Source organism: Chanodichthys erythropterus, chromosome 16 (assembly GCF_024489055.1).
Source record: "Chanodichthys erythropterus isolate Z2021 chromosome 16, ASM2448905v1, whole genome shotgun sequence".
NCBI lineage: Eukaryota > Metazoa > Chordata > Actinopteri > Cypriniformes > Xenocyprididae > Chanodichthys > Chanodichthys erythropterus.
Window position 1 is genome coordinate 24,195,702 of NC_090236.1, and position 228,950 is coordinate 24,424,651.

At 38.4% G+C, this 228,950-nt stretch overlaps 2 protein-coding genes and 1 long non-coding RNA gene across 3 annotated transcripts; 2 read left to right on the forward strand and 1 right to left on the reverse strand.

Annotated features, from left to right (window-relative positions):
- Nucleotides 1–77,113: 77,113 nt before the first annotated feature.
- Nucleotides 77,114–128,694, forward strand: LOC137002672 (uncharacterized). Its single transcript, XR_010891903.1, has 4 exons — nt 77,114–77,187; nt 95,284–95,383; nt 114,627–114,732; nt 128,595–128,694. It is a non-coding gene; the product is annotated as an uncharacterized lncRNA (long non-coding RNA).
- On the reverse strand, nt 82,996–86,049 carry amy2a (amylase alpha 2A). Its single transcript, XM_067362338.1, has 10 exons — nt 85,843–86,049; nt 85,583–85,729; nt 85,296–85,493; nt 84,957–85,187; nt 84,744–84,877; nt 84,128–84,250; nt 83,939–84,038; nt 83,724–83,845; nt 83,383–83,508; nt 82,996–83,223 (listed from the first exon to the last, which is right to left on the reverse strand). Exons 1-10 carry the CDS (start codon nt 86,008–86,010, stop codon nt 83,034–83,036), a joined length of 1,539 nt encoding a protein of 512 aa, XP_067218439.1. The 5' UTR covers nt 86,011–86,049; the 3' UTR covers nt 82,996–83,033.
- Nucleotides 128,695–130,631: 1,937 nt separating the features above from the next.
- col11a1b (collagen, type XI, alpha 1b) lies at nt 130,632–223,392 on the forward strand. Its single transcript, XM_067362406.1, has 67 exons — nt 130,632–130,962; nt 136,575–136,739; nt 138,259–138,472; nt 139,329–139,491; nt 152,024–152,149; nt 157,515–157,613; nt 158,218–158,301; nt 159,807–160,118; nt 160,753–160,812; nt 161,589–161,630; nt 161,781–161,843; nt 163,391–163,465; nt 163,878–163,961; nt 164,654–164,710; nt 166,905–166,958; nt 168,099–168,152; nt 168,709–168,762; nt 170,311–170,364; nt 171,121–171,174; nt 171,301–171,345; nt 173,592–173,645; nt 173,729–173,773; nt 175,609–175,662; nt 176,805–176,849; nt 177,379–177,432; nt 179,155–179,199; nt 179,458–179,511; nt 179,617–179,661; nt 180,419–180,472; nt 180,614–180,721; nt 181,039–181,092; nt 184,536–184,589; nt 184,783–184,827; nt 184,939–184,992; nt 185,081–185,125; nt 185,214–185,267; nt 185,779–185,832; nt 186,288–186,341; nt 186,435–186,542; nt 186,711–186,800; nt 187,934–187,987; nt 196,752–196,859; nt 197,468–197,575; nt 198,131–198,184; nt 199,209–199,262; nt 201,116–201,223; nt 205,112–205,165; nt 205,800–205,853; nt 207,052–207,105; nt 207,251–207,304; nt 208,436–208,543; nt 208,666–208,719; nt 209,057–209,110; nt 209,202–209,255; nt 212,275–212,328; nt 213,916–214,023; nt 214,240–214,293; nt 214,414–214,467; nt 216,170–216,277; nt 216,463–216,516; nt 217,850–217,885; nt 217,974–218,027; nt 218,174–218,423; nt 218,643–218,755; nt 218,864–218,932; nt 220,966–221,199; nt 221,960–223,392. The coding sequence occupies exons 1-67, from the start codon at nt 130,848–130,850 to the stop codon at nt 222,104–222,106; spliced, it is 5,451 nt and encodes a 1,816-aa protein (XP_067218507.1). The 5' UTR covers nt 130,632–130,847; the 3' UTR covers nt 222,107–223,392.
- Nucleotides 223,393–228,950: the final 5,558 nt, after the last annotated feature.

The following is a 228,950-nucleotide window of genomic DNA, read 5'->3' on the forward strand; positions in this document are numbered from 1 at the left end:
TTGTTGTCCCTCACTGGGTCAGTGCTGCTGACATGCCTTGATCATTACTGCTTTTTCCCTTAACCCCCTCTGCACTGTTCTCTTGTTCTCAAACACATTACCACATGCTTACATGTTAGCCTTGTGTGCAATGGGACTGGAGCTGTTCAGGTGCTGAAATTGAAACAAGCCCTAACAACTTAGCACCCTGCAATCTTTTTTTAAGGTTGTGAAGCTTTGTTTTCTGTCAGTTTCTGAGCTAACAGATCAGCATCTGCTATAGTGTTAATGATGTCACTAAGAAAACGAAGAATTGTGCATATCTACACTCTTACAAATAAAGCTTCCAAAAAAGGTTTCACAGCAAGACTCAATTGAAAAGAACCTTTCAGTGAACAGCAAACTTTTTTCAGACTTTTTCAACTACAAAGAACCATTTGTGCATTGTTAAGGTTATAGATGTTCTTCATGGAACCATAGATGCATGCCAAAGAGAACACATTTAAAATTTAGATTTTCTTTTTAAAGAAAGCAGGAAAGCAAGAACTTTGCAGGAAAGCTTCACACATCAAAAGTGCTTGGCATGTTCTTCTAAGCATGTTCTTCTAAACCTTTCCATGAGTAATGCCAATCAGCCTGTCGCTTGCTTCCCATCGGACCACATTCACCACATACCAGAGGAACATACATAATTAACTGCCTCTTTCCTGAAAGGTTTGCATGCTCTGACACACACACTAAGTGGCATGTGGTCTAAAGTGCTACTCGCATTCCCATACTGATGTACCGCCACACCGTTGAGATCAACACAGAGTCAGATCCTTCCAGTTTACTCCACTGAAGTAACATATCTGAGTTGAACTCCAATTAAGAGTAAAACAAAATGCCAATGAATGAATAATCATTAAGGGACTAAAATGTGCATTGACTTTGAAATCCATCTTGCCATCTATCTGTAATCTTCCCTTATTAGTTTTGTTTTTTTTTTTAATTTAATTAAATCATCCTATAAGGTTTAGACATTCATGATTAATGATCAGTTACTTTTATTGTTAAAAATAAAGGTTTTTCAATGGTGTCTTCTCATTTTAGCTGTACATATTTCTTGAGCTGATTATACTGCGTGGTTCTTTAAAGATGAATATTTTAGGATTAGCTAAACCTTGATGTCTCGTTAGTGTTCTTCAGTTCAGTGATATCGTTTCTGGGTCCTTAAAAGCACCTGTAAGCTACATATAGGTTTTCTAAATAACTAGAAAATTAAAATGGCTTTTTTTTTTAACTTAAAATATGCTCCTGATGCATCAAACCATAAACGCCTTTTTGTTTCTCATTTTTAATAGTGTAAACAAGAAAAAGTGCAACAGGCGAGGCGTATAAGAATTTTAACGACAAAGCACTAGACAAAACACTTTCATTTGGAGACAAAACATTGTTGATCTTCTCTGTCTTAACCAATGTCGCACCTGGAACGCTCGTGCGCATGAGGCGTGGAAAGGTAATAGAATAATAAGCTTATCAAGTTAAGAATTACAAACTGAATGTGCGATATGAATTCCTTTAAATATAAAAGCAAAAATTATCGGTAGGGCTATAACTGTAAGAAAAGACAAAATGAGCAGTTTAGAGAGGAATGTAGTTTTTACATTTAGATAAATCCGTTCAGCTATCGATTCATGGACGAATTAGAGGTGTCAGAAATGAAATAGCCTAACTGTTTACACAGAAAAAAAGGCACCTGAATGATCTACTTTACATGGAAGCGTGGGACATTGCACAACGGCAAGTTTTTACACCTGACTCAATTGATTTCCTCCAAATATGTTGAGAAAATACCTACACATGGATGATGATTAGACTCTTTTGGTTCATGCAACATGCAAGCGACAAAAATAACCCACCTTGACAGTTTTCCAGACAGAAAACAAATCCAAATCCTTTACTGATCAGATCATGTCCCGGAGATTTTACCCCGCAGCAACTGACTAAATGCAGTGTACTCCTACACGTCTGTCATTGTTCATCGGAAAGCAAAACATACTTTACTGATAAGAAGTCCAGCCTTTTCAATAAAAAGTCATTGTAATGACACTCAGACAGTAAAATGCGAGTCAATACGACCAAAACTCCAGTTAGATTTAGTTGCTGTCAGCGCTTACCTACCCTGTCCGTTAGAGAACAACTAACCTGCTGAAAGCGATCATCTCCAAATGTAAGTTTGAGGGAATGAAGCGAATTCATGCCGCGCACTTGAGCTCTCCGCTGGGTCCTAAAGGACCCTCAGCCGCTAGAACATTTGGACATCTGCTTAAACAGGATAAACTGCCGCAGTTTACATACAGTTTACAGACTCTCAAGTCTGCCTAGGCTACCTAGATAACATTTTATCCAATATGAGACGACCGTAAATAAAGTATAGGCTAGTCTAAAGAAAAATAACCAGATTAATTTTGCTAAACATATCCATCAGAATAGCCAGCCTGAAGAATTTTAATTGTCATTTATTTGATAAATAGCAAATATAAAAGCGCTAATGTAAAGATGACCGTCATTTTAAACCTGCATCCACGTGAAGTCAGATTGTTGCTTAGGTTAATCAGATTTTTTTAAAAAGTAATTGAATGTTACCGACCTTTCACAGAAATAACTAAAATGTTGTTTTCCGCTGACCTCTTAGGACTGATGATGAGGACCATATAACCTCTTTCCTCGAGAGTCTTTTCTGTAGAGTTCAGATCACGCGCGTGTTGAGTGAGCAGCAAGTGACAAGTCTATGTACATCGACAGCATCTGTATCATTACTAACAGATTGGTTTGCTTTTAGTGCAAATTGCCTTAAAGTAATTACTTTAAACTTAAGTTAAAACGTTTCATTTATTGATACATTTGATCAATATCGAGACAAGATTTTAAACTATTGGTTTGTACAACCACACAATACATGTTAACATTAACAGCAGCTTATCATATGTGTTCTTTTCACAGTAGCTTCCTTATATTGCAGTAATGCAATATAATCAGATTTTTAGATCAAATCATACAGCCACACAAAGAAAATGTAATTTATTTTTCTCATAACACCTTTTCTTATGCTAGTGAATGAGAATCAGAGTTGTCTGGCTCCAAAAAAATGACAAAATGTTCCATATGAGTTGTGCAGTATTACAAGTCCTCTCTGATGATAGCTTTCAAATCTATCACTTTCAAAATAACCTAAAATTCTTGCCATAAGCATGACATATTTGAATGTACTAGATTTAAAGGCTGTCACATGGCATCAGAAAACTTGGAATATGAATCATATGGATTTTTGTGCATGACAGCCCCAGTTCCTACTCTCTTCTATTGCATTGAAAATCAAAGAAACTTCTCTTTTCTTGATGCATCCGGTTTAGGATTGCAGTTAACCTTAGAAAAAAATACGGTGCTAGAACAGTCGGAATTTGATTAATTTGAAAATGTATTGATTTTCCTTAATGAGAGTAGAATTTGTACATCTTTGTATGAGTGAACTCATACTGCATCATATGATTTTGCCATCTGTTTGACTATGAATCATTACAGGTTCAAAATGAGATCACATGAGTGGTTGGATTTGTAATTTTCCATTTTCAGGGTGTGGACAGTTACCACACGAAAAAGAACAAGCTGAATTGCAAAGGTTAAAGGAATAGTCCCTCAAAAATGAAAATTCTGTTATCATTTACTCACCCTAATGTTGTTGCAAAACTGCTGAGATTTTCTTCTGAGGAACATAACATTTTTTTGAGAACTGTCTTAAATGTTTTTGTCCATATAATGGAATTCACTGTTAACTTTGGTTCTTCAAAATATCTTCTTCAAAGAAAGTCATACTGTCTTAGAACGACATGAGAATGAGTAAATGACAGAATTTTAAAACTACACCTTTATAGTGTTTATAATTTCATATTTATTTTTCATCAATATGTGGTGGTGCTATGATTTGGTACATAGAGAGAGGGTAAATTGTTGGATTTACTTAAAATTAATTTGTACAGATACCAATTTAGTTGTATGAACAAAAGAAATTCAAGTAAAGCTGACAATACTCATTTTTATAGAAACAACTTAGTTAAATTAAGTTTATGTAGTTAGTTCATGTAGGATGGTTTGAGTTAAACTAACAACAGTGAAAGTTAATTTTTTTGAGTGTGTGTGTATAAGAGAAAGTTGAGAGATAGAAACAACTGTGGTGCGGCTTGTTTAAAGATGTGTACATTTAAAAGAACAGGCTCTAGTGTAAATGGAGAATGATTGTAAAGGATTTATCATTGCAATACAAATGACTTTAAAACCGTGTCTTTGCTGATGGAGATACTGTGTGATTGTGATCTTGCGTGGGACTCAACAAGCACACATTGTTATTGATTACCTAAGCCATTTATATGCAACAAAGCCCTATAAACCCATTAAAATGTTGCAAGGCAATTTCCATTCTGATGAACAGGAATTTGCAGCAGCCAAGTCCTGAATAGCTATTAACATTTGACCGAAGCACACAACTTGGTGAGTGTCGGAAGGTGCAGCCTTTGCTTTGCGCTGTACTTGGCATTTCTATTAAATCTTTGATCATTCAATCAGCATAACCACTAGCTACCGGTGCGCTGAAGCCCTGCATTTGTATGGTTTGCTTTGATTGGATCAATAATGGGATCTATGGATTCTGCCAGCGTCAGTGTTTTGCTGTTAATTGTCTATATTTTCTGATAGCCAAGTCTCTTTTGATTTATTCCACTTGGATTACCTTACTAAGCGGCAAGTTTGAAGCAATGTTTGGTTGATTTGTGTGGATGTTTTGTTCACTTCTGCATGCATCACTTACCATAATTCCCTCTTCTTGGCCTGACACCTGTTATGAGGTACTGGAAAGTTTGGAGTCCTGTTTGGCTCTTGGGTTTATTGATGGCTTCAAAGAGGAGCCCACCTGCCATGGCTTTTATCAGTTACAACCTCCCACACAATGTAAGCAACACAGAGTGAGACATCTGGGAGCTGCATTGTTCCTGTTGCTTCATGATGAGTAAGACCTGAAAACTTCATGAAAACACACCACTTTATCAAACAATGCTGAAACACTACTGTGCCACTGTTCCCTTCCCTTAGCAACTTTATTTTAGTGACTTGTGCTGTCAGTTATATTATGTCATAGTAGTAGATTCCTCGTGTGTCCTTCTAGTAGGGCACTGAAGGGATACGCTTTGATTATTTTCCGCCTTTTGAGTATTCAAACTTGGGAAGATTAATATAAACAATTTCATTTTTTTTCTGTAGGTTGTAACCAGAATCCAAAACGCTCACCAAGCATTAACTGAGTAAACTGAGGTGAGAAAGTATGGTAAATAAAAACTAAATGATGTTTTATTAACGTAGTTCGGGAGGAACAAGTCAAATAAGCTATCTAATTATCACATCATCTCAACCAGAGGTACTCTGTGCTCGGGAGCCCTCTCCCCGGACAGCACGCCAAATACGTTTACCATTTATTTTATCTGACTTATTTGTAAGTGTGAACTTATGAAATAAAGCACAGTTACTCAATAGTTGCTATAGAAACTGAAACATAATACATGGTTTTAGTCAAACAGTCATTTTAGTATTATTTATACTAGTATAGCTTTTAATATTTTGAATAAGCTTTTATTTTTTATATTTTCAGTTTAGTTAATTTCTTAGCAATTTTGTTGTGTTTTTGTCATTTTCTATTTTCCTCGATATTGATTGGTCAATAGCTGTTTTTTTCATGATAAAACACGGCTATGACCGCTTAACTCAACGGGTGTATCACTACACAACACCCTTAGCAACGTAAACTGTATGTTCTCAAATTATATTGTTCATTGAAGCTTACTGTATTATATAGAAGAGTATTGTGAGAAAAAGATCGAGTGAGCAAGTTTATAACGTGCATTCAGATTTAGCATTTTCTTTCAGGTCAGTCCTATGTTCATAATAAAAAATCTGTTTAAATCCTTTAAATCCTTAATGTCCTTTGTACACCAAGCTGTATTGGAGCTAAATAAGCCTTTAAAAAAATGTAATCTGTAGCTGGAGCCCTGATTTTTTTTTTTTTTTTTTTTTAATTTTTAACATTTTTTTATGTATTGTAAGGTCTTGTCTGTGTGATAATGTTTTTCTTGTAATTGTGCATGAACCTGCTGTAAATGTAAGAAAAATTTCATCATCATCATCATCAAATGTCCAATGTATTATCTTGTCCTTTTAACAGTTAAGGGGTTTTCCCGTGACTGACAGCGCTAGTCAAAGCATTTGTCAGTTGCGTCTTGTTCCATGTTCACAACAATTCAGTCTTTGCTACTGTAAAAGTATTTGCTACTGACTGACACAGTCTTTGCCACCATCTAATGGTGTAATAATGTAACTTTTGTTGCTGTTCAAGGTCAGGGACTATTTTTTCTGGCAGAAGGAAACTTTTTATTGAAAGTTTACTTCATGAAAGTTGCATAGATACATATTTTTGGCTTTAATATCTTTATTGTGTGGTAACCGTTTTATAAAAGCAATAAGGTAGTCGAGGCTAGTGCTGTATCATTAATAAGTCATGGCTGAAGGGTGTTGTTAGGCACGACGTGAAGCGGAGTTACATCACAGCCTCTCGTACCTTATCGTTTACATAATATTCTATATTTCAAAATTGTTTTAATTTCGTTTTTAGGTTTATTTCAGTTAGTACTTTTAGAACTAGCAACATTTCTCATTGTTGTTTAAGTTTTTAAAATTTTTGTCAAGTGCAGATTTACTGAGAAACTGAGATTGAGTCATTAACATGCAAAGAAAATGATTTAATGCCACTTTCTTATGTACTGTATATGGCTCCTGAATTATCTAAATTCACTCAACACTGGCAGGTGCGGCATAATAATTTGGATTCTGGTTTTAAATGTTACATAATTAAGAGAAGTTATATGAAGATAAAAGTCTTCTTTTTGTCTTCTTTTTCCCAGTGTAACAGATCTCATTTCCTGAGCAGAATCAGAATAAAGTGGTTGTGAGCTGTCTGACTCTGGCTGGTGAAGAGCAGGCATCATGCCCATCTCTCAGGCACCTGAGCCATATTGCCTGCTATGATGGATGATATCTTTTATTTTGACGAGCAGAACATTTTAGCACTCACATTCCTCTGGATCCTTTCATTAGTGACTTGTTTTATGGCACCAGCTTTATACCTCATGCTCAAGCTCAACTTTAGTTTCATTAGATCTTAAAATCTTCTTCCTTTTCTTCCACTTGTCACATGACTTCTAGCAAAGTCCAGCTGTAACTTAAGGTCAGGCTTTTTTCAGAAGCTTCCTTACAGCCATTTTCTCACAAAGGCAAAATGTGTGTGGAGTGCTTCCATTTTGCTACAGTGGGCTTGCTACAAGAAAGTTTCAAAGATGTGCCGGTTCTTTATAACCTTTTTCTTGCTTTATTTCTCATGACAGCAGGAGTGATGTGATCAATTTTTTATTCCTGAGTTCTCTCAAAGTGACATTACCGTTCTATCAAGCAACTGAATACACATGCTTCAAAACAGCAGAATGAAAAACAATAAACACGGGGTAAATATAGATTAAAAATGCCTATTTATTTTCACAATTACTGTGAAACCAAAGCAGAAAGTAACCAGAGGACTGAAACTAGCAATTTGTTCTTAGAAGTGAACGTATCTCTCTCAGCAGCACTCATCATTTAAATGCTATGTACAATTGACCTTGAATTGGCATTACTATAAAAGAACCAAAGTACTTGAGACAATACAAGCATTATAATAGGTAGAATTAAGTGGATATCACCAGTGTAAATAATGAATGAAGACGCCACAGGGGAGGCCTAATTGGAGAGCGCATTTGCTGAAAAAACGTGTTTTTGCCATGCCGCACACGGAATAGAAATTCAACAAGCCAATATATTTAAACAATGCCCGTGAGGATCATGATTTGCTGTTTTCATCTCTCATTGCAAGTAATCTTTGTATGTGAATGTATACGGATGTGAACTGTGCAAGATCGTAATATAACCAGAATGTTTTGGCTAATTTCTTATTTGAAATTCTTAAGACATAGCCAATAGTCATTTTTGAGAACAACATCATCAGATATAACCTGTTAGCTGTCAGCGTCCAGGTAGTGGGACACTTGGCACTTTTTTATTTTTTACTTTTTTACATATTTATGTAACCATAATATTAGGTATCAAAACAATTGCTTTAACATGGAAATGGTACTTTAAATCCTTTTAGCGGGCTCAATTTTTGTGATATCAACTTCAAATTTGGAACACAACTTGGACAGATAAACTTCTATAACCTTTTTACACTTCCATGTTTTAAAGTGCTTTTGCAGAGTACGTGCTGAGTACCTTAGGTCTGTATTCCAAAGCATTCATGAATTGTAACCATTGAGTTATGCTCAAAAAGGTTGGTGGCAGTTAACAGGTTGATTACAACACATAAGCATTTTTTAAAGATCTACACAAGACCCTGGCCTGAATCAGTTACATTCCTACAGAATTAGATTATAATACATTACAGAGAGCACCCTGCTACATGAGATCTAACGATACATGCATGGATCTCAAAAGCCTCCAAAAATTGCATACTAATGTAAAAGGGAAAAGCTGAAATGCAATAGTGCACTAATTTGTCTATTTTGCTCAAAGCTGTGTAGTATTTGACTCATCAAGGGTCATTTATTAGTGAAACATGCATCATGGAAAAGATTAAGCAGGAAAAGTAAGATTTGTAAATAAGGCAAATTTAACATTTTTTCATTGAGAAATTATGCAAAAAGCCAAGCCGTGGTTGTCTTTGCTCACATTAGGTTGTCAGCCTTTAGGCTGAATCAAGCAGATACACTTAATCCAGAAGAAAAGATGATGTCTTTAAATTCATTCTCAAAAGAGCTGCTTTGACAACCCTCCATGTTCCAATTTAGAATAAATCAGGGATTAAACTCTGCTCTTTGATGCACTCACTTACCTCAAATTACATGCCCGTCTCTGTTGTCCTTTTTGTGTGCCCTTCAAAGAAAAAGATAAGCCAAACAAGCGGGTGTTCTCTAGCTCACTGGGAGCTCTGCTTTCAAAAGAAATTCTGTGAGTATTTAGGCTGTATTTAGATGCTAATGTTGATAACGATGTTTATAAGAACCATACTCTGTGAAAAGGGAATATTTCAGGATACTTTAACAACCTTAGGTTATACTGCAATTTTATTTTAGAAGATGGTTTTGTGGTTAATCTGTAAAAATGATTACAAACAGCCGTGAATTGCTGCATATGATCGCATTTCATCCATGCTATTTAAATGTGATCCTCAGATTCTCACATCAATGGATCATACCCATTCCTACTAGAGGAGCCCATGCAGGGATATTAAACCAGCTATGTAATAACACTCTCTATAGGTCCAGTGGGGAAATGAGTCTGACTCAGATCCAGTTCTCTCTGATGGATTGACATGTTTTCCAGTGGGATTTTGCTGCCTTGGTGGTCTGCTCTCTTTTTCATTTCATCCAAGACTAGACTAAATTTTCACCAGAGCTGTCGATGTACCTGATAGACAGAGATGAATGTGTCTCATTTTCTTACATTGGTGTGGAATGAGCTATAGTTTTACCACTCATATACCTCTTACGAAATGTTACAAAGGATTTCTATTTCAAATAAACGCTGTTCTTTTGAACTTTGAATAAATCAATGAATCTTGACGTAAAAATGTATGTATCACAGTTTCTATATAAATATTAGACAGCACAACTGTTTTCAGCATTCTTCTACCTTACAGTTAAAATGACCCCATTACAAGTTACAAGTCATCAATTCCAATTCGACTTGAGTAAAGGTCTTACCCCTGGTTTCAAAGACAAAGCTTAGCCTAGTCCCAACCTAAAATGCATGTTTGAGCAGTTTTAATTGAAAGCAACCTGTACTGACATATCTTATGTCAGTGCCACTGTTTTGTCTCAAGATGCACACCACTAATGTTATTTTGTAAGGCATATTTATAAAAGCTAAAATTTCCTAATTGAACTAAGGCCTAATCCTGGCTTAATCTAAGCCCTGTCTGTGAAACCAGGCCTTACAGTAAATGATTTTAACAGTATTTAAGTATTTTACTTGTACTGAATGTAGGCTCAAAGATGCACTAGTCCTTAACACCTAAGTGAAAAACAAGAAACAGTTTATTTGTGTAGTGATCAATCACATTTATTTTCTAAAATCGAAACAGAACTGAACACCTCAACATTGCAAACAAACTGTGGCGACCAGGGCAAGCGAGAGCCGTGAGGGAACGGCGCGAGGCTGGTGGCGCGAGTGTTAATGAGCATCACCTGGGAGGCGCACCGGCCTTGAGTCCCTCATGGAGGAGCTCCGGGAGCATAAAAGGAGGAGCAACTACAGTGAAGGACGAGAGAAGACCAGGCCTGGACTTTATTTTATGTTTTATTATGTTTGTGTGGCATTACTTTCGTTTTGTTCTTTGTTTATTTTATATTAATGTTTTGTTGAACGTTCGCCGGTTCCTGCCTCCTTCTTCCCACATTTATGAACTGTGTTACATAAACAAACAAACAAACAAACAAACAAACAAACACAAAAGCCTCTTAAAGATCTACAAACACTCAAGGCTCAGTTAAAGGGTTAGTTCACCCAAAAATGAAAATTCTGTCATCCTCATGTCTTTCCACACCCGTAAGACCTTCGTTCATCTTCGGAACTAAAAAAAGTGACGAGAATACTTTTTGCACAAAAGAATTCTCGTTGCTTCATAACATAAAAGTTTAATTACTGTAGTCACATGAACTGTTTTAAATATGTCTTTAGTAGCTTTCTGGGCATTTGAAAGTGTTAATTATCTTGCTGTCTATGGAGGACTCACTGAGCCATCGGATTTTATCAAAAATATGTTAATTTGTGTTCTGAAGATGAACGAAGGTCTTATGGGTGTGGAACGGAATGAGGGTGAGTAATTAATTACAGAATTTTCATTTTTGGGTGAACTAACCCTTTAAGCTTAAGTGCTCAAAAAGGGCAAAAGAATATCCTTCAAAAAGGTCTCTTCATTATAACAGATAAATAAAATAATGTTAAGTAAAATTAAATAGTCAAAGCCCACTTGCACTGGACATGCTGTTTTCAGCTGCAGCCATGTCCTTATCTCATAAATGAAACACCTGCGATTCAGCAACTACCTGCTAATGCACTTATAATATTGTAAATTAGCCTTGTTGAAAAGTTTGGGTAAGTAAGGGCAAAACAAACAAGATGTAGTACACTCACTGCCCTGGAGATGGCGATATTGCTTCTTTTGTTGCAGAAATAAACTGCTGCAGAAAAGGTTAGGTGCCTTGCAAAATGTAACAAGTAACTGCATTACTCATTACAGGTGCTTCTCATTTATTATTTGTGCATCCTCTTTTTTTACCTGTGAATCCTCGCTCATGACTCTTCAGAAAGCTTCTTCACTCCTTGTTCCTCGCCTCCTCACTGTGCAGTTATTAGAGAATTGAGATGCTGAGTTTGATCGGTTTCCGGGTCACGGGCTGGAGAATGGAGGAGCGAGGAAATGAGCAAGCATCAATATGAGTATTGAGAAGCACCCTACAAAAGAATTGGAGTAAAGAGTTGTCACAGACACGCCAGGCTCCACAGTCACCCAATCACAGCGTACTTCCTCACCAGAGTATTAATCAGACACACCTGACACACATCAGCCTCATCAGCACGAGCACTTCAAAAGACACTCACACACACACAGTCACTGTCTGGTCTCGTTAATGCATACCTACCAGATATGCTTACCTCAAGGACTCCTTGTACGACTACTTACCTGTCTCTAGCATTCTCCAAGATCTCTACTGTTCTCCGTGTCTTCTGTGAGTGTCTCAGTGTCTCATCTGCTCCACGTCTGCCTGCCATCCACGTTTCCTGAAAAGATCAAGACAAGTATCAATCCTCTGATTATCACCTGCTAAGATCTGTATCTGCATTCACTTACCTGCACTCTGCTATATCTCTCTGGTTGTTCAATAAACATCATTCACGCTTTACCTGTGGCTCCGTCCCCTTCTGTCTGTAACAGAAGACCGGACCTAAACAGTCAGAACAACCACGATGAGCACTCCAGATCCATTCCAAGACCTTGTGGATGCACTTCGCCACACGCTCAACAGCACCTCCACAACACCTTCACCAGCGCCCACTTCCGCATTCCCTGCTGCATCTCCTTTACCATCTGCGGTCGCCAGTCCCATGGCCAAACCGGCGCCCTTCTCTGGCTTGGCGGAGGACTGCAACGGATTTCTGCTTCAATGTTCGCTGGTCCTGGAGATGCAACCACACCTGTATCCCAACGATAGTGCAAAGGTGGCCTTCATAATATCTCAACTCGACGGAAAAGCTCTTCGCTGGGCTGAACCACTCTGGTCACAGAAAAATCCCATAGTTCAGTCTTTGTCAAGTTTCACTGCTCACTTCAAGGAAGTTTTTGGAAAAACTGCCTGGGATTCATCTATCAGTGAGAGATTATGTAAACTAAAACAAGGTTCAATGTCTGTGACTGACTATGCTCTCCAGTTTCGAACCCTAGCTGCAGCAAGTGGTTTGAACGAACAAGCCCTTATTACCAGCAATCGTCATGGCCTGGATTCCTGTGTGCGGTTGCATCTCACTGCATACTAGGACACCATCAGGCTCAGGCTCACCATCAGATTCGCCACTCGTATGCAGCTGTGTCTCGATGAGCACCAGGACCAACTATTATTTCCATCCTGTCTCCGCCAGCCAGCATCCGTCAGCCCTCCAGAACCAGCCAACGAACCCATGCAGATTGAAATTTCTCGTCTTACCCCTGCTGAGCGGCAGAGGAGGCTGTCCCAGAACCTCTGTATCTATTGTGGTCGCGCTGAGCATTACATCACTGAATGCCCCACTCGCCCCGTACAATCCATGGTGAGTGTCATCATGCCTACGTTGAATAAGATGAAGCCACTCCCTATTTTTGTAACCCTACTGCTACTGCTGCCGACTTCTGTCTTCCAGTTAACCCTCAGGGGTCTGGGGAGTTTTGGGGCCTTGGAGAAGTTTTGACATGCCCTGACATTTCAGCTTTTTTCATAAACATATTAATGGAAAAAGTGTCATTACACTGTATTCAGCACAAACTAGGCTACCATAATATGTGAGGAACATGTATGTACATGTTTGTGTTTTTGAAGGAATAACGTTTATACGTGGTTATTGAAAAAACAAAAAACTTAAGTCACTGAAATAAGGCCAAAAAAATATATATTAAATCTTTGTTTACAAGACTTCTGGGTATTTGAGGTTGTAGACTAGAGTTTTGCTTCAAAATGAGGTAAAAATTATGCTGCCTGCTTGTTCATATAAAACAATAGAGAGATTTAAATTTTCTAAAACATCTTTGGTCAAGAAACACCGTATGCGTGGAGGCATGAATCCTCATGTATAATGGGTGATTCTCACCTGAGAAGACAAAAGAATTGCATAAAGAGCTCTGCATAAATAATGAGCTCTTTTAGTCAGGTAGGCTGTGAAAACCCTCTGTTGATCATCAATCAAATTGAATCAAACATACAGAAAAAAATAACAAAACTGTGAAATATTATTACAATTTAAAATAATGGTATTCTATTATGTTCTTTAAAATATAATGTATTTCTGTGATGCAAAGTAATATTTATTCAGGATTTATTGTAATTACTATGAGTGCTGGATACTGTGTTTTGAATTCATACTTGCAGCTGGAGGGCGCTCTGTACACCTTTAGTCCACAAATGCCTGAACACTAAAGAAGAATAGGCAATCCAGGAAATAACCGAACTAACAGAGGCCAGAGATCGCTAACTATGGCTATTCAAAACACTTTTCAAGACGATAAATACACGATTGAGACGATGAATGCATGTATTGACTCAGAATTTGCGTCTGAATAGCCCTGGCTCCGTGGGCGTGGCCGCATTAGCGGGTAATGAGCTGAATCACGGATTTCTGACATGGCTCTCTTTTCATACAGATTACATAAACACAGAATATTTGTTTTCGATTTGACATTTCAATGTTTTTTTAGACATAAGTCTAATTTTTTTGTTATTAGTATTCACTAAGTTACAGTTCATTTTCTGAGAACAGGTCACAGCTATCAAGGACTGGCCCGTTCCAACTTCCGTCAAAGAACTTCAAAGATTCCTGGGTTTCGCAAATTTCTACCGAATATTCATTCAAGGTTACAGTATCATCACCACCCCCATCACGGATCTACTAAAGAACAAGCCCAAGTCTCTGTCCTGGACTCCAGCCGCCACGCCTTCGACACCCTAAAGAAAGCGTTCACCTCCGCTCCCCTACTGGATCACCTTGATCCAGAATGCCCCTTTGTCGTTGAGGTGGGAGTGGGAGTGGTCCTATCCCAGCAGCAGGGGAATCCCTGTAGACTCCACCCATGTGCCTTCTTCTCCCACAAATTCAGCCCGGCGGAGGTAAACTATGATATCGGCAACAGGGAGCTCCTCGAATGCTCCCCGAATTAAATGCCTCCACCAACGCCCCGCCGGGTTGCCCCCAAGGTTTACATTATATTCCACAGACACGGCGCACTCCTCTTATCCACGCTTCTAACTCATCACTGGGCATTGGCCACCCAGGGGTCAATGAGACTCTCTCGTTGCTAAAACAACGCTTCTGGTGGCCCAACATGGCAGCTGATGTCAGGAGGTTCAAGGGTGCAGGGAATGTGCCATCTCCAAGAGCCCTCGTCATCTTCCCTCCAGGAAACTACAACCTCTGCCCGTTCCAAACGCCCCTGGTTGCACCTAGGAGTAGACTTCATCACTAATCTTCCAGTCTCCAACGGATGCACCTGTATCATGGTGGTAGTAGATCGATTCTCTAAGTCCTGACGACTGATTCCCCTGCGAGGACTTCCAACAGCAATGGATACAGCTGAGATCATTTTCAACAGATCATGTTTTCAGATACTATGGACTGCCCGAAGATATTGTTTCTGTCATTGTATATATTGTACTGTATCTGTCCATGGATCCCAATTCAGCTCTTGAGTCTGGAAGGCGTTCTTCAAACTCCTAGGTGTGACCATAAGCCTCTCGAGACATCTTGGACTCCTGGCGCCATGGTGGTCACCAGGAGTATTTGGTGGACTGGGAGGGGTACGGTCCCGAAGAGCGGTCATGGGTTCCCAGGAATGATGTACTCGATCCAAGTCTTCTCGATGATTTCCATGCCAGTCATCCCGACAGACCAGCTCCACATGGCAGGGGCTGACCACCATGATGTCGGGGTCGGCTCCTGAGGACCGTGTGTGTGGGGGGGGGGGTAATGTCACAGAAATGCCATCCTCCACAGTCACCCAATCACAGCGCACTCCCTCACCAGAGTATTAATCAGACACACCTGACATGCATCAGCCTCATCAGCACGAGCACTTCAAAAGACACTCACACACACACAGTCACTGTCTGGTCTCGTTAACGCATACCTACCTGTTATGCTTACTTCAAGGACTCCTTGTATGACTACGTACCTGTCTCCAGTGTTCTCCGAGATCCCTACTGTTCTCTGTGTCTTATGTGAGTGTCTCAGTGTCTCGTCTGCTCCACGTCTGCCTGCCATCCACGTTTCCTAGAAAGATCAAGACAAGTATCAACCCTCTGATTATCACCTGCTAAGACCTGTATCTGCATTCATTTACCTGCACTCTGCTATCTCTCTGGTTGTTCAGTAAACATCATTCACGTTTTACCTGTGGCTCTGTCCCCTTCTGTCCGTAACAAGAGTACATATACTTATTAATTAATAATACTAAACGCCTGTGTGTAACTCATTTTGGACTGTCTGTTCTACAAGCAGCATGAATAATACCTCAGAGCTTGAGGAAGAGAGGTGTGCTAATAGTCGCAAAAATCAAATAATGTGAACTAAGAGTTGCAAACTAAGAATAAAAGCCAAGAGATAAGTGGAATCTGCCACATTACAAAAGTTACTTTTTCTTTGTTGATTTGCTGTCAGCTTGCCAACATTTTATAAATTGGCTAAACCAGCATCCTGGCTTTCTTCATTTACATGCTTCAGGGCATTGCTATTCAAATACTTAGATTTGCATATTATTTTGCCTTATTTTGCCAAAAATGGAATTCTTGTCAAGGCACAAGAGTTCTGTTGTTAAAATCTGTAAATTAAATCTAGTCAGAATCACAGTGTTCACTCTAATAATTATCTATAGCCTCATGCTGCATGTGTAAGAATGCTGTGGCTGAAGCTCTATAGAGATATAAACCTTGTTTTGGGGCTTGTTTTAATTGAGATCAGCCATAATTTTAAATTCTGATTTTTTATTGTGATATCACAAATGTTGCATATCTATGACCCTCTCTGTGTTTATATCAGTAGTTTTTTTATAAATTAAGTTTGTATATGTGTTTTTGTTGATTATCCTGTTTGATACATAAACATTATGGCTCATATAGTATGATATAAGAAATATGCTTACACTCAAGGATGAAAAATATAATAATTTTATTCAGAGGGCCAAACTGAGCAAAATTTGGCAATTGGTTGCAGCTGCTGATATTTATATGGTCAAAACGTAAAATAATTCTGATAGCTTCTAATGTAAAACAATGAGATCTTAACAGATATAGCAGATAGCAGACTACTTACATACCGCGCACATAAATATCAGTTGTCGCTCTACAGCATATCTCAATATCTGAAACACAGCTCACACAGAAGTAATTTTCAAACCAGCCAGCTTACTGTTGGTCAGTGCGGCAAATTCACATGACCAACTTGTAAACAAGAAACACAAGTAAAATCTGCTAGGAAACCTTTCTTCCCTCAAGCGAAACTCTGTCACCTTGATTTTTATTGAAATTACTTGATTTTGCCATTGGTAATTGCATGGAAAACAGCAACTAGCACAATCTTAAATATGTCTGCTTTTGTGTTCCGTGTAAGAAATAAAATCATACAGGTTTGGAACTATATGAATGTGAGGAAATTAAGTATTTTAATTTTGAGGCAATTAGCCTTTACGGATGACAGGAAATCCTTGCTCATTAAAAAAAAAAATGTAGTAAATGTAGTGGAAAGGCATCTTATTAATAGATGGCATCTCTTCATAACTTCTTTGTTCCAATTCCCTTCTTTCTTTATTCAATGTGGCAAGCCCATTACATGATTTTTCACACAATTATCCATTGTCACTGAACAAATGCTTGGTGTCTCATTGCTCTTGAATGGTGGGAAAAACAGCCCCTCCAACTTCCTTCTAAAACTCCTAAAAGTGTGATTCATCCACAGTATATCTGTAGAGGAGCACTGATGCTGTGAGGAAAAAGAGGGAGAGAGACAGAGGATGAGATCAAGGTCATCTCTGTCTAAAACGAATGAATCATGCATGTCCAGGCAACAGCAGGATGACTGCAGCACCTGACGTTCACATACTGATGAAACCGAAGAAATGAGACGGGTGACATTTCATTGGTCATGGCATTGGCACATAATCTTCTGATGAAATTAAAAAAGAAGTGCTACTTAAACAAGAGGGAAGTTCCAGTGCAATTAACCTTTGAATTACACAAACCATATATCAGTTAACCATTTTATGCAGCATGTTAAATTCAAAACCACATGAAAGTGTAAATGGGTGTTTTTACCTTTAAAAAAAAAAAATAAAAAAAAAAATATATACATATATATATATATTATATATATAATTTTTTTTTATTATTATTATTTTATTCAAGTACTATCAAGACCTGTTTCACGTATACCAATACCTATAAAGGATAAAATGTAGTTAAGGCCATTTAACATTTTATTCCAAGCATGATTATATACATTAATTTCCAATATAAAATTAAAAATAGATTTTTTTTAACTATAATTTTATGTCCAGATCAATCCTCTCAATATAGTATTGGAAGTTTAATATTTCATCATTCATATTTCAGATCATCCGCTCACTCCTGAAATGGATATTGAATGAACAAAAGCCAGCAGAATCAGTTTTTGTATGCTTTATAAATCTATATTCAGTTCCTTCCTGAATGAATAAGTGCAGAATAACAGCAAATATCCTTTCAATGGCTAAAGTCATAAAGGATGTTTATGCTGCAGGGCCCTGAGTGACAGCAGTACTTTTGCTTTACCTGAACCATTAAAGTTCAGCTTGACTCACAGGGACACATTCCAGGCCTGTCACAGTGAACACGGGAGTCGACTGGAGGGAGGGGGACGGGGACAGAGGACTCGCCGGATGGAGAGAGCATGATACAGGCGAACGGGAGCTAGCTGCTGGTGAAAGGTGCACACCGTCTGAGAACATGAATTGGCTCCAGATGGGACCTGGCAGCCGGAAAAGGCGGAAGCGAATTGTATCGACAGGCTGTGCTGGCCGGGCCCCGAACAAGGCCATTAGTGATGCTGTACAGTCACCTGGGAGAGCTCTCTCACACTGAGATTTCACTTTAGCTAAGTGTTGATTTGAACTCTCCAGCCAGGTTGAGTGCAATGGGAAGTACACTCTGAATGTTCAGGCCATAGTCTGTATTGTTGAAGTAACAATGTAGCCTTTCCTGTCATTTTTTGGGGGATATAATGCCAGTATAGTTTTCTTTTAGCATTGATATGAGCATGACTGCACTGATAAGGGTTTGTTAGCACCCTACGGCAGCACATTTCCACACATTAATTACATGAGTCATCATTTTATTTTCTGTGATGGAGCAGCTACCAGCCTCTTGAAAATATTAGATAATGCTATCAAGAGTTTATTGTAATGTCATGTCATCTGGTTCATCCCCTTCTGGCTCATCCTTGTTTTATTAAGTGAAGAACTGGACACCTGAAGCATTTACTTGCAACAGCAGTTCAGTATGCAGTATTGCAGTTAAAAGGGTCAGGACAAAGATTTTTTTAATTATTTTAATATGTTCCTTGTGGTTCACTTATGATGTTAAAAGTAATTTTGCACAAAATTGTAATTATGATGTAATTTTGGAAGAAAAAAAAATTGTTTAACCTCGGAAAAAAATGTCATTTACAGACAAAGTGTTATGAAATAATTTACTTTTGATTTAAATCATTTACTATTGGTCAGATCCAATTCAATTGGCAAAAGTTTCTTTGCAAACTCTTCTTTTGTAGCGCCTCCAGTTTGAACAGCCCACTCTAAATGGGACATGAATCCGGGCCCATCCGCATGGGAGTTCGGAGCTCAAACAAGAAGGCTAAAGACTGCAGTATCCAGCATCAGATGCTTGAGCACCTCATGAATTCAGGGGAGTAAGGTTTACATGCACAGCTCTTACCGGCCTACGTCCGTTACACTCACCCCCTTAAACCTCACTCCCATCCCCTTTCTGTAATGCATGTATTCCATCCGGTTTGACCAACCCGCTCTAAGCGGAACGCGAACCCCGGCCTATCTGCAAAGGTGGCGGGCACTCTAACAAGTAGGCTGAAGACCTCAGTCTCTTTCAGTCGCTAGAGCGCCTCTTGAATTCAGTGAGGTTTACACACACAGCTCTCCCTAGCCTACGTCTCTTATACATTACACTGTGCCTCGTTTAGAAAACAAAATGCTGAAAAAAAACATAATCCTCTGATGCGATCCAGGATGCCAATAAAATAAACCATCAACTTGTTTCTGATGCTGGGATCCTTCTGAAGTCTGAACAGAGAATTTTAAGTCTAGCTGTTTAATCAGACTCGTCAATGCGAACGTTCTTTCTTCCATTTATCCTGTTTTTGAAAGACTCAGATGCATAGAGTATGTCAGAAACTGAATGTGAAACTGTAAACTGTATCCTGTGGAGCCCCTAAAAGGACAAAAAAAGAATGTGATGGGAGGAAAAATTATCCGTGAATGATTTTGCATTCCGTCGCAAAGGCGTTGCTTGCAAAATGTTGGCATTCCCAGGAGAAACTTCGCATTCACTTGCAAAACCTTTGCGTTCCCTTTTGCATTCATATTTTTTCATCACTATGTCCCTTTAGGGGCTCCATAGTATCCAGTGTAGACAGTGTCAGCGATTATAATGGGTTCTATTTGCTTTTGATGCAATGCAAAATGTCAGCCGTTAAGCAACTGAATGCCAGTGGGCGGGGCCTATGGTGAGATGATGTATAACTCTTTGTCGATGTCTTGCTCTGGAGGCAGTCATATGCAAGTATATTTGCCTGTATCGTCACAGATCCCACAATATCAAAACGAGCCATTTTCAAAGCTTGAATAAATAAATGCTTTGTTTATAAAGAGAAAGACATTTTATATTAAACTTGAAGGAAGTTTTAAATGGTACAACGACCTCTTGTATGTCAAAAGATCAAGTCAAATTTGATTTCTCACATCAAGACTCATTTAACATTTTGTTTCCACATGTGTTTTTGCACTAGTTGCACCCACCACTGTTTCTGATTGGGCAACTATTCTGAAACTTACATTGATGAGCTGCGGCCAGTGTATTATTTATTATATATACTATTATAGTTTATAACAATACTATAATATATACTATTTATACAGTACTATTATTTTGTATTAGCTTGTATTTTTTATTATTTCAGTTTTCATTTGAATTTTGGTTTAGGTTTTAGTAGTTTTATGTGCTTTTTTAATTTTTATTAGTTTTTTTTTATTTTTTATTAATTGATATTTCTATAAAGCTTTAGGTTAAATAACTGACTAAAGTTTTTGAAATCTAATATTTAGGGGCCAAGCACCAAAGGTGCATAGGCACCTATTGTATCTGTTGGCGTTCTTTTTAATTATTATTATTCTTCCGCTCTGGATGTCTATGGCAGCCCATAGAACCGCTTGTGGGAAAGTTATGAAATTTGGCATACATATAGAGGGCAGTCTGACATGGCAGTCACGATAGCAAATTTGGAGTCTCTAGGTCAATCCCTCTAGCACCACCTCCTGTCCTAAATTTCACTCATGTTTCACCAATAAATGACTCATGTCACTAACAACTTTTAAACCATAAGGGCTAGAAACATTTTAATTTTTTCGAGCTCCTCCTAGGTTGCTCCGATTTTCACGAAAATTGAACCAGATCATCTTCAGGCCACGGCTACAAAAAGTTATGGAATTCAAGTTGATCTCTCCAAGCAGTTTTGAAATATGCACAAACTAATTTTACGTGGTGCATGCGAAAAAAGACATGAGGCTGTATCTCCGTAATGCTTTATCATATATGTCATCACAAGCATGACCTAAGGCAACATGCAGCGTTTCGGCACAGCACCACCTACTGGTCCGGAGATACAAATAATGAATAATTTTGCTTATAACTTCTGATGGGTTTGTCAAAAAATCATGAATACGGTATATGTTATTTTAGATTCGGGGCATCATGTCAAGTTGAATGATATCCAATTTTCCCATATTGGTTATTTTGGCCGTGGGCCATTTTGAATTTTGTGCTAAAATGCTGTATTTTATGAACGTGTTGGAAACTCAGTATGGGTCATCAGCACAATGCCCTGAAAGAGTCTAAGAAGTTTTGGACTGAGAAGTTTTTTTTTTTATATTATGCTTATAACTTTTGATGTGGTTGACTTATTTTCACAAGAGCCATATCCTTAGGCTCTTGAATTCTTGTCAACTCCAACGATACCAAACATGCTAGGTTTCGTCTTATGGTTTGTGCGATGTGGTGATTTAGTTCTTAAAAAACAATTGCGAATATCTTTGAAACCATTAGTCTGATCGAGACAAAACCAGCATAGAAAACATAGAACCCAAGTTAGTTTACTACAAACCTGATTCCAAAAAAGTTGGGACACTGTACAAATTATGAATAAAAACAGAATGCAATGATGTGGAAGTTTCATATTTCTATATTTTATTCAGAATACAACATAGATGACATATCAATTGTTTAAACTGAGAAAATGTATAATTTTAAGGGGAAAATAAGTTGATTTTAAATTTCATGGCATCAACACATCTCAAAAAAAGTTGGGACAAGGCCATGTTTACCACTGTGTGGCATCCCCTCTTCTTTTTATAACAGTCTGTAAACGTCTGGGGACTGAGGGGACAAGTTGCTCAAATTTAGGAATAGGAATTTTGTCCCATTCTTGTCTAATACAGGCTTCTAGTTGCTCAACTGTCTTAGGTCTTCTTTGTCGCATCTTCCTGTTTATGATGCGGCAAATGTTTTCTATGGGTGAAAGATCTGGACTGCAGGCTGGCCATTCCTTCTTCTACGCAGCCCTGATGTTGTAATTGATGCAGTATGTGGTCTGGCATTGTCATGTTGGAAAATGCAAGGTCTTCCCTGAAAGAGACGACGTCTGGATGAGAGCATATGTTGTTCTAGAACTTGGATATACCTTTCAGCATTGATGGTGCCTTTCCAGATGTGTAAGCTGCCCATGCCACATGCAATCATGCAAACCCAAACCATCAGAGATGCAGGCTTCTGAACTGAGCGCTGATAACAACTTGGGTTGCCTTTGTCCTCTTTAGTCCGGATGACATGGCGTCCCAGTTTTCCAAAAAGAACATAACATTTTGATTGGTCTGACACACAGAACAGTTTTCCACTTTGCCACAGTCCATTTTAAATGAGCCTTGGCCCAGAGAAAACGCCTGTGCTTCTGGATCATGTTTAGATATGGCTTCTTTTTTGACCTATAGAGTTTTAGCCGGCAACGGTGAATGGCACGGCGGATTGTGTTCACCGACAATGTTTTCTGGAAGTATTCCTGAGCCCATGTTGTGATTTCCATTACAGTAGCATTCCTGTATGTGATGCAGTGCCGTCTAAGGGCCCGAAGATCACGGGCATCCATTATGGTTTTCCGGCCTTGACCCTTACGCACAGAGATTGTTCCAGATTCTCTGAATCTTTGGATGATATTATGCACTGTAGATGATGATAACTTCAAACTTTTTGCAATTTTTCTCTGATAAACTCCTTTCTGATATTGCTCCACTATTTTTCACCGCAGCATTGGGGGACATATTGGTATCTATGTTCTCATGCTGAGAACATAAATACCAAATTTTCCAAATTCAGCCAAACTTCCTGTCCGACATTTTATATTTCTTTAAACTCCTCATAGACCTTGGGTCCAATTCTCACTAAAATCGAATCGTATCATCTTTAGAATATGCTGACAAAAAGTTATGGATTTCAAGCTGATTCGTCAAACTGTTTTCATATACCGTAGCAACGAAGTAAAGGCTTGACGCCAAAATGGCTCCTGAGGCTGTATCTCAAACTTTGTGATTGTCATTGTCACCTTAAGCCGAGTTCAGACTGCATGATTTTATCCCCAATTTTGGTTTTGAGAAATCGCAGACAAATGCCCGAAATCACAGGCAAATGATTGCCTTGTTCATGTGAGTGACAATCACGCAGTGTGAATTAGCAAAAATGCGATCTGAGAGAATCGCAGAAGAGTCGCTGACGCCCGTGAGATATTTGGCATGCTAAATATCTGGACCTGTCGGCGATTCAAAATCCTGCTGTGTGAAAAGTGTTCTGACTGAAAACTACATTGGCGATGACCGACAGCCAATGAGAGAGCAAGATACAGAGCAGCGGGGAGTTCGGGGAGGAGTTATAGACCACTCTCATTGCAGAACACACAATCCTTGTTCCTCACATCTCCCCAACCATTTTTCCTCCTCCATATTGTTCTTTTTTTTTTCTTGCTTTTGCTGCAAATCGGTGCACAGGCAATTCGTATTGCAAGCTTCTTGCGGGCTACCATTTTTAATAATAATCCCAGTCTCACGTGAGAACTCCGGTCTTGCACGTGTGATATCGCATTGTTTCCTTGTCACATCTCGTGTGTGTTTGGTTGTGAAACGTAGTTTGCGTGCCAGACAGAGTTGTTAGCGATTCTTCCTATTGTAAAGTCATGAAGTGTGAAACCTTCTGTCACCGATCCATTGTGCAGTGTGAACACAGCAGCGACTGAATGCTGGCCAAGATAGTCATGCAGTGTGAAAAGAACAGTGACCCGACTACTTTGAAAATCGTGCAGTCTGAACTCGACTTTACTCTGACCATACCACATTAATTTGGTCACAGCACCACCTATTGGTCGAAAGTGATAAACCAGTAAATCTTTATTATTGACTGTATTTGTGATTTTTCAGATCTTTTGCCTAAAATTATCTTAAAAGGTCTTTAATTGCTCACTTGCTCACTTGCTTGGCCCCGTAATTGGTGCTTGCAGCTATATTTATATTTGTTTTCAGCTTTATTCTAATTTTAGTTTTAGTTAACAATTACAACACTGACTGTGCTATTAAAAGTGTTAACTTAATTTTAACTTGACATGACGTCATGCACAGGATGCTGAAAATAGAAGTGAGGTGTGGCACAATAGACAAATACATCTATATCTGTTTACTAATGGAGCCTTATTGTGAAGTATTACCAACAATTCTTATGTACTACAATAAAAGCAATCTATCCATGGCTATTTAGAGTACTCTGGGAAAATTGTTGATTCTCACTAAAACATATAAAACAATGTTTTATTTCCCCCCAATTGACTCAATAAATGTGCTTACAGGAAGCCTTGCAAATGTACATAGGTGGCTCAAGGATATGGCTGTTTATGCCATTTTAAGATAGCGGGGCTCATATTGTTTGTTCTGTAACTAGTTCCTGAGGGAGTGTATATTTCCACTGACAGTATCTTCCTGACAGCGGGCAGAAAGAGCATCTGTGGAAATGAGTGTGTTGGAGACACCTCAGCACTCAGTCTTCCACCTCCTCTTGTCTGGAAGAGCGTCTAAACAAGCTACAGCTCCTCTGGGACAGGAATGTATGTATTCAAACACTGCTCCAGCAGAAAGTGTGAAAAATTTGCTTTCTTGTATATAACATTTCTTTACTGCTGCTTTAAGCCTTGAAGATAATGTAGTTATATATTTAATTTGTTTCTTGTGTCTATTACTTTTATTCACTGTATACTAAAATAAACTAAAATAAATATATAGTTATGGTTTGCATTCAAGGTCAACATTTAATTTTTAATATATTTTGCAATGTGTGTATAAGTAGTGATTACATTAGAATTTGACATTGTGTTAACTATATTTGTCCCCATCACATGGATAACCACTAGGCAGGTTATAATTTGTGTTGTGCAGAAGGATGGTAGGTCCATTTACAAGGTTAATAGCAACAATTTGGAAACCCTGAATGTACGATGCTTGTATTGTGAATCTATTATTATATGGTGACTGAGGATCACACTTAGGACAAGCTCATTTTTCACAGGGGCCGACCATTTTCCTGTTGCTCTTTCACAGGCTGTTGATGAATTGAGTCTGACTACAGGCTATACCCTCTTTTAGCTGATGTAAATGAATCACTTCAGTAGCTGAACAGGTACATTTTCGACATTGCACTGTTGAGAGCAGTCCTAATCAAGCCCTCCCCGATTCCTCGGTTTGACGTCACCACATTTGAATTACTTTTCTGATGGAGGTGGACTTGTGAACAATAAATAATTTTACTGTTAAATGGCTTTATCATATGTATATAAAAGGTTTTGTAATAGTTTTCAAATAGATTGAAGTCAGAGCTTTTTCTGAATATGAAAGGTAAAAGGCTGAATATGAAAGTATAGGCTACTCACATTTACATGAGTTCTTGTGTCAACCAGAAGCATGTAATGTCACATCCTTATGTCATGATAAGTATGTCATGTCAAAGTATAATGTAATGGATAAAGAATTAGTCACTCACGGTATTATCAGTCCACACCTATGTTTAATCCAAGCAAACATTCATGCTGTACATACCTAGATAGCTAGAGATGAATTTCCAAATCACATGACCATGGCCGAAATATTGGCTGACATTCAGAAAAACAGCACAATTGCGAGTTTGATATTGCTTTTATAAAACAGTTCAATAAACACAGGTTAATACTGAATAACTTATATTGTAGACATAAAATTAAGATAATTTAGATCAGCTATGGTTTGCAGACATTAATATAATGGCATTTAATGAAAACTGTTCAATGAAAATTGTTCCAAAGAAGCTACAATAGAACCTCTGCATGTCTCCAAGCAACACACAGCAGGCTTTTACAATATAATGTTTAGTTCCTGAATGAATCAGCTGTTTTGAACATATTGGTTAAATGAATGATTCAATGACTCAGAAAGACAGCCCACTTGTTTTGTTTCTGAATGAATCAGTATTTCTGAATGAGTTTCTGATTCAATGACTCACCTAGAGAGACGGCCACTTTTTTGTTCCTGAATCAATCAGTGTATTTGAATGAATCAGGTGATGACAGTCTGTCTGAAATGCACAAACATAGGAGAAAAGTCACAGTAGGCTAGGACTGTAATATAGCACTCTTAGAATGCTACTCAACCAGTATATGTTCTATATGTTCTTTTTTTTTTCTTTCTTTTGACAAATAACCAAAGAGCATTTGACCTTATGAGAGTAAAAAATGGATGTTGAATTATAGAGAAAAGGTTTTCTTTTCCTGCTCAAACAATGATTCAGCAAAGGGATTCAACAGCATGAAAAAGACATCAATAAAACACTGTCACCTTTTCTATATGGGAAGGGATTAACATCTTTTGGTGGTAGTAGGGAATTAGTATTTTGTTTGCACAGAACATGAGCACAGCTATTAAATTCTTACAATTGCAAAATCTGCTCTTGAATGCAAATGGCCCCACAGCTCCTTGTCTATATTTTTGTGGGTAGATGACTCAGTCTTCATTATTCTCTTTATCATATTTTTTAATCAGATGTAAAAGAGGCCCACTGAGAAAATGCAATAAAAATTGAAAACTGTATTTGAAAAATAAAAATATAATAAAAGCTATTTCTTGGTAACACTATAATGCAGTATAGGCTACTCACGTTTTTCTGTCTTGGAACATTACACTTCAGTTTTAAGCTAAAATGATAAAAGAAGATGAAAATATTACTTTTAACAGCAATCATGCCTCCTTAAGAGCAGGTATCTGATCATTTTTAGCTTACATGGTGAGGTAATGGATTCAAGTGTTTGGAATGAAGATAAGCATGTACTTAAGCTCAGAGATCAAATGTGAAATTGGAACACTGTCACATTCTCTTTCAAGTCAGAGACTTCTGAGTGGCTGAGGAACAGATAAAAGACACGCTACACACACACACACACACACACACACACACACACACACACACACACACACACACACACACACACACACACACACACACACAAAAAAAGAGGGTTTTCGTAATGAATAAGGGGACATGCTAATACTATAGTGCTTTGAAAAGGATTTGGCTGACAGGATGTTGGCGTTTCTATGTTGACAATATAGGAAAAATGACCTTTAAGTACTCTTGTGACCTGAGGGGGAGATCATGGCCTTGTCTACTCTGTTCATTATTCAGTTCTTACATTAGATAACTTTTTGAAGTTTGTTTACAACAACCACTGATTCATGTCAAACAAAAGTAGTTGATACCCAGCAAGCAATTTTATGTCTAAAAGACATCTAATAGCCGTCAAAACACAGCCCTGACGTCTAGGCTAAAATGAGGCAAAATTGGATGCACACTAGGGCTGGGCAATACAGTTTTTAGGAATATATGGATATATTTTTCAAAGCAATATAGATTGAGACTATATCATTTATATTAATATAGCATGATGTCACATTAAAAGAATTTATTCAACCAGATCTTAAAAAAAAAATTATGTTGAAAAAAACATCAAATTGACGTCAATTTTTTAATGTCAATTTGACGTCCACAACACTGATGTCCAATTGATGTCGAAAAAAACCCCATCAAATTGACGTCAATTTGACGTCCACACACTGATGTCCATTTGATGTAGAAAAAAACTCAAATTGATATAAATTTTTTTGTCAATTTGACGTCCACACACTGATGTCCAATTGATGTCGATAAAAAAACCGTCAAATTGACGTCATTTTTTTAATGTCAATTTGACGTCCACACACTGATGTCCAATTGATGTAGAAAAAAACACCAAATTGATGTCAATTTTTTGACGTCTACACACTAATGTCCAATTGATGTCGAAACCCCCCCATCAAATTGACGTCAACACACTGATGTCCAATTGATGTAGAAAAAAAAACATCAAATTGATATCAATTTTTTGGTCAATTTGACGTCCACACACTGATGTCCAATTGATGTCGATAAAAAACCCGTCAAATTGACGTCATTTTTTTAATGTCAATTTGACGTCCACATACTGATGTCCAATTGATGTTGAAAAAAAAAGTCAAATTGACGTCAATTTTTTTATGTCAATTTGACGTCCACACACTGATGTCCAATTGATGTAGAAAAAAACACCAAATTGATGTCAATTTTTTGACGTCCACACACTAATGTCCAATTGATGTAGAAAAAAACTCAAATTGATATAATTTTTTTTTGTCAATTTGACGTCCACACACTGATGTCCAATTGATGTCGATAAAAAACCCATCAAATTGACGTCATTTTTTTAATGTCAATTTGACGTCCACACACTGATGTCCAATTGATGTAGAAAAAAACACCAAATTGATGTCAATTTTTTGACGTCCACACACTAATGTCCAATTGATGTCGAAACCCCCCCATCAAATTGACGTCAACACACTGATGTCCAATTGATGTAGAAAAAAAAACATCAAATTGATATCAATTTTTTTGTCAATTTGACGTCCACACACTGATGTCCAATTGATGTCGATAAAAAACCCGTCAAATTGACGTCAATTTTTTAATGTCAATTTGACGTCCACACACTGATGTCCAATTGATGTAGAAAAAAACACCAAATTGATGTCAATTTTTTGACGTCCACACACTAATGTCCAATTGATGTCAAAACCCCCCCATCAAATTGACGTCAACACACTGATGTCCAATTGATGTAGAAAAAAAAATCATCAAATTGATATCAATTTTTTTTATGTCAATTTGATGTCCACACACTGATGCCTATTAAATTGACATAATTTTTTTGACGTCAATTTGACGTCCACACACAGATGTCCAACTGATGTCAAAAAAACCCCCATCAAATTGACGTCAATTTTTAGAGGTCAATTTGACGTCCACACACTGATGCCCATCAAATTGACAATTTTTTTGATGTCAATTTGACGTCCACACACTGATGTCCAAATGATGTCGAAAAAACAAAAACCCGTTAAATTGACGTCAAAACCTTACATCCATTTGACGTCCACACAGCAATGTCCAATCGATGTTGAAAAAAAAAATCAAATTGACATCAAAAAACAGGTCAAAAATGCAAATTAAACTGACGTCAAAAATTTTACGTCCATTTGACATCCACACTGATATTCTTTCGACCACCAAAATAACGACGCAATGCAATGAAAGAAAAATACAAAATTCTGTCATGAAACTCTAAATGTGCAGGCTAATAGGTCCTTAACTCAAACTGTTAATTCTTTTAAATCAAGTCTAAAGACTTTACTGTTTGCCACTGCCTTTTATTAATTGGAATAATTATTAATTTATTACACTGCACTGTAACTTTTACTCTCCTGTTTTATCTTGTTTTTATTTTCTATTTAGCTCTTTTAAAGCATTTCAAATGTCTTCTTATATTGTCTTGTTGTTGAAATGTGCTAAACAAAATAAACTTGCCTTGCCAAATCCAAAACTCATATTTTCATATCATAATGATCTAAAGATTAAAAAACATATGTGGCTTCCATAACAACTAATAATAGGTTGAACAGGTTTCATGTTTAATCCCTTGTATTTAGATAATTAGAGAGTTTAAGGGCAAAAGGAAACACTATATAGTACATGCATGTTAAAGGTGCTTTATGTAAGAATGACAGCTAGTGGTTGAAAGGGGTACTGCAGTCCAAATTCAAAATATTGTTTGCCCCGCCCCCTCCTCCTCAGACTCAACGCTCACGCGGGTTGCCAGTTTGAAGACACGCAACAGGAGCGAGCCCAATTGACATTGGAAGGCAAGGAGACTTACACACTGTGAGAAAATTAGTTGATTTATTCATTCATGATGAGTTGATATTGCGTTTTAATATGCTCCCATTTATAGAGATTTTTAGTTGGATGCTGAGGCTTTTTAGGTCGGGTAGAATCTGTGATCTCTGACCCAGTTTGTTCGCTAGCTGTGTTTTTTCCGTCAAATGGCAAAATTAAATTGGCAACATGAGGTCTTGCACAACAAAAACAGAAATTCCGACATGGAACACAAATTTCAAAGTAAAATAACTGGCTGTAGCATTGATTTTCAGAGAAATGAGTATGTGAACTCAGCATGTTTAATAAATATCTGCAAACATATTATGGTATTTTTATGCTTTAGTACAGTCAAAAACTTCAGAGCACCTTTAATCTAACTACAACATGTTTTACTCTGAGTCTGCACTGTTACTCGATAAAATGTCAGGGTTCCTACACATGATAACAAATAATGTATAAATAATGAACACATGTCAAAATGAAAAACACAGATACTTATAAGACCAAAAGCAGGAAAGAATTTGATTTAACATTTGCTGTTGCTTGCTTGATGGCGGAAATGTTTATAGCGAGATCTCTACTAACTTTCAGTCTCGCGTGCCAGTAGTCATGTCTCGGTAGGGTCGCAGTTGCCATCTAGCTATAAAATGTGCTATCTATGGTTGTGTCACAGCAAAAATAATAGGCCTATCTAAATTGAATTAAAAGTAGACTGCACGCCTATCCAATTCAGAGCTAAATCGTGACTACAAATAGACCATGTCATGAAATTACACTTAAATCTTGTAGATATCATTGACATTGCAAACATGATGGGATATCAACCATCTCGTGCACTTCCTGTCCAAAAACTACAATAAATCAGGATTGACTACAGCAAAGGTGGGCTACAAATAACTGGTCTGACTATGAGCTAAACTGTGGCTATGCACAGTCTACGCATAGAACATGTCAAAGATATGAAACTAAACACCTTGTAATCACAGTACATGATAGAATATCATACATCTCGCAAGTTATTTTGGCAAAAACGACATGTAACCACATAAAAGATTATTTTGGCTAAAAGTGGGTTACTCGTAGCCGGACTATATCGGGTCTATAGTTAACCGAAACGGTGAAATGACGGCTATTGCTTGCTGGGTATAGTGCTAATATAAATAATGCTTCCAAGAAATAGGACTAAAATGTAAAAAAAAAAAAAAAAAAATGCATAACTGTGCCATTTGTGGACATTTATTTTATTCATATTTTTATATATTTCTGATCAGTATATATATTTTACTTTGCTTGAAACAAGTTCGGATCAGATTACTGTGAATTATTTGGTTTAACACAGTCTGCAATTTTATGTTATGAAATGTATTCCTTCATTTTGGATATCTTTACAAGTTATGGATTTTTTTTCTCTATTTTTTTCAGCAGACTAAATGGAGTTCTCAGTTCTTGGGAGAAAGAACAATAGACAAATTATAGATGTCAATAGCTGATAAACAGTATACAAGCAGTGGATAGCACAGCTCAGATTGTTTGCAATTAAATGAATCTGAAGAAATATTTGAGTTGAAATCTTTCACTTAATTGCAGAATTTGCAGATCTGAAAACAGTTGTGATATTATTGAAAATCTAGAGGTGATGCATATGAAGTTACTAGTTATTTAGGCAAATGCCTCTATTGGCTTTTCATTTAATCTCATTGCTTTCTAGGAGGAAAAATATGATACATAAAAAGATCTCATTTGCAACGTTTCTATGCTCATGGGTGGTTGTTTTATTTGCTGGATCTATCAGATCAATAACCTGCCTGGCATCAGTCAATATTGAACACATGGAGCAAACATCCACCATAGTTACTATTGTTTAAGTAATTTAGCTATAAGATTAGAGTTCTGTCATTTTCTCATGACTCTAAAGCCTCAAGGAATAAAAGAGATTCACATTGGTCAAGACCTTGTATGGTCAGTCATGTCACTGTGACAGGTTGATCAATGATAATATAGCCAAAGGAACACAGATTATTCATTTTTCAGCACACAATCTTCAGACCCTCTACGCATTAAAAACCCCTGTCTGAACTGGATCATATAACTAGTAGCGGATTTGATCTCCAAACAGGGGCTTGCAATACACCTACAATCTTTTCTACACACCCTTTGTCTAATTCCCAGACACATCTCTCATATTGGATTGTTTGTTGGTCCTCACATTGCTGACCTTTGAGCTACCTAGAAGAATACAGAAGAATTCATATTAGATTATCTCAATCCTTTTGAAGCTCTATAAAAAAAACTGTGTTTTGAGAGTACATGAAAGGCTCTGCCTTCAGTAATGTTGGATGATTGATGTATAGATTATTAAAGGTGCAATATGTAATATTTTCTGTCCACAAGAAGTCGCTAGAGGCCTGTTCAAAACAAAGGCTTGATGATGCCAAATTTGAGCGCGGAATCTTGGGACACGTGGTCTTCACCTCAACGGCTGGTGGAAAAGAATTGGGATAGGACTCGGGAAGAAATCATGTTCATGGGTGCGATTATTAATGTTACTGTAGTATGAAGCAGAGCAGGACCGAGTGTTGTGGGAGCTGATCAAGGCCGCTGGAGCGATTGCGCAACACACACCACGAGTAGTGGAACTTTTATTATGCCACAGTCGCCGGTGCCGCTTGAGTATAATAAGACTAAACGTGTTGAGCTATTTAACAATAATTATTTTTCTGCCTATAAATATATCAAAACAGTTGTTCCCTTGCCTATTAAAACATGTAAATATTAAAGCTTCTTTGGTGTTTCTATGGTTTCTACAAAATAAAACCGGAAACCGAGGTGTAACACGGTCAGTAGATGTGGGAGGAGGCGGGAACCGGCGAACGTTCAAACAAACTTTAATGTAAAATAAACAAAGAACAAAATGAAAGTAATGCCGGCAGACCCTCGTGGACGTCTGCCGGCCACACAAACATAATAAAACATAAAATAAAGTCCAGGCCTGGTCCTCTCTCGTCCTTCACTGATGTCGCTCCTCCTTTTATGCCTCTGGAGCTCCTCCGTGAGAGACCCGTTCCCTTACGGCTCTCGCCCGCCCTGCTCGTCACATACCCCCATCGCCCCTCGCAGGCCGGGGGGTACTACCGCGACTGCGCTTTACTCCCCCCGGGGCCTGTCTCGGCGGCCGCAGCACCTGGGGGTAAGGACAGACGAGACGAGAGAAAGGAGACGGAAGCAAGGGGAGCGACAGGACGAGAGAGGAAAAAGAAAGAGAAAAAAAAATTCTGGGTCCGGCTCCCAGACACACTGCCGCTCGGTCCTCAGCCTGCCAAGAGGTTCTTCGCGGTGCCATGCGGTGGCACTGGACACTAGGTGGACGGCCCGATCCTCGACCGCCTCCTGGCGGCCGGTGATGGCTCCTCCGACTGAGGGCAGCCGGCAGCGAGTCCCCCGTCCCCTGCTCCTCCCCTTCATGGCGGACGGCAGCAGGCTCCGTCCCACCTTTCACTATGCTCCAGCACCACCGCCTCGGGCAGCCTCTCGTGGTCTTCACACTCCCGCGCTGCCCGAACTCCGCAGCACCGCGATCCCCCTCAGCAGCGAGGGCTCTCCGACAGCATGTCCCTCCTTCCTCCCGGGTTTCGGCACCAATGTAACACAGTTCGTAAATGTGGGAAGAAGGAGGCGGGAACCGGCGAACATTCAACGTAACTTTTAATTCAAAATAAACATAGAACAAAACGAAAGTAATGCCGGCAGACCCTCGCGGACGTCTGCCGGCCACACATAATAAAACATAAAATAAAGTCCAGGCCTGGTCCTCTCTCGTCCTTCATTGTAGTCGCTCCTCCTTTTATGCCTCCGGAGCTCTTCCGTGAGAGACTCGAGGCCGGCACGCCTCGCAGGTGACGCTCATTATCACTCGCGTCACCGGCCTCGCGCCGTTCCCTCACGGCTCTCGCCCGCCCTGCTCGTCACACGAGGGTAACGTGGGTATGATGCCATTGATAGGCGACTCCTCACATGTCCCGGAGCCTTGGTTAAAATTGCAATTTTCTCACGATTTACAAATAGTTTGAAACATTTGGGATATTGTAAGTACTCAAGTGAACAAAATATATAAAACTGGCCTAGTGGTTTTTGGATATTTTACTGTAAAATTCTTACATATTGCACCTTTAAGTCTACAAGTTTTATGGGTTGAGTTTGTGAAAGCAGAAACATGAACTTTCATGATATTTCATCTGCCAAATTCATTAGAAGTTATATAGTTTGAGCGTGTGTCAGTGGCTAATCTCAACACAGCACACAGTGAATAATGAATGCTTTTGTCATCTCTTATTCATTAAGACAAGGGGTCAGTGCTTCAGTTCCTTTGTCCTGTCTTGATCCTGCTTGGACAGCTTTTCTTGTAGTCTCTGACCTTGAGAACGGAGACAAAAGTCAATGTGGCATGACACTGGCAGCTGAAAAACAACAGAAGGGAACAGGAGACACAAACAGCATTTAGTATTACTTGAAGACTTTCACATGTATTGTATTATTGGCATCCATGAAAGAGCGATGAGACGTACAAAGCAACGTATGGCTATAGAAGTGGAGGAGCTAATTAAAGTGAACGATTTTCAGTATATTCAAACGTTATTAAATTTCTCTCTCTCTCTCTCTCTCTCTCTCTCTCTCTGTCTCTCTCTAACATTGAGATTTCCCTGTGCTATGTACTATATTTTATCTAGGGTTTTTAATTTGGGGTCTGGGAACAACCAGTCAAAGTTAACATGCACTTTAGATATCAATGTAAATTTGATAATAAATTTCATCATTCACATCAGTGTTATTTTAGTATCATTGTTAATAATATTACAGTTTTTTTAAAATTTTAAACAAGATTTTTTTAAATATTTTCTGTTTTCATTTTAATTTTAGTTAGTTTTTGTCAAATTTTTGTGTCTATGTTGTTTTTATTAAGTTTTAGATTTTGTTTAATTTTTTTTTTCCTTAAAGGTGCCCTATAATTAAAGATTGAATTTATCTTGGCATAGTTAAATAAGAGTTCAGTACATGGAAATGACATACAGTGAGTCTCAAACTCCATTGTTTCCTCCTTATATAAATCTCATTTGTTTAAAAGACCTCCGAAGAACAGGCGAATCTCAACATAACACGACTGTTACGTAACAGTCGGGATCATTAATATGTACGCCCCCAATATTTGCATCCCAGCCCATGTTCAAGGCATTACACAAGGGCAGGACGTCTGGATGTGCACAGCTGAATCATCAGACTAGGTAAGCAAGCAAGGACAATAGCTAAAAATGGCAGATGGAGCGATTATAACTCACACGATCCATGATAACATGATATTTTTAGTGATATTTGTAAATTGTCTTTCTAAATGTTTCGTTAGCATGTTGCTAATGTACTGTTAAATGTGGTTAAAGGGGTGGTTCAATGTTTTTTTTCTAGGCTTGATTGTGTTTTTGGGGCGCAGTTTAACATGTCTTAATGCTTCATTTTTTTGAAAACGCTGTATTTTTCATAGATTTTAGCTTTATTCTACACGTCTGTTTCTACTGTCATAGGAACGGCTCGTTTGACTTCCTGCTTCTAGGAAGCCACTCCCTCCAAAATACGCAATGTGCTCAGATTGGTTAGCTGGCCCAGTGTAATCCAGAGCCATTGTGATTCGCTGAAGCGTTCGGAAACGCCACGCCCCTTACCATTTGTTACCGGTTACGTGGGCTTCGGTTATATTGTATGCTCAATTTGATTATATTGCTGTATCAAATTGTGCCCGAATCAGACCCAGATGAACAGCAATCGGGGCTTTTAAAGGACGTTTATGAATGGTATTTCCTATTGTATTTGTGTCAAATTGTTTAGCTATTCTGTCACTGCTGTTTGTTAGCTTTCAATATACGGTTTTATCCTGATTAAAGCTTTACTGTAGCAGAATACATGACTGAGTAGTCGCATTTTTGTAAAGGTAGAGTTTAATTTAAGGCATGAACAACTGTTTGTCTAAGAACAAAGAAGTTTGTTGGTGTTTGTTGGAGAAGTATGCACTATAAAACAACTAACTGGCTAGCGAAGCAAAAACGAGATGCTGCGCCACATGACCTTGCCCACTTTGTTGCGTGTTCCCGGGGGTGTGTTTTGCAGGGTTTATGATGTCACCAACCAGGGAAGAAGCTTGTTGTAGTCCAAAACGGTCGTTTTTGTAGGCATTAAACTGCCATAACTTTAAAAGACAATATCTCAGTTTGCATTGAACTTTCAGTGCTGTAACTTTGCAGATACTGTTTATGGTCAAGCAGCAACATTACACACTAACTAAAGTTAAAAAAGTGAAATCGCATGGAACCACCCCTTTAAAGTTACCATCGTTTCTTACTGTATTCACGGAGACAAGAGAGCCGTCGCTATTTTCATTATTAAACACTTGCAGTCTGTATAATGTAGGGATGCTCACATTGACCGTTTAACCGTTAACCGAAAGTAAGAATTTTAACCGATTAATACAATCAGTTAATTTTTTTTTTTTTTTTTTTTTTTTGATGCATGGTTAAAGAAAAATATGCTATATATACATATATGCTTATTTGTTAACTCGCAGGGCGTTTCACACGTGCCAGACATATTTCGCTAAGCAACAAGCAAAATGAAGCGAGCGAAAATAAGTACTGACCATTTCGATAGAAAGGGTCGCGCCGTTGGCACGGGGGACAGTTTTGAAAAGACAGAAATCGACCCCCGCACTTTTGATAAGGGCTGCTTCAATCAGTCACAATATATTATCTTTTAGCTTAGGATATTTTCTTTCAAATGAGACCATTTTCACGTTTCTGTGAGCTTTCGTTCTTAAATAATCAACTGTTTTGTTGCAGATGTGAAGAAGAGGAAATGCGCTCTCGAACAGAGAAACACGCGATCTCCAAGCAATCGATCACATCGTGCTAATGTTTTAGGACAGGTCGATGGTATATAAATCGTGCCCGAACGTTAGCTTTGGTCAATCAAGCAAAACCGTCCATTCAGAAACCGAGAAATTTGACACTTTAAGGTAAGAGGCTGATCTCTCAGATTGACGCGCGAGCTGGCTTGACAGAAGTTTTCGTGAGGATTTGTAGTTTATGGACTGTTTTGAGTTCGGTAATTACATCTAGAAAGTTGAAAGCATTGATGGCATCTATAAAAGAGATATCTAAAAGCGAAACGAAAATTATTGCCTCGACCGGCGACACAGTGGGGAGGACGCACGAGAGGAGACCTGCGCGTTTAATTGGTAGGCTATGTGTATACTGTAATACTGCATTTACAAAGCTTATCAGTGGCATGCACTTTGATAACGAAAGTGAAAGTGCCTTTTGCGGTCGCATCGCGGTGCCCCCGCGTTCCCATTTCTCTCGATGTGAACCGTGAGCTCCAGTCCATTACAATTTAGGGCCATGGTATACTTCATTTCCCGCATTCCGCTTAGTCTCGTGTGCGAGCCTTTCAAAGAAAATCCATTGCCCATGAGTGCGGAAAGATGCGTTCGGTATGCACACTTGCACCGTCCGTGGTCATAACAATAACAATGCTTGAGGTACAGTAGGCCTGCTATTTATATTTGATGGAAAAAATGTCTAAAATACCGGTTGTTTGTCATCTTAATTTGTTAAACATTTAAGTGAAAAATAATTTTAGTGTAGGCCTATTTATTTTATGCCTTTTATTTAAATTATTTTTTTCTGTTGTCAGAAACACTGCAGGTGCGTGACAATTTGATAATGTGAATCCAGGTTCTGTTGTTTATCTGTTCTATGCTGCTGTTTGCATGTTAAAATAAACCCGTGGAACACACAGACACTCGTCAATTGTATTTTTTATTTAATGTCATAGCCTATATATGTCATATTATCATCATATAGGCTATACAATATTATAATCTTATCAGTTAACGGTTAATAATCGGATAACGAGCGTCGGTTGTCGGTCGAGAAATTTAACCGAAATGAGCATCCCTAGTATAATGCATAAACACAACTTCATTCTTCATAAATCTCTCCAACAGTGTAGCACTAGCCGTTAGCCACGGATCACAGCCTCAAACTCATTCAGAATCAATGTAAACATCCAAATAAATACAATACTCACATAATCCGACGCATACATGCAGTATGCATAACGAACACTTTATAAAGATCCATTTTGAGGGTTATAGCTGTGTAAACTTTGTTTATGCACTGTTTAAGGCAAGCACGAGCTCCGTGGGCGGAGGTGAAACCTGTTTGAGCTGAAACTTCACAGACACATTCAGGGGACATGTCACAAATCCTGTCAGTTCCCCGGATTACATTTCCCATCATCCAATCACATGCACTCACTCCACCAATCACCTGTTGCCACATACAGCCATGCACACTCCTAGTGACAATTCTGAGCGTTCCTTCTATCCTGTCTGCTTGTGTTTGATCTTGCCTGTTCCTGTTTCTTGACCCGTTGCTGCCTGTTCTGACCCTTGCCTGTTATACTGTTCTGTGAATGATATCCGCCTGTCCTGACCATTGCCTGCACCCTGATTACGATCCTGCCTGTCCCTTGCTGTTCTCGTCTGCTCCTGATTGACCCTGCCTGTACGACATTCTTAATAAAGCTTGCATTTGGATCTTACCATGACTCCCGCTTTGTTACAGAAGACTTCGCCGCCACCAAGATCCAGCAGCTTTCCCGGAGGATCTCATTACGGTATGGACATTAATCAATTGCTATTGTGGAGTTCGCAAGGCACGCGATCGTTGGAGGAATATGTGCAGGAGTATCTAAACATTGCTTACCTCTCTGATCTTCCGGACTGTGCACTGATTGACTTTTTTTGTGATGGCGTCAACCAGCCTCTCCAGAATAAATTAAGATGAGAGGGACCGCGTTCATCACTTAGCAGCTTTATGGACTATGCATTGTTGACTGTTGGCTCTCTATTTACTGTGGGTGTCGCGGAGGAATGCGACACCATGGTGAGTCCCGTAATGGCCGCCGCACCAGGTAACACGCACAAGATGGCGGCTATCATCACAACAGCAATAGTTCATGTCTCCGCTGATCGCCCAGAGCAACGTCACGCCTTCGTTGATCGCCCAGAGCAATGTCACGTCGCCGCTGATCGCCCAGAGCAACGTCATGCCTTCGCAGATCGCCCAGAGCAACGTCACGCCTTCGCTGATCACCCAGAGCAATGTCACGTCGCCGCTGATCGCCCAGAGCAATGTCACGTCGCCGCTGATCGCCCAGAGCAATATCACATCGCCGCTGATCGCCCAGAGCAACGTCATGCCTTCGCAGATCGCCCAGAGCAACGTCACGCCTTCGCTGATCACCCAGAGCAATGTCACGTCGCCACTGATCGCCCAGAGCAACGTCACGCCTTCGTTGATCGCCCAGAGCAAAGTCACGTCGCCGCTGAATCACGTCACATCTCTGGATCTGTCTGGGAGTGGAGAGGGTTGCGTTCCAGTGTGGCTGATTCACCGCTGATGTCGGCGTGAGCGGCTGGAATTCCCAAGCATCAGCCGGCCGCTTTGCACTCAAGCCAGCCGGCCGCCTCACACTCAAACCAGCCGGCCGCTTTGCACGCAAGTTCGCCTGTTTCAACGCTCTCAAGTGCGCCTGTTTCAACGCTCTCAAGTGCGTCTGTTTCAACGCTCTCAAGTTCATCTGTTTCAACGCTCTCAAATTAGTCGGTTGATATGTACTCAAGTGCCCTGGACGCGATGGACAAGATGGCCGCCCCTGCAGTGTCAGTGAACAAAGGGGCCGTTCCTGCCGTTGAGTCCGCTCCAGCCAGTGAGTCCGTTCCGGAAACCGCTCCAGTTAGTGAGTCTGCCCCAGAGTCCGCTCCAGCCAGTGAGTCCACTCCAGTTCTGCATGCTCTCCCTATCAGTCCGGTGATGGCCAAGAGGGCTGTACTCACGTTTTATGTTTTGTCATTCTTGCGAGCCTGGAGGATGCACTCAGAGCAGCCCGAGCCCGCTGCCGTCCCGGAGCAGCCCGCTCTCCCTGATACGGCCATGGAGGCCGTCACCGAACTTCCCGCTCTGCCTGATACGGCCATGGAGGCCGTCACCGAACTGCCCGCTCTGCCTGATACGGCCACAGAGCAGCCTTGGTCGGCCTTGCCACCACCGCCTGGACCATTTGCTCTACCACTGCCGCTCAGGCCATCTGCCCTGCTGGCGCCACCCGAGCTCCTTGCCCATGAACCCGCCAATGCCTCCCTTGATTTCCCCAAGAACTTTTTTGGGGGGGGGCAGTATACCTAGGGGTGGGGAGCTTGGGGGTGGGGACCCTGCCCAGCCACTGCTGCCACTGCTGTCACTGATGTCATTCATGGACTGTAGGCCACTAGGGCCATGCATGGCGCCTGACCTGCCGTGGCTGCCCGAGCCACCTGACCCACCGTGGCTTCCTGACACTCCTGACCTGCCATGGCTGCCCGAGCCACCTGACCCACCGTGGCTTCCTGACACTCCCGGAGAGGGACATTCTGTCACAAATCCTGTCAGTTCCCCGGACTACATTTCCCATCATCCAATCACATGCACTCACTCCACCAATCACCTATTGCCACATACAGCCATGCACACTCCACACTAATCACCACACCCAGCTGATGTGCATTACCTGGACTATAAAGGACTCATACACACACCACCTCACCACGAAGTCTTGATTCCTAGTGACAATTCTGAGCGTTCCTTCTATCCTGTCTGCTTGTGTTTGATCTTGCCTGTTCCTGTTTCTTGACCCGTTGCTGCCTGTCCTGACCCTTGCCTGTTATACTGTTCTGTGAATGATATCCGCCTGTCCTGACCATTGCCTGCACCCTGATTACGATCCTGCCTGTCCCTTGCTGTTCTCGTCTGCTCCTGATTGACCCTGCCTGTACGACATTCTTAATAAAGCTTGCATTTGGATCTTACCATGACTCCCGCTTTGTTACAGGACACCTTAGACTTATATTACATCTTGTAAAAAAACGTTCGATGGCACCTTTAAACAAAACATGCCTCGACAACTAGCTTTAAATGCAGTTTTATAATATTTTATTTCAAATAATAATTTTACGTAGCCTAATGTTTTTTTCTTACGGTTTTAGTTTTAGTTAATGATAATAACCCTGATTCAAATTTGATAAAATTTTCATTATGCTTTCTAAAGACTGGTCAGAAATCATTAAACTAATTCCAACTATGAAATAGTTTTGATAGTAGTAGTGTTTAATAGTAAGGGGAAAAAGCAATAAAAACATTTTTCTGATATTTTCCTGATAATACTTAGACAGTTTGCTTTAGTACAATGACAATGTAACAAAATCAAAATATTCCAGCTAGGAAACCATTTTTGTTGTCTTTATAATTTCATATTTTTCTGAAACATTATAAATGGATCTTTATACATTAAAATATGTAACTGCCATCCTTGGTATTTCAAACTGGCAAATGTTTGAAAACCCCTGGTAACCCCTTATTTATTAATATTTTCCATATTTCAGAATAAAAAAAGGTCTTAACACTCCAAAATAAAACTTAAAAAATTTTATGGAAACCATCTAAAAAAAAAAATTAAAACAATAAATCTGATGTTTCGTAAAGAAATTAATATGTAGGGACAATTTGCATTTGTCTGCAAAATTAGCATCTTAAGCATACAGTAAATCTGTCATAAGAAACATGAATTCCAACCCGATCTCACGGCAAGAGTACATATTTACGGGGTGGCTAATTGATGAATTCGTAGAATGACCTAGCCCTAACCCCACCCCTAAACCTGCCCATCACTGGAGTTTAGAAAAATCATATGAATTCGTACGAATTAGCCACCTCATAAAATACGTACGAATTGGTCATGGGATAGCAGAGAATTCTATTAGTGTATGTGTGGAAAATTGAGATGTGTTAATTATGTTAATGACAGACGGTCAAGTGTCTCTGCGTATTTGTCTGAGCATCGGTGTATGTGAGTGTGTGCTGGCCTCATCCTGTCAGGGTTGGATTAGGCAGACTGAGCAAGTGTGAGGTTGGAGGAGGATGTCTCGGGGGAGCAGCGGAGAGAGAAAAACGCCTGAGGATCATCCCACCTTGTGGAAGAGCAGCTTCTCCATCTGCCTGAGAGCTGCCACGCATACCTATTCGCTCTCACTTCCACTGCGATCGCGCACTGCCTTATTCCACTCAGTCATGTGTGGAGCCCTTTATAGCTCCACTCGCACAGGATACGCAGGGATAATAGCAAATCCACGTCCAATAAACTTTTGTGTGCTGAGCATAATAAACTTTGACAAGTCTGCTAAAATCATCACTTAAAAACTGTCTTTTTTTCTCTTTTGAATGGGCCTCTGTCATATTCCTGGGCCCACGTCTTAGCTGAGATATGACTGAAGAAAAACAGTTTTTAACAAGTCTTGAGGCTAATATTTTGCTAAGCATGAAAGGAATTTACATAAATATATGTAATAAATAATTATTTATTTTATTTTATTTTATTTTACTGACCTAGACAGTCAAAAGCATGCATTTTTTTCAGGTAATAATTTCTGGTTAACTTTACTATCTCCTTACTTTAGCCCGATTCACAAAGCTAAGCTTATAATAATGTTTTATATTTCGGGTGGTACTGGTGGGTTTCCGCGGGAAATTCGAGCATGCCGCCATTTGTCTTTGCATCATTACGTCACGTCTGTAAACAGAAAGAAGGAGTCCCAGCTAGTAGGCTACGAGGATGCTGCAGGCGGCGGATCATTATAGTGTTTTCTCACAACAGCAGCTGGAATAATTAAACTTATCATTTTGATGGCGGATTGTAATCCAGAAAGGTCCAAATGACAATCATCAGTGATAACTGGAGATTCACCCATAGTCAAAAGCAAAAGACTTTGGACTGTGGAGTGGCTACAGAAATTGAAATCTACAGGTAATGCTAAATACTCATAGTCACGCAATGCTGATGTTGTTAACATTAACAATTTGAGAACAAAGTATAATAACAATAATAATAATTTGCACGGTTTGACCTGATCCGAGCTAAGTGATCGTTAGATTTAATCACCAATGGCAGTGCGATTTATTGTATGCTTTTTTCTCAGTTGGTCAGAACAAAAGTGGCAGATTTGTTACTTTTCCGGTGAAAATTCTTATTTTGGTCATACTTCCAAGACATAGAATCTGTGATTCCAAAGTACAGTATCCACACCAATGTGGCGACTGACAGCAAACATTAGATTAATCCGCGCTGAGGAGCTGTGCCGTTGCACAATCCAAATAAAAATGATAAATCTGCAAATAACTGCAATTGCAGGTTTCAAACAGAGATGGCGACAAAGAGGCAAAACTTACGGACTGCAGCTTTAATGTTAGATAGTGCAACAACTATGGGACCTTATTGTAAAGTGTTACCATTTGTTTTAACTAAAAAACATGTAGATAGATGAAGATATGAAGATTTAGATATACACACTATTTGTCTGCAATAATCATACTTTATTATTATTATTATTATTATTATTATTATTGGAAGTTGGATTCAAAATTCACTCAAAAATATGGAAGGGCACATGCACTTTGCGTTTTTTTTAAAAAATTGCACAAGGTTGACCTTTTGGTTGTAGATTGGGTTGTTTTTCCTGTTGCCTCTATAGACCTTCTCTAAAAGCTGAGATGGTGACATGAGGCAAAGCCTTTGAACACACACAAACATTAGGAATATGAAAATACTCCATTAAGTTAAGAGGGTCCCAGAACAGTGACCTTCTCTTTTTTAATTGGCCCTGATGAAAGTGACTTTTATCTGGCCTCACCATCACAGACTTAAGCGTTTCAGATTTTTACCTCTTTGATACCACTGACTCCTGTGATCTGCCGGACGTGCCTTGTTTCTCATTCTGGTGCTTTTGTCTGTGATTGAATGGAGCCGGTGATCCGTAAGCCAAAATCACAGTGAGTGTAAGATGTACATGGATATGTTCAATGCTTTTGCTTGTTGTTCCCTTTTAATCAGATTATTTCTTTTCTTTCTGAATCTGGATGCCTGCATATAGTTGATATTTCAGGGTTAGGTTAACAGTTAGTATATCTTCCTCATTAGAAATGTTTAACAAATAAAGCCATGAGGCTACTTTGAAAAATATGTTCACACAAAATTAAATGAAAAATCCAGCCCAACTCGACCACCTCATGAGGGCAGCCATGTTGAGATCACATGACCAGCCAAATACTATTCGCTTTTTCTCTGTAATCTGGCTTTTACTGGATACTTTTTACTTGCAGACTAAATTAATCATGATTGTGAAAAGCTAATGGCATCGGTAACTAAAACATTTGTTTTTGTGTGATGCTGCATCCACACCACTAGGTGTCACTATAACTCTGAGATGACTGTATAAGACAACATAAACAAAATAAATAAATAAAATACTGAGTACATAATGGTCATGGATTTATAGATTCATACTAGATATTATGTTTTAATCATATTACATAAAAGAAAAAGAAAATTAAGAAACATTTTTTATAAAATACCTTGGAGCATCCTCGTTTCCTAGTGTATTTTAGTCTGCTTATGTCTGGCCTGTTCATTTAATTTGGTTTGCTTTCTCGTTCAGAATATATGTAAGGATTATTAATGAATATAATTAAGCTTTCCTTCCTCTCTTCTTTTTTCTCTTCCAACAATCCTAATCTAAGCTGCATGAAGCTTCCTGAAAGGCTGCAGGCTGATTATATTAATAAACTAATTATGTAGGAAAGCTCCCATAAACCAACAATGATTATTCTTCTGTCTAATAAAGCCTGACTCAAGGCTAACCATCTATAACCATGCTATATTTTTATTGAAATGAAGTCTGCCCTGATCAGCACTGGTTTCCTTTATCCTCCGCTCATTATTGTGAATATTCTTTAGCTGTTTGTTGTTATTGAAGGGATGCTGGAGGCTCATTCTACGATAATTCAATAATGGTTACTGTGGCAGTTGCTATATATTACATATAACTATTACAACTTCCCAGGCTTTTTTATTTTATTTATAGTGAATTAAAAAGACTGTAATGAATTGTCATTACTGTGGTATACCACAGCTGAGAAAGAGACCAAGAATTATCCTAAAATCATCCTGCCAATCAAAACTGATAAAAAGCCCTCATTGTAATTTATATTCTAATCACAATGCACTTAGAATATTTCCCAGGAAGCTGAAAAAAAAAAAAAAAAAAAAAAAAAAAACAACAACAACTGAAGAACGAAAACACACACACACAGATCCACAAACAAATACAGACCGAATGGATTTTCAAGACTTGACAGACAGGGAACAGAATATGTGACATACTATTCTCCGTCTCCCATTGCCATCACCAGTTTCCACCCTTTTAACATTCCATGCAGCATCCTTGTCTTTGACAAGACTCTTCACCTCGATTTCTGTTTTCCTTATGAATTGAAGGATTAGAGATCACTCTTGCACCACCAGTCTGCCAGTTTTATTTTTGAATTGCCCAGAGCAAACAGCTACATTGCCATGCCACCGGCTTGCATCATAGTCACTTACGTGATGGATGCAGTGTTAACTAAGATGCTGGAAGAGTTTTATATATTTTTAATATGTTTACGCAATTTGCTTCTATAGATCAGTGGTTCTCAAACCTGTCCTGGGGACCCCCCACCACTGCACATTTTGCATGTCTCCCTCACCTAACACACCCAATTCAACTCTTGCAGTCTCTACTAATTAGCCGATGACTTGAATCAGGTGTGTTAAATGAGGGTGACATGCAAAATGTGCAGTGGTGGGAGGTCCCCAGGACAGGTTTGAGAACCACTGCGGTTGTTGTGTAAATATGAAGCATGTGGTCATAAATTTTAGAATATCTAGCAGTGCGTATTGATCAATGTCTTTAATTCACAGCTTATTTTATTGCTAATCTCCCCTCCCCCCTTTTGAAATAGGTGGTGTATTGATTTTTATCTCATAAGTGCTAATGTATCGCAGTGTCATATACTATGGTGTTCAAAAGCTCAGTATTTTATATAAAAAAACAAATATTAATTATTGATTCAAAAACTCCCTTGACCTTTTTTGTTGATATTACAAAATGATTGCAAGAGGCTGTACTTTATTGAAGAGATACTATAGATTATATAGGTAACACTTTACAATACCGCTACATTATTAATAAATAACACAGGAACAAATGATTAACGCAATAATAATATTCTAGTATCTACTATTAAATAACAAGAAACTCTGATGATAAGCATGATAACTCACTAGTAATGACTGAAGTCATTGTAAGCTTTTGAGAGTTTTGTAAGCTTTTGGATAGTAATGACCCAGGGTGCGTTCACACTTGGCATGTTGAACCCTGGTGCGATTGCTCGGTTAGTGCAGTTCATTTGAGCATATGTGAACGCTGCCATCCGAACCATGGTGCACACCAGACAAGCGGACATAAAAACAACATAAATTACACACACACTAAAAGCACAAAATTATAAGCTGTTATGCTTATTTATAATAATAATAATAATAATAATAATAAGTATCTAGATGAATATTTGGGGTGTGAGTGTAACCCCATTATAAAAACCCAAAGGAAAATCTCGAGGGAACCACTAGCGAATTAGTCTTCTACAGCACTTTATTGGCTCTATGATGTAAACAGGCTCTAAATTGATTAAGGACAGTAGTTACTGTAAGAAGAAATAGAAAATATGACTATTTCTAAAGCACCCCTTGTGGTCATAAGTTATGTACTGTTATGAATTGCATTTTAGCTAACTGTTAACTCTATTTATAAATACAAATTAAATTCACAATGAATAAAGATCAACTTTCAAATAAATAGCCAGTCAGTCAATCTAAAAATTCATTGAATATAACAGAAAAATGGCTGTTAAACACAAACCAATAACAAGAATTAAACATAAAGTAAATCATTGGAAGTCTTAAGTGACACCATACTATTTATGGATGCAAACATGACAGAAACTTTCAGTACTTTCAGAACTTTTTGTATATGAAACAATATGACATTCCATAATTATAATACATTTTAGTCATACATGCAAGAGCTAGAAATATTCATAAGGGTTATTCAATAGTCTCTTCACTTTGGTTGGGACATACTTTAATCATGCTGCATACTCAGTGTTTTCTACAGTCCACTCTAGCTGACAGCCTCCTGTCCTTGTGCTTTGGAAAACCTCCATGAATATGGATTTTCCCCCACTTCGCAAACTTCAGCCCTCAAAGACAACACACCCTGAAGTCTGCACATTCCCACGTCATCTGTCCCCGGATTGCACTTTCTTCCTTTAACCCCTTCATGATTAACTTGGTTTTATAATAAAAATAAAAGCCTCTCGGCGCAAATTGCACACAGAAAAGTGGTTAGAAACAAAGAAACAAAAACAATTTCTAATGTTGAAGGTTATGAGAATTAATTTCTCTATTTTTGCTGCTCATAGTGTTTCTAATGTGCTTTGTTATAAGCTCTCTACTGAGTGGTTTAATCATCCCATCCATCCTGTGAGTCACTATAGCCAGGGCACAGTAGGGCATCACGGCTTTAGTAAGCCTGTGTTTAAACCAGAGCAGCTGCAGCGAATTCACGGGAAATTATTCTTAGCACCATCCCAGTTTATTGACATGCAGCACAATGACTTTTTAAACTTATTTTACTTTACTTTTACTCATATTGCTTACTTTACTTTTACTTCACTTTACTTTTTATGTGATTTTGTCTTTCTGATCTGAATGCATACAATGAATGGTTACCATGAATCTTAAATAAAGGGATATATATATATAGAGAGAGAGAGAGAGAGAGATTTTGTCACACAACCTGTGCAAAGTTTCAGGGGTATAGGAGTTTAGTGACTGACAGAGAACATGATGCTAAGTTCAAAAGGCCCCATTTGCATCCACAACAAGATTCTTCTTGATAATTAAGCAGCTGCTCACAGCAGGGAGACCCTGATAAGCAGTTTGATGGATGTGATGTAATCAACCAGGTTTTGCATATATATACATATGCATATATATATATATATATATATATATATATATATATATATATATATATATATATATATATATATATATATATATATATATATATATATATATATATATATATATATATATATATATATATATATATATATAATACTTTCCGTACCCATTGTGAATATATATATATATATATATATATATATATATATATATATATATATATATATATTCACAATGGGTACGGAAAGTATTCAGACCCCCTTTAATTTTTCACTCTTTGTTATATTGCAGCCATTTGCTAAAATCATTTAAGTTCATTTTTTTCCTCATTAATGTACACACAGCACCCCATATTGGCAGAAAAACACAGAATTGTTGACATTTTTACAGATTTATTAAAAAAAACTAAAACTGAAATATCACATGGTCCTAAGTATTCAGACCCTTTGCTCAGTATTTACAGCCATGAGTCTTTTTAGGAAAGATGCAACAAGTTTTTCATACCTGGATTTGGGGATCCTCTGCCATTCCTCCATGCAGATCCTCTCCAGTTCTGTCAGGTTGGATGGTAAACGTTGGTGGACAGCCACTTTTAGGTCTCTCCAGAGATGCTCAATTGGATTTAAGTCAGGGCTCTGGCTGGGCCATTCAAGAACAGTCACAGAGTTGTTGTGAAGCCACTCCGTCGTTATTTTAGCTGTGTGCTTAGGGTCATTGTCTTGTTAGAAAGGTAAACCTTCGGCCCAGTCTGAGGTGCTGAGCACTCTGGAGAAGGTTTTCTTCCAGGATATCCCTGTACTTGGCCACATTCATCTTTCCCTTGATTGCAACCAGTCGTCCTGTCCCTGCAGCTGAAAAACACCCCCACAGCATGATGCTGCCACCGCCATGCTTCACTGTTGGGACTGTATTGGACAGGTGATGAGCAGTGCCTGGTTTTCTCCACCGCTTAGAATAAAGGCCATAAAGTTCTATCTTGGTCTCATCAGACCAGAGAATCTTATTTCTCACCATCTTGGAGTCCTTCAGGCGGGCTTTCATGTGTCTTGCACTGAGGAGAGGCTTCCGTCGGGCCACTCTGCCATAAAGCCCCGACTGGTGGAGGGCTGCAGTGATGGTTGACTTTATACAATTTTCTCCCATCTCCCGACTGCATCTCTGGAGCTCAGCCACAGTGATCTTTGGGTTCTTCTTTACCTCTCTCACCAAGGCTCTTCTCCCCTGATAGCTCAGTTTGGCCGGACGTCCAGCTCTAGGAAGGGTTCTGGTCGTCCCAAACGTCTTCCATTTAAGGATTATGGAGGCCACTGTTCTCTTAGGAACCTTAAGTGCAGCAGAATTTTTTTTTTTTGTAACCTTGGCCAGATCTGTGCCTTGCCACAATTCTGTCTCTGAGCTCTTTATGATTCTCATTTGCTCTGACATGCACTGTGAGCTGTAAGGTCTTAATCAAACACAACTGGACTCAAATGAAGATGTAGAACCATCTCTGACCATGTGATATATATATATATATATATATATATATATATATATATATATATATATATATATATATATATATATATATATATATATAATTGTAACATATATATATGTAACTGTATATGCCAGGTTTTTGTGTATAAACCAGTATGGAGCATGAAGTTGCAATGTTTTTGGAGGTCAGATATTTTAGGCAAGATTTTTAACCAAAAATAGTCACTAAAAAATGCCAGAATACTGCAGAGATTTTTAGTCCTGCTTGATCTGGCTTAAGTCAAAACCACTGGTCTAGTGTAAGGAACCTGTTGGTGTTGGTGCTTATTGGGGTTGAAATTGATTCAAATGCTCAGCACATATGGGTGTAGTGTTTTTGGGTGTCTGCATACTTTTTGGCCATGCAGTGTACCGTTTTTGGAGTCATGTGTAGAATGATCTGTATTTAACATTCTCGCTGATGTGTACAGATGTTAAAGAATAAGAGTAAAAGTATAATAGAGTTACCACAGACATCAGTATTGGAAACATCATTTAGGAAAAGAAATAAAGCCTGCTTTTCTGAAAGGAGCGGGTGTAGCTTTTATCCAGCGAGGTCCCCCTACAAACCACACCTCATTGGTTCTTCTCTCCCATGTGTACTTCAAACGCTTCAGCCATCATATTCTGAGCTTGATCTGTCTTTTTGAAGATCCTCTTTATGGTCAAAGTCCTGTGTGTCCTTTGTTATTGTCAGTCAGATGGATCTCAGCTGCATAAGCTAAAGCTAAAACAGAAGAGGCAAACAACAAACAGATAAAAACAAGCCAGCAGACTGGATAAAGTATATGTGAGCTGTGATTAAGGCATACAGTATGTAAACAGAATAACAGTACTAATGAAGGTTAATGCCAATATTAGCTAAATGTTACAAACAGGATTATTCAGGAATAATGTACAATTAACTACTACGTGATACATTGTACTTTAAAAATCTCCCATTTTGTAGAGTGGTGGGTTTTCAATCCTGGTCCTGCTGGGGACCCACTCTGTATATATTTTATATGTCTCCCTTATTTAACACACCTGATTCAGATCATCAGCTTGTTAGGTGGGAGCTCTATAAACTGTACTGAGGGTATGTTTAAATGACAACAATGTAAAAAAAATGATGTTTTTTCTTATAGATGTTTTTATTAGACATTAGTAGAATTTAAAGGCATAATAGTAGTTAATAGTCTTGTATTGCCCTGTTTAGCTTAGCCATCAATGGAACAAACAAAACCCTGAAACTTGATAAAAGAACACATATTATACAGACACTTGATATTTAATCTTATTAGATGATTGGTTAATTCCATTTGATTTTACTTTCAATAAAACATTTGCAATGGGTTTGAAAAAGAGTTTTTGTTGCATTTAGAATGTTCTGACCAGCAGGGGTCACCAGCATGTGGCGTTTTGAACGCTGCAAAAGTGGCTGCATCCGAAATCGCATAATTCCCTACTATATAGTAGGCAAAAACGAATGCACTAAAAGAAGTATGTCCGAATTCACAGTACTTGTAAAAGAGTAGGCAAAAAGTACCCGGATGACCTAGTTCTTCTGGCAAGATTCTGAAATGTGCATAAGATGGACACTTTACTATCCCATGAGGCCATCGGAGAGGATTTGTGAATGCCGGTAACTATGTTCACAATGGTTGAACAATGCATTAGCCGTGTAGAGTATTACCAGGGCAATGAACACCGCTAAAAACCAATCCACCTTCTTGAGCCTTCAGAGTTTTCTCAAACTAATCTCAAACTTACCTGTGTAGCAACTGAAACCGGCTTCATGCAACAGCGATAGGTGTTGTCATATGGCTGTGTGTCAGTTGTGCTTCCTGGTGTTTTTGTTGTTAATTGTATTATTTTGACTCTTATTTTCATTCAGTCTTACTCTGCAGTTGGATCCAGCTCTCCCTCGTTTCTGAGTTCACCTGGTGTTACAGAAAATATATCTCATATTTTTTTTAATCACCATGTCCCTTTTGGAGCTTTGTGTGTTCTTTAGTTAGAGAAGCTTAATGAATCATTATTTGTGCTTTTCTTTACATTCACATCATAAGTGGATATTCATTCATTTTTATGTCTGTTTGTTGTCTGGAGAGAGTTCTATGTTCCACTTGGCAATGCACATTCAGAGTTACCTTCAATCAAATTTAATTGAACCATATGGCTAACTGAAAATTTAGTGGAACAAAACTGAGTCAATATTGCAGATAAATGAAAATAAAGTAAAAAGCTAAAGACCATGTCAGACTGCTCTACCATAGAGATTGTAGTTTTCTGGTCTAGTGCCACTGAGGTCTTCAACGGCGCTTTCAAAGCAGCAGATCGACAGCGCTATTGATTTCCTGATTAATGCAGCACACTGCTATGGGCACCATGTGCTAAAGTCACTGTTTTCATTTGTGCATGATATCTGGATTGCTGAATCCACAGAATCAAATGGCTCTGTTCTGGTACTTTAATTCCCAAACTTTTGCCAAGATGTTTAGTTAACCCTAACATCTTGGATTAGATAGCAGATTAAAACTGCTCTATCACTGATAAATAATGATGAGATGCATCATTGTCCAATAGTAATGATTTGCAATCAGAATATACTACTATGTTATAGAATATGTTTTATATGTCGAACAACAATATCTGGTATGAAAGCTTTTTCAACTTATGTTAGTTGGAAAACAGGGAAAGAGGGAAAAGGATTGGGCATCTCAAAAGCACTACACATTACTATTACAATTCTTTTCAGGTCAAATTGAACGATGGTCAAGTGTCATACCTTGTTCCTGGGACTTGTCATCTGTTATGATGTCCTGTTAAGATTTTTATTTTCCTCAGGCTGCTGCACTCAACAAACTGTGCAAAGTGATCCGTAAACAGGAGGATTTTTGATTATGGACTGCAAACACTGCGATTTTAAATACGTTCTGCAAAAATATTACCAACAAGATACAGTTCTGCTCATAAGTTTACATGTACCTCTTGTAGAATATGCAAGAGGTTAATATTACATTCATAATGTACTTTTTTAGCAGCCATGATGTAATTACTTATTCAGAATAAGTACCTATTCAAGAGAGCATATGATTTCGGACGCAGCCTTTTTCTTGTTCAAGAAGCCATTTCACTCAGATATACTTCACAATAGGGAAGAAATGACTATCGCAACTACTGTTTCCTTTTGAATTTAATGGAGTAAAATAACATTGCTGTTGTAATTATTTATATTAGCATGTAATATGTAACAGAAGATGTTGTCACACAGTTTAAAGAGACCTAATGCCCCTTTTACAAGATACAATATAAGTCTCTGGTGTCCCTAGAATGTGTCTGTGAAGTTTCAGTTCAAAATACCCCACAGATCATTTATTATAGCTTGTCAAATATGTCCCTATTTGTGTATGTCCCTTTAAATGCAAATGAGCTGCTGCTCCCGCCCCCTTTCCAGAAGAGGGTGGAGCTTTAACAGCTCACACTTCGGTTGTTCAACAAAAACAAAGCTGGAGAATCTTACACAGCCAAAGTGATGATTGTGGTGTTCAGCTTTACATTGTTTAAACCGGAGTCGGACACAAATGGTGAGACTCAAGAAGAAGTTACAACATTTAGAATGTATCTGGATGTTTCTGAATGGTTAGTGGATAACTTTATGTAGTTGCTGTGGAGTTGATTCAACTCATCGACTAGAATGTGCCGTCATGTAAATCTTTTGTGCAAATCCAGTGTTAAATTGACCCCCGTTTGTAAATCAGTCTGGCGTAAAATGATGGCATGGTAACAACACTCTTCTACAACAACTCTTCCTTTTCTCTAAAGCAGCCCAACTTGGTTGTCTAGGGCAGGGTTTATGTACATTTTAGGGTTAGTGATGTCACTAACCCGGGAAGAAGCTCGTTATAGTCCCTACCAGCCATTTTTAAACAGAGGATTCTTTAAAAGAAATCTCCTTTTGCATTGAACTTTGAGCGTCGCAACTTTGCAGACGTTGTTTATGCTCTAACAGCAACATTACACACTAACTAAAGTTAAAAAATTGAAATCATAATCAACCACCCCTTTAATATGTGGCTGAGAATGCAGTACATATGTGACAGCTTGTGATAACTAGCCTCAGATTCCACAATAACATGAACACTATGTAAAAAGTGACCACTTTTGTGTAGGTTAAACAAAACAGATTTCAGGCAGCTGTGTCGATGCTGCAGGGCTGTGATGTCTTTGAGGGAATGAATGTTAGGGTGGATGGGAGATGGTGTGCTGGGAATGTTTTACATGCAGGAGTCGGAGAGGGTCTGCATAAGGATATTGATTACTGCTGGGATCACCAGGCAATGAGCATATCTCTGTCCAACATTGTAATCATCCAAACACCAATTGTAATTCACTAGATGCTATAGCCGCATCAAAATGAGCCGGGTAATGGAGCCGGGGAGGGGGGCTGACAGAGGCTGAATGCATTTGCCCTCAGATGTCCTTCAGCTCATTACAGTCTCATAACACATAAGTTTATGCTCCCAGCTTATAATGCTAAACTAATAGGGAAAAAATACTGATTAAGGTCATGAATTGAATAAAAAAAAAAAAAAAAAAGAAAAGTAAAATATGGTAGTTACACACAGCTGTTTGATTATTTTATTTATTTAATATTTTTAGGAAATATATAGTGAATGTTGACATCTTATAAATAAGTCATAAATACTGTAAATATTCTGTCATCAAATTTTCACCCTCATTTCATTCCAAACCTGTATGAACAAAAGTGAAGTTGAATCAGAATTTTTTAGAACTTTTTTTCTTTTTCTTTTTCAGTTTGAAACACCAGTCTGAATGATTTGTTCACTAATTCAGCTGATCCTATACTAGAGTTTAACTCAGTCATTCAGTGATCTGGACGCAGAGTAACTTGCTGGAGAAGATTATCAGTGATCACACTGTAAAAAATTATTTTCATACTTTATCACAACAGTTTTTCTTTTGTCAAATCAACTAGATAATGTGGTTCAGATAACATAATATTTTGAGTTTCTGTTGATTAAACCACTTGCCTTAATTCCAAATTTTAAACTTACTTTTTTGAGTCAAACCAACAATTACCCAGGATGCATTGTAATATACAGAAGTAATATACTGTAAAAACAATGCATTCTGGGTAATATTTGTCATTTTTGAGAAAGTATCCTATAGGTTACTGTCTCGAAAATGACAAATAATATTACCCAGAATGCATTGTTTTTTGGTATACTATTGTTTCAACAGAAAATGGTATTTTACCTTGTAAATGTGTGAGTGTACTACTGGTTTGCAACAATATAAGAATATAACAAAATAAATATTTTCTTAATTACAGAAAAGTGCATCAATTAAAAAAAAAAAAAAAAAAAGATTGTTTAAGACTATGCCTATGGAATTATTTGACCTCTGAGAAGTGTGTGGTGAAAAAAAGAGATGCTCGTCTGTCATCAGCTCAATTGATCCCTTGACAGGCATCACCTAACAACAAGTCAATCCAAAAAAGTTGCAGGCAGCGGCGGGTTGTCAATACTCAATCAAGAAATGCCTTCTGGTGGTTAATGCTCAGGCTTGATCCTGGATAATAATGATATCCAGCTTCAGGTGAGGGCGAGGTAGTGAAGGTCTATCCTCCCTGGGTGTTCTGGATTGGCAGCAGGAATTAATCCTCCGCACCTGCACTTTGCTGACTGCCTCATGAAACACAAAGTGTGGATTACATGACCAATATTTGGACAAGGGAAATTATTTCAAGCCATGAAATAGAACTGAACTTTGCATGTTTAAAATTATAAAAGAAAAGTGTTTGCTGGAAACGAAAGGATGTAATTTTTATCCTAAAGTACTCAGCTGTGTCTCCCTCTTGGTGCAAAATGCCTTCTTGATTTGGTATTGGGCATCAAAAAAAACTTTCGGCAGGAATGTTGGCAAAGCCCACTGGCACGCATAAGATGTTTTGTGCAATAATTCTGTCATGGTAACTGAAAAGGGGACCAAACAGACCAGTATACTCTCAAAGACTATAGTGATTGAACTATGTGCGACAGCTGCTTTGTACCGCTTACCTTGTTGTTTTTAGCTTCTATGTGTTTTCTGTGCTGTGCTGTCAAGCGAAGCTAATCGTCTTTACCATATTGCCCCGTTTTGATGCCCAATACCAAATCAAGAAGGCGTTTTGCACCAAGAATCCACTTTTTTATATGCTCATCAAATGGCTCTGTTTCAGTAAAACGGCACCTCTGTTATTCAGGCTTGTCAAAGAAAAGTAAACAAACCTGAAATGCAGCTGTTCAAACTCACACTGAAATACACAAGAGAACAGAGCAAAACAAACCACCAACACAAAAGCTGTAAAGCAGAGATTGTTCTAGAAGTGCAGTCAGGTGCTCGAGCATTGGGAGATTAGGAAGGGATATGTCATTTGTCAGCGCATATCATATTTCTTGCATATTATTGCATATGTTTTTTGGATAGAAAAATGTTGTCAGTATTTAAAAGTAAACTTACACTCTAAAAAATGCTGGGTTTTTTTAACCTTAATTTGGGTCAAATATGGACAAACCCAACCGTTGGGTTAAAAATGCATTTAAAAATGTAACCCAATAGTTGGGTTTGTCCATTTTTGACCCAAACTTGGGTTGAAACAACCCAGCATTTTTTAGAGTGTAGTAATGAATTTAATAGTACTTAAAAAATGTATAAAATATATATATATAAAATGTATTTATAAAATTATAGCATGGTATCCACCATGAAGCCTAACCAGCTGACAGTGTATTCGCTTTACTACTTTATCCTTGGAATAAATGAATCATGGCTGACTGCTGTTAGCAAATTTCATTTGTGTAAATGCATGCACAAATTAATGCACTTCAATTTTTAATTAATGTAATATTTTAAAGTTGCCTTCTAATTGCCTTAACTCATGAAATTGTTATTTGCACTAGTTTTCTATTTAATCTGTCTAGGAACTCTTTGTTCTTATAAAAAGTGAATTATCAGCAGCTTGTGCGACAAAATCATTTAATGTGATACTTCTTCTGCTGCCTTTTAGCACTAAAAGGAAGTCACATTCACCACAATGCAATGTTGAACTAGACAGCCATGAATTAATTGTTGCTGCAGAAAGGTGCTGTTCCTAGCTACCATATTGATCCAGTGGTTAAGTATGCAAAACATTGGTTAGACTTTGAGAAGAAAAACATCACAGTATACAAGAACTGGCTCTATGATTAATAGCTCCCTCCACAGGAATATGTCAGCATGGCAAAGTGAGTATGGTTTTACCCATGAGCACTGGAGACTTGAGTTGAGCGTGAGCATCTATATGCCATTTGTGAACACACAAAATTTCCTGCAATTTCCGGCTTTATTTGGACTGTTTTGTTATATCCTAGGAATTTAGAAATTACAACAGAACTACTATCAATTCCTGAGGGATGCCTATAAGGGATAGTGAAGCAGAAATATTCTGCAAATGAAAACTTTCTGACCGTTTCTTTGCTTGAATCTGATACTTACATTTAATTTAATAGACCTGAAACAAGCACGCAGATTTAGAATTTTGTGTTTGAACTTCAGTTTTTGCAGTAGCCCTGTATATTTCTATGGCATCTATGGCATGTCAAAGAGTAATTAGCTGGTAAAGTGGATTTACTTAATGAAAGTTAACAAAAATTTGCATGAGCATTGTAGTGTTTGAAGAAGATGTCATAACAAATGTCAGTAGACTGAGAAGATTTAAAAACGAGCAGTTCATTTATAAATCCATAAGATGCTGTGGAAATTCAAACCAGAAAAGGGCGGAGCTACATAATGTCTATTATAGTTAAACAATAAATAAACAGATGATAATAGTATAGTCTGGGAGCAAAAAGCTCCACCGTTCAGCACAGTTTAGGGTCGGTAGATTGTTTTTTTTTTTTTAAAGAACATCATACTTTTATTCAGCAAAGACATTAAATTGATCAAAGGTGACAGTTAACACTTTTACATTGTTACAAAAGATTTATATTTCAAATAAAGACTGTTCTTTTGAGATTTCTATTCATCAAAGAATCAAAAAACAATGTAGCACAGTTTATTAAAGTATTAAGCAGCACAAATGTTTCTTGAACATCAAATCAGCTTATTAAAATGATTTCTGAAGGATCATGAAAGACTGGAGAAATGAAGCTGAAAATTCAGCTTTACCTTCACATAACATTTGAAAAATATATTAAAATAGAAAGCAGTTGTTTTAAATTGTAATAATATTTCACTATTACTGTTTTACTGATTTTTTTTTTTTTAATAAAATAAATCCATCCTTGGTAAACTTTTGAATGGCAGTGAATGATTTTACAGTGTTGTAAAGATGCCATATCTTATCTACCCTTATATATATATATATATATATATATATATATATATATATATATATATATATATATATATATATATATATATATATATATATATATATATATATATATATATAATTCTGAGTTTAAAGTGTAAAAAATAGCAGGGAAAGTGTAGCTTAAATATATAAGTAAATAGGAGAGCATTGCAAATGTTACTGCAGCATCTAAAGAGCAAAAGAAAAAGAAAAATCCATCATTGAGTTTCCATCAAAAACATAAAAAATAGATAGATTATGGCAGTCACAAGAAAGGCACAATAGTTTGTGCTTGCCTTTTAATAATCATTTGAAACTTAGAAAACTGGCAGCTCCAGCAGTAATGAAAAGATTTATCTTGAAATCTGTCATAGAATCTAGCAAAGCATAATTAAACAATTTAATAATCAATTAAAAAGGAATTTATACGTGTATATTACGCTGTACCCACATTGGACCAGCGGTTTCGAAAAATGGATGGATGGATGATTCAGCTGTGGTGCCATCTTCTGGCGAGACATGGGAATTTATTCTGCACAACCCTCACAGTGCATTGTGGGTATTACCTAGCCATTGAGTGTACATCAATGGTACACTGGAACTGCGTTCCACTCCAGTTTTAGACACACACTCACAAACTTCCCTAAACACTTCCCCTCGGGGGAATCCCTGCCGCCATTTTGAAGTGCGTTCCAATTTGTGAAGTGGATGAGGGAAGTTTATATGGACAGACCCTTGTATACTTCATATGTACACTTCAGGCAGCTCCATAACCCACAATGCAACACGATAATGATGTCACCGCATATCGCGTTTAATTTACCCCATTAATTTACATATTAAAACACACATATATACATATAGAATACTGCATCAAACTATTTTGTAAGGGGGAAAAAATAAATAATAAATCAGCTCCATTGTGGATTCCAAGTGATCAAGGGCTTAGGATGTTCCAGTTCAGCCCATTGCAAGGATTCCGGCAGTAGTGGGTAGTCAACGAGACTGAGGGAAGGGCATTTAAAAAACGAACTGGAACGCAGCCTTGTTATTGCGGTGCATTATGAGATTGAATGTGGTGTCTAGCATGTTTTTCATTAGTTGTCATGGTTACTCATTGATTTCACACACCCGTTCCTCATTTTGATCCATGTATATCATGCCCTCAGTTTCATTCACTCACTGTCTGCCGTTGGTCGTGCTGTTACGTGGCTTTTCTCATCTCATTGTTGGATTACTCTCTTTTGTTTTGTTTAATAAAGAACACATTGCATTTTAGATCTGCCTAGCCTAATCTTCATCCACAGTCACAACATTACGTATTCATTCAGCAAAATATCACAGTCCCATTGTAACTGAAGTGATTTGCAATTGAAATGCTATCACTAATCTTGGGGATGTCACTAAAGCTGTTTGTTTAGTGACATATGAGCATCACTGTAGCAGGGTTGATAATTTTACTAAATTTAACCTGCTAAATTAAAGCCACCAAACTCTGTTAAAATGGCCCATTGTAAAGGTTTTCGATTAATAACCTATTGTTGTAAACGTCCCATCACGAAGCATAGACTAGATAGGTAAAAGGCTTTTGCACACTTGTTGTAAAAAAAAAAAAAAAAAAGAGTCATATTTACTTTGTACCTTAAAATAGAAAGATTCGTCTAGATCTAAGATATTTCCTGAATTTTTTTTTTTTTTACTGTGATGTATTTCCATGCGATCCCATGATTCCTTATCCCAGGGCCAGAGCGTATCTTCATCTCATCGGGGAGCAGAGCTGTGTCATCTTTGTGGGATGAGATCAGAGCTTGGCCTCTGCAGTGCTGATGCTGCTTCATCTCCTCACCCAGGTGGCATTAACATCAACCAGATCCCTGAGATGGCCTGCAGATTTAACCTCCACTCATCTGCTGCTCAGGAAGCCACTGATTCTGAAGCTCAGCATGGGTAATGAGAAACATGATCACATATTCTCTTTGTATGCTTTTGCCATCTTTCTGTGTGGATGACTTTTAAAGTTCTTATGCAGAATCAGCAAATTTGTAGTTGCAGAAGTAGCAATGGATCTTTTCCACCACATTGTGACATACATCAGAGTAAAACATATTATCAAATATATAGATAATACTTTTTTCAAGTAACTAGCAAGGTAACGCATTACTTTTTAAATTTACAACAAAATATCTAACTTACTTTCTCAATTAAGTAACGCAAGTTACTTTGTTTTCACATTTATTGGTCGATAGCTCTCCTGTCCCCATGTTGAGAGAAATATGGTAAGTGCAGAGGTGTTCCAGGTGAGATAAAGTAATGCAAAATTAACACATTACTTTTCATAGAAAGTAACTAAGTAACGCAATTAGTTACTTTTTTTTAGGGCGTAACGCAATATTGTAATGCACTACTTTTAAAAGTAACTTTCCCCAACACTGATTATTCAACAATACTTACAATGAGGTTAAAAGACCCTAAATCAGGGGTGTCAAACTCTGTTCCTGGAAAGTTTCACTGTTCTACAGAGTTAGTTCCGACCTAAACTCTGCAGTGTCTCCTTTTTTTCCCTGAAGGATCTTTAGCCCCAGTGTTTGATCTTTACCATACAATTAGATCAAGAAGCTATTTAATGGGATGTTAGAATTTAGAAATTATTCCACGATTCCTGTAGTTTCAGAAAATCAATAATCATTATCACCGTGTAACTGCATTGTGACCCACAAACATCCAGGACTCACCTGATGCTGATGTGCATTATTTAAAAGATAGCTGAGGAGAATAAATAGACTGAATGCATGACAAGCCACTCCAATCTGAAGCCTGTAATGGGCCCCTAGTGGCTTTACCTTGCAGAGAAGATTTGCTCTGCTTACCCTTCCCAGCTCTGATAACATGCTGTTTTCAAAAACTTGACCTTGGGCGCTCAGGCGTAACCAGTCAAATCGCAGTGCTTCAGTCCAGTTGGGTAACATTTTATCTCAGGATGAGCCTCTAATAAATATTTGAAATGTTGTGGTGACCACAGTCCAGACTGTGTGGCTGTCTGATATGTTTTTCCAAGTATTTGTTGCTGAATACGACAAGTCACTTTGTGCTGTATGACTATAATGGGAACGGGCATAAAGCAGGGATGTGTATGACTGAAGAACAGCCCAGAGCCTTATGGATACGCAATTGTCCTCTTTTAATTATGTCTAAATTGTAAATTGACCTGACACATTCATTTCAGTTAATATATAAAGGAATATATATATGTATTTGTTAATGTTAATGATTTAAAAAAGGTGCACAAATGATATTCCACATGATATTGTGCATTTGATCTAATAAAGCTTTAATTTCTTTAAAGGCGAATATGATGCAAATGTTTGAAGTGTTCAAACTCTTCTTTTAAAGGTGCCGAAGAACATGTTTTTAAAAGATGTAATATAAATCTAAGGTGTCCCCTGAATGTGTCTGTGAAGTTTCAGTTCAAAATACCCCATAGTTTTTTTTTTTTTTCCATAAATTTTTTTAACTGCCTATTTTGGGGCATCATTATAAATGCGCCAATTCTTGGTGTGCGGCCCCTTTAATTCTCATGCTCCACGCCCCAAGAGCTCGCGCTTGCCTTAAACAACATAAAAAAAGTTCACACAGCTAATATAACCCTCAAAATGTATCTTTACAAAGTGTTCGTAATGCAGCATGTCTAATCGCGTAAGTATGGTATTTATTTGGATGTTTACATTTTTTTATGAATGAATTTGAGGCTATGCTCCGTGGCTAACAGCTAATGCTACACTGTTGGAGAGATTCATAAAGAATGAAGTTGTGTTTAGGAATTACAGACTGCAAGTGTTTAAAAAATGAAAATAACGATAGTCTTGTCTCCATGAATACTGTCACGGAGACGAACCCCGTGATTCCTCCCACTGGCCAGCAGAGGGCCCCATCACCGGAATACTGACATTCATGCATCCAGTCATTCACCTATACTGACTCACACTACATCTCCCACAAGCCCCGTTCCTTGGACTCTGATCTTCATCCAGCTGCAGCTTGTTAGAACTGCTATTTAAGCTGCCTGTTCACTCAGACTTACGCGAAGTCTTGATTATTGCCCCGGCTATCATTTCTGAGCGTTTATATACCCTGTTTGTCTCCCGTTGCCATTCCTGTCTGTTTACCGTTTATTGATTCATCGCTGCCTACCTTTTGACTTGTTGCCTGTTCTCTGGACTGTGATACTTGCTTGTGACCCTGATCTACTGCCTGCCTCTGATTACGATTCTGCCTGTTCTACATTGCTGTGTTTGCTGGTTCTGACCCCTGCCTGTACGACCACGAATATTGCAATAAAGCCTGCTAAATGGATCCCATGTCGAGTGATGATTCGTTACAGAAGACTTCGCCATCACAAGATCCAGCGGCTTACGATCATCTGTGTGCCAACATGGCTGCTCAGGCAAGTCAGATTGCTGCTAACCAACACCAGCTTAACCGCTTGACTTCTATAACAGAGGAGCTGGTCAAGGCCGTTCAAAGTCTCCACAGCACGGCCGCCAACACCGCCGCTGCGACGCCACCACCCGCGGCGGTCGCCATTACCCACGCGGCAGAGACGCCGTCACACGTTAACCCTCGCCTGGCTTTCCCAGAGAAGTTTGATGGTGACGCTACCAAGTGTAAAGGCTTTCTGCTTCAATGCTCTCTGTTCGTGGAACAACAACCCACTCTTTACAATACGGAGACGGGTAAGATCGCCTTTGTGTGCTCACTATTGACGGGAAGGGCTTTGGATTGGATTACCGCTGTGTGGCGCACGGACGGCACAGCGTTCGCCTCGTTTAATGACTTTCTCAGTCGTTTCCGTGAGGTCTTTGATCACCCCAGAGAGGGTAGAGGAGCTGGAGAACGCTTATTGGAATTATCTCAGGGGAGACTAACGGCAGCGGAATACGCCATGAACTTTCGTACACTGGCAGCGCAGACTAATTGGGTGAGTGACACGCTAAAGGTTCTGTTCCGAAAGGGCCTTAGTCATGAACTGCAGACGGAACTAGCATGCCGAGATGAGGGCAGAGACCTAGGCAGCTTCATCGATCTGGCTATTTCAATCGATAACCTGCAGCGTGCTCGTCGTGTTGACGCACAACGTGTCTCAGCGGCCAGATCAGCGGCTTTCGAGGAAACCTCTGAACCCATGCAAGTCAACACCTACTGCCTGTCCGCTGAGGAGAGAAATCGCCGTCTCACCCATCGTTTGTGTTTGTACTGTGGACTGCCTGGTCATCAGCGGATCTCATGCCCCTCACGTCCATCTGCAGTAAATAAGTCGGTGAGTGCCACCATAAGCTCTGTCAGTCCAATTAACTGTGTAACTGTGCCGATCACATTATGGATTAATGGTGTCCGTGTGGTTACCGCTGCTCTGGTAGATTCCGGCGCAGCTGGTAATTTCATATCAGAGGAATTCGCCAGAACCCATAAAGTGTCTCTCATTCCATGTTCCACCTCTCTTTCGGTAGCCACGATAGATGGTCGCCCTCTGGGAACTGGACTGATTGATCAGCTATCCCAGGAACTTCCGATGTCTACAGGATTACTTCATAATGAACGCATTCAATTCTACGTCCTGCCTGTGTCAAACGCTCCCATAATTCTAGGATTACCCTGGCTACGGCTCCATGATCCACATATCTCGTGGAGAGAGGGACAAATTACCAAATGGAGTTCCCAATGTCAGAAAACATGTCTGTCCACCATTACACCCATGCCTGTTCATGCCGTGTTGTTCAACCCGGATCTCCCAGTCATCCCCAACCTGCCCGAAGAATACCGTGACCTTGCCACTGCATTCAGTAAGGAGCAAGCTAGCTTCCTACCACCACACCGCACCCACGACTGTGCCATTGACCTCCTCCCAGGCCACACACCACCCAGGGGCCGCATCTTCCCTTTATCCCAACCAGAATCGGAGGCCATGTCTAACTATATCGAGGAGGAGTTGGAGAAGGGGTTTATTCGACCATCCACCTCACCCGCATCCGCTGGATTCTTCTTCGTGCGGAAGAAAGATGGAGGTCTTCGACCATGCATCGACTACAGAGGTCTCAACGAGATCACCGTAAAATTCCGGTACCCACTTCCTCTGGTGCCGTCCGCCCTCGAACAGCTGCGTACTGCCCAGTACTTCACCAAGCTGGATCTACGCTGCGCTTACAATCTTATTCGCATCAGAGAGGGGGATGAGTGGAAGACGGCGTTCTCCACAACCAATGGGCACTATGAATACCGGGTTATGCCGTTCGGCCTGGTCAATAGTCCTTCAATCTTTCAATCATTCATCAATGACGTATTCAGGGACATGTTGAACAGGACTGTAATCGTCTACATCGACGACATCCTTGTTTATTCCAATACTCTTGAGGAACACATTCACCATGTTAGAGCGGTACTACAACGCCTAATCGAGCACCAGCTGTATGCCAAGGCAGAGAAGTGCGAGTTTCACACCACATCCACCACCTTTCTGGGATACGTCATCAGCTCGGAGGGGATTGCCATGGATGAGAGCAAGGTCAACGCTGTCCTCAAATGGCCCGAACCCCACACCTTGAAAGAACTACAACGCTTCCTGGGGTTCGCTAACTTCTATCGATGGTTCATCCGGAATTTCAGCACCGTGGTGAGTCCTCTTACGTCCATGGTCAAGAAAGGTGCTCATCGTCTCAGCTGGTCAGACGCAGCCCAACAAGCCTTCACGGAACTCAAACAGCGCTTTGTCACTGCACCCATACTCCGCCACCCGGACCCTTCGATGCCTTTCATCGTAGAGGTGGATGCTTCTAATACGGGAGTAGGGGCCGTTCTCTCTCAACGACAGGGTCATTTATCTAAAGTTCATCCCTGTGCCTTCTACTCACGAAAACTTACCTCAGCTGAGCGCAACTACGATGTGGGAGATCGTGAACTACTCGCCATGAAGGCTGCTTTCGAGGAGTGGAGGCACTGGCTAGAGGGCGCTAATTACCCGTTCACCGTCTTCACCGATCATAAGAATCTGGAGTACTTGCGTACAGCCAAACGACTCAATCCACGCCAGGCCAGATGGTCCTTATTCTTCTCTCGTTTCGACTTCACAGTGACCTACCATCCCGCATCCAAGAACACGAAAGCCGATGCTCTATCTCGCTTATTCGAGGAGGAGCAGACATCTAATGAACCAGAAACCATTCTCCCCTTTCAGGTGGTGGTAGCACCCATTCAGTGGGACATAATGACTCTTATACTGCAACATAACGCTCAACAAGAGATCCCAGCAGCATGCCCACCTGACAAGGTGTTCGTACCACTCAATCTCCGTGATCAGGTCTTAAACTTCACTCATTGTCTGCCTTCGTCAGGCCACCCAGGTATCACAGCCACCATCCATATACTGCAGAACCGTTTCTGGTGGGAGACTCTCGCCAAGGATGCCACAACCTTCATCCAGCGGTGTCAAACCTGCAGTATGCAGAAGAGCCCAAGACTACTCCCAGCCGGATTACTCCAACCCCTTCCCATTCCACAACGTCCCTGGTCTCACATCGCCATCGATTACATCACAGATCTACCCATATCCCAAGGTAACACTGTTATACTCACGGTTATTGATCGTTTCTCCAAGGCCTGTCGTCTGATTCCTCAACCCAAGCTCCCCACAGCCATGCAGACTGCCGAGTTACTGTGCAACTGGGTCTTCCGCCTCTACGGGTTGCCCGAAGACATTGTCTCAGATCGTGGTCCCCAGTTCACGTCTCGACTATGGAAGGCCTTCTTTCAAGCCTTGGATGTCAACGTTAGCCTCACCTCTGGCTACCATCCCCAAGCCAACGGGCAAGCCGAGAGGATGAATCAAGAACTCACTCGCTTCCTAAGATCTTATTGCAGCCAGAACCAGGAGGATTGGGCCCGTTATCTTCTGTGGGCAGAGTACGCCCAGAACTCCTTGGTCAAACCGTCCACCGGCATCACGCCGTTCAAGTGCATCCTAGGCTTTCAACCACCCATGTTCCCGTGGTCCGGGGAACCTACCGATGTGCCGTCCGTGACGGATTGGCTCAACAGAAGTGAGGAGACCTGGAATCAGGCCCACGTCCATCTACAGCAAGCTGTCCGCCGCCAGAGAGAACATGCCGACCGCCGGCGCCGCCTCGGACCTGAGTATCACCCTGGCCAGTGGGTCTGGTTGTCCACCCGTGACCTCCGCCTGAGGCTTCCCTGTAAGAAGTTGAGTCCAAGGTACGTGGGTCCCTTCCAAATAACACGTCAAATCACCCCAGTATCTTTTCGTCTTGCATTGCCTAACACTTACCGTATTTCTCCCACCTTTCATGTCTCTCTGCTCAAGCCCGCTGCTGACCCCAGTGAGGAGGGAGAGGGGAGGTCCCGTGAGCAGAGTCCCCAGACCGTGCTAGTGGAAGGAGAGGAGACGTACCAGGTGCGAGAACTGCTTAACTCCAGACGTCGGGGACGCATCCTTCAGTATCTGGTCGATTGGGAGGGGTACGGTCCAGAGGAGCAATCCTGGGTCAGCGCCGAGGATATACTCGACCCCAACCTGATCGACGAATTCCATCGCAACCACCCAGAGAGACCGGCCCCTCGACCACGTGGTAGACCCCGACGTCGAGCACCACCTCGCGCCAGGAGTCGCTCGCAGGGAGGGGGCTCTGTCACGGAGACGAACCCCGTGATTCCTCCCACTGGCCAGCAGAGGGCCCCATCACCGGAATACTGACATTCATGCATCCAGTCATTCACCTATACTGACTCACACTACATCTCCCACAAGCCCCGTTCCTTGGACTCTGATCTTCATCCAGCTGCAGCTTGTTAGAACTGCTATTTAAGCTGCCTGTTCACTCAGACTTACGCGAAGTCTTGATTATTGCCCCGGCTATCATTTCTGAGCGTTTATATACCCTGTTTGTCTCCCGTTGCCATTCCTGTCTGTTTACCGTTTATTGATTCATCGCTGCCTACCTTTTGACTTGTTGCCTGTTCTCTGGACTGTGATACTTGCTTGTGACCCTGATCTACTGCCTGCCTCTGATTACGATTCTGCCTGTTCTACATTGCTGTGTTTGCTGGTTCTGACCCCTGCCTGTACGACCACGAATATTGCAATAAAGCCTGCTAAATGGATCCCATGTCGAGTGATGATTCGTTACAAATACAGTAAGAAACGATGGTAACTTTAACCACATTTAACAGTACATTAGCAACATGCTAACGAAACATTTAGAAAGACAATTTACAAACACCACTAAAATATCATGATATCATGGATCATGTCAGTTATTATTGCTTCATCTGCCATTTTTCGCTGTTGTTCTTGCTTGCTTACCTAGTCTGATGATTCAGCTGTGCACATCCAGACGTCCTGCCCTTGTGTAATGCCTCGATCATGGGCTGGCATATGCAAATATTGGGGGCGTACACCCCAACTGTTACGTAACAGTCGGTGTTATGTTGAGATTCACCTGTTCTTCGGAGGTCTTTTAAACAAATGAGATTTATATAAGAAGGAGGAAACAATGGAGTTTGAGACTCACTGTATGTCATTCCCATGTACTGAACTCTTGTTATTCAACTATGCCGAGGTAAATTCAATTTTTGAATCTAGGGCACCTTTAAGCAGGCCAAAATTCCCAGTAAATAAGAGTATAAATAAATAAATTAAATTATGAATGTACAAATGGATAAACAGCCCATAAATAAATAATTTTTCATGGGTTGAAGAAAAGATGATAGACAGGTAGAATACTTGTTCAAAGTATTTTTTGTCTTATGGGGAAATTTCGGAGAGGCAGTTTCCTTGACAACAACTCAGTCATAAATTATTGTGAAATTCTGTCAATGTCGTATTGGAAATGTTTTCTTTTTTATACTGTTTTCAAAAGCATCTCATTACAGACTTAATTATCATATCTGTCATATTTCTAGCTCAATCGCTCAGCTATTCAGAGATTCTGAATAATTTTCACCACTGTATAATGGAGATACACACAACATATTATGATCAGATACAACAATGATATTTCAGTCAGTGAACCGATGATACATACAAATATAAATGTAAAATCCAAATATATCCTAAAAGTAAAAACAATGATTAGAAGGAAATGGTCATTTCTGCCTTATAAGCTGACTTTCTGCAAGAGAAGTGAACCACATTTGGCTTAGTCTCATGTAGGATTAACACAGGTGTGCAGGAGGCATTGTGAGTTTTCATTAAAATGTGTGTCATCTCCCACTCACCCCCTCCCCCGCCCGTTCTTCTCTAGCTTGCCCCGCTGTAACCATATGGACCCCATACAGAGACCCATTACACTAGGTGAGTGAATTAACTTCCAGAAGAGAAAGAGAGGGAGTCTGCTTCATGTGTTTTCTGCAGCATACTCATAATCAGCTCTCAGTAATGTGTGTGCTTCACTGAGAGATCACAGACTGATTTATTTCCACTACAAAACAGAATATTTAATCTAATATAATACACTCTATTGAAGGACTATGTTGAGATACACTCTTAAACATAAAGGTTTCAAAAGGGTTTTTTACAGGAGTGCCATAATATAACTATTTTTGGCTCCCCAAAGAACCTTCCAGCAGACAGCTCTTTATAGTTCACCCAAAAAATGGTCATCCTTTACTCACCCTCAACTTAAAACACATTAAATTTACTTTCTAAGATAATAAGACCAGAATATAATGAATTATTTCTTGCATTACGTTTATTTTTCTTACCCAAGATTTTTTGAACATATAACTCCACTACATTTTATGCTTTATCAGTGCAGTTGTGGGATATAGTTGTATCAGTCCTGTTCTTGGTGAGTGGAATTATGCTTAAAAAGAGGAAATAAAAAATCTCCCACTTGACTTTTGCTGAAATTCACATGTCCTATAGAGGATTTTAGTTGAATCCAAAGATTGCCATTATCTCAGAAGCAAATAGAATCATCAGTGACCTGCCATAATTTGCCGTCCCAACACCACTCTCATTCGGGCACCTGTCATTGAGGTACCAATCCTCTCAGACTTAATCAATCAAGATGCTGGCATAGACACTAAAGAACAGCTCTCAGCAGAAACACTGCGACAGGCACTGTCACTGCCATTTAAACACATCTAAAGAAAATCAAATAAGCTTGAAAAAAAGTGTAATTATAACTGTAATAAAACGTCATTGATCTGCAAATATCATAGCTGCAAATATCATAGCAAATAGACATAGCTGATTGTGATTTAATCTCCTGTTTACCTTTGCTGGCACAGCACAAGTTATTCCAACAAATTCAATTTATAATTATTATTTTTTTAAATGCCATATTGTCACACTATATGGGGTAAGTTGTCACAATGGAAGCTGACATTAAACAGGCTTTTCAGCAAAATTTAAAGTGCCCCTATTATGCTATTTTAAAGGTTCCTAAAACATTTTTTGGAAGGTCTCCTACAACAGGTTTATTTGTATCAAAGGTCAAAAAACATTTTCATTTTCTCATTATATACATTGTACATCACCACATTTTTTAAAGATTCTCAAACGACTTGTCCGAAGATTCAGTCTTTCTAAATCCCACCTTTTTGAGAGCCTGCTCTGATTTGTCAGATGGCCCAGTCTGTTGTGATTGGTCAACTGCTTACATCACATGTCGGAAAGTAAACGCCCATTACCATAACTGAATTTCAGCTCCAGAGGCTTCCTCAGTCCTCAGCAATTTGTAAAGACATTAAGGATGGCATTGATTTAACCATATAAATTTGAGTGTGAGTCCAATGATGAAATATTGTAAGAACTAGTTATTCAACCCAAACCTCCATAGCTTGAGCGGGACGTTTCTCTGTGGTGCGCTACTCAGTTTGTCGTATATTATGAGATGTTGCAATTGTAATTCCGCATAAACAAGTGCATAGGGGGCATACGTTGAGCACTAACTTGAATCACTGATGTAACATTAAAGTTTGTAAAATGATAAAACATTAAAGTTTGTAAAAATAATACTGTTGTTGTATCGCTGTGGTAATTTTAACCACTGACTCTTCACATCCTCATCCTTTGGAAATGTATACAAAGAAAATTTTCTTTTGCAGCGCAACAGCATCTTCCCGACACAACACGAATCAACTACAGTGTTTGAAGGTGGGTCAAAGTAGTTGTTTACAGGCAGCCAATGAAGACCATAGTCTGGCATTATGCTAATTTTTTACTTTGCTACATATGTATGTTATGGAAGTGAGACTGGAATTATTGATGACTCCTTTCAGCAGTTCAGAATCGATTCCTTTTACATTCACAAACTGCTACTTTGCACACTGAATGATATCTGAAATAGCATAATAGGAGCACTTTAAGCATTAAAAGAATAAGGCTATAAAAAAAGCAATTCACAAAACAGCAAAAATGAAAAAGATGACTTGTAGTATTATATTGCTTTTGCTAATTTTTTTAATTGTATACATTTATAACATTTAAATCACATGTAACAATAACACATTTGTCCTTAAAATTTCAGTTAAAACTCCCTTTATTATGAAGTATGTATTGGCTACTGTATAGTAAATTTATGACATTGAAATTTTAGTTTGTGGATAGATTTCACAACAGTTTTCATATGGTGGCTGATAAAGCTGAAGGCGCCGCGACTTAAGAAAACATGCAAATAAAAAAAACTCCAGCAAACCAAGAAAACATCTTCATCAGTTTGACAACACTTTCTGCAAATACTGACAATGCAACCAAATACAGAAACACGCTGCAAATACACACAACTCAACCAAATACAGAAACATGATGCCAATAGCATCTCTCTCTCTCTCTCTCTCTCTCTCTCTACTGGTTTTCCTTTCGTTGAACTTTGTTGAAATGTATGTTTTGGGTGAACATGCACTAAAAATGTTTGATGACTTACTTTTAAAGTTGGTTGTGTTGGGAATGGGCATGGAGGTTTATAATGATGGGGAAAATCATGTGGCAGGTATGTGCCACAGTTTATGTGTGTGGATTCTAAACTGCAGTATGCAGTGCAGTGTTCTGGATAGATGGGTCACAAACAGGTTTTGACATATTCTAAAGCTAGTGGACCCAGCCATGCAATTTTAATGCATTGCATTGCCGTAGGGAGTCATATATTATTGAAATATTTCTGTGGGCTTCCCTCTTGTTGAAAATGGCAAATTTGACAAAAACTGGTTGGAGATACAATTTTAAAACTGATGAAGCCGTCGGTAGTTACTTCATTATGCTTTGATTCATTTGTATAGTTTGATATTCTTAACTGAAAGATTAATGCAAGCAGATACTTTTTGATCTTTAAGTTTTATCTTTCTATATTCTTTCCTCTACATATCATATCGCTTCCAAAAGGTTTACATTACAATATAACATGTAATGTATTGGTGTGTGATTTGTATGTGATTTATTCATTCGTGATTCTGCAGTGACGTGTCATTGCTCTTCTAATGGCGATGTCATGATTCTGTGCAGAATTTCATTCAGAGTTTGTAATCACATTCCTAGTGACAACAAATAAATAAAGTTCTGCCTTCGGGCCATTCCTGAACTACGAGACCCTGTTTTAATCTACCCACCTGCCGATATGCTTTCTGTGATTATACACATTCATAAATATTTAACTCTCTTTTTTTTTTTTTTTCTCGGCTCCATTGGTGTCAAAATAATTGATTTGACAAGTCGCAAAATAGTTGAGCTAGCTTTATTCATAATGTCATAGGTGGTGACAGCATAGACTTGATGTATTTTTGCACAGGCTCCAGTTGTCAACTAATGATCATTAAAATCAACGCATAAAATCAACTTCTATTTATGTGGGAGATCGCATTTTACACATATTTTTAGTCATGACAGGTTCATTGTGAAGCTTTTCTAATATCCACACTGTCATAAAAGTGGATAGTTCAGCCAGCAAAAATGTACATTTAAAGGAGTAATTCACCACTGGCAAAATGGGCTTTCAATAAAACTTGGCTGCCTATGTGGTAAATAGGCAAAAAAAAAAAAAAAAGCAGTGCTACCTGCTTACTAGAGAAAACCAAAGAAAAAGCCAATGTCTTCCCTTTCTCTTTTGCCAAATAAGTAAGAAAACTTCAACACCCACTGGGTATGTTGCTGTCCAAGACCATTTCCAGCCTTCTACTACTGGATAGCTTTGACCGCCATCAAACTCTGCCTTGCATACAAGGATTCAAAGAGTAAACATTTAGTGGGAGTGAGTTTTTTTGGTTTCTAGTGAAGGATCCAGTGCATTGTAGGCAGTGGCTAAAGGCTTGAATCGTAAATATGGAGAAAACACCACTACGGACAATCTGAAAAAATCTCCATGTTCGTAGTCTCAAACTGGATGACTATGAGCACAGAGTTTTAGGCCAAATGGAGGAGGAAAAAAAAGAAAGAAACTGCTGTTAATTAGAAAGAAAAGCAACAGGGAACACCTTCTGCCCAACTCCCCCAAGGCAAAAAGCCATTGCGTACAGAAATGAAAGCTTGTATTTTTACCATAACACTGTTTAAAAATGAAACAAAGTATGATAAAATCAGTACTTTCAGTGATAAGCATACAATAACTGTCCTGTTAATAACCCTCTGTCGATCCGACCGTCTGTGGGCAGGGTTAAAAAAATGTTGAAATACAATCTGTAGTTTTCACAAAACCCCTAGAGCTGTCAAAAGTCTGCCAGGTGACATGTTTTGTGGACTTTTACTAACAAATAACTAGGAATTGTTCTGTCTAGGTAACATGGAGAAAGAGTAAACATTGTTCATTTAGATATTGTAAACCTGGACCACAAAACCAGTCATAAGGGTCAATTTGAAATTGAGATTTATACAATATATATCTGAAATCTGAATAAATAAGCTTTCCATTGATGTATGGTTTGTTAGGATAGGACAATATTTGGCCACAACTATTTGAAATTCTAGAATCTGAGGGTGAAAAATCTAAATATTGAGAAAATCGCCTTTAAAGTTGTCCAAATTAAGTCCTTAGCAATGCATATCCACTCACAAAAATACATTTTTGATGTATTTAAAGTAGGAAATTTACAAAATATCTTCATGGAAAATGATCTTTACATAATATTCTAATGATTTTTGACATAAAAGAAAAATCGATAATTTTGACCCATACAATGTATTGTTGGCTATTGCTACAAATATACCTGTGCGACTTAAGACTGTTTTTTGTGGTCCAGGGTCACGAGTACCGACATTGTAACAAAACAAAGCGAGTTGAAAACACTTTAAATCAACTCACCAATCATCTGAAATCATGTCACATTTCACAGTGATCTTGTGTCGAGCCACCTGCAATGTGTTTACGTGAAGTCAAAAAAGTAATAAAGCAGTCGCAATATGTGCATGTGATTATAACCTGATGGAAAATCATTTCACAGAAGTGTGTGATGGGGTTTTAAGCACATGGGTAATGAGAGCAGAGGCCGTGATATGGGAGAGGTAGTCGAGGTTGGGCAAGCGCTGCAGTACTCATGCTTCCATCTGCTCCTCCTCATCACAGCTTGCTCTGCAAAGGGCTCAACGGGCCCCAGGAGCATTTGGAACGGGGCCTAGGGTCCGCCTCCAACATCGCTGGCAATTACTGGATAAACACATTTGAATTAGTGCCTGTATTTGGACACCGTGGTGTTGTCATATCAGCTGCTGTCAACTGTCAACAAACAGTCCATGGAAACGGCTGTTCAAACAATGGAGAGGCGAGAGGCATGGCTAGACCGTGAAATCTGTTGAAAGTTCCTTGAAATATTTGAGCCATGTGTTGTGTAAATGTTTAAATAAGATTGGCAGGGCATATGGAGATGGATTTTTTTCTGTTTTTGGATAGGCCGATGTTATGAAGGAGGCAAAGACCTGCAATGACATAATACTGACATGATACAAGGACTCTGCATGCTAGAATAGTCGTAATTCCATTTGTGGGTAATAAATTCACAATGTTTCTTGGGATCTGAGTGTTTTTCATGAGGCGTACACATTTTTGTGCACTGTTCATGTTTTATTACTTGACAATCACACAAATTTATTTAAATTAAATACAATAAAAATATGACGCACAATTATTCATAAGATTTTTTTTTTTTTTTTTAATGGAACAATATTGGCTTGTTTCTTTTTTCCCCTTTACTTTGTCCTTGGATCAGCACCATACCACCTCCATCTTTGACCCATGTGGTGACTGTGAAGAATGGGTAAATTGAGCAGATGAAATGATTAAACCAGAGCAAGTGGGATGTACAGAAGACATCTCAACGCACGCACGCACGCACTCACGCACTCACACACACATATACAGTGTTTAACAAATTTAGACCACCACCCAATGTTTGCGCCACAACTGCCCTAAACTAACAGTGTTGGTGATGTGATAGAAATATTTGATGTCAACATGAAATGTACAGAAAATGCAGACTAATGATGCTCAAGTCAAAGACCAGTCATACGATTAGCTTAGATCATTACAAACCAATCACAAATAAGTAGACATTGATTTTACTCAACTGTAAGACTTCAATGTGCATATATCTTTCTATTCATTGAGACTCGCTCGGTTGTTTTAACCAGTGATCTCCCGGCCGTAAATAAAACTTCATTTCTACAAAGAGCAACTTTCAAAAAGTCGTGTCAGGTATATGCTGCGCAGCTAACAGAAGATCCTATAATAATAATAATAATAATAATAATAATAAGTTTAATTTATAAAGCGCTTTTCCAGAGCTCAAAGCGCTTTACAAACAAAACACAGACGCAAGAAAAGCACAGTAAACAATACAAATAAACAATAGCCTACAGTGTACATAAACATCACAGATAATCATGTTATTGAAATAAAATGCATAATCCGGAGTGAGACAATAGTTATCTGACTAGATGGTCTGTGCAACAGAAACAGTAACTTTAGAGTAAAAATGTAGAAAACAGTCCCTCGTGCAAAACTGCACCTCGAAGTTTGGACGCAACAAAGTCCAAAAAGTGCAAATTCCAGGACCTCAAGCGGCAAACAGGAACACTCGATGATGACTAGATGTTCACCACAGAGCCCAATCGAGTGCACAGCAGACCACAAACGACAAGCGGGAAAAACTCGACATAGCGACGCGGACATTCCGTCTGCATTCCGTCCGCAGCATCCACACCGCAAACAACGCCAGGCAGGCCGGCCGGCGGATTCAGGTAGGCCAGATAAAACACGGTAACAAGCGGCATAATGGGGCACACCACCTCTGCACATCAGCGGGAATCATAAAATGAATTGAATTGTCCAGTTAAAGTCCAGGTGTAGTGTGTAAGACATAAAAACACAATTTAACAGGACAAAACAGACAAACAGCCCAACGTGAAGCGGCAGCCAAATGCGCAGAGCATACTAACACCGGAAACACGTAGACATGTGCTCAAAAGACAACAAAAGTAACAGCTAAAGTATGATTGAGGTAGTGAGGAATAGAAGCACTAAAGATTCTAGACAACAAATGTAACAGCAAAAGTGTGATTGAGGTAGTATTAGCTAGTTTCTCGACGGGACGCCGTCACCATACTTCAGGGAAGTATATTGTATTGTAAGTATTCAGGAATTTAGGGAATTACCTCGAGATACTGTATTATTATATTAACAACTAGGAGTTGTTTAAATTGTCAGTGGTGAAGTCAGATTTGTATTGAGAATTTCCATGACAGTTATTACCAAAATCATGTTTCTGTAATGGTTAACCCACACCAGTATATGTAAGCTCTTTAGTCACAGTAGTGTTTCTAATGCTAAAATATACTTATTAATGTGATTTAATGGATTCAAAGACAGATCACACAAAAGATACATCAAAAAGAAGTCTTTGGGAATAACTAGAAACTATTTAGAAGTCAATAACAACAGACACTTTTTTTATTATTTATTTACTTAGTCTTCCATATAAACTGTGTGTTCTAGATTAATCACAGCAGTTATATGGGACACTGTGGTGCCACAGCAATGTTCTTTCTGTGATAATGGTATCTATACCTCACCATTCACAGCAAGTGATCAGTAAAGACAAGAAACCTATATTTAGATATTCTGTAAAAAAAAAAAAAAATAAAAAAAAAATGGTGAGGTGAAAATGCAGTTCAGATCTTAATTCATCCATCTAAATGAGTTTTTTTAATTTATAAACACATTATTTGGACCTTCTGGAAATTGTTTTGCAACCATTATCCCCCTCCCTTTTAGATGATTAGGAAAAAAGTTTGTGGTTAGGCAGTCCACCATATGTGCACTGACAGTCAAGTTCACTGTGAGCATAATAAATTATAGAGCAAGGGACAGGGTTGTGGGTATAGAGACAGTGTTGATGGCGATGTCAAAAAACATCAGTGAAAATGACAAGTCCAAGCTTCTGACCTGCAACAGTAACACTTGAGCTTCTAATCGGAAGGTACAGCTCTCCCCTCTGTCCAACTCAGACACGGGACAATTCAATTATTTATTGAATGCAATATGGTGCTCTATAGTCTTTTCTGGAAAAAAAGTTAAAACTCAAAAAGTAATAAATGTATTAGTTTTTTTCAATTGCTAACATACATTTGTGCATTCTGTAGCCACATTTTCAAAACTCTGAACACATTTAGCAGAACATCCGTCTGCTGTGACCATACCATTAACACAATTAATGTCGTTTTCACACAAAATGCAGTCAATTAACACGTTTCTAAAATGCTTACAATTTTGTTTTCATGTAAGCTTACCCCACACCAAAATCATGGATCTTTCTCTTCTTATTTGCAAATGCTTAAACACAGCAAGTCAGAAATGAAGACCAAATGTTCCAATCTTTAAATATTGGATAAAACCTTTACTTTTGCAACAAAAGCAGTACTGGAAAAGTACTGGAAAAAAATAAATAAATAAAACAAATACTGAAACAATTGATAAGCATTTTTCTTTAGCAGATCACTTAAATATTGAGAAATAGCAGATTCCAATCTCAGTTGGAGGCATAGTCAGGTGTTGAAGTTATTTTCATTACAAGGGCACACAGTAAAATAGGACTCTTTGAATCGGATTTGTTCAGTGTGTATGAAGAACAACACAGAGAAGCAGAGAGAAAATAACGTCTGCAGGGAGAGGAATAGATGGAGGAGAGGAGAAGCTGGATCAGGACAAGGGAGAAGAAGAGGTATGGGGTATTTCTGCCATGAACAGAAAATAAAAAAGGTAATTGTGACTTTTTATCTCACTATTCTGACTTTTTCTCTCAATTCCTAGTTTATATCTCACAATTCTGAGGAAAAAAAGTCACAATTACCTTTTATGCTTTTTTATTCTGTGGTTGAAAAAAAGCTTCCATAATAACCAAAGGCCATGTTGGATTTGTTGTTATTCAATGGCAGCATGTTTCATGTTTTCATTTCAGTAAAAGCTTTATTCTGTTACTTTCTTCTTCTTCTCTTTTTCTACTGTACATTCTATAAAATGACTTTCTTCTGCTGCCAAGAATGCACACATTCAGCACTCAAACAAAAATGTAGAATGGCTTACATGCATTATACTTTTACTGCAGTAAAAGCAAAGTGAATTTTATAAACTATGGATTTCATATTTTATGCAGGTAGACCTGAGACATGACAAGTAATTTTTAAATTTTAAAGTAATTTTCATAATGCCATCAACTGTTAGTATTTTGACAGTCATTGTGCTTTGATTGACTATATGTTCATGTTGAATAGAAAACTAGTGCTAGTGTTTGACACAACGACTTTGTTTGCTGTGTTTTGATGGAGTTAGTATATGTTGAAAAAAGGTTTTTAGCATTTTGAAATGTAGATTTTGTGTTTATTTAACAAAATATGGTTTTGGCCAGAAAATTAACTATTTGGCTAATTGTGTGAGGTGTGTTGCTGTGTTAAGAGTTTAGAAAAAGTAATTTAAGTATTGGTAAACGCTTGTTAGCAATTGAAAAAAATTGTAATAGCAATATCACATGAGTAGCTGTGTGATATGGCTGTATATCAGAACAGCTGTGATTCGGCTGTAAGCAAGCAAGTTAACAAGCAAGTTCACCATATTTTTTAGATACTACAGTTATTGGGTCACTGAATGTAGTCTTAATAATATTTTTATTTTTTTTTTTAGGTAAGAATGTGGTTATTTAGAACCCGAATATGTGACTCATATGTAAACATAGCGTCTATTTAAAAATTTGTTTAGACGTTTTCGGAGATGTGAGGTCCAGGCCATCAGCGGCGGTTCTACACTCCTCAGAGAACTTCATCTTGGCCAGTCCTTCGGGAATTTGCCACTGGCACTTATGTAGATAGTGTTTAAACATGAAGTATGATTCATTTTGGGTAAATCAAACGGGCAATCGTTGGTTTTATTAATCTATATCCTTCCAGAGCAAGGCTTAATAGATATATTCAGTTTCATAACTTTATATTTACATTGAACTTAAATCCTGTACTAACTAGAGTGCTGCTTTTGTGCACTTTTCTGTTATAATAGCCATTGTTGTTCAATTAAATATTATTGTTCAATAAATAAAATTTTTATTTAAATAACATGCCATATTTGGTATCGAAAGTTACATTAATATGCCATTAGATGGCGGCAAAGACTGTCTTTATGAGTGAGTCAGTCGCAAAGACTTTTATATTGAAAGGGACTGAAACAAGGTTGTAAACAAGGACGTTGTTTTTACTTTAAGCAACAACCTACAAGATGCAACTGACATGCATTGACTAGTGCTGTCATGGGAAATCCCCTTAAAGGGTTAATTCACCCAAAAATGAAAATTCTGTCATTACTCACCCTCATGTTGTTCCAAACCTGTAAGAACTTTGTTCATCTTCAGAACACAAATTAAGATATTTTAATCACATCCAAGAGCACTCTGACTCCTCCATAGACAGCAATTTACCGTAAGTACCACTGTCAAGGCCGAGAAAGGTACATGGTACAAGACATTGTTAAAATAGTCCACATGACTACAGTGGTTCAACCTTAATTTTATGAAGCGACGAGGATACTTTTTGTAAAACAAAACAAAAATAACAACTTTATTCAACAATTTATTCTCTCCCATATCAGTCTCCTACACTGTTGACATAGTAAATGCAGTGCAGCGCTTCCGTGTTTACGTCAGAACACTGGCTCATTATTGGCCGGCTCCTGCGTCAGCATCACACGCATACGTCGTGCTGGTCACATGCACAGTGTCGGCCAATACTGAGCTGGTATTCGGACGTAAACACGGAAACGCTGCTTTGCATTCACTGTGTCAAAAGCGTAGGAGACTGACATGGGATAAAGCCTAAATATAAAGTTATGAAACATAATTTTCCCCTTAACCCAAACTGATTTGCATCTGGAACAAGTAAAGGCTGGAACACACCAACCCCACAAGCAGCAACGCAAGCCGACGGTGTTTTCGCCTTATGTTGGAAAACTGTCAACTAGCACATGCATTCTGCGCCTGCGTATAAAGGAGATAACTGTCTATTTAAGCAGATATATTTGTCTATATTCATCATTCAAAAAGGGAAAGCGAAACTACTGCATGTAAACAAACCATAAACAAAGCAGCGCTTGCTTACCGTTTTGAATATCAATCATGCTGATCACATTCTTTATTCCACTCCACTCGTGTTATTATGAAAATATTCATGCATTCGAGTGCTCAGGTAAGATGATGTAAAATAAGAACAACCTTCTGTCTGTTCTTTCATGACTTATTTGCTTGCTTTCATAATTTTTGCTTATTTTCTTGAACTGACTGGTTTGCTATACTGAACATCCAATCAGATTTCTCTCTCTCGCCGACGGCCCAACGCCATTTCAACATGTCGAATCAGCCGATAAGGACCAACTTCAGCAGACGGTGTGGAACACACTGAAGAAACTTGGTCGGCTGACGAAAAACTGACAAAAACTGCCAGACTGCCAACCGTCAGCTTGGTTTGTTCTGGGCTTAATAGATTAATAAGACCAAAGATTGCCCGTTTGATATACCCCAAATGAATTATATCTCATGTTTAACCACAATTTATGTAAGAGCCAGCAGAAAATCCTGAAGGAGTGGCGAAGATGAGGCTGTTCTCTGCGAGTACATGAATGCTGAGTGGTTGACGGCCTGGAGCTCACATACAGTATGCGAAAGTGATATGAATCACATATTTGAGGTCTAAATATATAAAAATACATTCCGTGACAAAACAACAGTAGTATTTGTAAAAAATACATGGTGGATTTACTTGAGCGCCATGACAGTCATTGCAAGAGGAGTGATACAAACAGGGAAACAGTTCCAGTGCTAATACTGGGGGAATATCGCACGTCTCAGCCAATCAGATTTGAGAACCAGAAAGAAATTTAAATTTAACGTGCCTATTTTGTCATCATTTGTTTTAACCATAGTAAGTAAGCCATCCGATTGAAGGGTGGTTCTCACAAAACGTCAAAACATCCCACTGCTGTATGGCCATATGATACGCAAAATACATTTCTCGGCTGGATAAAGCAAATTAATAAGAATGCACAAGTCCATTATATAATGATGCGCAAACATGTGGTCCTGTTCGGTATCCCAATTTGACGTGTCTAAAATGAAAAATAAGCTGTTTGCCGTTGCACTGTATACCTATAAAATACAGGTTGCCTATCGCAAAAATCTTGTGAGAACCATTAAAAAACACATCGTATTACAGTCAACACATGTAGTTTTAACCCTAACAAGAGTTCTGGATATTTTTACTACGGCGCCCCATCTAGATACAACATATGCTTTTTGGTTAGCATGAAACAGAGTTCAGTCTTTGATCTTGGAGGGACGTTTTCTGTTTTTTGGAGCTTTCATGCGGCTGCCACCACGTCGGTTTCACCTGAGTGCAGCTGTGGCAGGGCCGTCAGGGCAGCAGGGGCCCAGGGGGCCACCCTCCGCGCCCCGTCACACACACTCAAGAGCTCGACATATACACACACACAGACCTGAGCTCCAGACATGAGAGCTTAGACAGCAAAGGTGACATTCACCACACCGTCCCACTTTGTCGTCATGGCAACTCTGGTCTGATGACAATCTGGAAAACAATAACTTCATTATACAGATATATGAAGAGTGAGTAACCTTAGTTTGCCTGACTCACTCTTCATTTTATGTATTACTTGCTATTTAAAACAACTTACAACTTTCGGAAACACAAGTAATGCATGTCATTGCAGCTTTTATAATACAATGCATGTACCGACTTTAAAAGTTGAACCAACAACAAAAGAACTTTAGCTAGATTGGTAACACTTTACAATAAGGTTAAATTTGTTAACAGTTTAATGCATTATAGGTATAATGTGAACTAACCAGTTTTGAAGATTAAATTTTTTAACAAGATATTTGTAATTAGCAAAAATATTATCAATAACAAAGTCACTAGATTTCACCCAGGCGCTGCCATCTCTTGAAAGTAGAGTCTAGCTTGGCAAGGAAAAGAGTGTGAGTTGAAATATTGTCTAAACTGGCTATATACTTTGAGAGTAGAAATTACAACTACACTTGAGGGGAATTGCGATGGTGAGAATGGTGACTTCATTGTTACTGGCACCACAAGTGATGTTGACTTACATGATTTAGCCTCCGCTGCACACCAGTCTGTATCTGTTCAGGAATACTTTAAGCCTAAATTCAACTGGTTCATCATATAAAGTGATCGTGTCTCTTCAAAAAATTTGGACTAAACCACTCAATTTATATGGATTCGTTTTTTACGATCTCGTTATGAACTTTTTGAAGCGTCAAAATGGTAGTTGCATAGCTGTTAATGGAGAGACAGAAATCGCTCATATTTCATTAAAAATATTTTCATTTGTGTTCCGAAGATGAATGAAAGTCTTACAGGCTTAGAATGGGGCCGCATGATATATCGTGATTTCTCGCAAATTTTATCGCATGTGATTTGGCAAAGGCTGCGATTATTTTATGCGCAGCTTGTCAGAGCTGTACAGCTCTGTGATCAGTAGTAAATGCTTCTCCATCTGAAAGCCAGCAAATATGCCCTGCCGCAGAAGTAGCTACACTGCAAACTTAAGATTATTTGAACTAAAAACAAGACAAAAACTCTATTTCAAACCGAAAAGAAATCTAACAGTTGCTTTATATAAATGGGTAATTTTTGGCCCGTTTTAGGTGTTTAAGTCAAATTCACTTAAAACATTTACTTAAAACATTCAAGTAAGAAAAACTAAACCTTTAATTATTGACATTACATGGTTAAGACTCATCAAAAGTGGCTCTCTGCGCTATTAAAGGCTATTGTTTAAGGGAATACATTTGTGTCACTTTTGATGTGAGGCGGGAAATAGATTATGCATTATCTCAGGCCCTTTGGGTGAACTAGTCCATCTCAGCATTCGTTAAGGCAGGACCCTGCAGACCTGCTGGGTTATGCTCTGCAATGTGTGGCCAGTATCTCTGACAGGTCATTATTGGCCATCATGCTGAGTGACGGACTGCAAGAACCGAGCTTGCATTCATTTCTTTTCCCCTTATTGAGGAAGAGAAGCAGCTTTTTTTCTATCGGGCTTCATCAGAATGATCAGAGGGAAGCAAAATGAAGTAAACTGTATTCAAAGTATCACAAGGATTTGTGCTGATGCGTGAGATGCAACTGCAGTCCATTACTGGACACACAGCTTACAGTATCAGTGGTGTAATTTTAAAGTGTAATTATACCTTCACTTTTTATATTAAAATTTCATTTTATACTTTCAATTTTTATTTATTTTACTGATCTTTATGTACCATTTTACTTCTTATAAAGTGTGTAGAGTTGGAGAATTTGGAATTTTACACAGTGAAACTAAAATATTTTCTAGTTTTTAATGATGAATAAGACACCTTTTCTAAAGATGTTGCAAATATCGATAAACTATAAATATCATTTTTGCAACTTAAGCCATCAGGATGAAACCATGTAAAAAATGACAATAGTTATCTAGTAGTTGCGTGCAGCTTATTTATTTAAATAGCATCATTTAAAGTTTTGAGTCTGCGTGAATGACAATAAATGGGTCTTCTTCCTGGTTACTGATTCTGAAGGAAGCACGTCCATCTCCTCCAACCGTCACCTGTTTCCCAGTACATCTGCCACTTTCCTTCTGACCAGAGATCACATCGCAGTAGGTGCCTCCTGGCAGGCCAGTGTTCAGGGTCTCATTCAGCTCCCTGGAGCACAAGTTAAAATTATAGGCTTCTGATAACAGTGACTGTAGCTATATTCACAGTACACACTATAGTTGCAAGTCTTAAAGTATATCTCTTAATAGAAAAACATACTAAAATTTTCTCTCATATTGTAACTTTCTTTAAAGAAAAGATTTTTACCAGTCATCATTGTTGATGACAATGAATCCTCGATTACCACGACTGAAAGAGATCTGGTTGTTTCCATTGTCCCACCAATTAGAGAATGACTGTCCATTTACAACATTACGGAAGATCACCATGTTTCTGTGGAGAAAAGAACAGCGTTTATTTGAAATAGAAATCTTTTGAAACACAAACTATCTCTTTTAGTCAATGTAATGCATCCTTGCTGAATAAAAGTAGCTTATTCATTTCATTAAAAAAAAAACAAAAAAAAAACATACTGACCCCAAGCTTTTAAACCTTAGTGTATATTAGCAAGCATAAGACATCTTTGCAGTGGAACTGTTAGAACTTACTTGATCTGACGCCATCTGTGCTCACAAACCCAGCCGTCTCCACAGGTAGAGTCAGAGTTGATGGGTACGGGTTTGGTGGACCCATCACCATAGCTTGGAGGTCCTATCCAGTCATTTTGGTCCTGACCAATGACAAAGTGAAGGGGAAAAAAACCTTAGTTCTTAAAAAACATGTTAGTATTTGTTTTCTCACTTGACTAAGCTTAAACATCTACCTGTCCGTTCACGATGTTGCGGTCCCAGCGGTAGCTGGACATTACTCTGGTAAATCCATACGGGTGGGCCAACATAAAGCCTACAGCCATTTTGTAAATTCTAGAAAACGAAGGAAGTGAAAGGAAATGTTATGTTTATATTTGCCACATGTATGTTGCATTGTAAAATAAAATATGATAAAGTTGTACCTGGCATCCCAGAATGTCACAATCGATGCACCTCCAGCACCATGTCCTCTCTGGTTATCATGATTGTCAGTAAACACAAGAGCTTTATCAGAAGCCATGAAGCCCCATCCCTCACCCCAGTTCCTGAAACAAAAATCAGTTCATCTGTTTTAGGATTTAGGTTGCAAGAAACAATGAATAGAACAGGGTGACAAAACAGAGCTGATATCCTTGGAAAATGTTTGAATTAACAATATGCAATATCAACTTCTTGTTCTGTTTTATTGTTCAGAACAATAAGTTAACATTGAGTAACTTACATTTTAGTCAAATTATTATCAGTTACTTTTTTTTTTACACTATATAAATTTTCCATATAAAATGACTGTAGAACAGTCACCTGTTTAGTTCCTGAATGAATCAGTATTAAATGAATTGGTTGAGTGAGTGAATGATTGACTTGCTTACTTAAAAACATTCACTTGTTTTGTCTCTGAATGAATCAACTTGTGTAACAGTTTAACATTCAGAAAGAGTCAGTGAAAAATTCCGGCCACTAATACACAGACTGTTTGACCAATCAGATTTGAGGACTGTTGTATAATTAATAGCAATGCAAATCCACAAATTTACTAACTTCAGGTAGGATAGTTTTTGTCCGTTCCATTTGCGGATGACCTCCCCCAGCTTGGCACCATACTTGAACTCAGTCACCCTTCCAATTCCTGTGTATTCACCTGATGAAATAGGCTCTCCACCGAGATCAATAACCTAAGAACAAGTAAATGGCTATAAAATATTATTTTGCCACCTGTACACTGATGTTCCTTTTAGAAATGAATGGAAATACCTCTTGGAAGATAAAAGGTCTTGCGCCAGAGGGAAACCACTTAGTGTTCAGATTATTAAGACGTCCATAGACAGCAGAAAGATCACCAGGCCACATGTGCTTGCAGGCGTCCACTCTGAATCCAGCCACTCCCATGTCAATCAGCTTGTTCATGTAGTCGGCCGTCTTACCACGCACATAGTCCTTCTCCAAGGCCAAGTCCAGAAGACCAACCAGACGACAGTTTCTCACCTGCAATCATCACAACGCTCAGATATGTAACACCAAGACAACAAGAGACCACAATGAACAACAAATCAGAGGTTGAAATAAGCACTCAGACATCATATCATCTCATACTTGATTGATATCCTGGTAGTTCTCAATGTTTCCACTGCCGGTGTAGCATTTGCCATCATTGAAGTCCCAGTATGAGTATGGAACTGTGGGGAAGTCCTTGCTGTTGGCATTGAAATATGATCCACAGCTTGAGTGGGTACCAGATCCACCACCCGCTCCACACATGTGGTTGATGACTGCATCAACGTAGATGTACACCTACAAAATCAAACTGAAGTGAATTTTCCATGAGGATAATATAATAGTAGGCTAGTTGTGCTCTGTTTGTCAATTATGGCTGCATTTACCCCAACATTGTTGCACCTAGTGATCATGTCTCTCAGCTCATTTTCATTTCCTGATCTGGAACACAGATTGTAACCGATGGGCTGATATCTCTGCCACCAAGGGTGCCAGGGGTTTGTGACAACAATGCTCTCACTCGGAGGAGAGATCTGTAATGGAAAAATCAATATTTTGTTATTACTATTATACTATTATACATTTTATAAACAAAAAAATTATAAACTTTTTGCAGCATTAACTACAATGATGTGTTTAAAAATACCTGAACACCACCAAAGCCATTTGGTCCGAGATAGCGCTCGCACTCCGCTGCAATATCAGCCCAGCGCCACTCAAACAGGTGGACGATGGCAGTTCTTCCATCTTTGGTGTTTGGGTTGAATTGAGCGAGGCTCAGTTCAAGCAGCGTTGCCAAGATTAGAAGCTTCATCCTTCCCTGGGTTCAGAGAAAAACCTACAACAAAACCTAGGCTCATGTGCAGTTTATATACAAAATTACAGTTTTCCTCTGGCCAATCAGGGATGTCAAAGGTTAAGGAAAGCCACTTTGAACAGGTGAAAAACACTGTCTATTTCCCATGCTACAAACTAAAAATACAGACTTCTCTGAAGAACCTTATCAGCATAAACATACTTAGTTATAAAACACTGTTGGAATGAAAAGTAATTTTGGCATTGAAAACAAACAAACAAACAAAAAAATCTTTTTCCCCTACAAACATGTCACCTCAAGGTTGAGACTGTAAACTGTTAGTTTTTTATTCAGAATGCTCACACTGATTTTTACTGCACAACTGCTTTGAAGAAACTTGTATTGTATATTGTGCTATAATGACTAAAGGAGCAGAACAGGGAACAGGGGGACTAATTGAATTACGTTATTTAATGAGGTAGTTTTGGCAACAATTACAAATATTGATCTGTAACTCTTACTGACATTAAAGTCCCTGTAAAGTCAATTCTGAGAATTCTTTCTAAACACTTTATAAATGTTACAAATGTATTGCTAAAACACATTACAAAGTGTGTGAATTGAGTAATGCTTAATTGTGAAGTTAGAGCGTTAAACAGTTTTCCACCAAGTCTCTGCTCAGGATTTTTTGGGCGGAGCTAAAACGGGGGTCTAATGACACACATCGTCCCCCGAGCATAGCCCCTCCCCTAACACTATATAACTGTCGATGACGCACCGAGCGTGGCGCCGCTTCTACAGCGGTTCACTCGCTGTGTCTCGAGCCTATGGTCTCGAGTGTCATTACAGTCATACAGCCCTTTGTACATTTAGCTAGTAATGCCTTCGTCACGCAAATGCATATAACATGGTTGTTATAATATACAATACAGCTCGGTCTTCTTATTTCCTCCCGTCTCGCGGCACCGTCATTTGTCGACTCGACAACAGTCCGGCATTAGGCTACGTGCCCACCAATGAGTGTAAGTTACCGAGTTTGCGTATGTTATAATTAGTAGGTAGTCCACAGTAACTCTACTAAAATGTGCAACCCTCAAACCTATGCCTCAAACAACACGATCACATGAGAATGCGTATCAATAGTACGAGTTTGTAATCTCGTAGAATACATACGCCAAAATGAGTTTTGGCGTGCTTATGGTACGCAGTTTTTCGCGTGCATATGATACGCACTTTATGGCGTGTATATGATACGCTCTTGGTTAGGATGGGGGTGGGGGTGGGGGAGTGGGGGGTTCGTACGTATAATACGCCATAAAGTGCGTATCATATGCACGCGAAAAACTGCGTACCATAAGCACGCCAAAACTCATTTTGGCGTATATATTCTACAAGATTACAAACTCGTACTATTGATACGCATTTTCGTGTGATCGGGCTCCCTCAAACGTGATTCTTTTGTTTATATGCATCAGTATGTTTGACTCATTAGACAAGTAAGTTGAGACGGCAGCTCTCGCGAGTGGGTGTGGTTTCAGCGCCGACAGCGGGCACGCCCCTAGCGTTTGAGAGCAAAGAGCGCTGCCTATTTTTTCGAGATTTTGATAAATCATTTTTCTGTGGTGTGAAAAGCTCAAAACACATACTTTAAAATGACTTTACAGGGACTTTAATAATAATTTCTGAGTTTAAATAACTAGATAAACATAAAAAAGAAAAATTATTATAGCATTTGCTGAAAAGTGCTGGAAACCTTTATCTGTGACTTCTCTTAAGTTTTTTAATTATATAATTCACTACACAGTACTTCTTTAAAGAAGTCAGAATGCTTATTACTTTCAGTGTAACTTACTGAAAAAAATAAACCGAGCAAAACAAAACATTTAAATAATACTCTAATTTACTTAAATTAGGAATTTAGAAAAACTTACTTCTAACGCTAACGTGTACTTTAAAAATTTGCTACTTGTAAATTCATATAAACAGGCCTAAATGCACTAACTGCACCTGTAACACTTGGATGCCTTTGTCCAGAAGATATTGAAATGAAGTGACTATAATGCAATTTGTCAAACTGCAGATGTGTTTGAAAAAACATCAGAGAATAGGGGTTCCCTTTCAGTCGGTCACGTTCGACGTACGTCAGTAGTGACCGACGAATTGGGATATCGCTTAGAGAGCCCTATCATCTTCGTGTAAACTAAAACAAGCCAATGGAATTGGCGTGCGATATTTGCATAATGCGCACCGCCCCCGACAGGTGTATATAAATAGGAAGCAGATGCAATCGCACTCTGTCTTTCGCTTCGGAGCCATTCACTGGTGTCCTGTTTTAGAAGACTCCTTTCTTCGTTTGTTTTATTCTAAAACATTGCCTCAGAAGAGGATTTACAGCGAGCTTTCAGTGCTGGTGAAAGGGCACGTTCAGCGAGGTCGCGAGTCTCCGAGGAGCTGAGCTATAAGCTCGAAAACTGCTGTTTTCACAGCAACACAAAGAGTGTGTGCGTGTGTAGCGATTTGGGCCGGTTCCTCGGTGTGTCAGGGAGTGGTGTACCTGACACATCGCGTCGCTCCCTGGGTGCTTCAGCACGAGTGAGTTGACTTCCCCTTCTAAAAGAGCTTTACAGACGAACCCTGACAGTATGTCATTTCGTCTGTGCGTTAATGGGTGCGGTCGTTCCCTGGTCCCTGCTGATGGGCACAATCGTTGCATCTCGTGTTTGGGCATTCTGCACGCTGAAGCAGCTTTTGTGGATGGTTCATGTTCCCATTGCGGGAGCATGACTATCGCGATGCTGAGGTCGAGACTCTCCTTCCTGAAGTCTCAGGAAGCGGGGGTCCCCTCTCCTATGCCGCGTACGACCGTTTTTTCCGGCCCCGGGAACCGGAATGACGGTACGGCACTGTATAGGAAGGGTGACCGGAGGATTACGGTCAGGGCTTCCCCGCCGAGCGGAAACGCTCCTCGGGCCCCTGCCGCCTCATCAGCACCGCAACCCATCGTGCCACCGTTGGTATCCACTGGGCCCTCTACGGACTGTCCAGCCGTTACCTTTGGTGTGCTGGCGGCGGATCGGATGTCGATCGCTGCATCGGAAGGTGAGCCTGAGTCCTCGGGGGAGGATTCGAACGCGCTGCCGCCCGGGACGGTAGCGTTGCCCGAGTCGGATCCCGAGCTCACGGCTGTGCTCTCCCGGGCCGCCTTGTGCGTCGGGCTTGAGTGGAACCCTCCACCCTGTCCCGGCCCATCTCGGTCGGACGATTGGTACTTGGCGGGGGGTCGCGCTGGTCAAATCCAGCGTCCCGCCCCAATGCCTTTCTTCCCGGAAGTACACGATGAGGTGACCAGGTCTTGGCAAGCTCCGCATGGGGCTCGTACAGGGCCTGGTCCCTCGTCCGCCTTCACCTCCCTGGACGGCGGGCTAGCCAGGGGGTACGCGAAGATCCCGCCAGTCGAGCGGTCTGTTGCGACGCAGTTGTGTCCAACGGCCGCTGGCTGGCGCAGTGAGCCGCGTCTCCCGTCCCAGGCCTGTGAATTCTCAGCCGGTCTGACTGAGAAAGCTTACAGTGCCTGTGGGCAGGCTGCCTCTGCCCTGCACGCGATGGCCCTTTTGCAGGTCTATCAGGCAAAAGAGCTGTCGCAGATGCCCCAGGAAGGTCCTGACCAACAGCTGCTTGGGGAGCTGCGCGCTGACACTGACCTTGCCCTCCGGGCAACTAAGGTGACAGCGCGTTCTGTTGGCCAGGCGATGTCTACTCTGGTAGCCCAGCAACGCCACCTCTGGCTGACCTTGGCAGACATGAGGGAGACCGACAAACATCGGTTCCTGGATTCCCCCGTGTCTCCGGTCGACCTTTTCGGCGACGCGGTGGAGAGCTGTGCCCAACAGTCCTCCGCTGCACAGAAGCCGGCTGAGGCTATCAGACAGGTCATGCCACGGCGGTCCGCTGCTGCCTCCACCCAGCCGCCCGTGGCTCAGCCTCAGCCCGCTTGTCGCCGAGGGCGCCCGCCTGCGTCTTCCTCCGCCCCTGCTAAGTTGGCAAAGCAGCAGCCTACACCAGCCAAACAAAAGGGTGCCGGGCGCGGACGTGGTGCCCAGCGGAAGGAGCGGAAGGTTCCTGCCCTTTGGGAGAGTATTCCATCTGCTCTCCCACCCCCGGAGGAGGGCCGGGGGGGATTTTGTGGCGGCTGTCCATCTACCGCCGCTGGCTCTCCGGAGTCCAGCGGTACCCACTTTGCCACAAAAAGAGCAGTTTCCTCAAACTCCAGGTCACAACAGGGGGTGTCTGCCAGTGTGCCAGACTCCGCCTCGCCGCTGACAGCTCCCTCCCCATTCGCCAGCAGGTGGCAGTGTGATGGTGCAGACCGCGTCCCGTGCGCCGTCTCCCATGCACACTGCTGCCTCGCAGAGTCCGACCCCACTCCGGGCCGCCCTCAAGCCGTCCGAGTCGGGTCCCTCTCTGCCTTGCTGCCCCACCCCGGTGCGTCTGTGGTGCCTTTGGTCCCGCTGGCTCAGTGTCTGGAAGCGTGGATAGCGCTCCCCAGCCTGTCCAGTGGGCTCACTCGTACTATCAGACTCGGCTATGCGATTCAGTTCGCCCGGCGTCCCCCGGTCTTCAGGGCTGTCCACTTCACTCAGGTGTCGTTGGACAGTGCACCTGTTCTCCGGGTGGAGGTTGCTGTCCTCCTGGCGAAGGATACAATCAAGCCGGTCCCTCCAGCCGATATGAAGTCAGGGTTCTACAGCCCCTACTTCATTGTACCGAAAAAGGGCGGTGGGCTACGGCCAATCCTGGACCGTCCCCAGGATTGGTTTGCAGCAATAGACCTGAAGGACGCGTACTTTCATGTCTCGATTCTGCCTCGACACAGACCCTTCCTAGGTCGGTCTGTGTTCGAGGGTCGGGCATGTCAGTACAAAGTCCTACCCGACATGGTTGTAGCTCCCAGCCGGTTGGGTCTTCAGGTCAACTGGGACAAGAGCAAACTCGCCCCCGGGTAGAGGATCTCTTGTTTCGGTCTCGAGCTAGACTCGGTCGCACGGACTGCGCGTCTCACCGAGGTGCGCGTCCAGTCGGTGTTGAACTGCCTGAGCTCGCTCAAGTGCAGGACAGCGGCTCCACTGAAAGATTTTCAGAGGCTCCTGGGGCATATGGCATCTGCAGCCACGGTAACGCCGCTCGGATTGCTTCATATGAGACCGCTTCAACACTGGCTCCGCGGCCGGGTCCCGAGATGGCGTGGCAGTGCGGCACGCTCCGTGTCCCCGTGACACCGAGCTGCCGTCGCACCCTTGTCCGGTGGTTGGACCCTTCGTTCCTGTGGGCCGGAGTACCCCTCGAACGAGTGTCCAGGCACGCTGTGGTCTCCACAGATGTCTCTGCCACGGGATGGGGGCCACGTACAACGGGCATGCAGTGACAGGTCTTTGGACGGGGCCTCAGCTGCATTGGCATACCAATTGCCTCGAGTTGCTAGCGGTTCGTCTTGCGCTGGCCCGCTTCAAGGAGCTGTTGTCAGGCAAGCACGTTCTAGTCCGCTCACTAAGCACTGCGGCCGTTGCGTACACCTACCGTCAAGGTGGTCTACGCTTCCGTCGCATGTTGCAACTCGCCCGCCATCTCTTGTTGTGGAGTCAGAAGGATCTGAGGTCCCTTCGGGCCACTCGTGTCTCAGGTGTGCTCAACCGTGCAGCCGACGAGCTGTCACGGCAGCATCTACTTGCGGGCGAGTGGCGGCTCCACCCCAGGCGGTCCAGCTGATTTGGCAGCGTTTCGGCGAGGCCCAGGTAGTCCTGTTTGCCTCCCCGGAAACTGCCCTCCGCCAGTGGTTTTATTCCCTGACCGGCGGCACGCTCGGCACGGATGCCCTGGCACACAGCTGGCCCCCGGGTCTGCGCAAACATGCGTTTCCCCCAGTGAGCCTTCTCGCACAACTCATGTGCAAGGTCAGGGAGGACGGGGAGCAGGTTCTGTTAGTGGCTCCGTACTGGCCCACTCGGACCTGATTCTCAGACCTCATTCTCCTCGCGACAGCACCTCCCTGGCCGATTCCTCTGAGGAAGGACCCCTGACTCAGAGACGGGGCACCCTGTGGCACCCGCGTCCCGATCTGTGGAACCTCCACGTGTGGTCCCTGGACGGGATGCGGAGGTTCTGAGTGATCTCCCGCAAGCGGTCGTAGACACCATCACTTCCGCTAGAGCTCCTTCCACTAGGAATCTCTACGCGTTGAAGTGGAACCTGTTCGTCGAATGGTGCGCCTCTCGCCGAGAGGACCCCCGATCATGTTCGGTCGGATCCTTGCTTTCCTTTCTGCAAGATGGGTTGGAGCGAAGGCTGTCTCCCTCCACCCTCAAGGTGTATGTTGCCGCTATTGCCGCACATCACCATGCAGTTGAGGGTAAGTCCCTGGGGAAACACGATCTGATCGTCAGATTCCTGAGGGGGGCCAGGAGACTGAATCCTCCTCGCCCTTCCTCCGTACCCTCTTGGGATTTGACCCTGGTTCTCACAGCTCTCCGGGGTCATCCCTTCGAACCTTTGCAATCAGTCGACCTGAAACTAATGTCTCTTAAGACGGTTCTTCTGGTTGCATTGGCTTCCCTGAAGAGGGTAGGGGATCTGCATGCATTTTCGGTCGACGAAACGTGCCTAGAATTCGGGCCCGGTGCTTCTCACGTCATCCTGAGACCCCGGCCTGGATACGTGCCCAAGGTTCCTACCACTCCCTTCAGAGATCAGGTAGTGAACCTGCAAGCGCTGCCCTCGGAGGAGGCAGACCCAGCCCTAGCTTTGCTCTGTCCCGTCCGCGCTCTGCGCGTTTACGTGGATAGAACGCGAAGCTTCAGGACCTCAGATCAGCTCTTCATCTGTTACGGAGGCCAGCAGAAGGGAAAGGCTGTCTCCAAGCAGAGGATGGCCCACTGGATAGTGGATGCCATCGCCTTGGCGTACGAATCCCAGGGCGTGCCTTGCCCGCTCGGGTTGAGAGCCCACTCCACCAGAGGGGTGGCCTCTTCCTGGGCGCTGGCTCAGGGCGCCTCGCTGACAGATATCTGTAGAGCTGCGGGCTGGGCGACACCTAACACGTTCGCTAGGTTTTATAGCCTACGTGTAGAGCCGGTATCCTCGCGTGTACTCGCATCCACTAGTCGGTAGACGTGTTGTACCCGCTCTAAGTGTCGGCTTGCAATGCCATTCCCGCCACTGGCCGGAATACGTGCATACTTTCGCTCCAGTCGTGTTCCCCGCTGGCGAACCCTGTCGAGTTCCTCCGCCTCCCCCTTCGGCTCGGACATTGCGGAGTGTCTGATGCCAGGCCTACATCCGTCGCTGACGCTGTCTGTTGGCTGGGGCCCATATGTCGTGACCCCTCTACGTGAGCGGTCCCATATGTGTATTTTCCACGGTTTAAAACTCCCTACGGGCCGAGTCCGTGTCTTTCCCTTAGCAGAGCCAGCTCTGCTGTCACCTGTCAGATGAGTCTCCCCCTAACCAGGTGGAGCCATCCCAGGGACTCCATATGCGTACTGCCCCCCCGGGCCAGTCCATGTGTGTATTTCCCACATAAACTCCTCCCCCATTGGGTAGGTAGTGGTCTCCGCAGCGGCCCTTACGGGTTCGCTTCCCCAGTGTGTCTAGTTTACTTAGTGGGTAGTGGTTAGACAGCAGTAGACTCTCTCGGTGTAAGCTCGCCCCCTTCACCGCCAGCCGGTGCTATGGGCGGCTGAGCTTGTGCTGGGCACTGGAAGGGGTTTCGTAACTGTGGCGCTTTAGTTGGGATCCCAATTCGTCGGTCACTACTGACGTACGTCGAACGTGACCGACTGAAAGGGAACGTCTCGGTTACGTATGTAACCCTCGTTCCCTGAAGGAGGGAACGGAGACGTACGTCCCGTCGCCACAGTTTCTGTACCCTCGCTGTAGTGCGGACACCAGTTGTCTCCTCAGCGAAAAACAGAGTGCGATTGCATCTGCTTCCTATTTATATACACCTGTCGGGGGCGGTGCGCATTATGCAATTATCGCACGCCAATTCCATTGGCTTGTTTTAGTTTACACGAAGATGATAGGGCTCTCTAAGCGATATCCCAATTCGTCGGTCACTACTGACGTACGTCTCCGTTCCCTCCTTCAGGGAACGAGGGTTACATACGTAACCGAGACGTTTTCAGGCCAGCTCTCCTTAGAAAAAGGTATTTTTCACTAAAAAAAAAGGTGTGTTTAAGGTCCATGAATGGTCATTGATGATGTTTACAATCAGGAATCTTAAAATTTCTTTTAATTTTATTTTTTGTACCTCATTGTAGCAGGTACGCTTTAATGTGATGACATAAAAAGATGCACAAAAAAAAGTGTCAACAAAACACGTCTGCTGCTACTTGCACTGTAGCACTAACTTCATTAACAAATATGACTATAAACTGGCACTTTTTGGCGAGTCAAAAAAAAATAACACAACCATTGTAGCCCAATTCACAAAAAATGGACTGTTTTTCCATTATGTATGTATAGTATTATTTGCCACAATGCTTCTCGTTGTTTATGTTGACCTGTGCCCTGTACTGTTAAATATTTGTGGCGCGTGAATTCTCTGGCTGATCGCTCCACTTTCATCATGGATATATTTGACATTCAACAAAATAAAATGAAACCAATTCCAAGATCTAGACCACTGAAACTAATAGCAGAGTTAGGTAAGAATGTACTTTTAACTAAATTTAGTTTTTTTTTTTTAGACAGACACACCTTTATTTAGTTGGCAATGTCTTCATTTAAAATAGTTTGAACTTTGAGGTTCAGATGGATAAAAGATAGTTGAGTGTTCTGAGTTGTTGCTATGTGGTTTCTAGGGTGTTCTGGGTGACCTTCTAGGCCCACTTAATGAAATCCCTACCTCTGTTATGAAGTCTCAGAAGTCTTAAAGGGATAGTTTACCCAAAAAATGACAATTCTGTTATATTTTATTCACCCTCAAGTTGTTCCAAACCTGAATTTCTTCTGCTGAACACAAGAATATAATGTTGAATGTTTTGATGTCGGTAACCAAACAGTTGATGGTCCCCATTGACTTCCAGAGTATTTTTGTTCTATACTGTGGAAGTCAATGGGGTCCATCAACTTTTGATTACACATATTTTTCAAAATATATTCTTTTGTGTTCAGCAGAAGATTCCTGACAACAACAAGAGCAACAAATACTTTTTTTTTTAGAACTCCATTAGCGTGTAATTACTGTCATCAGCAGATAAGCAGCAGATCATTTATAATATTCACTTTTTGCTCTAGGGAGCTGAATGAGACCCTAAACATTGACCTGCCAGGTGGAGGTTCGAGAAGATGCACATGCTTACTTCAGGATCAGCAACTAGGAAAAAGACCTGAAAAGGTATGTTTAATAAATATACAAAAATGTACAATATACAAAAAAAAAATAATAATTCTTCAGTATCATTTTCTGAGATGGCATCAGCGTGGAATAATAATAATAATAATAATAATAATAATCCTCTTATTATAATAATAATAATAATAATAAAGTCATTATTATTAAATATTACTGTATAATTAAATTATTATATTACCAAATAATTATTATATTATTAAGTAATATAATTTTCTAAGATGGCATAGAATAATAATATAAAGTCATTATTAAATAATATTATATTATTAAATAATTTATTATACTATAATATATTATTATAAAATAATATGATCTGAGAAGACATCAGTGTGTAATATAATAATAATAATAATAATAATAATAATAATAATAATAATAAAAGTCATTATTAATAAATAATAAATAATTGTAAATGTAATAAACTATATTATTGTTCCACTCTGATATCATTATTATAATAATTACAGTATGTATTAGTTTATATTACTACTACTACTGCTACTACTACTTCTACTAACACTTTGTTGTTTATAGTGCAAACATTAATCATTATTTAATATACCATTTCATATATTTGAAATGAAAAGACGTAGTCTATGTACTGGGAAAACAGTATGCAAGTACATTATCTTAACTTATGAACAAAGGTGAAGCCATTTTTCAAGAGAATATTTGCATTATCTTTATGATAAATTACATATTGTAACATTATGACATTATCATAAAAGTCATTTTGACATTATTCCATCTTTTTAGAGTGACTGCAATAAGTTTTCTGTGTGTTTGCATTGTGCCATTCAAAATTAAAGAATAAATAAATAAATGACTGTCACCAAATGAGAAAGTGCACCAGCGCCACCATGAGACAGGAGATGGGGTTACAGACTGCATAACACATCTTGAAGTTATCTAAAGACACATCAGACTGAACTACATTTCCTTTGATTACACAACTGTGAACTTTATATCCAGTTCAAACTGATGAATGAGAGTCTGCAATGAGCATGTTAATGACTAGATGGCATTTGGATAAGGACAATGTCTACAAACTCTGTAAACACCAATTTGTTTGACATCACACACAAACAACAGCATTCATCAGTCAAGCCTTTGTTGTGAGATGATGGTATGAACATTGAAATGAGTCCAGGACTGTCAGCAAGTTCTTTTATGTTGTTCCATTTTTTTTTTTTTTTATTATTATTTACAGCACACAGTTAGTTAAGTGTCAGTGTGTTCCCCTTTTGGCAGCAGACAGTTTGATGCTGTGTTTCAGTTTAGTGAGTGATTTATTTATAAATTATTAGGGCACACTGATATTGTAATATCATTTTGTTTTTGGTAAAAATGCTAAAGGGTTGATGTTATACTTTATATGACTGACAAATTTATATTGCATTACGGCTTGACAAAATGACTGAATCATATTATTTGGCGTAATAGGGATGGTAAATCTTTGTAAATGAGGGAATATGCAGGAAAGGGGCTGACGGCTGTGCTGGTGGATGGAAAGTTAATCCACAAACGTACAGATGGAATCAATTTAATGATCTGGTTTCATAGTAGTCAACGGGAAGCGCAAGCAGAAAGACGTAACTGAGGGGAACATTCTTCTCTTTCTCTCTCGGTCTTGTCTAAATATTTGAGCACACTATTGATGAGGAAATATTGTTTTCTTACATTTAACTTTCTCATCTTTGTGTTGTAACCTGTGAAAGTTCGTACCAGACAAAATTTAAAGCTTTTTTCATTTTTGTAGCATTTCTTTTTCTTTTTCTCTCATGCAATTTACCACTCAAACTGTGTGGATTTTGTCACCTTAAATGAATACACTTATATGACTATATTAATGATATTACTACTGTATATAAACGATAAAGCCTAGCGTCCTTTTAGACTTTATGTGAATTTTGCTCAGACTACTTTTGCCAATACCTGTCAGAAATGCTTAAAAACTGTAACTAAATGGGTATCTTACAAATCCAGTGCATTCATATTTTGACAATAGGAGTGTCCTGTTGGTTTCGAGTAAGGGTGTCTGGAGCGAACAGAAGCTGACCAGATGATTCAGTGGCTGTGGAATTTATTTGTTTTTGATCATGGATACAGTTCACAGTATATTCACAGTTTTGCCCCTTTTTGGTCCAACTTTCTGTCTTCGGCTGGCCCCATTCCCCTCAAACACACTGCCATAACAGTAGCCAAGAGAGGTTTCTGTCAGAAGCACTGGCACTGGCGCTCAATCTGCTCCAGTACTGGGACAAAAAAAGAAACTCGCTTAGTACAGACAACTCAGCTTTACGTAGTCTTCAATCTCCCTGCTCTGTACTTTTAAACTGCGTGGTTAGCAGTTCCTATAAATGCCTTTTCCAGTGGTTGTATATGAGCTTACAATTCTTTTTCATTTCTCTTTCACATCTCGTCCCTCTCCCTCTTTCTGAGTTCTTCCTGTTGAACTAAAATAAGACATTCATCTCATGTATTCAACATTGAGGCTGAAAGAAAGATCCATGTGAAATCCTGTGTTATAGGTATATTAACCTTTTTAGAAGTAGTTTCTTCAAAGTACGGTGCTGAAACATTTCTCTCTAAATGGAAATTTTGATCACACTGTGCCTTGTTTGCCAGGCATCCCCTAACAGCATGATGAACGAATAGCCATCAAAGAAGGAATATTGGCCTTGCATGGTCTGGCACTGGCATTCTCTCTAAACAAAACTTTTGATCACTCTGTGCCTTGTTTGCCAGGCATCCCTTAACAGCATGATGAACGAATGGCCATCAAAAGAGGAATATTGGCCTTGTGTTTTCTGGCACTGGCATGAAGGTCATGGTCAGCCTGAGGCATGATAGGGCTGCATGGCACCAAATGTTTATTTAGGGTAACCTGAACATATGTGGTATTTAACAGCCACAACTTTTCTGCGAACTCTAAGAATTGTGCCTTCACTTTATGTGATACGTGAAACTGAATTAATTCTTTAGTAACCCCAGCATCTTTAAGTTTGTTTTTCTTTTTCAGGCAAGCTAAGCCAATTATTGTCTCTTACCTGCCATAAGAAATCAATTTTATTAATAAGTTTTAAGCATAAACATTTTTAAGTGGTTCAGACTTGGATGTAAGCGTAAATCTCTTTAAAGTTTAAAAAAAAAAAAATTTGCCAGTGATGTAAGACAAATAAACTAAAAGATATATTTCTTTTACAATTTTGCTTTCAAGTAAATGTATCTTGTTTGATGGATGTTCAGATATAATTTTTGCATTGAAATGTGAAAATATGTTTTTTTTTTATTTTTTTTTTTTATCAATTTTAATATAATTTTTATATAATGTTATATAATGCAACATTTGCTTTCGGCCCTCAATCAAGTTTGATTTTTGGCTCATACAAATATATACTATGTTAGAATATACAGTTTGTACAATATAAAAATCATTATGTCTATGAAAATTCCTATAAAACATGGAAACCCAAAATGTATGTGTGATAAATCTGACAAAACATTCTTTTGGAGATATCCTTATTTAAAAAAAAAGGGGAAAAAAAAGGTATAAAAATAAAGTAAATTAAGTGCAGAAATGGGTTAGGGTTAGGTTATAGTAACTAGCTGTATATAAAAAGAATAGAAGACTATGGATTTTCCCCCTTTAGATAGCGAAGTAGACATGTATATATGTGCGTGTGTGTGCGCGCGTGTGTGTGTGTGTGTGTGTGTGTGAGAAAGAGAGAGAGAGTGTGTTTAAGTGAGCGAGTCTGTAACTGAACAATCCAGGAAGTTAACTCTGGCATGAGGCCACACAGAATTTTGATGGAGGCTCTTGCAGATTTGAATTAGGAGACAGAGATGTGAGAAGGAGGTACAGTTGGAAACAGAGCTTACGTTGGCTCTGCAGTCAGACAGGAACTTCAAGCTGCACAAAAATGTATAAAACCCAAATTTTTCTCTCTCTTTCTCTCTCTCTCCATATGATCTTACAGAAGAAAAAGGACCTGAGAAACAATACATTGATGATGCAAGGGGTCTGTTGATGATGACATGGTACAAATACGGCTTATTAATGCTGTCCTTGAAAACACCTTAAGTGGAACAGAGTCATCACTGTCCCAACTCTTTCCACTAGAGGACACTCCACACAATCAAATGCCATATAAGATAATAAAAGTGAACAGAATTGCTTTTAAAAAACTGATCTTTAGTTATTTTACATTTTCATCAGACAATGAAAGGAAAGGTTATCATTCTACCAAAGAAAAACAGATGATGCATCCGAAATCACATACTATATAGTAGGTAATACATTTGGTTTGAAACTTTGTGACCGTTAAAGTGTATGTTTGATATAGTATGAATGTGTGTAGTATGAATGTAATTCGGACACACCACATCCACCATGTTGTCATTGTCATGCGATTTATGGCATCAGTTGCGTCGCTTTACTTCCAATTACAAATCCTCTTCCATGGCCTCATCTACTGTAGGCTGCATCCTTCAAAGGCTGCATTCAAAGGTCGATTGCATCACCACGGTGCGACGAAGGCTGGGATATCCAGAGCATTTTAACTTTTCAAAGCCTATTATTTTGATTACAGCAGGGGTTTTTCAGTGCTAAATATCTATTACTGAAACTTCCTTGTCGTTGTGGAGAGTGAAGTTTATGTTTTTTTACGACAGAAGCCACGGGAGCACAAGCTCCTGAGCGCTTTGGAAATAAGGAGAAAAAAGCGGTGCATTTTAGACGCGACATAAACAGCCTCTAAATCGGTCCAAATGTTGTCTTATATCTTACTAAGATGTGATTATATATAGTTTATACTCTTTATTATATGCAGAAATGGATCACGGTGAACATATTTAGACAGTTTGTGAACCATGTTTTGTTTTCAGTTTAATATAATATAGTCCAATACAAACGTTACTGCCACTTATCAATGGCAGATGTCACAGTTGCTAGGTGACAAGAACAATCCTCTGTAGGCTAGACCATCCCATTTAACAATGCTCATTACAACCTTCGAAAGATGCAGCCTCTGAATTGGGATGCAGCTTAAGTGTCCATTGAATGTGCACTTCAGAAACTTGCCGGAACTAGTAGGTCATCCAGGTACTTGTAGCCTACTGCTCTATGAAGTCCACAATACTACTCCGCTCACATATTGTTTTTTGCCTACTATATAGTATGAAAGTAGGCATATTCAGATGCAGAGAGAGTGACTCAGTTTGTAATCAACCCACTTACCCACTGACTCATTCAGATATGGTCATTAAATTGACACTCGATGAACTTCAGCTCTTTCCAGGCTCTTGGGAGGTGTTTCCCAGTGTGTGCCAAGCAGTCTTTAGCTTGGCACCAGAGGGCATGTCTCTAACCCTCATTTAGATTGGCCAGACCATTTTGCGTGTCTTCACTGACACACTGAACCGCTGCTCCCCCTGACATTATGCATTTTTCATGACTACAGGGTTCCCAGGCATATTTAAAGCTTAAAGACTAAACCAACCACATGTGTGCAATCTTTGTAGAGGCATTCATTTGACCCACTGGCATCATGATTGTCCATCGCAGGGATTTTGAAACTATAAGCACTGCCCTACATCCAAGACCATCATTAAGCAAGTGTTGCACATATTTGAAGCAAGCTTGACAAAGCCACAGTAGACTGGAATATGGTTCTGTGGTTTCATACTACTAACTGAAGCTTCTACTCTGTGACATCATGCCACCAATTACAGTGGTTTGATTGCAGGCTGTCGAAAAAGCATGTGCTGCAGAAAAAACAGAACATTTATCACTTGAAAGATTTTCTGAAAAGCTCTCCGTGATGAAAGTGCACTTGAAAGGGTTTATTTGCAGTGTATATGTACTAGATTATGAATTTTGGCATTAAGAAAAATTGATGTACGCTGAATATTGTTGTTTTTTTATTAGCTTTAACAATGATATATACCCTAATGTCCGAAAGTTTGGGGTCTGTAAGATTTTTAATGTATTTGATAGAAGTCTCCTATGCTCTACTAGGCTGCATTTACTTCATCAGTAAAATACTGTAATAACAGTAATATTATGAAACTTAAAATAGCTGTTTTCTATTTTAAAATTTATTCCTGTGATGGCAAAGCTGAATTTTTAATATCATTATTTCATTCTTAAGTGTCACATGATCCTTCAGAAATCATTCTAATATGCCGATTTGTTGTTTTAGACAGTCTTATTATTATTATTATTATTATAATGTTGAAAGCAGTTGTGCTGCTTATTTTTTTTTTATTTTTTTTTTTTTGGAAAGCATGATTTTTTTTTCAGTATTCTTTGATGACTAGGAAAAAAAGAAAAGAAAGAAAAACACCTATGTTATGTATGTAACACTCATTCCCTGAACGAGGGAACAGAGACGTTACATCGCAACTGAACCATCAAATTGGAATCTTGCTTGAGAGACCAAATGAGCCAATGTACACTGGCATGCGAGATTTGCATCTAACGCTCCGCACCGCAGCATGGGTATAAATAGGAAGTGGATGGATTGCATATTCAGGTTTTCACTGAGAAGCCATGCCGGTGACCCGGCCGCTCAGTGGTGGTAGAGCAACTGTGGTGACAGGACGTAAAATCTCCATTCCCTCATTCAGGGAATGAGGGTTACATATGTAACAGGACATTCCCTTTAAGTCAGTCACGTTCAAAGTTATGTTGGAAATGAACAACGAATTGGGATCCCTAATAAAATGCCATTGTTGCTGGCCCTTCCAGCACCCTGCGTAAGCCTCCTAATCAGACAGCAGAGCGGACTCTGCCAAGGGAAAGACACTGGCAAGCCGACACTAAATGGGTCCCTCTCGCTCCTGGCCACTTGGGGCGAGTACACTGGAGGATACCGGCTCTACACGAAGGCTAAGCGTAGAATCTAGCGAATGTGTTGGGTGTCGCCCAGCCCGCAACTCTGCATACATCTGTCAGCAAGGCACTGTGTGCCAGCACCCAGGAAGAAGCAACACTTATAGTTGAGTGAGCTCTCAACCTGAGCAGGCTTTGATAAGCCAAGGCGATGGCGTCCACTATCCAGTGAGCCATCCTTTGCTTGGAGACAGCCTTTCCCTTCCGTTAGCCTCTGTAACAGACAAAGAGCTGGTCTGAGGACCTGAAGCTCTGCATTCAGTCCACGTACAGGTGCAAAGCATGGACGGGACAGAGCAAAGCTAGATTTGGGTCTGCCTCCTCTAGGGGCAGCGGTTGCAGGTTCACCACCTGGTCCCTGAAGGGAGTGGTGGGAACCTTCGGCACATATTCGAGCCGGAGTGCCAGGATAATGTAAGAGTAGGCAAGGCCAAATTCCAAGCAAGCTTTGTTGACCGAAAATGCTCCACCTGCAAGGAGGAGGATTTAGCCATAGGGTGCCCCATCTCTGAGAGAGCAGATTCTTCCTCAGAGGAATGCACCAGGGAGGGGCTGTCATGAGAAGGAGTTCTGGGAACCAGGTCCGGTTTGGCCAATAGGGTGCAACTAGCAAGACCTGCTCCTCGTTCTCCCTGACTTTGCACAGTGTCTGTGCAAGGAGGCTCACTGGTGGAAATGCATACTTGCGTAGGTCCCAGGGCCAGCTGCATGCCAGTCCATGCCGAGGATCCCCTCAGTCAGGGAGTAAAACAACTGGCAATTCGACGTGTCCAGAGAGGCAATCAGATCTATCTGAGCGTCTCCAAATCAGCTGGACCGACTAGGGATGGAGTCATTCTCCTGGAAGCGCAGGCTGTTGTGAGAGCTTGTCGGCTGCTCAATTGAGCAGGCCCAGAATGCGAATGGCACGAAGGGACCTCAGATGCTTCTGACTCCAAAGGAGGAGATGGCAGGCGAGTTGCAGTGGGAGCGTAGACCTCCCTGATGGTTGATGTACGCAATGATCACCGCAATGCTTGCACTCTGAAGTGGCCCAAATTAAAACTGCATGCTCATTGTACGTGCACCCCAGTCGGTGGCAGAGGCATCTTTGTAGACCACAGCATGCCCGGACACTTGTTCTAGGGGAACTCCTGCCCATAGAAAAAAACAAGGGTCTGACTTTGGGCTGAAGGTTTGGTGGCAGAATGGAGTGATCGTAACCCGTTGTGTGTGTCGCTCTGCCATGCCCATCTAAGAACTCGGCCGTGAAGCCAGTGCTGAAGTGGCCTCATATCAAGCAATCTGAGTGGCGTTACTGCAGCTGTGGATGCCATATACCCCAGGAGCCTCTGTATAAGTTTCAGTGGGGCCGTTGTCCTGCCTTTGAACAAATTCAAGCAGTTCAACACTGGTCAAACATGATCCTCTGTGAGGCGTGCTGTTTGGTTGACAGAATCCAGCTCCATTCTGAGAAAAGGGGAGAGTTTGCTCTTTTCTCAGCTGACCCAATGTCCCAACTGGCTGTCCCTGTGTTCACACTTCCGTGACTGGGCGAGTACGAGCCAGTCATCGAGGTAGTTGAAGACGCGAACGGCGCATTCTCTCGGGGGAACAATGGCTACCTCCGTGACCTTTGCAAATACTGGAGGCGTCAGGGACAGCCTGAAGGTAAGGACACAGTCTTATTATTATTATGCTGAAGCACACAGGGGAAATAGCCACGGCACAACAAGCAGGGATTAGTGCAGCCTGCTGTGTGCACTCACACTCATTGAAGGCGCAACCTCTCTCAGGCTGAATGAACAGCAAACTCATTGAAGGTGCAACTCTCTGAAAAGCTGTGAAAACAGTTGTTTGAATGATCTTTAGAGATCTTGACCACCGCTGCAAGCTCCGTCACACCAACACCAATCGAAGAGGCTTCTTTCCTGAAGAACAGTAGATCATAGAGCACACTCTTAGTCAGGATTGCAGAACTGCCCGGCTCCGAAGTGAAAAGCTGAATATGTGATGCATCCGCTTCCTATTTATACCCGTGCTGCGGTGGCAGAGCATGAGATGCAAATCTTGCATGCCAATGTACATTGGCTCGTTTAGGTTACACTTGAAGAGGATTGGTTTCTCAAGTGAGATCCCAATTCGTCGGTTCAGTTCCGACGTAACATCGAATGTGACAGACTGAAAGGGAACAGTTCTTATTTGTATTGATTTGAAATTGGAGTGGTGCAGATGACATTTTTTCAGCTTTTACAATTACTTTCTTTTCAATAATTTAAAGGGAAGTTATGGTAAATGACAAAAATGTTTGGAAGAACATCAATGTACATTACATAATTGTATATCCTCCCAAAAGCGGACCAAAATTTAAAGGTACAGTACTGTAAAAATCTTGGTGCCTATGGAAACAATGGCACTCTTTATGGGAAAAGCTGATTCCACATGAGGGAATGTGTCCCCTTGCTTTTTAACTGCTTCCAGATATGCTACAAAAGCCTCTGAATACTGTCACAGTTTTAAAATCCAAAACATCCATAGTACATTTGTTCAATCAGAGCTGTGTCCCATCTGACACTTGTCAGCAAATTGTTGGCATGGCAGCAGGCCAGTTTTGCATATGGAAATGATGCTGCTGTGTGCATATGGCTCACTTTCTTCTCATTGATATTCACGAGTTCACACTTACAAATAAGGCAGATAAATTAATTGGTAAACGTATTTGCTGTGCTGTCCGGGGAGAGGGCTCCGAGTTTGGTAACTAGCCCGAACACAGACGGGGTGGTGGAGGGATTCTGAAAACTGTCGAGGATCCTTAAGTGTGTTTGACTGATTATATATAGGCCTGTACTCATGCTGATAAAAGGTGCCCTAGATTGTTTTTTTACAAGATGTAATATAAGTCCTAGATGTCCCCTGAATGTGTCTGTGAAGTTTCAGCTCAAAATACCCCATAGATTTAAAAAAAAAAAAAATTTTAACTGCCTATTTTGGGGCATTATTAACTATGCACTGATTTTTTCAGCACGGCCCCTTTAAGAGATGCGTTCCCTCTGCCCTGCGAGCTCTCGACTATCATACAGTGCATTTACAAAAGTTCACACAGCTAATATAACCCTCAAATGGATCTTTACAAGATGTTCGTCAAGCATGCTGTATGCATGCTTCGAATTATGTGAGTAAAGTATTTATTTAGATGGTTACGTTTGATTCTGTGTGAGTTTGAGGCTATGCTCTGTGGCTAAAGCTAACATTACACACTGTTGGAGAGATTTATAAAGAATGAAGTTGTGTTTATGAATTTTACAGACTGCAAGTGTTTAACAATGAAAATAGCAACGACTCTCGTCTCCGGGAATACAGTAAGAAACGATGGTAACTTTAACCTCATTTAACAGTATATTAGCAACATGCTAATATCACTAAAAATATCATGATATCATGGATCATGTCAGTTATTATTGCTCCATCTGCCATTTTTCGCTGTTGTTTTTGCTTGCTTACCTTGTCTGTGCACAGATCCAGCTGTTAATACTGCCTTTCCTTGTGTAATGCGTCGAATGGGCTGGCATTATGCAAATATTGGGGTCATACATATTAATGGTCCCGACTGTTACGTAACAGTCGGTGTTATGTTGAGATCCGAGTGTTTTCCGGAAGTCTTTTAAACAAATGAGATTTACATAAGGAGGAGGAAACAATGGGGTTTGAAACTCAATGTATGTCTTTTCCATGTACTGAACTCTTGTTATTCAACTATGCCGAGATAAATTCAAATTCTGATTCTAGGGCACCTTTAAATAGATATGTTGATTACAGATTGTTGACAGCTGGTTGAGATGACGTGATAATTGGGATATTTGACTTGCTCCTCCCGAACTACGTTAATAAAACATAATTTCACAAGTTCACACTTACAAATAAGTCAGATAAATTAATGGTAAACGCATTTGGCGTGCTGTCCGGGGAGAGGGCTCTGAGCTTGGTAACTGGCCCGAACACATGGTGAGTCAACCCCACCAGCCAGAACATCGAGAAAGAACAGCATCCGACGGGAGTTCAATACTCGCTGCAATCAGACAGCCCCCACTAACGTAAACACAAAGACGTTTAGCTATTTCCGATTGGGAGGACTCTTGCACCATCCGACAGGAGTTCAATACTTGCAGCGATCGGACAGGTAAGCCCCCACTGGTGCAAACGCAAAATGTTTAGCTATTTTCGACTGGGAGGGCTCTCGTGCCATCCGACAGGAGTTCAATACTCACAGCGATCGGACGGGTAAGCCCCGCCAGAGTCGAACGAGTAGAGAATTTTTTTTTTTCCCAGTGCTCTGCTGAAATGCCAGATTGGATCTGGACTGATTTGAGGTTTGACTGGGTGGTTTGAATCATCTGTGAAGTTTGGAGGGTTAGTTTGAAGGACTGGGGATTTCTTGCAACATTGGATGAGGGCAAGTTTAGGCAGAGATGGGCTCCGGAGAACGGAGGCAACATCACTGCTGCGGCAGTAGAGAAATTGGCCAGAAGAACTGATCTGTGGGAGCTGAGGAGACATCACTGCTGTGGCAATGAGATAGAACATTCCCATTTTATTGGAATGATGGTATTAGTCGAGTTGGATATGGTTGGCTTGTGGGTATGTGTGAGAGAGTGAGCTGGAGCTGAAAACCTAGCTGATAAGTGTTCGTTGGGCTTCTATAATGTGGAAGCAATCTGATGTAGTTCTAAAAAGCTTCTGATGACCAGTGACCAAGTGTTTGAATCTGATCCTGGGAAAGGCCTTTTTGGGCGGCTGTGGTTGCTGCTCCTATGTGGAACAAATGACTGGAAAAGTGGTCTGCTGGAGGTTCTTAATGCTGTTTACATGAGATATAAATAAAGTAATGTTGAGAAGAGAAAAATCGGGAAAGGCACGCTGGAGGAATGGCTGTGTCATTGGCCTCATGCTCGGGCTGGCCCCTGGAACCTGTGGAGAAATGAGGAGGGTAGAAAAGTGGGAAGGAGAGTAAGGCATCTGGGCACGGGCTGCTAGCGGAGGCAGCCTCGCGCTCAAGTCGGGCCCTGGAGCCTGGGGAGGAAAAAGAAGTGTAGAAAAGAGGGAAGCTGGGGAGAAAAATAAGGCATCTGGGCCTGAGCCGCTAGTGGAGGCAGCCTCACGCTTGGTCCGTGGTTGAGCTGTAGACCAAAGATCAAAAGAGTTTGAGACTGATGACTGGGCCTGCGCCATTAGTGGAGGCATCCTCACGCTAGGGTCTACAGGCCACAGACAGTGGGTAGGGTGAGAGACGAAATGGCTTAGACAGCGGAGGCATCCTCACGCTAGGAGGGAAGGCATTCGACAAGAGGGGCAAGCATTGTTGTATGTGGTATGGCGCCGGAGAACCTGCAGTGTGTGGCTAAACGGAGGGAGGAGGAGAGTGGGCAATCTGGGGCCCGGCCCAGGCCCGCTGCTGCTGTAGCCTTACGCTTGTCTTCTAGTGCATGAATTGAAGACGCAAGATGAAAAAGCGACCTGCGGGCAGGGCCGGCGCTACCTATAGGCAGAGCAGGCAGTTGCTTAGGGCCTCGGGCATGGAGGAGGGGCCTCCTGAGTCCTGCCTCCACTACCATAACATCCCCCAAGCAAAATACTAGGCTCTTTTTCCATTGGATATAGATGAATCACAGTGACTCTTACCTGTAATTAAACCAACTATTGTCACCGTAACAAAATGGGTCCCACCTTCTAAATACGTGAAAAAAACTTACGAAAATGCAACTTTTCTGCAGCTTACTGGGTTTGAGTCTTGAATTATGATTGCGCTGAAACAAACATCCTTCGTGGCGAAAGGCTAAAACAGGCACTCAAAGAAGTGCAGTTCGTAATGTAGTTGTGCGAGTTGTCATCATCTCTTTTGGACTGATTGTAATATATCATTTGCCGGTTTATGAGTTTAAAAGAGTGCGAGTGCCGTCAATGCATCCATAGACACTTTAAGACACTTTTAAGACAACTGATAGACACTTTAAATTTGTGTGTAATGAATGACATTGCGTCAGGAGCAGACTACCAATACTGAAGTAAAAGCAAAGTTCGTATTCAAAGTCAAAGAGCTAGAGTATGCTATAACAGCACTTGAGTATTTTTTTTTATGTTTCAAAAATAGTATCTCAACTGTCTGTATCTTTTAAATTCTGCTGTTTACATTATTGTTCTACTGCAATAGGCTACTTACTTTCATTTTTACTTTTTATGTTTTCAAAACATAAATTTTGTTGTTATATTTACTGAAAAATCAGCGGACAATTTTATAAAGTAATTAAGTATTAATGCTTAGAATTTTTTTTTTATCTCTTTCACCTTTACTATATAGTAGTTGATTTGTGTACACTCTTAAAAAAAGCTGGGTTAAATATGGACAAACCCAGGGACTGGGTTGTTTTCACCCAGCCATTTTTTTTTTTCAACCAATTTTGGATTGTTTTTTTTTTTTTTAGCCAGCAATATAGTAATATAGTAAAAGGCATGCTTTTGCTCACCCCCATGTAGGGGCAAATTTGTGGGGTATTTTAAGCTGAAACTTGACCAGACCAGAGACTTATATTACATCTTGTGAAAGAGGGTATAATAGGTGCACTTTAAACCTGCTGGGTTTGTCCATATTTAACCAAGCATGGGGTTGTTTTTAACCCAGCATTTTTTTAGAGTGTAGCCTACACTCTTCTGTGGTTAAACATTTAAAATCCACAGAACCTTTCCATAACACAAAAGGTTCTTTACTGTGGAAAAAAAAAAAAGAAGTTCCGTTACTTTGTATAGAATGTTCTTGTTTAATGGCTTTTTGTTTAAAAAAAAAAAATAATAATAATTGGTTCCACACTCTTAAAAATTCTGGGTTGAAAATGGAAAAACCCAGCGGATGGGGTTAAAATTGCCCATCGTGCTGGGGAGTTGCTTTTTTTAACCCAACTTTTAAAAAATGACTATAAAGCGGTCTTAAAATGAGAAAAAAAATAAAAATCAGACTAATTACTAGACACAACAATAATAATCAAAAGGTGAACAGTTATTAATAAGCAACTTAAATGTTTATTGTTTAATTATTATTCATTAAACTTGTTAATAAATGTTCATTTATTAAACACATTAATAAATGTTCATTCCCAGCATACTTTGGGTTCATTTTAAGCAATTTTTTTTTTTTTAACCCAGCATTTTTTAGAGTGCACTACCGTTTACTAAAAGGTTCTTTGGGAAACCAAAAGTGGTTATTTTATGGCATCACGGTGTTAAAACTCCCTTTTGGAACCTATTTTTAAGAGTGTGTAGTGCATATTTGAAGTATTGCATTGAAATACATATGATAATATAGTTTAAATTGGTTCAACAGGATGGGAAAATCCTGTCCAAAAAAATGATTAAGGCATGATGCTAATTTACTTAAGTGATTTTCATTTTCTTTAATTTTACTGTAGGCCTAAACAGTTTGTTATCCCAAATAGTGGGTAGGTGTGTTAGGATAATGTAAATAAATTTTACTGAATTACTGAAAAAAAAAAAAAAGACTGGTTATTGGCTGGAGCATGTTTATTATGATTCGTGGTCCAGGCTGCACAAGTTTGATTTTATTGCCGTTTTCGGAGCTTGTGGCGACCTACAGAGACTGCGTTTTTTTTACAATGTGTTCAGGGGACAGGCAGCTAGCAGGTAGTGAGGAGATGTTTGCTGTATGTGACAAAAAATGTTTTGGCCTAAAAACGCGTGACATCACTTAGAGCGCCTTTAATTAAACTTTGATTAATATGGACATATAAAAATAAAACAAATATATATAAATGTGTAGCTATAAAAATATAAGGATTTTAATAACATATGTTAAATAAAAAGGTAAGGAATAATATTTGTTTTAAGTGCTTTTTATTAGGAGTGGTGTGGAGCAGGGGGCCTCCATCATAACATTTGCCTAGGGCCTCCAAATGTCTAGAACCGGCCCTGTCTGCGGGATTATGTGCATCATGAAATTAGCAGAGCAACGATAGTCCAAACTGTTCTTAACAAGAACTGCTATCTAGGAAGGTGGAAACTAACAATAATACCCTATTGGTTCCTTATGTAGTGAGGCCTAAAAATTAACTGTATTTATAGGGTTAGTTCTCCCAAAAATGAAAATTCTGTCATTTATTACTCACCCTCATGTCGTTCCACACCCGCTTTGCTAATCTTCGGAATGCAAATGAAGATATTTTAGTTGAAATCTGATGGCTCCGTGAGGCCTTCATAGGGAGCAATGACATTTCCTCTCTCAAGATCCATAAAGGTACTAAAAACATTTTAAATCGGTTCATGCGAGTACAAGCCCAGAAATTTAATGAGCGTGGTTGGACCCATGGTTTTATCCAGGGTGATTGAAAACCTGAGTTCAGAGTTTCAGTTTCAGTTCTGAGAGATCAATTATTAAACTTTGTATTTTTATTTATTAATTAATTTATTATTATTATTATTTTATTTTTATTTTTTTCCCCAGAAACAGCATAAAATGCTTTATAACCTGCATATATTCACTTCTGGCACGATGGTTTCTTACTCTAAAAGACAGTACTGTTTGTACTGTCATTGTTAGATGTTGAATGATCAAACAGAAAAGTAGGCCTACCTGATTTAGTTGATCGTTTGTTCTTTTCACTGTTGCTGGTTTGAGTCACACGCATTTAGTAAGGATCAAAAAGGACTCACTTGTAAAAAGACAGAGCTTTGCATAATAAAAATGTACATCTTGGATTTATTCAGTTGTGTTCAATAATCGCTAAATTTACCACAAACACGCTGCTTGTATGATATTATTTATTTTTTTTTAGTTTTCTTTCCCATACTTATCCAGACCTAGAAATTACTCTAATCAAATTCCATACTTCCCCGAACTGCGGAGGAACATGAATCCCCCCCGATCAACATTGATCCAGATGGAATGACCGTGAAAATTCAGTCAGGGAAAGAATTTAAACTGTGCTTCTTGCGGTGTTGAGCCGATGGGGTGGAGAGTGTGAGCTAGCTGGGAACTGAATCTGCGCTGCGGCGCGGCGCGGCTCTGGCTTGCTGAAGGCCTGCTGCGGCGGCCTGGCGCTGGAAGAAAGCCCGTTCCTACGTGGGAAGAGCCGAGACTCGAGCTTAGCGCTCGACCGCCTTGTTGTCCATTTCTCTATTTCAGAGGTGGTGCCAGGCCTCTGCGTTTTGGCATGCAGGGACCCGTTTGTTTGGGCTGACGCCCCCTCGAGATAATGCCGTGGGATCGAAGAATAATTCTTCCTAAGGCCAGAGGATTGTGGCAAAGATTCCTCAGGGATCAAAGATTCTTCATCGGACGCAAAGCGATCGACTTCAGACATGTTGGGAACTTAGGGCGGTGCCAAATGCTGAACACTGTCGAGGATCCTTAGGTGATTATATAAAGGCCTGTACTCATGCTGATTGGGTAGATATGTTGATTACAGATTGTTGACAGCTGGTTGAGATGACGTGATAATTGGGTAGCTTATTTGACTTGTTCCTCCCGAGCTACGTTAATAAAACATAATTAGATTGGAGACAATATATTGTAGATCAGAATTTCTGCACTGTTTCAAATCAACATGCCCCTTCCATCATCGCAACTCATACAGTATATGTATCATGTAAAATTCAGAGTTTCCCACTTGAAAATATGACTTAGTCTGGTCATTCATGTGCTTGCAACTCGTAATTCCAAAATTTTCAAGTCTACTTGAAGGGCACACTGGAAACCATTGGCAGCCTTCGGAAATGCAGCACAGATGCTGTAGTTTGTTGGTAGCTTGTTAGGTTAGTATTAGGTAACTAAAACTGTAATAGGTAATGTTTTAGTTGACAGTTCTATGTAATCAAATCTGACTACTTTAAGATTATTTTTAATCTAACACCTAATTATTTGGTGTCACACACAAGAATAAACCTGAAGATCCAGTAAGTGTTTTTATATTATTGCGTGTTTTTATATTATTGCATGTTTTAATGATAATCTAACCTCTAACTCTAAGCGCATTAAAGTTTTGTTTAAAAACAAAACTTCATGTATTTTGCGGAAGAACATTGTTTTGGTTGTGCTTTGTCTCTGCATGACTGTGAATAAATATGTTTATCCTACTGCTCATAAAACATTCACTACTAGGCTTAAGAAATACAACAAGTTTTGATGGAAAGGATCTCAAGCTGACTAGCTGAAGACGTTACTGTAGCTATACCCATCAGTAGAAAGGGTACTTCTTCGAAAGTAAATTCCAGCACAGTGCCACAACAACCCATAATGAATTGACCCTTCACAATAGATAATGCTTTACAATGAACTGTTAGAGAGCTATATGGCAATTTGTCTGTTCAATAAAATACCTTACTCACCTGTTAAGTGATAAAAAAAAAACATCTCCACATCACTTTTAAAACATTTCAAGTCCCTCAGTAATCGCCATCTCCAAAAAGCCAAGGCAATGTTTAGTCACGTGTTATCACAGCTTGTGCATTTTAAAACAGAGGAACACACTAATTGTAGCAGTCCTCTACAGAGGGTTTTTGTTTGTTGTTATTTGATTAACTACTTTAAAATGGCTTAACAGCTTTTTGGTCACTTTTAGACAAAATGTAAAAAAGAAAATGACACGTATACAGCAAGAAAATATATATATATAATTTCAATCACCTAGTCTATCAATTGAAGAAAAAAAATCCATCCTTCTAACAAGTACGCCCCCAATATTTGCATATGCCAGCCCATGTTCAAGGCATTACACAAGGGCAGGCAGTATTAATGGATCTGTGCACAGCTGGATCATCAGACTAAGTAAGCAAGCAAGAACAATAGCGAAAAATGGCAGATGGAGCGATAATAACTGACATGATCCATGATTACATTTTATTTTTAGTGATATTTGTGAATGGTCTTTCTAAATGTTTCATTAGCATGTTGCTAATGTACTGTTAAATGTGGTTAGTTACCATCGTTTCTTACTGTATTCACAGAGACAAGAGCCATCACATTTTCATTTTGAAACACTTGCAGTTTGTATAATGCATAAACACAACTTCATTCTTTATAAATCTCTCCAACAGTGTGTAATGTTAGCTTTAGCCACGGAGCACTATCAAACTCGTTCAGAATCAAATGTAAACATCCAAATAAATACTATACTCACATGATCCGACGCATGCAGGCAGTATGCATGACAAACATCTTGTAAAGATCTATTTGAGGGTTACATTAGCTGTGTGAACTTTGTAAATGCACTGTATTAAAATATCATGTAATCATGGATCATGTCAGTTATTATCGCTCCATCTGCCATTTTTCGCTATTGTTCTTGCTTGCTTACCTAGTCTGATGATTCAGCTGTGCACAGATCCAGACGTTAATACTGCCTGCCCTTGTGTAATGCCTTGAACATGGGCTGGCATATGCAAATATTGGGGGCGTACATATTAATGATCCCGACTGTTAAGTAAGTGCACCCTCACATCCACTAATTCTAAACAAAATATTTGCAAAGTTTTTGAAGCTTCAGGATTCAGTGTTTTATATCTACTGTGTACTGTATTCATGTGCTTCATAAAAAGAATAAAAATCTGTAAAATATCTGATTGTAAAATATGATTCTTACAAATGTTACTTGTATATGACCTGACATGACATGACATGACTTGTAGCCAAGTATGGTTTCCCATATTCGGAATTTGTGCTCTTCATTTCACCCATTAAAGCATGCACACACACACCACGAATACACACCAGGAGCAGTGGGCAGACATTTTTGCTGTGGCACCTGGGGAGCAATTGGGGGTTAGGTGTCATGCTCAAAGGAACCTCGTTTGTGGGTAATGAGAGTGGAAGAGAGCGCTGTTCATTCACTCCCCATGACCTCTAACCATTAGGCCACAACTGCCCAAATTACAAATTCTAAAATATAATAATAAAAACAAGTACTTTATATTTGTCATTTGTTTGTTTAATCCACATTACATGTAATTTGTTACTATTCAAAACTGTATACTACTGATACTACTGCTATTTTTTAAAGAAATTTTCATTACTGGTCAATGTGATCTGGCTGTTAAATAAAAGAAAGATGCAGGCCAATTGTTTTCATTGTGGTGGAACAGACATAGGTCTGGACTGGTGTCAGAAAATGTAATAAGGAATGTTGTATTATCAGTGGCCAGATAAGAAAAAATGTATCAAATAAATGAGAAAATTACTCGAGCTATTGATGCAGTTGGAGCTCTGTGGATCACCAGGAATGCAAATGGAAACAAAGCTTTGACCATGTTGGTAAAGACCATAATGGAAAACCTGTGTGATTTCTTTCCACTCAGACTGTTCCATCACGCTATTGGAAGCAGATGCTTCAGGACAAGTAAAGTGTCAGCTGATGTATTGGGGAGGACACCAGTGGATCTCCCATCCTGAGTGTGGCATGAGGTAGGAGCACCTCTATTATCCTCATTTCATTGGTTGCTGTGGTGGCATGCAATGCTACAGGCTCAATAACAGTGCTTAACAGTGATATTTTTTTTCCTGTTGCCCTTGTTTATCGTAGTCACAGCATCATCTGTAATCTTTTTAGTTGCTTAAAATCTCTCCCATCAAGTCCCATGATACTTTTCTAAAATGTTATGATTTTTTTTTCCAGTTCTGTGTCAAATCTCCAGCATTCTGCTGTTGTTTGATTTTTTGCTGATGGACATTCTGTCTTTTCTCTCTGGGATGACCAGTCACCATTCCTTTCATTTTCCTTCCACTGAAAGTGATATGATTACGGTGCGACTAATCCAGTGCATGTGTTTTTCCAAACCCTTGGCCAGAGCTGCCTCTTTGGTCTTTAGCTTGGGTTTACAGCAATAATTGGAAAGAAAATCAAACCAATATGTTCTTAATTTACGATCTCTGGTGCAGCAAGAAAGTGACATCTTTAAGTTTCTCTTACTTTCTCTAACACAGATACACCCCTCTGCATTCTCTTAAATACATTACTTTTTATTGTGTGTTAACAGATGTCGAAAGATTCTTGATATGACAATACACAGTTCTCAATTCAAGCAAAGCATGATAGAAATGCAATAATAATAAATATTAACCAGATTTATTGCTTTATATTTACAACTGTTCATTTTTATTATAAAAAAAATAAAATCATAAGAACATTTCTTTTACGGTTTTTTTTTTCGCCCAAAATGTACATAAATCATAACAATATTTATTTTCATTTCTTTTTGATAATGATAGACATTTTAATTCAGTTATACATTCCATTTAACTTTTATTTTTATTTTATTTTTTTATAAAAAGTCAGGTCATCAGTAAAAGTGAGACAGTGTTTATAGAAAATTTGTGCAGTTTTCTTTTAATAAAAGGGATGCAATTTTAAATTTTGTGACTCTGGATAAAACAAATTATTGATTAAAAGTTGGTCTTTTTTTTTTTTTTTTGGGAACAGCTGATTTGTTACTGGTTCAAGGAGCACCAGCCTTAGACTATTCTCCTGCTTTTCAGTTTTATCTTCTAAGAAAATAGCCTGGAAATTTTGCACTAGAGTTTCAGAAGAGTTCACTTTCGAGCAAACTCGAGCTGCATTGATGATGACGCTTTGAGGATAGCCTTCGGCATGAGCGTGTCTGAAGCACATGTGTAACTAGTCCACTTCTGATTGGTGTTGCGTCGTCTCTAGCAAGCGCTCTGTGTGTGTACATCTTATCTATTGTACGGTGTTCATATTAGGACTTCCTCACACCATGGTCATACAACGAAAAGGCGTCATGCCTCAGACTAAAAGGCTTCAGTCATCGGACGAAACGGCATCGCGCCTCAGACTGAAAGGCTTCAGGTCTCAGGAAAAATGGTGTCAGGTCTCATACAATTAGGCATCGAACTAAAAAGCCTCAGACCAAAAGGCTTCAGAGTCTGTCAGACGAAAAGGCATCGGATGAAACGGACTCAGACCAGGGCTGGACTGGGACAAAAAAATGGCCCTGGCATTTTTGCTCAGACCAGCCCACCACAATCGGTCGGACACCACCCACCAGAGTATTACAATTATTTGGTAGAATTATTAAAAGTACACTTAGTAAGAGTAGGATTTCTAGATGGACAATGTGCTCCATGATATAAAAGCTAACCCTTAGAACGTGGATGTAGAATACTGATAATTTTATAAAGAATTAAAAAAAAAAAATTCAATGAAACAGACAGCAGAAAATCTATAATTTACAATTACAAATATACTTTGTTTTAAAGAGCACAAACCCCTGTTTAAGTGTCAAACATTTACCTCTCATTGTTTAGATACTCCCCATTAAAAACAATGAAAAAGAAAACTATACTACCAAATTACTCACAAAAAACATCCTAATAAAATGATATTCATGCTATTCACTTGCCATAAACAACCAAGTGTTCATACCAGAGTAATAGGGTACAAGAGCTACAAAACATAACTTTTATAGCCGAAAAGTGAGATCTAGTAGACCATCATCACGACTCAGGGATGGACTGGGACCAAAAATCGGCCCTGGCTTTTTGGCCCAGACCGGCCCACCACCACATAAGATCACAAATACCACCCGTCCTTCCGCTTATATATATAAAATTTATTCTACTTATTTATTTATTTTTAGTTGTTTACAACCAAGTCACCAAAATACGATGAATACACACTGAGCATAACCCAACACACAACAGTAAATCTATTAGCCTTATTACAGTTTACTTATTCTTATCACAATGTTAATTGTTGTTGGTGTGGGTTACTTATATCCAACAAGCTATGGTAAACAAGCTAGGTAACATTATAATCTCTAAAATAGCGGAGTAATCGGAAATAGCGGAAAAAATTCAGTCAAATTCATCAGTTATCATCTTTTTTTTTTGTTGTTGTTGTTATGACTAATTACTCAGCACCATCAGCGTTAAAGAGAAAATAATCACTTCACCCGATGTTTTTGAATAAAATAGCCTTGACAGCCGACTTACTGGAACTCATCTGTCTGTAGAACTGTTCTCTCCCGCCGGCGCCGCCGGACTTCTACAGAATCTAAGCACAAGCGAGTGTGACGTGCGCGGTGGACCAAACCACTGTGAGGCAAGGGAGGGGTGACTCAAAATGTTTAATAAACTTAAAACGCCCGTTTGCGTTTGTATTGCTTTACTACTTACATAATTATTTTAGGTTTATATAATTTATGCACAATACTTAGCGTGGTTATTAATTATATTTTTTATATTGCGTGCAGGCAGAAATCTTATAGATGGTGCTGTTCAAAGATATGATTGAGCCAGTCCAGTGTCAATCAAGAAAACAACCAATGGGCCGCTAAGCTACATGTTTCATGAGCCGCGTCTGTCAGAAGGAAAAAAATAGCTTATGTGATATTTTTGACTAAAGTGTTTTGGGCCAGCAGCCCAGTGTCAAATGAAAAAGCATTGGGCCGCCGATCTAGGCCTACCACTTTCATGGGCCGAGAGAATTTTTTTTTTTTTTTTTTTTTTTTTGGCGGTCGGCGACCGTCGGCCCCAAAAAGCACGTCGGCCCACCGGGAAAGTGCCCGGTATGCCAGATGGCCAGTCCGCCCGTGTCACGACTAACAGCTATAAATAGACACCTATAGTCTCGTTGTGAAATAAACACATCATCAGTAATATTACATTATAATAATAACCTGAATTTTTTTTTTTTGAAAAATCAAATTGCATCATTTCAGGTTTTTCTATGAGAAGGGCCGTTACTGCATAAGTGAACTCTGATAGCTACAAGGGCACTGCTAACTACAAAAAACAGTGCAAAATAACTTTTGCTGTGCTATTTGACTTTAGCTGACTGAGTGACCAGTGCAGTAGGTGACAGTCTGACTTTATAATAATGATGACGATTATGTTGTCTTATAATATTCATTCATTTAAGTATCATCGTCGTCGTCGCATCATGAGTCCCTCGCTGTTAATCATGTAACTACCCTGCTTACCGCTTCTATTATACTCTCCTGCTTATTCTGTCCCTCATTGGCTTCATTGTCAGACACCTGCTGCTCCTTTGCCTTACAGGTCTCCTCCATGTTCTTCTATGTTCACCTGTTTTTGCACGTCAGGTACTGTAGGTTTGGAAACTGAAGCTACAGTAACCGCACTAAACATGCCAGTAATTTTTGCACGTTGAGGCATCAACCTATACATTTTTTGATTTTTTTTGCCCGCAACTTCTCCGCACCCCCCTTGCACTTGCACTTTTGTTTCTCCATCCTCCTAATCCACAGATGTTCTGGCGAAACAGAGGGGACGGGGTGGAGTCTAAGAGATGTGATTGGGCCAGCCCAGTGTCAGTATGGAAAATGAACCAATGGGCCGCTGTCCCTGCTTAATGGGCCGGTCGTTGGCCAATTTTATGTTTATTAAAAAAAATCATATCATATAGCGGCCCCGCCCTCAAGTGCGTCGGCCCACCGGGCATTTGCCCGGTATGCCAGATTACCAGTCCAGGCCTGACTCAGACTAAAAGGCATCTTTTTTTTTTTTTTTTTTTGTATAGCCAAACTTTCTATTGGCTTTTATCCCATCATATGTCGTCCTTCAGTTGTCTTTTTCTTTACTGTTACTATTCCCAAATTAATGTAAGGGGTATGCGTGCAAGTTAATTATGTAGAATCCTATCTGTTGATGGTATTCATGTATGTAATCCCTTGGCGAATTAGAAAAGAGAAGAACAGAAAAGAAAATGCCGATTTTCACGTTGGTCTGCAGAAAAACAGCAACGGGCTGAATGAAAATGTAAACCAGATAGTGGTATTCTGTTTTTATTGTTATTTTTTATGCATTCCATTTTTTTTTTTTTTTTTTTTTTTTTTATGTATTCGTTTCCTTTTTATGTAAAGCACTTTGAATTGTGTGTGAAATGTGCTAAATAAGTAAAATTTGCCTTGCCTAATCGACTCTCTGACAGTAGGTGGCGCTGGAACAGCAGAAATAAAACCGTTTCCTTGGTAACCTCTGTACACAAAGCAGTTGTAGCCTACTTAAAACAACGCATTCAAATAGTTCGAATTTTTTTTTTTACCTCTCATAAATGGGTTTACTACAAATAAAACAAAATGGTTATTGTAGTTAACCATGGTAACCACAAATTAACCATGGTTTTGCTATACCATAGTTTAAGGTATTTGTAGTAAAATTATTGTTATACAAATAGCCTATCAATCCGACAAAAAACAAACAAACAAAAAAAAAACCTAGTTAACACACTTTTAACCATGGTTAATTTTCGTATGTGTTCACGATAGTTTGCAATGCAAGCTAGTTGCAATGTGTTATTTTGCTAACTTTTTATAGCCTACATGCAAATAAAACTAGTTAATAATACAAATTTACAAAATAACCTCAGTGGGATATGTTTTATCAAAGTCCCTTTAAGACAAGTCATTTCACTCGGCGGCCATCTTTGAAATGCCTCTCGGGCATCCTGGGCATCATGCAATCTCTTTGAATGGGGAAACATCAAATTCTCCAAAACTGTTCGCCAACCTTGCGATTAAATTTCATATTTGAAATCACCAATGAAATCTAACAACCGGCTCATAAATTTAGATTCTAAACGCTCGAATCATGACAAAAAAACGGTATTTTTCAGGCTGGATCAAGCTAATGCGCATGCGCAGACCTAAATGCGCGTCTCTTCAGAGGCGCGCGTCTGACTGTTTCTATAGAAACCAGTGATTCTAACGGCCTCTGAAGTGACGCGATGACTTTACCAGTCGGCGATTGGCTCTTATTAGGAAGGCGGGACTTATTCCGCCATATTGCGCGTTACACTTTCTCCTTTTAGTCTGAGGCTGTTTTGTCTGATGCCTTTTGGTCTGAGGCTGTTTCGTCTGAAGCCTTTTGGTCTGAGCCTGTTTAGTTCGATGTCTAATTGCACGAGACCTGACACCTGACATCGTTTTTCCTGAGACCTGAAGCCTTTCAGTCTGAGGCGTGATGCCATTTTGTCCGATGACTGAAAGCCTTTTAGTCTGAGGCATGACTCCTTTTCGTTGTATGACTGAGGTGTGAGAAAGTCCTAATATGGACACCATATTATTGTTGTCTGTTCCACACATAAGCATTCAAAAAGTGTATAAAATGCCTGTGTGCATTGTGAAAATCTCCCTCTGATGACGCTCAGCTCCCCGTGAATCGGGTCCTGCAGTTGCCGAGGCTACCCGGCTGCTTCATTCATGGGGGTCGCAGATGGAGCTAGCGGACTAGCTTGAGACAGCCGAGGCCCTTTCTCAGCTCTCAACGCATTGCACCGGGATTGTCCAGCTCTGAGGATTTCTAATTTACGTTGTACATGGTGCTAAATGTTGATGGTACTTGATATAATGTACAGCTACTTGGTCAACAATTGTTGTTTTTAATGATGCTATATAAATAAATAAAGTTGAGTTCCTGCAAATGAGATCACAACCTCGACATCAGGGTTTGCCATTTTTTCCCAGGTCTCCACACTGAGGTGTTTAGATCCTAAAGGAAGTTGTTCTTCTCCTGCACATTGGGTCCCACTGGTCATTATTATTCATCGATCATGGGACTTAACCCTTTAAGACCTGAAGACCTTTTTTTTATTTTTTTCTGTGCAACATACACAAAAGTAAAGACTCTTAACTCCAAAACTATAGCACAGTGAGTCAAAAGGTAGGTATCATTTGATGGAACACATTTTAAATTTTTAGAAAATATAAATTATATTACATTTGGACATTTTAATGCTGGAACACTGCTGATAAAAGACAATATATATCTTTTTTATTATAATTTTTCATTTTTTTTTCATTTTACATGGAGTAACTCAGGAAGGAAATAAGATCGGGAGAAAATGTCTTTTTTGGCGATGCTCTCCTACATGTGAGCTGCATCTGGTTCAGATTTTGTTGTGATATAAAGTATAGTTGAATAAAGTATTATTCTTTTTTTTTTCGCAGCTAGATGGCGCCCACGGGGAGTAAACTCCAGTTTAGAGGCACTTCTCAGCACTTGTTAGGAGTTTATCAAAATGGTTAGATGCATTAAAAAGCTGAGTTTCTAACACACCAAGCTGACAGTGGGCCGTCGGGCAGTTTTTGTTCATTGGCCGACTAAGTTTTCTCAGTGTGTTCCGCACCATCGGCTGAAGTTGGTCCTCGTTGGATTTTTTTTCAGCCGATTCGGTGGCTACTGCCACCTGTTGGTATGGAAAGGCATTTCATCTTACCCAGGCGCAGAACGGACGTGCTACTTGGCCATCGGCTGTCGAGCATTGGTTTGGTGTGTCAGGGCAACTTTGGACCCAGACGCTGCCGACGTGAGCCAACCCCGCAGTCTGCTTTCGTCGCCACTAGTTCGTCGGTGTCAGCTTGGTATGTACCTGCCTTAAGCTTTTAAGTTATTCCTCGTTGGAAAATGAACATGTATGGTTCCGGGAACATTGGATGCACACTGCATCCCGGAAAGATGAGAGAAATGTTTTTAGCTAAGTATGTTACATCATTCCTTAAGTAATATCTTGTGATCAATGCTATATATTATATTGATTTTTCATTTTAATCGTGAGAATCTGCTTTAAATAATGTGCCATTTTCTATGATCTCTGCATGTTTCATGAAGTTATGAGCATGTGAAATCTACATATTTGTATTCAGTTAGTGGCTGTGCTGTTTTTTTTGTAAATGCATATTATTCAGACTTATTAGATGGTGAAAACAATGCAACAGGAGCCTGTTGGAGGCTTGATCTGAATGTGTAAAATCTCTGATATTGTATGCAAAAAGAATTATTGTGCTACCTATATGGGTTCAGCTTTTATTGGCTCTTAAAAAGAGACATGCAAACGGGAGCGCCGTTAAAGAGTTAAAGAGAATGGCTATGGGATGATACCCAAGGTTAAAGAGACACTTGCTGCCTATCTCTCCCCTGATGTTACCCACCAAGCCAGTTCATACTACATCTTCGCTGGTGGGTAAGGCATATTAGACCAACCTCAACTAGGGCCAAGGTGCAGGACCCAACACTATTAAAGAGCTGTGTCGGGCTACCCATATTTGTCTCCGTGCCACCAAAGAGACAGCCCACATCCGGCCCAGCCGGGTTCTGTGCCCAGCTCTTCATTTCGACAACAGCAAAAAGAGAGCGTTGTGGCTCGAGCCCCCCCTCAGAGAACCTGAGGGTCGAGACAGTGCTCTCACCCGAATCCAACGCAAGAGAAGACGGATCTGAGGAATGTTCTTCTCTCAAAGGGGCTTCGGGAAAGAGAGAGACAACCAACTTGGGCCTCTGAGGTCACCCCCTCCTATGAGAGAGCTCAGTACACCCGCTCCTCTACAGAGTCCTCAGGAAATCGATTCATTAACCCCGTTCCGCTTTGGAGCACAGCGGTTTCCATCGAACCCCAACCTCATTGTCTGCCTGAAAACGTCGCAGACTTGGGGGGTTTGTCCCTCCTAAAGAGGCCTGTAGAAATATCGCTTCGATTAAATCTTGCTGTGAATTTGCTTCAGGATACCTAAATAATTCCACAAAATGTTTGAGAGGTCAGCCCAGTGAGGCTGATTCCTCTAGTAGATTTCCTCGAAGCCTGGCAAAGTCTACCCAATGTATCTCAATGGATTATAGACACAGTTTGAAAACGGTACAGACAACCAGCAACCACTTTGGGTCCCACCCACCAAAGTTCAGCAGGGTTTTACCCACTGTTGTGGGCCTTGAGTAGGCTCAGGTTATGGAACAAGAGGTTCAAGCTCTTGCGTCCTGTCATCGCAAGATCGTGTCAACAGACACGTAAAATACTGGGTGGGGCGTGGTCATGGAAGGCTGCTCAGTTCAAGGTCTTTGGAGGGAACCTCTCTTTTGGCACATAAATTGCCTAGAGATGTTGGCAGTTTTGCTAGCTCTGAAGCATTTCCTTCCAGACCTCAGAGGCCATCATGTTCTTTTTCAAACAGACAATATGTGGAGGTCTGAGGTCACGCTCTCTTTACAAACTGGCACATCAGATCCTATTATGGTCCCTAGGGAAATTGCTCTAGCTGAGGGCAGTTTACCTCCGGGGCTATCTAAATGTGGGAGCAGACGTGCTGTCGAAGCAGGGGCTGAAGCCCAGGGAATGGAGACTCCATCCAGAATTAGTGGAGCTCATTTGGAGAAAGTTTGGTCGAAAGTTTGGCAAAGGTCTAAGGATTTCGCACATTTTGGAGACAACGCAGTTCCTATTGTGGTTCTCCCTCTCACACCCAGATGTGGACAAGGCTTCATCTGTACACATTTCCCCTGATTGCTCTGCTCCTGGGAGTCCTACAAACAGCCCTCCATAATGAAGTGCGTTTGCTCCTGGTAGCCCTGTTTTGCCGGCCCAAGTCTGGTTAGCCCTTAGCCCTTTTAGACAGTCTCCTGTGGGACCTTCTAACACAGGCCGGGGCACAATATATCACCCTCAGCCAAAAAGATGGAAACTTTGGGTCTGGCCCCTGAGAGGGATCAGTTCATAAAGGTCTCTCGGCTGAGATCACTGAGTCCATTCTCAATTCTAGAGCTCCCTCCACAAGGAAAATCTATGCTCTAAAGTGGAGAGTGTTCACTTTATGGTGTGGAGAATGTCAACTAGACCCAGTTAACTGCCCAGTGGCTTCAGTGCTGGAGTTTGTCCAAGACCGTTTTTCTGCCAGTCTTAAACCCATCCACACTTAAGGTCTATGTGGTGGCCATAGGTGCCTTCCACACACCGTTAAGTGGTGGTTATTTAGGAATCACCAATTGATAGATCATTTCCTTTGTGGTACTGTGAGGTTGAGGTCTACGACTCAGGCCAGGGTTCCAGCTTGGGAACTAGCGGAGGTATTGGAAGGGTTGTCCCTGGCACCCTTTGAACCCTTGGACCCCTAAGATAGCATTATTACTGCTTTCAAAAGACTCTGAGATCTGCAGGCTCTTTCAGTCACCTCTTCTTGCCTGGGGTTCGCTCCAGGCAGAGTTAAAGCTATTTTGCACCCGAGGCCTGGCCATGTGCCCAAAGTACCATCGAATATGGCCCGTTCTACAGTTCTCCAGGCCTTTCATCCTCCACCGCAAGACTCAGCGGACCAAAGGAAGCTGTTTTTACTATGCCCTGTTAGGGCCCTTGAAATTTATGTTCAGAAGACCAATACTTGGAGAAAGAGTGACCAACTGTTGGTGTGCTTTGGGCCCCATAGGAAGGGCTGCCCAGCCACCAAACAATCCATTAGTAGATTAATTGTAGAGGCTGTTCCCCTGGCTTATGAGGTACGGAGGCTGCCTTCACCTCTTCAAGTCAAAGCACATTCTACATGGGGTATGGCTTCGTCCAAGGCTTTATTGTCGAGTGTTCGGCTCCAGGATATATGTGATGTGGCAGGGTGGTCTTCCCATCAAACATTTATGAGATTTTATAGCCTGCACCTTTCCGATTACTCTGGGATCTCATACTATCCTGAATTGTGCCAAGTAGCTTCACTCTAGGACAGGCATTTTGTCAGTATGGTGTAGTAGGTATCTCATCCCCCAAAGCATCATCATCAACGTAACGTGAGTTCCCTCGAAAGGGAACCTCTCAGGTTGCGACTGTAAACCCAGTTCACTGAGAAGGGAACGAGATGCTGCATCCATTTGCTGTACTTCCCGCATCCTTGGGAGCAGCTTGTTTCAGATCAGAAGCTATTTCTGTTGTGATGCAAGCTTACCTTTATAGCTTCTGCGTTCTGCTGGCGTGCGTCATGGGACGACACAACACCCCTCAGAATTGGACTAGTTACACACGTGCTTCAGATGTACTCACGCCAAAGGCGTCCACAAAGCGTCATCAACGACGCAGTGTCTCGCTCCCTTCTTAGGGAACAGGGTTTACAGTTGTAACCTGAGACGATCACAACAATATCTTAAACTGTGCACAGAATCTACACTTAGAAGTCATACAGAATGCAAATATTTATCATTAAAGTCACATAAAATTTTACATATTTTTTGGTCTCTAATTGTATTTGTTCTGAGAAATTTTAGGAGACCCTCACAAATAATTAAATGCAATTTTGCATCAAACATACTTTTTGTAATTGAGCATCCAGTTATAATCAAAATAATGTTTTGTGTGTGTATTGTATACTTTTAAGTTTATTATTGAATCACTTAAGTTTATTATTGAATTGCTTGTCCTCATCTGTTAGTCACTTTGGATGAAAGTGTCTGTTAAATGTAAATGTAAAGTTTCTTTCTTTTCGCCACTTGATTTTTCCATATGTTCAATGAGAACAGCTGAAGCTCTAGGATGATGTCAGGCAAAACTTTTTTTCCAAATCATAAAGACCCTTGTGGCAATTAATTAGGACTGCTACATTTGATTGCCCTTCTATTTGCAATTGATAGGAAATTTATTTGTTCAGCTTTACCTGATTTGCCATTTGTGGAACTCCCATTTTAACAATCCCTTCCACTCTATGTAAGGGCAACACTGAAAGATCTTTAAACTGCAAATATAGTATTAAGTCTAGAATACTTTCTCTAGAAGTCTTTGAATTTCCAGCACTTACTGGTCATTCTTGAACTTCCTGTTTAGTCTGTAGAAGTCCCCGAGTGAATGGAGAGTTGTGAAAGAATGGGATAATGTATTTTCCAGTGCACCTAGTCTGTATTAGAGCCTGCAGTGTAAACCCAAGTACTTTGTTTACTTTTTTCCAGAAATCTTGCTCTTTCCAATTTCCATTGTTTTAAGCAGCAAACCGATTCAAATTAATCAGCGTATCCAAAGATAATGCTGTATATATAAAAGGAAATATAAAGTAGGATTTACTCATAAAGACAGATTTAGTTTGTCTCTTGTGGTGTTCTTAGTCATTTGTAAAGCATGTCCCAAGTGTGAACCTTGATTCACCTCCTCCAATGGATTTCCCTGTGTATCCGCACCTAAGAAAACCAATGCTAATAGATGTATGCTACATCTATCTCTTACAGTCGCTGATGTCAGTGAATTGACTCTATTGTAGTCAAAGTTGTTAAAACAAGTCATGTGATCATTTTAAAATGAAGAGCACTGGGAATAGGCTCTGCTGTAATTAATGTACAGATGTGCTGTGAACACATGCAGAGAATCTGGCACTTATTATACAGTTCACACTGATTTATCGTAAGCCATTTTATCATTTACAATTTTGTCATGCTTTTAATTTCAGTTTTTAATCAGCCTAGAAAGTAAGATTTATAGGATGATTGTTTGTACACTATGCTGTATTTCTGAGCTATAAATCATAACAAGGACAGCAGCACTATTGTATGGATTTCAAAGGGAATATATTCAAAACAAAAGGCTTCAGAGCACTGATGACATTGCTAGATTAAACCTCAGTGAAAACAGTGCTAATAAAGAACATATAGACACATCAAAATCACAACTACACCCCCGTAGGATTACTGCAAAAAGACAAAACCATTAGATTCCCATAGCATTTTGTTCTCAAAGAACAACTATATATAGTTTTTTATATATAGATTAAAACTATTGGTTTATACAATTATACATCATGTGACATTATTCAGTAACTGAACCAGTGGTAAAAGGTGAAACCAAAAAGCCATAAGAAAAATAATAGCTTTCAGCAATTCAGCAATGGCTCCTATAAAATCTATGTAATATCTTGAATTGTTACTGTATTTCCTACATTTTACTACTGTCTGTTTCAAGTGTGCTCATTATACATATTTTAAAGAATTTAATATTAAATTAATACCTTACCATGAAGACAGATTGTAATCAGTTCATGCTAAGACTGTTGTGAGTAGTTACGTATGTAACACCGGTTACGTATATAACACCGGCATATAAGAAGGGCACCTGAGAACATGTCATCAGATTCGTATTGTCTGAAGGAAGACGCACAGGCATGCCCGAAGCATGGCAATGTGACGCAGCGTCTTGTTCCCTTTCTCAGGGAACCAAGGTTACATAGGTAACCCTAGATGCTTCCTTCCGAGGGAACTTCTATGCTGTTTCACCTGCTGAAGCAATGGGGACGCCATACCAACTACGCCATGCACCAGCGGGTGAGCGGGCCTTGCAACCAACCCTTAGAGGGCAAAACAACAGCCTTCAGTGATGAGAATGTCCTCGGGGAAAGGATATTAGCTACATTCCTTTGTCTCAGCAAATGTGGAGCTAGAGCCATGGGGCTCAGCAGCTTGACTCTCTTCACTTGTGAAGAGAGGCAGACATGAGCTTAGTTTTTTCTCAGTGAGAAATCATTGTAATCAATTCATCCAGCCCCCTTGAGGAATGAATGTGCATGCTCCACTCCCAAACAAATAACACACAGCTCGGGACCATCACCAGGCATTAAGAAACATGGGCATGGAGGACTCAAACAAGCGGCTTCCTGAAGACAAAGAAGCTGATGACATGTCTTATACACTGGGGCACACCTTGCAACATCATCACACTGCATCAATGTATATACACTGTATATACAGAAAATACATTTTCTGTAAGTTACGTCACTGAGTCAATAGATGGCAACATGAGAGTTGTTTTTGCATGTTATGATATCCTTGATTCATTCACTTAACCAATTTGTTAGAAACTTTGAGTTCAGATTACATCATTACATCATTTTAAAGGGTTAGTTCACCAAAAAATTATCCCCCCCCCCCCCCCCCATTATTTACTTACCCTCATGCTGTTCCAAACTGTAAGACTTTCGTTCATCTTCGGAACACAAATGAAGATCTTTTTAATGAAATCTGAGAGCTTTCTGTCCCTCCATTGACAGCCTATGCAACTACCACTTTTAAGCTCAAGAAAGGTAGTAAAGACATCATAAAAGTAATCCATGTGATTCCATTGTTTTAACCTCAATTTTATGAAGTGACACGAATGCTTTGTTTGCTCAAAAAACATAATTTACACTTTATTTATAAAATATTATTATTAATAATAATTAACAATAATTGCAGTACTATACCATACAATGTATTACTGTAAATTGGAAAAGTATGAATTCATACATTATGAACTCACTATTATCATTCACTGTTATCCTTTGACATTGCTGCAACAGCACAACCACTTTTAAATAAATAAATAAAGGTATTATATTAAGCAGCTGGTTATTCTTCAGCAATGAAATTCATGCTTAGACTGGAACAAATTCCAGAGTCCTGTGGTTTGGTCAGTCTTCCATAACCTACCACACACTTTTACTGTAAGTTCTGCCTACCTCACTTATTTCAGCTAATGTCAGATAACGGTAAATCTGATTACATTAACCCTGTTGATCTCTCTCAATCAGCAGGATGCCGCAGCACTACCATCCAGAGGAGGATGAATCGCTGGTCTCATCTCAGGCCAAGACAGAAGTCAGGACAAAACCTCAAAAGCCAAGATGTAAGCAATGACCTAGAACAAGAAACTTTGAGGTCAAGATCTGACCGAAATCAAAAGGTTTGGAGCAGCAAACAGACCAAGATGAGAGTAGATGACTCATGCCTCAAAACTTCTGGTTCATCAACATAGTATAAATTCATTTCAACTGCTTTTGAAGAACAAACATCTGAAATGTCTGGCATGAGAGCGTACTTCTTTGGGGTTAAATTTGAACTGTAAATTAAACTAGTCAAACAAATTGAAAGGTTCGGGATTTCTAAAAACAACAAAAGTGAAGGTCATTCACTTACAATTATAGAATAATTATATAATGCATGGTATAACTTGGATGTACAGTATGTGGACTGTTTTCCTAATCACATGGTTTATAGAAAATGAGTGATACAAATATGGATCCTGCAGACAATTGTATGTTCTGAACTGAATAAAAAAAACTATAAAAACATTTAGAGCTGCATGTCTATTGTATATTCTGTCTTCTGCCTGTCCCAATAAAGGGGTCAGCGTATTTTTGTTTTATTTTTTCTTTATTAATTCAGGAAAATGTGAATCATAAGAAGAAAAAAAAAGGAAATGGAAAATTATATGCTAAGAATTTGCATAATTAGCATTTAAACATTGAACGGACAAAGTTTGGGTGGATGTATTATCCATCTGAATACCAGACAGAATTGTCTGGCAGCAGTTACTCAAACCCCTATTGTGGGAAAGAAATGAATGTTGACTGCATAAGCTAGTGTTATCTATCTGACACACATATCTTTATATGATATCTTTCTTTGTTCCCAATCTCATTACTTTATACAAAGCAGGAATGTTTTAAGCTTGATAAATTCGATTGTACTTGGTTTATACGTATTAAATAATAATTATGTTTAGTTCAGTCAGAATTTGGCATTTTGCCCACTAACCATCTTTTCTTAAAGTAACAAGAGTTTGAACCCTGACACATCTTAGTGAATAGCCTCTCAGTTTATACAGCATTTGGAAAGAAGTTATACTACATGATGCAGTTTCTTTGTTTCAGTTACTTTTATTGTTTCCCTCTGCATTCTTAAAAAGAATTTTCATGGCCCCAATTTACTGCGGGATAACACACAACGATGGTTAATGTGTTGTGAATTTCAGTGATAATTACGGCTGTTTTGCTGTCAATTATGCATCTAAACATTATATTGTGGAGAAAGAAACAGACTGCTGGATTATAGCCACCACCTCTCCGATGACTTTTAAAGAGTAATTATTTTCAGACGTCTGTGCCACAGCAAATCCCATTAGCAGACTCTTTCAAGATTGTTTCTGGTAGGAATGAAGTCTCATCTGTAGTTCTCGTTAATGTGGTTGGTATCTTTTCTGGCTATCACTGCTACTTGAGGAATTTTAAATGGGCTACTTCAGGCCAACATTTGGTTTGCCTCTTTAAAATAACTTTTTTGCCTGGATTGACTACAATACCTGCAAGTGCCATCACACCAGCCTTTTATTAGTGGAGCAAAAAAAATAATTTCATCAGGTCTGCAGTGGAAATTACAGACAGGACAAAGAATACACTGATATATAAATACATATAAAACATATATTTCCAGATGGTAATTTACAAATGTGAGAAGTAACAAAAGAAAGTAAGTTCTGAATGCTATGGAGATAGTCCTTTTCCAGTCCTCTGTCACTGATTCAGGATGAAGGATGATAATCCAGGCTAGGGGATAGATGTGACTCTTTCTCCTCTGGTAAGCCGCTGTCCCATCACCAGCATCCCGGTGTTGTATGATCCCTCAGTGCAGATACACCTTTGCTCTGAGTTTTCGGGGGAACGGTGTCAAACTTTTGAAGCTCTCATCAAAATAATGGGCGGATCTTTCCAAGACTAGTGATTTTCCCGTGTTCATTTCTTTTCCCTTACGGGTCAGGTTTAGTCCACACGTCCAACCCTCCTAAAGACTTGAGCTCTTCAGGGAGCTCTTCTTTCTTTTTTTTTCATGAGAGCCCGTTTACCTTCAGTCTGAGAGACTGCTGGGCGGAGGGACTAAGAAGTTTGTTTTCGACGAAAATCAATAGATTTTTTTCCCGCTCATGGCAGTGCAGAAATAAATAACAATAATCTGGATTGTGGAAAAGGAACGCATTTGAAAATAACTCACAGTTGAGGGTGCCGGTCATGGATAAGGAAAGGTGGTCCACGAGATGGAAAACGAAAAAGTGGCTCAGGAACTCCGCTTTAAGTGCAATCTTCAGTCTGACTTTTGTCCTACAGGCAACACATGTGAGAGCAGGTAAGGAAAGGGTGAGGAGCATCGTCGCGATCCCTCCAGCGATGCCAGCCTCAGTATTGTAAGGGACTTTAACGTGTCTGAGTGCATTTCAGCGTTAAATATAATTATAACAACGTGAATACCGGCTATGTATTGCAATATTTATTGGCTGTGTCTCAAAACCTACTAAGCTCCCTACCTAGACAGCATTTTTAGGTATCATAAACGCATTCCGAGGTAGCAAAGTGATATCAGTGGCATAAGTTGTGATGTTATTTGCATTGTTTAATCTCTTCGACATACCCAGTAGGCTATTTGATGTTTTTTTTTTTTTTTAAATATTTATATATTTTTATATTATTTATAGATTTATGTACTTCTAATAGCCTGATGCAGAATTGAAATTAGGCATGGAAGAGTCTATCAAGACAAATATTTTATTTCAAGGTGTGCAGCCTACAGGTAGCTTCATCAGAGTCAAAAAATAGCCTCCTTTTTTAGTGTTATATATATATATATATATATATATATATATATATATATATATATATATATATATATATATATATATATATATATATATAAAATACCCAGTTATCAATATCACTGGTGACCTTGATTTTGACCTTGATCAAAGTTGTACATTTACAAAATTTTAATGTAGAATGATTTCATAAATAGAAGTAGTCTTCCCTAATTTGGTAACTATTATATTTGACCTGTACGTGAGGCAGCATTCATGATAACTGCACTACCCTACACACACCAGTGAGGCACTCGAGTGCCCAGAATTAGATTAGGAAATTTTATTGCTCAGACAGAGAGAGATACCGTTTCTCCACACTATCCCAGTCCACACTAAAGACCGGTCTACAGTCAGAAAGCTACTGTAGAAGTGCTCTCTGAATATGGCACATTGTCTCCTTTTAAAGTGGACACTTGAGTGTTATAAAGTGGCCCTATCCATCATCTATACATTTAGTCTTCTTGTATACTTAAAATCTAAATCAAAATTCAATTCCCTTCTTCCTCACCTGCGAGGATCACAAATAGCAAATAGTTTTTATACATTGTCTTTCTAATTAATTTTTAAAGGGCCTGGTCTCTCCTACCATAAGCAAATCCAAATTATAGTGATTACTCTGTAAAGTGATAAAAAGTATTCCTTTGTTGTTGTTCTGATGGCCATTTCAGATATGTAACATACCTCTCAAAATGGCTGCCTGATAATGTCTTCACCACATTGCACTTCTCCAGGCCAATTTGGGAGGTGGGGTTATTTTGAAAATGAGCTTTCACATTTTTGGTTTAATAATAATCTTGACCACAACTACATACCATGCATAAAAGCTACCTTTTGGCTCTTGTTTTCTGGATTATTTAACTGAAATCCATATAAGATATCTCTTACAGCAGTTCACAAAGTTCACATGAGATATTGGCCACACCCACTGAGATATCCAGTGATTCTACCAATGAGGATGCAGGGCCTTTTATGCGTTTGATGTTTGTCATAGTACGGATAGGGCTGATGTCAAGTACTGGGACATTTCATTGCTTGTTGGATCAGATTGAATGTTATGATTTTTCTTGACTGGCCAGTTGATATTGTGCCTCTTGTCTATTTAACAGCATTTTGACATTTCTGCCAGATTTCTTCAAGGTTTATAGTCATTTCAGAGGCTGGATTACGCAGATGATAAATTATTTTCTGCTAAGTTCTTTTGGCATATTTTATTGTGAAAAGTCTGCTGTGTCATTATCCATGACACTGGCTCTCCCCAAGTACAAAAGAACAAGAACAAAAGTTATCAAGCACTTTTAATTGTGGATGTGTATTAGGAGCAATGACCTCATTTGCTGCTTTAATGGATTTTGAATACTGATTTTTTTTAAAAGCTTCTGTGAGAGGGGGGGTCCTGTTCCTGCCAGTTCTCCACATCTGGAATATATGAGGCCTTTAGGTATGCAGTAATGCTGAGAGACATTCTGAAGAGCACAAAGAGACCTTTAGTTTAGAGTTTAGAAAAGAAAAAACAGTAGCACTCTGCATTTTGGAAGAGGCTCGTAAGACTTGCAAATTATTACTTTCTCCTTTAACAGTTTGGGCGCCTTTTATTCAGACATTTTTAAACATCTCGTTTCAAATGATAATGCAGAGGGCTGCTCTTTGTTTTGTCAGTGGGGGTTAAACTGAATGGAAACTCTCAGACTGATTTGACAAAAGCTACATTAAAACCTCACCACATCATTAAGCTCACAAACGTGCACACGGATGTAGACACGCTGAGCTTTATTGTGTGCAGCTGGTTTAATGTTATCAAGAAAATTAAGCTGTTCCAGGCAAATCTTTCAGATTTTTTTTTTTAAAAATCTTTACAATGATTCATATAGGCTACTATACAAAAATATGAAGCATCTTGAACATACTGTTCAAAAGATTGGGGTCATAAGATTATTTCATGTTTTTGAAAGTAGTCTTCTCCCCAAGGCTGCATGTTGTTGTGGTTTTTTGATTTAAATGTAATTTATTTCTTTTTTTTTCTTTTAGTGTCAGATAATCCTTCAGAAATCATTTGGTGCTCAAGAAATATTTTCATTACCAATGTTGAAAACATTTAGGATCATTTAATCAATAGAAAGTAAAAAAAAAATAAAAAAAACAGCATTCATTTAAAAAAAGTAACATTTTAAATGTTTACTTTACTTTCACTGTAAATCAATGTAATGCAACCTTGCTAAATAATTAATTTTGAATTAAAATTAAAATCTTACTGACCTTAAACTTTTGAACAGTAGTGTATGATTTTCTGTTAAATATATTGTCCCTTTATCTCAGAATAGAATAACAATAAGTTTGTGTTTTCAGTGCATTAGGACTTAGTTGGTGGTACATTGAGGCAAAGTTATCTGCAGGCTGTGCCATGCCGACACCATAATGTGTTCAGCATGTTCAGTAACCCTAAAAAAGCACCACCCTTCAGCTCCTAGCCACATATGTGGAACGGGAACTACCGGATCAGCACTTCCTGCATGCTCTTACCATATGGTTACAGAAAATAATGAAAAAAAAAAAAAAAAAAATCTGTCAAATTGTACTACTCCAACTTTTTATATATATAAAGTAGCAAGAGATGAAATTTCAGAATATTTTTGCTCTGCTCTTGACCTTAAAATGAAATAAAATACAATTAAATGTAACTGTAATGACCAAACGTCTGAGTGACTTTTCCACAGTTTCTATTTTTAACAAATGCAGCTCATTGTCCTACATATTTTATAAAGGTTTTACTGTTTTATTGTGCCTTATGCACACTGTTATAGGGCTGATATATCAAAAGACTTCAGTATAATTCTTCTAAAGTGCTTTCCCAGGCTTAGTTGAGTGGGACAGGGTGGAAAATGAGCCCTTTTGTGATGTCAAAGCATATGAAAATAAAACCCTGATTTGAATCCAACACTAAGGAGTCTAGAGAGAGAGAGAGTAATGAGTCTTAGCAAGTAGTCATTCTTGTTTGTATGGTTTATTGTTTTTAGGCTTTTGAAAGGGATACTTCCTGTCTGCTGCCTGACCAGCAGACAAATATGTCCATTTGACCTGACTCAGAAGTTTTTGTAGTCTCTGGTAGCGGGGGAGTCAGAATAGGAGTGTTTATGTGCTAGTCATCCATTCAGCCTCTGTTCCTTTTTTCTGAAACCTCCTGAGATTCAGAGACTTCACACAACTCAGCATCCTCAACCACAAAGTTTGCAGTGGTGATGACAAACAGATGCGTCTTAAGCCGGGTACACACTGTACGATTTTGGCCACGATTTGGCCTCTGAGACAAATTGTGCGAATCCTAAAAAATTAATCTGATCCTAGGCTGAAATCTGTCTTTAAACGTTAGTTTGACATGTTCACCGACAGTTGACTAATGAACGTTGCGATCAAATTTCCGTTGCGACGAAATTCTGCCGGTGTCAGAAGATTTGACTCAAAGTTCTGCAGGTCGACTGTCAAATTGTCTTCATTTTTCAAGACCATGAAGCCAAAATTAACATTAGAGATTTCTTTGTAGCCACCATTTCAATCCCGTATGTAAATGCAGCTCACTGTCACTGAACATGTCATTGATTAATGATGTAAAACTCTGGACGAATTTTCTTGCTTGTGTCTTGACTGTTGCACAGTCTGACATTAATGACAACTGAGATCCTACAGTGTGACACGGTTTACAGCGAGGATCATGTTCTTACAGTCTGACAAGCGAAAATTGTAACGGACTATTATAAATTGTACAGTGTGCACCTGGCTTTAGGGACACAAAGTTTTGTTCAGATAGTGATGAATGTAAGTTACCCAGCTGATACTCTTATCTCCCTGACCTTGCGTACATCCTCATTCATCAGTCTCGAGTGAGGCCGGAACTTTTCCTTTTCAAGGCATCAAAGACAAAGCTTAAAAGACTCAAGCAGAGCAATAAATCAGTGTGACATTACAGTGCTGCTCGGAGTCCACTTTACAGTACCAGCCTCTAAATTGCCATATTAATCATATCATAAATCTCTAAGCCTGTTTAAGCATTAGCATAGATTTGTTAAGGATCATTAGAAATGGGCCATTTGTGGGGTGCAGGCTGAGCGAAACCAGAACCTTTCATATATTACATTAGCAGTAGCAACATGATGAAGTGTAGTACCTGACATATTGGTGGAGTTGAACTATTTGTAAAGTTTAGGTCGTGCTGAGCTGCCATAACCGTAGAGAAGCAGTGACCAGCACCAGTGACTTTAACTCTTGGAATGTTTGGCTTTGTAAATGGATCTGCATGCAGGGGGGTCAATTATCCCTACTGGATATTTCTTCACATCTTTACTGCTGTGCTGCTCGGGTTCCTTGTAAATGTACAATTGCTTCATTGACGGTCACAGCACATATGCAATGGCAGGGAATTATGTACAGTAAAACTGTCAGTCAGAGTTAGAGTTGTTGCGAAATGACGTGTGGAATTTTATGGGAATTTGTTTGTTCATATCAACAAACGGCAAGATGTGGCCCATAAAAGTCCTCACTTGTTGAATGATAATTGACTGAAGATATACTGACTCCACACTGGTCATCATTCAAAGCAGGATAATGACAAGTAAGCCCTGTTGCATAGAGGGAAAGTAGTCTAATTGAGGTTAACAATAAGTATTGAAACTGGCTTCTTGTTTTTAAACTTGGAAAGTGTAATAAAATTACATAATAACCCAACTGTACTTGGAAGCAATTGTGAAAAGTAAATGAATGTTTTTATCTGGGAGCAGTAGTTTCACACTAGAATCGTCCCCCTCACGTGTAACAAATTAAATGTATCTTTTGGATAGTGCTGCTTAATTTTTCCCTCGTTGTTTTTGTAATATTTTTGTATCCACTGACAGACACTAAAGCGATATTGTTGCTATAGACTTTTCGTCATTTCTCATCCAGCCATTTGCTAACAGAATTATTGCCTTTAGTTAAATTAGATAAACAAATGGAAATAACTGTACAAATATTGTTTTGGTTTGATGTTGCAAAGCTACTGATGCTAATAATGTTTGTTCAGCAATGAAATTATGAAAATGACAAACGCTTTGATCATAGCACTCAACGTTCTGCCTCACAGCTGAACCCGTGGATGTGCTCAAGGTCTTAGACTTTAAAAGTTCACCTGAAGGAGTGAAGAAAACACAAGGCTTCTGCACCATCCGGAGAGGATCTAAACCAGATGTGGCCTACCGAGTGGACAAAGGAGCTCAGCTCAGCTCCCCAACCAAGCAGCTCTTCCCAGGTACATGATTTGTGCTAATCTATGTACTCTCATCCCTACTTACTTTTAAATACAGTAACTGTTCTGATTGGGCAAGGCTGTAAATCAAATGTGTGTAATTGATTTTCTCTGGCAAAGTGACATTCTAAGTTGATTATTTTTTTCTCTTTGAAATGCATCCAACAGGAAGTACATAATGTAGCTTGACCGTCTCAGTTAAATGCATTTGGACTGCTTACAATGCTAGAAGTCTGATGCCCAGACCTTGATGAAGGAATTAAAGCCATATTTATTGTTCCAAGAAAGAGTTTATTAAGAAAAAGAGAAAGCTCTTTGACTACTGTTTTGACCAACATTGGCTCATTGGAAACTCTACTTACCTATACATACAATTCACTGCAGTTTCCAGTTGAAATGAATACAAATGTGTCTTATCTTAGTTTTGCCTTTGTTAAAACTATCAGTTAGGTTGGTTGGGTTTAGTGTAGGTGGTACATTATTTTCAAATGCCATTGAGCATTAACCTTTTAGCGCCAGTCACCAGATATTTCATTTTACAACCAACTTAGTGTTTGTAAGTGTCGTGAAATTTACAAAAAGAAATGTAATATCATATCGAAGAAATTGTCGCCACTGGCACGTTTTCCCAATGTGCCTGGGTTGGTTTTGACCACAGTGCTGCTTGCTAATCATCTAGCTAAACAAAGAATAAGTGAAAAACTCGAAACTGGTGCTAACTGTAGCCTTAGCCCTATAACAGAGGCTAGTAATGTATGTTGTGTGTAGCATAACACAGATGATGAATTATTACTTATTAAAATGGCTATTTGACATACTAACACTAATCATTCAAAAAACAATGTGTCATATGTCCTCTGCAAATCCATGGTAAGCACAGTTTTAGTTTACTAATGGGATGTTGAAATCTCAAATGATTTGCTCAGTCTGTAATAACAACATCATATACATTTATAAGTTTAGTCTTATTTTTTTGGACCCTCTGTTCTGTGTGTGTTGGGTATCTTCCAAATTGGCCAGACCGCAAAGGCACAAAATAGCTGGAGATTAAATGAACAATTCGTTTTCTGTGATTTTTGGCTGAAATAAAATGCCCTCCAAACCTTATGGTTTTAGGACTGGAAATTTCAGCTAAATAGTATGTTGACAAGAAAAAAAAAAAATCTCCCTTAAGGCTGGCAAAGAAAGAGAACAGTGTGAGAATAGAATAGTTTGAGCTTTATTTCCACCCTAGTGCTCATACAACCCGTTTAATTGTAAATCTGTTATGTCACCTGACACCTTGTAAAGTTAATGTACCAACAGAAAAGACAAACTGTTTCATACTTCATTAAACCATCCCCTACAAACGATGTGCAGAAGGGGATGTTGTAAAAGGGCCATTGCATATTACAAGGCCTGTTTAGATCACACTACACTGTCTGATAGTCTTAGCTCATCTCCACCACAGAAAGGAAGACAAGCATATGAATCATCAATAACAGCTGATGTCTAACCCACAATGCCTTTCCTGTATCTTCAGGAGGAGTATTCCCTCAGGATTTCTCCATCCTTATGACTATCAAGCCAAAGGCAGGAATACAGTCCTTCCTTTTGTCGGTATACAACGAGCAGGGCATCCAGCAGCTGGGTGTGGAGGTGGGCCGCTCGCCGATCTTCCTGTATGAGGATCAGCATGGGAAACCTGCTCCTGAGGATTACCCCCTTTTCCGTGCAATCAACCTCGCAGATGGAAAGCAAGTTAACTCTTTATTTGTATTTTTTTTTTTTTTAATCTTTGTAAAGGTTTTGGTTTAAACTGTTTGTACACCTGAAGTTTTCTTTCTTCGAGAAGTATAATGTCAGTTTCAGAAGAAATCTTGTTTTAATGGGCCTTAATGTGTGAGTGTGTGTGTTTTGTATAAGCTTTAGTACAGTTTTCATCAACTGGCCCTTTGAAAGAGTTTGGATTGGTTATGTAATTTGCTTATGAATTTTTCATTGTGGCTAGTTTAGTCCACTGTGTTTATTATTGGTACTTTTTTCCATCTGCCTATTCATTTATTTATCTATATAGATATAATTAAAGTAGGAAAATCGTGATGTTAATATTCACCCATATGTAACCAATTAGGCAAAGCAAACATTTACTTGAAAAGGAAACAAGAACGGCAGTAAGCTTCTGTTCTTTTGCTTAGCCACATTGAGGTTTACATGTGATAAAACAGTATTCTCACAATTCATGTATTGGAGACCCTTTTTTTTTAATTTGAGAAAACAAATGGTGTTAAACAAAACCAGCTTGTGAAATATTTATAATTAAGTCAATATGAGAGACAGTGTTGAGAAAATGCCTTTTTGAATGCACATGGACAGAGAAAGTTCTTTGTCTTTTCCTTTCAAAAGATTTTATTTAAGAACATCCTGTACTATTACAAACCTCCCTTAATGGCAGCCAGTTGTTCTTCTCACTGTAGAAATGTAAATGTATAAAGAACTGAACATGCATTTTAGTTATGCAAAGTGAAAACGGACAGTAAAATGTCTATCATGTTACAAACTAAACAATCACAAACTTCATGGTTCTTCTTTGTTGTCTTTCCCACACAACAGGTGGCACCGCGTGGCTATTAGCATCGAAAAGAAGACCGTCACAATGATTGTGGACTGTAAGAAGAAGATCTCTAAACCACTCAGCAGAAGTGACCACGCAATCATTAACACAGATGGCATTACTGTCTTTGGCACCAGAATCCTGGACGAGGAAGTTTTTGAGGCAAGCAAAGCTGTTTTATACATTCTTTTTACCCCTAAAGGGTGCATAATACTGCCTAAATGGTACGTATTAGTATCCTTTGAAAGTAGCGCCCCAGTGACAGCTGTTGTTCTAGATAACTCACACTGTTAAATGTGTCTCGAGTTCGTATGACATGCTGAAAATTGCCAAATGATTTGATTTACTGCACAGTCAGTATAATGATGTTTGTGAAGAGATGACGCCTTTCATTTTTTCTTACGAATGACAGTGCATGTCAGTGGGTTTTATTTGTCCATAGATCACTAAAAGATGCTGAATACTTGCAAGGGTTTTTGAACCAAAGGTCTCTCAGTATATTTACAATTAAACTACTTTACATATTTGGCAAGTTTCAGCATATTTGGAGAGCTGTTGAGACCAGTAGGAGTGGCTTATGAACACGGTGACCTGCTGTGACAATTGAGAGAATTAGGCTAGCTGTGGCTGTTTTCTATTAAAGGAACAATTTTTCTTTCTCATAGAAAAGATGTCAATATCTCAATTGTTTATCGTCAATAGCAGTGAGATTAAATGGATGCTTTTCCTTACATCTTATATTTATGTATTTGGCAGATGCTTTTATCCAAAGTACACATTTTATGATTTCTTGTTTTCCCTGGGGACTGAATCCTTGACTTTGGCATTGATTTGAACACCATGCTCTACTGTTTGAGCTGCAGAGTGACATCTATTACTTCTCAGATTTTTCTCCTGAGAATGTTTCAAACCATGCTCAGATTTCCCAAGATATCAAAGCCAGAGATTTCAATATGAACTCGTCATTTTATCTGTGCTGTGCTATACACAAGCATGTGTTACGGCGATGTTATGACTCTGTACTCTCACTGTATGTCGACTATTGTCTCATTGGTAACACAATGAGGAACCTTTACAATAAGGTTCATTAGTTAACATTAGTTAACTATATTAGTTAACATGAACTAATGAACTGTACTTCTACAGCATTTATTAATCTTTGTTAATGTTAATTTCAACTAATACTTTATTAAAATCTTGTTAACATTAGTTAATTCACTATGAACTAGCATGAACAAACAATGAACAACTCTATTTTCATTAACTAACATTAACGAAGATTAGTAAATACAGTAATAAATGTATTGCTCATAGTTAGTTCATTTTAGTTAATACATTAACTGATGTTTAACTAATGAAACTTATTGTAAAGTGTTACAGTTTCATTTTAATTTAGCCAAAGGAATTTTTTGAGAAACATCTGAGGCAAAATTTATACTTGCTAAATGAATGCAACATAACTATCCTGAGGTATAAAAAAGCAATAATATAAACATTTACGTGAAGATACAACTCAGTGGAAGAACAGTACTGTAACCCCACAAACTCAAAAATTCACAAAAGCTTCAAGTATTCCATTCACATTTCTCTTTGCTGTACTAAGCATTGCAGAAATCCTGTGTAATTCTGTACGCCCGATTGCGAGACAATATCTGCAGAGTCTGTCTTTGATGTGAGCTGAAGGAATGCTGTCTAATAAGAACAGCATGCTAAATGTTCGCCTCAGGTTAGAGATGTCATACAGCACAGGAATCTTTTGAAATTCTGATTCCATTTCTTCCTTTTCCCTGTTCATCCCAGTGTTAGTCAGAGGGTTGTGATGAGCCTGCAAAATATATAGCCTGAGAAGTAAATCTGCCATAGTTAATGGGCTCATTTTCAGCAACCACTTAGCATCTCATCTCTCAATTCTTCCACCCACCGTACGATTGCTTGTGATGTTGGAAACTATGTCAAATATTGTTGCCCAATAGTAAACACAGATGTTTCAATCAAGAGAGTTGCTTTTCATACATTATGTGATTGATGAAAGCGATAGCTGTCGAAAGCATTGCAAATAGGTTTTAGCACTGTGAAATTAACCAGTTTGCTTTGTTTTTATGCAGATAGATCCATTTAAATGGCTGCATATAAACCATAGAAAAGTTATAAGGTATAAGGAAGTAAGTATTAGTACACCCAGGACCCCCCACCCCCCACCACCACCACCTTACTGCGGTAATGACATTTGTGACTTTTCAGTTTGTTGATGTTCTAACCTTTCGTCTAGATGGAGAGAGTATTTGCACAAGCTTATGCTGAAGAACATTTAAGTTTCGTTTGTTTCCATATGTGTGTATTTTGGAAGAGAGCTTAAGGTCACAACCTTCACACCAGACAGCCGTATAAGAAATACATTCCTATTAAACAGCCCAGAGAAGGAAATCTGATAACTTCTGTGATAATTCCAAGGGAATATTGCTTTGGACTGGCAAACATTGTGATTTTGACCCACTTAGAGAAAAAAATTACCACAAATAATATACTATCTCAGGGTGTCAGGATTATGTTCTGTTTAGTTGTTCCTGTGTTCCAGTTTTCCCTCTCGGTTTGTGTTCTTAGTTGTCCATTCTCATCTGTGAAGTGGTTCTTCTGCTCCTGCGTGTGAATAATCTCCTGAGTGTTTATTTTGCTTTATTGTTTATTAAAGTTTTACTGCTGCATTCAGATCCTGCCTCAAATTCTTTCTTGCTGCAACCCACCATGATAGAAGAATGGACCAACAATAATGTATCCAGCAGCAGTTTCTCTTCAGCCAGAGGACATACTGTGCTCCCTCTGCCAAAATGTACTGGCTATTGAGAGTTATGTGGAGTTTCAGGACTATTGCCACTTTTTATCATGAGATGATCGCACCTTGATGGACTGCTTTCTAAGTGGTCCTTTGCCAGTCCCTTCTGTCTGACTGGTCACGTTTGGAGTGCTTCTGCTCCGCTCCTTCGTCTCCCAGCTCCAATACTTTTTTGTCACTGCTGGTTCCGCCCAGCTCCGAGTCTTCTTCATTGTTGCCGGTTCCGCCCAGCACCAAGTCTGTTTCGTCATCCAGCACCAAGTCTTCTTCTGTTTCATCACCCAGCACCAAGTCTGCATCTGTTTGTCGCCCAGCACCAAGTCTTTGTCATCGCTGACGATCCCACCCAGCCTCCCACTCCTTCCACCTATGCTGATCTCATCCATTTCCTCGGCCCCACCTCCGCTGGTTCCATTCAGCCCTTCAGCTCCTTCAGTGGCTCAGCTCAGCTGCTTGGATCAGCCTTGGTCTTCTCAGTCTCCAGTTCTGCCTTGGTGAGTTGATCCCCTGGCTGCACCTTGGGCCTCTGAGCCCTGGACTCCACCTCGGCAAGTCGACCCATCGCCTCCACCTTGGCTCCACGCTCCCTCAGCTCCACCGAGGTCCATCATCCCTCAGGCTCTGACTGGCTGCCTTGTTTCTCCTGCTCCACCTTGGTTAGTCATCACCCTGGTTGCACTGCAGACTTCCAGGCCTCTGGCTATGCCTTGTCCCTCCACCCCTTTGGCTCCACCGGGCTTTTACTTCCCTCTGTCTCTACCTTTGTCCTCACTCCCACTAACTCCGCCTGTGCCCTTCTGTCCATCGGTGTCTTCACTCCCGCCTCGGTCTATTCCTCTCCTGGTTCCACCTCAGTCAGTCACTACCCTGGCTCCTCCCTCCTTCAGTTCCTCTGTATGCCTTTGTCCTGATGGCTCTGCTCGGGGTCAATCCCTGGCTCCTCTAAGTCATCTCCTTCTGCCAGCTCCTCATCCTCCAGAACCCCCTCCCTCCCTCCTCTGTTGGACTTTGTTTCCGTTTACTGTGCAAGGACTCACCTTCTGGGAGTGGGAGGTTCTGCTCCGGCATGTGGATAATCTCCTGAACATTTGTTATTTTGCTTTATTCTTTATTAAAGTTTTACTGCTGCATTTAGATCCTGCTTCAAACTCTTCCTTGCTGCAACTCAATGTGACAGAGGGTGGTTTTATTTTCGAAATTCAGTTTCATGTTAAAAAACTCCACTAAACATTTCCACTGTTAATGTCCAGGAAAAATAGCTCCAATAACAGGTCATGTTTTCACACTATATGGAGTAACAATTGGAAATATAATAGGTTTTTCAGCACAATTCACATGAAGTAAAATCATGGAAACTGGAACAGCAAAAATATAAAAAGTAAAGAACAAAAATATTAAATCGATGTTAATAGTATAGTAATTAATAAACTGAATAAATTGAAATCTTCAACATATATTTGACTCTGGTCAGTGTGGTTTTATTGTGTTCTAATTTCACTTGCTTACCCAACAGCAATAGCAAAATATTATTATATTGTAAGCTTAGTTTAGTGTAATGAATTTACATAATAACTCTAATTTAGGTTTATAACTAGGTGTTTTAAACAAACAAAACCACTGCTAGAGAAAACACACTTGTGTAATTTTACTTTTGACTTCACCTTTCAGTTGTGGGATACATGCCTTGTGACAACTAGTCCCCATATAGGGCTATTGTATAAAGTCATTAAATCTTCTCATTAGAACTTCTTCTATGGACGGTTCAGAAAGCATTTTGAGGAGATTCACTATGCAGATTCATGTTCTTTTACCAAAGTTATTTGCAATGACTGTTTGTGAAGTGGAAAGCATATCTTGTCTCTCTTGGCCAAGAAAGTAGCCAAGCTTAGCCAGCCCTGTGAGATATGGCACAGATTTAGCGATCTCTGGCCAGGAGACCAGCATGTCATAAGGATTCCAAATTAGTGTTTCTTTTCGTGGACATGTGTTAGACATTGAGTGGATGGAAAAATCAAGCTGAATAACTCTGATCAAGAACAGAACACTTAGTTTTCAGATTATGACTGGGTGTTTCACACATTTTTAGGATGTGTGATCATCTTTTTGTTGAATTGAATGTCTTTTTTCACAGAATAACAAATAGGTGTTCCCCCCAATTGATTTGTTAGTAGCATCCTTATGACCCTTCTACAAGATCCACCTTTTCACACTGGGTATTTTTAGTGTCTTTTCTGTTATTGATATGCCAGTATGTGGTGAAAAATCTGTCAAGTGAGTCAATTAATCATTAATTTAACCAATTCGTTCAAAAACCCTGATTCATTCATGAATTAAACACCAGCTACCAGTGTGTTGCTCAAAGAAGCAGCAGCACCTTGGATTTGTTTGGAACTATTTTCATTGAAAGTAATTGTCAATATTGTGTCTAAATTCTAAGTTACTTAATGATAACTTGTTGTTTATTGTACAGTTGCTACTGATTTTTGATTTAAAGTTACGCATATATCATTGTTTTCATGATGGATCATTGATGGAGTACACATGCACAAGAATAAGACAAGATAACTACTATAAATATAATGATTTATAGACTGCGAGGGATTGTTCAGGAAGTCTTGACAACAGTCATTATTTTTGCAATTCTGTTTTATGACACTTGTGGTGCTAAAACAAATTTCAGCTGCAAGTAAATGTAAATCACATTTTTGTGGAACAGTGGGATAGCTTTTTTTGTTGTTGGAGATGAGCTACTTGGTCTGAACTAACAGCATACTTCATGTTGTAGGCGCATCTGTGTTTTTAGCCTTTTCGGATAGCTTAAGCAGGTGTGAACCTGGAACTGTGACTGAAGGGAAAATATGATCATAGTGCGCTATGACTTGGTCAAGGTTTCACAGCTGTTTAATAGATATTGTGTCCAGCTTGGTGTTTTGTAACCAAAATCACAAGAGAGGCAACTTAAAATCACCTTTTTTTGCACCTTTTTTTTGTCTTCTCTGACTATTAGAAGATTCTTTAATCACTTTTTGTGTTGTGCAAACAATAAAAACAGAATACGAGTGTGGAGTAACGTCACTTAGCGCTATGCTAAGCTAGTAGCTTGCCAAGCATGAAATTAAGTTAATTTCATTTCATAATTATTAACTTCTGTAAAATAATGTGAAAGACATTAACATATTTTTAATTTTTAAGAATTTTTTGCCTCACTTTTGATCGGAGCATCTATCTAAAGTTTTAGTGTGTTTGTTTAATTAGTATTACTGGTAGGCTATAACTGGACTTCCTCCTACTATCACCAGACCTCCTGTAGAAATACTGGTCCAACTGTTCATTACAAAGGCTATCATTTCCTCAAAGATGTCACTGTACGTGGTTATACATTTCGCCACCTTGGAATTATAAGGTTCTATCTGCATTCTGAGCAGTTTTGAGATATTGAGTTTCAACGTTTTTGCATTCCGTTCGACTTTGTAGATAGAAACTTTTTATTTTCTAAATAAAAAAATCCCAAATGTATACAACATAAAATATTACATAATGTAAATAAGTTGTCACAGAATAAGAATATGTGAATAACTCGACATTTGACGACAAATGTCAGATAGAACCTTATAATTCCAAGGTGATGATTTGATCTTTACTCTCTCTCTCTCTCTTTAAAAAAAAAAAAAAAAAACGACTGGCCTCTGCCTGTGTCCTGCTCGCTGCTGGGAAACATATTTTACTGTTTAACGGCTCCCAGTAGAGCGATAAGGTAACTTTTGAGGCCTGCTTCAAGGCTCTGCAGCGGCTGCTGTTTGGAGGATTGCTCCGGAATGGGGCAAGTGAGTTGGGGGGTGGGGCGTATTAAAGCTTAAACAATCTTTCTTTTTTTTTTTTTTTTTTTTTGCCTTAGTACACTTGTGCTATTCAAAGTGTGCATGGAATCTGTCTGACTGTGTATAAAATGAAGCTTTTTCCAGATCTTGCCACAGAGACTGTCTTTATTTGATGAAAATGTGAAAAAAAGATCTGGGGGGCATTAAATACTCCGTGTTTTCTGCATTTGACAGTCATTTGCTGTTTGTGCACTTTTCAAACAATCTGCATTTTCCATGATATCATTCCAATCTGTATTTTGCTCTGAGTCTTTCCAACCCTCTTTGCAGAATATCTAGGTTAAAATGTCATGAGGGATAACTACTGACTCCAGGCCTTGGAAATATGGCTGACTGTTCTTTGTGGCTTTCACTGGAACAGTGGATCACAAGAGTGGATCTTAAAGAACAGAGTTCTTTAAAGGACTGTTCACAAAGAACACATTTTTTTTCATTCCGTTGTGCGGCTTTTTTTTTTTTTTACTTATGTAAAGATGTACTAAATTTTTGACCATCATGCATGTACCTTGTGACTTTTGAAGCTCACGCTCAAGTTAAAAAAGAAATTTGAAAAAGCATATCTTTTTTTTTTCATTCCACTACTCTACGTTTTGCATTTTTAAACGCTAAAACACTTTCTGTGTGGCCTGTTTGAGTGAATATTTTAGGTATTATATATTTTTGTTTTTGCAGTTAATTCTATTAAATTACATTCTTAAAAATAAGCATTTTGCTACAAAGTATTTACTATTGAACTGTTTAGTCAGTTTTATTATTATTGACTCTGCTGCTATTTTCTCAACCTCTGAAGTAACCAAGGGTGATGAATTTTTAAGATGCAGCATCTAGTTAAAAGTAGATGCAGACTGATGAGATTAAGCTGGTTAAGGCATGGACTTTCTAGCAGGGGCATAAACATAACTTGACAAAAAACACTCCTACTATTGCATAGTTCTCCTAACCTCTCCTGTTGGTTGAATATTAAAATAGGTTAGTATAGTGCTGGAGGCTCTGATAAGTCTTTTTTTTTTCAATAAATGATCTTAAAAGGATCTACTTTGCATTGTCAATGTGCATTTGACTTCAATGTTTACTCCCCTAGTCTGTTGCCTACAGAGTGTTGTGACAGAGAGGTCACATGGCAGGTCAAAGTGACTGGCAGGAATACCTGGAGTTCCTCAGGTTATAATTACAAAGTGCTGACAGTAATCATACACACCGAGGTAACCTTTGAACTGGTTCAGTCTCAATGCACACATAATGAACCAAACTTTCTTCTCTGGGCTTGACCTCAGACATTTAAAGCACACAGTTCTCACCTCAAACTGCAGAATAGGGCATTAACACTTCATCTTGTAAGTGAGAATGGGTGGATCTCATGTGTTAAACTCATTTTATAGAATTTCTCCATTAAGTTGTGCCATGCTGTTAGTGAAAATCAATTTTTCTTTAAACACACTGCGCATAACACATGCGTGTTATTGTTTTTATTCTAAATGATTCATCCATGCATATGTTTCATTTTTTACCTTTTTTATAGTAGCCTCTCTGGTGATGTATGCCAGATTTCTCCAATCATTTCATCTGGATAAACCCCGCCCCTTTCTTACAATCGACCACAAGCTTGCATTCAGATCTGCATCCATCCAATCAACAACCTGTCGATAGAACCAAGTCTTTCTTTTTGATACTCCTGTTGTATTGCAACACTAACTCTGATGCTAATTTCTAAATTAAACCTTAGGCAGTGATAACTTTAATTTGACTTTACTGCAAACATTAGTAGCTACTGTAAGAGATGAATGCATTACATCTGCTGAAAGAAAATGGCAAGGCTTCAGTTTAGTTCTGCAAGATGAACTTTATGTATAAGCTAGTTCAGTTTTTAGTTTGGTTGCTTCACACTATTGTCTTGCATAGAATGTAATAGTGCTGGTCATTAGGTTGAAATGATCTAAACTGTCTTGAATAAAAGTGCTTCATTGCCTGTGGCACACTTGAGAATATTATTATTAACGCAGCAGGATAGAAGAACGCCATGGGTACTGTTGTAATTACAGGAAGAGTACAAGAAGCAGGTGAAGCTTTTGAGAATGCAATGGTTGAGGCCGTAGTATTAGATTCTTTATTTTGTCCTGCCTGTTTACATTTGTAGACAGACTGTGTTTACATTAACACTTTCCTAGATGGCCATTTTGATTAAGAAGTGTATTTGACCGTTCATGTGACCATTTAAAAAAGTATTGTATGTCAGTCAGCACTTGGTACTTCTGAAATCATCTTTAAAAAAAAAAAAAAAAAAAAAAAAAAAATATATATATATATATATATATATATATATATATTAGACATGGTACCAAAGTATCTCTAGACTAGTCTGGATTGTATTCAATTCCTGCTGGTTTTAATGTTCTTCATGCTCTAAGCTCAAACAGACTCAATAGAGCTTGTAACTAACACATTTAGAGATTTTGACTAGTAATACACATGAGGAAAATCAAACCAGAACAAGTAGCTGGTGAGGATTTTGATACCGATCTGTTGTTGGAAGTTTTTGGCTTCTTTTTCAATATTCAATATCCAGAATCTGAAATTACCTCACTGTACTGTACAAGGAGTTTTTCTCTTTGCAAAGACTGTGTCTGTTATGAATTAATGCAGTACTCTGCAGTGATTGTAAGACAGGGCAATCCCAATGGATACTGAAGTATTCAAAGTAGATTTATATCTCCCTGTTTCCGCCATTGTTTAGTCCAAAGCCATGCTAGTATATTATCTGGGTTTTCAGTAGTGAAGAAGATGATGTGCCAGATGCTTAGAAAAACAACTCCTGTCCAATGATGGAGAGTCACTGGATGGAATAAGCTAAAAAGGGAGATGTGTTTGACTAGAAATGGATGTCAGTAGTGGGCCAGCACATTTTTGAATTCATGTTGAACTAGATCAGGTGCGTGTGAATGGTTTGTCTGACTATGTTTGAATGGGGTCACTGAATATTAATGTGTCGGCCAAACCTCACTTGTTGTTCAGCGTGTCAAGAATGTCATGCACTTTTTTCTTTTTTTTAAGAAGACACCAGTGTTGTTTCAGGATTATTTTTACTATTATAGTATTTATTACTATTTTGAATTCGCTTTAGATTTTTATATTTTCAGTTTTCATTTAATCATTTATTTTAGTTTAAATTTCAGTCATTTTGTTTTGTGCTTTTGTCATTTGTGTTAATATATATATATATATATATATATATATATATATATATATATATATATATATATATATATATATAATTTTTTTTTTGGTATAGTATAATAATGCAAACATCATTTAGTTAATATATGAAGCAGCATGTTTGTAGTATTTCTTTTATTAATTTTCTTGTATAAATGGATATTTAGACATGAAAATATGTTGCTGTCTTTATAATTCATGATATTTTGGAGTTCTTTGTATATAAATGTTGAAAACATTTTCATTTTGGGTGAACAAAGGGATAGTTCACCCAAAAATGAAAATTTTGTCATCACTTATTCTCCCTCATGTTGTTCCACACCTGTATGAGTTTCTTTCTTCTGTTGAACACAAAAGAAGATGTTTTAAAGAATAATAGCCATTGACTTCCATAGTAGAAAAAAATACTATGGAAGTCAATGGCTACCGTCAACTGTCTGGTTAGCAAATTTCTTTAAAACATCTTCTTTTGTGTTCAACAGAAGAAAGAAACTCATACAGGTGTGGAACAACATGAGGGAGAGTAAGTGATTACAGAATTTTCATTAATTGGGTGAACTATCCCTTTAAATGAGAGAAGACATGACCAGACCTAGACAAAATTTGCAGACTGTCCTGATATGTGGAATTCTGCTGAATGGTTTTAAACATGCTTAAATGTGTCAAACAGAGATGAGAATACTATAATTATTGGTAGCTGAGAGCATAATCAAATTACCCAAAATATTTAATAAATGAACATCAAATTCAATGCAGTGTATGTGCGGGCCTAGACATGACTAAAGAGAAAAAAACATGTATGACATGATATTCTGTGGATCTGATTTTAAAACATTACTTCACTTTGAAATGAAAATTACTTCAAGATTTACTCACCCTCATGCCATCCTAGGTGAATTTGACCTCCTTCTTTCTGATGAACACAAACAGTTATATTAATAAATATCCTAATGTGTCCAAGCTTTATAATGGCAGTGAACGGGACCAACGAGTATGAAGCTCAAGAAAGTGCATCCATCCATCATTAACGTACTCCACACGGCTCCGGGGGGTTAATAAAGGCCTTCTGAAGCGAAACGATGCGTATGCGTGAGAAAAATATCCATATTTAACAAGTTATAAAGTAAAATATCTAGCTTCCGCCAGACTGCTTTCCATATTCAACTTAGGAGAAAGTGTAAGGCCTTTTGCAGTTCAAAATGCTTACGCCACGTCCTACACCTTCCTTGTTCAACTTATTCAATGACGTCAGTTACACTTTCTTCATAATTTGAACACAGGAGGCGTTCTGGTGGAAGCTAGATAATTCACTTCATAATTTGTTAAATATGGATATTTTTCTTACACAAATGCATCGTTTCGCTTCAGAAGGCCTTTATTAACCCCCCAGAGCCGTGTGGAGTATGTTTATGGTGGATGGATGCACTTTCTTGAGCTTCATACTCGACGGTCCCGTTCACTGCCATTATAAATTTTGGATGCGTCGGGATATTTATTAATATTACTCCGATTGTGTTAATCAGAAACAAGAAAGTCAAATACACCTAGGATGGCTTGAGGGTGAGTAAAAGTGAAGTAATCCTTTAAATTGCGACCTTTTTCTCATACATTTCCAAGTAAATTTGCAACTGAACTAGACAAGGTGCAATGAAAAGGTGCAGCTTTGACAAATTTAGACATGTTTTTGACACAGGTTAACTTCATTATCAAATATAAAGTCGATTTTTAAAAAAAAAAAATGCATTTGACTCCTAAACGTGTGTAAGCTGCTCCTAACTGTGAAATGTTTGTTGTACAGAGGGATGTCAGAGCTCTCCAGCGTGTACAAGGATTTATTGGTCATGCTTGCAGGAAGCATCCTTTTGGTACCATAAAATGTCTTCCAGCGCCTTAAGCTCCTACAGATGTAGACCCTGTAATTTAATGTCGTCTGCATGTTAGCGTTCTCCTCCCCAGGCCACCCCGCTTGACTCTATGTTAAATGCCAATCAAATCAAAGAAATCTTTGTGTTTATTTATCCCTGCCCTTCTCTGACTTACTTACCTATTTACGATGCATTATGTCTGGCTTTGACATGGCTGGTCCGAGTCTGTCCGGGTCAGCTGAGGTATTCTGCAGTCTCTACAGCGGTAGTTTACATTCTCAGCAGAGTCAGACAGTTCCCGTTTGAAGAATTCCTCGGGTTCAGCTTGTGCATGGAGCTGTTTGGCCTTTGTGCCGAGGTGGGAGAGGGGATCTTATTTCCTTTCCTGAAATTTTCATGAAAAACAGAAGGCTTCAGATATTTCACATCAGCACGGGTGCTGGTTATTTTTCTTGCCATTCCTCAGTAATTAGCACAGGACTGCTCTATGAAATGTGACTCATGTTGAAGCACTATAGCATTTTTTGAATGGGATGCAGATTAGTGGCCCTTCAGACTTGCGCTCACACGGTGCTGAACCAAGCATTTTCGTTCTTCATTGTTTTTTCAGCTGAGCAGCACGTCGGCCTTCTTCCTGTCTGTGAGCAACTTTTGAGAGGCTAGCTAGGAAAGAGAATCACGACAGAACCAAGGGCTAATGCTTAATACCCTCCAGTTACTTTCAGTGTTATCACACATATTGTCACATGCCTATTTGATTTAGTACAATATCTATCTGTCTATCTTTCTGTCTGTCTGTCACACTCAAACAAACATTTTCATAAGATGGAATAAAAATGACATATACTGTATCATATTTATGTCTAGATATCCAGAATATTTCTGATAACTGTCTCTGTGCTGTCATTCAGGGGGACATCCAGCAGCTTCTTTTGGTGGCGGACCCTCGTGCAGCCTACGACTACTGTGAACACTACAGCCCTGACTGTGAAACCCCCCACCAGGACACACCACAGGCCCAGGAACCCGAGGAGGAGGTCAGTATGTGTCTGGACCTGTGTGGTTTTGTGATGATGTATTGATGGATTATATACGGTCTACACCCAGAACTCATGCCTGGGGCTTTCTTAGACCTGGATTCAAAAATCGGAATTATTAATCAGTATTTAGTAGGGATGTGCACACGTGATTGCCTAGTTGGTTTTTGTTCTAGTCAACTAGTAAAAACATTGTTCAAACTTTTCAGTTGTTTTTCGTTGTTGATTTTTTTTATATTTACATACATATAAAATACTTTCCCAATGAATCGCTCATCTAAATATCACAGTCATAATTGCATTAGGTGACGATGTGGACATTTAACATCATGGTAATGAGAGGTGATGATAGCATAACCTATAAGCAATATGTTTTTATTGGCATTTTTGGAAGAGATTCTCAATGATGAGAATCTGATTTTATAGTGGAAAGAAAATGTGAAACACTACAAGTAAACTTTTTTAAAATGTATTTTTAAATATTCATATGTATTATTTTATATATTTTTTGGAAAATGACTTATTTTAAAACTTACTTGTGATGTAACAGTTACTAAACAAAATCACACATACTTGTCATACTAATGTTAATATTACTATTGTTTGTGTGTGTGTGTTAGATTACTCGACTAAGATGTATTTGAAATGTCAATCCCTATTATTTAGTGTGTTATTGTGCTACAAGATGTTTTATTAGAGCTGCTGGTCTGTACAAACTGTCCTTATGAAATCTATTGTGAATAACAAGTGTGATCTAGAGGGATTAATTCATCCTGCTAATCCCAAATTGAAACAGTGCGTTTTGTCTGGTTTTCGATATTTAGCTTTTTCAGTGCATCAGTGTTTTCCAATAATATTTCACTGAATAGCCAATGAGCTCACAGTGGAAACTATTTTTCCCCCTGCCACAGAGTCTGAGCCCACTTTTGAGTGGCGTGGAAATATATTTTTCTCTAATGACTCCTGCATGCTTGCTGGGAAAGTCTAGTTTCTCTCTCCACTAGCTCTGGAATACCTGGAAAAGTTATGTCTCTCAGCTGTTAAAGAACTCCTGATTGTAACATGATGATAAATCACAGAAACTGCTGCTTGGGGTATTGAGAACTACGCCACAACAGGGGATGGAAAATGTAGCTTCACGTATTGTGGAGAACGCCAGAGCAAAACCAATGGACAAATTGGTAAATTAATACAGAGTAGTAAAAACAAATGACATAACTATTCAGTCAGCTTTTTAAAAAACAGATGATATATAGTTGTATAATCCGTGTTAATTTACTAAATGCTAAAACTCATCCCAGCATCAGCAATCTAACATCTATATCTATTAGGAAGAGCAGAGAACTTTGGACAGAAGTCCGTTCTTTTCCCCTGCAAGGAGCTCCCCTGCACCGTACCAAATGCTTTAATACACATGTGGGAAAAGGGGACGTGGTTTTAATGGCCCAGGACGATATTTATGCCTTTCATCCAGCTCGCTGGCTACAGCCATGGCAGGCTCCAAGCCTGGCAAGACCCTTTAATGCCGTAAACTGACTCGCAGCTGGATATTTCTTCCTTTTCGCTTCTTTTCTGCAGCCAGTGGAACGCAGCCAGTCCACCAGGCCTCAGTTCTTTTTTTCCTGTTATTTTTATTAGCTCAGCTGATGCGCTGGGACTTAAATTCATGCATCTTTGATGGACAAAAGCACGCCACAGAATGCTGTACCTCACCTTATGCTCGTGCACCTTATTACAATCATAGAGGAAAACAATCTCAGAATTGGAAGCGTGTGTTTATAATTGCTTGTTTGTAAGTGCCTTTTAATTATTGGGAAGGACTTAACAATAGCTCTTTGTTGAATTGCTAAATTGACTGCCATTTAAGTGCATCAACAATTTTAAAAACTTTTGTAAGCAAGTGGCTTGTATTTAATGAGTACATTTTATGAGAAGCATAATTATCCAATAAATTAATTATAAATTGCATCATAGCATATGTGACATACGCACTGTGAATATAACATGCACTTTTTAAGTTTACACAACAAAATGAAATGTTCAAAAACAGAACGTCTTTTACATGAACGCTGCATTCATGTCATTTCTAAGTACCTTAGAGATTATAAAATGATAGTTCAGACTCTGATTGGAATAATTAATTTCAAGCCAGTGCTTATTAACTATAAACACATGCCTGTGACTGCACATTCTGTTTTGATGTGCCTAATTGCTCCTCAGCAATTTTAAACTGCCTTATGATGGACTATATTGCATAGTATTATTATCTACTTTTAATACCTAAAGGTATTAAAGATGGGGTAAGTAAATTTGAAAAACACTGTTTGGTCAGGCCGACACCAACAACAAACATGTAACCAATAAGCATTAAGGGGCATATGACGGTTGAGGAGACAGAACGAGCAAATGAGACAATACAAAAGAGCTCAAAAGAATATCACTGGAATGAAGGTTTATGACTGGGCAAGTGCTTTAGGACCGTGTTTATATTAGAAAAGATTTCCAGCGCTGGAGAGAACTAAGCAGGAAGGCCTGAAAAGGCCTGATTCCGCTTCACATGTGAGTAACACTGGGTTTTGATTGTCTGGAGCTGCTGTTCTTTTGGCGACTTACAACGAACACTTTGTATTTACTCTTGTGCACTGTGCATTGCTTTTTTGTGCTTCCTTGTCGTTTATTCATCATCTGTGCTTTATTTTTCGTGAAGCATTTTGTTGTGCGTCAGCTATGATAAACAGACATCCACTGTCATATTATGAGTGTAACAGTGGCCAGATAGTGAGAGTTATGCAGGTAAACCACTGCGCACTAACAAATGCTAGAGAATGCGGTGTTTAACGTCATTGTTAGTGCACTCGCCTCACCTGCCAGCAGCGATCGGGCCGGGGTTCGAAACTCGGAACAGGGTGGTTAGGATTGGAGGGTGAGTTTTGGAGGCGGAGCAATGAAGAGAGCGGTGGGTTTGTTTGGGTTAAATTCAAATATCAACAATGTCCAACAGGGTTTTGGAAAATCTACTTATCCCATCTTTAAAGTGGATTTTTAAGTTTTGAAGAGGTTACATTTTCTTGATTATGTATTTTCACAAGCATACTTTGCACTGTTTATCTGTCTCCTTTTTTTTGTAATTACAAACCCGATTCCAAAAAAGTTAGGACACTGTACGATAAAAAAAATAATGCAGTAATTTACAAATCTCATAAACTTATATTTTATTCACAATAGAATATAGCTAACATCAAATGTTGAAAGTGAGACATTTTGAAATGTCATGCCAAATATTGGCTCATTTTGGATTTCATGAGAGCTACACATTCCAAAAAAGTTGGGACAGGTAGCAATAAGAGGCCGGAAAAGTTAAATGTACATATAAGGAACAGCTGGAGGACCAATTTGCAACTTATTAGGTCAATTGTAAACACGATTGGGTATAAAAAGAGCTTCTCAGAGTGGTGGTGTCTCTCAGAAGTCAAGATGGGCAGAGGATCACCAATTCCCCCAATGCTGCGGCAAAAATAGTGCAGCAATATCAGAAAGGAGTTTCTCAGAGAAAAATTGCAAAGAGTTTGAAGTTATCATCATCTACAGTGCATAATATCATCCAAAGATTCAGAGAATCTGGAACAATCTCTGTGTGTAAGGGTCAAGGCCGGAAAACCATGCTGGATGCCCGTGATCTTCGGGCCCTTAGACGGCACTGCATCACATACAGGAATGCTACTGTAATGGAAATCACAACATGGGCTCAGGAATACTTCCAGAAAACATTGTTGGTGAACACAATCCACCGTGCCATTTGCCGTTGCCGGCTAAAACTCCTACTATAGGTCAAAAAAGAAGCCATATCTAAACATGATCCAGAAGCGCAGGCGTTTTCTCTGGGCCAAGGCTCAGATTTCTCTGGGCCCAGACCACATACTGCATCAATTACAACATCATGGCTGCATAGAAGAAGAATCCGGGTACTGAAATGGCCAGCCTGCAGTCCAGATCTTTCACCCATAGAAAACATTTGGCGTATCATAAAGAGGAAGATGTGACAAAGAAGACCTAAGACAGTTGAGCAACTTGAAGCCTGTATTAGACAAGAATGGGACGACATTCCTATTCCTAAACTTGAGCAACTTGTCTCCTCAGTCCCCAGATGTTTGCAGACTGTTATAAAAAGAAGAAGGGATGCCACACAGTGGTAAACATGGCCTTGTCCCAACTTTTTGTTGATGCCATGATATTTAAAATCAACTTATTTTTCCCTTAAAATGATACATTTTCTGTTCAAACATTTGATATGTCATCTATGTTGTATTATGAATAAAATATTGAAATTTGAAACTTCTGAAATTTGAAACATCATTGCATTTTGTTTTTATTCACAATGTGTACAGTGTCCCAACTTTTTTGGAATCAGGTTTGTACAATGTACTGTTAATCATTGCTTACTTTGGGCAAAGATTTAATGCTTGTTATCTGTAACAAAAAGTTTACAGGTTTAATCTCAAACAGGAATGGCCTTGAATCAACATTAAAGTATTTTGCTTTATTCATGAAACATGATTTATATGTAAACTGCTGAATTGAATTTGATTGGATAATGTATATACAAATGGATTCATGGAGAAATTCATTCAGCTCATGTTTCATGTACTCATTTAATCTGTGTTTTTTGTACAATAAAATGCTTTGGTTAAAAAAAAAAAAAAAAAACTCAACTGTTAAATGATAAGGATAAAAAAATAACTTACTCATGACTCAAGTGTCACATAAGACATCAAATCAATCTAAGAATTTGACATTATCAAATTGATTTGATGTTTTAAACAGATGGGGAAGATACATTTTTGAACTACAAAAGATTTATGTAGTTCACTTATCACCCATCATGTCAATGGCATACACAAGCACATTTTGCATGATTTAAATTCTGATCAATTTTTATTTTGTGTGATATGCCATTAATATACCATACAATGCATCTTCCCTTTAGTATACAGTGACCCCAAAAAGTATTTGAACACTTAACCCACACTTACATGATGTATGAACATTGCATTATGTAGCAAAATATTAAAAAAATAAAAATGTTTATTTTAAAGAAATATTGTGCAAACATTTTTCAAGCAAAACATATTAATAAAAAAAAAAAAAATAATAAAAAATGACAAAACAATAGATATATTGTTTAGATTATGGCTAATGCCAAATAATTGCCCTTTGATTTGATATTTTGTCTCTGAAGTTTACACAATTTTTGTACATCAGGTATTCAAAAAGTGTTCAAATGTTTTGAGGCCTCTATACTATATATAGGGACTTTAATCTTGAGACTCCAATCTTTCTTTCTAACATGCATCCATCTCTCTCTCAGTACAATACTGAATACACGGATTATAATGAGTTCTATGACTACACAGAGGAAGTGACTGCCACTGAAAATCCCACTGACAACGTCTATACCGAGACCAAGGTAAACACTCACATCTGTATGGCCCAGGAGGATGTCAATCACTGTGGGAATTTTTTCAGCCCACTTTCTCACTGTGTGGTCTCTGATTTATAACCCTCCTCCACTATTCTGTTGCCCTCATTCGCTTTGCCTTTCTTTCTTCTCACATACCATCACTTTTATTCATACATTCACTCAAATGCAGAGTCCAAATGTAAACTGCACGTATTATTGAGAAAATATATTGACCATGCAACTGTTTTATATTGTGTTTTATCAAAAATAATCCTACTGTCAAAGAGACAAAATAAATGTAGCTTGTTTTTTCTTGACATATTAGAAAAGCAACACAAATCATTCTATCCTATATCAGTTTCTGATGACAAATGTTACACTGAGGTAAAAGTTAAAAGTGCTAGATTTTTTCATTTGTGGACATCTTGATTTCTTTCAGAGTGATTTAAACCATCTATTATGTTGCAGTTTGTAATAAAGTTACCGGCCAGCTGTTGAAATTTATTTACTTGACAAATCCAACTTTTACTTGCAGTTGAACACTGTTCTTATTTCGAATTTTTTCTTCATTCAGACTGATATGAATCTCTTGTGTGATGTTTACTCATAGCCTAGCACTGCTGACACGGGCGACTATTATGTTGAGCAGGACTATGGCACTGAAGCCCCTTCCGTTTCCATTCCAGCCAAAGAGGTAAAAATCTGCATTCTCCTACATTTTATTTTCCATTGTTTATATTGAACCGTGATTCTATTCAAATATCCTTCTTTAGGTGAAGGTGATGAAATCGGATTTGCTGACTTTAGAAAACAATTTTGCACCTTATTATCTGGTTAATTAAAGTATTTGCTACATTATAGATTATATTGTTACTAAACTATTAGTGAAAAATAGAAAATCATCTGAGATGCCAATTCTACTTGAGGTCATTCATTTTGGTTTGTCTTAATTGACTGGTTGTACCTCAGTCTTATTTTTATGGCTACACATTCAAATAAAAATCTCTGTTCCATTTAATGGTTATGTTCAGCTGAAAGTAGTGAAATCAGTACATTTTCCTTATTTATGTTATTTCCAAAGTTTGATGATTCTGTCACAGTCTGTTCTAAAACTTCACATGAAGTCTAAATGAGGAACATTCAGCTTTAACTAGAACAGTATGTCTTGCATTTAGCGATGGCCAAATGTCTGCTTCAAATGATACACCTACATGGGCTGACGCAGCCCCATAAAGCACTCCTGGTATACAATACAAAGGCAGGAGATTAACTGGAGAAATGTTAACTCCATTTGTTCAATGCATTAAAGCCCCTAGGTGAGGAAGACTCTCATACTTAAAGCCAAAATAGCTTTCCAGTAAAAAAGCCAAATGGTCTCATTCTTAGTGGAAGGCACAGGATGTACAGATGAGACATCAGTACAGCATTATCACATGATAGGCTAGTGTGGTTTGTAAATTTTATTAATCAAACTGATTCAGATTATTATTATTATTATTATTATTTTGATAATCTTTTAAAATTATTTTATAAATATACTAGCAATCATACATAAACATTTATCAAGGATTTGGAATAGTTTTAGTTTCTATTCACTGCCATGGCAAAAATATTAAATGTTATTAGTTGTTTTTCATGTATGGATTCACAAAGAGTTTGTACACTTTCTGACACTTTTAAAGAAGGTCCACAAGAATGAGTTTCATTGCATCAGTTATATAAATATGAACTGATCTGCATACAAATAATGCTTTTCTGAGAGCATAATCAGATTATCAGGTGTTCTAGTGATTTTTGGTGTATGTATGCAGTCTGTCATGTGGTCATGTTGCCATATACTTTGGTCTTCGTCTATTTTTATATATTATATTATATTATATTATATTATATTATATTATATTATATTATATTATATTATATTATATTATATTATATTATATTATATTATATTATATTATATTATATTATATTATATTATATTATATTATATTATATTGATCTTATTATAGTGATCCTCTATGAGCAGGATTGGACACCTCTGGTCAGGACCAAAATCATCCCATTTAAAATTATGTTTGCCAGTGGAGTTTCACCTGTAGAGCCTCATTAAAGGAGTTTATTAGTTTAATTTGGTGTCTGCATTGACTATCTTCCTTGTTTCCTTCATTCGTTGACCTCCTGCCTCCCCTGGCTGGGCAGAATCCTTCGCCAAAAGAGGAAATAGTAGACGACTACATTACAGGGATAGAAGAAGTTGGAGTGGATCCCACCATTGCCACCAACGAGAATGTGGAAATTGTGGAGTCCAAAAACACTAATGCCGCCGAAACCGAGGACTTTAAAGAATACGACATTAACGGATATGATGTTAAAGAATTAGATCCCAGCAATTATGACGATTCATTCTATGAATACAATACTAATACTAATGGAGGCAATCCCACTGGATCAACCTACGAGGAGGAGTTCGGACCAGGCCGGCCTGCGGAAACGGAGGTCACAGAGAGTAATGTGAGTTGACTTCTCCCCTCTTTATGCTGGAATCGGGTCAATTGTGTAGCAAGCAATTGTGCTTCTAATGCTCCTAATTACTAGAAATAATGGCTATTTACCTTACTTCATTTCAGTATGTCTGCTGACACAGCAGCACAGGAAAGTCTCTCAGTTGTAGCCGTTTTGCTTGTGGTGTGTGGGAAACAGGAAATGAAATGTTAGTTGTGTGATTGCAGTGTTGATCTGATATAACTCGAGACTTATTTTCACAGTTTAACACAGACACTTGCACACAAGCACACACTGACCACAGTGGCTTTGTGCCCTTTTGCTTCATTCCTGGAGAGATGTATCATCCTGGTTCAATTTATTGCATGATGCTTGTGTTAAATGACTATAAAAGATATTGCCAATTGACTTACCCTGTGGGTCTTATAAGTGGACATTATTGGAAAATATGGAGTTCACACTTAATTTCTAATCATCCTAAATCACAATGACAGTAGTGTGTTCACCACTTAGCTTTATAGAGTTATGCAGACCATTTTAAGCATTAGCTGTAGTGCGTAATGTACGGTTTTACAGTTGTTTGGTCTACAGGAGTAGTACTTCCTCTGTCATTAAATTTCAGTTTGTTTTGCCTCTGTTGTAGGTTGGTGGTGGCTATGGTGGTGAGAAGGGGCAAAAAGGTGAACCTGCAGTCATTGAGCCGGTAGGTAAACTCTCTGCATGAGGCTTTTACAAGTACCAAATGAAATGCAACTACTAATAACACATCATATTTTTCCCCCTCAATATTGTGTCAGTTCAGAATGTGGTTCATTATAATCATTATATATAAATATTATATGAACCAAAAAATAAAATAAAATTAAATATTTAAATATTAATATAAATACAAAAAAATATATTCAGAAGAATAGCATTTATTATCTTTTGTGACATTATAAATGTTTTTACAATTTGATATAATCTTGCTCAATAACAGTATTAAATTCTTACTGACCTCAAAGTTTTTGAATGGTTTTATATATATATATATCTATATATCTATATCTATCTATATCTATCTATCTATATCTATATACATACATACATACATACATACATACATACATACATACATACATACATACATACATACATGCATATATATTAGTCATGCCTCCCACCCAATTATTCTTTGTACGGGAATGGGAAGATGGTAGTAATCCAGGAAAGAAGATTTTTACATTAATACTTTCAAATGTCAGTGTATTTTATATATATCAGATTCTGACAGCTGTTGCACCATTCTCTTTTCTTGAATAGTGGAAAACAGGAGATTGGCACAGTTGAACTAATGAGCCACATCTTTGGGTTCTTCCTCTTCATTCTTCACTGATTTTCTTTTTATTTCTGCGCTGCTCAAACTGTGAGATTTACGGCTTGCCCAGCGTGCTACCGTACTCATGTTTTTCTTCCTCTCTCTTCTTCGATTCTTTTCAGGGGATGCTTGTAGAGGGACCCCCAGGACCACCAGGGCCCGCCGTGAGTATCACCTTTTTCCACACTCTTTTCACTCATGGAGAAACTCCATAGGAAAAAAACACCATTATGGAAAATGTCTGTATAGAGTTGCCGTGAATGTTTCTGTGTGTGTTAACTTGGCTTTTGACATTTTACATGTCTTTTTGTTAGGGCCTCCCCGGCACTCCAGGTATACAAGGCTCCCCGGGCCTCCACGGAGATCCTGGTGAAAGAGTAAGTTTCTCGAAAAAACATCCCTCATCTGTGTTACTTACTATCTCATAATGCTTTGTGTGTTGTTAAGACACCTCATTCATGTAGATACACCAGCTATATGTAACAGTAGCCCTGGCAGAATTTTTCACAGCCTATTTTCACTTTATTAGAGAAGTTAGTAGTTTTTGACTTCCACATAAAGCCAATGGTAAAGTTTACATTGGTCAAAGCTTTGAGAGAATAAGCTAATGACAAGCAGCATGTCATACAGTAACTATGTGAACAAGCAGATGTGTGTATAAGAAAGACCTGGGAGACCACGTTGAAACCAGATCTGCCTATAAATCCTCACACTAATAACCCTTCCAGAGGAGCAGCAGACCTTATAACCTCTCATACACATTAACACATACTCATTCTCCCATTGATCCTTATGTCTGGTGCTGTTCGCACTGTTTTTCAGGATTGTAAATTCATTATTGCACAGAGAATAGCTGTCGTCCATACAAACAAAATGCTAGAATTTTTTTCCTCTTTACGGTGTGGAGTTTGCCCTCCTCTTCTCCACCTCCCGCAGAGTTAACCCCTCCAATGCATTCTGGGAAAGACACTCCCACCTTCACTGTCCTGCATCTCCCAGCACAAAGACATTTTTGTCCATGAGGGAAAGTGATTTCCCAGTCTCACTTTGATGTTCATCAGTTCCTCCTCATAAGAAGCCAGACTCTGTAGCTGAAAATACATAATTAACAACGATGGCCACTTCCCTTGATGGCTTGACCCTTTTACACCACACATTCTCCTTGCTGTATATACGGAAGCACATGTGTGCTAGGTGTCAGTGTATATGTTACAAAGAAGAAACGTTTGCCCAGCCTTCACAATACACTCACGCACTCACACAATTACACCATCATATGGGAACAATTTAAAAAGAGCCATCTACAAGAGGAGCGTGACATGCCTGCTAAAGAGATCTCTGTGCAAAACTACCCTAGCAGCATTCCATCAAATGTGTGCATGCGTTATAGTCCTCCCCACTTTCCTTGTGGGGTGTCAGTTTCATTACGAGCACACACACAAATAAACAGCACAAAGAAAGGAACTATAAACAACACAAAACATACATAAACCTCGGTATAAATATAAAGCAAAGTAAACCTAAGTGTATTTTTATGGGATAATGACTGGGCTTTAGTACATTAGCTATTTTTGATTTCGGGTGTAAGGAACGCTGCGGAAATCTCCTGCAGTTTAGGTGCAATTTGTGAAAGCGCCACAGCATTTTTCTCTAAACAGTTCAGTCAAGCTTTTGTGATTTTGTTTATGTGAACTGTTTAGGGATTTTGAGTAGATTTAGGTTACCTAACTGACAATTTAAATGATCCTACAGTATTTTTCATTTGCTTGTGTGTATTTTAAACTTCAAAGAACAGTCCTGATGCTCTTTCCATGCCTATAGTTTTCTTTTTTGTCCAGCCATTTACACGTTCATTTCCCACATGCTTTATGCCTCATTTCCTTCTGCTCCCCCTCCTTCTTTTCTCTCTCTCTTTTTCTCGCAGGGTCCTCCTGGTCGTCCGGGTTTGCCAGGCGCAGATGGAGCTCCGGGGCCCTCTGGCACTATCCTCATGTTGCCGGTAAGCTCATCCAACCCATACATTTCCAGTGATTCTGTTTAAGGAGAATATTTTCCAGGCTTTAATCTTAGAGAAACCACCAAACTTATCTCAGATCAGCTGCAAATGGCCATTTCCTCTAATATTGGACAAATTGCTGTCATTGTAAATGTCCAAGTGGGTTATGAATTGTTACAGCTGTGAAGAGCCCTAACCCCACCCAGTAACCCCACTGCACTCAAGCTACACCCAACCATCTACAGTAACTCTACACAAACTGGCACTTTGCAGCCCAGATGCAAACCCATAATGACAAGACTGAGGAGGCCACTTTATGTTGTAGCAACTCCAGTGGCTCCTTTAAATTCCAACATGCAGTAAAAGTACTGAAATAAACTTGTGATTTCTGTGTTTGTGGATGTTTCTCTGACAGTTCCGCGCTGGTGGAGAATCATCAAAAGGTCCAGTGGTGACGGCACAAGAAGCTCAGGCCCAAGCCATCCTTGCCCAGGCCCGGGTGTGTACCCATGTTCATGTTGCCTCGAATTTTATATATATATATATATATATATATATATATATATATATATATATATATATATATATATATATATATATATATATATAGCATTAGGTGCAGAAAATGGACTGTATATGAGAAAATTTAATGCGACTGTTAAAACCAAGACTAAGATTTATAGTTCTCATAACAATCTATGGTACATGGAAATGTACCAGTTGCCAGTAACACAACTTATGTACTCTACTGCAGTTAATGTCAGTTTTGCAATATATATATATATATATATATATATATATATATATATATATATATATATATATATATATATATATATATATATATATTGAAGAGTTTCGTTGCAAAACGAGATAACTCCGTTTTTAACATTTTTGTCAAAACATGTTTATTATTATGTTATCATGTTATTATTTTGTTTTATGGTGCTACTTAGCTGTATTTTTTAAGTTATGAAGGTTTAAATCAAAACAAACCAACTGCAGTTGAATTGATATTAATTGGAATGCACAACCAAAAAACAAGATTTTTGAAAAATTAAAAAAACGGAGTTATCTCGTTTTGCAACGAAACTCTTCATATATATAATATAATATATATATATATTTTTTTTTTGTTGTTGTTTTTTTTTGTCTTTTTTTTTTTTTTTTTCATTTGTTTTGTCCCTGCAGTTGACTATGAGGGGACCACCTGGTCCAATGGGATTGACAGGACGCTCTGGCCCTGTGGTAAGTGTCCCATCTCTAACTGACATACAGTCAAACCAAAATTTATTCAGACATCTTGAACATTTCATTCATTAATACATTTTATTCACTATAGTTTTAAAGAATGGTAATAAAATATGACAAGATCTCCGAGTAAACCTGTGTCAGAAAAAAAAATAGCTTAATTATGTCAGATAATACTTAAGCAAAACATGGTCAGGTCAAAGTGTCTGAATAATTTTTGGTTCCAAATTTTTATCAATTTTACTGGTAGTCCACTGTATGAAGAATTTGGGGGTATAATATGTAGCAGTTTACTTTATTTTGCTATCCTCACTTACATAAATTAACTATAGTGTCCTGCACCCACAAGTAAAAATATATCAAAAATGTCTGAATAAGTTTTGGTTTGACTGTACATAAAATGCTCAATATTTAGGAAAACAATCAAATGCAATTAAATTATGCCTTTTCAGCAAAATAAAACAATATTACTAAATTATATTTCTAAATAGAACCACATAATTTTTTATAAATTTTAACAAAATTTTGTTTTTTACCACATTCATTCATTCATTCATTCATTCATTCATTCATTCATTCATTCATTCATTCATTCATTCATTCATTCATTTATGCAACAAGAAATAAATATATTTCTATAAAGCAAAATATATTTATATAAAAAACATAAATTAAATAAATTGCATGAATGAATGATGTTAGATTAAAAAATGTTTTTAATCAGTTACCAATGTGTCTGTGACAGTCTAAATCTGGATTTTTGTAAATCCGATTAGCGCTTAAATTATTCATGTAGACCCAATGTAAATTAATTAATTTAACAATTTTACAAACTTTGTAAATATACTTCGCACAGTGAACTTAAAGGATTAGTTCACTTTCAAATGAAAATTAGCCCAAGCTTTACTCATCCTCAAGCCATCCTAGGTGTACAGTATATGACTTTCTTCTTTCTGATTAACATAATCGGAGAAATTAATATCCTGACACATCTGAGCTTTATAATGGCAGTGAGTGGGCCCAATGAGTATAAACTGAAGAAAATGCTTCCATCCACATCCATCCATCATAAATGTTTACTCCACACGGATCCGGGGGGTTAATAAAGGCCTTCTGAAGTGAAGCGATGCGTTTGTGTAAATAAATATCCATATTTAAACAAGTTATGAAGTAAAATATCTAGCTTCCGCCAGACCATCTGGCATCGCGTCAGTTACACTTTTTCAGTTAAATAGGGGAGGTGTAGAACATAGCGTAAGATTTGAACTACAAAAGTTTTACACTTTTTCCTTGAATATGGAAGTCAGTCTGGCGGATATTTTACTTCATATCTTGTTTAAATATGGATAATTTTTTTACACAAATGCATTACTTCACTTCAGAAGGCCTTTATTAACCCCCGGAGCCATGTGGAGTATGATGGCTGGATCTGGATGGAAGCATTTTCTTGAGCTTCATACTCATTGGTCCCATTCACTGCAATTATAAAGCTTGGATGTGTCAGGATATTTATTAATATTTCTCAGATTATGTTCATCAGAAAGAAGAAAGTCATATACACCTAGGATGGCTTGTGGGTGAGGAAAGCTTGGGCTAATTTTATTTTGAAAGTGAACTAATCCTTTAAGAATTGTGATGCTTGTTCATTTTATTTATTTATTATTTCTTTGAATGTAGATGAGAAACACATATGAGCCGTCTGCTGCTTAAATAAACATAATCTAAAAGCCAAATGAATGCCAAGATTTACCTTCATGAATGTATCTTTTCTTTTCCCGTATCTTCCTTTTGAACCCAACTTCCTCCAGTTGACATCATCACACAGACACTGATAGTAACATATGTTACATTCATCTCGCTATGATTTATGACCAGAAAATGAGCAGTTCTTGGGTGCTGATGTGCTTTCAGGCTGTGTGCTGTTTATTTTCACATTCCTTTCTCAAATTTATTTTCATTTTTGTGTTGCTGTATTTCATTCACTTGAGATGAATCATACTAAGAATGCCCACAGAATTTCTCTCATTCTTTTCCACATCTGCCTCCAAATCAAATGCCCATTTAAAAGCAATGGCAGAGGAATGTGTTTAGGTTGCCAGCGTGTGACCCAAACACAGCTTTGCGCATATGATGTTGGTGTTTAGAAAGGTGTGTGAGATGTAAAACTCATCTGTGTATGTGTGTGTTTCAGGGTGGTCCTGGTGCACCTGGTGCTAAAGGGGAAAGTGGAGATCCTGGCCCACAGGTGACTATGTCTCTTTAGACTTTAGCGACATGTTTTAACTACTTTCATTCTTGTAATTCGAATTAACAGTATAGAATCATGATCTGAGTATTCCTGAGACATTTTACCTGATACATATTAAGGTGTATTTTATTCCTGTGATGGAAAAGCTGAATGTTCAGCATCATTACTCCCGTCTTAAGTGTCACATGATCCTTCAGAAATCATCCTAATACAATGCGTTGATCAAGATACATTTATTATTATTATCAATGTTGAAAACAGTTGCGCTGCTTGATATTTCAGTGCACAGTGACAGACAAAAGAACAGCATTTATTTGAAATAGAAATCTTTTGTAACATTTTAAATGTATTTATTGTCACTTTTGATCAGTTTAATGCATTCTTGATGAAAAATTTCTTTCAAAAAAAAAAAAAAAAAAAAACCAAACTGTTGAACGGTAGTGTACTTGTTACCTTGGTTTGAGGGGAATGTGTTATTATACAATAATCACATTACATAATCATAATTACTTAGCTTTATTATTAATTTAATGTGTTTTCTTAAAAAATATGATTGTAATTCCGTTTTCGGATAATTAAAGGTATATTTAATGTGCGCTACATTGTAGGATATATTGTAGCTGTGGAAAGCTTGTGTCATGAGCGCTTTCAGCCCATCAAATTATGTTCAAATTAAGTTAAAAACTTCAAAATGCTGTAAAACAAGGAAAACCTAATTGCTTCAGTGGAATCCAGTTGTTGTCATTATTTGTTGGGGATAAATGAACAGAATTAGGATGTTGCGTCGGAGACTTGCTCTGCCTCGAAGCCCACAGGTGCAGCTGCCATAAACTTTAAAGCTGTCAAAACAATTGGCTTGCTCTTTTTCGATGTATAGCTTATATGTAATTGAATGCAAAATATGTTGGGGGGATAAACACTTGTGCGCAGTAAAATAGCACTTTCTAGTGTAAAAACATATGCACTTGAGAACAGAGTCTCTTTCAGCTGAAAGTGAGGAACAAGTATTGAACTTTAGGTGTTACTTTACATAAAAATAACGCTGTTGGCAAACGTTTTGAAGTAACTACGTTACTTTTTCTTTTCATTTGTCATTTAGTAGACTCTTTCATTACAGAATTTTGTGTGTTTTTTAAGGGACCAAGAGGACTTCAAGGCCCTACTGGATCACCTGGAAAAGCAGGCAAGAGGGTAAGAAAAGGAAAAACATGCTCATGCTGTCATTTAGTCTCTGGTCTGTTACACAACATGACATTAGAGTTGAAAATACAAAAAGGTGACATATATATAATACATCTGCAATACTGCTGCTGAAGTACTCTGGCAAAGTGAAGCTGAAAGGCTCTACGCAAGTAGCCCACTGTTCGCTCTCCAACCGTGCACCAGATTTTCCGTGAAACTGTCTGTGTCTATTAGCCTTGACCTTAATTTACCTGTTTCAGCTTAACAGAATGACAGATGTCCGTTGGATTCGCATCCACATCTGCCAGTTTTAGTGCCAAACGTTTCTCAGATTCTCCTTTGACACAGTTTATTCACAGTTTCATTATAAATGAGTCAAATTGCCACAATAACTCAATACTCAAACAAGCTGTAGACTCAACACTCCTTATTTAGGTTGTCTTTGGGTGTATTCGCTCACTTCACGTCATCTCTTGTCTCGCGTCGATTCTGCAGTTGTTTGAAACATATGTTAAGCACATTAACCTGCTTGTAGCACATATGATGATGCAACCTGGTTTTACAGGGCCGAAATGGAGCCGATGGAGCCAGAGGAATTCCTGGAGAATCAGGAGCCAAGGTAAAATCATCTCTGACTCAAAACCTCCACTTTAATAAAGTTAGCACTCATTGTGGTTTCGTAACTGATTCTTCTGTATTGAAAAACAGTAGGGAATGTTTGTTACTGTGTGTCTGTCATTTAATTATTGATTTTGAATGAATCAGTTCATTTGTACCCGTTAAAAAGTATTTAAAAATAATGATAAACAACAATAATAATGCAATTAACACATTTTTTTCATTTGAATTTATTATAATAAAATTATATGATGATGGATCATTTATTTAAATTAAAAGTTGTTGTAAGCTGTTGATGCTCTATAATTGTTATAAATGGTAACAAAACATCAGTCTGATCATTTGCAGTTTAAGCCTAAAAGAGCTTTCAAATATAATGTATAATGACTATAATTATTCATTTTATCACCAGAGAAGATAATAATAATAATTAAAAAAAAAATAAAAAACATTTAATAGAGTTTTCTTTTTTCTTTTTAGGTATCAAATACTTGGTAAAATGAAATGAATGTATAATTACATATACCTCCTTTTTTGTTGATAAAGTTTAAAGTATAATTATGTTTATAATAAATATTCATATATATAAATATTCATTCAATATTCATGATTACAAATTTAAATTTTACATGCAATTATGCGAGTCCACAGTTTTTAGAAAACCCCCAGAACAGAAATAATTAACATTTATAATATTTAATAAGTGCACTAAAACAGTAAAAATTTTGCATTGTTAACTTTGTTAAAGGGTTAGTTCACCCAAAAATGGAATTTCTGTCATTAATTACTCACCCTCATGTCATTCCACACCCGTAAGACCTTCATTCATTTTTGGAACACAAATTAAGATATTTTAGATGAAATCCGAGCACTATCTGGCCTCCGATAGACTGCAACACAATTACTACTCTAAGGTCCAGAAAGTTAGTAAACATCGTTAAAATAGTCAACGTGACTACAGTGGTTCAACCTTAATGTTATGAATGTTATTTGTGTGCAAAAGCAAAACAAAAATAATAACTTTATTTAACATTTTCATCTCTACCCTGTCATTCTCCTATGCTGTTTACATCGTATAGACAGTGCAGGCTTCTACGTCAGAACTCCGGCTCATTACTTCTTTCTGACGTAGAATCGAAGCCTGCACTGTCTGTACAACGTAAACAGCCTAGGAGAATGACAGGGTAGAGAATAAATTGTTGAATAAAGTCATTATTTTTATGCTTTTGCACACAAAAAGTATTCTTGCCACTTCATAACATTATGGTTGAACCACTGTAGTCTTTACTACTTTTCTGGACCTTGAATGTGGTAATTACATTGCTTTCTATGTAAAAAAAACAAAAAAAAAACAAAAGAAAAATCTTGGATTTCATCAAAAATATCTTAATTTGTGTTCCGAAGATGAACAAAGGTCCTACGGGTTTGGAATGACATGAGGGTGAGTAATTAATGACAGAAATTTCATTTTTGGGTGAACTAACACTTTAACTTTGACAGCTCTATTGACAACTATATTTTTATTCTCATTGCGATTGCTGTCTAACAGGGGGACCGAGGATTTGATGGGCTTCCTGGCTTACCTGGTGAGAAGGGACACAGAGTAAGTGCCGATCTATTCTTAAGAAAACTCATACTTAGTTTCCCATCATTGATGTAACAGTTGAAATGAAATCGAATTGTTCTAGACAGCAGAACGCAAGCCTGACCACCACTTGTGAGAAAAATGTCTTTTAAAGCTCAATTATCAAACTTCCAGCTTGTCTCAAACAGTGCTTTATGATTATGGGAACAATTCTTGCCTGGTTTCATTTTATCCCTCAGCGGCAGTTTTCCTAAAGAAATCTACTGTATTTAGTTAGCTCCATTTAAAAAATCTTCTTGTCGGCTCCTGCCAAGACCAAGACTTTTACATTATAAAAATGTTCCATGTCTGCCGCTGTACGTTTTGTTTAGCGTGTTGACAGTCAAAGTGGCAGGAGAAGTTGACCTCATTGTAATGACGGGGGGGTTGTTTGGCGTGCTAGCGCTCCTCTGGCAAACGAAGGCTGCCCTCGCTAGGCACAGCAGAGTGTGGCTTGCTTGGCCTGGGCTGGTGTAGTGAAAGAGGCTCGTAGATCATAGGGAGCTGTGTATATTTCCAGCCAGAGTGCTGTCCTCCTAATCCTGCCCTGGGTAATTACAGGCCCTGCTATGTTATAGCCTCTTCTTATGGGGATGCAGTCTTATAAATAGTGGTCATGGGTCCTAACAATGCACTGAGCCAAAAGCAGGCAGGCAGGCAGGCATGGTAATAATACATTTACTCTTTTTCTCTCTCACTGTCATTTCATTTCATGTCTTTCGTTTTCTTTTTTAGGGTGAGACAGGTCCCATCGGCCTACCAGGCCCTCCAGGAGAGGACGGACCAAGGGTGCGTTTGTCCAAATGACACACCAATATGTCATTTTTATTTTGATTTGTATGTACTTGCATGAGTGTGTGCAGACACACTGGACTGCAGCGCTGTTGGCAAGCATGTTTGTGCTTTTGTCTGCAGGGCGAGGATGGTGAGATCGGACAGAGGGGAATGCCAGGAGAAAGTGTAAGCATCTTCATTTTGACATTGGACTTTTGTATTCCCTTCTCATATTTTCCCTTTAAATTATTTTATTATTTTCATGTGAATTAGTCAAAGCTTAGTAGGCTTAATGTTTGAAGCTTTAGCCCTGTTTTTGTATACTGTTATCCAATATAATAAAGTAGCTTCTGTTAAACTTCTTTCAAAAACATTTAAAAATCCTACTGATGGTACTGTATGTCTCAAAGACAAGTAATACAAGCTTTTTCATGGAGTGTTATCAAGTTTTTTGTGAAATTATTGTGTATAATCCAATTAGGAAAAGTCATGAAGTATCAACTTGATACTATCAATGTGAAGTATGTTTTCGTGATTTTTTGGATCTCTCAGAACAGAAAATTAGGGTTAATCACCTCACTTTATGCCTAACTATAATCTCTTCCTGAGGTGTGCTCCACCCTGCTCTTTCCACCTCAAACCTCAGTATTTGTTGCTCATTGAGGTAATGGTTCTGTACAGGAAGGGAGCACTACAGTTTTCTATTTTCTCCCTCTCTCTTTCTTTCTGTTTCTTATGACACACAAATGGTCTCACATATTTCAATTGATCTTTGACTAAATACTCCATCAGCAGAGATTTAACAAATAACAGAATAAGCCCTGAAGAAGTGGAATCTAATTGGAGCGAGTCCCACAGCTGATTTAGTGAAACTTTGGGTTTACAACAAAACCCCAATTTGCATTTGTTTCTGTTTTACATAGTTGTTTCTAAACCATTTGGAATGAAGTAATAAAAAGCATATTTAGGGTGTTCTTTCTTAAACCTCATGATCTGTTCTGACTGTAAAAAAAATTATGATTAACCTTTATCTTGCCTTTAAATTGATTTAATATGTTTCTTTGACTATCAAAACACAGTATGCCAGTATTATTGAAGTCTAGATCACAAAGTAGACACTTTAAAAAAAATGTAAAAATGTGACTGACTAAAATTATGACTGAATAAAATATGCATTAAACCAAAAGGGGTTACACTTTATTTCGAATGCCCACTTAGGACAACTATAACTAACTCTCATTAGCATATTAGTAGACTGTAGTTTAAGGTTAGGTGTTAAGTTTTGGGTTAGTAGAACAAGTTGACGTAGTTGCAAATTACTTATAGTCAGTAGATTGACTGTTTGGGGACCATTAAAATAAAGTGTTAGGAAATATTAACTGACAGTCTACTAATAGTCTAATGAAAGTTAGTTGACATGTTGCTGCAAAGTTAGTAGTGAACCATTGAAATAAAGTGTTAACTTCAACCACAGCTAAAGTTTTAAAAAATAAATTAAAATGTATTGTACAAGTACATGACTCATCAATGATATTGTTTTAATCATAAAGTGTGTATATATACATATATATAAGTCACCAAAAAGCCAAAGTTGGTCCATGATTCCCTTTTGATTTTGGCTGACCATGCCATATCTCAAGAGGGGGTAAGAGGGAGTCTTTATTAATGTAAATTTGCATATAATGCTGTTAGATATAATACAACACTTACTTTCAGCCCACAATCCTCAATCAAGTCTGAATTTGGCTCTTCATAGTAGAAAGCTTGGGCATCTCACATTAAAATGGTACTTGTCAGTGTTGGGGAAAGTTACTTTTTCTCACCTGGCCATGGCTTGCCTGTTTGTATTTTTAATAACAACAAAAAAAAAGATTCACACCAAAAATCTCATACCAAATCTCACACCAAAAGTGAAATTAATAAGCCTCAGGCTGAAGGAAATGCAAATTCACACCTGTACAGTAGAGGGCGCAGCTCAAACAAACCTTTCAGCTGTGCTGCCATTCTAGATTACAGCAGATTTTTTTTTTTTTTTTGTGGAATACTGAATCTGTTTTTGAGCAAGTGAAATGAGTAAATGCATGTTCACATTTAGTCTAGAACTACAATAACCATCATGTTCACGCAGCGCACACAACACCTCTGCACCTCAATCGCGATTTCTCTCAACATGGGTTTCATCAGATATTTCATTGTAAATTTGAAAAGTAATGTGTTACTTCACTAGTTACTTGAAAAAGTAATCTGATTATGTAACTCACATTACACATTACTACAGATTAACAGTGCTGGTTGTAACTCAAAATACAACACACATGTAGAAGGTGGTCCATGCTCCATATTCTCTCCATCAAGAAAAATCTGAAGACCTCTTATATTCAGTATAATGGTGTAATGAATTCTCATGACATGTTCTTTTTGTTGATCATCAGGGTCCAAGAGGACTGCTGGGCCCCAGAGGATCTCCTGGTACCGCTGGACAGCGTGTATGTACCACCACACTTTCTTAATTACAACTATCCGAATAATATGAAAGTCACAACTAGACACTACTTTTTTACAAATACAGGGTCTTCCTGGATTGGATGGACCACCTGGCCCTAAAGGAAATATGGTAAGGATTTCCTCTCCCCTTCTTTATTAGTGTTGTCATCACAGAATAGAAAGCCTCTTCTGAGCTTTAGGCCCCATGAAGGAGTTTCCTGGTTAATTGTCCTTTACTGACAACCTCTGACCTCTCTGAAACAAACAGTATGTGTTGTCCGGAGCAAGGGTCACACCTAAATAAGGTTATTAGATAAGAGAAACACAGTAGGACTGGCAGGAAAGAGCTAATGTCACCATTACTGTAGCAGCAGGGGGTGATCTTTGACCTGGAGGGGCTGAAATTAACAAGAAATGAAGTCTGCCACTAAAATATGCAGGACAGGAAGTGTAGGATTCAGGGCTGTGTTTGAAATCAGCCCCTATACCCTCATTCACTATTCCCTGCATTACTCCACTAATATAGTTCACTTGAGGGAGTGAATGAAAACCAGCAAGCGAATTCGGAAACTGAGTGTGCCGGAAGGGCTACCGATTTGTATAATTTGTGCGTACTAATCAATTAAAAGAGAGTTTATACCTGTAAGATATTACACTGTGGCCACATTGGACCAGCGGTTTGGAAAATGGATGGATGGATAATTCAGCTGCAGGCGCCACCTACTGGTTAGATGCGGGAATTCATTCTGCATGACCCCTCACAGTGCATTATTATATTATTGTGGTCAGTGGTGTAGCGGACAGGCACACAGGGCACGCACTGCGGGGTGATGTCAAAACCATCATGTATTGGCAATGTTAAATTAGCTCACAGTTATGCATCAGTATTCAGTATACACAAGTGTTAGTCCAATTTCTTAGCTAATCCACCTAGTTAGGTTCCACTGGAGTTCATTTAAAAAATAAATAAATAAATAAATAAATTGGTTAAACTTTATTTCTTTATTTCTTTATGTCCACTTTAGACACTCTACTAATTGTAAGTAACTTATCAACTACATGTCAACTATAACTTTCATTTAGAGTGTTAGTAAACTGTTAGTAGACTGTTTGGGTTAGGGTTCGGGTTAGTAGAAAAAGTTGACATGTAGTTGCAAAGTAGTGTTGTCAAAAACACCTCTGATTGACCTTTGTGTTCACGGCTCATCAGATATGTCTGTGATTGGCTTCAATGATCAATGCTGTAAAAACGTTGTAAATAGTCATCAATGAAGCTCTTCACCGAGCGCTTACACAGATACACACGGGAGCGTTTGAAAGCAGGCGCCTGTTTTCAAATGCTCCTGCTCCCTCTTTCAAAACACTTTCAAATTCAAGCACTTCCGTGTGCTTTCAAACGCTGCCGTGCGTTGATCATTCTAGCCAATCACAGACATATCTGATGAGCGCGTCAACACAATGGCCAATCAGAGGTGTTTATGAATCCGCTCAACAGCACTCAAAGCATCACATTTTTAAAATTTCAGTCCGAATAGTTACCGAAGTTGAAACTTTTGACGACTCTATTGTAAAGTTACTTAAAGTTAGTAAAATGTCTTAAGTGGACCATCAAAATAAAGTGTTACCAAATTTTTATATTGTCTTATTTTAGCAGCTTTTCTTTCACTCATGGTTCCACTACAATTACTATATGCATCTCCATGTCTCTTCTTCTTTGCCAGTGGTTTAAAGCTTACATAATAGATTTTATTACTGTAGACTGTGAAATTCAAGAAGGAAGGCCAATGGAAAAAAGATGGATTTGCAATTTACGTTTGTCTGTTGTTCAACATAGTATTTATGGAGTTTGAGGTATTGGGGCTGTTTTTCATATCTATATAAATGTCATAGGCTCCCTGGAGCAGTGAAGTGCAGGAATGATAATAGTGTTGTATGCTAAAATGTTCCTATTATATGTTGTAACAGGGTCCTCAAGGAGAGCCTGGACCCCCTGGGCAACAGGGTAACACTGGTCCACATGTAGGTATCAGTCAATCGAACACCTCTTGTCAGTCTGCTCTTTTTCTGTCTTTCTCCCAGAAACCCTAAATCACTTCCCACATACCATGAAATCAACTTTTTTGTGGCTTTTAGCCTTTGTCTGTTAGCTTATAGGTCATCTATACACCTGTGTGCTCCGAAAAGCTGACAAAAACTTTTTGTAGATACACTACCATTCAAAAAAATGGGGCCAGTAAGTCTTAAATTCAGCAATTAAAATGAATTTTTATTATAAAAATGTAAAGTTTTCTATTTCAAAAAAAGTACATACTGTTCTTTCTAACTTTCCATTGATTATAGAATTATGAAAAAATGTATCATGGTTATTACAAAAATATTGAGCAGCACAACTGTTTTCAACATTATTAATAGGAAATGTTTCTTGAGCTGCAGATCAGCATATTAGAATGATTTCTGAAGGATTGTTTTATGTAACAATTTATGTTTAATGTAACAATACTACTGTTTTAGTAATTCCTTGGTGACTCCAAACTTTTGAATGGTAGTGTAAATGGACCAAAAACATGGATCATTCATGTTGTGCTACACAGATTTTTTTTCCAATCAAATGTTCTCTAGAATAGGAAAGTCCCTCCCATAATACCACCCACAACTGACTAGCCAGCAAGTAGAAAATCATGTTCATAGATGTGATGTGCAGTAGCTATAGCCTTTTGGCTAGTTTAAAAGACCAGCCCTTTTATATCTCCCAACCAATCTTCCTATTTCAATTGGAAATACTTCAACGCAGCAAAGGAAAACACATGTTTAATGATTTAATGGGGTCATTAATTCTCCTGAATTTCCTTTTTCTGCTCTTTTTTCACTTGTATTCAGTTAAATGTGTAACCTGATGAACTGTCATTGAAAGACAGAAAAAGCTATGAAAACTGGTAGATCCATTACTCTAAATCCACATCTAGACTCCATAAGTTTGTAATGGGCCTTATAAATTCACACACTCACGCACAGACACACAAAATAATGTATCCTGTTTGACATTCTTTCTTAGATTTGACTGAGAGGTGCTCGAACAGCTTTTTCCAATCTAAACTTTACTATCAGATTTCCTCTGAAGAGTCCATGTTATACTGTCTGACTTTTGAAATCTTGTCTTGCAGGGTCTGCCTGGTCCTCAAGGCCCGATCGGTCCACCTGGAGAGAAAGTGAGTGAATAAGAGCTGTTCGCCCCAGCAGCCATCTTCTTTGTTATTACAGGCGGCGTTTTTCTGCCCTAACCCTATAAGCGATTCAACAGACTCCTCGGTTTCCGAGCTGTAGGTTGCCTTCAGATCACTGCTGACTTGAGAAAAACCACACGCGCACACGCGCACACACACCTCAAGACTCGCTAATGCTTCAACAAGCAAGAGATATGCTTACACACAAAACTGTCATTGGTTAGTCTTTCAGACAAGCATTTTGTCAGGGCTCCTGGAAGGAGGCCAGAGAGTCTGAAATGCGACTCCAGAAGTGGTGGAGTGTTTCCAGACGTACCATATGATTAGATCTCTTCCTTACCAAGAGGAAAAAGATGATAATGAAGTGCTTTAGGATTGAACTGCTTATAAAGGTTGCCCAGCGAATGATTTGGGCACACCAGTAATCGCAGCCTTAATTGTGTGTGTTTTTCCTCCCTCTTCTCTTTCTTCCGTCTTTTCTCACTTATCCTCTTGCTTTCTTTCTCTCTCATAGGGTCCCGGTGGAAAACAGGGGCTCCATGGGCTGGCTGGGGCTGATGGGCCTCCTGTAAGTGGATTTTTCTTAAATTCATATTCTCCCCTCCCTGATTCTCTACAAAAATACTTTGCATCATCACACATCATTAGCACACAACCAGCTTGATGAATATCCTGGCTTGAGGTGAATATGTATTTCATTCACACGATTTAGAATTAAAGAATTGGCTCCATTTCAATTTATGCATTGAAAATTTGATTTGGAATGACAGGAAGTGGAATTTACTGAATTGCAGTTCAGAGAAATTCAACACAGACACACTTTCATCAAAATAAGCAAAAACAGAGAACTTTGTTTTCACTCTTACAGCTTGTTTCATGTGGACTTTATTTTCAAGACTTGAAGAAGCATTCTGGGCAATTAAATATTTTGCTGTGGTCCATTATATTCTATAGGCCTTTTTATTTAAATATATATATATATATATATATATATATATATATATATATATATATATATATATATATATATATATATATATATATATTGTATTTATAACATTTATATATTGTATTTATAATATTTATATAGGTGTCATTGATTATTAATAAGTAATATGTATAGAATAAAAATGTTCTAAATTATTTGAAATCACTTTTATGTAGTTAATATGTATTTTTAGTTTTTGAAGAAATATTGTATGGTAAATTAAGAGACCACTTAACATTGATTTCTGAACTTGGAGTGGTCTCTTAATTTTTTCCATAGCTGTATATAGCATCATTGTATTCATCATGTATTTTTAATTTTTGAAGAAGTATTGTATGGTAATACATAAAATATTGCTAATATTTATCAAAATAATATTCCAGTAAACACTATATATATATATATATATATATATATATATATATATATATATATATATATATATATATATATATATATATATATATATATATATATATATATATATATATATATATATATATATACAATTCTATAGGCCTTTTTATTTAAATATATATATATAATTGTATTTATAATATTTATGTAGGTGTCATTGATTATTAATAACTAATATCTAATATGTAAAGAATAAAAATGTTCTTAATTATTTGAAATCACTTTTATGTAGTTACTATGTATTTTTAATTTTTGAAGAAATATTGTATGGTAATACATAAAATATTGCTAATATTTATCAAAATAATATTCCAATAAACACTATATATATATATATATATATATATATATATATATATATATATATTAAAAAATAATAATAATATATATAATTATTAATTATAAATTATAATTATAAATGTAATTAAAGAAAATAATTAGAGATGTAATTACATGCAGGTGTTTTAAAAATATTAGTACAATGTAAAAACATTTATGTACACAATAAGTGCATTGTATCAAATTATTAATTTAAATGTAAGTACATAGTAGATAAGGCCACTTAATATAAAGTGGGACCGTTTAAAAAAATCTTACTGACTTCAGACAATAGTGCAAGTTGTGTATGATGACATATTTATCATGAGAATTTCCATTTGTAAATGGCATTTAATTCCATTTTAAATCTACTTTCAAATTTCAGTTAAAATTCAGTTCTGAGAAAATTTAGGTTCTACACTGGAACAATCGTAACACTGGCATTTTTAATGCTATTCATACTGCATATTATTGTACACTGAACCCACAAGACCATACCCAGCTGAATTTGCCTCACATTACTTTCAGATTTGAGTGAAGATGTTTTTGTTTGTAATCTTTGCACAGGGTCATCCTGGGAAAGAGGGTCCTCCCGGGGAGAAAGGAGCAGCTGTGAGTGTATTTTTAGTTTGTCTTTAAATGATTTGTCACTCTGAGTTCCAGTTATTGACCACATTTCAAGTGCAAAACCACTAAACGCCTTTAAGGTGCTATTTTGCAGCTGTCTGAAAGCTCAATAACAAAATTAAAGCCATTTCTCTGTCTCTGTAATTAACATCTAATGTGTGGCCCCTTCAGAAGTTTAAAGCCTATTTCCCCTCTGTTAATCCAGATTGATTTATTGTTATTATATTTACTCTCTTCTTATAGGGCCACCCAGGTCCCCAGGGGTCCATTGGCTATCCCGGCCCCCGAGGTGTGAAGGTAAACAGTCTTGATTTTCGTCATCTCACTTATTCTTTATTATCAACATTATGTGCTCTTAGACTATCTATTAGAGCCTCTATTCATTGTTTTCTATCCATTTAGGGTGCCGAGGGCGTTCGTGGCTTGAAGGGCGGCAAAGGCGAGAAGGTAAGCAAATAACTCTGTCCTCTGTCTCCAGCCTCTAAAATGAGGCACACAGATGACAGAACAATAGCTAAATGGCAATTTCAATGACTATCTGCACCAAAATGGCCTTATCAGTTGTTATGAGTGTGTGGTGTAGTGCAAAATCACCTATGACTGGACTCATAAGCAGGAAAAAAAGAAAAAAAAAAACGTATTTATATTGTATTTATAATATGTGCTAATTATTGTTTTGAATATGTGAAATGTTGTGACTTGATCTGCTTCAGGCTGTATCCTCTGCAGCGGCCACCAAGTGTCAGTGTTTCATTTGGAAAGAGTCAAGACTTTTATGAGTCTAAAATGTATGGTTATTGATATGAAATAATATGCTCAACATTTAAAATGAAAGAACACTTCTGAAATAACATTGTTAAATTAACATTTTGACAATCTTAGATCTGATTTAATTACCGTCTAAACTAGCATGAACCAGCAAGTTATACTACGGCCACTAGGTGCCAGCATTTAGCCATTATGTTCTTATAGTGTATTTGAAATAAGATTCTTAATAGGTATATCTATCTATCTATCTATCTATCTATCTATCTATCTATCTATCTATCTATCTATCTATCTATCTATCTATCTATCTATCTATCTATCTATCTATCTATCTATCTATCTATCTATCTATCTATCTATCTATCTATCTATCTATCTATCTGAACTTAAATAAGTTTAGTTTACCCACATAAATGATAAGTCCGACTGATTTCAGGGAGAAGATGGTTTTCCTGGGTTCAAGGGTGACATGGGCCTCAAGGGTGACAAGGTGAGTAACAACTTTTCTTAATTCATTTCAGTTACATTTAATTGTAATCAGCACTCAAAACCACTCATCTTTTGTTTGAGATTAGTTTTACCCATTTTGTTTGTTATGAAACTAGTATAATCTATTGTTGCTGGTGTTCAGGGAGAGGGAGGTGTTTTGGGTCCCAGAGGAGAAGACGGACCAGAGGGGCCCAAAGGTAAATCAGGTCCCACCGGAGAGTCTGGTCCTATGGGCACAGCAGGAGAGAAGGTCAGTTTAAAACTCATGGCAAAGTACTTCAAATGACCAGCCCTGGAAAAATCAGCACTAGGGTTTTTGGGGCACTTAAGAGTCTGTCAGGGATTATTAATATATGTGTGAATTAAAACTTAAATTTACACTGAACTCATAACTCATGAATTGATTCTGAACCCCGGTTTTAAAGGGCAGCCAAATACTCCATTAAAACTCCCATATGTTTTTGCAGTTTGTGCAAATTTATTGTTACTGTATAGGGCCTGATGATTGTTTAAAAACTCCATATGAAAATGTGCAGACCTAAAGTTTATTCTTATTTCTGTTTTTAGGGAAAACTTGGTGTTCCAGGTTTGCCTGGATACCCAGGAAGACAAGGTCCTAAGGTTAGTGCTGACAAGTTTCATGTTGAGGCTTTATCATCTTTTCATAAGTTATTTTTGTATATTTTTTCAAAGTATCTATCTCTAGGTCATTATTTACCAACAAAAGCAATCAAACAATTAGATATTAAACTTTAATGAAGCTGTAAATTTATCATTTATCATAAACAGTGCCACTGTCCGTATTGTTTTGTATTTATATTTCACCAAGTGTTGCGTTTGACATTCAAGGCCTGCTTTTCTCTGATAGCCTGTGTTAACAGAGTTAATAGGATAAACTCATTCTCCATGACACTGACTGCTTTATCTCTCAGACACCCAGGCCTGTGAACAGCCCAAGACTATGTAGACACAGTTTGTGCTGTGATGTTTGTCAGCTTATTCAGTCAGTTCAGCCTGCTAACATCGACAAAATGATCATTTGGTTCAGTCTACAGACAGGTCCACTCATATAGCTTGAATTCCCTGGTATTTATTCATTGAGTTTTATTTTTGAAGGTTATTTTTTATTTTTATTTTTTTATGAAATTTCTCCTGTTTTGTTTGAATAACAAGTTATGGAAAGTGAAGTAGTCTACAACCTGCTTTGTCAGCTATTTTGACTCTGTGTTTCTATTTTCCGTTACTGCATATTTTTTTAAAGTAATGTTTGCCATGTTCAGGGTTCTGTTCACAGTATGTGAGAAGCTTTTTTCCCTGGAGTGATAAATAGTTTTTTTGAGCCCAGTGTTTGTTTGTTTTGCTCATATCATAGATGCAAAATATATCAGTATCATATTGCTGATCAACTGGTATTGAAGATCATTTTTTTCATTAATCCATATTGGTTGATATTAGATATTAAATTGTTCTTTTCATATTGTCTGTTTGTACATAGATTACCTTTTCTGTCGTCTAACATTCACTTAAAGGATTAGTTCACTTTCAAATGACCCTGGGTTCAAATTACCCAAAGCTTTCCTCACCCTCAAGCCATCTTAGGTGTATATGACTTTCTTCTTTCTGATGAACACAATCGGACAAATATTAATAAATATCCTGATGCATCCAAGCTTTATAATGGCAGTGAGAAATACCAACGAGCTGAAAAAAGTGCTTCCATCCATCATAAACATACTTCACACGGCTCCGGGGGGTTAATAAAAAGGCCTTCTGAAGCGAATCGACACGTTTGTGTAAAAATATCCATATTAAATTAATATCCATAGTAAAAATTTACAATAAATAATTACTAAAAATAAAATAATAAATAAATAATAATAATAAAAATAAAATAAAAAATAATAAAAAAATATCCATATTAAATAAATATCCATATAAAAAAAAATCCAAATATCCGCTCACTGCCATTATAAAGCTTAGATGCTTTAGGATATGTATTAATATATCTCTGATTGTGTTCATCATAAAGAAGAAAGTCATATACACCTAGGATGGCTTGAGAGTGAATAAAGCTTGGGTTCATTTTCATTTGAAAGTGAACTAATCCTTTAAAGTTAATTTTTAAAGTACTGACAATTTAATAATATTTAGAATAATATTTGTAATATTTATATCCTTAATAAAATCCTTAGAAAATCTCAAACTCAATATCCATTTTCATGCTGTAAATTATAATGTCCTGATGATAAATTCATTTGTAGCATTTGAAACAAATGACTTAAGTTTTTAGCATTTTATTTTGTAATTCATTTAAACAAAATTTGTATATGGGCCATAAGGATCACCATGATCAATATGTTCTATCATAATCATAACATGTTAATGGGCTGATGTTAGTGTTTGTTTTTTGTTTTCATTTAAAGGGATAGTTCACCCAAAAATGAAAATTTGATGTTTATCTGCTTACCCCCAGCATATCCAAGATGTAGTTGACTTTGTTTCTTCAGTAGAACACAAATGATGATTTTTAACTCCAACCGTTGCCGTCTGTCAGTCAAATAATGCGAGTGGATGGGAACTTCTACTATAAGAGTAAATAAAACTTGCATAGACAAATCCAAATTAAACCCTGCGGCTCGTGACGACACATTGATGTCCTAAGACACAAAATGACCGATTTGTGTGAGAAACCGAACAGTATTTATATCATTTTTTACCTCTAATACACCACTATGTCCAACTCTATTCAGCACTCGTTAGTAAGGTCTGATCGCGCTCTGACAGCGGCAGCGATGTCTAGCACTCATTGAAGTATAAGTGCGAGACATCACTGCCGTTGTCAGAGTGCAACTGAATGCAGTTGGACATAGTGGTGTATTAGAGTTAAAAAATTATATAAATACTGTTCGGACTTGTCTATGCAAGTTTTATTTACTCTTATAGTAGAAGTTCCCATCCACTCGCATTATTTGACTGACAGACGGCAACGGTTGGAGTTAAAAATCATCATTTGTGTTCTACTGAAAAAACAAAGTCACCTACATCTTTGATGCTCCTTTCCGATTCTACTCTGCTGCTCTGATCAGTCTGTTGTGATTGGTCTACCGTTTACAGTGCGTGTCAGAAACGAAACACTCATTACCATATCTGAATTTCAGCTGCAAAAGCTTCCTCAGCACTCGTTTACACAGTGATATGAACAGAAACAATGACGCCGGTTTTCCAATATCAATTTGAGCCACAGTCCTCATCCTTTGGAAGTGCATCAAAGTGGATTTGCTTTCGCAGCACAGAAAACAGTGCCTTCTTGACATATCGACAACACAAATCAAACTTTTTGAGGCCTCAGCTACAACTACAGCATTTGAGTAGACGTTGTTCGCAGGCAGCCAACGAAGACCGTTAGGCTGGCATTATGCAAATTTGTTACAAACCTACGTAGGCTCATGCTGGAAGTTGATATATTGGATATCTTATCACATCAATTGAAAAATGTTAAAAGCATAGTGGAGCCGGAGCATAGTAATTAGCATTGACTTTCATTTGGGATGCAAAATTGCTGTTGTTTCGCTCTACTCACATCCCCCTCAGTCAAATCTTAGTGTTCCATTTTTTGTGTGTGTGTATTTGCAATTGTCTATTTGATTTGCTCCATTATCTTGTGCAGGCGACCATCATGTGGAGTAAATTACTGATGCGTATCCATTGTGCATGGGCCGCTTCCCCTTCTTTGCCTGCCAAAATAATTCGACCTTCAGTTTCATCTCCTGTCCTTGTGCTAACAAGAAGCGCACGCCGCTCATGTTTATCAGCTCCAAAAGCTTGCCCTCTGAGTATCACTAACATAACGTTAGCATTAGCAGTAATGTTGTTGAATTATTCCTCAAGGACATCCTCTGTGTCAACACTGCTTCACTTTTGCTCAAAGACCAAAGATTTTTTGGCGTGTTTAAATGGTTGGAACAAATATTGGATACTTCTGAAGTGAAGTGAGAGTGTCATTTACGCTGTGTAGCTGAAAACTACTCCCCTCAATGCACCTAATAATCTGTCTCCATCTACAGGGTTCTACTGGTTTCCCTGGCTTCCCTGGAGCCAATGGTGAGAAGGGAGGAAGGGTACGTATGAGGTCTATTTTTGATTTTAATATAAAATTAGATTTCTTTTAGCATGCTACAGACAGATAAGAGCCATTTCTATCGTCCTTTTCTGGTTCTGATTACAAACCTATACCAGAAGTTGATTAGTCTTAGAACTCACAGATATTGTAATGTTAAGATTGTAATTTTAAAGGTTGGTTTTGTGTCTTAGGGTATCGCTGGTAAAGCAGGTCCAAGAGGACAAAGAGGTCCAACGGTATGTAAATGAACAAGTTTGAATCTTTTCAGTAGAAAAGAACACTTTTGTCCACTTACACTAATGATGCACAAGGCTTATCGCTAATAACTTTTGGTCTCTTGCTCTCAGGGACCCCGTGGTGGTAGAGGTGCCAGAGGTCCAACAGGAAAACCTGGACCAAAGGTCAGGCGTCATCAGTCCTGATTCAGCTAACTCAAAAAGTTAATGCTATTTGCGAGTGCTTTCTTATAACCTTTGTTTCTGTTTTTAGGGAACATCAGGAAATGATGGACCATCTGGTGGCCCGGGAGAGAGGGTAAGTAATGGTTGAATTATTTCTCCAGTTCAGTTGTATTAATCGACTACTTACATCTCGCTTATTTTTTATTTTTTCCATGTTTTAGGGACCCCAAGGACCTCAGGGCCCTGTTGGATTACCAGGCCCTAAAGGCCCACCTGTATGTGGTTTCCTCAATTTCATATTCTTTTGAGTTATTCTAAGTTATTCTACTCTTTGACTCACATTAGGATGGAAGTCCATTTCCGCCACTTATGAAAATAAATCATGCTTTGGTAAATCATATATATAATTACATTTTATGTAAAAGTTATGGCATTAAGAGTTTTAATTATGACAAAAAAATTCTTAATTATGACAAGTTGAAATCATAACTATGACTTTTAATGTCATAATTATCTCATAATTTTGTCTTTTTATCTCATAATTATGACTTGTCTCATAATTTCAACTTTTATGTCATAATTATGAATTTATATCATAATTATGATTTACTAAAACAAAGGACTCCTGGCTCAGCTCAGATAGACTGTCTATACTCTAGCTGAAATAACATATCTAACTGTAACAGTTAAACCACAAAACCTGAAAGAATGTTAACCACAAGTCTGTAAGTCTATTATATAATAATCCATGTTTTAATCTCAGTTTCAATTTTGTAATACTCTCAGGGGCCCGCTGGAAAGGACGGATTGCCTGGGCACCCTGGGCAGCGAGGAGAGACTGTGAGTATAATTTTGTCTTCATAAGTGTTTTCTGTCTCTGGAGTAAAAAGGAAGCAATGTGGATAGTGTTTTTATGGTGCATTACCTTTTAGCTGCCGACAGTGTCAAGGCTCTACCCTGTTCTTGGCAGGTCTATCTATCTATCTGTTTCTAATTAAGAATTGTCCAAGAGATAGACTGCTAAAAAGAGAAACTAATTTTATATTGAAGTTCTCTTCTCAAGATAAAAAAAACACTGTACTTGGCTTTCACTGATTTAGGGAAAGAAGTGGATGTAATGGAAAAAGTAGAAAGGGAAAAAAAAGACAGGTGTTGCTGACATTTCAGGGACTGGATTTGTACAGTTTAGTGATATTTACATAAAGTTTACAATCCAAGATTGCTTCCATGTCATGTGATAGCTAGGATGAATTGCATTTACTCTCTCACAATGACTATGATTATTCTCACCACAGGGTTTTCAAGGAAAGACTGGACCTCCTGGACCTGGAGGTGTTGTTGGCCCACAGGTGAGCTTTAGCAGTTATTGTTTTATATAAGCAGGAAAAAAATAGAAAACACATTTCTCTAATACAACATCTCCTTAAATTGGAATTTGAAAGGGGTCTACTGGAGAAACTGGTCCTGTTGGAGAGAGAGGACATCCTGGATCACCAGGACCCCCTGGAGAGCAAGGTCTTCCTGGAGCTGCTGGCAAAGAAGGTGGAAAGGTATGGTTTGCTAAACATGTTCACTTCAGATCATTCAAGGGTAATAATTGGGAAGAATTCACATAATTTTCATAATGTGTAGCTGGCAGAAAACACCTATTAATAGCAGCTGTGGAGGTTGGTGTTTTTAAGTTAGAGGACTAAATCTCATTGTCTCTGTCCTTGAAGGGTGATCCAGGTCCTCAGGGGGTTTCTGGGAAACCTGGACCTGCCGGATTGAAAGGGTTCCCAGGACAAAGGGGGCTTCCTGGCGCAGCGGTAAGAACAAACGAGTTAATGTCATGTGCCCCACCAAATGGCCATTAGCTGCTTAACCGCCTGCTGTTCATGCAAATGCTCACACTGGATGAATGCCTCAGGAAAGGGTACAGTCCTAACTATAAGACTGAGGCTTATGGAGATTAACTGAAATATTTAACATGCATTAAGACATTCAGTACGTTTTTGAAACACATCTTGCACAGAAATTCCACTGTATTGCAGTCCACAATAAAATAATATGTAAAATGATGATTTTGATTTCAAATAGACTTTCATGCAATAGGCTAAAAATGTATTGGAAAGAAATACTTGTGTACCAACATAATCTCTTGATGCAGATGCATTTTAGTCAAAGAGTTAATTTTGAAAGTGTTTCAAATATCTAGTGAGATTCTGGCCGCTTCAGGACACCAAAAGTGCATGAGGTGCTCAAATGATATATTGCACTGTCCTAAAGAAAAATGCTAACATGTATTTCACATTCAGTCAGTTTCAGAGATTCAGTTTGACATATTTATTGTCTCTCTGATGTGGTACTCTGTGGGCCTGTAAATGACTTTTGCATAACAAACTGCCTCAGTCGGGCAACTCAAAAGAAATGTATGTCATAGGGACTTAGTTTTTCTTCATTAAGAGTATTTAAACTGTGGGACTGAATATAATCAAAAAGTTTTGTTTTTAGTTTATGAAATAGCATCTGCCTTCTTGATAAATTTCAGTCTCCACTATTTTATGACTCAATTGTTGCTGAAAGTCACATTTGAAACATAAAGCCAGTATGATTTCAATAAACAACAGTTGAATTTGCCATCACTTGTTGTTCTGATGTTCACTTTTAGCTGGTTCGTATGTTTTTCATGACTCAGATTATGACTTGATGGGAGGAGAGTGTCATTGGCGTCACATAACAATGCACTGCCAGCGCTTGGTTTCTGATGTAGGAAATAGGGAGATTGCCAGTTTAATAAACACTCTGGGCTGTATTTTCTAAGAGTCATGTAGTACAAACATCTGCTATGTATTGGCACAAACACATTCAAGCACACAGAGAAACTCAGATGCCACTTTGACAGATTCTGATGTACAGCATTCATTAGAGAATTAAACCTCTCTCTCTCCCTCTTTCACAGGGTCCATCTGGTCTGAAGGGAGGCGAGGGTCCACAGGGCCCACCTGGCCCCATTGTAAGTACCTGTGTTACCATGGAAACGCTGTCACTGCAAACGATCAATCTGCAAGCTTTGCCTCTATTAGTGAAGTGACATCAGGCAAATTCTGGACCAGGCACAGTCAGCAGGTGGTGAATTTAATGACCAGTAATGTTGTCACTGAGAGCCCAGTTTGGTGTGTGATCTGATCCCACGCAGTCTGATCACGCTGAATGAGTCAGGCCTAATCAGTAAGTCCGTCGCTTTGTCAGTAATTGCATTTGAATCATACATGAAATATGATAAGAGATTCAGACCTGTAGTCATTACCGCGGGTACTGTATGTGCATGTGCTCTCTGTGAAGTGCATATTAATGCGGCCACTGTACACGTTAAGGCAATCAAATGCAATTCGGTCAAAATGGCCATCTCAGCAGGATATTGATGAAACACTTAGAATGCGTTTCGTGTCAGAATATTGGACCAATGTATTAGGCCTTGCAATGTAAATGCAGCCTAAGCCTAATGTAGACCTGTTGCTATATATAGGGAGTGCAGAATTATTAGGCAAGTTGATTTTCTGATCATATTTTTTTTCCAAGCACATTTTACCAATTCCAATCCACATCAATCTTAATAACTACTATTAATATTGTTTTTAATCATTTATAAGTGATATATAATTGTTCATGAAGGCTGGAAATGAAGAATGCCCTATATTCAGGTGTGCAGAATTATTAGGCAGGTTTTCTTTTACAGATAAAATGAGCCAAAAAAGAGATTTAACTCAGACTGAAAAGTCAAAAATTAATAAATACTCATGAGAAGGACGCAATACTAATGTAATACTAGAAATTGCAAAGTTAAAGCATGACCATTGGACAGTGAAATGCTCATTGGGTCAGCGGGGTCATACAAAAACAGCTGGAGAAGAAAAGACACGTTAACTGCAAAATAATTAAGAATTAAGGTGAAGAATTAAGTGTGAAACCATCACTTTAGTCTCCAGCGCCACCATTTCCCAGTACTGAAACCTACCTGGAGTCTTCAGAAGTGTGAGGTGTCAGGATCTCAGAGACTTAGGTTAGGTGAAGAATCCTAAAAAATGACCCGCTCTTAATAAGAATCACAAGCTGAAGTGTTATAAAATACATGAAGACTGGGTTTTTATAGGCCTTATAGACAGACAGCTTGAGAGTGACTCCTGAAGGACCAGCACCACATCCTCTTGTACCACTGTTTGAAGAATTTATCTTCCAGAATCTGTAAAAAAGTAAATAATTAATGTGTTTTTGGTCATTTAAAACTGAATTCACGGCTGAATAGAACAAACGGGTCTCCCGTGCGCAATCTTTGTTGATATTGAATGGACTTTCGCCGCACTAGAGTGACGCTGTTTGTGCACTGAAATAAACGAATCTGATTGCACGGTACAGTTTGGAGTTGACTCAAAACGCGACGGAGGGCGGACTGACCAGACCGATATATCTTGTAGAAGATATATCAGTCTGGCCTTGCCAGGCAAACGGAAACCCACCAGCACCACCCGAATTATAAAACAGTATTACAAGCTTACCGTTGTGAATTGGGCTAAGGTTAGGAGATTATGGTTATGTATTTGCTCAAAAATTGATTTTGGATCCAAAAAAAGTTATGGACTGCAGCTTTAAAGTATACTTTAACAATTATATAATACTTTAGGTTTTAATAAATTAAAGAACTGTGTTCAGTAGTAACTATTAAACATTTCTATGGTTTTGAAAGAAGGATTGAGAATCATGCTTGTTGCTATTGATTATTAAATTTTGGTATGGTGACAACCCTATAATCATATAGAATGTAGAATAAAATAGAACTGCATTCTGCATAGCAGTAACATCCTCCCATTAAAGTAACTGCTGTCTGTCTTCTCTCATAGTGCAGCGCAGGCACAGCAGTACAGCTTAAAACCGCCAAAGCTTCAGCTGTGCGCTATGTGAAGCCCCTTTCAGCTTGAGAAAGATTGGTGTAGGGATTCATTGTCTATCGCATCTGTAGAGCCCAGCAAGAAAAATCTCTGAAATCAGAAGGATTTTGAGTCAGTGGCCCACCCACGCCAATCAGCGATCTTATCTTTGCCTAAATAGACTTCCCGCAGATGCCTGAATTGAGTCACCAGCAGCAGAGTACAACTTCTGAGAAGTTTCTAACAAAGGACATAGGAGTCAGTTTGCACAGTGTGTTTTCCAAGATGTTTGTCTGGAGTGTGTTTGTGGGGTGGTGCATGAGATGAGAAGTGAGTCAGGCTGTATGTTGTGTCAGTTTGTTAGTAGGTTGTATGACTGGGCATAGTCTGTAGTGTTATGGGACCATACAGTGTGGAAATGAGCAAGAACTTCTATGTTCATACTTTATTATATGAGTTTTATATTAAGGAAAAATTAGATAGTGGTTCAACTGATCAACTGACAGGTCAGTGACATTTCTTTGTTTTTTCTGTTATGACAAAGTAAGATTAGTTCAAGTTGTAGAATGTCAAGTGGTGCAACTCCCAAAAAAATGCAGAATATTAACAGTATCACAGTATAACAGTAACACTTTACTTATAGCCCAATTCGTTCTAAAATATTTTAATGTATTAATCAATGCCACTTATAATGCATTGTATCATATTGTGAATAAATGGAACCACAGTTATAATACTGTACATACTAATACTTGTGTATTTATTGCTACACCTTTACAAAGTATAATGCAATAAAGGGTTAGTTCACCCAAAAATGAAAATTCTGTCATTCATTTCTCACCCTCATTTCGTTCCACACCCATAAGACCTTCGTTCATCTTCAGAACACAAATTAAGATATTTTTGACAAAATCTGATGGCTCAGTGAGGCCTCTATTGCCAGCAAGATACTTTACACTTTAAAATTCCCAGAAATCTACTAAAAACATATTTAAAACAGTTTGTGTGACTGCAGTGGTTCAACCTTATATCTAGTGACAATGAATGAATGAATGAATGAATGAATGAATGAATGACGCATTTATATAGTGCTTTCATATGCACTACTGTACACCCAAAGCGCTTTACAATCATATCAGGGGTCTCTCCTCATCCACCACCAGTGTGCAGCATCCACTTGGATGATGCGACGGCAGCCGCAGTACAACGGCGCCAGTGCGCTCACAACACACCAGCTGTAGAGAGAGAGTGATAGAGCCAATTCAATGGATGGGGATTATTAGGAGGCCATGATTGGTAAGGGCCAACGGAGGGAATTTGGCCAGGACACTGAGGTTACACCCCTACTCTTTACAAGAAGTGCCATGGGATTTTTAATGACCACAGAGAGTCAGGACCTCGGTTTAACGTCTCATCCGAAGGACGGTGCTTGTTACAGTACAGTGTCCCCATCACTATACTGGGGCGTTAGGACCCACACAGACCACAGGGTTAGCACCCCTTGCTGGCCTCACTAACACCTCTTCCAGCAGCTACCTGGTTTTCCCAGGAGGTCTCCCATCCAGGTACTAACCAGGCTCAGTCCTGCTTAGCTTCAGTGGGCAACCAGTCTTGGGCTACGGGGTGATATGTCTGCTGGTACAATATCTAGTGTTGGGCGATTTCAAAGCACTGCTTCATGAAGCTTCGAAGCTTTACAAATCTTTTGTTCGAATCAGTGGTTCGGGGCACTTATCAAACTGCCAAAGTCAAGTGACTACAGTAAACGAAGCTTTGAATTTCAATGGTTCACCACTGGGGGGCTTGACTTTGTCAGTTCGGTAAATGCTCCGAAACGCTGATTCGAAACAAAAGATTTATAAAGCTTTGAAGCGTCATGAAGTAGTTGGCATCTGGAAGTGTTAATTATCTTGCTGGCTATGGAGGCCTCACTGAGCCATTGGATTTTACCAAAAATATCTTAATTTGTGTTCCGAAGATAAATGAAGGTCTTACGGGTTTGGAACAACATGACGGTGAGTAATAAATGACAGAATTTTCATTTTTGGGTGAACTAACCCTTTAAAACACATGACAAGTAACCAATTTTAGATGTAAAAGGAATCTGCAAATATTATAATGCATTTTAACTTTGGTTAGAATTATTTATGGAAAGATATAATGCCGGGATACCTTTATAAGGCAAGGCAAGTTTATTTGTATAGACCCTTTTACTGTTTGTACACAATGATGATGTAGCAATGTATGCGCTCGCATTTTGGCAACGGAAGTGGTGTTGTTCCCCATAGGTTCTAACGTGTGAGCAACTCCGAAAGTGATATATATATATATCTACAGCTTCGCGAGCGGATTAAGCAACACAGACAGATAAAGTTATTTTAAAAAGTTGACTTTATCAAATGGTATCCGGCTATCAGATCCGTGTAGTTGAGTGGATAGAAGACGTTAGCAGATGGCCAAATACAGTGGCCAGATATATACATAAACCAGGGCTCTCACGTTTTAAAGACAGGCAAGAATGACAAATATCCAACAACATGACATGATTTTTAAAGTGACCAATAACATCAACAATGTAATACACTGTAATTTATTTAGTGCTAATAAAATTATTAAGCCTATTTGGAGAGAGAGATGTTTAATGTGACAAAATGTCAGTAATCATGTTATAACGAAAGTATAACTAGGTCTAGACTACTGAGCAGGTGTTTTCAGTGAACAGGCTGTAAAACTGTTGACTAAGTTCAGACATGATGCTGATTATCTGGGAAACATTCTCTAACAGCAGTCAAGTTGTCATTGTTTGTGTCAAACAAGCTGTGAATTTGTTGTAACATTAAAATATGAGATCATGACTTACTCTGTGCTCAAAGTGATGCTCAGAGCTCCAGTGTTTTCCTCTGTGGGTGAACGAGGATGATGGTGAACAATTCCAGGATATTGTTTTTTTGTTTTTTGTTTTTTTTATTGGTTGTTGCGTTAAATCTTACCCAGATACAATAGTGCTATTTTCTGATTGGCTACTGTGTAGCCTCTTTCTTTTTTTGATTGGCTGATAAGTGGCAGGCTACTCCAGGGGAGACGCGCTTGATTCCTGCCCGGCGCTGCGATATATTAAATATATGAAAAATAGTTTTTCTGCGTGAGAAATACAATGTGTGGCGGGAGTGCGTGACAAAAGACCGAAATGAGTGACTGTCACGCTCAGTGCGTTACACTTGAGAGCACTGAAAAACTTTCAGAGTTGCTAACACGTTAAAACCAATAGGCAACAACACCACTTCCGTTGCCAAAATGCGCGCGCAACTATTTGATCACGTGGGCTGTAAAAGGGTCTATAGCACATTTCATACACAATGGTAATTCAAAGTGCTTTAAATAAAGAAGAATAATAAAAATAGAACATAAGGGATAGAAATAACAGTAAAAACAGAGAATTTTGCTATCTGGATGGAAGAGCTAGGAAGTCTTAGGGAGTTTTTTGTTGTTGTTGTTGTTGTTGTTGTTGTTGTTGTCCGTCAGAGTGGATCTAAACGGATCTATCCATCAGAGCAGATCTAAATGGATCTTCCTCACACGACAGGACTGCTACCTGTTAATGCACTTCAAACTGATAAACAAAGTTTCAATCTCCCCTTTTGCCAAGACACCTCAAACAGCACCACACAGCCCTAATCCCCCTTTCGGAGATATCTTATCTACGCAACGCAGTTCAAATTTCCCCTTTGGAATTTTCCCCCTTTGGAAAGTGTCCTGACTGTAACAGAGATATCTTAACCATTAAAGGCTGTAAGTAAAGTGTTAGCAAAAAATAATAATAATAAATAATGATCAAGATGTGTACTCCCACAGTTATTCAAGGTATAAGGAAAATATGTTGAGAGCCACTAACTGAGACCATGATCTGCACTGCATGTTGTGCAGTTTGGTGTGCAGTGACCTTGACCCCTCACTATGTTTGGAAGCATTAACACTGATGGTTAATGTTGTGTTTGAGTTTTGTTTCTGTGAGTATGTCCATGCATGTGAAAGCAACCGGAGGTCCTCAAGTAAAAAGTGCATAAAGCCCTCGCTTTGAGAGCTGTCTTTAATTTAGATCCTTCAGTGCTAATAGATGCACTAATGGACTATTTCTGAAAAAGGCATGCTACACGTTGGTTTTCAACCAGAGAGCTCACTCTCAGATAAACTATGAAAGACCTATTAATACACTTCAAGGAAGAGATGTATTAAATGTGATACGCAAATGCAAATGTGCCTCATGTTGTTCAGTGCAGCAACAGGATCTGTATGGGAACATGTTCCTCAGAGCCAAAACTAACTACTGAATAACAGGGTTCCCACAGTCAAGGAATTGTTATAGTTTTATATATCCACTCTATAATATACTGCACACCCTTATATATCAAAAAAGAAACATGCTCCCACTTTCAACTGCTTTATTCCAGCAAATTTCTTAACGTGTATCTGCAACCACTGTGAGGAGGATCAGCTGTCCTTCCTGTCTCAGTGTAGCACTGTCTTAGGCATCTTACATTACAGACATTGCATTTTATTGCTCTGGCCACATCTGCAGTCCCCATGCCTCCCTGCAGCAGGACTATGGCATGTTTACACAGTTGATCAGGGACCCTGGGCATCTTTCTTCTGTTCTTTTTTTTTTTTTTTTTTACCCAAGAGTCAGCAGAAAGGTATCTTTAGTGTCATAAGTTATTGGAACTATGATATTAAAGGTCTTGCACCTCTAAATGGTTAAGGATTAGTTCACTTCAGAATTAAAATTTCCTGATAAATTACTCACCCCCATGTTATCCAAGATGTTTAAGTCTTTCTATCTCTAGTCGAAAAGAAATTAAGGTTTATGAGGAAAACATTCCAGGATTTTTTTCCATGTAGTGGACTTCAACAATAACCAATGGGTTGAAGGTCCAAATTGCAGTTTAAATGCATCTTCAAATGGCTCTATACGATCCCAGCAGAGAAATAAAGGTCTAATCTAGCAAAACAATTGGTCATTTTCTAAAAAGATAAATAAAAATGTATAATTTTTTTTTAACCAAAATGCTAATCTTGCACTATCTCTATGATGCAATCATCACATTGGAAAGGTCATGCATGATGTAGGTGGAAGTACCGAGCAAGTGTTTACAAAGTGAACGTGCAGAGACAAAGTCAAGTGGCCTTTACAAAAAAAGGTAAAACAACAATGTTGGATGAATTTAAAGTTGGAGGAGAAAATGAGATGAAGATTTTCGCCATACCGCGGTACTTCAGCCTACATCACACATTACGTAATGCGTGGCGTACGCAGAGCTAGTACAAGACGAGCATTTGTGGTTAAAATTGCCCTACAACTTTTTAAAAAAAGATGTAATATAAGTCTAAGGTGTCGCCTGAATGTGTCTGTGAAGTTTCAGCTCAAAATACCCCATAGATTTTTTTAAATTCATTTTTTTAACTGCCTATTTTGGGGCATCATTATAAATGAGTCGATTCAGGGCTACTGGCCCTTTAATTCTCGTGCTCCACGCCCACGGAGCTCGCGCTTGCCTTGAACAGTGCAAAAACAAAGTTTACACAGCTAATATAACCCTCAAATGGATCTTTACAAAGTGTTCGTCATGCATGCGGCATGCATGCGTCGGATTATGTGAGTATTGTATACTGTTATATTGTTTACATTTGATTCTGAATGAATTTGAGGCTGTGTTCCGTGGCTAACGGCTAATGCTACACTGTTGGAGAGATTTATAAAGAATGAAGTTGTGTTTATGAATTATACAGACTGCAAGTGTTTAAAAATGAAAATAGTGATGGCTCTTTTCTCCGTGAATACAGTAAGAAACGATGGTAACTTTAACCACATTTAACAGGACATTAGCAACATGCTAACAAAACATTTAAAAAGACAATTCACAAATATCACTAAAAATATCATGTAATCATGGATCATGTCAGTTATTATTGCTCCATCTGTAATTTTTCACTATTGTTCTTACTTGCTTACCTAGTCTGATGATTCAGCAGTGCACATCCAGACGTTAATACTGGCTGCCCTTGTCTAATGCCTTTCATAATGTTGGGATCATGGGCTGGCATATGCAAATATTGGGGGCGTACACCCCGACTGTTACGTAACAGTCTGTGTTATTTTGAGATTTGCCTGTTCTTCAGAGGTCTTTTAAACAAATGAGATTTATATAAGAAGGAGGAAACAATGGAGATTGAGACTCACTGTATGTCATTTCCATGTACTGAACTCTTGTTATTTGACTATGCCGAGATAAATTCAATTTTTCATTCGAGGGCACCTTTAAAAAGTATATAAATTTTTATTTTTTTAGAAAATGACCGATTGTTTCACTAGATAAGACCCTTATTCCTCAGCTGTGATCGAGTAGAGAGCTTTGAAGCTGCATTGAAATTGCAATTTGGACCTTCAACCCATTGGTAGCCGTTGAAGTCCACTATATGGAGAAAAATCCTGGAATGTTTTTCTCAAAAACCTTAATTTCATTTCGACTAAAGAAAGAAAGACATAAACGTCTTGGATGACATGGGGGTGAGTAAATTATCAGGAAATTGTAATTCTGTAAATTGTAATTCAGTAAACTAAGAACTGTTCCACATGTGCATGTGCAAAAATGGTTTACAGTTCATTGAACAAGCATGAAAAACATTGTTTAAAGACTTTCCAATAAAGTTCTGTACAGCTTATTTGGATTTTACAAAATTATCTTTAAAATACGGTATCCTGAAAAAAGGGAAATCCAGGACATACTTCTTTTAAATAACAATTATCTTAACTAACCAGTTGGGATGCAGTCATTTTAAATAGTGATATGTGTGTCACAGGGGTCACCAGGAGAGAGAGGAGCAGCTGGACCAGGAGGACCCATTGGTCTAACAGGACGCAACGGCCCTCAGGGACCCCCGGGACCCGCTGGAGAGAAGGGTGGTCCGGTGAGTGAGCATTGTCAGGAGATTAAAAAAAATGCCTGTTAGCTTGTCCATTGTCCTAATGAGTATGTATAATAATTAATGTGAATTCAAGTAAATTGGGCCATTATCTCATTTGTTGATGAGATAAATAGCGAAATGTGTCCTAATTTACGTGAATTCACCCTGAGGAAAGTAAAATAGCAACTGTGATTTTATCAGATGTGTGGAAGCGATGTACTAACGTCTAGAGATTCCTGTGGGAAATAACATGGGCTAGAGGGAAAGAGTTTTAGTTCATTAAAATTCATCTTTTCAATAAACACATCTACCAGAGATAGCTTAGCAAGTTTAATGCAGCATCCAAACAATAACTTCGCTTAAATTCACTTATAGCTAAAATCAATTAGTTGACTGAAAGGTTCTATAGTAATTACCGAACATACTCTTCTGCATATTGTATAAATGCTGTTAATTAATTTCAGTGGATCTGCCATTAGCTTTGTTTGCTCAGACTCGCTGTATTAAATGGATTAAAGTATTCCTCATAGGACATAATGCAGAGAGGGGTTAGCAGTTTCTTTATCTGCATAATCAGTCAGTGTAAAACGTTATTTCTTAACTTCACTCAGGGTGAGAAAGGGCCTGCTGGTCCTGCCGGTCGGGATGGCATCCAAGGTCCAGTCGGTCTCCCGGGCCCAGCCGGACCCCAGGGTCCACCTGGAGAGGATGGTGACAAGGTGCAGCACTTTATTCTAAACTTCATAGCATGCTATTTTAATTCATAGACAACATGCCCATCTCACATCTGCACACTGTTAGTGATGCTGCCGACAGAGTTTTTTTACTTATCCATCACTATAACCAAACAAGACACAAAATCATTACTATAGTGAAATGTTGAAACCAGTGAAATCGAGGAGCGAACACACACACTTCTACACACATGCACATAAACCAAGTAAACAAATGTGCTTTGAGGCTAATGTATTCCAGAATCTATTATCGCCGTGTTAAATGTAGAACGGGGCTTTTTTAGATCCTTATCACGTCCCAAGCCACATTATTCTTTTCGGCTGTGGCGGCAATGGTGTTGGAGAGGCCAAGTAATCAATTAATTGCAAACGCACTCCAAGGTCTTGGTTTACTGTTAAATTAAAATCTCTGGAGCAAACTTTACTCTGCCATTGAGGCTGAATTGACCTTGAGAAATGTTTTGATTACCAGACAACAAGGGAAAAGTTTTAAACAAAGCTTCAAGTTGCTCAAATTTTAATAACATTCATTTTTTTCAGGGAGAAGTTGGAGAGCCGGGTCAAAAGGGAAGCAAAGGTGACAAGGGGGAACATGTAAGTTGAACAATATTCAAACTATTTATAAAAAAATGATCTTTATTTATATTTTATTTAAATAAATGGAACTTTTGAACAAAATTTGATTGCACTGACCAATACATTTTTTACAGTATTTATCAATCATTGTTAATGTAAAAAAAATACAACTGTTCATCATCCATTAAATAATAATAACAGATAAAACTTTTGAGATGAATAATGTATTAGTAAGTTTTGAAATTAACATTAACTAAGTGTTACCATTTATTTTATTTGCAATATTTTGGGATGCTATTGTTACACATGTTACAAGTAGTTACTGTAGTAATATCTATAGATTTTGCATAATTACATGCAATTAATCCTACACCAAACCCTCATCCTGACCCTATAGTAAGTACATGTAGTTAGTTATTATTGCTCAGTACTTAAATGTATATTTACACTGTAACATGGACACCTTAAAATAAAGTGTAACCTATTTTGGTCACAACTTTATATTAGGTGTCTTTATGTACTTACATAAAAAAAAGGTTTAAAAAAACACAATCACTTTATAAGGTCAAACGTACTTGCTTGATGTGTGAGAACAAACCTCATTGATTATTATGGAAGCTCAAACGAGCTTCGTAACACATGAGAATGAACCTTATTGGTTCTCGCACATCAAGCAAGCATGCTTGAGCTTCTGATGTGTGAGTTGATGCATGTTTATATGTGAATAAAAGCCTAAAGTCAATATGTTCTTCATATAAAGTGCTTGATTCATATGGGTTAGTTTTATGATCTCTTTATGAACTATTTGAAGCATCAAATTGGTAGTTGTGTGCACCATCATAGAAGTTAAAGACACTTAATATATAGTGCAACCATATTTTTACTTATTTATTTGTTGCATTAATTATGCACTTATTATTAATTATGCACTTGGATGCAAAAGCAGCCCCATTTTTAACAAATACTATCTTAGAATGATCAAATGAGATACAGCTTCTTTATAACATGTCCTTATCGTTGCCCTGATTGTCTATTGCTGTAGGGTCCACCAGGTCCAGGAGGTCCTCAGGGTGTAGTTGGAGCTCCAGGTCCTGCTGTGAGTACTTAAAACCATTCATTTCAGCCATTCTGCATTCATCTGTAAACTCAGAGAAATTGTTGTCACACCAATGCATCATCTTTGTTACTGCAGTGATTTCACACATATAAAGTTTCTTTTTACTCAGTGGTGGTGTGGCTTAGTGGTTAAGCTACTGTTTGATAAAAATATCAAGGTTTGAATCTTGCAAAAGGTAATGCGTTAACCTTGAAACAATGTTTAAACCAATGTTTTATGTTTGCAAGTTATAAAAAACTTGTATATGATCAAATCATTGCAACGTCGTTACAACTGGCCTTAAATGGAGAGTGACAGTTATGTCAATTTGGCAAAATATTCTCACATTGGGACATCCTGATTTTTTAACCCTGGTACACATTGCTCCAGGTGGATTTTCCCTGTATTAAGTGCAATATAAGTTGCTTTGGCTAAAAGTGTCTGTTAAATGACTAACTACTCACATTTGCTCAGCTTTGCCTCTGTCAGGCAGCCTGCTGTGTTGATAAAGCAGCAGTGTGAGTAAGTAGTCAGGGCCAGGTGGCACACAGTTGAATGTTTAAAGTTTATGACTCAAGCTGAACACTCCCAGCTGGGCCTCTCCGTTTCCTTGATACATTAGCTCTATAAAAGATGATAATTACACCTATTCTGTGCAGTTATGTGAAGAACGTTCTTGGAAACTATTCAGCTTTTCTACTGAATAGGATCTTACAAATTCGGAAATGTGTGAGACGGTAAATCTTTTAGATGACCTAATGATGTTAATGCTGCTAAAGATCTTAGGCACTAAAATATGAGCAATATTTGACTGAACAAGGATTTTCTTTCTATGCTAAAGTTTTTTTAGGCCTGTCATTTGATTTAAAATAAAAAAATTAATTGACTTAATTATATGCAGGTATGTGATTTCCACACAAATTCGGTATTTTCGAAATGCGAAATGGGTTTATAGGATTAGTTCACTTCAGAATTAAAATTTCCTGATAATTTACTCACCCCTATGTCATCAAAAATGTTTGTCTTTCTTCAGTCGAAAAGAAATTAAGTTTTTCATTCATGAATACAGTTTTTTCACTATAGTTAAAAAAAAAAAAAATGAAATTCAATAAAATTTGACAAGATCTCAGAGTTAAACACTTGAGTAAAATATGGTCAGGTTTAGAATATCTGTCTGAATAATTTTTGGTTCGAAATTTTTATCAATTTTACAATTTTACTGGTAATCCATTGTATGAATAATTTTTGGGTATGATACGTCAAAGTTTACTTTATTTTACTATCCTCACTTACATAAATTAACTATAGTGTCCTGCTCACACTAGTAAAAATATATATCAAAAATATATATATATATAATTTTAGTTTTACTATCTTGCTGAAGTCTGTCCTGTAGGTTAATCAATGCATGCCATCATAGTCTCCAAAACAAACACACCACCAGATCATGCAGTGACTTGCCATTCAGACACACCCCACATCACTTTAATAACTTCATCTTCATTCTGCATTTGTTTGAACTGTACCTTTTCCCCTTCCACTGACCCTGTAAAGCAAACAGCGTCAGAAATGAGGCAGCACATTCTCACCCTTCAGAATTCCTCTGGGCGCTCCTCTGAATGGCATATCTTTTCAAGCTTGACTTTTGATGTCTCGGGGGGTAGATCTCATTTTCATGCTTGTCTGCTCTGTACAGTAGAGTATGAAAGACATTCTTGGGTCAGAAAGTTGATTTTTACTTATACAGAGAGTGTTGTGCTGTACTTCACCACCATCAAGTTCAGAGGTTGTATCAGTTTCAGATGTTAACTGTCAGTGTGTTATCATATGTCTTGACTGTTTTTCATATGTAGGGAAGTGACGGAGAGCCCGGGCCCAGAGGTCAGCAGGGTATGTTTGGGCAGAAGGGAGATGAGGGGCCCCGTGGTTTCCCAGGTCTTCCCGGTCCCGTCGGACTGCAGGTACAGTTATCATTTTTACATTCATCTAAACACACCTATTATGGATCTGCTGCATCCATATTATTTAATTAAATATCATCTAAGACTGTAAGGCAGGATAATTGTGCAAGGAGAGCAATAGCCATTTTTTATATCACAGGGGCCAGTTGCATAAACATAGCCTTTATGTTAGGACTATGTCTTAAGTACTAGTATGAGGCAATAAGTCTTACTTTTAAGTATCAAATTAGACAAATCTAAGTTTTAATGTAACTGACTTAAAATATTTATGAACAGTCTTAAAGAAAAAAATGTGATGACTAACTTTTAAGACTATAGTCTTAGCAGTTTATTCAACTAGCCCCTGTGGATTCAATTATTATATTGCTCTAAAAATTGCTGATTGATTCCATCACTTTCAGTTTACTCTTGACGTTTTGAAGGTGAAGTGTAGTTTTTGCACCCAACAGCCACGAATTGGAAATAACAAATAAATCCAAAAAAACTTTTAATACTTTTTTTGTCTTCCATTGGTCGGACAAATGTATAGTCCCATTCCAAGATCATACCATTGGTTGAGCCATTGTTGCAAACATCGCAACAAAAATATTTTAATAACCAGGGTTTACACTTTTCAGGGAAATCAGTTGTTTACTAAAACACTACCATTGAAAAGTTTGGGGTCAAAGAAATTAATACTTTTATTCAGCAAGGATCTATTAAATTATAAATGTCTTTACTGTCACTTTTGATCAATGTTACCTAAGATTTCTATTTCAAACGAATTACATTCTTTTGAGCTTTCTGTTCATCAAAGAATCCAGAAGAAAAAAAATCAGCAAATCAGGATATTAGAATGATTTCTGAAGGATCATATGACACTGAAAATGAGCAATGGCTGCTGAAAATTCAACTTTGCCATCAAAGGAATATATATATATATATATATATATGAGCAATATCACACGAGTAGCCGTGCGATATGGCTGTATATCAGCACGCTGTGATTCGTCATAGCACAGCACGCTGTGTAATCATATATGATATACAGCCATATCGCACGGCTATGAGTGTGATATTGCGTTTATACAACAGTTCGACGGCACGAGTGTGTAAATAAATAAGAACGACAACAGAGTGTCTTTAAAACCCTCTTTTGTGCAGCACTACTTCCTTCCGCCACCGATTCAAATCTCAATTTGACAGTTGGACCAAGCCTCCGTTACTAATTCTAAAACGTCACTTCAGAACTAGTAACGAAGGAACGTTGAGTCGCTTCATTGAAACACATTGAATTTTCTACAGTATTAGAGAGAGAGAGAGAGCGCGCGCAAGAGAGAGAGAGAGAGAGAGAGAGTAGGCTATTACCTGTGTCTGTTATATTGCATTAACGTTACATTCATTCATCAAGTCGATGTCCATAATATTACATCCTTTATACAAGTCCGTTTGAATGCCCGCTGAGGTAAGCGATCTTTGTATTCTTTTTTTCAGCTTTGGGAATTTTCCATCCATAATACCACAGCGCTAAAACAATTTCCTTTTGCAAAAGTTCCTTTCAATTTAAAAGTCTCTTGTGACTCACTGAATAATTCTCCTGTAAAGTGTTGCCGCCATCTAATGGCGTATTAATGTAATGTTCACTCAATCCATATTACTTAATGGACATATTTATATAAAATAATATTTATTGAACAACATATAAGCACAACTGTACAGTTCAGTCAAACATAAAGCACTAGTAATTAAAAAAAAAATAAAAAATAGGTCACCATTTACGCTGGTATGTGGGTTTTACAAATATTTAACGAATGAAAAGGATTTTAAAGAGCTTGTGACAAAACCTTCTAACTCCATTGGATCCTCAAACTGTCAATCAAACTTCATTAATCCGCCTCACCTCCTGAATGAAGTGCGCACGCAGTTTGGACATCTCTGTGCAATGCAAAGGTAAATAAAAGATCTGATGTTTGGAAAAAAAAAAAATTGTAAAGCGTTTTCTTTACTCAAAAAAAAACATATGTTTATAAAGTTTAATGTTTTACATATTTGAAGCGGAGAAGAGTCTGATATGTCCCGTCTAGTTGTAGTCAATTTGCTGTATAAGGATGTAACGTAACGTTTATTATTATCAAATTTAATATAGCACAATTCGACTTGCTCTGGAACAAATAATAGATTAATAAGACCAAAGATTGCCCGTTGTATGTAAATTGAATTATGTCTCATGTTTAACCACTATAAGAGCCAGCGGCAAATCCCCGAGGCACTGGCCGAGATGAAGCTGTTCTCGGCGGTTACAGAAGCACTGAACTGCCGCTGACGCACTCGAGATGGCATCTCCGAAAACGTCAAAACAAATTGTAAAATAGGCGCTGTTATTAAATATGAGTCACATATTTCAGGTCTAAACAACTACATTCTCGCCTAAAAAAACTTTTAAAACTACAGTTTGTGGTACAAGAAGTAGTATTTGTAAAAATTACGGTTGATTTGATCGGCCGCCATGACGGTCACTTCAAGCGGAGTGATACAAACGGTGAAAAGGCAGTAGGAGTGCTGTTATCACTGAAATATCACATGGCTATCAGCCAATCAGATTCGAGAACCAGACAGAACTGTTGTATAAATATATATATATATATATATATATATATATATATATATATATATATATATATATATATATATATATATATATTAAAAAAGAAGATAATTATTTGAAATTCTATTATTATTTCACAATTTTTTTTTTTTTTTTTTTTTTTTTTTTTTTTACTGTTTAATTTATTTTACTTATTTTTATATGTATAAATAAATGCAGCTTTGGTGAAAACCATTAAAAAAAATCCTAGACCCCAAACTTTTGAACAGTAGTGTAGCTGTCTCTGTGTATTGAGATTTTAACTTTAACACTTTAACTTTTCTGGGAATAATGAGGAAGTGAATTTCAAATGACAACAGGGGCTGTTATTCAACAGACACAGTCACTTAGAGCAATTGACTAGTAATCAAAGGTAATAGGAATAGTGATTCATCCCAACTGTGCTAATTGTTTGTGCTCTGCGTCTCCTTGTTAGTGCCTCTCACTGATAATCCACGATAATGATTTCTGATCCCAAGAAATTAACCATCATAATTTGTTTTCTCTCAAGTTTTGAATAACTTGCTAATGGGAAGAGATTGTGCTTTATTAGAATGGAGACATTTCATTATCTTTTCAAAACTGACTGCATATATAACATTTTAGCTGTTTTGGCTTTTGGGAAAATTGTCTCCCTCAAAATAACTGTGAAATAACACTCCTGTCCTTTTATATTAACACAACATTTATCACAACAATAAGCAATAAGCTGGTACCAAAGAGCATGTCTGTCAAATACAACGACCCAGAATATCCTCCTAATTAAAGATGTTGACTATTAACAATGAAGAGACGTCTGTTGGTATTGTTAGGTGATAATGATCTAAATAACATTCAAACCTCTTTAGTCAAGCACAATTATATTGCAAAATGAACTGCTTGCCAAGATTTGCCTCTTTTGGTGTTACATATTTTCAAAGTGACACCGGGTGTGACACATTCATAGACACCCATGCAAATGCGATAATTGCCATGAGGTTCCTTCTACTGCTAATTACCAAAAATTGTTATTTGATTAATAGTGTTTACCCAATGGCTCAAAGCTGTAAATGTACCTACATTATTAATATTCAGCACTGTGAGACTGATTGTTATTCTAAATTATTATCTTGTGCATGGGGGGGGGGGGTGAAGAAACATATCAGCATATCCTCTCTTGTTACTGAAACTTTTAGCATTTTTGAAATTGTAATAAGTGAACTCTGACTGGGATTATGTAACCTGGAATCATGCCAGATTAATATGTAAAACTTGTTTTCTTCTAGGGTTTACCAGGACCACCAGGTGAGAAAGGAGAGAATGGAGACGTTGGCCCAATGGTGAGTTCATAGTTGTCAAAAAGCATTAGTTTCAGCTATGTACTAATTATACATACTTTTTCATTAAAATACAATTACAACAAAAGGTTTTTGAACATATACTGTATATATTTAACTTAATGCTGTCATAAAAACAGCAAATGATAAATAAATGTTAGTATTTTTTGTTTAGGTGCAGTCACTTTTACTGCTGCCTGTCAAAATGTTGTGGGTAAAATCCAGTCATTAGGAATCTACACTATTGGGACTTTCACGTGAGGGCAGCAAATGTTCCCTGCACAGATTTAATTCGTGTTCAATTTGGTCACGCAAATTCACCATGCTGACCAACAGAAAGTTGCTTGGTTTGAAAATGACTTCTGTGTGAGCGGTGCTTAATGCATTGCTACACTATTGACAATGAGAATCAACCATTTTTGCCTGCAAAATTTTGCCAAAATTGTGCTAATGTGACTGCACATTTATAGTATTAGTGCTAGTGCTAGTGCTACTGATTCACAAACAAAAGTCATTTAAATGTGCCGATTCTTGTAATATATCTTGTAATAGGTCAGAATGATTCACAGACCTTTTGTTTGAATCCACCAGAGTTTAATGTCTTAATCTGTTTGACAAACTGCTTTTTCTCTTACAGGGTCCACCTGGTCCTCCTGGTCCCAGAGGTCCTCAAGGTCCTAGTGGAGCAGATGTGAGTTTAACTGTATAGAAAGTCTGAAGTGAATCAGAGGCTAAGTTCATTTTTTTGGATTGACAACCGCATACAGCAACGTTCAAACAGCAACTTACAGTAGCGTCTCGAATTCTGTCTGTATGAACATACAATGGGAGTTAAGCCTGAATTCTATTACAAGAAACCATAGAGACAGTGACCAAAGCAATATCAAAGATGCCGAAGTCCATAAAACTGAAAAGCTTTTGACACGACAAGAGTCAGTCTGTCAAGAACGAGGTCATCCGTCAAATCTTCATTAACCCTTAAATGCATGAATGTTTCGCCAATCATTATTACATATTCGGGTCTTTAGCGACCCGGATCTATATCTAACATGTATGGATCTCTGCGATAATATAAAATTCTCCTGATATTAAAGTAACAATTACTGAACAATAAAATAAAGCATATTTTGTTACCTTTTGGAGCTTGGAAGGGTTCAGTTTGAGCAGATGTTTTATATCATCATCCCTGTTCTTGTCAGAGCTTATTTCCCAGTATATTCAGCATCTGTCTCATATTCGCGATCTCAAACATATTCTCAAAACTATCGTTTTCAAAATCTTCAAAATCAATATTTTGATCACTGACAACTTCTTCACCAGATCCACCATCAAGTGACAGTGACACTAATATTTGATTGCGTTCAGTACTTGCTCTGCACTAAATCACAGAGCCATTGCAAGTTTTCCTTTTCTTTTGTTTTCTGCCTGCTGTAACTATGAGTGATCATTTAAGAGTTAACCAACAGCAGTTTTTATATCTGGGAGACCAGAGCATTTGAGTCATGTGCAGAACACAAAACTGACAGGATCAGCTCCGGCTGAGAACAATGAATGGAACTAAAACCATCAGATGGCACACAGCTCATATTTCTGTCGCTGTAAGCTGCCGAAAACCCGCAACACATGGTAAACACAGCAGCTCTCTCTCACTGTATGACGTGATAGACAACTAGTTGTTCAGTCCAGTTCCTTTCACATAGCGAGGGTTTTCTGAGAATGCGGTTGTGAGTCCTGAAAATTTACAGGTGTGAGTTCAGTTGTAGAATGCTGTTGTCAATCCTGTCAATAACTGAACTGTGTGTGAACATAACTGGAATTAACCGTATTCTGCTGCTGTGTGAACGTGGCCAGAAAGATTTGAATCAGCTATGTTGTTATTTGTCTAACAGGGTGCTCCTGGCCCTCCAGGAGGTATCGGCGCAATGGGTGGAAATGGTGAAAAGGTGGGTTTTTCTGGAATAAATCTCTTCAAAACATGAAAATACATGAATATTTTTGTAGTTATTATGATGAATGTACACAGATGTCACATAGTGTAATGATGACCAGGTAGAAATGAACTTGTTTCCCTTTATCTATTCCCCTCAGGGTGAGACCGGTGAGGCAGGTAATCCAGGACCACCGGGAGAGTCTGGCCCAGGCGTAAGTATATGTCTGGTTTTAGAGTTGTTGAGCATGATTTTCTGGCTGTTTACTAGATAAATCTGACCTGCATGTAATTGAGGCTAATCTATTGACATTCAGGGAAAATAACTACACAAATCCTTCTGTGTTAAAAACTGAACACATAAAGCTAATGATCTTTATGGTATCATTTGCACAGGCAGGTTAAGGCTGCTACAGTCCTTTGCAATGAAATAATTTTACTCTGCTTTAGAATGGACGTGTGAATTTTTCCTCCAGCTTGTATATGCTGAGGTGAACATCACTTGCATTCCAGATGGTTGCTGTTATCATCATCCTTTTTCACCCAGGGACATTATTTTGTCTGCCGCGTGCTGCACAAACCTGTTTATGTGATATCAGCATCTTAAATGCTGATGTTTGTATGTTGGTCGAAGTTCTTTTTGAGACTAAAGAGGACAGTCTATCTTACTATTACTTTCTGTTTGGATCAGAAGCTAACAAAGGCTTCCAGAGATTGCTAACTATGGCTATGCAAAACACTTTTGAAGACGATAAATACACGATTGAGATGATGCGTACATGTATTGCCATGAGCTGAATCATGGACTTCTGACATGGCTCTTTTTTCATACAGATTACTTAAACAGAGAATATTTGTTTTCGATTTGACTTACACTATTTAAAACCTGACATTTCAACGTTTCTTTAGACATGAGTCTAATTTTTTTGTGATTAGTATTTACTAAGTTACAGTTCATTTTCTGAGAACTATCAGATTAAACTTCGTTCAGAGGGAGACGGCAGATCATGTTAGTTTTCTTCATTTTGCAAAAAGCACAAAATTTTGTTTTTACTCTGAGTGTACACAAATAAAAGAAGATATTCAACTGATTAAAATGGTGTATAGCTCTTAATTGTATGTGCAACATTGACGGAGTCTCTTTCACACTGGTAAGAAAAAAAACTAGGCGGTATCGCGGGCGATATCTCAGACTCCAGAGTGTTAAGGCAATATGTGAATAGTGGAACCACTAAGCAATAAGCTACCTTAACTTTATAGCCAACAAACACTTTACATTATTTTTGTGCATAATCATCATAGATGAGTGAAAGCAAGATATTGATAGTTGTTGTGTCCTTTCTTAGGGACCCAAAGGTGAGCTTGGAGAGAAAGGAGAAGCTGGCCCACCTGGAGCTGCAGGACCCGCTGGTGCAAGAGGACCCCCTGGAGATGATGGTCCCAAAGGAAACCCAGTAAGTCTCTGTCTGTGACACCCCAGAAGATACCCTTCATCTGTTAAACTAAAATAATACTGTATGATGACTAAGTTTATCCTTTTTTTCATTCTGCTTCTTCTTCTTTTTTTGTAATTTAGGGTCCTATTGGCTTCCCTGGAGATCCAGGTCCCCCTGGTGAGCCTGGAGTTGGTGTAAGTTCAATATGAAGACGTTCAAATACAAGAGTTTATTCAGAAGGGCTTCAGCAACTAATATATAATCAAAATGGTTGACAAAAGATTTCATTATCAATTAATTGTCTCTACGTTAATATTTTAAACAGTTTTGTTTCAGTGTTTAGCATATAGACTTCATTGCACATTGTTGCATTCCACATCTTAAAAGGCTCAATATTCAGGCTATATTCAGGCTATGTCCAGTACACTTAAAAAGCAAATGTTGGGAGAAAACTATTGAACAAATAAAATGATACTTGATGGAAATTAAATATTAGGGCAATGTTTTGATGTAATGTTCTGTTTCACATAGGGACTGGATGGCCTTCCCGGAGATAAGGGAGATGATGGAGAGGCCGGTCAGCCTGTAAGTGATGCTCAACTCTCACTGAAAATCATATTTTATGTTCAAACATAATAAAACTTGCTAGTCAATGTATTGAATTTTTACACCACAGGGTCCACCTGGTCCATCTGGTGAAGCCGGTCCTCCAGGACCCCCTGGAAAGCGAGTGAGTACCTTACCAGACATTTTGTTAATTTGGTTCAGTGTTGGGGAAGCTACTTTAAAACTGTAGTTTTAAAGCTACTCATAATTTAAGTGACATGTGAAGACCAAGTATGATGATCCATACTCAGAATTTGTCCTTTAACCCATCCAGTTAGTGCACATGCCCAGAGCAGTGGGCAGCCATTTTGCTGTGGCGCCCATGGAGCGATTGGGTGTTAGGTGCCTTGCTCAAGGGTACCTCAGTCATATCCTGCCAGTATTGAGAATCGAACCCACAACCTTCTAGTTACTAGTCTGACCAATACCTAAAATTGCTCAACTACAGACAAGCTACCATTCTTAAAAAGTAGTTAGCTACATTACAAGCTACTAAGAAAAAGTTGATAAGTACTTTCAAGTTACATAAAGGACAATATTTTATATAGATATTTATATTTTATATAGTTATTTGATTACAGTTACAAATAACATTTAAAGTGATGTATATGTAGTATGCATTTGTTAAAAAAAAAAAAATGAAAAGAGGTTTAAAATGCATAATCAGACCACTGTGCAATATACAGGATATTTCTCTCTGATCCTCATTACAGAGATGATGAAAAACACAATTTCCCCCATACTCAGAAGAGAAAAGTAAATTCTCTCCACATGCTCAAATCTTATCTAAAATGAGAAAATCTGGTGGTGATGTATTATTTTATGATGTATTGTGCCTACAGGGGTACAACTCTTGTCTTAGGGTTGGGCGATTGGTTATATCTAGAAAAACATACCCAAATCTTTTATTTTATATCGTACCATGAATCGGGTGGACTAATGATGATTATGAAAGAAAATGTGCAGGGGCCCTACTGTTTCTATAGTAATGAATGCAACTTTACATGAAAAAAAAAAGGCTGCCCATGGTACATGTCCGAAAACATGGTGTATTTGTGCAAAGTCTTTACCTGCGGTGTGTAATTCACAAGCTGCACATTCGGTGATGATCTGAAAGATCTTCTTCACCACTTTTTAAGCCATAGCATATATTCCAGGATTGTTCTAAGTGGATTGTAGGAAAATCATTCAACTTTATTCAGCACCATTTTTATTTTTACCCTACAAAATGATTCAGTGCTTGAGTTAACAGGCTGAATTACTAAGTAGACCGAATCTCGAACCAGTTTGGACTGTTCTCTGTTTGCTGCGTTCATTGAAAAGCAAAAGAGTGAATCATTCGCAAGTCGTCAGTTCTTATATATAGCGTTTCGTGTTGCTGCACTGCTACTTGGTTGAAAAAATAGCTTGTTACTGAAAACACTATACTATTTTAAAAAAGAAGTGTTGCTACTGTCAAGCTACTGAAAAATGTATTTAAAGTCGTAGCCTTGCTACTTGTAGTTAACTACTTCCCGACACTGATTTGGTTTTATTATTAAAACAGCTCAGAGTTAAAGATTTTAACAGACCCCACTGTAATTGTCAAATTTTGATGCGTAACATGTACCAGATGGTGAGGTGGGATCTTTTGACTTGGGCCAATATGTACAGTACCTACTTACAACACCCAAGAAACCACACAGAAATGTACTAAAACACTCAAAACAGCATGAGTTTTGCATGGGCAAGCACAACTTTTCATTAAGAAAATGTAAAAATGTACTCTTTGTATTACCCCTTTGTTGTTCCTTTTGTAATCTGCTGAGTCACACCTTTTCAAATAGGTTTATGAGCTCTTGTAAATTTTTTGCTAAGAGAAGCCTATATTTTATGGGGCACATTTATTTTTAACTGAACTGCACAAACAATACATCTTTAAAATCAGAGCACAGTCAGTATTTTACTGGGTCTTCCCTCAGTAAATTGTTCCCAAGTGAGTAAAGAGTGCACGCTGTGCCTGGGAAAAGACATTCCTGTGAAATCTCAGCATAGCATAAACTGTGTGGGGGAAAAAACTGGTCTCCTCACATCAGTTTGCATTGCTCAAGAGCAGTTGAGCTGAGGCTGACATTTAGACAGTTCTATTATAGAATATTGACCAAAGTGGTTTGAATGACAGCACCGTGATAGCCGAAAGGAAATTGAGTTGTCATTGTCAGCTCTGGTGCCATCCTCAAGATTTGGCTTAGAATGGATTCCACTTTTTGCTGTAACACTCTCTTCTATGATCTGATGTATTTACCACAGTAAACTTATAGTTTTCAGTAGATGACTCATAACAATAAGTGAGCTTTATTGTTGTATAAATGTATAAGCAGAGCCGTGAGCTAATAGCAATAAAAAATGCATTTCAGGGATTCCATTTCTTACCCATCTTACCCAAAATTTCCATTTTTACCCATCTTGCTTACAACTAAAATGGGTCTGTGCAGGAAGCTGATTCATATAGACCACGGCTTTCACTGTGTGTTCAATCTAAATGCACAAATATTGATCATGGATTTTTAGGGAACATTTCAACCTGCACTGTGTTTATGCCTACGCTGAGAAACCAATAACATCATTAAGTCTTTCACTAGTTGATCACCTATTTATCTGAATTATCATGTTAATAGTGTTCACAAATGTGGAAACGTTATTTGCTTAATATCTGGAATCCTGCCCACTCCATTTGGTCTTGTTTTTACTGTAGGTAAAAATATGAAACCATCTTTAAAACAAGGTCAGATTACTTGAATCAATACTGTGTATGAAAATAAGACTTGTTTTCAGAGAGTTTATCTCAAATTATGTTACTCCATTAGCAAATGGTTGTTCATTAGCAATAGCAAAACCTTACAGACATCATAATAGATGTAAAAGGTATAAAAGTGTTTATATGTGGTTTCCGGAGCATGTTTTGGTTTTTGTGAGATAGCGGGGAATGGGAGCTTCTAAAAGTGGAGCCTCTGTGTCATGGGGATGAAACGGATGAAAAAAAAAAGTTCACTGCCTTGTTGTCATGGTACATTTGGATCCAGTGCCTTTTTTATTCTTGATAACTCTGTATAGATTTCTGCTGTTGAAGGTTTTGTTTTAAGTTTTGTTTTTCTCTTCTCAAGGGTCCTGCTGGCCCAGCTGGTACAGAAGGCAGGCAAGGAGAGAAGGGTGCAAAGGTAAGACCGTTTCTATTATTTAAAATAGCACTTGAACAACCAAACAACATGACTGTCATTTGTATTGTAGCGGTTGTCCTCTTGAATGCTTTATTTGTTATCTGTCCATGCTTTTGTCTGTTGAATCCAATCTCTCACGACATTGACTGGTCCTGACTTTCGAAATCCTCAATAAAAGATCTGAGTACATGAAAGCCTAATTGGATGCTAGAACAAATTAAGCTTATACTAAAGGTTCAGTCACAGGAAGTGACAGAAAATCGATTTTTTTTTTCTTCTAAAAGCTTTAGTTCTTCAAAATGATTGGTTGATAAAATGCTATTATTTATCTTATCACGTTTGCATGAATATCACAGTTGCTATTTAAGAAAAAGAAATTATTGCATTGAAAAGATCAGTTAAATGACTAAAAACATTAGATATAGAAGGTCCTTACCAAACATTTTCACACAATTATATACAATTCTGGCTATATATATATATATATATATATATATATATATATATATATTTTTTTTTTTTTTTCCAGTTTAACGCATTAAAAATATTAGCATCTGTTTTTTTTTCTGTCATTCTTTGGCTAGCATCATGCTCTTATTCTTTTAGACCATTTAAACGCTCCAAAAGATAAAAAAAAAAAAGAACGCACTGTCTGTGAATGTCCTGTCACACACACAATGCAGAGAAAGACGCCATCGTGCTCATGGACGACACGCCAGAGTCGAGTTCTCTGTCACGCATGAACGAACAATAACACGCACAATAATGCCAAAAATATCCATTTTGTGGAGTATCCTCATAAGAGCAGCCTTGAATGAGTTTAATAAAGTCTTAAACGAAAGTAAAGAGTTGTGAGAAAGTGGGACGCGTCATGTGCAGCAGCGGCAGCTATTAAACTTATAAATTATGCAGCGCACACTGTTTGGTAACTTTATTCAATTTCTGTATTTTTCCTGTCTGTTAGACAAATAGGAAAGGCACAGGTAAATATGACATTTATTATGGGTTTATGTGAGGATTGTTTTAAGTTCACTTAAATTAAAAGTTGTTATATTTTTGAAGCCTAATAAATGTAAAAAATTTCAATTACACTGTAATGTTGAATGTCTATAATTCATGTTTAAAATTGGGGAAAAAATAAATTTCATTGAGACATCAGTAGCTGTAGGCTATCAGTATCATTGATACTGGCCTTCATTTATAACAAGTATTTAAAATATACTGTCTTTATGTTGATTCTCTGTTGATGAAATTATTATATTATAAAATTAGTGTAAAAACGTGTTTTTTAATTGTGATTAATCACGATTAATCACAGAAAAAAATGTGATTAATTGAGTTTTTAAGCGATTGACAGCACTAATGTGTATATATATATATATATATATATATATATATATATATATATATATATATATATATATATATCAAATCAGATTTTTAAAAAAATTAAAAATATTTATCAGTTTAGTAAGTAGCCGCTTTGGGTCGGTCCCATTCACCCCTCATTATTTTTTTTATTTTTTTTGTGTGTGTGTGTGTGTATTGATGAGTACATTACCCTTTATTTCTGTTTTTGTCACACAGGGTGAGGCTGGCGCTGAGGGACCAGCAGGCAAAACTGGGCCTGTGGGCCCCCAGGGGCCTCCTGGAAAGTCTGGAGCTGAGGGCTTACGTGGCATCCCTGGACCTGTGGTATGCCTTTTGGAAACTGATATCTCATATAGTGCAAATTGTCTGCATAATTATATTAGAGTGGGGCACAAGAATCTCTTAATTTGAATCATTAAGCTTTTCAAGTTGAATCAGTCTCCTTGTCTAGTCGGTAGGTTTGAGGAAATGTGCCATGCATTAATTTTTGCATATTTGGGTGTGTATTAATGGGCTGATGGTTTCTGTCCGCTCTCTCAGGGTGAGCAGGGACTTCCTGGAGCTGCTGGCCAAGATGGTCCTCCTGGACCATTGGTAAGAAGATACACTCGGGCACAATTGTTGTTGTTTAATCAGACTAATGAATGTCTCTTGTATAAGTTTTTTGCCTAAAGACTTGAATAAGACATATTTATGTGTCTTGACGTATTCTAGGGTCCTCCTGGTCTTCCTGGCTTGAAAGGTGACCCTGGTACTAAGGGTGAGAAGGTATGTTTTAAATAATATAGAACATCATTATATATTTTAATAACTATATACAGTACTGTTTAAAATGTTGGGGTCAGAATACTTTTTTGTTTTAAGGAAATTAATACTTTTATTCAGCAAGGATGCCCTAAACGGATCAATGATGAAAGACATATAATATAATGTTACAAATGATTTCTATATAAAAAAAATGATGTTCTTTTGAACTTTATATTTATCAGAGAATCTGATGTATCAAGGGTTCCATGAAAGTATTAAACAGCACATCTGTTTCAACATTGATAATAATTATAAGAAGAAATATTTCTTGAGCAGCAAATCAGCATATTCGAATGATTTCTGAAGGATCATGTGACACTGAAGACTGGAGTAATGATGATAAAATTATAAATTCAGCTTTGTCATCACATGATTAAAATACATTCTAAAGTATGTTTACATAGAAAACAGTTCATTTAATTCTTAATAATATTTCACAGTATTACTGTTTTTATTGTATTTTTATCAAATAAATGCAGCTTAGATTCTACAGTTTTAAAAATGTATCCTTTGCTAAACATAACCATGTATATTTACAATAATGCTGATCTCAGTTGAAAGTTTAAGAGGCGAGAGCAGCTGACCTTCCTGGCATCTCTATTTCACATAATGACAAGGTATAAACAAGCTCTTAGTGCTGTAGATTAAATATAGTGTCAGTTAAAGATTAAACTGTTACTCTGCCTGCGATACATAATCAATGCAGTATATCTCTGTAATTTGTTTTATGAGAGGAGACGTGCTGAGATGCCAGAGTGTATTCAGTATTAATATTGTGGAGAGGCAAGTACAGTAGCTGTGGCTGTAAATAACAGGTGTTGAATAGAAACTAAAGCACTCGAACAGATCCTCTGTTCGTTAAATATGATTTATATTGTACACACTGGCTGCGGTAGCAAAACAGTGCAGTATTTTGTACATGATCAAATACATTGTTTGCCATTTCAGCCTTTAATCTGAGGTTTGTATTGACTTATTTATTTTTACTGAATCATGTATGCCATTGTTCCACTGAACATTTTGGCAACAGATTTTCATAGTCACAGGTTTTAGTCTATTACTCTTAGTTTTAGTAGATAAAACTGAAGTAGTTTGTCAAGTCACCTTTATTTCCATAGCTCTTTAGACAATAGAAATAGTTTTTAAAGCAGCTTCACAGTAATAAACAGGAAAATAACATAAAATATGCAATCCAAATTCTGCTGTAAAGCAGCTCAACAGAAGACAATAGTGTCATTACTCAGCTCAAGTCAGTTCAATGTTGATTCAGTACAGAAGATTCAACAATTATGAAACAAAGTCGATTCAGCTATAAAGCAGCTCTGCAGAAGAAGATAGTGTCATCATCCAGCTCAATTCAGTTTATGTTTTGTTCTCATACAATAGTGTCAGTGCAGTCAAATTGATAATACAAACTCCATCAGGTGCCAGAAATGGAGAAAAAACCTTGAGAGAAACCAGGCTCGGTCTGGGGGCAGTTCTCCTCTACCAAATATTCTGAGTTAAATACAACTTACGCTCTATCAGAAGCACCTATGGAACGCAAAAAAAATTATGTCTGTATGGTTTTATACAAAAAGCATCTTTGAAATATACTGTAGGCCTATATGTTTTACTCCAGTACACTGCTATTAAAGCCCATGACTTCCTTTTACTCTTCCAGGGTCATCCGGGTCTGATTGGTCTGATCGGTCCTCCTGGTGAGTCAGGAGAGAAGGGTGACCGAGGACTGCAAGGTCCTCAGGGACTTGGTGGAGGCAAGGGTGACGCCGTGAGTGACTGCTCTTTAAATACACCTGAGTTAGTTCAGGGTCTGAGTGTGCTTTTGTCTGCTCATCATAGATGCTGTTATTTAAGAATAAACATTCAGAAGTGTATCTTTACAATGATTTATGTACATTTAAAATTATGTTTTGATTTTGCCCTGAAAATTATGAATTGCTTTATTGACTTCAGGGTCCCGTTGGTGCTCCTGGTCCACTCGGTCCTCCAGGTCCTCCTGGTATTCCTGTAAGCTGTTTTTTTACTTTAGCACTGGCATTGATTGTATGCATTTTTTTTTTTTGGGTCACACCTTGATTCTTAAAAAGACATTTACATGCTCCACAGCTATTAGGAAAATAGGTGAATATTCCTAAATACACGTTATCAGCAAGTTATGTTAAGATGCTCGCCCACTCTTGCCGTTTATACCACTGCATTTTAGTTATTTTGGTCATTAATTTAATATTTTTATGAATTATTTCATGAAGTCTATTTAGATTATATGAATGTTTTTACATTCATTAAAAGAAGTGTGTTGTGACACAAAATTCTGTTTAAAACAGACATGAACCTTTGTTGGATTTTAAGAATCTTAAAGGCACAATATGTAAGACTTTAGGATTAAAATATCCAATAACGACTAGAACAATGTTATATATTTTTTGACGTGTACTTAAATTATCCCATATGTTTCCAAGAATGTTTCAATCCAGAGAAATAAGCAATTTTCACCACGGACCATGTCCATGCATCGCCTATCAGTGACGTCATACCTGCGTTACCCTCAATTTCCGCTTTTATTTTGTAGAAACACCAAAAACGCTTTAATATATTACATGTTTTATTAGACAAGCGAACAACTGTTTAGTTACATTTATAGACAGAAAACGAATTATTGTTATATAGCTCAACACGTTTAGTCTTATTGTTTGAATCTCGTTTTCTTGATTTTCCGTGACTGCATAATAATTAATTGCACACCATTTATCAATACAAGTCATCCAGCATTTATTAATATGATATTCTAATAAAGTTCTAGCTTACTGCAGTGTGCAACAAGTGTCTTTGTAACATTATAACATCATTTCAACACACTTAAATGTATCTAATATGATAAACAGCGCTGCTTTACCCCACATACGCTTGACTGGAAGAAGCAGAAGCGGCAACTGTGGCATAATAAAAGTTCAGCTGCTCTCGAGGACAAGTTTAGTCGCTCTCATCTCTCATTAGAAATCACTCCAGCAGCCTTGTTCAGCTCCAACATCACTTGGCCCTGCGTTGCTTCACAGTAACGTTAATAATCTCATGATTTCTTCATGTCGTGTCTCGATTATTTTCCACCGGCTGTGAGGTAAAGGCGACAACTCCCAAGATTCCGTACTCAATTTCAGCGTCATCAAGCTACGCCCTTGTTTTCAATAGGGGACCTCTAGTGGCGTAAATTTACATAGTGTGCCTTTAATCTGGTTTTGGCAATCAGGATAATGCACGTTCCCATTGTGCATATAAACATGGTAATTGTTTACTTTTGTACATTTGACCTCCTTAACACATTTCTTTGTGTCTCTATCTTCAGGGCACACAAGGACAGAAGGGATCCAAAGGATCAACTGTAAGTGCTGAACCTCTCCAATGCACATGGTTAATGAGATGGTTCATATTTTTTCCTTTTTAAACTAACCGTGTTTCTGTTTCCCAAGGGTGCAGCTGGCCAGAAGGGAGAGCCTGGCTTGATAGGACCACCAGGTCCTCCTGTAAGAAAAATATTATATTGCATGAAATAAATCAAATTGTATTGAGAGCTCTGCTGAAAATCAAATTGACATGCTTATGTCTCCAGTGGGATTGAAGCTGACCCTACAGAACTGTCAGTGATTTGTTTTTGATTATCTATCACTAGGGCCCAGCTGGTGACATCATCCAGCCCCTCCCCATCCACACAAGTAAAAAATCGAGGAGGTCACCCGACATGCAGGATGATGAAGCAGCGGGAATAATAGATTATGGTATGGAGGGAATGGAGGATGTGTTTGGATCCCTCAACAACCTCAAGCAGGACATTGAACGCATGAAGTTCCCACTGGGAACCGAGGATAACCCCGCCAGAACCTGCAAAGACCTGCAGCTCAGCCAACCAGACTTTCCTGATGGTGAGAGAAAGTTATGTGGTTACTTTAGCAAAGATAAGGCAGAATTATCAACTTTTTTTGATTGTATGGCATACACAAGAGTCAATTAAGTCTGTTTGAAGTAAACTAGGCTTAATAATCAAAGATAAAACAGATAGGAATAGAGGCATGGAGAAAACTTCTTTAATTGGGGCAAAAAAAAGAACTAGAGAATTTTAACGCACATGTTTTTGACTGTAGGACAATACTGGATCGATCCAAATATGGGATGCATAGGAGACGCCTTTAAAGTGTACTGTAACTTCACAGCAGGAGGAGAAACTTGCATTTACCCTGATAAGAAATCCTCAGGGGTGAGAGGAACTCATCTCTGCTAAATCTCATGATTGGTAGTAATATAATTCAAAAATAAAGAACTGTATTATCTTGAATTATTTGATCACAGTTTCCATTTATTCCAGGTTAGAATATCAAACTGGCCAAAGGAGTCCCCAGGATCTTGGTTCAGTGAATTCAAGCGTGGAAAAATTGTAAGTGCCCATTTTTCTCTTCCATTAGAAATTTCATAAACTTTGAATCAAAGCTCAGCAATTTGGTTGTGAATGTATCTCTTGCTTGAAAGGTGACAGTAGTTTAGGGTTGGGAATCAAGAACTGTTTTTTTTATACAGAAAGTTTCAGTTTTTTGTTTTGTTTTGTTTTTTTAAATTCTGGAAATGAATTATTTTGTTGTACTGGGATTTTTTTTTTTTTTTTTGAGCTGGACGGCTAAGCATTAAAAGATCGCGATCTCAATTCAAACACCCATGTGATCTAGATTATAAATGACAACAATTTGCCTGTGTCTATTAAACCTTTGACAAAATCACATTTCTGCAGAGAGCATTTATCATGTGTAGGTATGAAACAGTATCGTTATTCCTGTTACAAATATTCTTATCACAGAAGAACTGGGATATAAGGTTATAGTTTGGATAAAAACATTGATGTCTATGGAAGTGAACAAAATAGAGCAAATCACCTTCCAAAGTAACTTGGTGCTTCAAATAACGATTATATCATTACATCTTTAGACCAGATGACTGTTATATTTATTTGTCATTGAATCATTCATTAAAGAGATTTGTTTAAAAATGCTGATTCATCCAGCAGTGAAACAAGTATTTAGGAGTGAGTCATTAAATCATTCATTCATTCATTCCTTCATTCGAACCGAGGTTTTTATTAAACAATTCAGATTGATTAAACATTTTCAATAGACTGCAGCAATTAACATTTTGTCAGAACCTCTAGTAAATTATGTTATTTTGTTCAGAATCATGGGATAATAATGATCTGTATTTGAAACAAAACAACTGTGATTCTCAATTTATTCAGTACGGAAGAGGATTAGGGCCAAGCAATAATAAAAAAATAAAACCATCTTGAGATTAAAGTTGTTAAATTTCGAGAAAAAACTTGTAAAATTTCGGGGAAAAAGTCTAAATAAAATGTTGAGAATAAACTCATTAAATTACGAGAAAAAACTTGTTAAATTTCAAGAAAAAAGTTGAGATAAAATGTTGAGAATAAACTCATTAAATTTTGAGAAAAAACTTTTTTAAGATTTCGAGAAAAAAGTCGAGATAAAATGTTGAGAATAAAGTCATTAAATTATGAGAAAAAGTTAAATTACGAGAAAAATGTTAAATTTCAAGAAAAAAAGTTGAGATAAAATTTTGAGAATAAAGTCATTAAATTAACGAATTTATTCTCGTAACTTAACGAATTTGTTCTTGTAATTTAACAACTTTTTTCTCATAATTTAATTACTTTATTCTCAACATTTTATCTCGACTTTTTTCTCGAAATTTAACGAGTTTGTTCTCGTAATTTAACGACTTTTTTCTCGTAATTTAATGACTTTATTCTCAACATTTTATCTTGACTTTTTTCTCCAAATTTAACATTTTTCTCATAATTTAACAATTTTTTTCTCGTAATTTAACAACTTTTTTCTCATAATTTAATGACTTTATTCTCAACATTTTATCTCGACTTTTTTCTAGAAATTTAACACGTTTTTTTCTCGTAATTTAACGATTTTATTCTCAACATTTTATGTCGAATTTTTTCTAGAAATTTAACACTTTTTTTTCTCGTAATTTAACAAGTTTGTTCTCAACATTTTATCTCGACTTTTTCTTGAAATTTAACAAGTTTATTCTCAACATTTTATCTCAACCTTTTTCTGGTAATTTAACGAGTTTATTCTCAACATTTTATTTCGACTTTTCGACTTTCGTTTTTTCTCGAAATTTGACAACTTTAATCTCGAGATGGTTTTATTTTTTTAATTATTGCTTGGCCCTCATCCTCTTCTGTAATTCAGAGTCGTGCAGCTCCAGTATTTTCATATTAGAACTAATTATTTAAAGATGCTTTCTAAAAAGTACTAAAAGAATTGTTAATTGGAGAAAGGTACCAGAAAATTTCCATCGATTTTCATCCCTACAATACTGAATCAAAAATTGAAAGTTCTTCTTTCGGTCAGATGTTTCATCCCCGTATTCCTTGTGTCTCAGCTGTCTTATGTGGATATTGAGGAGGGCTCGATAAACTCAGTCCAGATGACATTCCTCAAGTTGCTCAGCTCTTCTGCCCGGCAGAACTTCACATACATATGCCATCAGTCTGTGGCCTGGTATGATGCCAAGGCTGACAACTATAACAAGGCGCTGCGCTTCCTGGGCTCTAATGATGAGGAAATGTCCTATGACAACAACCCCTTCATCAAGGCTCTTTCAGATGGCTGCTCGGTAAGAGTGCTGTTGATCTGTTTGCTGGTCATGCTGTATATTAGGGATGCTCCCTTATTAAAAATGTGGATTATATGATAAACCAATAATTATTTTGATTTTAAATAACTAAAATTCTGTACTATTTTGTCTGAAAAAAATAAACAAATGTACTAATTAACTAATAAATTAGCCAAAGTCTGTTGCTTTAAATGCTAAAAGTGAATTTTCTAAATATGGCTGCGCACTTGTTTCTCTGGTTTAGGTCTTTTGGCCGATACTGATAAATGTAAAAACATATCTCTAATATCAGTTGATAACTAGTATGGTACCGATATATCATGTTTCCTTACTGTATATGTTAATTAAGCAATATAACATGAGCAAGAATTCTTTCTACGACATTGACTATAACTTACTTACGACGCCGTGACTGCACTGCATGTATTACTAGCACAGATGTAAAAAAAGAAATGTTAGACTAAATTTCAAACTCTTATTTCTCCTAATTATGTCTGTTAATGGAGCAAAATATAATGTTTACATAGTGACATTCGTAAAAGTTGTTCAGGAAACTTAATCCTGATGGTAAACCTTAAACTTACTCCAAATAGGCTATAATGCACACCGGAAGAGAAATCAATTTTACCATGGCACCTGGGGTGGCCAGTCAGATGTTGGGTGGTGTCTAGTGCCACCCCGGACACCCCTCTGTCTCTGCCACAGGCTGCTTAAAACTGTTTGCAGTAATAACATACAATTCATCTCTTTTCTGTTTCAGCTGAAGCAGGGATATTCTAAATCTGTGATGGAAATTAACACTCCTCGCATCGACCAGGTGCCCATCATCGATGTCATGTTGAATGACTTTGGGGAATCCAGTCAAAGGTTTGGATTTGAAGTAGGCCCTGTCTGCTTCCTTGGCTAAAGGACACCCCCCTCTACCTTTATGGCAAAGGTCAAGGAGTGTGGCCAGCCAAGAGACCCCCAACCCACCCCCTCCTTGCGCCACAAACACACACACCAGCACCCGCACTGTGTAATCTGAAATGGAATATTCATCGCCCCGGTGGGATCCCAGTCACATGACTGAAAACCTGCAATTGGAATAAAACAGAGAGAGAGGACACGAACTACCTGGTGGACAATGGCGCACTTTCAGGAGAAAGAGGAGGACCCATTCCTTTATCATCTCACCACTCTACCCAGCCTAGAGCCTGTAGGAATCTTTTCCCATTTCCAAACTCATCTTAATCCTTGTATTGTTTTGTCCCATTCCAACCTTAATCCCAGCACCATTCATGCTTGATCTCAGTCCTTCCCCATACTCCTATCCAATCTATTCCCAATCCCGCTCCAACTCATTTCCCCTGTATCCTTTATGGATCCTCCTCCAGGTGCTGCTCAGAGAAAGACAACCACAGTGGTGTGCTCTTGTTGTAAACACCCAAACACTTAAGGTGCTATTGAAAGTGCATTTTTTGGTAATACTGTAATTATTATTTTGTACAATACTGTTCTTTCTCAATTGCCTTTAAGTCTTGCATGTGTATCAAAATTGATTTGATGAAATATTGATAACCATAAAGAGTTTTTCTCATGTTTTTTTTTTTCCTGTTTAAAAACCAACAGTGCAACAGAATTTTAAAGATGTCAATCATTAAAGTGTCCCTGCCAACTATAAAATAAAGTCAGCATTACAAACCATCCAAATTTGTAATTATAAAGTATCCATTTTGTAAATATTGACCAATTTTAAGCACTCAGAGTGTTCATTTTATCCAGGAATATACGGGCATGTCTAAAGTAGTGAAGGATTACCTGAACGTGAGTTATCTCGCTGTCTTCCTGAGGTCTGCAGATTTCCAATAGCTTTCTTTTGTTCTCAAGTGGTAGCAATGATGCTGTGGTAATCAGTGAATTTACAATGGTAAAGAAACTTGATGAAAAGTAACTTGATGTCAGATTGAATTTCTTGACAGTATACCTCAATCTCTTAAAAGACGTATCCAATTCAAAGATGTTCAACCCTGTACATACAGAGCCTTGGTTACAGAATCAAGTTTATATATTTGAGACAGGGATTTTTAAAATAAAAAAAGAGTATTTGTTAAACTTTTGTTTGGTTATTTTGTGATTGCTATGATTAACCCTTTTAGATATATAAAACAGAAACAGCTATTTTGAGGTGCTTTTCATCAGTATTAAATACGGATCCTGGACAGTATTGTATCAAAAGTGATAATTGTTTACTCTCTGTATGAATCATATCTGTGTGATTCACTCAGTCAAGGATTTTTTTCCTGTGCTGTATGTGCAAAAGCTCATTGCATTCTTCATTTGTCTTCATATTTAAAGTTTCTGTGGTAAAATGTGTTCAGGTTGTGTGGTTCTGTAATGCTTAAGCTGTTTTGATTGCTTTATCTTTCTTTTGCATCCATTGTTTTTACGGTTCTGTCTGTGTCCCTGAAAACCCTTCAAATATATGACAATAGACTCAGAATTTACACGTCTGTGTAACATACTTATAATTTATGTAAAACTTGGAATAAATGATCGATTACATTTCAAGTAGATAATCTACTGTTTCAGTTTTGCTCAAAACAACAAAGATTGATCAGTTCAGTTCAAAACCAGTCGCTCTATCACACCATTTAAGCCATAATGTCATTGGATGTAAAGCATGTTTGATTTATGGGGCATGTCTTGTTGATCGTCCACTAAATCTTTTAGTTTCAATCACACAGAATGATGCTATAAAGCTGAAATCTAAAAGACAGATTTGCAGTTTCTTTAATAGCTGATGTTGCCATGGTGCTATAGTTGAACAGTTCATGCAGAAGTGATTATTCACCCGCTGGAGCGGAAACTGGCTGTGGTAATTCACCTGATGAGCAACCCAAGATTATGAGCACCTGCATACCTTGGAAGTTTGTCAACAGGAAAATAAAAATTGACCATTTTTGTTTTTTACTGAATATCGCAGTATTTATTATTAATGATTTATCCATGCGCACCTTTTTTTTTTAAATTCATGTGTCCTCATAATCTTAATTCAAAATAACTTCCCCTCCATCTAGCAGCGACATCTTGTCTCTGATGATGTGTATACTGACATGAGGGCGGGACAAACGTCTCAGGTCATGCTTGTAACAACTGTTCCCTTAGAAGGGGAAAGAGACATTGATTCTCCTCTGAAACACATCATCCACTTCTTGTCTGAAGGAGATGTGCACAGGAATATCTGAAGCATGCCAGAGGGATGCAGTGTCTCATTCCCCTTCTCAGGGAACCATGGTTACATTTGTAACCTAAGAGGTATAACCTTATTTGTCTATTAATGACGTCATCAGCGGCTAATTGACTTGACTTTCATCACATAAATGTAGACTTAAGTTACATAAGTCATAAGTCAAAGACTCAAAGGAGTCCCCATCCCTAAGGTACACACCAGCATTGCAAATAATTCCATGCGGTCAGAGCCCAAGCTAGGCAATGCTCAAGAGCTTGGTATTCCCAAAACCTTTAACCTTTAGGGAATATCGTCATAGACCGGAGTTTCTCAAGAAGGGAGGCCTCAACAGGATCATTCTAAAAGAGAGGAGGCCTAACTACGTTTTCTATCCAGGCCGAAATCCAAAGAGGCTCACAGCTGATGATGGATGCGGGCTGAATATGGCTTTCCCCAAGATCTCTCCATATCAGTGTGAAGATCTGGGAGAAATGGGAGAATGTCCCGACAAAAAGCGCTCATCCAACAAACTCATGCTTCTCCTGCTTCCACAGCAGATCTAATCTTTATGTGGCATGGGACATAACCTCTAACAGCTTGTGATATGCAGGGCAGGCAGGCTGAGAGTGCTCAGAAAACAAGAAGTGGATGATGTATTTCACAGATGCCCTTTTATAATCACCTCAATAGTGACGTCATAGGCTGTTACCTGCCAATTTCAAGTTCATTGTTGTGTTTAGTCTCATGCTTCAGACACCAGTCATGTTGGAGGCATTCCCCATAGTGCCCTCTAGTGTATGCAATGTGAGTTTCCATTCAAAAGGGAACCACAATTATCCAGTGACCCAATCAATTCCTGATGGAATCAAGTCTAGCCCTATATTTTTTGTTCAAGAAGCCATTTCACTAGGATATACATCACAATAGGTTATGGAATCAATTGGTTGAGAGGAGGTGTTTTTATTTTCAGAAAGAGGACAAAATTACAAAGGTAATTTTAACTATAAATTTATCACTCATAAATTGACATAAAAATAAAAATAACTCTGTCTTCTTTATCTTTAAAATCAAAACTATAATGGTTAATCTTGTAGTAAGGGAATAATAACTGTTTTTAAATTAAGCATGATAATTGAACGACTAAATGTGGTTTGTTATATGGCTCTCTATAATATGTGATTCTGATTGGTCATTCACTGCATTTAGTAGTCAGACATATTCACCATTGTCCATGGCAAAGCTGTTTCTTGTTTCAAAGTCAACTGGCACCATCTTGCGTTTCATTTATTGTTAACATTAAAAAATATCCCAAAACTTCAGTATTAATATTACTGTAATATTGTTGCATCCTGTCAGGTTTCAGTTTGTTGCTGATTGGACTTTATCTCACACGATAAACAAAAGGCAAATTATAGCACAGTGTATATTCTCCAAATATTCCCGCATTTGCATAATATACTGTACGTATCGCAACTACACAGGAATGAAAACAACGATTAACAAAATTGTGCATATTAATTGCCACAATTAACAGTATTAATGAATAGTAGCACACTTCTACTTCAATGGCATATTTTTTTCCCCCTATAGGCTACATTTTTCTCCTCATGCCATGGTGGGCCAAATCAAATGTCATCAGGGGCCAACCGGCAGTGGCGGGATGCACAGCGTCTACTTACTTTTCACGGAATTGGTATTTTAACATCAATAACACTTTACCTTTATATTGGAAATGTTTATAATATGACAAAAACCCTGGAAATATCAGGGAAATTTACCATAATTTCCAGGAATTTAAATGTAATGGAATGTTACAAGACTACTTTACACAAGTTAAATATTTTAATTCCTAACTGGTACATACAAATGAAAATTCTCCACAGAAATCTCAATAAAATTATTTTTAAAAATACTTATGAACGACTGGAAAGTGCGATGGTTGGGAACCCTGTATACCACTTCATATGTGTCTGAAAAGGGGTCAGGGCTTTGATGATGGTGGTCATCAATCAGGAGTCAGTACAGTATACACAGCCGCTCTGAATTTAAACTGTACTTGGAATAACTAACAGTAATTTAATTACAGACATACATTCAAGGACCTGGCATTGGATCAGCTTTTGGTTTTTCTATTTTGCTTTCTGCTCTTTGATTGATGGTTTGGGGTGTAACTGAATTTGAATAATTTGAGGTCATCCTCCAAAAAAACCCCAAAAAAACCCACACATCGATGTGCTCAGAGTGATGTGATTCATGCTACCCGTTTTAACTTATAATGACAAAAATCTTAAAGCAAACATTTAACTACAAACATGCAATAAAACACAACAAGTAAAGCAGTCAAACTCCACATATCTTGCAAAAGATAGAGACCCTCAGAGACCTTAAAGGAACCTTCCATCTCACTTCCCAATATTCCAGCCCAAATCGACACCCGACAGTATAACCTCTCCAGTCCTACTCCCCCGCTCCGAGCGTGACTCTAACCAAAGTCCCTATCATGGGAGGCAGGCCCGCTAACAAGGACACTGAAGACTGCAGTCTCTAGCGTCAGTCGCCAGTGAGCCTTTTGATATCAGGGGAGGGAGGTTTACCTTGTTGGAACAGAGTGGCCATTCACCACACATCCAAATCCATCCTTCTAGACCATTCATTGTAATACGGCACACGTCTGTGAATAAAACTATTTAAAAGTGCGTCTTCATTTATTTCAACCCAACTGTATTTTTTTTTTTTTTTTTTGAGCTTTGGTTAGGGGTGGCAGAAATGCAACTGCCAGCCTGCATGGAGAGGTTCGGCTCTACAGCAGCTATAGGAAAACGTTGTTATCACTCTAAAGTAAGTTTTTGATTGAATCATTGCTATTGTAAAAATCGTTAATTATTAATTTAGGGGCCACTCAAATGACACATTTTTAACTAAAAACAGAAGACTTTTAATGCGGTTTTGCCGTTCATTTACGTGTTTAGTCTATAGGTATGCGCATTTGAATGAGTATGTGCGCAGACGCTTAGTCTTTCTTTACAAAGTGACAAATTACTTGTCTGGTCTGCATAATATAGAATCATTAGACGTTTCTGCAGATCCATGCGAACTGAAATCATTTTGATAATGTTTTATCTATGCATAGGGAAAAAAAAGGGAAGGAGGCCTTCACAGAGGATAGTTCAGTTAACACTTCAGGGCTGCGTTGTCGTCATGTCTAGGCGCAGGTCCTTCATCTCATCTAGATATGGCCTGGATCTGGCAGACTACGGTAAACCTTGGGATAAACAGAGCGATACTAATATTAGCATAAAATCCATTCTTCTTATGATGTAGCGAGTACATAAGGTGTTATGGGAAGTGTTCCCGGTTCCGGCTGACCTAATTTATGCAGCCTAACAATTTACATGTAGATAATGTGTTATGTGAATGCCAGGTAAAAGATGTGTTTTTAGTAGGAATGTCCAGATCCGATCATGTGATCGGAAATCGGGCCCGATCACGTGGTTTCAGACTCGATCGGAATCGGACGTTACCTCCCGATCAGGACTCGGATATTAGGGGTGTAATTACCCCTCTGTATTAGGGGTGCAACGGTTCACGGTAAAAAATCGAACCGTACCGTATGGTTTGTTTAAAATAGCAACGTGGAAAACAGACAGACAGAGTTCAAATAATGTACGTTTCAGTCGATGGATGTGCAAAACGTTACAACAACGATAATCAAAAAGCGTAGACAAAACAGTCACTCTTTGTAAACTGTTAACTGCGAGTGCCGTCTGCTCTCATGTCCAGTCATTTACGCTGTCATCACCCGGGTGTTGATACAGGTGAGACCTGAACAGCACACGTTGCTATCTGTGTTTAAACTAACTCATTTAAGCCTTGCTGATTTAAACCTTCAAGAACAAGACAAGAAAGATAACTCGCACGCGCTTTGAGAAGATTTGTGTGCACTCATCCGAAGCGCGCACACGCTTAGTATTCCAGTCAGTGCGCAAATACTGAGTTCCTGCTGCCTGTTTTTAATGGTAAATCAAATAACAAAGAAATCACTTACTGCTCTTGACTGAATAGTTTTTGTAACTTCAATAATGAGTAATCTTTATTTATTTTATACAGTAAAGATAATATGCAGTGATATTTTATATTTGATTACTTTATCCATTTTCTGTACCTGAAAACGACTGTTAGATACCTGAAAAACCTGAAAAGCACTGTTCCTGGATCTGTTTTTTCGCTATTCTTTATTCTTTTTCATGTATTATAGAAGTATTGGATCAGGACTCGGTATCGGTAGATACTCAAAATCAAATGACTCGGACTCGAGGGCAAAAAAACGTGATCGGGACATCCCTAGTTTTTAGTCTAGATTTAAACTCACAGAGTGTGTCTGCTTTCCGAACAATGCTAGGAAAAAGTTTAGGTGCTAAATAAGAAAAGGATCTACCGTCTGGAAAGGGATCTTCTAGGTATTATCAACTGGCCAGAATTTTGAGATCGCAATAGACGTGAAAGACTATAATGTGTTAAGAGCTCGCTCAAGAACTGAGGT

What these genes read in the sequence shown, in the direction of transcription:
- amy2a (XM_067362338.1), bottom strand. Translation starts at nt 86,010, where the DNA reads ATGAAGCTTCTAATCTTGGCAACGCTGCTTGAACTGAGCCTCGCTCAA. An exon ending in ATGGCTTTGGTGGTGTTCAG is followed by an intron (nt 85,730 to 85,842) that starts GTATTTTTAAAC and finishes TTTCCATTACAG; the next exon opens with ATCTCTCCTCCGAGTGAGAG. An exon ending in CAAAAACTATCCTACCTGAA is followed by an intron (nt 84,251 to 84,743) that starts GTTAGTAAATTT and finishes TTTTTGTTTCAG; the next exon opens with GAACTGGGGTGAGGGATGGG.
- col11a1b (XM_067362406.1), top strand. Translation starts at nt 130,848, where the DNA reads ATGGATAAGGAAAGGTGGTCCACGAGATGGAAAACGAAAAAGTGGCTC. An exon ending in CTGGTACTAAGGGTGAGAAG is followed by an intron (nt 214,468 to 216,169) that starts GTATGTTTTAAA and finishes TTACTCTTCCAG; the next exon opens with GGTCATCCGGGTCTGATTGG. An exon ending in GTGGAGGCAAGGGTGACGCC is followed by an intron (nt 216,278 to 216,462) that starts GTGAGTGACTGC and finishes TATTGACTTCAG; the next exon opens with GGTCCCGTTGGTGCTCCTGG.